The sequence below is a fragment of the Phyllostomus hastatus genome, unplaced genomic scaffold (genome assembly GCF_019186645.2).
Source record: "Phyllostomus hastatus isolate PE091 unplaced genomic scaffold, TTU_PhHast_1.1 phas_scaffold_755, whole genome shotgun sequence".
NCBI lineage: Eukaryota > Metazoa > Chordata > Mammalia > Chiroptera > Phyllostomidae > Phyllostomus > Phyllostomus hastatus.
This window is the reverse complement of record NW_025334039.1, coordinates 3,261,633-3,549,263: the sequence shown is the minus strand read 5'-3', so window position 1 is coordinate 3,549,263 and position 287,631 is coordinate 3,261,633. Positions and strand designations below refer to the sequence as shown.

The 287,631-nt window shown below is 47.3% G+C and overlaps 2 protein-coding genes across 3 annotated transcripts; both read left to right on the top strand.

The window, feature by feature from the left end:
- The first annotated feature begins 130 nt into the window (after nucleotides 1-130).
- Nucleotides 131-105,189, top strand: POLR3B (RNA polymerase III subunit B). The gene is made up of 28 exons (XM_045826370.1): nucleotides 131-408; nucleotides 4,204-4,236; nucleotides 7,137-7,193; nucleotides 7,277-7,341; nucleotides 10,577-10,652; nucleotides 13,157-13,257; nucleotides 13,974-14,065; nucleotides 15,251-15,368; nucleotides 18,269-18,377; nucleotides 28,466-28,588; nucleotides 33,875-33,994; nucleotides 38,939-39,073; nucleotides 47,753-47,914; nucleotides 50,672-50,872; nucleotides 52,766-52,928; nucleotides 54,174-54,327; nucleotides 56,403-56,477; nucleotides 57,059-57,157; nucleotides 61,570-61,697; nucleotides 70,009-70,218; nucleotides 72,648-72,806; nucleotides 74,456-74,573; nucleotides 76,538-76,680; nucleotides 90,976-91,079; nucleotides 91,697-91,863; nucleotides 96,148-96,261; nucleotides 99,089-99,262; nucleotides 104,443-105,189. The coding sequence occupies exons 1-28, from the start codon at nucleotides 337-339 to the stop codon at nucleotides 104,570-104,572; spliced, it is 3,402 nt and encodes a 1,133-aa protein (XP_045682326.1). The 5' UTR covers nucleotides 131-336; the 3' UTR covers nucleotides 104,573-105,189.
- A 35,603-nt stretch (nucleotides 105,190-140,792) lies between these two features.
- On the top strand, nucleotides 140,793-274,575 carry RFX4 (regulatory factor X4). 2 transcript variants are annotated; one of them, XM_045826555.1, is made up of 18 exons: nucleotides 140,793-140,988; nucleotides 165,016-165,102; nucleotides 179,915-179,975; nucleotides 190,300-190,423; nucleotides 208,911-208,972; nucleotides 213,025-213,238; nucleotides 214,272-214,349; nucleotides 217,986-218,149; nucleotides 228,975-229,075; nucleotides 231,092-231,150; nucleotides 234,598-234,742; nucleotides 241,269-241,363; nucleotides 241,797-241,914; nucleotides 249,780-249,899; nucleotides 250,218-250,376; nucleotides 262,096-262,258; nucleotides 263,969-264,107; nucleotides 273,066-274,575. In XM_045826555.1, exons 1-18 carry the CDS (start codon nucleotides 140,946-140,948, stop codon nucleotides 273,336-273,338), a joined length of 2,205 nt encoding a protein of 734 aa, XP_045682511.1. In that variant the 5' UTR covers nucleotides 140,793-140,945; the 3' UTR covers nucleotides 273,339-274,575. The 2 variants fall into 2 exon arrangements, with proteins under 2 accessions (XP_045682511.1, XP_045682509.1); XM_045826553.1 differs by having other exon boundaries at nucleotides 250,215-250,376.
- The last annotated feature ends 13,056 nt before the right edge of the window (nucleotides 274,576-287,631 follow it).

Genomic DNA, 287,631 nt, shown 5'->3' with positions numbered 1-287,631 from the left:
AGTTATTTTAAAAATTACAACCAATATGCTCTATTGGACTCAAATACCTGATAACTGGCAATGAACCTGTCGTCTGGGCTTTAGGATAACCGGGGCGAGACCTCCGAGCGACCCCAGGGGGCGCAGTTTCCCAGCTTCGCCTCCGCCACATCCGGGTTCCACCGCAGGTTCAGGCTGAGAGCAGGCGGAACCTTTCTGTCCCGCCTTCAATCATCCTGTGCGGCGGGGACCGTTTGGGCCACGCGCACCGCTCTCTACGGATGCTGCAGTTTGCTTGAGGTGGCGCACGCTGGTGTGTGGGATTTCTGTTTACTACTATCCTTCGTCGTGAGCAGCATGGACGTGCTCGCGGAGGAATTCGGGAACCTGACCCCAGAGCAGCTGGCTGCGCCGATCCCGACTGTAGAGGTGAAGGCCCGGCACACGGGGAACGGAAGGGGCTGGGACGCGTCCCCAGGAGGCGGTACCCTGAGAGCTCTAGGCGCGGAGCGGGGTGGGCCGAGGCTTCTGCGCATGCTCAGAACTTCGCTCCGGTTCCTACTCGCACGAGGATGGGGGCATCTTCTCCCGACCTAGCCTACGCGAGCGGGTGGGAGGCGGCTTCTCTGTCGGCCGCCGCGCGGGCGGAGCTTTCGGGTTGGACCCTTTCCAGCGTTCCTGAAGGCGGGCCAGATGGGTCCTCGCTCCCATCATTGCGGGACACATTCCATCTTCTTAGGCTTGTAGAGGACACCGAGGCCCAGGGTGCTTAGGCTCCCTTTAGTGAGGTTCCACAGCTGGCTGTGTCAGGATAGTAATCTTCCCTTTTAACCCGGAATTCAAGTTTGGACTGCCAGGAGTATTTGAAACCCCTGAAAATTTGCTCAGAATTTTCCCTAGGTGTTTCCTGCGAAGTAGCACCTTAGCTTGCACCAGATGATCAGAGAAATTAAGGGTAACTGCCCTACAGTGAGCAGCTGCCTGATGAAGTTCAGCTATTGACATAATTTTATTTTCTAGAAAGGCACGTGTTATTACTGTAACGTCTTTGGGCCTCCGATCCTTCATTGGTGTGGAATGGGGATCTGAGGAAATGAGGCTTGGAAAGACAGGGGAGCGATTTCAGGGGGAGAGAACCAGACGCTTTGAAACCCAGTAGTTTCTGAGTACCTAAAATACGTGCTGGAGTGAAGAAGCGAGGAGAGATGAAAGATGAAGGATAGGCACAGGTTCTGGTTCTGAAAGGTGTTGTTAGCCACCTGAGTGATCAATAAGATGCTATCGAAGGGTTTGAGCAAAGCAGTCTGATCAGTGAACTTTTGGGTCGTAGGGAATTCTTTAGAATCATTTGGAGGGTGAATGAGATCTATTTACTATTATCAGCCCATCCGATCCAGTGTGTGAGTGCCTGCGGTAAAGAACACTGCTAATCATTGTCAGGCAATACTGGATTTTAACTCCTGAAGAATTAATATTAAGAGCCAGCATTTACTGAGTACTTACGATGTCCCAGGCTCTGTGTAAACCTAACATGCGTTATGTCATTTAATTCTCTGAAATAAGTGCCATTTCCACTACATGTTGCCAATGGAGATTTCTGGGGCCCAGAGAGGTTAAGTAACTAACCCAGTGTCACAGGCTGGTGAGTGGCTGATCTGGAACTTGGAGTCTGGCAGTGGGACTTGAGAGTTTTCCTTCTGAACTGCTGACTGGACTGCTTCTCCAGAGAGCTGAAGGAATAAGCCTAAAGGATTGACATTTCTTGCTTGAATTTGCACAGCTGTGCAGGAACTAACACCACAATTCCAGTCTTCTGACTCAGGAATAACAGTTCTCCCTGGCCCTCTGCATCTAGTCCACTGTCCATCCCATTTTAAGGGTCCTGCATACTAAATGCGCTCCATTCTGAAACTTCATTCCGCTGTCCTCCAAGGCTGACCTGCTGTCATCTCGTACTTTCTGGGCACTGAACTTCTCTCACTCCAATCTGTCTGCCCTGTGGCGAGAGCCATCAGCTTAAACACACAAGTATGAACATACTGCCCTGTCGGTTAAATTTCTTCAATCTCTGCCCGTTGCTTTTATGGTAAAATCTAGTGTTTACTATGTTTATAAGGCCTTCCTCAGTCTGGCCACTGATGACTATTCCAGCGTCTCTCCCCCCACTGCTCTCCCTCACTGCCTGCCTCCCCTGAGGTATTTCTGCTCTTCTCATATAGTTCATTTTGATCTTTTCCTCATTCCTCTTTGTAGATTTATATACAATAAAATGTAGGAGTACCAAGACTTCCACTGCATTAGTTTTGACATTTATGTATTCCCAAATAATTACCACCCAATACAAGATCTAGAATGTTTCCATCACCCCAGAAAGTTCCTTTTTCAGTCTGTCTCTACCTCTTATCTTTTAATTCCCCTCCCTTCCTTTTTTTAAAGACTTCATTTTATTTAGAACTTTTTAGGTTCACAGTGAAATCGAGAGGAAAGTACAGAGATTTCTTAAATACCCTGTACCCCCACTTCCCTTTTTTCTCTTCTTTTTTTAATCCTCACCTGAGGATATGTTTATTGATTTTCAAAGGGGAGAGAGACATCGATTGGTTGCCTCCCATACATGCCCCAATTGGGGATTGAACCCACAACCTAGGTATGTGCCCTGCCTGGGAATTGAACCCGCAACCTTTTGGTGTACGGAACAATGCTTCAAGCAATTGAGTGACCCGGCCAGGGTACCTCCCATTTTTCTTGAAAAATGTTTTTCCTTTATCAGGATTGTCTGCCCGCTTCCGTGGCCTCCTTCCTTCTTCTCAGTGCCCTTTGCTAGATCTGCCTTTTGCTCCTCATCTCTAAATACTGGAATATTCTTGGTGTTCTTTGTGGAACCCTTCTCCGTTTGCATTCCTTAGGCAGTCTCATCCATGACATGACTGTAATTCCCATCCATTTGCCGACTTCTTCCTAACTTGTATCTCCAGGCCACTCTCTTCCCAGGTTCCAGACTCATCTTTGTTGTCTATTTGACACCTCCACCCGAATGTCTAGTGGATATCTCAAACGTAGCATGCCCCTAACCAAACTCCTGGTAACGCCATCACACTTTAAAGCAGCTGCTCTGACAGCGTCCCCGCCTCCTTATCTCCATATGTGGCCACTCTAAGGTATCAATCTTGACTCCTCTTTCTCTCAGAGTCTCTTTCTAATCTACTATAAAGTCCTGTTAGCTTGAACTTCACATTGTCTTCTAGCAAGCAATTTTGCACTACTTGTACTGTTTTCAGCCTGGAGTACTGCAGTAAACTCCTAAATGACCTCCCTGCTTCTAACCTTGACTATTCTCAACCCAGCAGTTCAGCCTATTATCTTAAGTGATCCAGTTAAAATGAGTCACAGGTTCATGTCACTCTTCTGTTCACAACCTTCCAGTGCTGCTCATGTCAGGGTGGAAGTCAAAGGTTTTACAGTTGCTGCAATGATGCTTAGGCCCTTATTCAGAAAGTATATCCTTTAGACTCAGTTCTGCCCATTTGTCAGATTTCCGTTAGCAGATTAGATGCCATCCATGAAGAGTCTTACTGTGGTAGGCTACTTTCAACCTCTGCAAAATATAAATAGGAAACCTAAGAAGACAAGAAGTGTGGCAGCTCTTTAATGTGGAAGGTGAACACTGTGGGCACCACCCTCCTGCCGCCCTGAGATGAACTCTGATCACACACTTGTTAACGGGAAATGGGAGAGAGGAAGAACTCGAGAGACCTGGCTTCCCCATCAGACTCTGAAACTCACTTTCCTTTCTCAAGCTGAAAATCCACTTACTCATGTAGTGTCATGAGGATAAAATAAAGTGCTTGGAATCTTGACTCATCCAGAAGAGATTAAATTATATTGTATTTGAGAAATCTGGTTCGTGTGTGTGTGTGTGTGTGTGTGTGTACATGTGAGTGTATTTGTATGCACATACGTGCATGCACACACCTGTGTGATTTCCATAAAAGTGTCACCATGTAAAAATTGTTCTTTTAGTTTTGATTTACTTTCTTTCACTCATTGTGATAAAGTGAGTCATTTTTGGCACTAAAATAACTTCTATAAATAACTTCTCATAAAATAACTTCTTATAAAATAAGTTATAAATAACTTAGTAAGTTATAAATAAATAAGCTAAAATAACTTCTTATAAAAATATTGTTGTTCTAGCACATATCCTAACACTGTTTTTATTCACAGGAAAAATGGAGGCTGCTTCCAGCATTTTTAAAGGTAATGAACATTTAGTAATAATTAGTTATTTTTCTGATAAAAGTCAAGAAATCAGCCTTCTTTTTTAGGTTACATTTTTATCACCAACATGTTTTGACTATGTGCAACTATGTACATTGCTAGGTTTGGGAAATACAGGGAATTACAAAGCAGTGAATCCCTGACTTTAAGGCACAAGATGCGGGAATGGTAATCTAATTTTGGAGATAGGAAATGGTATACGTGGTAGCACGGCAGATGAATGATACAAACCAAAGTGCTGCTGGCACAAGAGTGATGCCGCAGGTGGTCAGAGAGGGTCTCCCGAATAAGATGAGACATAAACTGCATCTTAAGAGGAAAGGATTTAACTCGGTTGGAAGGCAGGATGCAGAGAGTGTGGCTTTATAAAGGTGCCCGAGAGAAACCTTCACAGAGTCTGTAGGAAACAGCAGTCCGTCTCTTGTTGGAACAGATGAGTGCATGGTCAGAGGAACTGCTGGATATAGATCAGTAAAGGGCTTCAGTTCATTTTTAAAGAGCTTATGCTAAGCAGCAGGGCTTCCACAGTGAGACACTACTTGGCACCCACTCGGATACTGAAGAGAAAGATACTAAGTGTTGCTGTGGGTGTGGAGATTGGAACCCTCAGGCTCTGCTGGTGGGAATGTGAATTTTCCAGCCACTTTGGACGATAGCCTGGCAGTTACTCAAATGCTTAAACATAGGGTTACCATACGACCCAGCAATCCTACTTGTGGGTATTTATGCCAGAGAAGTGAAAACGTATATCCATGCAAAGAGTTGTGTGCAGGTGTTCACAGTGGCATTATTTATCACAGCCTCCAAGTGGAGATAACCTGAATGAGCGTCAACCGAGGGGTGGACAAATAGAGTGTGGCATAGTCATACAATGGAATATTAGTTGGCAATGAAAGTGAATCAAGTGCCGGTACACACTACAACATGGGTGAATTGTGAAAGCATTGTGTTAAGTGAAAGAATGGAGACTTGAAAAGTGAGGAGAGTTTTGTCTGACTTAGTTCTGTGTTATAGGCAGCGGGGAGAGTACTGGGAGACGACACTGGGGAAGCTGTCAGTGCTGCAGATCTCTGATCAGATTTGAAAGCCGTTTAAAAAATTCTGGCTGTTTTTCTAACAGCAAAGGGAAGCTGTTGAAGACTCTTTAAAGTAGAGGTGTGACCAGAATGGAATAAAGTAGTGTGAAGGTCAAGGAAAAAAATGTTTATTATAATTTTTAAAAAATGAACTATACATAAGCAGGAGAGAAGGGATGGTATTTATGATTCAGAAGCGAGGAGACAGTTGATGGCACCAAGGTCATTAATGCCACGTTAACGGAGGCCTAAGACAGTGGTTGGTTCAGTCGGTCAGTCTTTCGTTCATGCGTTTCAAGATGGAATTCCCCTTCACTCAGATCACCTTGAAGTGCGTTTGTCTAGGAACAAAAGTATAAAGATTTTAATGCACATCTGAGGGCTGCCCGTGCTGGTCAGTGTAGGCCCGCTGATCACGACTCAGAACGCTAGGCTGGGAAGACGGCAGTGAAGAGGGATGGATGTGAATCCCCGAGTGTGCTTAGTTTTGCACAAGCACCAAATGCGGTGCTCTTGACTTAATAGCGTTTTGTGTGTGTGTGTGTGTGTGTGTGTGTGAAGGTTAACATTACCTTTCGAGTGTGGGCCAGTAATGTGGCCTTCTTTCTTTAAGAGCAGTGGTGTGATAACCAGAGTGAGGGAGGCAGTAGCCCCCGGACACTGGCCAGGCTGTTGAGAATGTCAGTGAGTTCAGGGTGCCCATGTGAAGGGGCGGCACTGGCAAATCGGACCACGTTCAGGAGCAGGCCGGAGGCTGCTGGATGGTCCAGAAGGCACGCGTGTGAGAAATAGTTGAAAGGCCTGTTTAGTCCAAGTGGGACCGTGAAAGAGAGATGTGATAACTAAATGGGGTGTCCTAGAACAGGCCTTCTCCGGAAGAGGCTTAATCAGGTGCAAAGGTTGGAAACTTGAGAAGGGTGAACCTCAGATCATTTAAGCTTGGATTTTTTTCTGCAAAAGTCAGGACTGCTTCAAAATGTGGAACAGTTGGTGGTTTTGCACGCCAGTGAGATTCTTGAATAAGGAAGTGTAAGAAAAGTGCTGTGATTATCTATCTGTCAGGGAAGTTCGAGAAGTGTTGAACTAATTGTGTGTTTGAAGATGAATGTAAAGAAAGCACATACAGTCCTTTTAAATCTTAAGGTTTCGGATTGTCTGTGTTCATTACTGCGCTGTTTGCATGGCGGTACACAGCACTGTCTGTGTACAGTCGTTTGTGACTCCTGAGATGAAAGGTTGGTCACTGCCAGCTGGCGTCTGCTCGTGGGTTCCCGAGTTCCACCCCGCTTTCGATTTCCAATGCAAGTATTTTCTTCATGGAGACCCTTATTTTTTTCCCCCTCCTTCTTTTATAAAGTGACATGAAAGGCCAGTTTGGATATGTGTAAATCATAAAGTTGCCCAGGTAGAAGAAAGCCGAAAAAGTAAATGGCCATCGTTTGAGGGTTGAAGAAATGATGCTCAGTTGCTGTATTTTTTTGAAAATTCAAAGTGTGCAGAGATAATCCTACCTTATATATTAGCTTATGGAGAATCATCGGGTATATTCAAATATCCGTATCTTGCATTCCCAAAGTCAGGTTGCTTCTCAAGGAGGAGAATTTGAAAAAAAAAATGTTCTAGTAAGATGGAGAAGAAATGTAATGAAGACACATAAATATGAAGTTTTACTAAACACAATTCAGGATTCTTTTCTCACTTGGGTTTTGAGAAAAATTGGATGATCACCTATGAGTAGAATCCACTGTATAATTTGCTAGCCCACTTTTGTTGCTAATCTACTGTTTCCCCTTTTCCACGTAGGTTAAAGGCCTTGTGAAGCAACACATTGACTCATTCAACTACTTTATCAATGTAGAGGTAAGCGTCAGATCTTAGAGCTAGACATAGCCAAGAATTAATTGGGGGCTGAGTCTTTCCTAATGCTGCTCCTTCCCTCGTAGATCAAGAAGATCATGAAGGCCAATGAAAAGGTTACAAGTGATGCTGACCCCATGTGGTACTTAAAGTAAGGAATCAGCTCCTCTTAACTGCTCTTTTGATTATGTCTGACATTTTAAAAAGTGAATGTAGTTGTTGTCAAAATTCTTTTTAATCTAATAAGTTAACTATCAAGTGCTCAATTTTTAATTGGTAAACTAATGATAACACATAGCATTATGATTAAGAAGTTACTAGAAGTATTAGTTTAAAATTTTTTAAATAATTTTAGACTTAGAGAAAAATTACCAAAATAGCACAGTGTTCCTATTTTATCCTTCACCCAGCTTCTGCTAATACTAACACCTTACATTACCATAGCACAATCAACAAAACCTAGAAATTAGCATTGATATAATTCTATCAACAAATCCACAGATCTTATTTAAAGTTTTCCCACCAATGTCCTTTCCCTGGCCCAGGATTCAATTCAGGACCCCACAGTATGTTTAATTGCCTCATCTCCTCATTCTCCTGCAGTCTGTGACAGTTCCTTATGCTTTCTTGGTCTGTCATGGCCCTGACACTTCTCTGGTCAGTTGTTTTGTAGAAGATCCTTCCATTTGGGTTCGTATGATGTTTATTTGTGATTAGATTGGCTTATGCATTTTTGGCCAGAATACCATAGCAGTTGCATTCTGTTCCGTTCTTACTGCATCATTTCAGGGGACACAGACGTCACTGTGTTTTATTGCTGGTGATTTTAACTCTGTTCACTTGATTAAGGTGATGTCTCCTAGGTTTCTCCACTGTAAAGTTACTAGTTTTCCTTTTGTCATTAATAAGTGTCTTATTGGGAGATCTTTGGAGACTATTCATCATATCTTATCCACTAATTTTAGATACGTTGGTGGTTTTTACCTATAACAGTTAATATTACCTATAACAGTTATTATACTCTCATCGTTTCTCCTACAATAGTTCTGGAATTTACTGTAAGGAAGAGTACTTCCTTCTCATTCATTTATCTATAATTTTATTTATATCAATATGAACTAGAGTAAAATATCCATTTTACTCTATGGGTCATAATCCAGCACTATCATTATTTTATTTTTTTTTAAGATTTTATGTATTTATTTTTAGAGAGAGGAGGAGGGAGGGAGGAGAGGGAGAAAAACATCGATGTGCAAGAGAAACATTGATTGGCTGCCTCACATGCCCCAACCAGGGACCTGGCCCACAACCCAGGCAAGTGCCCAGAGTGGGAATCAGCCTGCACCTTTTGGTGTGCAGTACGAAGCCCAGCCCACTGAGCCACACCAGTCAGGGCAGTGCTGTTACTTCTTTATTGCTCGAATTGTCTCCGCTTTGGCCATGAGTCTTCAAGGAGTCTTCAAGTTGGCTTCTGTGTCCTTTCAACACGCCCCTATTAGTTTTTGAGTACCATGAGATGTGGTTCATCTGCCGTTTTCCCCGTCCCAGCCTAGAGTCAACCGTTTCTACAAGGAGCTCTGTTTCCTTTTACTGGAGAAGAGTATTTAGAAACCTAGATATGGATATTAAAGGCTCAGCCAGCAGAGCCAGGAAATATGTGTATGTATTTTACTGCGTACACACACACACACACACACACACACACACACACACCTGTGTTTCTGTCTCCCATCCATTTCTATGTATATTAGAAACCATGCATACTGGTAACCTCCAATTCCAATCCAGCTCTGTGAGGCACATTCTAACTTTCTTTCCTTTCGTATTTGTAACCTCTGTGCCTGACAGTGAGAAATCTGACTCTCATGTTTACACAGTATGTTTATTTATGTTTTCACTCCTGGAATATACATGAGATTGTTTCAGAATTGTTAAACATGCTTCTGTAAGAGTAAAATTGACTAATTAGATTACAGTATTTACATGCTGCTTTTTTTTCTTGTTATAGTGTCCAATCAAAATACTGTTTTCCAAAGTTATTTAGATTAGTTTTCTTCTCCACCTTTTCAGTGCAGTTATGTTACTCATTTGTAGTGCAGTAAGTTTTATATTCCATTTGAGTCAGCTCCCCTACCTGCCATCCTGGTTGATTTTAATTATGTATTTATTTTTAGAGTGTGCGAAACATTGTAATAGTTGTAAAAGTCAGGCCTTACAGAAAAAAGTATATTCAGGATACTGTCACTCCTCTCCTACTTCTTTCCATGCTGTTCCTGGGCATTTTCTGTAGGTAATGACTCGCATTAGTTTCTGCTTTCTTCTTCCTGTATTTCTTTTGCACAAATGAGGTCTTTCCAGAAAAAATCCAGGCATTGTCAATATAACAGGAGAGGTTTGCACAACAGCAATGTAACCTGGCAGCCAAGGAGAGCAGACTGGAATGCGCATGTGTGAACAATGACGACTTCACTGTACTAGTCAGTGGGGGTGGTAGACGCTGCTGAGTGAGCATGTGTACTGTGTGGCCATTGCATTCAAAATGACTGCATAAGTAGAGCAATGAATTTGTATCAAATTTTGCATTAGCTGGAACATTCCTCCACAGAAACTGATATTTGAAAGACTCAGAAGGCTTTCCAGGACCATGCAATGAGTGATTGGTAGCTTCATCACGACAATACGCCCACTCAGTTTTTGGGTGAAACATCAAATCATTCGGGTGACTCAGCCCCTTACAGCCCAGGTTTGGTGCTCTACAACTTCTGGCTTTTTCCCAAAACTAAAATCACCTTTGAAAGGGAGGAGATTTCAGACCGTCAGTGAGATTCAGGAAAATATGACAGGGCAGCTGATGGCGATTCCAACAAAGGACTTTGCAGAGTGTTTTGAGCAGTGGAAGAGACTCTGGGAGAACTGTGTGAGGTCCCAGGGTGCCTACTTTGAAGGGGACTGAAGCATCGTTGTCCTATATACAATGTTTCCTGCATCTTGCATCTTCAATAAATTTCTCTTTCGTGGTACATGGCTGGATACTTTCTGGACAGACCTTGTTTTTTCCTCTTACATGAATCATAATATACTATAGATACTCTTTTGCACTTTGCTTTTTTCATTAAATGTTTTTAGGGAGCTATGTTTCTAGTAGTTTTGTAAAGAGATTTACTCTATTCTTTAAAAAGATACTCTGATGGTATTTTCCCTCCTTTGTGAAGCTATAGGTACTATCACTTTAAGAATTTCTGCAATTATAATGTTTAATTTGTTTGTCATCCTCAGGAAGATAAGCATTTGTCAAAGCATAACCCTGTGTTTAGGAGGAAACTGTCTTGTTTGTTTATACGTTCTTTGGAGAAGTGTAATTGGTAACGGAACGATCTCCTTTTCAGATACCTCAATATTTACGTCGGGCTTCCTGACGTTGAAGAAAGCTTCAATGTGACTAGACCAGTGTCTCCTCATGAGGTGATTTTTAAACTCACTTTTTAATTTAATTGAGTTTGTTTGCTTTAACCCAAAGGGTCTGTGCCCTTAATTAAAAGATGATTTAAAAACAGGTAAAGAAACCTGTTACGAAACATAACCAAAATAAACAAACACTTGTATAATACTGTACTCTATTAGGAAACAATTCTGTACTAGTTTGTCATTTAATTTTATTAACTTGCTCTGTATATACCTGTGTCCTATTTATGTTGTTGCTGAGCCTTTTCGTGGTGTGTCCGCATCCCGTCGCCAGCCACTTGTGCCTGGCGTGGTGCCGTTTGTTGCAGAGGCTATTAGCGCATTTTCTGAGGGTCATCAGGCATTGCGTTAGGGAGAGGAGACTGAGGACTAGAAGCTCACGCTCTCGTGGGAGAGATGGATAAGAAGGAATTTCAGTACCAGAATTTGACAGAGGTGCCAGCAGAGGGTTATAGAACAGGCCTGTTGAGTGGCTTTTAACAGATACTAGACTTCTCTCCAAATTCTTTCACTTAAGTGTGCAGAATTGGGAATTGATTCAGTGAATAAAATGACTCGTAGGTTTGTCTGGTTTGTATTATTGTAGAGCTAAAATAGTGATTATGGAACATAACACAGGAATCTTTGATGAAACAACAGTTCAGGTGTTAGGTTGTATGGTGGTTGCCTAAGTAAGGTTAAACAGGAAGTATGAGCAAGTAGCCAGATAAATGGTGGTACTACATAATCACCAAGTATTGATCGAACGTTAATTTTGTGTCTCAACATTGAGAGACACAAAAGAAGTGAGACCCATATCCTTCCTCAAGGAGTCCATAGTCTTGTGGGGAGATTGACACAACCAAACACGTGACACGGGGACCCCAGGGGTGGCACACTTGGATGTCTGGAAGGATCGTGTAGGGAAGGTCAACATGTGAAGTTGTTCTGTGTAAGGAGCGGTGAGGACTGCGGGATACGTGTGCCCCCGTGTGGCCCTCCCCACTCCCTGTTCCCTTTTGCTAGGACTTCCCAAGGTTTTGGGAACTAGGCAGCCAATTAGCAGTTTGCAAGTCACCTAAACTACTTCACTGAGTTTGGAGAAACGAGAAGACAAAGTAGTTTGAAGTAGTTCAGGAAGGCTGACGCTACAATTGTCATTATAATTATTCTTTCTGATGTTGAAAAACATAGGTATTAGAGCAGTGGGGGGGTGTGCAAAGATTTACTGGACAGAGTTTGACTCGTGGAGAGATGGGGACAGTGGGAGAGCAGAGGGTAGGCCGTCAGGGGACCCACGGCAGGACTCCCAGGGTGCGGGTACCGCCGATCCCGCCAGCACAGCCTGCTGCCGTGATGAGAGAGACGGGGTGCACGGGCCCGGGAGGCACGTGGGGAGCCTGCAGAGGGGCCTGGAGTTTTACCCCGTCTGTCAAATTTCAGTTCCATTTGAAGGGATAAGTTTGTTAAAACCCACAAATGCTTGCCTACCGTGGACATTACGTTAGTCTTATTAATAAAAACGAGGTAATTGTATTGAGTTCTCTGAATCAGGCACCATTTTAAAATATGTATGTATACTCCTGGGAATTAAAATGATTCTTACTCCCATTTGCATAGGAGGAAACTGACATGAAGAAGGTTATGGGGAGCGTAAGCGGTAGAACCAGGGTAGAGCACAGGCAGTGGAGTCCGTGCTCTGCCCCACCACGCCACACCGCCTTCGGTCTGGCCCGAGGGAGGAGGCTCGATCTAATCAAACATGATATGAACAGTTTCTACCGGTCAGCTATAGGAACATCTAACATTCTTACATCTGTTTTAAAGGCTAAAAAAAAGTTTAATTATTTGGTTTAGTAGAAGTCAGAGAGGCGATTCAGCACCATGAATTGTAAGGTGGATGATCAGAGAAATTCGTTGTGGGGCTACAAGCCACCAGATGACCATCAATTTAATGGGGAAGTCACTGGATGAGGCTGACGAGGTTTCCTCCGTCCGGTCACGGCTCAGGCAAGGACTTTATTTTGCGAGCTACATCAAACTAAAGATTATCGGAGCAGTTGTAACCATCACTTGTTAAGGAATTTTGTGATGTGGTTTTGTTTATTTGGAGAATAAAAGGAAGTGTAGACGTATCATTTAAACTGCCTCGTTTGTGTGTGTGTGTCTGTGTGTGTGTGCTTTAACTGTCATTACACTGGTGAACTGTTTCGAATAGGCCAGCCACAGAGGTGTGGGAGCAGACTGATGACGGCATCAGATCAGCGAGAGGAGAACCAGCACCAGAATCTGTTCCGTGTCTGGGCTGGCAGGGGCGGGGGTGCTGCCGTGGGGCCTGGATCTGTAGCTGCCATCGATCCCCTGGAGGGGAAAGGAGGCTCGTGAGTCCCAGTGCCCTAAGGTTGCGTGCGGAACAGCTCAGTGTTCAAGGGCAGGCCCAAGTTCTGCTAAAGGAGGAGCTCTTTGGGGCTGTCAGGATCCTTTCCTTCCCTGAGAGGAGCAGTGACCATCTGAATCTATTTCAGTGCCGTCTGCGGGACATGACGTACTCTGCCCCCATCACGGTGGACATTGAATACACCCGAGGCAGCCAGAGGATCATCCGCAATGCTTTGCCCATTGGCAGGTGAGAGCTGATAATCGGTGTTAGAGCCGCACTACCTGCGTTTCAGCCCCGTGAGGTGGCCGTGAGCAACTGAAGTTCTCTTTGCCCCATTTCCTCATGGGGAGAATGTGGGAAGTGGCGCCTAGTTCATGGGCTGTTTTCTGGGTCCCATGTGTCAGTAGATACGAAGCACTTAGAAACTCTTGCAGTGCGGGCCTGTGAGTGGTGACTACCCTCTGACTCTACTCTTCCCTGACTTGCACATTGTCCCTCTCTTTTTCTTTTGGAAATACATTTTCAGTAATTTCTTCAGATCTCTTTCCCGTTCAGCAATTCTGTCCTCAGCAGTGTCGAATCTGTGATTTAGGCGGTTCATAGATATTTAAATTAATGCTTACATTTTTACATTTTTTCATTTCCAGAAATTTAGCTTAGTTCTCTCTCAAAACCACCTAGTTTCGACAGTCTGTTTCTCACACTTGGATTCACTGTGCTGTTTCTGCATACCTAATAAGAGTCGCTTCGTTTACCAGGAGTAAAGAGCTGCTGCCATTCCCGACTTTCACGAAAGCCTGTCTGCAAAGTTTTCTGTAACTGTCATTCCTCTTCCTTTTATAGTGTGTCGGAGAGGAGTGTAGACCTCTTAGAGATGAGCACAGTGCACAGTTCGCATTCTTTTTACCTTTGTGCCGGTGACGGTCTGTACGTGATGCTTCCTTTTGTTTTCTCTTAAACAGAATGCCCATAATGCTTCGTAGTTCAAACTGTGTTCTCACAGGGAAGACGCCAGCAGAATTTGCCAAACTGAATGAATGTCCTTTAGATCCAGGTATGTGTGACTCCTTGCATTAGCCCCCTGCCTTGTTTTTGTTTTTCTGGTGCTGTGTTCTTAGCATTTTTCCTTAAAACAATACCAGGCTTCCTGCTTTATAATGAACTTTGATAAAACTTTTTCATGAAACATCCAGAAATATGGTTCCATCTTTATTCTGTTAGTCCATATTTCTAAGAGATACACTGTTTCCTCTTCTATTTCAAGTTGTAAACTTTAATACCCCAAGTTCTGATTGATTGCTATGGTTTGTCAATCTTTTCTTTGTCTCTTTGCTCACTGGTAATGCTCTCTCGGTGTACTTAAAAATTCAAAACTAATCTCACAAAGTTACTTGTGTAGCTAGTCTGAAAATACTCGAACATCTCATTTCAGGCTTTTTTAAATGCAGTAACAGGGCAAAAAATAAGTCTCCTGTTTAAATTTTTTAAAATTACTTTTTTTTAATCTGTTTTTAGTCAGTTTATTTTAAAAGTTTGAAGCTTAGCACTTAACAGAAAGTTTCTTTTAATTCCTTTACTCACATTTCACATCGACTTAATTTATAGTTGCTTTAATCTACTTTCTTTGAAGTCGAGTTGATATAGAGTCCCAGAAGGTTTTGGAGGGAGGTTAACGAGGACGTGACTTTTAGACTACAACAAAATGATGCACAAGTCGAGTATGTTGCCCTGGTTTTACTTGCATTCCGGAGGTAAAATGAAGTCTCATTTTATCCCCTTCTGAATTTTGTGCAAAAATATATATGATAAATGTTTTGTGAGTTTTATTGAGTGTAGGATATCACAGAAACCTAGTCTGCCATTATCACTGATGTGTTACAAAACTTAGAGCAAATTTCAGTTTATATTAAAGATTATCAGTTATTTTTCTGCTTAAAAAATCTGAAGACTAATTTATTTAACACAATTATTTTCATTCACCTCTTACATGTGTCAGGTGCTGGGATACATAGGCTTCTAAGATACATTTCCTGTCAAGAAGTTTATTATCTTGTGCTTCTCTTGCATAAAATCGTGTGGCGACGCTACCATTAACTCATGAAACAGCATCAGTAGACCTCTTCGAATGAAGTGGGGGTCAGTGCTGTGAAGCAGCGGAAGAGCGATTCCCATCAGGAGGTGACTGAACCGCACTGTTTGAGGAATAGGGAGTGAAGCTCCTCTTGTTTCCTTTGGGCAGGTGGCTACTTCATTGTCAAAGGAGTGGAAAAAGTTATTCTCATCCAAGAGCAGCTGTCAAAGAACAGGATCATCGTGGAGGCCGACCGAAAAGGGGCGGTCGGTGCTTCAGTGACCAGGTATGGGAAGCAGAGGTGGCGTTCCTAAGAAATGTTGATAGTTCCATTAGTATCAGACGGCTGTCTTTTGATACGGAGGTACCCAGTTATTTTTCTCTGATAACAGCAGTGCAATATTTAAACTGTCTGTATTCAGTTTGTTGTGAAAGACTGTAAGCATAGAGTATTGATTGATCCCACTTCTGGGAATCTATCCAAAGAAACCTGAAACACCCATTCGAAAGAATATACGCACCCGGAGGTTCACAGCAGCATTATTTACAATGGCCAAGATTTGGAAATAGCCCAAGTGTTGATCAGTAGGCAAGTAGATAAAAAAACCTATGGTACATTTATGCAATGGAATGCTAGTCAGCTGTAAAAAAAAGAAGGACCTCTTACCTTTTGCAACAGCATGGATGGACCTGGAGACTATTATGCTAAGTGAAATAAGGCAGCTGGTGAAAGACAAATACCATATGATCTCACTTATATGTGGAATCTAATGAGCAAAATAAACTGAGGAACAAAACAGAAACAGAAGCATGGATACATGAGACAGCTGTCAGAGGGCAGGGGAGAGGGGAGCTTGAATGAAAGAAGGTGAAGGGGTTAACACAGAACATAGACGCACAACCCCTGGGCACAGACAACTGTGTGGGGATGGCCAGAGGGAAGCGGGCAAGGGTGGGGAGGCAGGGAGGCAAAGGTGGGGGAGATAGGGACATCTGTAATAGTGTCAACAATAAAAATAAAGTTAAAAAAAGTGGTCATTTAAAATTTTCTGTAATGAATGTGTGAGACATTGTTGGAAAGGCCACTAGTTATTTTAAGTTGAATTTTGTGTTAATTTATAGTATTAAAGAAACTTATAGAAAAGAAATACAAAAACACTTAAATTTTTCATGTTTCTTTTTAGTCTTTGACAATTTTACATGTGTATTCTGACTTATTACCGAATAAGTACATTTAGTGAATTATTTCATGGACTTACCATCATACTGTTTTTTGCAACAGCCACTTTCACAGCATACTCATTTTCCTGTAACAGCATCCCTTACGTTACTCTTCTAACTTCTTTTCTCTGGTTTATTACCATACGTAATTTGAAATTTGAAGATTAATGCATTTTGGGAAAAAAATTGTGACATAGTTAAGATGTCAGTATGTAACAGAATTTTTCTTCTAACAACCTGTGATGAACTGCATAACTCAAGAGTCTTCATTTTTCTTTCAGATAGAGAGGAAACTAACAATAAATAGCCATTTATTGAGTAGTTACTGGAATCCAGGCACTATACTAGGTGCTTTACATATATTTTTTGTCAGCTCAGTCCTCCAAGAGAAGTGGTATTATCTCTATTTTAGAGCTGAGTAGCGGGCCTCGAGAGCAGGGTCACATCAGTCATCAGAGGTGGCCAGCGTTTGTCCACAGGTCTAATCATTCGACAACCCAGGTCTTCCCACTACACGCAGTTTTCGAGACCATGGCAATCAGCGTTTGAATCCTCAAGGTTTTGGATGAGCAGTTACTTAGCTTCTCTAAGCCTTGGTTTCCTCACATGTGATTAGGAGGCGACACTTCAAAGTAAGTGTTACTATGTAGGAGAGTGGAGCTAGTATATGTAGATGGGTAACAGTATATACCAGGTCTGCCTGGAAAAAGTCCAGCCATTGTTACCATAAAGAGAACAGTTTGCGCTACATCTGTGAAACCCGGCAGCCACGAAGAGTGGACTGGAGTGTACGTGCATGAACAATGATGACTTCACTGTACTAGTCAGCGGGGGCAGTAGGTGTGCTGAATGAGGATGTATGTGTACTGTGTGGCCATCGCATTCAAAATGACTGAGTGAGTAGAGCAATGAATCTGCATCAAATTTTGCATCAAGCTTGAACATTCCTCCATGGAAACTATTTGGATGATTCAAAAGGCCATAGCTGTGGGCAACCGGTGACTGGCAGCTTCATCATGACAATGTGCCTGCTCATGCGTCATGTCTCATGCAGAGTTTTTTTGTGAAACATCAAATCACCCAGGTCCCTGTAACCCAGATTTGGTGCCCTGTGACTTCTGGCTTTTCCCAAAACTAAAATCACCTTTGAAAGGGAAGAGATTTCCGATCATCAATGAGATTCAAGAAAATACGACAGAGCATCTGATGGTGATTGGGAGAACTGTGTGAGGTTCCAAGGTGCCTACTTTGAAGGGGACTGAGGTGTCGTTGTCCTATATACAGTGTTTCTTGTAACTTGTATCTTCTTCAATAAATGTCTGTTTTTCATAGTACATGGCTGGATACCTTCTGGACAGACCTTATATGTAGCAAGTGATCAGTATGTGTTACTATTATCATTGAATAAAGCTTTGAAATATTTTTAAATCCACTAGGAACTTTAGTGTGGAACTTTAGTGTGGAACTTTAGTAGTAATCAATAGAAGGAGAAGCCTTAGTTTTTTCGTTGTTGTTGTTGGATTCACTGTATACCGAGACCGTAGGTATATTTTACTGGATTATTAGCATACCAGTTCATTTCTTCATAGTTCTGTCATTGTGGTACAGGCTCATTTTGGGGTTTTTTTCTTTGAATGTATACAATTGAGTATGAATATATGCCCCACACTGAATTCAAGCAGTTCAGGAGCAAAGTGAAGTAGGCCAAAAAGAATTGGTTCTTGTCCCTCATTCACACATAAAACTTCCACCGTAATCTCAAAGCCAAAGAAACATTTATAGTGTTTTAAAATGGAAGCGACAGGGACAGGAGAGGAGCTGTGCGTCTTTAAAAAGCACCTATTAGATAGGACCTTTCTGATCATTATTGATCATTTGAATCTTATTGATTGACAGACTTTACTATTGCATATGACTAGGTTGAAACTAAGTGGGGATGTTTAACCAACTTGTGTTTTCTTGTAGCTCTACCCATGAGAAGAAAAGCAGAACCAATATGGCTGTGAAACAAGGACGATTTTATTTAAGGCATAATACTTTATCAGAGGATATTCCCATTGTGATTATATTTAAGGTAAGGTTGCCGGTATCTACTGAAAATTATACAGAGTTTCTTAATTTTTAAATTTTTGATTTTTTTCAGTTACAGTTAACATTCAGTCTTCTGTTAACTTCAGCATCGTGGTTAGCATTTATATAACTCACAGAGGGGTCCCCTGATAAGACTAGCAGTACCCAGCTGACAGCACACCTGCTTATTATAGTATCACTGACCGCATTCCCCACGCTGTGCTTTATGTCCCCATGACTGTTTTGTAAACGTCAATTTGTACTTCTTAATCCTTCCACCTTCTTCACACAGCCCCTCAGCACCCTCCCATCTGGCAGCCGCCAGTCCGTTCTTTGTATCTAGGAGTCTGTTCTTGTTTTGTGTCTCTGGTTTACTTTCATATGTAATTAGAAATTTAGAGGGTAAGGAGATCTAAGAATAGAAAGATTTGTGGCATGGATAAGTTGTTAGTCTTGTAATATATTTTAAGTTGAAAGCTAATAAGAATAAGGTCCAGATATTTTTAAAAATAGGAACCAGTTTTTAATGGATATATTATTAAAAAAATCCAAAGGTACCCGAGGGTTTATAGTGATGAGTAAGCCCCCTGCCCATCTGTACCTGATCACATAGCTCTGCCCAAAGATAGCACACTAGTCTGTGCACGCGCAAGCACATGAGCATAGAGTACGTTTTTGTTGTTTTGTTTAGCAACATACATTGCGTATTGTTTTGCCCTTAGCATTTTTTTTGTAGCTTACATCTTGGAGGTGGTGTTACATTACTCCATACAGACCTGTATTCTTTCCAGCAAACTTCCTTTATGTAATCACTCCCTCATCAGTGGACATATCTCTCTCTCGCTATTGTGAAACTGCTGTAATATCATGTCACACACGGGCAAGGATATCTGTAGGCTGAATTTCTAGTAGTGGGATTTTCAATAGGGCAAAGAATGTGGACCAAGGTCATTGTTCTTTTTTATGGACTTCTGGATTCTGGTGAGTTTCTACATAAACATGACTCTTCACTCTACAACTGGTTTTTTTTTCAGCTTGTTTATGAATTACTGGCTTAGAATCCAAAAGACAGTCTTACAGAATTAATTTCTAAATGGTATCTTCTCATATAATTGTATAGAGGCTTATTTAATTTGTCCTGAGACTTAAATATTATGCAAATTCTATGAACAGTTAGAGTATGAGTCATTAAGCAAAACAAAAATAGTTGATCGTGTATCATAGAGTTGGTCCTCAGTATTCACAGATTCTATCTTTGCCAATTCTCCTAATTGCTAAAATTTATTTGTCACTGCAAATCAGTGTTTGGGGTGCTTTTACAATTCTTCATGGACGTGCACAGGCCCAGAGCTGGGAAAAATTTAAGTCACCAAGCAGGTACTTTCCCAGCTGAGGTCAAACAAGGCAACACTGCCTTCTCATTTCAGCTCTTATACTGTTAAAAACTGCCCCTTTGGCAGTCTATTCAGTGCCATGTTTTTTGCAGTTTTGTACCTTTTGTTGGTGGTTTTGCTCCTTAAAAGGACCCCCGAATATAGTGCTGAAGTGCTGTCTGGAGTTCCAAGGTGCAAGAAGGCTGTGGTGGGCCTTATGGAGGAGATATGTGTTGGATAAGCTCTGTTCAGGTGTGAGATACAGTGCTGTTGACTGTGACATCAGTGTAAATGAATCACATATATATTACATAAGGTATCTTTAAATACAAACACGTGTAAAACAGGGTTCTGTATTAATCAGTTGAAGAAAATGTAATCAGAGGCTCACAGAACCTTAGCAGTATTTCCCCTAGAAACAGTGCTTCAGTATTCATTAATTCAGTGTTTTGGGCAACTTTGTAGAAAACATCTACTGTGGATAACGATGATCAACTGTATATGGGTATTAAATGAATCTTGATAACTAGTCAATGGAGATAAAAAGCTCAGATTACCTGAGGAAATACTGAAGGGATACTGAGTACTTCAAATCATTTTAGAGGTTGATAATACTCATTTCTCATTATTTAGTTTCACTTCAGAGTTAGGTATTTCTGTTCAACAGTTGATAATGGTAGTGGAAATATTCTGTGGGTCGTGGTGAGAGAAAACAGAAAGAGATCCTCTGAGGTGGAGTTAACTAAGTTGGTTAAAAAGGGAAAACATTTGGCTGTGAACCTTGAGGAGTGAGAAAGGAGCTGAACTGCCCCATTGAAGCTGTAACCAGGTGGCAGAGCATAGGGGTCAGGGGGCAGATGGGTCTCCTCATGTAAGGGGGCCAGAGAGCTGTTGCTAGGAGTTGTCTGTGAAGGAGAGAGAGAGACAGTGAAAGAGACACAGAGAGAGAGGCAGAGAGAAACACAGATGTGAGAGAGAAACATGGACTGGCTACTCCCCATACCAGCCCCGACTGGGGATCGAACCTGCAATCCAGGTACGTGCCCTGACTGGGAATCAAACCTGCAACCCCTGGTGTACGCGACAACGCTCCAACCAACCAAGTCACCCAGTCGGGGTTATAGACATTTTTTATATGTAGTAGAGCTCAACATGCTTTACAGTTCTCTATCTTTTTTTTAAAAGATTTTATTTATTTGTTTTTAGAGAGAGGGGAAGGGAGGGAGAAAGAGGGAGAGAAACATCGGTGTGAGAAACATCTATCAGTTGCCTCTTGCACACAACCCAGGCATGCACCCCGGCCAGGAATCGAACTGGCAACCATTTGTTTTATGGGACAAAGCCCAGCCAACTGAGTCACACCAGCCAGGGTGTTTTTGAGTTCTGTAAATGAGATTGTACCATTATTTTGTTTTTAGGATGATGATGATGATGTATTATTATTATTATTATTATCAGGGGGCCAAGGAGAATTCATAAATATACCTTATTACCTTCCTTTGAATTTTATATATATTTTAAGCACAGAAGTAATTTTGGCCTTTTTTGTTGGGATCTCACAGTACCCAGTGCAGTGTCTTGTGTACATAATTGTGTTCAGTAAAGGAAATTTTATTTATATAAAATTACATTTCCAGCAGAGGGCAGTATGCTCCCATGTATGAAAGGAATTTTTTTAAAGTTTTTGATGCTTGAAAAGGTGCATAGGACTACCTTTCTTACACTAGAAATTATAAATTAATTATGATGCATGTAATGTATCACTCACATGGGAAACGCATCACTAGATGCATGACAATCAAAAAATCATTATTAACTAATTTTTTAGCTAGATGACAAACGCTTGATAAAATAGTCTCTCGTCAAGTTTATTTAATATGTATGCCATAAATGTATATATATATATAGCTGACTTAAATCCTTTTTTATCATGGGCTATTAATTATGTACATTTTTTATGAGATTTCTGACTTGTTCCTTTCTGATTATAAAATAGTTCTTGCATTGTAAAAATGTAGAAAGCTGCCAAAAAATATAACTTTATGTGTGGATATAGTTTTCCAACTTTTTTTCCTTTGCTTTTGTGGTATACACATCAATTTTACTTTCTTTACTTAACTGTGAATTGTAAATAGTTTCCCATGTCTGTAAATATGAGTGTACACATTAGCTTTAGTAGGTACTATGTAGAAATTGCACATGTGTGATGTATTTAACCAGTTTCCTGTGGCGGGACATTAGGTGTTATTTTTTTCCCAAGGTTTTCACTCTTATGCACGACCCTGGATAGCCTTACACATGCATGTCTGTGCATGTTGCTGATTATTTTGTGAGACTTAATTCCTAGGAGTGGAATTACATCCTTTACAATAATTTTGGTACATGCTGCCACGTTTTTCTCCTGAAATGTATCCAAGTCTACGTATAATGTGTATGATACATAGTGTATCATGAGTATATCAGAATTAAATATTTTTAAATTTCAGTTCAAACTTTTCAGTTTAAATATTCAGTTCAAATTTCTGCCAATTTTTTTTGGTTTCTTACTCTAGGGATATTTTAACAATCTGGTGGAAACACGTTTGATACTCACTATTCCGGGGGTGCCCACCCTGCGGCCCACGGGCCACATGTGGCTCGGGGTGGCCGTGAACGTGGCCCAACACAAGATTGTGAATGTACTTAAAAAATGACGAGTTTTTGTGTGTGTGTGTGATTACGTGTCACAATGTATTTACTGTGTGGCCCAATGCAGCTCTTCTTCCAGTGTGGCCCGGGACGCCAAAAGGTTGGACACCCCTGACCCATCTGGGAGGTGCACAGGGTACTGGATTGCTTAGGATCAGACAGATCTAGGTTGGATTCCAGCTTCTTAACTCGTAAGCTGTGTGACCTTGGGCAAGTGTCTTGACCTCTCTGAGTCTTGGATGATTCACCTCTCCAGTGAGAATTTCATCCGAGAGGACAGTGGTGAAGAGCAAATGAGATCATGTGGTGTTTGAAAACCAAGACTGCCTGGAAGGAGGACGCTCTTTCTCTGTCCTTAGTTTTCCTTGCACGTTTCATGTCGGAAGCCCAGAAAAATAAACTGGGATACCAGAAAAGTCAGATCATTTCTCTTCTTCTGTTGTGTGGCCTTAACAGAGACTTTGACAGTCATTAGGACTTGATGATTGTTGATTGTAACCGACAATTGGCTAAAAGCGACAGAAGCAGCAGGGTTCCCAGAGTCCATGCTGAGTCTGAATATGATGGACAAAGCTTTTAAGACCTAAATCAGCCTTATTTACGTACTTGAATCACTACAAAGGTTCTTCTGCCCATGAATCGTCCCCACTTCACATTTTGCATTCACACGTATTCAGCGGTTGTGCTATGATGGCATCTGCAGTCTGAAAGTTTTTGCAGAAAAGAGGATTGAGTTTCAGGGGGATGCTTGGCATTGTTTCCTGGAAGCCAACATACTGAAATTTTTGGTATTTAAAGAAAAAAAATTGCCCTGGCTGGGTACCTCAGTTGGTTAGAGCGTCTTCCCGGTAGTGCCAGGGGTATGGGTTCGATCCCCAGTCAGGGCACCTGCAAGAACCAACCAATGAACGCATAAATAAGTGGAACAGCAAATCGATCTCTCTCTCTCTCGCTCCTCCTCCTCCCTCTCTGAAATCAATAAGTAAATTTTTTAAAAAAGAAAAAATCACACAGTTAAAGAGGGTCATCACAGTTCTTTTATTATCTGCCAGGAGTGCTTTTGGTAATAATAAGTTGACTTCTGTCTACTTTAAAGAAAAATTAGAGATTTCTTAGTATTAGATACTTTAAGAAGTTATCCCCTTTCTTTCCTTGATATAATTCAACATATCACCATTATCCTGCATATCATTCTGTTCTGCTTGTTAGTATTTGTCCTTCTGTCCTTTAAAAGTCACACTTTTGGTCACACTCAGTGAACATCCAAGCAGAAGACCTCATGCCACTTTTCAAAGAACATGTCTCCTTATTTTCGTTCCTATTGCTGGTGGCCAGACTGGGTGAGCTTGTGCTGAAATGTATTTTCTCTGCTGTTTTTTCATAAGGTTATTATATAGCACTCACTTTTGATTTAAATTAGGCGAACTGATTTCAGATATCTAGAGTACAAAGAGCACTATGTAAAGCTAGTTTTCAGATGCCCAAATTATGTCTGTAGAGCAAGATGGTTGGGCATTTTGCTGTAGTTTCCTTAGCAATATGTCATTTATTTGTAGCTGTGACTTCTGAAGGCTAAATAGTCATAAAGTCAGTTTGGTCTTTGGAGCTGGAGCTCTTTGGATGATAACCTGGCTGAGTTATCACCCTGTATTTCAGGGTATTTGAGACTCGGGAAGAGTTTATTCCTTTTAGAGGAAAGCTTTGTCACTGATCATTTTTTCTACACATATGGTGTCATTTACCATGTGCTTGGCATGTCTTTGCTTCACAGCTTAGAAATATTTGGAAGGCCCAAGCAGTCTACTTAGATCCATATTAGGCCACTTGAGAATTCTATGCAATTATAAAATTATTCCTTAGATTTAGCATCAGGGCAACTTGAAGTGGCAATCCATATGTTAAGTGAGGATGGACTTTTATTACAACATTAATAAAGACCAAAATAGGCAATCAAGTATACATCTTTTTCACGTGGAGATTACTGAACTAAAAATTAATTATTAAAATAATCTAGGTAGCCGCTAGTTTAGATGTTTTAGGTATTAATGTGTCTCAAGAAAGGGGGCTGATCCAGAAAGCTACTGCCATTTTGGCTCCAGGATCCTGCTCCTGTCTCAGTGAGACCATCTCCTGCTGTATCCTTTTGCATGGTTCATGTGGTGTCTGTCCCCCACGGATCCCTTTTAGTGTCTGGGCTTTCCTCGGAGAAGTGCTGTGCATCAGTACAGAGTTTTACATCTAAAGATTTTAGAGAAAGGTGCTTAGATTCCACAGCAAATTAGTTGCCCTAGTACTCTTTCTCTTATATTTGGATTTCATGGAAACCCATGTAACATTATTTTGAGAGATTAACATGTAAAATGTAACTTATATTCTATTAAGGTTTTCACAGGGAGCCATTCCTCTCTGACATTCGTGACTGCACTTGCGAGCCGAGGAGAACGTGTAGGTGGTCCTACACGTACGCTATCCCCATCAGAGCCGATGCAGCTCAGCATGCGTGATCGAAGGATAAACTCGTTTTTTTATTGGTTTAAAAATTAAGATTGATAAATTTCGACATATATTTTATACCTATAAAACTTTCAAAAGGAGTGTCCTGTCTGTCAAAGGTAGCCCCCAGTGAATGGGTTATTTACTGGTGCAGCAAAATACATGTAAATCTGTAGGTTTTTGGGTCCATAAAACATCTTGAAAAATTAGCAAGACATTTATTGTGTAACTAAGCTTCCTACAAACCATCGTATTTTAGGAAGGAATTTGATGTGCACATTCCCATGAGACTCAAAAGTCAGGTAAACAGGTGGGAATAAAGACCTATTGGAAACAAATGCACACTGCCCACAGCAGTGAAAGCAGGAGTGTGACGAATAAGGAGAATTGAGAAGCAGGACGTAGGAGATGCAGGAGGGAACAAATAATAATACATTGTGAGTCTGAACTTGGATATAAGCTCCCCTGGTGCCCGGTTACTAACTCTCATCCTCACTTAGGAATGTTTACATTGTTGAGAACTTTCTTAGAAGCGCCCTCCAGTTTCTGGGTTGCCACCAGAATGCTTGATGTGCATTTTGCAAAATCACCTTGAATCTGACCAAGACACTAGGTCAAGGAATCTGAATTGCTATTTCTTATGGTTTACATTTATAAGAAAAATTTCCTTCACTGGCAAAGGATATCACTGATCAATATTATTAATGTCCAGAAGTATAAATGTTGATTTTCATCCTAGCCAAGAATATTAAGTAAAAACAAGGAAAGGAAAGTAAGACCAGGTTTTTGTTTAACGTTTGAACAAAGGCAATAGATTCCTGACACCGAACAACTCTGGGAGCAGCCACTCATAAGCACCTGTGGGCTAAGCGGGCACTTTTCAGAGACACAGGAAGGAAGAAGAAAATAACAAGGGGTTCTTTACCTTCAGTCTGGCTGGAGGTGGCAGTCCCACCCCAGTCCTGCACCTTATACTGAAAAGGACATGGAAGACTGCCTTCACTCGGACTCTGGAGGTATTAAAGGAAAGCCATTCTTTCTAGCACAGATGGGACTTTTTCTGTTTGAGTTTCAAAGTTTGAACTCCAGATAAAACTTTGAGAGTTGCATACTATTTGCCACACTATATTTTAAGTCTTTACTTGTTCTAATGTGCAAACAAAAAGAATGGAAGAAAAGGAACGGAGGAGGAAGACAGGGAGGCAGAGGGTTACTTACCAAATTTGGCCCTGAAGGACGCCCCTGGCATCTCCCCTTCAGCGCCGTGAAGCACCACGTGGTGTGGCTCCCCAGCGACAGCAGAGAGACGGCGTCTGCAGAACCTCCACTCTGCCCAGGTTGTAGCCCGGTGCGCCGACTCCTCGGGGGAGAGAGCCCCCAGGTGCTGCAGTGGCTCAGTCATCATATATACAACTTTTATCAAGAATTAGGCACTGACTAGATATATTTAAAAAAATATATAGTTTGAAAACCTGATCTGCTTTGAACAGAACTGGCATATCTTTATCATGCTGTTGATTTTTAAGTTAAGCTTCCTAGTGCGTAATGACTTTGCACTATGGAAAATAAAAATAAGTAAAAATTAGGACGGATCATTTTTAGGAGTGCTCTCCTTTAATCCATGAAAGGCTAAGTGTTTCACTGAACGTGTGTAATTTTTAAATAATGGAGTATATGTTCAGTGCCCAGTTAAATAAATGCATCATTTCAAAGTAGAGATAAAAATAGACAAAAATTAAGGCACAAAAAAGAGATTTGTAGCCTGAGACCTTCTTTATTTGTTCACGAAATAAAAATTTTGAACAAGTTATACACTTAAAAAATGTTTTTAAGTTTAAACAGTAGATTGAATCCCAGAACTTGGTCTCTCAGTGAATCTATGCTGTATAACAAATCAGAGCACTGTTTCTGCTGGTCAGGGATTTGGGAGTTGCTTGGCCAGGCAGTTCTAGCTCAGGGTCATTCATGAGTCAAGATGTCAGCCAAGGCCGCAGTCATCTGAAGGCTGAATTGGAGCTGGAGGGCCCCCTTCCATCATGGCCCACCCACATGGCAGCTGGCCTCACCATGAGTCTTCCCATAGACTGCTTGAGTGTCTTCAGGGCAGGGCTGCTGGCTTCCCCCAGAGGAGCACCGAGAAACAGGAAGCAGGGAGCTGCAGTGCCTTTATGGCCAGGGCTCCAAAGTCATACACTGTTGCTTACACGTTTTTTTTCTGTAGAGGTAAGCCTTTAAGGTTAGCGTACACTCAGGGGAAGGAAAATTAGTCCTTGCCTTTTGAAGGGGGTGTCAAAGAACTGGTGGACATTTTTTAAAGCACCACAGTTGGCCTGAAAGGGACACAGCATATATTTAGCTCCGTGTGAAAAAACCTTCAAAACTTTAAATAAGTCTACATCTGATCCTAAAGTATCCATGTCACATTTACAGAATACAACTAAAACTCAACCGTAGAATTTTGAGCTGGAAGAGACCTGGTTGTGTCCTCTTGTTACAGAAATGAGAAAACAGGTCACAGAGGTGACGTGACAGTAGTGGTTATTCGGGCTGTTGTTAGCACGAATAGCACGGGCTGTTGACAGCACGTTAGGACAGACACCTCGGAGAGGTGCCCTTTGCATCGTGTGCTCAGGGTGATGTTCTTGACGGTCTGTGCGATGGAACTCGGGATTGAACTTAACCTTTCCCTCTTGCGTGTGGACGGAGAGCTGAGAGCCAGAGCATCAAAGCCTAACGAGACGTTATCTCCAGTTCTGTTTTCTCTGCATAGGTAAAGTAAAAATTTTAATGCAAACATCACTTTCCCCTTAACTTCTAAGGAGCAGATGATTTCTCCGCCAAGAGAGGGTTAGTGCGATTTGCTCTGTTTCTTGCTGTGGCAGAATTCCAGGCCAATGTGTGAAGGAGTTAGCCTTCACACCATGTGGAATCTACAAAGACCTGCATTGCTGGCTGCCACCTTGAAACACTTAAGATAAGTGGGTTTCTTAAACCTGTTAAGTGTGTTCTTAGTCTTTAGAAGATCTCTTTTAAAACCTGCATAAAGCAGCGTGGTGTCTCTAGAAGAGAGGTGAAACATCCCTTAGGAAAAATTCTTTTAGCCTGAATGCAAGCAATTTGGCAATTTTCAGAAAAATCATTCTTTTGACAAAGCTGTTTATTTTCAGCACTGCACATTTTCCGATCTGCTCTTTGGCTGTCCCTGTGTGTGTGTTTCTCAGTGTGCCTTTGTATCCACTGTACCTCCCTGCTTCCTTTTTTCATGGTGAAACTCACAGGATATTTATAAATTTTAGAAGATAGTACACATGCCAAAAGTGCTTGAGAATGTTTGTTTTCCTCTTCCTAATCAGAATTTCTGTTTCAGGTTCTTCTGCAGCCTGGGCTATGGCTGCCAATGCCAGATGGCACCATTTCTGAGGAAAGAGCTAGCTTTTGCTTAGAAGTAATACCCACAAACAATGCCAAATTAGCATAAGCAAATGTCAGTGAGTTAACACAAAGCCAACACTCTCTCTCTCTTTTCTCTCCGTCCTAGGCCATGGGTGTTGAGAGTGACCAGGAAATCGTACAGATGATTGGGACGGAGGAGCACGTGATGGCTGCTTTTGGGCCCAGTTTGGAAGAGTGCCAGAAAGCTCAGATTTTCACACAGATGCAGGTGTGTCTTTTCATGTTGTCCTTTGCCATGAAAGGGAATCGGAGATTTAATGCTGCTCATTGATAAAGCATGGGGCGCAATGAATTTTGGGGATGTAGATTTGGGAGGGGTGTGGGGCAGATGGAAGAAGCGACAGAGAAGCTTCCGTGACTCATTTCGTAGGGACTGGAGGAAGGAGAGCGCCTAGACAAATCCTCCTCCTGCGGTGTCCAACTCGGAAGGGCGATGTGTGGCCAAGGGGCTTTCCTTCTGATTGGACAGGAAGTATTCTCTTTTTTCCATGTTCGTCTGAGCTATATATATTTTAAGCTACAGCAACTCTAGTGTAGAAGGCTTTATTTTTTGCATTTCTCTTTAATATACATTTTCACTCCCTACTTCTAGTTGCTTTTCACATCTAGTTGTATGTGATCCCCGTCCCCTTTTCCTGAATTCCTGGTGTTACCAGCAAGAGAGGCCCAGGATCGGAGACCCTTTACCAGTCCAGAGCCTTCACTGACCTGCTCAGGCACTCCTGGTTGGAACCTGGGGATTTTACACGAGGCACGAAGATGAAAACAGGGATGTGTATGAAAAGCAGCCATACTCAGGATTTTTAGCCCCCGTTTGTAAAGTGCTTTGCTAAGTGGAACTCAGTGATGACACTCCTGAGAGCCGTCCTGGGAAGGGGGATTCCTCCTGTCGAAGCACAGCGTGTTCATCCATCCCCATGGATGCCGTCTATTCTGTGGGTTACTTCCAACAAGGTATAAATTCCAGGCTGCTTCTCTCCTTGCCACCGAGGGTGCTCGTGGAGGTAGCATTTTCCCACTTCTGTCTGTTAGTGTGTGCTCTGTAAAAAATCACATCCACCTTGATATTTTCAAAGACTGAGTAAACATTTAGGAAGGTTATTGTCATGTGTAAGTGTACATAATCTAAAGCACAAATCAGGAGGGATTATTCTCATCACTGACTTTCTCTTTTTCTGCAGCTAATTAATAGTCCACTGTAGATATTCAATAGGCAGCATCAGGAAAAGTTGGTGGGATTTGAGAGATTCTAATTTTGGTCTTTATTGAATGTGAAATAATTTAGTGAGCATGAGCTTTGTCACAAACTGAAGTTGTATTGTCCAAGTGTTCCTAGAACATGAAGAGAAAAGTGTTAAGAAATACCCAGGAATTGGCTCCGTTTGAGGGATATACTCAGTTTGCCTTAATGATATCGCAGTGGATGCAGTGAGATCCATTATCCGTCTTATAACACACATCATCCTTGTTGGTCACGTGATTCTGCATCGTAAAGCAGTGGGCTGGAAAACCGTGCACTTACTTCTCTTCAGTAGGTGCTGACAGAAAGTTCTAGCTAATGAATCAGAGAGGTTCAGTGAGAAGGTAAGCGGAGCGCACAGCCACCAGGAAAGACAGACGTTCCTGGTGGAGGAGAGCAAGTACAGGTTTGCGGCAGCTGTGCTCTGTGCGCTGAGTTGAAGCGTAGATTAATTACTCGCTACTAATAAAAGGTGGCAGAGACACAAGTATCCAAAACAGTTAAGTTGAACATAAATTATGAGTTAGGACAATGTGAATATCTTACGTTATTCTGAATGAAAATGTAGTGAGAACACTTTATCTTGTATAATAGAATTTTTAACAATACGGAATTTTAGTGGACTGCTTGAAACCAGTGTTTTGTTTTTAAGGCTTCCCTTTTAGTCTCCTTTTGTTCCGCTCACAAAGCCTTTCTATGCTGTATTTGTAATGTACATTTTACACCATCCTCGCCATGGGATCTGGTGTATAGAGAAGAAATTATTCCTTTTTTGGGAGGGTAGGATGCAGTAGGGTGTCATCTTGGCCTATTTATGAACTGATTGGGCTCTTGTCCTCACACTATGAAACCCTGGCAACATTATTGGATATTCTAGCGAAAAAGTGACTTCCTGCTTACAGTAGAAGGAACACCAGGTGCCCCTGTGTTCTTTTGTTTCTTCCTCAAAGAAGTGAAGCATCTTTAGCTTTTCCCCCTAGGAACGGGAAGACCAGAATGTAATGAAGACAGCTCAGCTGAGGGGAAACCACACTGTCTGTCTATTCCTGGGCCCCACCGACTGTTGACCTGCTTTAATCAGTTACTGGACTTAGCGACTGCTTGCTGCCAGGTTATTGCAGCCGGCATTTTCTGGGTCTGTAGTGTGCCTTATGCTCCAGTGGCCTGCACAGGGGTGATCCTTGGTTTGATGTTCAGACACTGCACTTGCCATTAGGAATCAAAGAAAAAGATGACATAACATTTAATAGGAGAGACGTATACATAAATAGACAGTTAAAACGTAGCATTACCCAAATGCTAATGAAAGTTTTCAGTTTTTATACATAAGGAATTAAATGAGCAGAGAAAAAGGAGTGGAGTTAGGAAAGTCTTCAAAGAGGAAGGGATACCTCATCTAGGCTTTGAAACATGGAAAAGAAATTTCTCAGGCAGGTAATTGGGGACAGGACTTTTAGGATAAAGAATCAGGGATCCCAGCCCTTTCTTCCGATTTTCTGACTAACTGGAAGCCAGTTTAAAAAAAAAAAAGCATTCATTGTTGTTACGAAGTAGTAAGAACCACATGATCCTCTTCTTTAAAAACTTTCTATTAAAAAATTTTAACAATTCAAAGTATGCAGAACAGTATCATGAGCCCTCATGTACCCGTCGCCCAGCTTCAGCACTTACAGACACTTAGCCGTTCCTGTGTCCTCTAGCTCTTCACTTACACTCTTCACTCATTACTTGATTAGTTTTTACTATTTCCTTTTTTAAGGTAAAACTCATATATACCAAAATATACAAATCCTAGTCATATAATTTTTATAAGATATAAAATATTGTTGCCCTGGCTGGGGTGGCTCAGTGGACCGAGTGCCAGCCTGTGAACCCAAGGGTTGCCAATCGATTCCCAGTCAGGGCACATGCCCGGGTTGCAGGCCAGGTCCCCAGTAGGAGGCGCTCGAGAGGCAACCACACATTGAAGTTTCTCTCCCTCTCTTTCTTCGTCCTCTTTCCCCCCTCTAAAAATAAATAAGTAAAATATTTTTTTAAATGCTATATTAAAAAAATAAAAAATTGTTATTACCTCAGAAAGTTCTATCATGCCCCTTGCTAGTCATTTTATGCCTTCATCCTCTGATTTCTTCCTGCACTGTTTTGATTTTTTCACCATAAGTTAGTTTTGCCTGCTCTAGAACTTTATATATGTGGAATTATGCAATATACACTTTTTAAAAAGATTTTATCTATTTATTTCTAGAGAGGGAAGAGAGGGAGAAAGAGAGAGAGAGAGAGAGAAACATCAATGTGCAGTTGCTGGGGGCCGTGGCCTGCAACCCAGGCATGTGCCCTGACTGGGGATCGAACCTGCGGCACTTTGGTTCGCAGTCTGTGCTCAATCCACTGAGCTATGCCAGCTAGGACTGCAATATACATTTTTAGTGTCAAGCTCCTTTTGGTTGAGCACATTCTTTGAGATTCATCCAAGTTGTTCCTTTTCGTGTCCTTTATCCCTGTAGTTTGTTTCCTTGCATTGCCGAGTGGTGTTCCGTTGTGTGAACACACTGCAGTCTGTCTTTTCCTGTCGATGGACTTTAGGTTTGCTTCCCTCTTTGGCTATTATGAGTAACGCTGCTATAAATAAGCATTCCTGTACAAGTCTTTGCCTGGACGGGTCAGGATTTCTCTTAGATAAATACCTAGGAACAGAACTGCTGGATCAAAGGGGTTGTGTATAATAGAACTTTTATAAAATTGGAACAGCCGGATCTCTTTCCAAAGTGATTGTGCCATGTTGCAGTCCCACTGGCAGTGTGTGAGGGTTCTGACTGCCTCACACCTTCACCGACATTTAGCGGTGTCGGCGGTCTTCTTAATTTTAGGCATTTTCGTGGGTGTTCGGTGGTATCTCATTGTGGTTTGAATATGTATTTCCCAGATGACTAATGAGGTTGAACACTTTTTCAGTGTGCTTATTTGTTTCCCGTGTGAAGTGTCTGTCCAAATCTTTTGCTCCTTTTCCTTCCTGAGTTGTCCTTTTACTATTGAATTTGAGTCCTTTAAATACCCTGGGTATAAATCCCTCATCAGGTTTACGCGTTGCAAGTATTTCCTCCCAGTCAATTGCTTCCTTGTTCCTTATGTGTCTTTTGATGAGTAGTCTTTAATTTTGGCAAACTCTAATTATCAAGAGGTTTTTCTGTTTATTCGCTCATCTTTTATAGTTATTGATTTCTGTGTCCTGTTTAAAGAAATTGTTGCCTACTTTCAGGGCAAGAACATACTCAACTATGTTTCTTTTAGAAACTTTATACTTTTCTTTTATGTATTTAAGTTTAAAATTCATCTTAAACTAATGTTTCTATTTGCTGTGAGGTGTAGGGGTCAGGTTTTTTCACTTTGGGGTTTTTGGTTATTTTAGCACCATTTGTTGGAAAGACTTTCCCTTGCCATTGAATTGCTTTGTCACGTCTATCAAAAATGAACTGACCACAAAAGCCCGGGTTTGTTTCTGGACTTGTTCTTCTCTTTCAGGGATCTGTTGTCTGTCCGTACCCTAGCTAGCATCGCACTGTCTCTCACTGTTGCTTTGTAGTGAAATCAGGTAATGCAAAGCCTCCAGTTTTCCTTTTTCAGCACTGTTTCAGCTATTCCGGGTCTTCTGCATTTTCATGTAAATTCTGGAATCAATTCATTTTTTATTTTATAAAAGCCTGCCAGGAGTATAATTAGCAATTATGATGCATCTGTTGGTCATTTTGGAGAGAATTTTAACAGTAAACCATCTTAACACTATTAAATGTTCCAGTCAACGAAAATGGCATAGCCATCAATTTATTTTGGTTTTGTTTTTTTCTCAGCAGTGTTTTGGTTAGAGGTCTTACATGGTGTGATAACTTTTTGAGGTGGAAACACTGTCCAAAAATATTAACTGTAGGCTGTGGTTTTCTCTAGGTAGAAGATTTATGGCTATTATATATTTTTTTCACTTATCTGTATTTTTTAAATTTTCTGCAATGATTATATATCAACTTTATAGTAAGGAAACAAATGATAAAATAAAAAAGAACCAGTGTATTAGATAATGTATAATGCTGTTTTGTCGTTGATTTGTGACAAATGCCGACTTTTAACTCGCCCACTGCAGCTTTCTCTATAACCGGGGTCCCTGTCTGTTTTGCTTATACTGTTATGGATGGGTAGGTGCTTACTAAATTGTCTCCGGTGACATCATTAAACATTATTATACTACATTCTGTTTTTTTGTAGGCACTGAAATATATAGGGAACAAAGTGAGAAGGCAAAGGATGTGGGGAGGTGGACCAAAGAAAACCAAAATAGAAGAAGCAAGAGAGCTCCTGGCTTCTACCATCCTGACCCATGTGCCAGTGAGTACCTTCGCGACTGTGAATGATGACTGTGGGGCCTGTGCATGTCTGTTAAAAAACTTTTTGAGTGCCAGTTTATACTTAAAAGTCTAGTTCCTAAAGAAAAGAGAGACTCCTAAAGAGGACTAGATCACCGTACTGTCAATAATCTTCCATTGTCAACAGTTTATTTGTACTGGGAAAATGTTTGCTGTATTGGAACCACCATCATCATCATGATGTTTATTCTCTCCTGGTTCTTTTTTTAATGCATAGTTTTTTTTTAACCTGCATGTGTCTATTAATGCTGTACTACATTTCATGGTTTCAAAGTACAAAGATGGTATCTTAGATGTTTGGGTTTTTATTGAGGCATAATTGGCACAGAGCATTATATTAGTTCCAGGTATACAACATAATGATTTGATTTTTGTATATCTTGCAAAATGATAACCACAGTAAGTCTAGTTAACATCTGTCACCATATGTAGTTATAGATTTTTTTCTTTCGATGAGAACTTTCAAGATGTACTCTCTTAGCAACTTCTAAATATGTAGGACAGTATTATACACTATAGTTGCCATGCTGTGCATTATATCGTGTTGACCTCTTTATTTTATAACTGGAAGTTTCTACCTTTAGACCCCCTTGTCGTAGACGTTTTAAAATAACTTAAAACAAGTTTACAGTGGCTTGCCCATATAGGTATTCTTTATTGTGATAAAATATACATGTAACATAAAATTTACCATGTTAAGTTACAGTTCTGCGGCAATCTCATTGTCATGTTTCTACAATAGATGCTTTTCAGTATACTGGATGAGTTCATCTCCTAGACCTTGAACTGTGGAGTTCACATTGTCTAGTCTCAGTGGAGATGCTCAGGTTCAGGCCAGCTGGGTTGATTAGCCTTGTCACTCAGCTGGTTAATGGTCAGAAAGAGAACTGGAAGGTACCTTCTGACCCTCAAACTAGTGCTTAATATTTACTTTTTTTAAACATCATTAAACAGAGATTGGTCGTGTTGGCATGTCAGCAAGAGTGATCCTTCCCCCACTCTTTTTTTTTTAATCCTCTTCCAAGGATATGTTTATTGATTTTAGAGAGAGAGTAAGAGAGAGAGAGAGAAATTTTGATGTAAGAAAGAGACATCGATCAGTTGCCCCCTGTACACACCCCAACTGGGGATCGAACTGGCAACCTAGGTATGTGCCCTGACTGGGGATCGAACCAACAATCTTTTGGTGTGTGGGTCCAAGCTCCAAGCAACTTAGCCACTCGGCCAGGGCTTCTCCACTCTTATTTACTATGTTTGCTGTACTTTTTAAGGTATAGAATTATTTGTTAGACTGTCTTATTAACCAGGTAGTCTGGTTTATGATGAGCTACCATGTGTGCTCTTCATAAGTGATGTAATTCAAGGGTTGCAAGCTCTGCCTTCAGGGGCTGATTACAAATGATGGAAACTCGAGGGATCTGTGGGAATGGACAGGGACCACTGAAATGCATTCAGATCTCATCTTATTTATAACGCCTTGTTAGCCAGGTAATACAGGTCTCCGATTCTGCCCTTTGGCTGCCATTTATTTTTATGGGTCCTTGATCTAATTGAAATAATTAGAAGTCTTAATGTTAAGACTTTTTCTGACCTGAATTTTAAACTTGGGTGACTGGAAAAATGGTTTAAAACTTGAAATACCAGAAATGAGAAATGGAAACAACGAAGGCTTTGGGGCCGGAGATTCAAGGGTTCAAATCCTGGTTTCTTACTTCCAGGCTGATTTACTTTGGGCCAATCTTAACTTTTCTAAGCTTCAGTTTTCTCATCTGTACAATGAAACCAACACCACTTGCTCACATGGTTGCTGTGATGATGCAATGATGTGATATATGTAAACCATGGTTTCCTGGCCATAGACTTTCTATCAGGGGCCTCGTTTACCTGTGTGCAATAACTGAGGAGAACTATTGGTCAATTAAAGAGCCTTCGCTCGTAGAATGCTGGCTATCCTGGCATTTATTGATTTCAATTGATGAAGCTAAAAACATTGCTACTTTTATGTGACTACACTGGGCTTAAAGTTTTGTGATACATAGTTCATTGAGGTATAGTCAGAACAGATAAACCAGAAAAAGATCTTAATTTTCCAGAATGGTTTAGTACAGCAAGTACCTAAGAGTAACATTAGAGGTGATTATAGGTGACACAGGGATATCTTTGTTTGAATAATTCTGTCCTTATGAGAAGAAATGCAATTAGCACATCAAATTTATTTTTGTGGTATTTGGGATCTTATGGTATTATATGGGATGAAACATACTTAAAACTAAGTTTAAAAGTAGAATAAAAATATTAAATAAATAATTTATTAAGATATGACAGTCATCATGATGGTAGAGTGACTTAGATTGGTAAGCAGTGGTTTAAATGTTTCTAGACAGAGGGAGAAAGATGGGCAGGATACTTGGCATCTTCCAGCACTTGCACTTGAGGGGGGCCTGCAGGGGCCTTAGCTTGGAACCCTGACCTCTCAGTTCCCCAGAGGCATTGCTTCTTAAAGTACGTGTTTCAGACTCATAGTATCAGCATTACCTGGGAACTTGTCAGAAGCCCTTGAACCCCATCTCAGACCTGCTGAATCAGGTGCTCTGGGAACAGGGCCCAACAGTCTGTTCTAAGAAGCCCTCCAGTGAGTGGTCCTGATCCACGCCGAAGTGTGGAGACTGCTGCTCTGAGGGTTTCTGCAGGATGCCCGAGACCTCTCTGTCCTCCAGTGTAGCACCAAAAGGGCCCCACAGACTTCTGTTGACAACGGTGCCGTGTCAGGGCTCCAGGCTCATCTGGTGGGTCCTCTCTCTCCCCCTCCTAGGTAGTCTGCACAGTTCAGTGTCCCACAGAGGGGTATCTGAACTGTTATTAGCGCCCTGCCAACAAGTGATGTCAGCCGCTAGAGTAGAGGGTTTCTGTTCTCTCTGTCCGTAGGAAAAATGGGCTAAGTATTCACTAATTTTTTCAATTTAGACCTAGGGTTTACTTCTCAGCACGTAGTAGTTAAAAGAGGAGGGGAGTTGAGACGAGTTCTGGTTTAAGTGCTTTATAAAGTGCTGTGAGGCATCTGCCAGTATTTATGCAAAATGAAAATATGAAATGGACTTGTGAAGGGGAAGGGACTAGTCAGCCAAAGAACATGTGTGAATGACCCACGGGCATGGACAACAGCGTAGGGATGGACTGTGGGAGCAGGGATGGGGTGGGTGGAGGAAGGAATGGGGGAAATTGGGACAACTGTAATAAAATAACAATAACAAAATCTTAAAAATAAAAATAATTTTAAAAAGGAGAAATTTTAAAAAGTTGAAAATTTTGTTAAAGTTTGCTTCATTTTTTTCATTAATTAGAAAGGTAAATACAACTAAGATGAGTTACATTGTCAAATTAACTAGCCAGATTAATGTTAAAAAAAGTAAATTGGAGCTGAATGGAGGACCAAACACCTTCGTAGATATTGAGATTATAAGTTACTTATAGCTGCACAGACACTGGACTTTTCTGCTCAGTGTTGTGGTAATTGGTGTTATGATTGTAGGGTTTTTGTTTGTTTGAGGATGGACAACAGAGACTTTTTTTTTAAAGAACTAGATTTATTGCAGCCTTTCTTATTGATGTCATTGTTTCATGAGTATAAGAAGACAACCTAGCTTTTAGGGCTACTTTTCATTTTTAACCACATTCCAAAGTTAACACATTTCTTTTGAGATATTCCAAAGTTCTCTATAATTAGAAGAGTATAACTGACCTAGAGAAGAAATGAAACTTTCTTTGGAAGAGAATGAAGTTTTTGAGATATATACAGAATTTCTCACATCCTGTATTATTTAATGTAATTCCTTCATTAGCATCCACAAAATATATGAAGAGAACTGGTTGCTGATGTTCTTTTAAATCAAGATCCCCTGCATTAATCCATCATAGTGATAAACTCGATAGGCTCTCATTGAGATCTTACTCAAGAATTAAGGAAAGTAAAACAGAAATTTTATAATATGAATCTTCTGTAGAAAAGTGTATAAAATATTCCTTAGCATTGGCAAAAGATAAAGCCATACTGTCAGACCATGCTCATCATTTCAGATGTAGAAAAAGGATTTACCTGGTTTCCTGAGGTTTTTGTCTTCCCAGACAAAATTATGTAACCATTTCTAATTTAACTTAGATTGAGCCAGATTCATTCATATGGATTTGTACTAGAGAAGACTGACTAGAACATTTGCACTGGATTCACTCATCAATCTCAATAGATATTTGAGTGCCAGACAATGTTTGGTCCTATTGCTGTGATGTATTGTTGCATAACAAACATGTCCTACACTTGCTGGCTCAAGATAACTGATTGTTGCTCTCTCTCATGATTCTGTGGGGGTTTGACTGGGCTCAATAGTGGGGGAGGGGAGGTTTCTCATCCTGGGTCTCATAAAGTTGCAGACAGACAGCAGCTGAGTCCTTCGAAGGCTCCACCAGGCAGGACCTCTGCAGTACCTTCTCCACTCGTATCCCTGGCTCCTCAGTGCTTTTACAAGGACCCCTCCCTCCCCTGTGGAGTGCCCTGGACTTCTCACATGCTGCTTCAGGGCTCTGAGAGGGTGTGGAAACCGCTACTTCACAGGCCCACACGAAGGGGATGATGGAGTGGACCTCTTAGTGAAGGAGTGACATGAAACACGGAGAGGCCAGGAGTCGATGGTGGTCATCTGGGAAGGCAGGCCACCACACGTGCTGAGCACAGCACGAGAGGTCGTCATCTCAGCTCTCTGGAAGTTTGTAGACCAGCTGAATTTTCCCAAATAGCAGGAATCATAGTTTGTTATTTCCCAATTTAAATATTATAACATTGGTACTTCTCTTGAGGTCAGTTAAATTATAATATACATTGTCTCAAAAACTTTCTCTAATTTCTGAACTCCAGGTTAAAGAGTTCAATTTCCGAGCCAAGTGTATCTACACCGCAGTGATGGTGCGAAGAGTGATCCTGGCCCAGGGGGATAATAAAGTGGATGACAGAGACTATTACGGTAACAAGCGACTGGAGTTGGCAGGACAGGTAATGTAATTATTGATGTCAGAAATCTCATTTTCTTTAATAAAAACTAACTTGGTATTACTTTTAAATAGGAGGAAGAAATAGTTGAATGGAATATATGTTCATATATTTGAAGTATGAACATTTCACACACGACTTACTATCTCTCAAGAATTTCTTTAATTATGAAAACTCTATCTTAAGTCTTTAAATATGTTATTAGTATGTTATCTATATATTTTGTTAAGATGTTTGCCCTCATTCTGTGTAATGTTCTGTTTGGTCCGTGGCTGATGCTAGCAGGTGGGTTTTGGCCACATTCAGATTGACCACTGTTCAGGGGATTATGGGTATCCCCACCACCATGGATCCCAATTTTTACAGTTTCCAATTGGAAAAAATTGTGCAGTTAAATGAGTTCATTAAAAAAAATGTTGGTTGTTTAGAGGAATAAGGAACGGAGTCAGGAGAGGGTAGAGAAGGAACTCTCCTGTTGCTTAAAAGACTGAAATTAAAACAAGGGTTCCCATGTGCCGGAAAACATTGCTTTATGAACAGTGTAAAGACATAAAAGGCATTGTGTGGACTAAAATGTGTAAAAACAATAGCTGCTAATTTCCCACCCCCTGGGACGAGGGCGCATAGATGCGCTCCAGCTTTAGATAACAGAGCCGCATCCGCTGGCCACACTGTGGGTCCACAGAGCTTTCCCTCAATCTCACCGCCGCCTGAGGGCTGGCCGGCCGGCCGGCCGCCAGTAGAGGTGTGGGCAAAACCGACCCGTTTCAGGCTTAATCTCTTCACCTGCCTTTTCTTTTCTGGTAATGTGTTCATTATTTACTGAGTATTACTCTCTTCTTTGTCTGCAAATTTTTTGTTTCTAATGCAGCTCGCTTTGTACAGGCGAGATAGGGAAGGCACCAGAATCCGGCACCCTAGAAAGCCAGGGATTTCCACCCGGTGACAAAAGAATGCCGTCTTGACTTCAGAGATTGCCTAATCCCAGCTGTTCTGATAATGTAATTAAGGCTGCCTAATGTCTTTAATTTTGCAACCAGTTTGTGTGAAAAGGAGAATTTGGCACTCGGAAGGCTTAAACACTAAACAGCAATCTCAAGACGCCTAATTAGAATTCTCTGACATTAAGCTAATTGGTGAAACTGTATTTCAGCAGCTTAACTTCTTTATTAATTTTTTAGGATTTTCATTGAAAATCAATTGATGAGCTGTCAGCATTTTTTTCCTTAAATATAATGTGGTCTTTAGTGTTCCTGTCTTAAGCAGGCTGAAAGGCCTCGTACTTGCAATGAAAGGTATTGAATATTATCACCAACATTCCATCCCTTTTAATCATTTCACTCTTGACCTACATAATGTGGCTTATTGTGTGTGACTTGGCCTGGTAGTGTCTCCCTGCTCTGTGAACTGGAGAACATTTCTCTGAAAGTGAAAATTTAGGGGTGGGGAAGTTTATTAATGAGGCAGTGGCTCTGATGAGCTTGCTCGTACTTTTTACCTTTTTGGTACCAGGAGCATTTCTGTGTGTTTGAGTCTGGGGCTACAACCAATTCAGCTGGGGGCTAAAAAAAAATCCTTGTCATAATTTGAGACACAAAAGTCTAAGTGTAAGGGACTAATTAAACTGGAGCTGAGCTTTTTTGGTGTTAAGGGCATTTGCTTTTGTTCAGAATGCTTATTCAAGTTCCTTTTGCCAGTTTCCACAGGAAGTTGCTGAAATGGGCCTCTTCCTCCCTCTCACCCCTCTGCACCTGCTTCCATTCCCATAGTCTTTCTTCCCATGAGTGAAACTGCTGGGTCTGAGTGGAAGAAAGGATTAAGCTCTCAGAGGAGGAAGTTTTCTTTTTAGAACACTTCTGACATGGTAAATTCAAGTCCAGGATCCTGGGTTTCCTATCTGCAGAGTCGATTTTAGTAGAAAAGTGTAAGGCTGTGTCTAACTTCACTTAACAAGTGAAGTTAGAGGAAAAGCATAATATCACATTCCACTTAGGAAAATCTTTCTTCAGTACTAGCTAGAGGAGAAGACTCATTTACTTTGACTAGCTTCACTATGAGTTAAAAAGCTACCATAGGTAATAAACATTCAAGAACATAGTATGGAATTTAGAAAATCTTTAGCTTACAAGATTCCTCTGAATTTCAGAATTCCTCTTTTAAGTAAATAATTAGTGTGTATTTTCCTTTTTTACAGATATTAACATTCTTATTTATATTGTCTGGTGCCCATATACAAGAGTTTCTACAAATAGGATTGCCTAAATCTTTAATTTAACTGGAGAATGTCACACTAGTTTCCCAAGTCTTTGTTCGTTGCATTGTATGTGAGTTGCTGACGATCTTTATCCTGTGACTTAGAATCAGACGTTAAAATTTTTGTGTAGATTATCCAGTGGCTGTAAAGTGGCATCTCCTTTTGGTCTTAGTTTGCATTTTCTTTATTCCTAATGAGATTAAACCCCTTTTTCATATGCTTCTTGACCTCCTGTTTTTTCTTCTTTGAAGTACTGTTTGAGTTGTTTCATTTTCCTTATGGATTTCGAGTTTGTTTCTTTTTTTTCTGTATATTTCAGTTCCTAGTTTTTTTGGTCAGTTGTGTGTTGCTGATATCATCTCCCAGTTTGGATTCTTCTTCTTTAAATAAAAAACAAACTTGGTGACATCTTTTGATGTCTAGAAGTTTATCATTTTAATTGTGGTCACTTTTGTCAACCCTGTTTTTAGATACTGCTTTTTTTATATTTTAAACTTATGTCTTTGGTATTTGTTCTTTAGTCATCTGGACCATTGGAATCAAGAAAACCATCCAATTTCAGTTGTGTTTCAAATGAATAACAAGTCCCAGCACCATCTATTATATAGTTTTTCATTTCCTCAGTGATCTGAAGAGCCACCTCTCTGATACAACAAGTTTTAATATGTGTGTAGGTTAGTTTCTGGACTCTCTGTTGTACTGGTCAGTTTGTCTATGCATTCATCAGTCCATTCACCTTTTTTCAGGAGTATCTTATCTATTTTAGGGTCTTGGCTTTTCCATATAAAGTTTAGAATTAATTCTCATTAAAAATCTTTAAACATGTACAAAATTTCAAATATATACAAACATAGAAGTAGCTATTATAAAGTAATATTAGCCATGACTCGTGTGGCTCAGTGGGTTGGGTGTTGTCCCACAAAACGAAGGTTGCTGGTTCTATTCCAGGTCAGGGTACCAGCCTGGGTTCAAGCTCAGTTGGGGCGGGTGTGGGAGGCAACTGATAGGTGTTTCTCCCTCTTCATTGTTTCTCTCCCTCTCTTTCTCCCTCTCTTCCCCTCCCTCTAAAAATAAACGAACAAAATCTTTAGAAAGGTAAAATAATATTACATTTTAAAATTTAATAGTAAGTATTAAAAATAGAGTGAGATAATAAAATTCACCCCCAGATCCCCATCACGCAACTTCAGTTATCATCGTTGGAAGTTGGTCTTGTTTTACCTCCGCCCTCCTTGACTCTGTCCCGCTCCTCCCATTCCACAAATGGGGTTGTTTAAACAAAGCTGAGTCATCAAATCACTTCTTTTTTAAAAAAAATTCAATTATTTTGAAATTTTTTAAATTACAGTTTACATATTACTTTGTATTAGTTTCAGGTGTGCAGCTTAGTGGTTAGACAGTCATATGCTTTACACAGTGATCCCCAAGATATGTCTGGTACCCACCTGGCGCCACACATAGTTATAACCGTGTCATTGACTGTATTTCCTGTACTGTGCTTCACATCCCCATGACTGTTTTGTAACCACCAGTCTGTACCTCTCAGTCCCTTCACCTTTTTCACCAAGTCCTCCAACCCCTGCCCACCCCATCCACCATCAGTCTGTTCTCTGTATCTCCGAGTCTGTTTCTGCTTTGTTTCTGTTTTTGTTCGTTTATGTTGTTTTTTAGATTCCATACATAAGTGAAATCATGTGGTATTTGTCTTTCTCTGACTGACCTACTTCCCTTAGTACAATACCCTCTAGGTCCATCCATGCTGTTGCAAATGGTAAGACTTTGTTCTTTTTAATGGCTGAGTGGTATTCCATTGTATGTATGCACCACAGCTTTTTTACCCACTTGTCTCTTGGTGGGCACTTGGGTTCCTTCCATAGCTTGGCTGTTGGAAATAATACTGCAGTGAACATAGGGGTGAATATATTCTTTTGAATTAGTGTTTTGGGTTCTTTTGGACATATACCTAGCAGTGGAATTGCTGGGTCATAAGACAGGTTCATTTTTAATTTTTTGAGATACCTCCATACTGTTTTCTGCAGTGGCTGCACCAGTCTGCATCCCACCAACAGTGCATGAGGGTACCCTTTTCTCCATATTTTTGCCAACACTTGTTTGTCGATTTATTGATGACAGCCATTCTGACAGGTATGAGATGATATCTCATTGTGGCTTTAATTATATTTCTCTGATGATTAGTGACATTAAGCATCTTTTCATGAGTTTGTTGGCCATCCGTATGTCCTCTCTGGAGAAGGGTCATACAGGTCCTTCACCCATTTTTTAAGTTGGAGTGTTTGGCTTTTTGGTGTTGAGTTTTATAAGTTCTTTATAAATTTTAGGTATTAAACCCTTACTAGATGTATCATTGGTAAATATCTTCTTGCATTCAGTGGGTTGTGTTTTCATTTTGATGGTTTCTCTACTGTGCAAAAACTTTTTAGTTTGATGTAGTCCCATTTATTTATTTTTTGTTTTCCTTGCCTGAGGAAATATTTCAGAAAAAAACACTACTATAAGAAATGGCTGAGATTATTTTCATTCCCACCTGAGGACATGCCAACTGATTTTAGAGAGAGGAGAAGAGAGGGGGAGAGAGAGAGGGACAGATACATTGATGTGATAGAGAAAGATCGATTGGTTGCCTCTTGCACGCACCCTGACTGGGGACCAAATCCGCAACCCAGGCATGTGCCCTGACTGGGAATTGAACCTGTGATCTTTCAGTCTATGGGATGATGCTTCAACCAACTAAGCCACACCAGTCACGGCCGAAACATCTGAGATTTTACTTCCTACAGTATATTTTCTTCTAGGATTATTATGGTATGGAGCCTGACATTTAAGTCTTTAATCCATTTTGAGTTTATTCTTGTATATGGTGTAAGAAGATAGTGTAGTTTTATTTTTACTTTTTGCACATCTTCAATTTTCCCAACACCATTTATTGAATAGATTGTCTTTTCCCCATCCCATTGTATGTTCTTGCCTATTAATTAGCCATTACACGCATGGATTTATTTCTGGGCTCTATTCTGTTCCATTGGTCTGTATGTCTGTTTTTATGCCAGTACCGTGCTGTTTTGATTACCGTGGCTTTGTATAGTTTGATATTGAGTAGCATAATTTCCTCCAACTTAGTTCTTCAAGATCATTGTGGTATTCAGGGTCTTTTGTCATTCTGTGTAAATTTTTGCATTATTGATTCTAGTTCTGTGAAATATGACATTAGTATTTTTATAAGAATTGCATTGAGTCTATAGATTGCTTTGGGTAGTACAGATATTTTAACAATGTTGATTTTTCCTATTCATAAACATGGTATATGCTTCCATTTATTTGTATCTTCAATTTCTCTTTTCAGTGTCTTCCAGTTTTTCAAGTACAGGTCTTTTCCTGCCATAGTTAAATTTATTCCTAGGTGTTTTTTTTTGTATAATTCTAAATAAGATTGTTTTCTTAGTTTCCCTTTTTGGTAGTTTTTTATTGGTGTATAAAAATGCAGTGTATTTCTAGAGATTTATTTTGTATACTGCCACTTTATTGAATTTATTTATTAGTTCTAGTAGTTTTTTTGGTGGAATCTTTAGGTGTCAAATTATTTCAATATCTCAGATAGCAAATCACATCCTGTAAATACTTTTAAATGTATCTCTAAAAGATACAAATTTTAAGAATTATAAGACTGCTTTTAAAACTAAAATTTTTAAAGAATGATTGCTTAAATCATCAAGGGTCCATTATGTGTTTAAATTGCCCTGATTTCTTTATAAATATTCATGTTTTGCCCTGGCTGGCATGGCTCAGTTGGTTGGAGCGTTGTCCCATACACCAAAAGGTTTGATTCCCAATCAGGGCACATACCTAGGTTGTGGGTTCAGTCCCTGGTTGGGACTCAAATGGGAGGCAACCAATCAATGTTTCTCTCTTCCTTCCCCTCTCTCTCTAAAATAAGTAAATACATAAATAAATAAAGTTGTTTATTGTATGATTGTTCAAGGAGGATCCAAACATGTCTCTTATTTTGCGTTTGGTTGATATGTCTCTTGAATTCTTTTTGATCTGTGGGTTCTCCCTCTATGTGTGTTTGAAAAAAACTGGACCTTTTATCCTAAAGAATGTCCCATATTCTGTGTCCCCATGTGATGGTATCCCTGTGGTGTCATTTAACATACACTGGTATATTCCTAAATATTTATCTGTTCTCTAAATTTCTTATAGTTAAAGTCCGAGGCTAGATCCTATTCAAGGCCTTTTTTTTTTTTAAAGATTATGTTTGGTTATATCTACTTTATGTGCCACTGGCGTTGATCACTGGGTTTAGGCATTTGGTGCCCTGATTCATCCATTATAAAGTTCCCTGTCAGCCTTTCTCCTGACACTTTTATTTAGCTGCTGCTGCTTACTATTCCTTGGTTCATAGTTTAATTAGGACATGCAAAATAATGACAGTTTAATAGTTTCATTCTCTCCACATTTTTTAAGCCGGAATTTTTAAATACAAAATATTTTCATTAGCTTCTCTTTGGTTACTTTGAGACATAATTTATATGGAAAATGCAGGATGAATACATGCTAGATTTAAAAAAAAAAAACAAAAAACAGTTTGCAGAATATGGATTGAGCTCTGTAATTTCCTCCAGAGGTGGGTAGTGAAGGGTTTTCTTTTCTTCTTTCTATCATTATAAACTGAGAACCTTTAGCATTTTTATTTAAATTTTAGAGTTACTTCATTTTTTAAAAAAGCCTGCTAGTTTTTTTTTTCTTGAGAGCACATTTGAATTTGTAGATCAATATCTAAAAATACCCAGTCTTTTTATCCATGAATGTAGTGTATCTCTCCTATTGAGATTCTCTGTAATTTCTCTCACCAATGTTTTAAATAAAACTGGTTTTTGTATATTGGCCTGTATCTTGTGAGCTTGCTGAACTCACTTATTCTGCTAGGGTTGCTTTTTTTTTTTTTAAAGATTCTTTGGAATTTTCTATGTGGACAAACATGTTATTGGCAACTAATAAAACCTTTATTTCTTCATTCCAACATCCATATCTTGCATTTCTGTTGCATCCCCTGTTGCACTGATTGGTCGCCCCAATACAGTGTTGACCGGGAATAGGCATCCTCTCTTCTCCACCAATTTTATAAAGGAAAGCTTTCAGTTCTCTGCCCTTCCCAGTGGTGTCTGGGTCTCGCTTTGTATCAGTACAGGACCCTTGGCCTGAGCAGGTTTCCTGCCCTGCCCCTGGGACAGGTGGTTTTGACTTCTCCTCTTGCATCTGGCCGTGTGCCTTTTCCTGGAATCAGTGGCCAGAGGCGTGTGCTGGCCTTCCCCCAGCAGCAGACCACTGTTGCTTAGTACCAGGTGCATGGCTGATGGTGGGTGCGGGGAGGGGGCCTCTTCCACCCTCTTCCACCTCATACAGCTGTGCTTCCACCCCTCCTCCCTTAGTGCAGGAGGCTACCTTTGCCTGGGTCCGTCACCTGGAGGGTTACCTGGCCCTTCTCGGTGACTTAATGGTTTTGCTTTATGTGAGAGAAACTCCAGGGAAGTAGATTAGATTCTGTCACTTGTTCCAGCAAAGGGGTCTCTCTCAGGCCTTACTTCCTTTGTTTTATTCCAGTCTTCCATGAGCACTCGCTGAAAAGAACTTGTGAGTGTGGGTCCCCTCGAGTCTGGGGCTCTGAAGTGTTCTAAGCTTTCATGGTAGGCCACATTTGGCATTCAGGAAGTCCTTAAAATGTTAGTTGATTTCTTTTTTTGTGGCAGACATCTGCTCTGTCCTGTGTCCCCTCTGTCCTTGGAGAGGCGTGTGCCCTTCGGTCGTTCAGTTCACCTGGCTGTTGCAACCCTACTTCTCTGTCAGGGAAGTTTATGATCTTGCAGTTGATTCATCTTTTTTAAAATTGTGAGAGTGGGACAGATGTTGCTGTGGCTTTCTGCAGTGGAACTGAGACGTCTTAAGATCGCTACTTGCTTTCCAAAGCCTAGCCTTCCACCTCCACTACTCACTTATTTCATGAAATCATTGATTAATCCTGTTTCCAAATAACCTTAGAGTAGGGGCTTAAACACTTTGACTTTTTTTCTAGCATAGACTGAACTATCTTGTTTTACGTTGTATTTTGGTCTCTACAGCATTTACATCATTCCCTGCTTATTCAGGCTTGTAGAGCCCACCCAGGCACCGGTCTGAGAACTGGTGTGGGTCTGTGGTTCGGTTTTCACCGCCCTGGAGAGTAAAGAGGGAGGGTGGGTCATCAAACAAAGAAGAGCACCTATTCACCAACTTGAATTTTAAAATATATTTTTTCAGTTTTAAGCTGTTTGTTCATTTTATTTTTTAACAAAGTTTAATAAAAACCTAAAATGTATTAAATAAGCTAGTCATACATTTTGAAAGTTTACCATACACCTTTTTTCTTTCTTTAGCTTTTATCTCTTCTTTTTGAAGATTTGTTCAAAAAATTTAATTCTGAAATGAAGAAGATCGCAGACCAGGTGATTCCGAAGCAGAGAGCCGCCCAGTTCGACGTCGTCAAGCACATGCGTCAGGACCAGATCACCAACGGCATGGTGAACGCCATTTCTACCGTGAGTCCTCGGCCTTTCGTTTAGGCGCTGTGACCCAGGATCCGTAAATCTGTTCAGTGGAGTGGAAGTTGAAAGTACTGTAAGAATCTGGGTGAAATGCGTGTGCGTGTGCGTGTGCGTGTGTGTCTCCACGGATGCTCACAAATCAGACATTCGCTACTTTGAAAGAAGTCTACAGTTTAAATGGTATCAGTGCAAATTTTGTTGCCATATGACTTTACTGCCAAATTATAGTTCCTGCTATACAAGGCAATGAGAAAATAGATATACTCTTACATAAAGGAAAAATCTTTTAGTTTCACCATTAATAGCCATTGTTTTCATGGATGTCTGTCTGTATTTTTTCCTGTAATAAAATGGACATAGTACACATAGGTTTATTAATGACAACTTGTGTCTGTAACAGGACAAAATGCTTCATTTTATTGTAGGTTTCTATTCCTTAAAGGGCTGTCAGCTCTTCCCCACACGGAGATAAATTCGGGGTTTTGCAGCTGCTGTGTATTCAGGGCCCTGACTGTTCATAAAGGGTTATCAGATAGGTTCTTGCTCCTTTTCTTAAAGTGTAACCACTATAGGTCTATCTGATAAAGTTGGGTTTACGTTTTGTGTGCCAGACATAAAATTAGTTTTATGGATGGGACTTTTGCCTCAACAAAAGAAGAGTATATTGTTACACGTTGGCTCCCTTAATGAAGGAGTCAGTGGCAGACTTGCTGCAGTTCCCGGCCTCAGAAGTTGGCAGGGTCTGTGAGCGGCCCCTGCCGTGGCTGTTAAGGCCAACCCTGCGGAGGTCCAGGCCTCCGTGCTTACGTAGGCACGCGGAACTCCCGTGGCCCCAGTTTTCCTGACTTTAGATCCCTGGGTGTTTGAAGAGAAGCCTCCAGAGACCTCTTGAACATGCTTCTGTGAGGATTACTTTTTCTTGCTTTCAGACTCGTGATTTTCAGCTCGTAATAGCTGTTTTGAGTAGTTCTTTGCCCCTAAGTGATACCGCTTTACCTTCCAGAGAAAACTGCTATTTAGAAAAGTCACTAGTGGCCTTGTCACGGGTGTACTTCAGCCTGCAGGCAACCCGACAAAGGTCAGCTTCTCCAATTCTGTGTTACCATTAGTAGAATATTTCCAACAGATAAATCTTCTCAGAGGAGCAGTTTCAGCCCCTGTCTGTCCCCTGCTCTCCCTTTTGTAGCACCCCCGCGGAACACAAGGGCAGCTTCTCTGGCTGGGCATCTTGGCTGTACTCCCCACCTCCTTCTCGCTTGCCAGCAGCTGCCGCCTCGTTTTAGTCCAGTGCAGAATATTTATTTACCTCACTCTTACTCTCTGGGCATAAATCAGTTTACAAGGCTCATTCTCATTCAAAGCATAAAAGGAGTTAATGGCAAAAGCAGTAAAGAAGTTAACTTGTAGGATAAATGTGTTTGCTGTATTTCTTTGCTTTGTAATAGAGTTTCTTAGAATTTAGCTGTCTTCCATGTTATCAAAAACTCAAGTTTCCTGATAGAACTTTCACTGTAATAACGATTGAACTTTAATTTGTGAGGGAGCCCCTCACAGTCACATATTTTAATTCAAACAGACCACCTTATCTGCCTCTAAGTCCCTAGCAATTTTTCTACTAGGAGAATTTTTAATGCGGGATCCATGAGCCCTGCCCTGAAATTGAATGAAAAAATGTTGTGTTCATGACTGATGTGTATTTTTTTTTCACGAGAACAGTCATAGCTTTTATCAAATTCTCAAAAGAAAACTGCAGAACCACTGTGTGGCAAGGTGCAATTTTTTTTTTTTTTTTACTTTTGAATCAGAAAGATGATTGAATTTTTTTATTTTCTACTTTGCTTTTCTCTGCGTAGTATTTTCTACCATTAAGTTATGTTATCATAAATTTAAAATTTAACAGTTCCTAACCTTTTTCAATCATTCTTGAGAATATTTAAATATGTCCAATTAATACAACTACAAAATAATGTATAGGGGTGGGCAAAAGTAGGTTTATGGTCATTCACATGGAACCTAATACAATAATTAATAAATAATAATACAAGAACAAACTTTCATGTACTCACAACTGTGAACCTACTTTTGTTCACCCTTGTATTTGATGTATTTAATACATAGAAGATAAAGTATTTTAATGTTCAAGGTATATTTCATATGGGTCTATTTTAAGATTGACATGATAGCCACAAAGGATGCATAACCTTTTTAATATGAATATACATTCAGTTTTTAGCTCTAATTAAGAAGCCTACAGTTTATTCATTATTCTTGATAACTGCTATTAGAGTTATTTTTGGGTTGCTGTATTTTCCTCTACTTAAGACTAATTTTTGGAAGACATTCAAATAATGGCACACTCCACCATGAGATGATCTCTGAGCTTTACACTAGTTTTACCTTAAATGTGTGTAGAAATCGCTACTCTTCTCTTAGCCAGCTTATTGCTTCCAGTGGAAATCTCTAGCTGAACTGGCTTGTTTGGGATATGATTAGTTCTTCAGAAAAGAACTACTTTAAGAGCATCCTGAGATGATTCATAGACATAGGTAATATTCATTAAATTCCTAAAAAAAAACAACCAGCAATGACCTGGCTAGATTTTAATTTTAATTGTGACATTTTGATTGCTGAATACATCATGGCTCTAATTTCATAAACATGTAATCCCTATGATGATCTTCTCAGGGTAACTGCGAAGTATCAGGCAATGTACGCAAGATCAAAGGTAGCCTGCCTTTCCTCTCTCTGCAGGGAAATTGGTCTCTAAAGAGATTTAAAATGGACCGTCAAGGTGTGACTCAAGTACTGTCTCGCTTGTCGTATATATCTGCACTGGGTATGATGACAAGAATCTCTTCCCAGTTTGAAAAAACAAGAAAAGTGAGTGGTCCTCGATCCCTCCAGCCTTCTCAGTGGGGAATGCTCTGTCCTTCCGACACTCCTGAAGGAGAGGTAAGGTACTTGAGTGTCTATGCTCTGTCAGAGTTAATACCTGTTGGTGGTGTTCTGCTTCTGCCCCCATTCTTCCAGGCCATATAATTTGGGGGGGAATCAGCCACTTATGTGGTCAAGAAATATTAATGCAGCATGTCAAGGTGACATCAGTATCATTCCAGGATCAGCACCTATAGAAACATTTGATTTAGTATCTCCCTAAATGGAAGTCTGGTCCAAATTTTCTGCCTTGTTTAGTTAACCCAGGAATCCAGCCATGCAATGGAGAGGAGACAGAATGTAAAGGAATACTGGGAACCCATTACCTTTGTTTACGAGAAGCTCTTGTTAAGCTTCCCCTTATTTTTTTTGAGATGTCCTTAGGGGATGTCCCAGTTGCATTTGTAGCCAAGTAGGAGCACACAGCCCAACACCTAGCATGGATTCCGACTCAGTTTTGTAGGATACTCGGGCACTTACCTAAACACTAAACCAAGGGGTTTAAATATGTTTGTTTCCATGCATCCCCTACCTCCCGTATCATGGCCATTTCTCCTTCACGCTAACCACTGTTGGTTTCACTTGAGTGTAGTCGTTCTAAATTGTAAACTTCAGGAGGGAGGGTCCTTGTTGGCCTCACCATTGTATCCCAAGCTCCTAGCACAGAGCCTTGCTCAGAGTAAAGGCTGCATAAAGATATGGTGAATGAATAAATAAGTTAATTATGACAAATAAAAGACGTAAGTTTCAAAGTGTAGGAATTTCTTATGACTTGGGAGAGGTGAAAAATAGAAGTTCATGCAGGGTTATGATTTTTTAGAAAGTACCATTCTCCTAATTTATCTTAAACCATATGGAATTATATGGTTTTTCACACTAAAATTATGCAGCTTGTTAAATTTGCATAACTTAAACATCTTGAGCTTTGAAACACTAAATTTCCCAAAGATTGCTTCAGCTGTCCCCGATAATGTAACTATTTTGTGCATCACTGCAGCAGGTGGCTTTTCGGAATTGAAAATTTAATCTTTACATGTCACACATCTCGTCTTTTTTCTATTTACTATATTATATACTTATTTATATTTCAGTTTGGGGTTTTTTTTGGGTTGTATAGGAGTTTAAAATTGTTATATTTTCTTTTCATTTTGAAATAATTTTAGACATGTAAAATAGTTACAAAAATTGGACAAGGAATTTCCATAACCCTTCACCCTAACCATCTCCAAGTGTGAACATCTTAGCCATAGCATGGTTCTCAACCTCGTGAAACTCCGACTGGTAACCACTGTGCACTATATACCGCCTTCACACGTTGCCATCAGTTGTCCCACTCATGTCTTTTTTTGATGGAAGATTACCATTGCTTTCAGTTGGAAGGTCTCCTTAGTCTGTTCATCTGGAGCAGTTCTTCGGTCTTTCTTTGCCTTTTTATGACCAAGAAGCTTTATAGAATAGTGGCCAGTTATTTTGTGGACTCTCATTTTAGGCCAGAAGTTTTATGTTTTATGTGTCCACATTTATCAGTGCTTTCCTTTACTGCTTGTATACAATGTCATCTTAATGACTAGGCTGTTCTGTTGTCTGGGAGTAACAATTTATACAATCATTTTCTTTTGGGGGCCAGCATTTGTGACGCTATCATTATTTGCCATTTCAAATAGTGCTGTGCTAAGCATTTCTGTGACTAAATCTACATTTATATCGTTGCTTGTTAACTTAGGACAATTTTCTGTGGGTTAAAGGGTATGTATATTTTTAAGGCTTTTGTATGAATTGCTAACCTGTCCCTTGCAAGGTTACATTGCTTTACATTGCCATCAGCAAAAAGTGTTGAACTATTTTTAGATGCGAAATGTACTTCGTATTACTAGTGTTCATTCTTAGAAATGACTGTCTTTTGTGTTTTAGGCATGTGGTTTGGTTAAAAACTTGGCCCTTATGACTCACATCACGACTGACATGGAAGATGGACCCATTGTGAAATTAGCCAGTAACCTGGGAGTAGAAGATGTGAATTTATTATGTGGAGAAGAGCTCTCTTACCCAAATGTGTTTCTTGTCTTCCTCAATGGTGAGCATACTGTGGAGCCATGTTGATCCTAAACAGTCTGTGGGGGAGGAGGAGAGTCCATTATCATCCATGTGTTTGAAACACAAATATACTTTAATCCTGAGCCCGGGTCGACCTTAACTTAAAGGTAGAAAAATAGTAACAGAAACAGTTATGCCATCGGCTCTGGGCCATGCAGGTCCTGCAAGGATACAGCTCTCAGAACCAAAGGCTAACATTGCAGAGGCTGGCTGCTGCCTGTCCTTTTGCAGCTGCCAGCACATGCACAGTGGAATAGGCCTCGACATGGTGTCTGTAAGTTCAAGTTCAATATGTGAGACATTCTACAAAAATGTGCAGATCAACCCTGACAGTGGGTTGAGTTATATTCAGTCACTTGATAATTGACTGTCAACAGCCTGTGGCAAGAGAGTCCTTTCCCTACCTCGCATGCTCTAGTTGCTTCTTTCACCTGCCGCTTCCCACCCCCTTCAGGGCATTCCAAAGGCTCATCAGTAAGTGTGCCGTGTTCTGTTTACTTGAGATTCGGTGCTCCAGGTGCCTGCCCTCTCACCCTTGTGTTCCATGTGCTCTTGGTGACCAATTAGTCTCACACTCCTCTCCTTCTTCCCGCTCTGCCAGGCATTAGTCTTTCCCCTCACTGTGCGAGGCGTGGGCCAGTGGGGAGGAGAATGGGGCTGTGGACTGCCTGCCTCATTCAGTGTATTCCAGGGGCCGACGCTGAGGGGGCCCGTGCCCTTCACTTGCAGCCGGTACCTGTCTGAGTCCTCAGGCTAACCCTGGGAGGCGAAGTCTACTTTCCTTATTTCACAGATGATGATCGCAATAAGCTATTTAATAACAGCAGTTATTAGGTGCTAGGCAGAGTTCTAAGTGCTTTACAGAAGATCAACTCATTTAACCTTCACATTGGCCCTTTGGAAATGATAGAGCCAGTGTTCAAACCCAGGGGGTCCGGACCCCAAGTCTGTGCCCCCGGTATGGTGCTGACAGGTGAGGAAAATGAAGCTGACTTTTCCAGGGCTGCTCTTCCACCGTCTGGTAGGGCTGGCCCAGACCCAGCCCCTCGCACTGCCCTGAACTTCCACTGCGCGGCTTCCCCACGGCCTCGTCGATGGGCCGGGGGCGGTACCAGTGTTTTCAAATGGCTGCTCAGCGCTGCTTATCCTTTTCATTGAGTGTGTAATTTAGGTCCTGTAGGATTTATTTTTTATTTCTGTCTTAAATAATCTTCCTGCTGCTTAGGTAACATCCTGGGTGTCATTCGAGACCATAAGAAACTAGTGAATACGTTCCGACTGATGCGAAGAGCAGGGTACATCAATGAGTTTGTTTCCATCTCCACAAATCTCACAGACCGTTGTGTCTACATTTCCTCTGATGGAGGAAGGTTGTGCAGGTATGAGTTGCTAAAAAGAGTCATTAAGAATCTCTTTATGTTCATTTCTGAAAGAAAGACTTTATTTTTGAATCCGCTTTAACCTCTTTCATTGTTAAGATAAATTTCATTCAGTTAGCAAACACCTCATGAATATGCATTCTGGGTGCTGGGCATTCAAAGATTAATGAGAGTCTCTGCCCTCAGAGAGCTCAGTCTGCTGGCAAATGCAGAATTAATACTAATAACAACCAGCTGTGTTAGCAGTCAGTGATAGCCATTATTTATTATTTTAATAGATATATTACATGTAAGGCTTTAACTACATTTAGCCCTTTATGGTTCAACTATTATTTTCATTTAACAAACGAGGAACTAGGGTTTTATGAAACTAAGTAACTTACCCAAAGCTAGCTACCAATGGAGTCTGCTTTTTACTCAGAAGTCCTTAGAGTTTGTTTGACTCCAACAATTAGGATTTTATCCACTACTTTCTGTTGCTGTGAACTGAGTTTTGAAGGGTGGGTAAGATTATAGTACTGGGACGAAGGAGGGAAGGAGAAAGGCTGAGAAATGGCAAGAATAAAAAATATGGATGTGGTAAGTGCCTTGTGGGGTGCCTGGCACACATCAGATACTTGTGGCTAGCCTGGTCCGTTTATGGGTGGGAAAAACAATGATGTTTTCTAGGTTACTCTCTTTTAGGATTTTTCTCTTTCCTTACATGTAATATAATATAGCATAGCCTAAAAAGAAAACTAGTTCTTATTTACTTATTTAGAGGAAGGGGGAGAGAGAGAAACTTCTACTCGTTATTCCACCTACCCATGCATTCATTGGTTAATTGCTGTATGTGCCCCGATCGGGGGATTGAACCCTCAACCTTGGTGCATGACAGTCCTCCAACCAACTGACCTATGCGGGCAGGGCAAAACTGGTTGGGTTTTTTTTTTTTTTTTTGGTTGGTTGTTTGTTTTTTAAAAGAAATAACTTTATAATGGCATATCACAAATCTGGCAGGAAGAATTAGAATTTACTGAGTAAAAGTGAAAAGTAACTGAGGTGGCCTAATGTGGTCCCTTTCTCTCCTATTCCTGCTTCTGTCCTCACTTCTGAGTCCCTTAACCTGAACTCAGCTGCAGCCCTTGAAGGTGATTTCCATGAAAAGTTCACCCAGTTCATTTTTCAGCAACTTGTAATTGCACAGCTACTCTTAACTCTTTAAAAGCACTCATTAGTCTTCAGAGAGTCATTTGGGTTTTCGGGTAAGGTGCATCAAGTGTCTGGTGGTCACTTGCTCCTCTGTAAGAGCTGCTTAGGCAAATAGCAACAGCCCTTGACATTTCGGTGCCACATGCCATCCTTTGTGTCCGAGTTTCCTCGTGGTGGCGAAGCCCTCAGAGGCAAATCAGCACTGACAGTTACAGATTAATCTACCGGAACATGGAGACCAAAAGCTCTCCCATCTTACACCCTCTTCATTGCTAAAAATCGTGAAGTAATTCTCTGCAAGCTTACTGCCACTCTCTTTGTGGTCTTGTGTAGCTTTTGGTAGCCTGCCCTATAGCCCAGTGACACCCTAAATCAAACCACTCTGAACCATTGACATTCATCAGCCCCTCACTAGAAAACGCCATTGTAACCCTCAGTACAGTTCTTCTCTGCCTGCTGACTTCATGGGTGGTAGGTCATGTGTTTGCAGTGTGAAATAGGAGATGCTTTTAGTATGATGCATTTACGTAGTTTTAAGATGTGGCACTAAAGGTTTCATTTTCTTTTAGACTTCATTGAGTATCATTTTTTGAGTTATGTTTTCACTGAGAACCAAATGTTTCCTGAGCTACATGGGGGAGTACTGGCTGTGTATACATGTGCACACAAACGGACACAGGCGGATGCGTGCATCCATGCATTCGCGTGTGAGAGGGAGAAAGCAGGCCTCTGCACACTCACGTGTAAGAATTACCTGGCGGCCTCAAGCAATCCAGAAATAAACTTGTTCGTATTTACAGGTCTCCTTATTTCCCTATAGTAAACTTTTTTTTCTGACTTAACTTTTCTGTTGAACTACTATAAATTTATTTTTCCCATTCCAGACCCTACATAATTGTTAAGAAACAAAAGCCTGCAGTCACAAATAAGCATATGGAAGAGCTGGCTCAAGGGTACAGGTAAGTGGCCAAAGACAAAACTTCTCTGTCTCCTTAGTCCTCACCTATGTAATGTACTCAGCGGTAGTATCGTTTTAGCTGAGCTTTTAAGAATGCTATATTTTCACTTACAGTCTTTGATCCCTATCCACTAAATATATTAGCCTGTTAAAAAACCTATTTTTGTCTTGGAATTTGCTTGGATGCTGTAAAGTATTTATCAACTTAGATCATGAGGATTATAGATTCTTGGTATAAATTAGTGGACTATGAAGTGTTTGCAGTGAAAGAAGGACTTTCATCAATATGTTGATTTAGATACTGTGGGTCTCTCATCTTACGGAATTCCTGAAGTCGTAAAACACATTTTTAGAAGTGGAGACCAGATTGACAAGAATCACAGATGTTTTACGGTTATTTCAGTGCTTTGTGATCGTCGTGTGACCCGAGAATGGCGCGTTTCAAGTATCCCGGTGCGCTGGTGCTCTCTGGGAGAGAGGGGTGTTTGGCCCTGAAGGAAAGCCAATGTCTTCCATTATTGCGTATAAAATATTGCAATAAAATGCTTTTCAGTAATGTATGTTTCACCAATATTTTCCCAGGAATTTTGAAGATTTCTTACATGAGAGCCTGGTTGAATATCTAGATGTGAATGAAGAAAATGACTGTAACGTGGCACTCTACGAGCACACAATTAATAAGTAAGTAGGATCCACAACGACCGTAATGAAAACCTATTCTGCTTATAGAAACTGCCTTTTCTTTTCATTTTTAATTTTTCTTTTTTTTAAGTAACTTTTTTTTAGATTTTATTTATTTATTTTTAGAGAGGGAAGAGAGGGAGAAAGAGAGAGAGAGAGAAACATCAATGTGTGGTTGCTGGGGGCTGTGGCCTGCAACCCCAGGCATGTGCCCTGACTGGGAATCGAACCTGCGATGCTTTGGTTTGCAGCCCGCGCTCAATCCACTGAGCTACGCCAGCCAGGGCCATTTTCAATTTTTCTGTTGTGTGCTCTCTTAGTACTTACTGTTACAAGTATACTATTTTATATAAGCTATACCTATTACTTATCCCAATGTAAGACTACCACAAAACCGCTAGTAAGTCCTATTTAGACTTCATTTTCTTTCCTATTCATTTTACACTTAGCGTTCATTTTTTGAAAGGAATTGCAGCTCTGATATTTTGACATTTAATTGCTGCCAAAATTGAATTAATAAATTAGGATATGTAAAAGATGTATTTATATCTTTTTTATATCTTTTTATACCTAAAAAGAGAATTTTATCAGTGGACATACCTACATAGTATGTGGTAAAAATACCTCTAAACTTATGGCAATATAAACAACACAAAATAGTGGTATGTTTACAGTATTTCTTCTAGAACAGTGATATTTTTAGAAGCATTAAAAGACATATATAAAAGTTCCTGTCTGATGCGTGTTACTGATACACAGTTTACCTGGAATTGGAATTTGTGCAGTTATATTGTTAAATAGACAGTTTAATACTACCAGCTGATAAACATTTGTCTCCAACAAGAATGTACTTCTGCCCTGGCTGGTGTGGCTCAGCAGACTGAGTGCCGCCTATGAGCCGAAATGTCACCACTTCGATTCCCAGTCAGAGCACGTGCCTGGGTTGTGGGCCAGGTCCCCAGTTGGGGGCGTGTGAGAGGCAGCCCCTTAATATATCTCTTACACATTGATGTTTCTCTCCCTCTCCTTCTCCCTCCCTTCCCCTCTCTCTAAAAGTAACTAAATAAAATCTTTACAAAAAAGTACTTTTTTATTTCCTGTTCCCAAATGAAATATACTACTTTATTTTTGTCTTATTATAAGCTAGTAAATAATGCTTTCAGTCAGAAATTTTAATTCTTTAAAGATATGAATCTCTTGCCCTGGCTGGCGTAGCTCAGTGGATTGAGCACGGGCTGTGAACCAAAGTGTCGCAGGTTCGATTCCCAGTCAGGGCACATGCCTGGGTTGCAGGCCATGACCCCCAGCAACCGCACATTGATGTTTCTCTCTCTTTCTTACTCCCTCCCCTCTCTAAAAAATAAAATAAAATAAAATCTTAAAAAAAAGATATGAATCTCTCAAAATACTATTTTTATACCCCTGATTTCAAGATTGAGGATAAGGGAGAACTATTATATAGTAACCCTGTAAACAGCAATTCTATCTGTCTTGTTACTCAAGCCAGAAACCTCCGTTTCAGCCTTGACTCCTCCCTTCCACTATACCATGGCTGTCAAACTCATTTTCACTGGGGCCACACCAGCCTCGCAGCTGCCTTTAAAGGACTAAATGTAATTTTAGGATTGTATAAATGTAACTGGTCCTTAACAGTTAAGCGAGAGCTTGGCACTGCCGCTGGGTAGAAACAAGGTGGAGGGCTGGATAAAATAAGGTGGATTCAACCTGCAGGCCTGTGTTTGCCACCTGTGCTCTATACCCACATATGCCCTTAACATATTACTGGACCTTTGATCTGTGTATACCTGAGGTCTTTTTACCACCTTTACAGGTCACCCTAGTCCACGCCACTGCCATTGCTTGCAAAAGGCTTGTGACTATTTTTGTACTTGTCCTCATATGGTCTATCTTAATAGACTAGAATGGTCACTTGTCTTCTCAACCCCCCCAGTTGCTTTCCATCTCCTTTATAAATCCTTACAGAGGCCTTCAAGTTCTTACACCATCTGCCCACGTTGCTTCATACCTACAACCCCTGCCTCCTTTCCCTCTTTGTTTTAACCCTGGCCTTTTCAAACACCCGAGGCATGCTTCTGCCTCGGCACCTTGGCCCTGGCTGTTCGCTCTGCCTGGAACGCTGCCTCACATACCTGCGTGCTCACGCCTTCACCTCCTCCAGGTCTTTGCTCAGGTGTCACCTGCGCGTTGAGACTTCCTGACCACCCTGTTTAAAATAGGAATTCCTCCTCTGACCACTCCTCTTCACTGCTTTATTTTTCTAGTGCTTATTGCCTTATGATCACAGCTGTAAAGTAGGTATTTTATTACTTATTTATGTGTATTATCTGCCTTCCTACACTAGAAGCTTCATGAAGGCAGGGGTTTTTCTCTATTTTATTCACTGCCATAAATGACTGTAACAATCAAGTGTCAGTATCACCAAATCACCCCATGCTATCCCATACTTTCGATTCATTTTATTTTAAAAAACAGAAAAGTTTCTAAATATTATTTGATTCATATATATGACATTTTTAAAAATATGGCTATAGATATAAATCTGTTACCTTAATTGCTTTTTATTGTGTTGTCTGACTACACGTAAGTAATTTATTTAACTTGTCCCCCCTTGGGGAAGATTCCGGTTGTTTCCAATTTTCCTGTTACTACAAACCGCAGGTCGCTTAAGCTTAATTTGAGCGCAGTTTAAGGCTGTTGTTGACATTTGATAGGAAGTGTCCTACTTCCTGTTCAGGATAGAAACTTAGGTTATAATTTTGAGTAATTGTGTTCCTTTCTGTTTTGTAAAGTCAGAATCTAGAGTGTTTGGACTTTGAATAATATATGATCTTATATAAGTTGTCATGAAAAAGGAAGAAACTTCAATGTTTACCTTCTTCATTTTCAGCTTCCAGCTTACCCCAACCTTTATATACGAAAAAATAGTTTTTATTTACATGGGGAATGTCAAATGGCCACTATTTAAACAAAGCATTACATTTAAAACAAATTCTTTTATTCTGGGCTATCCTGGATGTGATATCTGTTACTTTAAGCAAAGACCTAAAAGTAATTTGCTATCTTTCTCATTAAAATATCTGGGTTGCTTTATCATTTGCCAAAACTGAGTTTTCTGCAAAAATATATTATGAAAGTAACAAAGATTCTGACACTTAGTAGGTAAAGTCTTACTTGGTGTTCAGTATCTATAGCCGAGCTGTCCAATAAAAATATAATGCAAGCCGTGTACACAAATTTAAATTTTCTAGCAGCCACATTTAAAAAGTAAAAAGAAACAGATGAAATTAATTTTAATAATTTTATTTAACCCAATACATCTAAAACATTGTATCAGCATCAATATGAAAATATTGAGATATTTTACATTTTCTTCTAAGTCTTCAAAACCTGGTGTGCAATTATAGCACCTCTCAATTTGGATGCTGAATTTTATTGGAAATACTTGATCTGATTTCATAACACAGTTGAAAAAGTTGACTCACAAATGTAAAGTGTTACAAACATAACTAAAAGGTTTAAAATGAATGAGCCAAGTTATTTAAATTTAAATTTGAGCTTTAAAATATAAGGTAGTTAAAATTAAGTAGAACATAAAAATGCAGGTCTTCAGTTTTACTAGCCTTACTTTTCAGGTGCTTGCTAGCTGCACTGAGCTAGGGTCACGGCGCTGGTCCCCGCGGCACTGCGGGTGACTGTTCTAAAAGCAGACGCAGTCCCCTCTGAAGGGGGGACACCACTTCCTCATTAATCTAAGTCGGAAAAGTGAAGAAAAGCAAGTTACTGATCCATGTGGATGTTTTCAATCTGCATTTCTATATGCTCAGTTAACCATTTCTTTGTGTTATTGTCATTGGTAGTTAATATATAATAATACTTTATTTTTTATATAGACAGTCCATACAGTTTCTCTTCCCTGTATTTCTACAAATAGTAGAAGTTTGTCATTAAAAAATAACTTACGTTTTATTAGATTTTATTTATCAATTTTACTAGCATCAAATTTTGTTATTGATGTTTTGTTATATAAATTTGTTACATGTATTATATATATTTATAGAAACTTCAGTAAATTTTATTACCGTATTTTTCGCACTATAAGATGCACCTTTCCCCCGCAAATTTGGGAGGAATAATGGTTGTTAATGTTGCTGTTGAGTTCTGTTTACATTTACATTGGTGAACTATTATTTATGTTATTAAATATCTTACCACATTTTTTACTTCAAAATTTTTTTTCCTATTTTCCTCCTCTAAAATCTAGGTGCCTCTTATGGTCGAAAAATATGGTATCTAGGTCCCATGGGGACTTAGTACTATTTTTGTACCCTTTAAGAGATAATTTATTTTAGTGCTTGGTGCCTAAGACGTCTGACTCTTAATTAACTTGCCAGAGACACCACCCACTTGGAAATTGAGCCCTTCACTCTTCTCGGGGTCTGTGCCGGCCTGATCCCCTACCCTCATCATAACCAGTCCCCACGGAACACGTACCAGTGCGCCATGGGAAAACAGGCCATGGGTAAGATTTCCTTCTCGGATCTGGTTCTAAATACTTGGACAAAAGACGTGTCTTCCTTCCTGCTGCACTAGCATTGGGCGTTAGTGACACCTGAGGCAGCCCTGTGGCATTCTGCAGTACTTGCAGCTGCCCCTGTCATGCCTAAAGCTTAAACCAAAATGGAGAAAACCTCTCTGAACTTGCTCCCTCGACCAAACAGAGGGACATGAAATCAATGTCACAGAATTATGAAGGCGTAAGTATGAAAATTGCTGTAAAATGTAAGTTGTTAACCCAGAGAGATGAAATAACGAGCAGAAAAACTCAAGGTTGAGGGAGGAGAGGAAAAGGAAATAGAAATAAAGATGCCTAGTATGTATTAGAACAGGGGTGTCAAACTCATTTTCACCGGGGACCACATCAGCCTCGTGGTTGCCTTCCAAGGGCCGAGTGTAATGTTAGGACTGAGTAAATGTAACTCCTCCTTAACTAGGGGCAAGGAGCGGTAGTGCTGCTGGGCAGAAACAAGAAGGAGGGCCAGATTCGGCCCACGGACCTTGTGTTGGCCACCTGTGTCTTAGCGAGCACTTGGTAATTGTCTGGGTGACAGTCATTGGACCCATTATATCCTTGCAACTAACTGTTCCTGTAGCTTCTGAAAGGTCCAATTCCTGTCACCCCGTTTCTGGATTCATTTTCCTATTTTGCTTCCTTTTTATCCACTCATCTATTGCTTTATGTATTATACCCCACGTGTGACATTTACTGAGCACCATCTCCAGATCAGACACTGGGGCTGGAACCTGAAAATGCAGAGATGAGGACAGAGCCCTGCCCTCGAGGAGCTCACAGTCTGGTGGGAGAGACCAGCAGACACAGTGGTAATTCACTATAGTGTGATGGACGGAGAGCCAGTCTCGGGGAGTGAGAGCAGAAAGATCACTGAAGGCTGGAGAGTAGGTTATTTCTGAAGAAGAGAATCAGACTAAATCTTGAAAGACACTAGCGTTTTTTCACAGGTGTGGAAATCACGGGAAAGCCTTACACGGGAAAGCCCCGATACTTGGGTGTGGCTGTTCAGTAGGGAAGTGCCAGAGAGGGGCGCGTGTGTGAATGAGTTGGCGTTTCCTCTCGAAGTTGATTCAGAGAGAACACCAAGCAAAACGGTTCTGCTTATAAACTTCTTTTGTAATGTTTTTTTAAATAATTTAAATCCTAATAAGTATAATAAGTTTTATTTTTATATATGTCTATCACATCAATATGACTTATCTCTGATTTAAAGTATGATACCAGGAACTTTGTAAACAAACAAACAAACAAAAAAAACTGTTAAAACGTTTTTACACTGACTTTGGGTAACAAGCAGAATGAATGCAGCTAGCTCTCAGTTACCAAGAATCAGCTGCAGTGGACTGTAACTAGATGATTAAGGAATTCTGTTTCTCGTTATGGATAAAGAGTCTATATGCTTCTCAAGTTTTTATATTGCCCTTTCCTTGGTCATGAAGAAATAAGAAGCATGTTGTCCTGCTACCCTTTACCTGAATGATGTAATGCCTGGACAGTTCGGAATAATTCCCAGTGGGAAAATCTAAACAGCGGCTCATCAATTTAGCCTTTCCCATTCATCCTCAGCTGCAGTAGGGGCTGATTTCCCGCTTGTGCTTCTGACTTGCTAACAAGTTGAAATATACAGTACTGAACCCTGTGTGTCATGAAAGGGCTATCACTTCTATTGGGTTTACCAAACCATTTTGTTTCATGATGTGAATCCCGGCTGAAACAATACACCTTTTGTGTAGAACCTTCAGCAGAATTAACGGAAGACTAATCACTTCATCGCCAATGCCGCTCTTTAGTGTGTTTGTTTGAAGATTGAAATAGAAAGGGCTTTATCTGTCTCCAGAAAATGATAGTGGATCACTTTCTTTTTTTTTTTAAATAAGAGACCTGAAGGAAAGAAATATTTTTATTTTTGTTACTCCTCTCCCTACCTACCCTCCCCCGCCAAAGCCTTTATTTTGTGGCCCCGAGTATCTGAAGCGTTCGGTTAGTTACCACACACAGTTAAGCAGGATCAGTGTGTACAGAAAGCCAATTCAGTGTCTGTAGAGTTCTTTTGTAGTTTTCTGTGTGAAGGTTTTTTTCCTCGTTTTGTTTTGAGTGTCATTTGCAATTCATTGTCTGTGTTTTCTGAGGTTGGTGTATTCAGCTGCTCTGACCCTGGGTCCTGCACATTTAGCTCCTTGGATACAATCCTCTGACGTTACTGCTGACGCTGGGAAGACAAAAGCCGCTGAATATCTTAAGTAATAAAAAAAAGCCTTTGTTACTGTTTGTTATTATAAAACACCTGACTGGAAAGAAAAGCAGAGAGATAAAAGTACATTTAAAGTTGGCACATGACATGGCCACATTTCTCTCTGGACACTGAAATAGCTGCAGGAGTCTCGAACAAGGTCTGCATGAAAAATCACAAAAGGGAAAGGCCGACAGAGGGGGAAAACCCATAGCAGAGACCCAGGTCTGCAACGCAGACCTCGCACTTTGAGTTGGACTTCTCTCAGTCGTGTTAGTCGAGTACAGTCTTAACAGCCGACCACTCGAGTCGCACTGTCCCATTTTAAATGCGCCCTGAAGACCACGTGCTGTTCATCCACCAGTCCTTGTGGAAGGTGGACAGTAGCCCAGAGTTCATTTTAGCCAGCATGGAAAATTTGCTGTCTGCCTTTCAGTACAAACTTCTCCCACCCAGCAGAGGAAAGAAGTAAGTGGAAGTCCTTTTCTGTCACTGCAAAGGAGACCCAGCCTAGCGCAAACCAGAGACTGGCATACTTACCTTACACACTAGAGAGAGCGGACTCGAGTCTGGCACAAAACACCAGCAGAGGGTGTTGCTTAAATCTAAGGCTCTTTGAGGTATTAATAAAGTTCAAGTTTCCACACGGCATCTTACTACGCTCTTGAGCAACACCTCCCTTCCATGCATACAGTGTTTGTTGTGACGGGGTTCAGAGCAAGAGTCAGGGAGACGTGTGTGGAAGTGGCGAGGTTCCCAGGTCTTTCGGTGCCACAAGTAAAGGCTGCGTGTCGCAGCTGCATTGTACATACTCTCCCCGGCACCAGGCGCCAAGTTCCCGTGAGTCACGCCTTGATATCTGCCCGTTTTATGAGTTGGCAACCCTGTAGTGGGACGATTTCTCCTGTTTAAGACAATCTTTCCGCCATCATCAGCTCTGTTAATAAATATGCATCACATACCTCCCCTAGTCTTGGCTGCTTCTCCCCAGTTCTTCCCCTGCAACTCCAAATTGCTGGGACTTTTTTTTTTTTTTTAACTCAGGAGCTAATGCAGCTTCTGTTTTTGTTTTTGTTTTCAATAGATTCCATTCCTAAGCAGATAGTTTCCTCTTTTGTATCTCCCACTTAAGAAAGAGTAGGATGGGATGTACTAGAGATATTAAAAACATGATGTATACAAAGATCCTCGTAACATTTCATTTTATTCTACATCTCCTCCCCCACTTTCTGTGTGAATTTTTATTTTAAAGAATTCTTTATCTATTTAAGGGTACAAAATGAAAAGATGTTGTGGTCAAATGGTCCCTGGCAATTCTGCTGTTGGTTCAAAAAAAATTAAAATCATTGTTAACTATTTTAGGTGTAAGCTGATATTTCTTGTGACTAGCATGTTAATAGTAAGTGCTCTGGAGGTTAAATTAGAGCTCAGTACGTGGGTTAGAGTTGCAGGTGGAGTGGGCGGTATTGCAGGGTGCTGGCATGTATGTTTTATCACTGCTAGCATTGTTCACTCATGGTGAGTGTTGCCACTTGCTGAAAACACAAATGATTTACGTGCATTTCTTTTTTCATTCATAATAACACTGCAGTTATATTGTTATTTCAGGTATATATTGTCAGATATCATGCATAGTTCTTTTGTTTCTGGCAAGGGAACTCAATCCCAGCTTGGTTGAGTAACTTATAAAAAAGGTTATGTCTTCTATGCAATTCCATCTATAAAACTTCTAAAATTCTTCTCAACGGAAATGAACTTCGGATCATGATCCAGGTGCCTTTCCTGTTAGACTGTAGATTATAAACTCCTTGAGGACAGGGGTTATGTCTGTGTTGTCTGTCACTCTATCCCTTGTGTCTAGCACAGTGCCAGCCTAAGCAGAGTGTAGTCAGTACTTAATAAATGTTTCCACAATGAGTGAATGAATCTTTGAGCACATTAAAATTGTTAAGAAATCAGGTGCAGATATTTTAAAAGAATCTTTGAAACAAAAAACTAAGTGGGAAGGCTTATACAAACTGATTTTAAGACTTACCTGAAGCTGCCCTGGCTGGTGTGGGTCAGTGGACTACGCACCGGACTGGGAAGCAGAGGGTCGCTGGTTCAATTCCCAGTCTAGGGCGCAATGCCTGGGTTGCGGGCCAGGTTCCCTGGTGTGGGGAGTGCAAGAGGCAACCACACACTGGTGTTTCTGTCCCTCTCTTTCTCCCTCCCTTCCCCTCTGTCTAAAAATAAATAAATAAAATCTTAAAAACAAAGACTTACCGAGGCCACAGTAATGAAGGCAGTGTGAGATTGAAAGAAGGGTAGACTTACGGGTAATGGAACAGAATCAAGAATCAGAAATAGACCCACACATTTATGGGCAGTTGTTTTTCAGTGAATGTTTCAGGGCAATTCAGGGGAAAGGAAAATATTTTCAACAAAATAAAATGTGTCTATGTATATCTATAATAGGAAAAAATGGACATCTTCTCTTACCTCATACTGTACAAAAAAATTAACACAAAATGAATCATAGCCCTAAATGTAAGAGCTAAAACCATAAAACTCATGGAAGGAAATGGGCAAAAATCTTCATGACCTTGAAGAACCTAAGATTTGTTAGATAGAGTACAAAACTACAACCTATAAAAATGAAAAAGTAAATAATTAGACTTTCTCAAAATTAAACTTTTGCTCTTTGAAAGAAAGATACTTAACAATGTGAAATTGTTACAGAATAACCTAGGGGCTATAAAGTATAGGAAGTGGAGTAAGCAAAGAACTTACACACATGACCCATGGACATAAACAGTGGTTAAAATTGGGACAACTGAAATAGTATAGTTAATAAAATATAATTTTTAAAAAGGCAGAAAAAGAATTATGAAAGAGACCTTAATTCACATAATGGGAGCAAGTCTTTGCAATGTATCTATTTCATAAAGGATTTGTATCTAGTATATAGAAAGAACTCTTTTTTTAAGATTTTATTTATTTATTTTTTAGAGAGGGAAGGGAGGGAGAAAGAGAGAGAGAGAAACATCAATGTGCGGTTGCTGGGGGTCATGGCTTGCAACCCAGACATGTACCCTGATTGGGAATTAAACCTGTGACACTTTGGTTTGCAGCCCGTGCTCAATCCACTGAGCTACGCCAGCCAGGAGAACTCTTTACTAATGAGACAAATGAATGGAAAGGTGGGAAGAACAAAAACGAAATACTTCACAAAAAATAAGAATGATAAATAGCTCATAAAAATATATTCACTATTGTTAGCCATCAGGTAAATGTAATCTAACACTGAGATACCACTACACACTCAATAGAATGACTGGAGTGAAAAGGACTCGCGTCCCGTGTTGGTTAGGATGGGGAGCAGCCAGAATGCTCGTACGCTGCTGGTGAGAATGCAGAATCCTGCAATCAATTTGGAAAATTCCAGAGCAGTTCCTTCACGTTATCCCTACCGTTGTGGAACCACGCAGAGGTTCCACGCGTGTGCATTGACTAAGAGAAAGGAGCACACCAAGTTGTGTGCACGAGCGTTCAGAGCAGCTTTGTGCCCGGTGGCCCAGAAGTGGAAGCACCCCAAAGCCCTCATAGGTGAGCATACGTGTACAATGGAGTACTCAGGCCTCCGCAGTAAAAAGGATGAGCTGTGATAGACACAACCACATGGGTGTGTCTCAGAATCATTGTGCTAAGTGAAAGAAGCAGCAGGAGAATATATATACTGCCTCTTTCCATTTTATAAAATTCTAGAAAATGCAGCCGAATCTATAGTGATAAAAAAGTAGATCAGTGGTTGTCTGGGGCCAGGGACGGAGGCAGGGCTCTTTCGGGTGGGTTGGAAGTGTTCTAGATCTTGATTATAGTGGTGGTTGCACAGACGTGTGTATCAGAACTTCAAATGGATGAAGTTTATTGTATGCAATAATATTGATTAAATAAAGAGAAACTGGGCAAAGGGGGCCCTGGCTGGCGTAGCTCAGTGGATTGAGTGCGGACTGGGAACCAAAGTGTCCCAGGTTCAATTCCCAGGCAGGGTACGTGCCTGGGTTGCAGGCTATAACCCCCAGCAACCACACATTGATGTTTCTCTCTCTCTCTGTCTATCTCCCTCCCTTACCCTCTAAAAATAAAACAAATAAAATCTAAAAAAAAAAAAAAAAAGAAAAGAAACTGGGCAAAGGAAGACAGAAAAATAGTTAAATGCATAAAGCTTTATTTTTTTCAGTATATGCATTTTCTAAGCTATATGAGTTCTTACTAACTTTTTTCATCCCACCGTAATATAAACTTCCTCACTATTTTAACCTACGTTTAAATACTTTTCCGTGCCAACTTGTAACTTTGTAAGAAAGTATAATCAAGAATATACGACTTTGCAAAAAAAATTATGCCCTGGTAGTAAGAAATTGAAATCATTGGTGACTGTATTTAGGGCAAAATGGGGCTGTAAAAGGAGAATTCAGCTTATAGATATTCTCATTGTTAGTTATTATATTCACACAATGCCCTGTTTAAGGAAGCTGAAAATACTAATAGAAGCAATCTAATTTGAACATGTGCTTCACCCAGACTAGTCTAACAATTTAATTTCTGTGTGACGTTTTCTCAAAAAAGCTTGTTTTGGGCAAAAGAGCTAGTCAGTTGATCATAATTTTTATAATAATTATGGGGTATGGTGGCGTTTTGAAGTTTTACAATATAGAAGTTCATAGTTCATAAATCATGTTTTCACCTACACACCATTGCCAGTGCTGCTAAAAAAAGTTGTACATGTGTATTCCTTCAAGTCCTTTTCAAAGTCTTTAAAGAAAAATTTCTGATGAGATCACAAGCACCAAACATTTGCTAAACCGTTTTGTTGTTGATCCATTCAGTGGTCAGTTGTAATGCCCGAGAATTACGCTCTGGGCCTCGTAGCGCAGTTTACAGCAGGAGCCGGTCCCTTTCCCCACTGTCTGGAGGTGCGGCCGTGTACGCTCCCCTGCTGCACGGTCATGCTCGTCTCGGGCTTCAGAGGAGAGTTCGGCAGCCTGGTGGGCAGTGCCTGAACCCTGCCTCAAGCTGGGGAAAGCATGCAATTGGAGCCAAGTCTCAACGTAAATTTCAAATGATTTCATGTAAAGGACAAACTTATTACCAGTGAACTTGACCACAACCCAAGCAGCTGTGATTTTATTTCTGAAACAGTAAGTGATCTGTTACCAGGTATCCTGTCCAGTTTATTAGTTCCTGTCTGTGAACCCTAATGAACTCCTGTAGGGAAAAGGGGGTGAGGGGAGGGGAGGTGGGTAACATTCTGATTTCATTTCTAGTCGACAGTAAAACTCGTCCAAGGTCCAGTCAGGTGGAAAGGCTGATCGCTAAGGAGGGAAGAGCCCATCTTTGACTGGACAGGGCTGGATTCCTTAGGGGACAGGCATGGTCCTTTTCGTCTCCACTGTTGGGCACAGCATAGGTGTTTATGAACTGCTTAATAAATGAGTAGTTAAGCAAATGAAGAAATCTGTTCTCTGCTTTCAGTTTCCTCTTTATTCTTTTTCTCCAGCTTTCTTGTCCATTTAGAACTTTTGTAATTGTTGATTTCTTTTCATGAACTATATCTGTTTGCCCCACTGTATAAACTCCTTGCCTGTCAGCTCTGGGTGTTGCTCTGGTTACCTTCCCCCAGCGACTGGACATGCCCTGGAATATAGTAGAACCAAATACAGAATTGTTGACTTTGAAATTAACCAATGGAAACTAAAAATTCCTCAAATGAGATTAATTGTATAAATCCAAAAGGTTGAAATTATTTAGATTGGTATATCTTGAGTGTGGTTTTTCTTCTTTGTGGAATTTTTAATACTATTGAGAAAAATTATTTTTAAAATAAGTTGTTAGCTACTGTGAGGGTATTGCTTTTGAAATGTTTGACTGGAATATTTTCTTCATTTCAATTAGTGAAATTAATGTGTTTATCACGGTAATCATTGCTATTTAATTATTGGACATAATAGAGCATCACATTTGGTTTCTTTCCCAATGTCAATGAAGGTACCATTGGATACAACCAGCGGAACAGAATTGATACTCTCATGTATCTGCTAGCGTACCCACAAAAACCTATGGTCAAAACAAAGACCATCGAGTTGATAGAATTTGAGAAACTGCCGGCTGGACAGAATGCGACAGTGGCTGTGATGAGTTACAGTGGCTATGATATTGAAGACGCCCTTGTTTTAAACAAGGCCTCATTGGACAGAGGTGAGTGAATTTGGAAAGCTCTAACACCAAAAGTGTGCTTGGTACAGGGTTAGATGTGGGGATGGTCAATGTAGAAATTACTTGGTGTCAAAGTGCTAATGTCAGTTTCAAGTGATTAGTATTGTATAATGTACAACCAGGAGCCAGTTATGTTGCGGTGTTGACTTTTTAAAAAATGATATTATATAGAAGTAATTTGTTAAGTGTATTAATAAACAGGCTTTTTGTTGTTGTTGTTATTTTACCTTTTTGGCAAATTGAGACAATTCCTCAATGGAAAACATGCAAGAATTGTTTGGTTTTCCAGCAGGAATTATAATAAATGAAATACGGTTTCAACAATAAGCCCATTTGGTAGGGTAGTAACAATATTTGTATGTAAAAGGCTATTTTATTTATCGTATACCTCAATCCCATAATATTAGACCTTTATGTTAGCAAAATGATAAAAGTTTAAAAATGCATATGCATCAACCGTGCCTTATAGCTGTTACATTTTTCTTTCTCGGTTTCTCGATCGTTCGCTTTTGCAGGTCCCCACATTATGGTGTGTTAGCTGCCACCTGAAGTCTGACTTCTCCCTTCACCATCTCTGTTTCTCTTTTTCCTCCCGGGCACCCCCGCTCTGCCTTCCCTCACTCTTCGTAGTTGCTAGGCAGCCGTAGTGGTACTCCTAGACATGTGTCTTTGGCATGAATGTTGGCCGCACTTAATTTATGCCTCTTTTTTTCCTCCGAATGACAACAGCCATGCTTTAAAACTGGATGTTTTCCTTTCTGATTAACTGGTAACGTTTATGTGCAAATCTGAAGACTTTGTGATATCTGTCAGAAACTTTTCAACACAGTTTAATGACCTGAGTTTCCTGTTCACTAGCTGTTAAGCTACCACCTGTAAATACAATGTCCATTTACCCTTGGAAGAAAACACTTCTTGATTTCATGCAGTTCAGATTCACACTGCACTCCAGCATTTTGCAGTGAATGGCCACTGTATGAAATTTGAAGATCATATAACGTTTCTGAAGCAGCTGGCTCTTGCAGCCGAGTTTATTATGGCCATACACAATTTACTGGGAGCCGTAATGACTAAGACCTTTTTTGAAGACACACAAATGTCTTCATCTGTCATCCACTCGTAGAAATGTGTGTTCTTTTATTGAACAGTCACCTTCGTATTTAAAAAAATTACCTAGGAGCACTGAAATTTTATTTAGAAATCCCCTTTCCCCTGATGGGTTTTCTAAATTCATATTCTTAGGTTTCTTGAAAGTGCTCTGCTTTTGCTGAAGAATTATACATGAAGCATTTTACAGCCATGCACTTATTTCATCATTAATAGCCAGAATTTGATCTTGCAACATTTTCCTACTTAAGTGAACTCTTGACATGGCTTAGTATATCCTGGGGAGATAGAGAGAGAATCAAGTTTAAAATAGCTGCTTGGGGGAAAAAAACAATGAATTCAATAAAAATTAAAAAAAGAAAAGAAAAGAAAAACCCCTTGGCCAAACTGGAGAAGATAAAAGAATGCAGCCACAGGGTCTTGGGAAATGCTATTTAGTGTTGAAAGAATGACAGCTCTTTGGGGGAACTTGGTAGCTGATGAACCTTTTTGTGGGAGTCAGTGGTTGAGTTTTTTGCTTCATCTAAAGGTGTTCTGTTCCTTTTGCTCATTTTTATTAATGTGTAGGTTGTTAGTTAATCTCAGGCCTTTTCCCTCATCCACGAGGTAAATGTGATCTAAAAAGATAATCAAAGTAAACTGATCTTCAGAACAGAGATGAACTATTTTTGTCATTAAAATCATTTGATTGTTTCTTTTCATTTTCTCTGCTCCTTGGAAAAAAATTAATTTATTTGTTTACTTCTTTGGGACTTCTTCTGATTGCTCTTATCAGAAAAAGGAAAACTTTCCAGAGAAGGTTAGCAAAAGTTGTGCAACAGAATGACATGTAGGAGGAATCCTGGCTGATCGGTGGAGTTGGTCTGCCTTGACTTTGCCGCCAACTTCCTGGGAGACCTTGACCGTTTAATTTCTTTGGCACCAGCGCCAGTAAGACAGCAGGGTTATGCCAAGTGGTCCCTAATGCCCATTCCGTTTTTCACATCCTGGGGCTCTGTGCTCCAAGAGAACCACAGCGACACTTAGGTTTCTCTCACCTTCCTGCAACATGATAGCGTATGTATAGTCCGTGCTGGAAATGGTGGTAGAGACTCCAGTGTTTACATGGATAATAATAGGTAAGGGGAGAAGTCCTGATTCGTGGATTGTTCATTGGTGTGGCCCATCCCAGACTATCCAAATGTAGATTGTTGTGGGGGGAGAATGGAAATGGAATGAGGGGGGTTGTTGAATAACACGAACCTGTGTTTTCTCATAGTTTTGTATTTCTGGTGGTTCTGATACCCATTTTGGTTTTGCTGTAGGTTTTGGGCGTTGCCTTGTATATAAAAATGCTAAATGCACATTGAAACGGTACACTAATCAGACCTTTGATAAAGTGATGGGGCCGATGTTGGACGCTGCCACGAGGAAGCCCATCTGGCGACACGAAATTTTAGATGCGGATGGCATTTGTTCTCCAGGTAAAAGTCTTTAAAATATTTAATGTGTGCCTTTTAACATTATGAAGGTTGTTCAAATAATATATCCAAATACTTGATAAATGGGATAGAAAAAATAACAACCTGTAAACCCACTGTCCTAACTTAGCCAGTATGGTCATTGTTTGGCGAATTTCATTCTAGTCTTGTTATGCATATGATTTTACTTAGCAATAATCTGTTTCAGTTTTCCTTTCCTAGTTATAGTTTTGAATCATAGAAAATCCACTTTAAGGAAATAGGTAAAATAAGAAGGTCACGTTCCAGCACCTACACTGGTATTCCATCATTTGCACACTTCGCTCACACACTGGCTTTGGAATCGATCTAATGCCCCTAAGAAGTGTGACTCCATCGTAATTACAAGCGCATAGTGAATGGTGTCGGTGCAACCCACAGCCCCTGCCCTCATGAGCATCACGGCTAGCGTGGGACACGCATGGAGCAGAGGAGCACACACAAACCTGTCGAATTACAACCAGGTCAAGGAATCGTGTAAGGAGCTAGGCAGCCACTCTAGAGCAAGAGCGTTTACCCTCGTCAAGATCGGGGCAGCTGTCCCGTGAAGTGAGCTGGAATGCGAAGGATGAGTGGAGTCGACCAGGGACAAGCGGGGAGGAGTGTGTTCTAAGCAGTGGGAAGGGCTTGTGCAGGTGTCCTGCAGTGTGACAGTTAAAGGGTCTGAGAGAAGGCCAGTGTGGCTACAAAGAACAGAGTGTTGGGGAGCATGGTGGACATGAGTCTAGAGAGAGAGAAATGGGGGGCAGGCAGGGGGTTGTAGCCATGTTAGTATTTTCATGATGATCCTAAAAGCAATGATAGGAACAGTGCTGCCGTTTGAAGTGATCATTCTGACTGCCACAGAGAGAGCAGTAGCGGGGGAGCCAAAAAGGGGGGGGGGGGCCGACTGAGAGCACTCGAGGCAGACCAGGCGCCGAGAGCTGGGGTGAGGTGAAGAGAAGGACTGGGTGGGGGAGACTCGTAGCTGGAAATCAGCATGACCTTGTCTCAGTGGTGCCTGGGTGGTGAGTCCTGCCTCCGCTGTGGTGCCCTGAGCCGCACGGTGCGTGGCTGCCCCTCCTGGCCGCCTCCGTGTCTTGGAGGTTTTCTCTCACTCTTCACCCAGACCGTGTTTCTGGGAAGTGAGTGCTGTGACAGCTCTGTAGTCGTCGGTCTTTGAGCTTCCCCGGAAAAGGTGCCAAGCAAAGGTGAGGGCAGCAGGAAAATCAAAGAAGTCTTTCTATCTCTTTTGCCCAGCGTGGCAGTGACTTATCATTTACTGGTTGAAATAACTATTAATAAAAGTAAATGGTCCAAATGTGCTCTAACGCCCTAAGCAATATATAAAATTGCTGCCTACTGACATGACATTTCTCCTGTTAACGTGGTCCCCTGAATCAGTTTCTTAGTTTTAGGCACACGGCAGTCTGAGTCTGTAATGTTCTTCATCTGGGCCCGCAGAGCTACAAACGAGCCCTCCTACACTCTAGTTCCCACTATATGGACTCATTCCCCCCCCGCCCCCAAATGCCTAGACTTCGTAGACTGTCTAATCGCTTGGTTTTCACCACAGCAACCTTTGCGTATCGCACGGATGATAACAGTTTGTCTAACCCTTCTTACTTTCTTAGGTGAGAAGGTAGAAAACAAGCAAGTGCTTGTGAATAAGTCCATGCCCACAGTGACTCAGATTCCTCTGGAAGGAAGCAACGTGCCTCAGCAACCGCAGTACAAAGATGTGCCCATCACGTATGTACTGGGTGCGCCCTGGCCGGTGTGGTTCCTTTGGTTGGAGTTTCGTCTCGTAAACCGAAAGGCCTCGGGTTCGATTCCCAGTCAGAGCACATGCCTAGGTTGCCAGTTTGGTCCCCAGTCAGGGCGTGTATGGGAGACAACACTGATCACACCGATGTTCCTCTCCCTTTCTGTCCCTCCCTTCCCCTCTCTAAATCAATAAGCATGTCCTCAGGTGAGGATAAAAAAAATACATAGGAAGAGTCACTTACTCTCAGTGCTCCAGTCACCCTCCTTTTGCTGGTGACTTCCAGACAGCCATCTGCGTGGTTTCAGCTCATAGTTGAACAGTGTTACAGGTGTCCCAAATCCAGAACAAAATCCTCCTCCTCCCTACCCCAAACAGGCTCCTTCTGGGTCCCTTTCTTGGTGAGGGGCACCATCATCCCGCCAGTCACCTGCAACACAAACCTGACTTTTTTCCCTCACCTGCCACACAAAGCCAAAGCCTGTAGGTTCAACCGGATCTGTAGGTTCTGTCTCCTTAGCTGTCCCCTTGTCTTCTCAATGACAGCACTTGCTGTCTGAGTTCTGGCCCTCCTCTCCTGCCGGACTCTTAGTTCTCCCTTGGTGCACCTCTGCCTCCGGTTCTGCACCTCCCCACGTGTCTTACACACTCTCCGTGGTGCTGCCAGCGAGGTTTTTCTCTGACGTGCTCCTCTGGTCATGTGACTCTCTTGGGTAAATAGAATAAAACTTGAGTAGATTGAGCGAAACTCTCAGTGACAGTGTTGCCTGCTGAATAAAGGCCAAACAGAATAATACATAACAAGTCCTGGCCGGGTGGGTCAGTTGGTTGGAGCATTGTCCTATACACCAGAAGGTTGCAGGTTTGATTCCTGGTCAGGGCACATATAAGAACCAACCAATGAATGCGTTGACAAGTGGAACAACACATTGATGTTCTCTCTCTCTCTCCACCCCTCCACACTCACACACACGCCTCTCCCTCTCCCTCCTCCTCACTCTGTCCTTCCTGCCATCACTTTTTCTCTAAAATCAATAAACATATCTTTGGGTGAGGATTAAAAACAATAATAATAATTACAAGACTATCCATGATTCTTGGCATACCTCCATAGCCCTTTGCACACTCGGCCCCGTGTTTCTAGCAAATCGTCTCTTACTCTCCAAACCGTAATCATACCATCCTCCTTCAGGCCTTCAGCACGGGCTCCGCCTGCTCCCTCTGCCCGGATGCCCCTCCGCCGGTGAGGCCTCAGCCCCTGGGCCACCGCTCTTGGAGCAGTCCTTGGCAGCCTGCCCTCCCCACCCCGCTGTCGTCCCCATCCGCTGCCAGTGTTCACTGCAGTCCCTCTTGGGTCCTTCCTGGTCTCTGCAGCGCTGTCTTCACTGCCCTTCCCTCGTCACTCTGTTTATTGCGTTGTGAGTCCCTCTGGGCAGGAGCCGTGTCTACTCAATCTTTGTGTGCCCAGGGCCTACGAAGATCCGACATCGAGTGGACTCTGATTAATGTTTGTTGTATGAAAAACAGGTAGAAGAGGCCAAGTGTGTGAAAAAATTCATAATGGGAAAATTCAGTCAATAAAAGGGGCTAAGAACTCGGAGTTAAGTCTGACAGGCGTCATCACAAATCCCATGCGAAGGTCCACTTCCCATGTCCCGGGCAAGTTCCCAGCCTCTCTGAGCACCAGTTTTCCTTGTTTACAGTAAGGGAGTGACAGCACGTGAACACTATGTGTGGTGAAGGTTAAATGTTAGCCGTTTTAAACTAGGACTAGAAAGGGGAAATTGTAAAGTTTGAATTTAATGTTGAAAGTGAAAGTCATTTTTCAGAGCCCAAAATGGGAATGCCAAACTATTCCGCGGCAGATCTTAAATAAAACGTGGCCTGGAGGTGATAGGTTCACAAACGGCAGTCTGAAAACCCTGCTTTGTTGATTTTCTCTTCACACTAGCTACAAAGGGGCAACAGACTCCTACATTGAAAAAGTGATGATATCTTCAAATGCTGAGGATGCTTTTCTGATCAAAATGCTGCTGAGACAGACAAGGCGTCCAGAGATTGGAGACAAATTCAGCAGTCGTCACGGGCAAAAAGGTAAATTGTTTCACTTCTCCACCCGGCTATAAAACTGAATATCCTAAAATAATTAATTAACCACAGAGGTAAGAGATGTTTTATACCTTTCCTCTATTAAAAATTTAGTATGTTTGAAAAGTTATTTACCAAAATTATTCTTGTTTTACTTCTCAGATTAACCTGTTTATATTTTTAAAACATTTAAAAATATACTATAGAATTGCTTCTCTATGCTATTCATTTCCTTCTGCAACTGCTTGGACCAGAATTCTAACTACAAATACATTCTAGGTGATGTAGCTACTGAAGTACAGCTGGCTGTTTAAAACACTAAGAGTAATACCTATTTTTTGTGAAAGGCACATACTTAAACGACTCCGTGTTCTGTTGGGTCGCAGCGTCAGCGGATGCCGGCCCTAGAAGGTGCCTGGGCGTTGCGTGCCCCTTTGTGAGACAGGCAGGGAAGCGCAGGCCCTGCGTGGTGAGTGGGCAGTCACGGCCCAGCTAGGGGGCTGCCGAGCTGGTGCGAGAGCCCAGCCTCCCGACTCCAGTGCCGCGCTCCGTCCGCTGCACGCACTCCCTCTCCTAGATGGGGCTGTCATCCCCTTGTGGTTTGGTTTGGTTTTTCATCTTCAAAAACCAGAGCACTGTGTCTCTGTCGATTAACTCATTATCAGTAAGTTCTCTTTTAGTCAATGTAGATCTATATTGTTTAAGAGTGGGAAAGTTTGTCCTGGGGTTTGAATCCTGGCTCTGTCTGCTACTTGCCAGTTTTAGGAACAACAGCGGTAGCTAGCGCAGAAGTTAGCTAGCACTCACTGTGTGCCTGGCGGTGTCTCAGCACTCAGTACTAACCCATTTGCTTCCCACACGGTCCTGGGAGGTAGGACTGTTATCACCTGCAGTTTACAGATGAGGAAACAGGCACAGAGAGGTTAGAAGCTGGCCCAAGGTCCCCAGTTCAGTAGCAGAACTAGTTTTTGAACCCTGGCAGCCCTGCTAAACTGTGTGCCCTTTAACTCACTGCTGTCTGTCTGTTCCGCGAGGAGCGTTGTGCCTGGCACATACCGATTAAGTGCAAAGAAAGGACAGCAATGATCGTGAATGTTGGGGGTTAGGTTCATTCCACTCTGCAACCGTGAATCTCACCTTTGCTTATAAATTGTGAGAGTGGTATCTGCTTTGTAATTGATTGGTTAGAAGATAACTGCACATTGTGGTCTTGCTGATTTTAACTACTTGTTTGCCAAGCAAGTGTATCCAGTATTACAACTGTTGGGACCAATCAATCCAGCCTTAGTTGTCAGTCCATCGAAGTTTTTCAGGCTAAGAGACTATTTCATCAAAAGCATTTTTAGTTCAGTTGACAGATGCAGGATTATTATACCCTGTCAGTGTTTTATAAGAATCTGTTCTATGTGTAAGTGTGAATTTAACATCTCTGCTTTACACAGTTTTTTAAGATGCTAACTCTGAATACCTTTTGAGTTTTTGTAAACATATCTTGAGATTCTAGTGCTTTCTGCTGCTTACCAGTGACAATGAAATTCTCTACCTTGAAACTGTTTCTGTTTCTCTCTTGGTCGTGAGCGTTTCCGAGATGCACTCCTGAGTCATTCTGGGGTGACCGTAACCTTGTTGACAGCCTCTGTTTTACTCGACCTGTTACCTTCTTACAGAATGCCGGCCCTGGGAGCTTTCCAAAGTGTGTGCCATAACAGAATGTCTCTATTCCGAATCAGTGTACACACTTTGCATATCCCAAATCCTTGTGCTCTATTCCATCAGAGTATTGTGCAAAGACTTGAGGGCTGGCGTACACTGCGGTGACCATCCACTGTGTTCTCACTCCACGAAACTTTCCGAAGTCCAGGACTGTGTCGTCATATTCTCGGGAAGTCTGAAGGGCCCTCTCTCGCAGCAGACTGGTGATAGGTGGTTGATGGTTGAATGTGTGAATGCACTGAAGGGAGGGGATGGGAGAGCACAGATTCCCTGCTCTTGCCGGGTTGGTCTTACACAGGTTTTGGTGTATTGCATGTGAGTGCGTGTCTGTATAGTACAGACAAAGCACTGCTTTTGGAAGTGAGAAGCACACTTGATCAGTAATTTCCTGTGAATACAGACGTCTAGGTAAAATGTCAGTCTTTGCACTATTGCATTTCTCAGCCTGTTAATGCGATAAGGATGATGTTCATTGATGGGAGTGGTTTCTAACTCACAATGACCTGAAACCGCAGCAGCGTTTAGAGAAGGTCTGTCTACCCACTCGTACCGCTCAGTACGGAACCGAAAGGAGTCCCCGTGGGTTTAGGTGACCTTTCCTCTGCAGTGAGGAGTTTGTCTTGCTAGTTTTCCTTTTCCAGATGGCTTTTAATCCAAGGGTAAAACCTTCTGATTAGCCTAGATCCCCCTGGTATTTCCTTCTTTTACAGCTTTATCAGATTTATGAAAAAGATCGAGCAAAAAAAACAACAAAAAAAAATAGATAGTGTAAGCTTTTAACAGAGTGATGGGAGGAATGACATAGAACCCATAACTGAACATAATTTTTATTTCCTTTAAGTATAATTTTTATTAAATAATAAATGCACATGATTTAAAAAGGTCAAATAGTACAGAAAAGGGGGAGGTTGTACTGAAATACATCAGTCTCTGCTTTTCTTCCAATTTTGCTTCCCAGAAGCAATTTTTCTTCATTTTTATCTTCATATCTCAGTGATATTCTTAAATAACTATATACTCGCTTATCTATTTTAGATATTGATTTCCTGATACATGCTAGGTAGCAGGACCTAGCACTTACACCACTCTTCCCTACTCTCCACCTCCAGTGCAGATTCATTAAGATTTTGGATTACTTAATTATTTAGATTCCATTATTGTTACTATATAAATATTATTCACTTCCAAACCAAACAGTTCTTGAGTGTTGTTCCTCTGTTATATAACTTTATTCTTTTTGAAGTTAATAATCTCATATTTTTACTTGCTTAATTTTTCTTATTCATATTACCATTCCTCAATACCATCAACAGCCCCTCCACAGTTGTCTACGTGATCAGTAGACTGTTGGACCACTTTTCCCCCAGAAGGTTTCCCTTATGGCACCCCCACTCTTCCTGCCCCAGACTGTGGCGGTGGTTCTCTGAGCCCTGGCTTCCCACGTGTTAAGAACTGGTAACAGATAAGCTGAGACGCAGATGCCCGCAGCCCTCAGGAGTGCTGTGCGGAGCCTGGGGCAGTCGAGGCCATGAGCAGCCTCGCATTGTCTGCCCTGGAAGCGTTTTCAAAAACAATCATAAAGCTCCCTATTAATTCGTTAGGGCTGCTATTATAAAATACCACAGACTGGGTAGTTTAAACAACAGAAATTTATAGTCTCGCAATTTGGAGACTGGACGTCCAAGATCAAGGTGTTGGGAGGTTTCAGTTTCTCTTGAGGCCTCTCTCCTTGGCTTGCAGATGGCAGCTTCCTCCCTGTGTCCTGGAACGGTCTTTCCTCTGCGCGGGAGTGCATCCCGGTACGTCTCCCTCTCCTCTCTCGGAAGGACGACAGTCACATTGGATCAGGGCCCACTCGATGGCTTCTTCGACCTGATTTACCTCTTTAACGTCCCCGTCTCTAAACACAGCCCCATGTTGAGGTGTCTGGGGCCAAGGCTTCGACACAGGAATGTGGGAGGGGGCGGGCACAGAAGAGCGAAGCAACGGGACTTGCTGACTGGCAGGAGTAAAGTGAGGAAAAGGGCCACAAGGACTGTGGTTTTAAGCTTAGTGAATGAGGGCACCGATCACAAAGCGACTTTGTGTCTCGTGTGCCAGCTGCTGTTCGAGGCGCTGGAGTACAGTGGTGAATGAGACTGACAGGGTCCCTGCCCTCCGGGAGCTCACGTTCTCTTGGGGAGGGAAGCAGAAAGGAAGTAAAGAAAAACAGCAGCACGACAGTTTAAGACGGCGATAAGGGCTGGGTACGGAGGGCGGTGTGCAAGAGTGGCTGGCGTGGGGTGGGAGGGCGTGCTTTAGAGGGACATGCAGGAGTGGCCTCCTGGAGAAAGTGCCGTTGGAGCTGAGACCTAGAGGGCGAGAAGCAGCCATCCAAGCAAAAACTTGAGAGGAGTAAGTTCCAGTCCGTGAGGCGTGAATGAGCTCGGTGTATTCAAGAGCAGAAAAAAGGCCAGTCTGGTCAGGCCTGTGCCTGAGGAGGAGCGTGGTGTGAGGTGCGTGGAGAGAAGGCGGACAGGGCCCATCCTGCAGGTCCTTGTGCCCAAAGGAGGAGAGTTTGGGTTTCATTCCGAATGTGATGGGAACCAGCAGGGCTTTTGGACGGTGAGTGTAAGCAAGGGGGAGATGAGATCTAAGTTGCTCTTTTTAGTGATCCCCCTGGGTTCCGTATGGGGAGCAGATTGGAGGGGCGACCAAGGAGGGAAGCAGGGAGACTGTTGCCAGGGTTCAGGCGAGAGACAGTAGTGGCTTGAGCTGGGTGGTAGCAGTGGGAAATCGGACAGGAGTGATGGATGCTGGATATGGTCCGGAGTTAAAGCCAGCAGGACTTGCCAATAGCGGAGATGTGGGAGGAAAAGACAGGAGCTGCAGATGAGGTTTGTGGCCTGATCAGCTGGTGACGCCATTGACCCAGGCGGGGAGGACTGGGGACGGAATCCTTTTTTTGGCGTTGGGCAGGGGTTGAGAGTTTGGGCCTCAGGTCAGAGATGCCCATGAGACTCGAAGTGAAGGTGTCGAGTAGGCACTTGGATAGAGTCTGGAGCTTCAAGGAGAGGTTAGGGCTGGAGATAGAATTTGGGAGCCATCTGCATGTAAATTTATAGTATTTTTGCCTGTTGTGTATTGTTAATTGACAAGCATTCTCATCTATATTCCATCCTTCAACCTGTTAGTTGGTATTGTTGTTCCTACTATGTAGACCCAGGAAATTTTAGCTCAAAGAGGTGGCTACCACAGCCAGTGCGGTGGGGTCAGGACTCCAGTTCGGGTGTTTGGTTCTCAGTGCATTGCCTGTTCTGCTACATTTGGATCAGATGGCTTTCTCTCCTGATACCCCATTACCACTCTGTGCCCTGGATTGCCGTTTTCCCTGAGATTTCCCTCAGATAAGAGATAGCCTTTTCCTGAGACTGACCTAATACTAATATTTCTTAATTTCTCTTTTCTGTTTCCTCCTTAAGATGGTCATCTTCTTAAAATTCCCATTCTTCCCCAGATAAGCAACTTTATCCAGCGCTAACTTCAGTAGCGCTTCTCAGCCACCGATCCAGAGTGAATACTCTTTCCCACACACCTTGTGGCAGAAATGCCTGCCGAACTCCCGTATAAATACACATTCTCCCCTCAGAGAGCTGGGTTTCTGGGGACCTCTTCCCTTCTGAACTCCACTCACTGTGAAACACTGTTCCCACTCCCTTTAATTCTCTGGTCAGGTTTTAGTAGTCTTTGTTAAAATTCAAAATCTGTTAAGAGTGTGAGCAGGTATGAAGGAAAGTACATGTTCGAGCCCGCAGGTCCGACCGGTCTCCTGGTTCAGCGGGCCAGCTGTGCGGGGGGGGACCAGAAGGGGAGCAGGGGCAGCGAGCCGCAGTCACGTGCGGGGGGCCCAGCGGGCAGCGTCTCTAAGGAGCCACGCAGCAGCCCCGCCCTTCGTGTGGGGGCAGAGAGGGACTGCATCAGATGTAAAGCTGCATGTTGGCAAGTAAGATGTGAATGAAATGGAGAAGGTAGCCTGCAACATCATGTGTGCTATTTGTGGTTGTCATGAAGTGAGCTGATAAAATTTCACGGTGTTGGGAGTTTTCAGGGTGTACGTGCCACACCGTGATCCTGCAGCGATTTGTTTCTGGTTGGGCCTAGGTCCATGCCAGGGTAAGACCAACAGTTAGTTAGTCGGCCTTAGTTTTCACCCTTGACATGGAGAGTTGTTTGGAAATACTACTTTTACTTTTAACACCACCTGCAAGCTGACACATGTGACAAGTGTGAAGTTTATTTTGATTTAGTTTATCTGTGTGTCCACCTCTTTTTTCCCTCCAGTTAGAGCATTAAATCTATTACTCTTGGTGTTTGGAAAGCAATGTGGCCCTGCAGATTGCCTGACTTTTTGTCTTTTATTAAAAGTTGACTTTGACAGAGCTGTTGTTAGAGACTATTTCTGCGCACATATAGTGTGCAGATTGAATTTCTGCACAGAATGCCTCTTTAAAATATCCTCTCCGGCAATCAGAGGAGACGTGACAACTTCGTTTCACGGAACTTGAGTGTCTATCCTGCTCAAGCTTGAACACTTCAAAGGCGTTAGGATAATTAGTAGCTAAATGCAATATATGTGAAGGGGGAACTAAACAGCAGTGGTTCATGTGTTATCAAAGAGCTCAGGAAGATTGAAGAGGACCGCATGAGTGGGTGAACTGGAGCAGGCGACTCAGCACTAAGTGGCTGGGGATCAGTATCAGCGCTGTGTGGTGAGAAAACATTGGATGTAAGTGATCAGAGAAGTCCCGCTGAAGGAGTGAAAGGGTTCGCTCAGGAGCTGGTAACAATGCAATAGACCCGATAAGCAGCGTTGCCTTCCATGACCCCGGGAGGGGAGGATGGGAGAGATGGCCAACCAGAGAGCCACGTGTGCAGGAAAGAGAAAGTACTTTTTCAAGACAGTGTCCCAGTTCCCATGAAGATGACTCCGGCTTGAGAAGCAGTCAGGACCCACTCACAGCACACTTCTTAGGTAAGGGAATTACAGTGCGGTCTTCTAGTGAGAGATCCAAAGTTTAATAAAGTGCAGTCCTCCTTTGGGTCTTTGTGAAGACCTATCATGTACCGCATCAGCAAGTGCACAGTGGGTCAGCTCCCCCCAGAAGGGCCTTTGATCAAGAATCTTTAGAACAGTTTATTCTTTAGTAGACTACAAAGTGCAGGGAAAGGTGAGATGATTTAATAATAACCTTCTGTGCACCACGGTTGTGAATTTGTGTGTTTATAACGGGAGGGAATTGTTTTAGTTTTGTTTCAACTTCAGTTGGAGGTAAATGTTAAAACCCTGGAGTCTTAATCTCCTTTCCAAGTGTCCTAGACTTCTGGTGCTGTAGAGGGAGGCCACGCCCACTGCGCTGGACGCACAGTGATGCTCTGCAGAGGGAAAGGGAGTAGAACATGGGTCTGGAATGTTCCTCGTGTTTCTTCTTTATATTCTTTCCTGGTCATTTTATACAAAGAGTTAAAGATAGGAAGAGACATCCATATGTAATGCGGATTGGAGTGGTGTTTAGAACTAGACTGTTTATTAAAATCAAAATAACATGTTAGCCTCTTGAACTTTGGTATAATAAGTTCTATGTGAAGGTAACTCATCAAAAGCAGACATCTCTATCTTGAGCCTTGCTTTTTCTGATGCTTAGAAGGGGTAAGCAGATTTCCTGCTCTTTTTTCCTTTTAATTCTTTAACAAAAATTATCTGTCAGTTTTATTTCATTGCTCAGGCGAACCAGATTATTATAGATATTTTCCTCTTCCTTTTGCTGCCATTCACAGTGAGGGAGGAAGCCGTGGACTCCTTTGATGTGGAGGGGTGGGGGGAGTAATATATCACTTCCCTGAAAGAACATTTCTCAGTCTCTCATGTGAAAAAGGATTAGCACCTCAACAGAGGTCCTGTAGATCACAGAACTGGGCGACAATACCAAACAGTATTCCTAAGGAGAGGAAGAACTGCATGTCAGCACGAGTGTCCTGGCAAACAGAAGCTTCTTAATAACTGCAAATCTGAGATAATAGCATACACTCCTTGGTATCTATCTCCCCCTAAATCCTCAGGTAGCTCATTCAAATAAGGTCCACTTTTGTTTTAAAATAGAGGTGTATAGTCTTATCAAAATGCAGGTTTTTCATGGAATGGTTCAGTGTACCTTTGGTTCATAAGGGTTTTTTTTACAGATAAAACTGTTTGGAAGATTCATCTTGGACCCTCTCTTGTTCAACAAAACTTCCATTATAAGATCACTTGCTTCCACTTTGCATTTAGCAAGTTATTCAACAACCTGCTGAATTTATTTATTAAGATTTTGATTGTGTATCAGAAGAAACGAAAACCTACCCTGACTTTCCAACACATTAGGGAATCTTTATACAATAGGTCTGGAGAGGCTTAGGAGGTGGGAAAATGTTAATTCGCGTGTGGCAGAAAGCTGAGAGGAAAGTGTATTTGTTAAACAAGGTTTGGGTAAAAACTTTGGTTTTTCCAGACCTTCCTTTATATCTTTTTTTCTAGATTATGTTTTCTAAAACCGAGAGAATGAAAAGAATCTGATTTAAAGTAATAATAGTAACACCTTGTACTTATGTAGCACTTGAGACCCTCCACAATCCTCTCCGCCTGACGGAAGCTTTAGAGTGGAGATGTCTTTGGTTCTCTCCTTCGCTTGATCCTGCGTGAATGAAAGAGTCTAAGGGTGGGGGGGCCAGTGGAGCTAACAGTGTGAGCCCCAAGATAAGGGGTGTGATGCCAGACGACCCGGCAGAGTTCGGGTCCAAAAAGAAATTCTGGCAGCTGTTAATTTAATGTCAGAAATCAGGATTATTTTGTCTACATAGACACCTTTATTGTAAGGAGATTTCATTTAATTTTCTATTTTAAGAACAAATTTTGGACTTCGGTAGCTAGCCAGTAACCCTCTGACCTTTCAGTAAATATCCACTAAAGCTTTGAAATTAGAGTGTTTAGTGTTTTATGGCCCAGAATAAAAATCCCCAATCCTGTTTCCAAATAGTGTAGCCTCAACACATTTTATTAAGCTCTTGACACATTCAACCATGTGTATTTTGTAAAGTTCCTATGGTTATTGTTTTACAATAGCTGCTTCCAGGAGCATTGTAAGGGTTTCAATTAATCAGCCCTTTGTGTGCTTCAGACTATGCAAATTTATCACATCAGACCATTCAGCTGCTCATGGGAAAGCCATGTAAAAACTATATTGTCTTCCAGCGCCTCCTCTCATTTAGAGTGATGTTTTAATAAGAAAGCTAATCAAGTTTTCTTATGCATTATTTATCTGTTAACATGTAAGGAAGAGCCAAATTAAAATTATGTCAACTGGGATATGGCAAGTGCTGTGATAGATCTGGAAGTGATTCAACCACAGAACAAAGCTAATATGATTCAACAGTTTCTGTGTCCTCCCCTCCCCCTTGGGATTATTTAAGGTGCTGGGGAGAAAATAAAAGAAGGTTAATTCAATCACTGGAAAGGGAGAAGAGAAGAAAGGGAGTAACCACCTGTGTTAGCTTTCACATTTTGATTTAGAGATTTGCATTTCTGAATGTGTAAAGGCTTATGGAGGTGAGTTTATTCAGAGCAAAAACATTTCTTGCTTAATACGAACAAACTTGAAAGCGTTCCTGCTGCTCCTCTGGCCCCGTTTACCACCGCATTCATCAGCGGTGAACTGCTCCACACTGGAGGTCCGTGGCCCGTGTCCTGCGAAGTTCTCGAGTTTGCAGGAGCCACTGTCCTGACCGTGTGAAATCGTCCGCACGGCCCAGCCAGAGTGAGCGGCTTTTCAGCCCCTTCAGCCGCAGTCGGTGCGACTGCACTTGCTTCTCCCATTCACTACGTTGGTCTCCTTTGCTTTGCTAGTTTGCTTCCCGCTGAGAATAATCAGGTTTCTCATGTAATAATAATTCCTTGGATTTAGATACTGCCTTCCTCTAAGGACCTTAAAATACCTCTCAGACATTAGTACCTCTCATCTGTCCTTTTGACACAACTGACTCCTGAAATAGGTGCTGATTGTTCCCATTACAAAGACCGAACAAGTAAGGCTCCTCGGAGAGTGGCGCTTCCCCCCAGGAAACACCATGTCGCTCGAACAAGCCCAGAGTCAAATTAAGGTCACTTGATGCCTTGATCTCGGGCCTATATAGATCTGAGAGTCTGTGAGGTGATGTCCTTTACAGATGCCAGTCCCCTGACCACACACACACACACACACACACACACACACACACATACACGTTTATGAACCTCATGAAGACCAGGCCTTGCAGAGTGATCACTCCTTCACTGAACATCAGCTCTCTTCTGGCACTGGGACCATGGCGAGAAATCACAGCATCGTTTCACCCTTCATTTCATGCAGCGTGTTAAACCGTGCAGAATAAATAGCCTTGTCTCATAGGTAGCTGCAGAAAGTAGAGCATTAGACTGCAGCAAGCTGAATTGTGTGTTTTCATTTTCAATATTCAGTCCGATTAATTTGTGTAGGACTCCTCTCAAGAGGAGCTGTATCCCTGAGCCTCTTCCTATGTCCCCGCCTCCAGCACAGCGCTTGTCCCCCAGCGTGTGCTTGGTAATTGAGGGAAGTGAGTCTCTCTCTCTTCCCTCACTCAGAAGAGGAAGAGGAAGAATACATACCAACCTCAGAGTGGTACATTTAGTCCCAAAGTGGTTATCCATGGAAGGTAGACTTGCTAAAGAAAAAGCTTAAGTTAAGAAGTGAAACAGAATGTGATATTGAAGCGAGACCTGGCTGTCAACACAGCAGAAAACCGTTTGCTGGTCAGTTCCTGACGCACTGACAACACATCACAACAACAGCTCTTGTATCAGAAACGTCGTTATGGTTGTCGTCTGCACTTGCCACCTGCTTTCCTGTCTTGATAAGGTATCAGAATGCTTTAGATTTTTCTTGCCTTTTTTCATTACTTTCTTACCTTCTTTTTTTTTCTATTCAAATTGAGATAGGACCATTATACTAAAACAACCTGAAAAAAAAACCCCAAAATTACTTTTGAACAAGTCAGTTGCTGTTTATAAATAGAAATGGTTTCTAAGAATGATTCATCAGATTATGGATTTTTGCTGGGTCTACCTCTTCTTAAGACGAGTTATATGTTGTTCTGCTGGGCCGTGGGAATAGAAATAATGCACTGGGGCAGGCCCTCTGGTGTCCGGAGCACTGAGGTGTGGCGACAGTGGGTCGGTCCCTAGACTTGCCTTCCCTGAGTGGCCTGGTGGGCAGACTGTGGTTTCCTTAGATTCCCTGAATTCTCACCTTCACCACGTGAAATTTAGATGGTGATAGAATAATATTTTCTTTTGACTGCGTATCCGTAGAACCTTTATGCTCTTTTTACGTCCCAGTTTTTCCGTAGTATCTATTTGCATTCGTTAAAAGTTCTGTAGTGCGATCCATGGGCTACTTCCCAGTGGCCCCTCTACGTGCATTAGCGTGTCTGGGCCTGAGAACCGGGTGTGTTTGCATGTCGCTGCCAGGAGGCTGTGCTGTCCACAGTGGGGTTGGGACAGCAGCGTGAGGGAGCCAGGGGATGAAGTTTTATTTTAAAATCTGAAATGCTGTGTAAGCATTTAAGGTACGAATCAGTGATTGTTCCACAACAGCTTCCATTCGATATGGTTTATTTGTAGTCCATCCTCTTTTCAAGGATCCAGGGAGTGTTTTAACACACTGAAGCATACTGCATATCATTTACATTTTTAAACCAGCATTACAGAAAAGTGACTATAACTTTCAAGAGTTCTAAATATAGAAAGAGATTTTATGCTCTGTCCTTGGAGAAAACAAATGACAATTTTCCACTTGAAAATAAGAAAAGAAAGCTTCCTGCTTTGATTAAGGAATTGAATAATTCTAAATCAGAGAAATACCGTTTAAAAAAGAAAGTCTGGTTCTAAGATTGAGAATTCTCTTCTCCCCCTAATGAATTCGGTAAAATGCAAACTTTTAAAAATCATCTGTCTAATTTGAGATTCGAGATCATCAAATTCTGTCTAAATATTTTGTTTTAACTTCTAAGCTCATTATGGTTTCTTTGTGTTAACTTGTATTAAAATCTGTCAGCTATGACTAGTCTCATAAGCACAGTCAGCGGACCAGAATAAGTTAATTATTTACTTGTGTCACTAGTGCTCTTCATCTAATGAAATGCACAGCTGTGTTAGATCTGCAGTTGGATGTGTAGCTCCCATTGTTCTGCAAGTCAGCAGAGGGTAGAAGCCGCAATGATGGAGAGCCCTCAGTTCTTTCTGCTGTTCTGGCTTTCTGTGTCGATTTCATGGATCTTTTATCATTCACTTTCACACAAAACAAACAACACAGGGCTGTCTGCTATGGGAACCATCTTGGCATATAAAAGGGTTTTCAGAGCCTAAAGTAATTTTAAGTTAGCTAAGATTTAATTTTTGGCGTACAGGTGCCCTTGATTCAGATGTGGCCAAAGCAGTTCCTATACTGGAATGAAAAATCTGAAAGTTACTTAAGTATTTTTAAGTGCAACGTCAAAAAAGGACTAATAAGAAAATAGCGTCCCAAAAAGGAAGCTCTATGCTCTAAATATTAATCAGATTTCAAGCAGAGTTATTAGAGATTCAGATTTCAAGGGAAGGGGCACTGCTTTCATTTTAATAACAAAATGAAGTTACCTTTGCTGGAATTAATCTGTTGGCTAAAATTGAAAATGCAAAATGCAAATCTCCTTCCCTTCCTCCAGTGCAAGTATGCCAGGCTTCCTTCCTGGGTTTTGGTGCCTCCCGCCCCTTGCTGCCACCTTCTCTTGTCAGAGGGCGAGCAAGCAGCTTCCTCCTGAGCCGCCCCAGGCATCCCCCGTGAACTGCTGCTGAAGGGAGGCTGAAGATTCTCTGGCTGTGCTTGTAAGGGACATAGCTGTACCCTCCCTCTCCTCACTCCCCAAAATGACACCTCAGCCAAGCATATCCTGGACCGGCCTCTTAGGAATTGCTGTTTGTAACGTTTTGTTCACTGCCAAGCAATGTTGGTGGTGGTGCACCTTGATTTACAATTTCATCTCTTTCAGAGATTTCCCGGGAGTCCTAGTGTTTTGTCAGGTTAATTTCAATGTGGACAAGATGGACTTTGGGAGGGAAGACAGAAGGGTCGCACACTCTGCTTGATTTAAATTCTAACACATTGTGGCTGAATTTGAAATAAGGCGAACTGAATGTTTCTGTTCTTCATGTAGGAAAGCGTACTTTCTTTATAATAAACAATGCAATGCAGTTTCAACCAAAAAGCCAGTTAAAATACCCACATATGCGAGAATTTAACTCCACAAACCTAATTACCATATTATTGCCAGCCACTAAAAGTCAAAATATTAATAACCGGTGTTGGATAGGCACATGGTATACTTTTACTTTAGACTTGAGCTCTTGATGATTATAACACATCCCCAAAATTTCACTTGAAAATAGTGTAATTCTGTAGAAATCAAGCTGAGCAATGCAAAGTTTCTTTGAGAGCAATTCCTTTTCAGTAGCTGCAGATAGTTAATAATTTATATGCAAGGGAAAAGGAGTTTTATCTCACTAGCATAAAGCCTTTTTTTTGGTCCAGTGCCATTCATTGTATACTAATTTTCCAATTCTGAATTATATAGGTTGTGGTTAACAATCTAAATTATACCCCTATTCCTCCTACCATGGACAGGAAATAAGAGGAGTTACCAAGTATTTAAGCAACAAAATTCCCTCCAAGTTAGTAATAAAGGTCAGTTAATTTAAGAGACTATTTAGTGTCCACAGAGTTGGTAGGCTTTTGTTCTGTTGTGTTTTTATTCTTAGAACACATTTCTAATTTTAGTCTTTTCTTCCAAGAATAATTTGGTATTTAATTTTATTATTCAACTTTACAACTTTGAGCAAAGATCACTTTCCTCACGTGTTATAAGTTATGTGAATGAAAATTCCTTAGGGCATGTTAGACTCAGCCAGGGAAGCCCTGGCAAGAATCGGCCAACCAGCCCGCTCTCTGCAGCTAATAGGTACGCCCATTAGCTCACCAGCCACACACGAGAACGTCTTGTCACAGGTTTAGAAAGCACAGCTGAACACACCCCTCACTCATTCCGTTCTGTGCCTGGTGGTCGGAGAGCCTGGAGCCCCGTGGTTGGGCCCAGTGTGCAGCAGGTCATGGACAAGCCAACGAGGAGTGAAATTGCTCGTGGAGTGTCGGGGGCATTGACGAGCCAGGGCCCAGTGAAGCCACTGCTGTCCCATCTCGGTGGCACGAGAGGCCGGGCAAGCAGCCCGAAAGCACCACCATGTGTCGTACCAGCAGGCCAGTCCACGGGCTGCCATGCCTTTCTGCAAGGACAGCCATTTTTGAACTATCTAGCAGGATTGTTGGAAATTGCTTCTGTTACTCTTGACAGAGACCATGGGGAAGGTTTGAGAGCAGTAGAAATGGAGATAGTGGCAGGGAGATCCCAGTTAAGTACCGTATTCTTCCTTTCTGCCAATTTGCTTGACAGGGTGTACCATCTCTCCCCCAGGTGTCTGCGGTTTGATCGTCCCTCAGGAAGACATGCCGTTTTGTGATTCTGGCATCTGTCCGGACATCATCATGAACCCGCACGGCTTCCCATCACGAATGACGGTCAGTGCGATTTTCAGAGGCCCTTCTTTGGAGGAAGAAAGCTGGCAGTTGGTTGGCAGTTAGTGGAGGTGCTGGGACCCTGAAACTGATTTTTAGGAAGGGCCCCTTGGCCCCCAGCCAGATAAGTAGGCTCTGAGCCCCTGACCATGGGGGACTGCTGTCCTGTGCGGAGAGCACGTGGAGCTCGGGTGCCCCGCCTTCGAGAGCAGTTCTCTGAGCATCACCCTTACCCTCAGCAAAGAACCGCCTGTGCCAAGCCCAGTGTGTCTCCCTTTCCGTGGTGGTGGTTTTATAATCCTGGCTCCGCCACCTACTGGCTGTATGACTGGGGAAGTTGCTTAACCTCCATGTACTTGGGTTCCCTCCTGTGTAAAGTCGAGTAATAGTGCCTGTCCTGCAGCAGTTCTTGGAGGCACAGACTTAGATCACGCCTATGAAGTTTTTCCAACAGTCGGTCACACAGTAAGAGAGCAACAAATATTTACTGTCGTTAATTGATCCCTCTTATTAATAGTAGTAGTCTCATAATTCTTTGGGGAAATAGTCCATATCTAAGTAAACAAACGGGATTTCTATGCCACAGGAAGGTACTCACTTACGTTGCTCACATCCCACAGGTGGGAAAGTTAATCGAGCTGCTGGCCGGCAAGGCAGGCGTGTTGGACGGCAGATTCCACTACGGCACCGCTTTCGGAGGCAGTAAAGTGAAGGATGTGTGTGAAGACCTCGTTCGCCACGGTTACAACTACTTGGGGAAAGACTATGTGACGTCTGGCATCACAGGGTAAGTAAGTGTGTGTTCAGATGTTTTAAAGTAAAGGTAGGAATTTATTAGGATAAGAGGTAGGGGCCCTTAAGATATTCAGCTTTACTCCTTTAAGAAATCTGATATAAGAACATCCAGATATATGATGGAGGTGTTAGCTAATGCTGTGGTGGTCATCGTTTTGCAATATATAAATGTATCAAATCAACATGTTGTACCCCTTAAACTTGCATAATGTCATGTTGTCAATCACTGAGCTGGCCACAAAGTCTGTTTAGTTTTTTTCCGTAAAATAAAAGACACATTTTTATTTTCACCAATAACTTTACTAATTTGGATATTTTGAGTATGTCGGTTATCTCCCACTTTCTAGTGGGTAGAAGCCAGGGGTGCTGCTAAACATCTTCCAATGCAGCAGACAGCCCCACAGCAAAGAGTTATTTGGCCAAAATGTCAGTAGTACCAAGAAACTTTGCAAACCACTGACATGTTTGATCAGTCACAGCACCTTTTCCATTCACAGCACAAATCTTTTCTTTTGCATCTCAGTTGTGTTTTCACCTTTCTTGAAATAATAAAGCATAATATGCCAAAAGTGTTGCATATTTTCTTCCATATTAAATGGTTATGCAAAAATTCATCAATGTTGATAAGTTTTTTTTTAAGGCACACTGATATGACAGCTATCACAATCCAATCTAACAAAATTGTTTCAAATGAAGTTAAAGACAACTAAGCACTACTAGAGCCATTGCATGGAAAAAACTAAATGAATTTTTTGGCTAACCCAATATAACTCAATAAAACAGGGAGGAGAAGAAAAGAAAGTCCAAATACAGGAAACTGATAAATTAAGAACTACTGTTTTACTAGTGGGGTTATTTAAAAATTAGAAAATATTTAATTTATCAAAATAAGATTTCTGCACAACTTTTAAGGAACAAATTACTTTTATATAATGCAAAATTCCTTAATTGTTGAACTTGCAGTGCATTAATATGATGAATATCAGGTAATCAGTGCTGTCAGAAGGTCTGAGGCCTACGGTTTGCACACTCACTAACTAAAAATGATTAAATACTGAACATGAGCGAGGTACTAAGTTTGCAACAGTGAACAAAATGGACGTGGTCCCTGACCTATGGAGCTCACTGTTGAGATGTGTTGCTAGACGTTAAAAAGTAACAGATAACCTTTAACTTCTCAGCAGGGCCCACCCCTGACTACTTAATTTAACACTACAATCCAGTATTGCCCATTTCCGGCTTTCTTCTTCTCTGTAACATTCATCGTTATCAAACACACTGTGTGATAATACTATATAACATTATCACCTGTCTCCCCAAGTGGAATGTAGCCCCCATGAGAGCAGGGCTCGTCTGTTTTTACTGTTTTGTTCAGCGTCTAGCTCGGAGCCTGATGGGGTAGGCACTCCATAAATGTTTGCTGAATAAAGGAATGACAACAAGCAATGCAAGTACAAATAGCTCTCACCAGAATGAAGACGAAGGGTAGGTTAGAGGACCCCGGTGAGGAGGTAGATATTTCAGCAGAGATGTGAGCGATGAGAAGAATAGAGCATTTGAAGAGTGTTCCACGCAGAGGAAAAGCGTATTAACACCTTACAAGGGACAGAGCTTGGTAAGTCCCGGCTCCTGGAAGAGGCCAGGCTGGCTGCAGTGCAGTGAGGAGGCAGTGGTGCAGCCTGAGGTGAGGGTGGGGAGGGGACAGCAGGCCACACAGGCGGAGCGCCAGGCCTTCCTTTTAACCTGTTACCGTGAAGGGCAAGGTTTGGGAACTCAACCTGCACGTGACTTTAAAGGATCGAGTTAGTCGTTGGAATTAAGACACACTTACGTATGTTTATGCCAGGTAAACCCGTGGGACAGAGTGTTTGTTCCGTTCCTCTGTGGCTTTAAACCCGAAACTCACCAGTGAGCCCAGTGCGGGAGCCCTGGGAGGACACACAGCGTGACTCCGGCGCTGCACACACACTCCCCGGGCTAACTGAGACGGCCACAGTCTGTTTCTGCTAAAACTACCGAGTGCTTCTAAAATGGTTTATCCAGACTACGATAAAGAGATTTATTTAGGTGCTTCATACTTGAGATGTTATAGAAAATCACATTACAGGGAAAGAATAATGGTTCATTTCAAAAGTGATTCAAATAGCTAAAGTCCATTTCAAAAAAACGCAGTTGTCATTGCTAAACTGATCATCTTAGTCTTTGCTTCTCATCCAGCAGTAATGCAGAAGCTGACCAGAAAGCAAGCAAATCCAACGACCCAAGTTGGTGGACCTCCCGAACCCGAACATAATTTCACTGAACGGTTTGAATGGATTATGCCCTGCTTGCCATAGGCAGCTGTGGGCTGCGTCCGTCTATATCCCAGTCCGCTGCTGCCCCAGCCCCGGCTCTCGTTCCCTTCCCGTCCATCTCAGAGCCCACAAAGGGCTGGCAGACATACTCACCCCCCAGATTTCATCCTCCCTCACACTCGAGCATAGCCGGCAGGGAAAATTGCATGTGGCTTTATTCATTTGATGATGGAACGGTGACAGAGTTCCACAAGTTCAACCATGAGCGACCAGACTGTGGAGCAATAGAATCATTCAGTATTAGAGCTAGAAAGAAACTCGGTCCAACCACCTTGTTGTACAACTTAGAAAACTGAGAGGAAGAGGTCTCGTAATTACTGTATGACACACTGAGACAAGATTAGGGTCTCCTGACACCCTGTTTGTCGTGCCTGCCACTCCGCTCTGGGTCTTCCAAGAATCTGGTCGTGCTTAAGCCAGCAGAATGGCTTGAGAGCTGCAAAAGCCTTTGCTAGTGACGCTGAAAGTATTGTGAGGTATGTAGCGAGCATGCAGGGACAAAAGCCCTTATGTGCCTCTCTGCCGTGTCTTTTGCTTCATCTGCTCTTTCTGCTCTTACATCACTCTGTGGCCCACATTTCCTTGGCTCAAGAACGGCTAGCATGGCAGGAGAGCCCTGGGTTCGAATCCTCCTGCATCACTCATTGGCTCTTATTTAACCTCATGGACCCTCTGTGTCGATTTCTTCACCTTAAAAATAGGAATGACAATACCTCCCTCCCTGGATGGCAGCATGGATTAAATGGCACATGGTAGATACTTTATGTCTTGGCAGAAAGGAAGTTCTGGGGCAGTAAAAAAATTGTGAAGTCTTCAGTCCCCTGGCTACCCTTGCTCCAGACTTAAGAAAAGAGTTCTCTTCTGGCAAAGCAGTTACATATTCACTCCTTTTGAACTCTCACCACAGTATGTCTAAAGACTCATCGAGTGGGCTGTGACAGACGTTTGCTGAGCATCAGTTACCTGCCAGGCGGGGCTGTTTGTGCCGGAGCCACAGGGACAGGGGAGGCAGAGCGCTTGTCTTGCTGAGTCTACTTCTTGTGGGGAAGACAGACAATAGTCAGAGAAACAATAAATAGGTACCATGACACCAGCGGGTGGTAAGTGTTTCGAAGAAAATAAAACCAGTGTAGGAGTTGAGACAGGGCGTGGGTACAGCCATGCTGGAGTAGGAGGAGGGCTCCTTTAGCTAGGCGATCGGGAAAGTCTCTCTGAGGCAGTGAAGTGTTTGAGCTGAGTGACCACCTGCCGGGAGAATGATTTAGGCAGAGGAAACAGTACACGCAAAGGCCCTGTGGCAGGCACTCTTGCTACGTTTGAGGAGCAGTGAAGAGGCCCGTGTTACTGGAGCAGAATGAGCCATGGACAAAGGGAATAGTAAATGAGTCGGATATGGGTAGGAACCAGATTACAGTGGACCTTATGGCTGTATAAAGAATTGGGGGCGATATAGACTCTGAGTGTAATGGGAAACCACTGGGAGTTTAGAGCAAAAGAAGGACCTGCTGTGATGCCGACGGTGGAGGAAACCACTGTGGCTCGTTATGCGAAGGACAGATTGCTGAGCGCGGAGAGCGGAGCAGGGAGAGCAGCTAGAAGCCGGTCTGCAGCTGCCCAGGCAGGACGGGTGCTGGCCTGACTGGAGCGGGCGACCGAGGGGGCACCACCCCCACACACTGTGTTACCGGCTGTTTGAGTTTTCACTTCTTAATTAAATAGTGTCTCTCTTAATGTATCCACGGCACTTTTATGTTTTCAAATCTAGCCTCTTCGTTTACCGCAGACTGAAAATCATTCTCTGACTCGATCGTAAACCCCTTCACAGGCAAATAAGGGCCTGCCAGTGCCAAGACCCGGGACAGGCTGTTTCCCATGAGCCCAAACTTCGCTTCTCAATCCCAAACTCTGACCTTGTCTTTCAGCGAGCCCTTGGAAGCCTACATCTATTTTGGCCCCGTGTACTACCAGAAGCTGAAGCACATGGTGCTGGATAAGATGCACGCCCGGGCCCGGGGGCCACGGGCCGTCCTCACCAGGTGAGAGGAGAGCACATGCAGGCGGAGGGTGCGGGCGTCACGCCTCCCTCGGGTCTCCCGGGACAGCAGTGAGCAGACTCAGCACAGTTTCCGTCTCCCTGGGTGGCACCCTTCGGGGTATTAGGCGTCAACAAAAATTACATATGTCTGATGAGCATGAAAACATGGCACCCAACTAAAAATCACTTCATAGGCGCAAGAGCAAACCCTCCGTAAGTCTTGATAGTAGCCTTCTCCTCACTAATCATTTACTGTTTTCCAGTTTGCTCATGTGGTCCCGTTCAAACAGGTTCTTTGTAAGAGTGTAGATCCCCTGACGCACACGCATGCCAGTGCGCCCGCGCTCTCCCACACGTACACAGAGGACATGGGCACACATGATCTGGTAGCCTGAGCTCCGGGGTCCGCGTGTGCCCCTTCACCAGCGTATTCCCCTTCACGGGGCATCCCAAGCCCAGTGTCCGTGTGTTGATGAATGGGTATAATTGTTGGGAAAGAGAGTGTAGTACGGTTTACGTGTCCTTAATACTACATTTTTCAGGTGCAGAAGCATAGCGTAAGGCGGTAGTTCTCAACCAGGGGCGATTTTGCCTTGTCTGAAAACATTTTGGGGTGCTCGACAATGTCGACAATGTCTGAAAACATTTTGGGGTGTCACAGTCGGGGGCTGGGGGAGCAACTGGCATCCAGTGGGTGAGGCCAGGAATGCTGCTGAGCATCTTGCAGTGCACAGGACAGCCTCTGCCCCAGAGAATTAGCCAGCTCAGGGCAGGCTGACTGCCCCGGGTGAGGAGCCCCGGGAGGGGAGGAACGCAGGCCCCGGACTCAGAGTGCCATAGATGTGAGCTCAGCTCCACCGTGCAGCACCGCCGAGAGCCTCAGACAGGTCACTACGGCTCTCGGCTTCGGTTTTCCTCACACGTGAGGTTGAGGTAGAGACAATAATGCCCACTACACAGCGTGCTGGTGAACGTCCGATGTTTGAATACATACTGTATGCGGCACTGATCCATGGAGATGCTCAGTAATATCCAATCCCCTTCCCATGTTCACAGAGCACTGCTTAGATGTTGCAGTGCAGTGGAGGGAGCAGAGGATGAAGGAGCTGGTATTTGGATGCTTGTTTTTTCAAACCAGGGGAGAGGCGTGGATGACTTCACTCCCTGACCGTGTAAAACTGAGCAAATGCACATACCTGCTGGATTGATGGGCATGTGTGTGCTCAAGGTACGGAAGAGGGAAGAGAAGCTGAGATTCTCAAGGCAGCCATGGCTTTAACACTAAGACTGTATTTGAGTTACAAGCATTTTTCCCCGAATACTGTCCCCTCCAAAGCTTCCATTTCAGTTACAACATCCAAAAACTATTTCAGAGCAATATAAATGTCAAAGCAGTTATTTCCTATTTTTTGCTTTGCTGTAGTAAAAAAAAATGTTACTTTAGTATTACGTTTGTGTATTCCATGTGAAGACGGCCTGGAGTGCATTTGTCTGTAGTCAGTTACCTTGGTTAAAATCCAGGTTTTGAGTGCTGCCCTTGTGTGACCTGGCCACCTTCACCCGTCCGGCGCCCACAGGCGGAGGCGTCCTTCCCCTGCCCCGGGAGGCTCTGCTCGCAGATAAAAGCGCATGCGTGTCGTGCTCGGTTATGAAGTTCCCACTGCATCGTGTTCACTGAGAGCTACTTACAAGTTTCTCCTGCGTAGATTTTCTGTTGACAAATAATGTGCAACTTAAATCAATTTTCCTTTGTAACTATCAACAACAAGACTTAAAATTTCGGCATGGCTGGCAGTCATGTGTTTATGTTCTTAACTCTCTGGGAAACTGGCAGCGATAACCACCAAGATTAAAAGACGCTATGGAATAAAGCAAACAAGAGCCTTATGGACCACCCCACCCCCCCTCCCTCTGGACCGCCCCCAAGGAGCATCACCCCAGCATGAGCCAGCCGGGGTGTGTGCGTGTGTGCGTCTCATAGTTCGTGTCATCAGTATCTAGGCGGGGTTGCCTATGTTGCCGCAAAATCCCCTCGTTTTGCCTGCATCCTTGATACTGGATTCTTAACTTGTTAAAGTATCCTCAAGCCCTGCAGATGCGTAAGTCCCAGGGAGTTCACTCAGGGGGCCCATAGCTTCCCAGTTCAGTGCTCCCCCTAAGGAGGAGCGGAACATGTTCATACATGAAGGGCCTGTTCAGGAAGGACCTGAGTGGGACACACAGCGGGGCTGTGAGACAGGGAGGTGAGTCTCTGGGAAACCTCCCATCTGGCTCCAGGTGATTCCTGATCTATTCCAAATTTATAGAAACCCATTTGCTTCTTTCCGTGTTTAATTTATGTAACAGTAAAGCTCCTCCCTGCAGGCCTGGGAATAACTGGAGGACTTGGATTTCTTCCACGGCCTGTTCTGCTCAGTTTTTCTGCTTGTAAATAACAGAGAACTGAGACATCTCTGAACGTATTCCAAGGACACCTTTCCCTGGTAATAGTGATAGTGATGCTGATAGTACTGCTAGCACTGGTATTTTGCATGCTATGTATTAATTTATTTTATCATTATTGATGTCATTTAAGTAATTGTTATTTTCATTTAATAATAAAAATAGCAGTCAGTTCTGGGGCTACATCTCTTCTCATTTACGGCTCCTTCAGGTAGTTAGCCTCGTGTACACTGTGCAAACGAGACTGAGCAGCATGCTCAAGGTCACTGCCTGATAAGCGATGTGAACCCAGGTGAGGCCTGCTCCAAAGCTTTGTGCCCTCAGCCGGAATGCGATGCTTCCCCTTTGTGTAATGGAATAACACTTCTGTCTCACTTGTTTCAAAGGCAACCCACTGAAGGTCGATCTCGTGATGGTGGTTTGCGCCTTGGAGAAATGGAACGCGACTGTTTAATTGGTTATGGAGCCAGTATGCTTTTACTAGAGCGACTAATGATTTCAAGTGATGCCTTTGAGGTTGATGTCTGTGGGCAGTGTGGACTTCTGGGGTATTCCGGCTGGTAAGTGGATACCATATGTCTTTCATACCGCACCTCTTGCCCCTTAAATCACAGCTCGAGAATTGACCCTGATCACACCCACATATTCTCCAGCCTCCCCCGTCCCTGCATTCCTAGAATGGGGGGTTCTGTATGCACATGTTTACTTTGTCTACCTAATGTCCTGCTCTTTACACTGCTAGCATTTAAACTTCCAAGGAGTAAGGGTTTTGTCCTCTTTTTAATATCATGTTGAGTACCTTTTATAACATTGTTTACTTATAACAGTCCTAGCAGAGCCATTGTTAGGTGTTATAATTATAAAATGTTATAAATAGAAACATTTTAAAGAAGATTGTGTTGAATACCCTAATTTAACCTCAGACCTAAAGAACCAGGTATGTCGCCCCAGATTTTATAGTAAATTGGTGACAGAGCCGAGACCAGAACCTGGTCTTCAAATGCCTTGTGTGCACCCCGTCTGCACGGCAGGCCGCTTTCCACTCGGACGGTGAACCCCACAGTGGCAGAGACCATGTCTGCCTCAGTCTTTCCCTCACAGACACTGAGTGACAGTCCACCAGGGGCCAGACTCAGCCCCAGACCACAGCGGCGAATAAGACAGATGAATGGCTGCCCACTGGGTGCTTGTCCTCCAGTTCATTCTAAATATGACTCTGTCTTGTCAACCCCTGCTTCTCCAGCCTGGGACCTGGAAGATGCATAGTGGAAAATAATTGCTAAATGGTACTAACCCTGCGTCTAGAGGGTTGCCAGTAGGTAAACTATGTAATTCATAGTTTATCATTTCTGTGTAGAGTTCAGTACACAAAGTCCAGCTTAGATAGTGACGCGGCGTATTTTTTGTTCTTGTTTGTGTAGTCAGAGCACCTTCTCTTCCTTGCAGTGGTTCCGCTGTCCAACTAACTACTGCTCTGCTTAGCACTGGTCATGATCCAGAGCCCTGAAACAGCCCTGTAGACAGGAGGGCCTGTAGTTCCCCAGGCTCTGCTCACTTTCCTAGCAGAGACCAGGTCTACCAGGGTCTGAAGCAGGCACTGCAAGGATGGGAAACAGCTTCAACTTCCTCATCACCCCTCGCTTTCCTTCCCAAAGCCCCTTTCCCTGGGGCGGGGCAGTCCCCAGAAGGAGAGAGTTAGGCCTAGATGAGCACTCGTTACTGGAGCTTGAGGGTTAGTTACATGGGCTGTCTTTTCCTCATGAGTCCCCCGCTCAAAGCCCCCTTACAGAGAAAACCCCAACTTTTTGCCATCTTAGCTGCCACTTACTTGGTTGAATGAAGCAAATTAAGAGTCAGCACCAGAAGCCTTCTTAGAACACAGTGTATAGGACTTGCTAGTTAAATGTCAAAATCTCTTAGCCAGAATCAATTATTTGATCATTTTGACGTAGAAGGGTTGGTGAGACCTGTGTGTGAGGAAATCATCTCATCTTAAAAACTAACACAAGAGGTGGCCGTTTGCCTTTCATGAGATTGCAGAGATGGGGTAACCTTAAACTTGGCTCTTTCTCATGTCAATGACATGGAGGGGGTGCTGTTTCAATTCTGAAATGCACATTGAGTTTGCTTTTTATTGTCCTGTATAACAACAACAAAAAAAGTATATAATAGGAAGATGCCTGGAACTTAATTCCACTATGCTGAAATCTTCAAATTTGGTACAAATTTAGTGCAGAAGAGTCATTTTATTACCAATAGGGATCATGAAACTTTAAAAAAGAATTTCTCTTTCTTCATTCTCCTAAAGGGGATGGGGATGGGGAGCAGGGGGAGAGAGGAAAAGAGAAGGGAGGGAGAGAGAGAAGGAGGGAGGAAGGCTAAGAGGAAAAATTTTTTAAAGGAAAAAAGAGGGAGCAAAAGAGAAAGAAGGGAAGAGACAAGGCAGGAAGGAGAGAAAAGGAAAGGAGGGAGGGAGGGATGCAGGGAAAGAGACAAAAAGAAGGAAAGAGGGAGAGAAGAAAGAAAAGGAAGGAGGGAAAGAAGAAAATGAAAAGGAAAGAAAGGTAGTGAGGAGAGGAAGGAAAGAAAGAGAGAAAAAGAAAACAAATAGGGAGGGAAAGAGGTAAAACAAAGAAAGGAAAAGGAAAGGAAGGAAGAAGGGAGGGAGGGAAAGACAAAACAGAGGGAAAGAAAGAAAAGAAAGGGAGGGAGGAGAAGAAAAGGAAAAGAGATGGGAAGGAAGGAGGGAGGGAAGGAAAGAAGGAAATGGAAGAAAGAAAGGAGGAAAGAGAGAAAGAAACGAAAGGTCATATCTACTCATGCACTTTGAAAGCCTCCCCCCCACCGTCCTGCCGAATCCTCAGGGAAGCTGAGGTGAGCAGTAACTAATGCCTCCATCATTCTGTCGAAGTCCTATCTTCTTTCCTCCTCCATTTCTATCTCATTTAGAGATCATCTCATGGCAGTGCCTGATTTGGAAGCTCATGTGTTCAATGTGCATTGTATTTGAAATCCTTTGAAAGGGGGCTAAATCAGGTTACACGGTTTAAGGGTCTTTACTGTAATTAAACAGACCTGGATGTACCGTGTGTCTGATTCTGAATGGCCTGTTTCTACCCTTGTTGCCAACAGGAAAAAATCCTCATCCAGGCTGGAAGTCTGGCAGCCTCCTTGCGCTGCTGTCAGGCAGGGGAGCGTAATGATGCTGTCACTACCCAGTTACCTGAGGTGTGCGCTGGGCTGTGTGGGAGGGAGCGCCGCGTTTGTCCGAGGAAGCGCTCTGTAATGAACAGCACAATGGAGGCTGAGTAATTAGAGCCGTTCAGAACCTTGAAACTGGCCTTCCGTCATTGATTTGCACATTAGCAAGGCATTGCTATGGGGATGTTTACAGCGAGACTGTTCCACAGAAGGCTCGGAGGGCCTAAGTCACAAAAGAGAGGTCCAGAAGGAAAACTGCGGTGAAAAGAAAGCCCCGTTAGGATAATTAGCTCATAGAGGACATTTTACTGGACAGTCATTCCTCACGTGAAGCCACAGCCTCCTTCCCTGGCTGGCTTTGCCCTGAAAAATCAGTTTATTTGATTGTTGTTTGGGTCAAGTTTTTTCTTTAGAAAGTATTCAGGTACAGGGGAAGGATAATTTATATGTTTTTTATTTGTGTGTGTGTGTGTGTGCATTGGAACAATTTAAACATGCCAGAAATATTTCATAAGAGAGAAGATTAGTGGGCTTCCTGAAACATCACGAATCAGCACACGGAAGTCTTAAACAGGTTAGCATGGATCGAATTCACAGGGTAATGACAGGAGAATCAGCAAGAAGTTGCTCTAGTTAAATCCATTTCTCCAATTGAATTAAGGCATGAACATGATTCCTGAATAAATTAGATCAACCCAGGCACATGCGGAACAGTTTTTAAACTGCCATGCATTAAAGAGATCCTTAGGTAATCCTCTAGGAAAAAGTCGTGCGCCGTGTCTCTGTTCTGACTGTGGCGAGTCGAATCCTCCAGTCGAATCCTCCGCGGTGTCTGCCCAGCCGCCTACAGTCCCTGGGAGGGACCCAGGCCCGCACCCACGCGGGCTCCTCCTCTGGAAGTGCAGGTCTGTGGAGTCGCAGCCACCTGCACTTTCTCAGCCGTGGTGATTCTGTTTTCTGAAACGATCAAAGCCGTATTTTGCTGATTACAAAAATGATCCCTGCTCTTTGTAGAATATTCAAAGTTATGAAAAATAGTCACATTAATTCCCACCACCCAGAGATGAAAGATGTTAATTTTTTTGCCACTTTGGGAGATATCTGTGTTTGCCCGTAGTTCTGTACTGGTTTTTTTTAGATCATGAATTCTTTCGAGATTCTGCTAGTAGCAGGAGAATACAAACAGGTACCAAACAAATCCTGTTACGTGTGATTTGGGGGGCTTCGTGCACTTACTGGAACCCATCTGAGAACCCACTTTGGGACCATGCTGTCTAGCAAACCGCTCTTCTCACCTCACGGTGGGTGCTGGGCACCTTCACAGCACAGTAAGCACGGGCCTGCACCACTGCATTCCGCGGCGGCACGGTGTCCTCTGCGTGAATGTCCTGCTGCCAGAGAAGTCCCCTGCTGTGTGCTGTTAGAGACAGTGTGATCGTGAGCGTTCTTGTGCGCATATCTTTGCCACTTCTGTGGTTACTTAAATAGTATGTGTGTTTGTATTTTTTGCACATACTGCCTTACTGCCACCCACAATAGCCTTTCTCGTTCGCTGAGGAATCCTCCGCCAGGACCTGGTTAGCGCTGGGTCTTCTCAGCCTTGGTTGCCATTCCTCCTGCACTCGTTTCCTCTTCTGCTCCCCGGGGGACCTGGTTTTCTGCCAGTGAAGTCTCAGGACTCGGACTGGGCACCAGTTGTCCCAGGCGCCCCAGACCTTTGAGGTGAAAGGGGAGGCCCTGTTTGGGTCTGGAACCTGACGGAATAGAATAGTTAGTTGGCTTTCTTCCTTGGGGCCCTTCTTTGGTTGTAGCTGTTCGGTGAGACCGAGAGTCAGTTCACTGGCTCTCCTGAAGGGAGAGAGAAGAAGACCCTGGCTGGGAGAGCAGGCACGCTGGGTAGGGACACGGGCGGTCGTGCGGGTTCAGGGGGAACATGCGCACGCACACAGGGCCTGCACGCTGTGAGTAAGGCAGCTCCGATGCTAATAGAGCCAACTTTGAAGGGCTCTGGAAAAATACGTAACGTTTGATTGGACACCACCTTTCTGTATGTAAGTCTCATCTTTCCCAGAAATCCAAGGGTGAACGTTGAGCCTCTTGCCTAGAATAGCGCAGTGTATGTAGTAGATGCTTATCACTGCATGGAGACTCAGTCTGTTTAAAATCCTTCCCGCAATTGAAAGCCTAAATCTGAGGAGCTTTCGGATGGCTCAGATTTCCCGGGCTGATTCAAAACAAGTATGTGGGCAGGTGTTTTGCATTTCAAGGAGAAACATCGAGCTGTGTAGTGCTAACTAATTAAAAGTACATGTTTTTAAAACGGGAGGAGTGATCACTTGTTTTGGTTTTTTGCTTCTTTTCACTGTGTGGACACGTAAGTGCATGTTGGGTAATGTGGCTGAACCCCAAGAAACAGAAAACCAGCTTGGTGGAATGCTGATAGAATCTGTTTGGGAGAGTCCTCCCTTCTGGAGTGCAGGCATTTATTTGTTTGTTTCTGAGTCGCTGTCCCTCTAACACATGCTGACTTGGGTTCCAGGTGCCACTACTGCAAGTCGTCTTGTCACGTGTCTTCCCTCCGCATTCCGTATGCCTGCAAGCTGCTCTTCCAGGAGCTGCAGTCTATGAACATTATCCCCAGGTTAAAGCTGTCCAAATACAATGAGTGAGGAAGGATGCGACCGTGATTATTTAAAGAGAACAATCCATATGTCCAACGCAGCGCAACTTAGAAGGGATTGAGAACCACTTCTGCTCCTGTGAACAATTGCTTTGAACGGTCTCTTGGAAGAAAACAAAAAGTGACGGAGAGGCTCTTTAGACACTAGATGACTGAGTGACCAGCCTTGGCCCGTGAGCCTGGGGCCGTGGAAGAGACGCCCGCAACGTGGGTTCCGATGCAGCTCCTCGTCCACGTACTGAGTTTGAACCACACGTGGCCGTGACCTAAAATGTCCTGGTATCTTGAAATTTACTCGTTAGAAAAACCTTCCTCCTTGAAAAGCATGTTTGGGGTTTAATAAAACTCAGGATTTTTATGAAACCTGACGGATAGGAAGAATCTGTTTGAACCAGTGGGCTCGGCCTTTGTGGGTGAGGGGGCTGGTCTGAGCAGTGAGGAGCGGAAGCCCCATGGGACCCCGAGGGCGTGGCGGGTGAGGTGGGGGCTCTCTTACCCGCTACTGTGAGGTGCTGAGTGCCCTTCCTCCCGAACTCTGCCTTTTTACACCCAAACCTTACAGTTGAAGCTCGATGACATATAATAAACGTATTTCTACCACCTTCAGAAAGTTTGCCAGTGATGTCACTTTGCCTTATGGACTTAATTGCTACTATTTTGAATCTCCATGTCGTACCACGTACAATAATCCTTGTTGAATATATGAAAACAATTCCATGAACGCTTTGTAATTTTTCTCTTCCTTCCATTTCTGCCAGGATGTTAGCTTTCCATTTTCGTTTTAATCTGACAGCCTTCTTGACCCATTTCTAACTTGTTCTTAATTGCTCTGCCCTGAAGGCAGATAAACATTTGTGTTAAGAATTATGTATAAAATAAGTCAGAAAAGCTTTGAGTAACAGTCTGATACTGCGTTCCCAGCACGTCACAATGAACAGGTTTCACAGGATAGTAACAGGTTTTCATGTACCGACAAGAATCAAGTTCCAGTGTCCGAGGAGGCTGAGAAAATGGGTGCAGCCAAGTTGAGCATACCGGACTTTTCTACACCTTTACCAAGCCCCGTACTCCGCGAGTCTCCGAAAGAGGGGTGTTCCAACACACTGGTCGTTGCCCCGAGAACAAACCTGTGACCACTTGGTTTTCTTCACAGTGAAAAGCTCCCGCACAGGCGTGAGCGCCCTGGAGGCTCCCCGTGAGTACAGAGTGAAGGGGACACTGTGGGTAGGCAGGCCCTCCTCAGCCACCGCCGCTGCCGCCTGTCTCCAGCCCCTTCCAGCACTTGAGAGGTGTGGCGGAGAGGGGTTTGAGTGCCCAGATCTTTGGCTACGCCCAGGGTTCTCTCCCTCTGTGTCACTTTGTAGTTCTCAAAACTGAGGGTGCCTAAAGATTACTGTACTGGATTGAGTGTGCAAAACACGTTCTGTACTGTGTGGGCCATTTAAGGAGTTTTTGAGGGTAACTGGGGCTGTTTCCTGTCGTGTGACGATTCTACTTACCAGCTTCATCAAAGGTGGAGTCGCCCTGTGATGTTGGCACTCCATTTCACCCAACACCCAGGTCAGTTTGAGAAGAGCTGCCGGTGTGCTGGGTACGTGAGGACTGCGTCACTGGCCACTCGGGGCCTGCCACGGCGAGGCCCTGTACCAGGGACACAAAGACAGCAGGACTTGGCCTGTGCCCGAAGGATCTCAGGACCCAGCAGAGGGGGCCCGGACATCAGCTGGTCCTGCACAGAAGAGCACCGGGAGTCAGCGCCAAGGGTTAACCTTGGCCGTGCTGTGGGAGCTCCCAGGGCAGGGTGCCTCACCGCTCTGGAGATTCGGAAACAATTCTTCACGAGCATGATCATTCCCTTTGTATAGCTGACGAAACTGAGGCACCGAGTAGCTGATGCCCCCAGCACCACACCGTTCATGGAAACGGCCGTGCCACTAAAACGGGGGTGGGGTGGGCCTGGAGGCCGGGCTTTGTGCCTCGGCTTTGCTTGAGCTTCATCTGTGGTTCTGTTGTTCAGTTACCAGATGTGACATTTTTTAAAAATCTATTTTAGCAAGAGGATATGGAGGGGTGGGAGAGACATCAATTTATTAATTGTTTGATTCTTCATGTATGTTCCCTGACTGGGGATTGAACCCACAACCTTCATAGCAGGGTGACAATCCAACTTACTGAATGACCTGGCCAGGGCTCAGGTGTAACCATTTTTTAAATTCAATTACCACTCATTGGTTGTATTTCTTAAACACCTGTTTTCAAAAACCATTCCAGGCAGTTCTGATAATTTTAGAGTCACCTAGCCAGCTTTCTAGGAAATTCTCAGTTCTCAAAGATAGCAAAGGTTGAAGAGAGTGTTGGTTCCCAATGGAGACGTCCTTAGAGGAAAACATTGTGTCGGGTCACTATTTCAAAAACTAGCAGGTACTGCATTTGAATAGCATTTGATTCAGGAATGCCCTAATAAAAAGAAGCCAGAATTGGTAAGGTAGTCCTGCCATACTTTTATTTTTTAAGTTATTTGTAAATTCCTCGTTTTAAGAACCACCAACTAGATTTTCATTTTTAGTAGCGGTGGGGCACACTTCTACCGACCACCCCGGCAGGGCTTTCTCCCCGCCGGCCTTTGCCGGGTTCGCAGTGGCACAGGGATGAGAGGCTGCGAAGCCTCGAGAGGCCAGGCCCTGACCTGAGCTTCGGCAGAGTCAGCAGAGTCAGAGAGCCAGCCGAGGAGGCCGACCAGTGGGCGCCGGGTGGCCGGGACGCCAGGACCAGAGAGGCCACGACCCCAGACAGAAAGCAGGCGCGCTGCGGTGCGCCCAGCTGCACCACGTTCCCCTTCCTCTGGTCCACTCTGGCTGTCACCACAGAAGTCCTCAGCCCGGGTGGCTTCAGTGACAGACATTTATTTTCTCTTAGTTCTGGATTCTTGAAGTTCAAGCTCAGGGTGCTGACAGGTCTGGTTTCTGGGGAGGACTGTCCCCTCCCGGCTGCAGACAGCCACCTTCTCACCGCGTCCTCGTGTGGCCTCTCCCCCGTCTGTGCTGGGGAGAGAGAGGGTGAGCTCTGGTGTCTCTCCCTAAAAGAACACCAGTTCGGTCAGGTTAGGGCCTCGTGACCTCACTTGACACCAGTTATCTCCTTAAAGGCCGTATCCCCAAATAGGAACACATGGGGAGTGGCGGCTTCAGCATAGGAATTTTGGAGGGACACAACTCGGTTCATAATAACCCTCAAGTCACGTAACAGCACAGGCCGAGCTGCTACCTGCATCTGTTAAAGCTGAGCCCGCCCAGCGGCTCCATTCCTACGTGTATGTGTGCTGAGCAGACGTGTGTTTGTATGTGTTATCGGTGAGCACGTACAGAATTGTTTCTTGTGGCGTTATCTGTAATAGCCCCAACGTATAAACAACTCCTGCATACTGACAGTAGATGAATGCACAACGTTCACACAGTGGAGTACTATACAGTAATGAGAAAACTGCTGCCTCCAGTGATACAGATAATCTCACCACTATAAGGTTGGGTTGGAAAGAGTTAGACAAGAGAATGCATGCTGTATTAGTCCCACTCAAGCTCAAAGACAGGCGTGATCTAAGACGTTATGATCGTAGTTCCCTGTGCAGAGTGGGTGGCTAACGAGCGTGCGGTGCAGGAAGGGGCTTCTCAGGTGCAGCTGACTGTTTTCTGACCCGAGACCTAAGCGCTAGTTACATGGTGTGTTTATTTAATGAAAATTCATCGAGTTGTGTACACTCAGGATTTTTCACTTCTCTGAGTATATGTTATACTTTACTAAGTTTTTTAAAAAAGAACACAGGTTCTAAATTGAATAGCTTTGTCACCTCAAACATAACATACTGTCTTTGTTCTCTTAGTTTTCCCATCCTCAAAATGAGAGTTATAATAGCCCCGACACCTAGAGCTATTTGAGATTGAACGAGACGACAGACACCTGAAGGACCCAGCGCGGGGCCTGGTGCACGGCAGGTGCTCACAAATGTTTGCTCGTGTTCTCCCTGGGAGTAGCACACTCCTTCCTGGTCGTGTCCCGAACAGCTTCAGCGGGAAAGGGTTAGGAAAGGCCATCTGAGTTTCCTTTGCAGGAGGGAGTTTGGGAACCAGGACCACGTGCAGAAAGTGTGGGGTTTTGCAGAAGTTACCCGTGCAAGCCGCCCTGGTTTATAGGGACGGGAGGAAGGACGGCGGCGGGGTTTGGGAACGCACTTCCGCGGAACATCCATTTACCCCCGACATCAAAGTGAGGCCTGTTGTCGGCACGGGGGTCCCAGAATAGTTTCGTGAAGCCCACAGAACCACTTCTCAAAACATTTCCATGTGGTGAGAATCAAGTGAAGGAGTCTTTTTTTTTTTTTTTTTTTAAGAAAAAGAAAAGGCCTTGATTGGCTGCTGCGTAATGGGATAGTTTTCAGCTGCTTCAGAGCATTTGGGGCCAACACCTCTATTTGCCGTAATGAGTCACATGAGAACGAGCCATTAGGGCTGGTGGCTGAGCCCGTCCACTCCTGGGCCGGCTGAGTAATAGGGGAGCCAGTTTCTGGGAGACCTGCAAATAATTCCTCTGCGAAACGGACGGTCAGAAAAGTGCCTGTAAAAGTAGCACCTCTTTAGCATCCATATTTACTCCATATGTGTCTTGAAAATAGTTTATGTCATTTGCTGACCAAAAGCTGGATTTTTACTGCATCAGCCTCCCAGGGCCAAGGCCGAGAGGAGTCACCATCAGGCTTCAAAGTGGCGCTGTCAGGCGGGATGAGGAAACGAGCGGGCAGTCCGGAGGTGCACACTGTTGGTGACCGGAGCCCGGCCGCCTGCCGGGGGTTTCAGACACAGGCACCTGGGGCAGTGATGAGATTTGCTTCAGCAAATCACATGTATCGTGGCCAGAATACCACAGCAGGAGATTTCAGGACAGCCTGACACTCACATTTTTGCTCAGAAGTCTGAAATCCCAGACCGTGGTCAAAGGAGGTGAACTATTTTTCAAGTCCAGGGGATAGCCCTCGTTCCATGCACAATAAACTTTAAGTCTGGTTAACTCCCAATCATCCACGTTAATGGAGGCAGAGTGGTGTGAATAAATTAAAACAGATGGTGCATCCCAAACCTTTTGTATTGGACGCCGGGGTGGAGTGTACATTCACATTTTTACTGTCATTTGAATGGCGGGTTGGTGAATTTGCTCTACTTGAAGCAGAGGCTCCTTTGAACACTGCATTTGAAGAAATGGAATCGTAATACCCTTACAGTTAAGTAATGATGACAGATCTTTGCAGGGGTGGGTAGGGTAGCCTGACAACTGGATGCTTCTGGGCAGGTGGCTCTCAAAGTGTGGTCCTGGACCAGTGGCATCAGTATCACCAGGGAGCTTGTTAAAAATTTGGGTGGAACCCAGCAGTCTGTTTGAGCAAGCCTTCCAGGTGGTTCTAATGCAACCTCAAAGTTGAGATCCACTGTTTCAGCTACCTGAAGAACTCTGGGGCCAACTCTCCCATAGATCCAGCGTTTAGATTTTTAAGGGTGCCACAGGACCAATCCCTTGGGAACTAGCTCCTCGCTTTTCTGTCTTTCTTGCTGGCATGACTTCCCCTTAAGCAACAGGTTGGATTGGGTTGTTCCTCCCCCTGAGGTTCTGCACCCCTTTCCCAGCCTCCCCGCAACCCCTTCCCTGCCGGCAGAGAGCTAGAGCAAAGGAGGTGGGCATCAAAGGCCAGATTTGTACAGGAACCAAGAATGTCTTCAGACACTGCCAAATGGACCCTGCAGGGCAAAATTGCCCCCAGCTGAGAACCACTGAATTAGTGCGTGTGAGAAGCAGTTTCACATACAAATGAGAACAATTTCAGATTACAGTTATACGGATCTGTGCTCAGTAGACTGACAGCCAGTGTGCCTCTGGGCAACCTAGTGGTGATCCAGACGGACTGAGCATGATCGGTACTCCATTGCACCAGCAAGTGTGAACGTGAACCACCGAGCCCTGGTTTTCTCCTCGGTGCACAAGCTGTAAACGGCATCAGATAGAACTGATGTCCATCACGTTGGTCCTTCGGTTTAATAAGTTCCGTTCCTGTGGTAAACGTGCTTTTATATATCTGGCAGTAATACTACAGACATCCAAAAGTAAGGTCAGTTGCAATCTCCATTTTTATTTATTCATGTTCACCCACAGCCTGACTTGTTTTAGCTCCAGCCAATTTTTGTTTTTTTGTCAAAAACACATACTGAGCCTTCGTCATTTACGCAGTAACATCTCTTAGCCATGCGTCTGCCTGCCTGCCTCCCGGCAGGGGCTGCTCAGCTCCCAGCCTGCCCCGGTGCAAACACTCTGCCTCCTCTCTGAGCAGCCCCATGCAAGTGAGTGCAGCCATGTGTCCCAGGGAGAGGCGCCTCCCAGCAGGCTCCTGTGCTGCCTGCACTTGTAGGTGACAGCGATGGGGTCGGGCTGCAGAGCAGAAGTAGCGGCTGTCTTTCTGAGTGACTGGGAAATTTCCTTCCTCCTTACTCTGGGTCTTGCATGTCCCTAGTAGGTCTACAATCTGTCGGGACCTGAAATATTTCAACCCTGGTGCAGAAAGTAAAACAGGAGGCTGTTAGCAATTCATTCCCTGCTCTGCCAGCAGGGAGAGTTATTCTAATGACCTTACTCATTGTCAGATGTAGCAAAAATCTAGGTGTAAATATTTGTAGAGATTGAGGCAGGCACAGTTCTGATAGCACAGATGTTGTAAGGATCTCTTAAATAAAGTCGGGGATGCAAATGCACATACATGTGCTTCCATTCTGTGTCTGTATCCCCTTGGCAGCCCCCTAATCAATCATAGCAGCCTCACCTGCCAAACCCGAGTTTGTCCCTTGAACACCAAGCCCAGACGCCATACCCCATTGTGGAGGGGCAGGAGCGAGCTCCGGTGGTGAGTAAGGACCCTGCAGTTGGACCGCCTGCCCCCAAACCCTAGCTCCACCCCCAACTAGCTTTGTGATCTTGGGCAAATTATTTTGCCTCAGTCTCCTCGTCTGTAAAAGTGAGGTAATAGCAGTACCTACTCATAGGGCTTGTTGAATCAATTCACGTGACCCACATAAGTGCTCAATAACTATCAGCTATCGTGATTAATTGGAGGTGGCTTCCACATGGGATCTATTTGCCATCCCTGTATAATAGCAGTTCTTTTCTTTCTTAATTAAGTCCGTTTCACCTGTGTGGCTTGTCCCCTGTGTGGGGTGGCCTGTTGTACGCATAAAGCTAGGGTTTGATCCTTGTTGGGAGTGGAAAGTTTAAATGTGCACCTCACCTTTATTCAAACACTCCTGAATGCATGCCTTTGGTTACAGTGGAGACTGGGTCAGCGGGTGTGGTTGGCTGAAAGTGAAGCCATTTCCACTCTGAGAAAATAAACAGCTTCAAGTATGCACCTAATAGTGGGTTAGGAGTGCAGTCTTCATGTGGGAAAGAAATTCAAGACATGCATGTGGCATTACGGGCCTTCCCATCTAGAAACCCCACTCCGTCGAGTTACCAGATTTTACAGATATTTATATTCAGCTGCGTGCACTGAACTCAGCATTAATGTCCCCCGCATAAGAATCTTGATGACCTGCATAAGAAAGAATTTGTGTATGAAGGAATCCTTGGCTTGTGTGCAAAGGAAAAAGTCTCCCCTGGAAAAATACAGGCCTTACACATTTAGCAGACCCTCGTGTCCGCAGAAACAGTCACTGGCAATTAGGCAACTGCCGAGAGATCAGAGGCAGGAGCCCGCACATGAAACGGAGGCGGCACATGAAGATCACCGCCTTCTATCTCTGAGTTATGGGCGGCCGAGGCTGCCTCCCCCTGGGCCCAATCTGCTCTGAGCTTTTCCTGCTGTGGACAGAGGCCCCCCGGGACTTTTATGCACCCCAGTTTTCATGCAGCTTACTGATCCCTTTTTCACATGAATGAAAAACGCCTTTGATTTCGAATTCTCACGTCTGTTTTGTGTAACACTTAACTGATGTGCCAGAATCATTCTGTACCTTAAAGGGGGTCAGTCTCACGCTGGGCTATTAAAGTCAGCCCTCATGTGAAGAGTCGCTCTGCTCACTTACAGGATAACTGCCCTGACTTTCCTAATGATGCTCATCTCATTAAACCTGGATTAGGGAAAAGAGGGGCAAGCAGAGCCACTGTTGGAACCCAGCCAGAACCTATTGATGAGTCGGTCCAGCCACACGAGAGCCTTCAGAGAAGTATTATCTGCTGATCAGCGGGGCTGGATAGAGCCCCCTGAGCCTTCCGGCCCTGCCCTTCTCTGGGAAGCCTGCTTCAGAGCATGAACTCCAATTAGAATCCTGATAGAGACCTTGAACCAGTGGGTCCACTTCATTTGATCCCATGACAGAATGGGCTGTTTTATTACCTGTGAAAGTCTCCGTCCCTGGAGAGGTCCAATCCCTGAATCTGTTCACCCAATGCCGTTTCTTCCAGGTGGGAGGCGTTCTGCTAAGTCCTGGGGGTGCGGTCATGACTTGGATGCTCAGAATTGGGAGAGAAGGCAGAGGAGCTGCAATGCAGGGATGAGGGAGGCTGCCGTTCACACGTGCGTGTAGCTCTGACAAATTCAATACATGCTCAGCATCGGAAAAGAGAAGGAAGGGTAGAATTTAAACAAGGCAGACAACTGCTTTCACCTCCCCATTGTCAAGTCTACATTAAGTGAAATGTAGTCTGCTGTCTCCTCGTGCTTCTCCCAGTCTGAGAGTCTCTGCTCCGGTCTGAGTCTCCAAGAGCTAAAAAGATTGTGGGTGGCCTTAGATTTTTTTGTGCATTACAGACCCTACATTTAAGACACCGTCCCATTGGGTGCTCAACCAAAGACATAGCCAACTGTCCGAATGCTTAGTGGTTTAAATCATCTTCATGGGTAATCTCGGCGTTTGGAGGTCTTACCTTGAAGTGCTGACTGTAGAGCTAATGCCCCAGTGAGACAAGGCTCCCCTGTCATACAGCAGAAGGGGAAGCCAGCGTGTGACGCCGTGCAGCAGGACCTCCTGAGCGTCAGGCCAGCTTTCCCAGACTAGGCTGCTGCCAAAGCAGACTTTTGAACAACGACTGGATGTTAACCGATGCAAGGACAGTCTGGGGTGACGCTGGAGGAGAGGAAGAGGCGGGGGAGGAGGACAGTGAGGACAACAGGTGGAGAAAGTAAGGAAGCGGAATTGACAGGCCTTTGGAGGAAGTGAGAGAAAGGAATCAAGGAGGAGCCTCAAGGTAGTAACTTGGACATTCAAGTAGGTAGCAAACCACCAAGATAAGGAGCAACTGGCAGAAAGCCGGTGTTGGCGGTGGAGGTGGTGGGGAGGGTGGCATGTTACCTTTAGAGTGCACTGAGTTGGGTGCCTAGGGGACACCTGGGTCAGCAGCCCATTGGGAGATGAAAGGCAGGGGCAGCCAGCACAGATTGGCCTGGGAACGTGTGTGACCTCCTCCCCAGTGAGGTGCACTGAGGACAGAGGGCCAAGAGGGAACTCAAAAGACACCAACACGTAGGCCAGGAAGGAGCCACAGAAGAACGCCAGGAACCATCAGTGCCCAGCAAACCTGGGGGGGGGGAGGGTCAAGAGGCAGATGCTGCGGAGAAGACCTGAGAGATGAGGTCTGAAAGGCATCCAATGGGAGCAGATTCAAGGGCGTGGAGAGAGGGGCTTCTGGGAGCCCCAGGGATGGAGGGTGAGTAGAGGTGGCTGTTTAATAGGGTGCCAGAGAGCTCCTGGTCTCCCCGCTATGCGGTGGTTCACAGGGACAAGCAAGCGAGGGAACACCACTGGCCTCCATAGCCTCCGGCGTGGTCCCACCCTCCCCTCCGGTTCTCTCCCCCATCCGTCTGCCTGAAGTCCCCCAGCATTAGATTCCCTGCAGACAGGCCTGCTGGGAGGACACATTAACTAACGAGCTCCTGATTAGGGTCATGACTGAGATGAGCTGGCCTGTGTCCTCAGGCCCCTACGGATCGGTTGGAAGGGTTAAGGGCAGCACGAGGGGCAAAGGGAGCAGACTCAGCGAGGGGTCTCCTTGATTCTTTTCCTTTAATTGTCCAGTTTTCAAAATAATGATTTGGTTCCCTAGCAGGTCCTCTGCTGAGGACCAGTGAGCTTTTATGGGGCATCATCACGAACTCGTGGATTCGATGTATTTCATGTGTCCCGATCCGTTGCAGTTTTCAGCATTCTGGTGCTCAAACTGCCCCATCGCTGGCCAGGGGAGGCTATGCAAATTTGCCCCTGAGTCCTTTTGACACACGCCCAGGCGCCCTTGACACTCCCTTGCTTTCAGGTGTGCCTCGATGTCCCCGTCTCCTGTCGTACGTGTGCCGTCCCAGGCCTGGACTCACCCATCCCTCCCAGGACGCCGGTGTCCTGTCTGTGGGAAATAGTCCAAGACCACAGTCCAGGGAATGGGAATTCCTGGGAATGCTCATTACTACTGAGTGCTCAGTCGTTTCTAGGCCTTTCTGATAATTAAAGCGAAGATAGAAGATGGAAGGGACAAAATAAGGAAAAGAGGGAGGGAGTAAAGGTAAGGAAGAGAGGAGAGAAAGAAGGAAGGGAGGAAGGAAAGAAAGAAGGAATCAACCACAAGTCCTTACTAACACTTCCCATTCCAACTGCAATCCAGGGCTACAAGGCTTTCTTCATTGCATCAATCTTAGATCCGTGTTCACACCAAAATTCGCAGTTCGGAGTTCTCAACAACACCGGTGTGCTCACCGCCCCAAAATATAAGCTCAGCAGCTTCAGAACAGCCCTGCCGACATCACCACCGACAACCCGGGTACCGAGGAAAGTTTAGTGGCTTTAGGGCTCTTTCGGTTTATTGAGTGTATCCCACTGGAGGTAGACGGTCGAGTTCCTGGTGGTACAGCGGTTTAGAATCGTCCTCTGAGATGTCCGATTTTCCACCCAGTGTCGTGCCCGTGAGAGCCCCCGCAGCAGGGAGGGGGTGCGTAGAGCTCTCCGTCAGTGGGACCAGGTAGGACAGACAGACAGACGGCTTCGGAAGCTGCCCCGCATCACTCAGCACCCCCGGTGCTGCTTCCCCTCCAGCCCGATGCTTTGGCAACACAGCCAAGTGCGCGTCAGCTTTGTGGGGGCGTCTCCATGACGGCACCACTCCGGCGTCTGGTTTCACCCCTCAGTTTAAGACTACACATGTGTACTACACGTACATTTTATAAATAATAAAACAATATTTTAAATTACTTCCACTTGTTTAAATCTCTGAAAGGACTGACACTTGCCCTTTTTCATCCCGCATGTACGTGCACACGGCCTGATGATGAACTACCGGAGACCCCTAGGTGAGGGTTCCCATCAGTCTTTTCTCAGTCATTCGTTTTTACTCAATCAGAAATGTCTAACAGGGATTCGGTGGTTCTAACAGACAGCTGTGGGTGTTCACTGTGGGAAGTGTTTCCGTTGCTCCTTCACTCCTCCTCGTACTTAGCAGCTTCCAATAACGGTTTCTTTCTCGTGGTTCTGAGGGTTGAGATGCTGCGCAGGGCTTGGGCAGTGGGCAGGGAAGCGTCGGCAGGGGAGCCTCAGCTGGCTGCTTGCAGCCTGGAGCTGGGCCAGCTGGGCTGGGCTGGGCTGGGCTGGGCTGGGCTGGGCTGGAAGGCCTCCCTCCCTCTGGCGCCTCAGCTGGAGTGTCTGGAAAGACTGATGGCCTCGCTCACTCCCTCTTCCTGTGGCTCCCCAGCAGGGGTCCAGATGCTTTACAAAGGCTGCTTGGCTAGGAGGGTGAGTTTCAAAAGGACCAGCCCAAGCCGCTCCCTCATTAAGGACAACCTTATTACCACTTGTTGATGTCCCATTGGTCAAAATGAGTCACAGAGCCAGTCCAGAGTCAGAGTGGGAGGGGACCACACAGGTGTGTGGACACCAGGGGCCACGACTGGGAGCCACCAACGTCACAGCACGGTCTGCGCGGGAGACTTTCTCTTCCAGCTGAGCCTCCCTTCAGCTCTGTGTCAGAGCCTGAGTTTACAGCTGGAGGAGTGACTGTTTCGATCTGGGAAGCAGTGTCACTGCACCCCTGGATGCAGCGTTGGAATTTCACCCTGGAAAATACTCTCTCCCCCCCTGCAGCATTTGGGTGTAGCTTTTTAAAGCCTTGACACCTGCCCTGATGAGCAACAGTCACGGAGTCCTGACCCCGGGGGTGACAGGCTCTGGCCGCACAGAATGCCTGTCATTTCACCGAGTTGCTTCCCTTGAGCAAGGCCATTGCAATGGACCATTGAAACGGTCCTGAGTGGAGCCATCAGCATCAGGAAAAATGTTTTTATCTCACCCCTCATTTGAAAGGAAATCCTAATAGTTACCTCAGGGCAAGGACATACGATCAGGAATGGTAGTCAGGGGTCTTTACCTTCATCTGTCTTTAACTGTTTTTTTTTTTTATAATCCAAGTATTCTCATATACTATTTGTATAACTAAAAAAATAGAAGAGGCTGCGTACACGAGCCCTTCCCCGCCCCCCCGCCCCCCAGCCAGCCAGCGTGCTCCACTGCAGGAAAGCCCGGACTCGGCGTGCTCACACTCCGGTGGGTGTCTGGGATTGGCCCGTAGTGCCCACGTCACCATTTCCTCCAACGCCGAGTCCAGGTCCGAGGCTGATCATCGCCACTGGCTGTTCTCTCTGTGTGTTGGTCTTTAGGGGATACTCCTTGGTAGAGGATATTTTTCTTGCCTTGTGGTGATTGCTGGTCCCAGCACACCCTGTCCCGTCCATGCATCTCAAACAAGAACTAACTGTTAATCGTGTGGGAAGAAATCTTCTCTCCTGCATCAGGGTTTTCACTAATAAAGAAACCCAATTTCCATGTGCAGTACACGTTGTGCTTCATGTGTGTGCTGCAACATGCTGTGGGCAGAACTACTGTCTGCATGTCACCGGCTTTGTCCGCCTGAGCACGGGCAGACCTGCGAGCGCATCCCCCAGAGCGATGGCTGGTCGGTGCTGCGCACCATTGACACCATGCACCAGCCAGCGGTCACTGGAAAGAGGAGAGCTGCCGCATGCTCACTGCACTCTTTTATAGAGCACCATCTTAATGGTGCATGCGGGTGGTTTTCAAAGCTTTTAACCAGGTGGTGTGACTCATGGACTGAGGGCTGCTGAGGGGGAATGAGCACTGAAGTCTTAGGAGGCAGAAGTTGGAGAGCCAGCCCTGCCACTTGTTAGCTACGTTCATGGGCCAGCAGGTAGGTGACCGGGGCAGCCAGTCCTAGGGTCACATTTCTGAGAACTTCCTGCAGCGAAGGATTGGGGCGAGGGTCCTTGGAACAGCTTGTGCTAGTAGTGGGCACTGAGGCTGCGTCCCAACGTTCACAAACTTCTCAAAGGCATTTGCAACCATCAAACCTTCAAATGATCGATGTAAAGAAAGCGTGGCCCCTATAATCTTTGCGACCTGGCTGCCACGTGGAGAGGTCCTGAGAGAGCAGATGCCAGAGCTTATGATTTTGGGTGTAAGCAAGTTAAATTGGGGTGTTTTTGGTTCAAAAAGGCTGGGAACTATGGCCTTTTTGGCGAAGGGCCCCAAGTCTGGGAACCATAGAGTGGCCCCGGCTCCTGAGTCAAGGAGCCAGGCCCTCTACATGGGGCATGCTGGGATGAAACCAGTTCCGTGGGCATCAGACATCGTCTGCCTCTAGCCTGCAGAGGGAAGGCGGTCGAAGAAGCCAGAAGCAGAGGACTTCTTTGGAGAGAGACGTTGAGTCTCCATGGCATTTCCCCTCCCCCTCCTCTGTAAAGGGTAACGGGGCCAGGGGACTCTTCTGCCCTCTCAGCCCAGAGGAGAAGGACTTCCAGGGGAGGGCTGGGTTGTGGTGTGCACCCTCCCCTGGGGTGTACACTGCCTGCTTCTTACTGTGTCTTCACATGGCGGGAGGCGGTGAGAGAGGGAGCTCTTTGGGCTCCCTTTCATGATGGCACTAATCCCACTCACGCAGGCTCCACCCTCGTGACCCAGGCATCCCCCCAAAGACTGCACCTCCTAATATTTCCTCACGGGGTGTTAGAGTTTCAACATATCATTTCGGGGGACACAAACATCCAGTCTGTAACTGGAGAGCGAACTGCCCCCCTGAAGTCTGGAGAGACGGGCAAGCCCAGAGACGCATCTGAGATCTCATCTGCGGAAGCTGCTGGAAACATGAACTAACAGAAAAAATTTTTTTTAAGATTTTATTTATTTATTTTCAGAGAGGGAAGGGAGGGAGAAAGAGAGAGAGAGAGAAACATCATTGTGCAGTTGCTGGGGGTCATGGCCTGCCACCCAGGTATGTGCCCTGACTGGGAATCGAACCTGCGACACTTTGGTTCACAGCCCGCGCTTCATCCACTGAGCTACGCCAGCCAGGGCTTAACAGAAAATTTTCAGTGGTGATATTGAAGAATTTCTGGAGGGTGAGCATGAACTAGCCTGAGAGTGAGAAACTTCTGGAGCCTTCCATTTTAGGGGGGTCTTCAAACTTTTACTTCTAATAACCCCATCAGGTCATCAAGGTAAAGGTGCCAGGAAAATTCCCTCGCGGCTCTGGCAGGGGCTGGAGAAAAGTGATTGTTGTTGAATGCACCCAGAATGTTCTCCGTAACAGAGACCTATTACCAGGGGGAAAAGATTATACTAGAGCTTCACCCACCCCTCTTTATTTCACTCGGATCTTCTGCCTCACTTAGAAAGGGAAATCTGTGCCAACAGAGAATCACTCACGAAGGTCACAAGTCACTAGAACCTGAGATTTAACCATAAGGGTATAGAGCACTCTCCCTCCCCACCTTCCCACTGCGCCGGCGGGCGCCAGCGGGCTCCGGCACAGTAACGGTGGAGGGGAGCTGGAAACGCTGCAAGACACAGACTTGCATCTCCCAGACGAGGGGTCCTCAGGGAAACCCAAGTCGAGAGAGCAGACACAACGAGAGCACCGGAGGAGTTTCAGTGCCCGGACCCCTACAGCAACGGCACACATTGAACCCACTGCAGCTGCTAGCCCAATTTATAACACAGTCCTCACACCAAACGTGCAGTTCCTCTTACTCAATGCAACACGTCTGGCATTCGACAGAAAGTTACGAGGCACGCCAAAGGCAAGGAAGGAAAAAGCACACAGTCTGAAGAGATCAAGCATCAGGACCAGATTCAGACATGGCACAGAAGTGGCAATTATCAGGGACTTTAAAATAACTGATGTGTATGGTTATAGCTCTAGTGGGAAAAGTGACAACATGCAAGAAGAAATGAAAAATGTAAGGAGATGGGAATTCTAAGACCCAAGAGGAAATGCTGGAGATAAACACCCTGACATAAGTGAAGAGTGGACTTCGATGGGTTCACCAAAGGCTGAGGGAAGAATCAGTGAGCTCGAGGACAGGTCATTGGAAACAGCAAAGACGGAGCAAATAAATGAAAATCAGAACAGGACATGCAAGAACTGCGGAATGATCTCACAATTTCACAATATATAGCATACGTGTAGTTGGAATATTGGAAGGAGAAGAAATAGAGAGCAGAGCAAAAGAAATACCTGAAGTAGTCATGGCCGAGAACGTCCCAAAATTAGTGACAGACGTGAAACCACAGACCCAGGGAACCTGGAAAATATCGAGCAGAATAAATATCAAAAATCTGCACCTAGGCATATCATACTCAGATTGCAGAAACCTGCAGACAGAGAGGATCTTGAAAGAACCCAGAGTGGGGAAATATCTTACATATAGAGGGTAAGCATTACACTGGACTTCTTATCAGAAAACAAGCAAGAAAGACAAAAGTAGCATGAAATATTTGAGATATTGAAAGAAAAAAAAGCCGCTAGCCTAGAATTCTACATCCAGCAAAATGACCTTTAATTAGTGACGAAGAAATAAAGACTTTCTCAGACAAATAAAAACTAAGGGAATTTATCGCTGGCAGATCTTTCCTACATGAACAGTTAAAAGATTTTCTTCAGCAGAAGGAAATGATATAGGACAAAAACTTCCATTTACGTAAAGAAATGAAGAACATTAGAAAGGAATACATGAAGGTAAAATAAATCTTTTCTTTCCTGAATTGATCTAAAAAACTGTTTAAAGTAATAAGCGATGTACTGTGTGAGTGCAACATGAAAAATTGACATCGGTGCCAGCAGTGCCCTAAGATGACAGCAAGAGGGACTGGGTGCAGTGTCAGAGTGGGTCGGTGTGCGCACGGAGCGGGGGCGGGGGGCGTTCGAAGGAGGAATTGGGTTAGTTAAAAGTGCACTTTGGATACCCTAAAGCAACCAGTAGAAGTCCTCCTATAATGCTGTCCTAAAAGAGAAGATGCAATGGACCCACACAGAAGGCTCCACTAAAACCAGAGAGGGCAGGAGGTGGGACAGAGAAACAGAGGGCGGGGCAAGGGATGGGGCGCCCGCGCAGACGCGGGCGATGCTACCAACCGCACCAGCAGCTGGTTTCAACGCGCGTTGTTTAAATAGATGAGTTAAAAGACAGGCTGTCAGAGCAATGCCAGCAGAACTAAAGACCGTGATACAATTAGCTGAAGTTACACGTGCAGTTTAACCGGAAGTCGGTGACGAACGGAAGAACCGACGGGAGGGGAGCGGAGGGGGACGCGCACGCCTGTGGTCCTTGTCCACAGCCAAAGTCAGTGATTGCTGCTTGAAGGGAAAGAGGATTCATCAGATAAACTACTAAAATAACTTTTAAAACGTTAAACCACTGAAGTGAAACAAACGAAAAACCTTTCAGATTATCAGGAAATCCATGCACAGGATGAAATACAGAAAATACAAGTCACATCACAAAGACATTTTTCAAGAACTAAGGACAGACTGTAGCATAAAACACTGTTAACAAGCACCAAATGGATTTGTTGCTAGTTTATAATCAGGGGCAGACTGCACAGTGAAGACCTTCTATTTATACTTGTTTACACACCAATACAGTACCATCCAAATTCAGAAAGCAGAAACGTGAGGAAATAAGAGGTAGACATAGAAGTGGGAGGCTTGTCCTGGCTGGTGAGCACAGGCTGCGAACCAAAGTGTCACAGGTTCGATTCCCAGTCAGGGCACATGCCTGGGTTGCAGGCCACACCCCCCAGCAACTGCATATTGATGTTTCTCTCTCTCTTTCTCCCTCTCTTCCCTATCTAAGAAATAAATAAATAAAATCTTTTTAAAAATGTATCATTCTTTACAAAATAAAAGAAGTGGGAGGCTTTATCTCTCTCACCCTATTACAGAGTTCACGAAATAACAAATAAGCTGAGAGAAGATCTACATAAAATATTAAGACAAATTTAATGCATTGAACTCCACACAACCGAAGCAGTCAATATCTTCTCGAGAAACATACAACATGTAAGTTCTCCAGTCACACTGCAACAGAAATCAATGACAACACTTGAAAACAAAGAAAAACTGTAACTCAGATCAAAGAGGAACTCAAACAAAAGTTATAGAGTATTTTTAAAGTAATAATTTTAAATTCAAACTTACGAGATATGACTAAAATGATATATAGAGAAAAATTCATAATCACATATTCATAAGTAAAAAAAGAAAATAAATCCTCTAACTCAAGAAATTAGAAAATGAGCAAGAGAATAAACATCAGGGGAGCAGAAGGAAAAAGTAACATAAAAATAGTATTTAATGTATTAGAAAATAAAAATGATGTAACTAATAAGTAAAGGGGTTATTTAGAATAAAAACAAGAATATAATCAAGAAGAAAAGGAGAGAGCATGAAAAACACAAAATAATAAAGAAGAATGATGAAAATGACCCCAGACTAAAATTATATGTCAAAGTTTTAGAGATTTAGTCTTCCACCCCTACCCCCACCCCCAAAAAAATCCCACATGGTTTTCTAGGGAGGATTGAACCAGAATTTTAAGGGACTCTGGAAAATAAAAGACTGTAGTTCTGTAAGTTCACGCATTGAGGTATCCCCATTTTCCCAAACATATAACAATCATGGACAAAATACACAAACAGATCATTAAACCAGCATAGCCACGCTCATAAACAAACATCTCCACGCACTAGGCAGCAGGACACGAAGTGAGAAACTTGGCTACAGAAGCCGGCGAGCTGAGTGTGGACCCTGCCACAGCAACACGGCAGCTGGGAGTTGATGTTTTGCTGGGTTAACTGGGTCTAAACGCATTCATACACAGCCAGGGTCGTCCCAAGAAACCAGAGGCTGCTTGGTCTGTGAAGGGAGGCTGAAAAATCATGCTGAGGTCCTAGGGAGGCAAAGAACACAGCACCGTTTATGACCAGGAATTAAATCAAGCTGTCCACTGACAGCTTGGCAGCGTAGTTGCCATTGCTTCCATATCACCATGGGGCAGGAGCCCTACGTTGCCAAATAAGACCTGGGTCAGGACCGGGAGAACTGGGTGAGACCACTAAGATGGCTGGTAGGAGATGGAGGATGGGAACAGCGAGGGTGATGACAAAATAGACATTTTCCAACGTACAAAGGCTAAGAGTTTATTGCCCATTAAATGTGTTCTTCAGCGAGAAGAAAGGAGGGAAGCTGTGGGACTCAAGACACAATGGTGAACACAAATTAATAAATGTGTGGGTAAATTTAATTAACTGTAGACTATGCAAACCATTAACTTTTTGTGTATAGAACGGTGAAATAAATTATAGGAATCAATATTAGGTAGGGTTTATGTTCAATGGGCAATTAAAGCATGTTAAGGTTCTTGTTTTATTTGTGACTTCAGGCTTTTTGTAGGAAGAGTAATTAAGTGTATATGCTAAAACTTCAAGGGCAACCATTAGAAGAGCAGAAATACAGTCAGCCCAGAGGGAGGTGAATGAATGTAGGAAGCCTTGTCAATTCAGTAGGAAGCAGGAGAGAAAATAAAGCAGAAAAAAATATGGTAAATGAAATCCAAACATAAATGTTAAAAATACCTTTAAACGTGACAGTTATCACAATAAATGTAATTAGGTTGTATTAATTTTCTAGAGTTGCAACAACAAATTGCCATAAACTTGGTAGCTTAAAACAACTAACAGTGTATTCTCTCAGTGTCCTGGAGGCCAGAAGTCCAAAGTCAAGGTGTCAGCAGAGCCGTGCTCCCTCTGAAGGGTCTCGAGGAGAGTCCTCCTTGCATCCTCCAGCTTCTGGTGGCTTCAGGCATTCCTCTGACCGGCGGCCACACTCCTCCAATACCTTCCTCCTTCCCGTGGCCTTCTCCTCTTCGTGTCTCTCCTCGGTCGGTGTGTCTCTGATAAGGACACTTGTTACTAGGTTTAGGGCCCCTCTGGACAATTCAAGGTGATCTCATCTCGGATCCTTTACACCTGCAATGACCTTTTGTCTAAATGGGGTCACAGTCACAGGCTCTGAGGGTCAGGAAGTGCACATGTCTTTTTCAGAGTCACCGTTTAACCTGCTGCACAGGTTAACTTACCCTTGTAAAAAAAAAAAAGAGAGAAAGAGAAGCTATCAGTTGGATTTTAAAGTCCAACTATATGCCAACTATGAATGATATATCTAAAGGTTAAGTCACATATAATGATTAAGAATCAAAGAAAAAATATATATACCAAGGAAATGCTAATCAAAAAAGCTGATGTAGTATTAAGGCAGACAGCTTATAACTTCCATTTTCACTTTATTTTCAATGTCTTTTAATGAACAGCTCTTAATTTTATAGAGGCTCATCTATCAGTATTTTCTTTCACAGTTAACAACTTTTGTATCTTGTTTAAAATATCATTATGTACACATTAAAGTAATATTCACTTATTTTCTATCAAAACTTAAGTTTTGCTTTTGACATGTAAGTTTGGGATTCATCTAAGTTAATTATTTGTAGGGTGTGAGGTAGGGATCAAGTACATTTTTTTCAACACGAACAACAATTTTTTTAAGGTCCACTTACGGAATAGTACCCCTCTTCATCACTCAGCTGTCATGATGGATAAGTAAGTCCGTTTCTGGGACCTCCAGTCTATGTTTAAACTGTTGATCTGGGCCCTGTCCAGTGTTATCTTGATGACTACAGCTTCCTTATGAGTCCCAACAGCTGGTAGGACAGGTCTCTCCTTTTTTTTCTCTAGAAGGTACTGACTTCTCTATCAGGCAAGAGACTAAATACAGATCTAAGAAATCTATTCCATTCACAAATAGGAAGATAATACATAGAGATGCCAGTTTTCTATAGATCCAGTGAAATTCCAGTCGCAGTTATGTCAAGACATCCATGAAACTCAACAAGCTTATTTTAAAACACATGTTTTCTTTGATCAAGCAGTTTTATTTCTGGTAATTTAACCTACATATACTTTCATGTGTAGGCGAAATGAATAGACAAAAAAAATTCACTGTAGCATTGTTTGTACTAGAAAGAAACGATTATAGAAACAATCTAACAACATATATGGAACTGATTAAATTGCAGAACATCCATATGAAGAAATACTATTTAAAAAACTTTAAAGACCAGCTCCATATATATAAAATATATCTCATGAGCTCCAACATACATTAAGTGACAAAGGAGCAGAAGCATGATTTAAATAGACATTTAAATGATTAATTTTAATTATCGTTAGCCTCACTAAAATGTATTAAACATTTGCCATGACACAGACGGTTGGTTCTCTGTCTGTGAAGGGCTGGGCTGAGATGGCATTGCCCTGACGAAGTGGTAAGAGGCGGCGTCAGCGGCCAGCTGCCCGCCGTCAGAGAGAAGGGCAGGGCAGGGCAGGGGCGGCGCACTCACCCACACACTCAACCTGGAGAGCGCAGCCCTGGGTTCAGGTGGAGAGCAGGCGAGCGGGGAGGCGCCTTCTAAACAGCATGGGCATGCCTACTCACCGGCCCACGCAGTGAGCACGTGATCGCGGGACAAAGACCCGTAAGGGACATCAGCATTGACGTAGTCATTAGAAGACACTGAGCAAGTGTCCCCAAGGAGAAAAGAACAGGGTATGAGGAAGGTCGACGGCAAGAGAAATAATTTATTGGGAGCCTTTTGGTGGCAGATAGCAGAGACCACACTCACACGGCCTTAAGCAAAAAGGTGAACGTGTTGGCTTTCGTATCAGAAAAGTTCGAGAGAAGACTGAAGCTCGGGCATGGTTGGGTCCACTCCAAAGGTATCCTTTGGATTCCGTGCCTTCATTTCTTGACTGCTTCTGCCCGTGCAGGGGCCAGGCTGGCAGGCTGGCCTCTTCGGTGGCCGCCACAGATCCAGCGTTTCACCCTCGCGGTTTAAGCTCTCCTTTGCAAGAATTCTAGCAAAAGCCCAGGCTACGTGTGGGCCACACGCCCACCCCCTGGAATGGGAATGGGGTCAATTCCGTGGAGTCCAACCACACAGACTGAAGGGGATGGTATCAAAGGAAAACGGTGCTGTTTTTAATAGACTGCGGATGACTGCATAGATGCTGAACAGGCAAAACCTACAGATGTCTACAATTGGGGCTTTAACTTAGTTGTAAAAGACCCAGGAATGGCTATTTTTGGAATGTGGAATTCAAGATGAGGATTTAGAAAACTCTACCAAGGATGAAGAAATGTTCTGCATGAAGGTTCTTGAAGTTCGCGGAGCCCCGCTGCCTTTCATGGCTTCTACCCTCACGTGACAGCGGCGGAGGGCGCCCTGAGCCGGCGGACCGCGGCGGCGGCGGCGGAGGAGGAGGCGCGGTAGTGTTGGGGTTTGTTCTGGCTCCACCTCGCGTCTATCAGCGTCTTCTTCTGTTAAGCTCCCAGCACTCAGCGTAGTGCTGGGTCTGTGGTGGGGAACAGAGAAGGATCTGACAACCGTGGACAAACCGATGAATGAAATACAATGTCTAAGAGTATCCTGTGTCATCAGATCTGCTAAACTGTACTCTTGCAATGAGCTGTTTCGTCTCCCCACTCCCCTTGCCATTCTTTCTTCCTGGGCTCCCTGCTTCTCCGCCCCTTGATTCTGCGTCCTGGTTCCTAATAACCACTTCAGGTCATTCGTGTTTTGATGACCTTCAACTCTGCGCTCGAGGTTCCCCACTCTTCCGTAGAGATTGGACCCTCCGTTTTTTAGCCAGGTACATGGATGTTCAGTTTTAAAACTTTATTTCCCAGTCTCCCTTGTAGCTGTCATCTGACTTACTTTCGGATAACAGGAAGTACACAGAGGTACCCTATGCCAACCTCCTGGAAATTTCTGTGCTTGCTAGCCCCCAAAGATGGCCCCCAACAATTCCTCCCGTCGATATGCGTGCCACTCTTCACATCAAGAGTTGGAGCAAGTCCACCTGCCACTCCCCCCACCTGTCCCCCAATCCCCACCTCACCCCGTCCTGGGCCGGCCCTGTGACTGCTTTTGACCAATAGAATGCAGTAGGAGGGACATCCAGGGACTTCCACACTCTGGCCGTGAGAGGACTGGAGCATTTTTTTCCCTTCCTCTTGGGACACTCGTGCTTGGAATGGGCCTTTTTGAACACAGCTTCCACACGACGAGGGAGGCCAGGCAGCTGCGAGGAGAAATCCTCATGAAGGAGAACCGAAGCTCCAGGCGGTGACCCCAGCGGAGCTCCTTGCTCGCAGCCAGTGCCGGTCTGCCAGCCACGTGGTCGGGGGCGTTCTGGGCCTGTCGGCTCTCCCAGGGTGCTGCCCAGCACCGTGTGAAGCAGGCTGTGCAGTCTACTGGTGGGTTCATGACATATGATGCATTACTGGTGTCATGTCACTAAGTTTTAGGGTGGTTTACTATGCTGCAGTGGAAAAATGAAAACACTCTTTGCCTCTTCCCCACGCCCCCTTCTCCTTCCTGTTGGCTGATATATATATGTGATAAATACATCTGAAGCAACATCTTGGACTCCTGGGTAATCTGAGGAATATATGTCACACAAGACAAAATAACCTGAAGTATCTTTACATAAAAGAGATAAAACTCTGTCTCAAATAAGCCACTGTTATTTGGGGTCTCTTCTTACTCAAGGGAACCTAATTCTAAGTTGACCGACTTGCTCTCCTACACATGTCCTCAGTTTCTTCAGTTTGCTTGTTCTTTTTATTTTTAAGTTCATTTTTGTTTTACCGAAGAAACATGTATATGCAGTTTTAAAATCCAGACAATTTGGGGGTTTCTGTTTTTCAACAAGATGAAGGATCCACTTGGCCTCGCCGGTCCCTTCTTCATAGATGCCCCAGAAACCGGAAGGAAGTTGTGTGAAACTGGCACAGACTCGTAAAAACTCGCCGGCATGACAGGAGGTGTTGCGGTCCTGGCGTGCGGGAGTTGGTGGCAGCCCAGAGCCAAACGTGGCTGAGCCCCTTGGATGCAGACAGGGGTGACTGAGTTGCAGAGACTTTGAGACATTCCTTTTGCTCGTCGACACTGCCCTGGATGGACCTTGTCCATCCCAATGCCACAGTGAAGCCGAAGAAACAGCAGCCGGCCCTGCGCTGTCAGGACTGCCCAGGCGGCATCAGAGTGGGCGCGCTGGCCACACACGCCAGGTGGTCGAGAACTGGTTCACAACAGGTGTAAGCCCCCCAAGCAGCCCTCTGCATTCCTCCCTTGCCTCATCCTGCTCTGTGGTGACTCCTGCTTCCCAGGCAACTCTGGAGAGAGAGCAGGCCCAGTTTGGGCGTCCACACTGCAGCCCCCTGGGATGTGTTCTCCCTGCAGCCCCCGTGCCAAACTCACCAGGAAAGACAGAGGTGAGGGCTTATGCTTCGGCCTTTCTCATCAGACGGGCATCTGGGACTTCTAGCATAGGTGGTCTCGATCTTGGCCCTGTAGACCCTATTAACAGGTAAATTATTGTTGTGAGATACTGTCCTGTACTTTATAAGGTTTTTAGGAGCATCTCTGGCCTCTACCTTCTAGACATCAGTAGCAATACTTGACTACTGTTACCCTATACCTCACACCCACCACCACCCAGATTGTGGCAACCCACAATGTCTCCAGAACTTTCTAAATGTCTCTTGTTGGGGCAAAATCATCCCCGGTTGAGAACAACTGCTCCTGAAGAGGAGGTAGAGGGCCCCTGCCCTGTAACGCGATAGCCTTGAATGTGAACTCATTGGTAAAAATAGTCAGATTTGCTGGGGGGGGTGGCCACTTAGTACAAGAGAAAAACAACAAATGAAAAATCTGAGCCCTGGCTCGCGTAGCTCAGTGGATTGAGCTCAGGCTGCGAACCAAAGCATCGCAGGTTCGATTCCCAGTCAGGACACCTGCCTGGGTTGCAGGCCATGACCCCCAGCTACCGCACATTGATGTTTCTCTCTCTCTCTCTATCTTCCTCCCTTACCTCTCTAAAAATAAATAAATAAAATTGTAAAAAAAAAAGAAAAATCTGAACTAGATGAAGCAAATTTAGCAGGCCAAACAAACAAGAGAGACAAATAAGTATATTGAAGAGATGAGAAAGGGTACACCAAAGGCATACAGGAGCCCTAAGAGGAATTTCTGAGTATGAAAAAATTTAAATCAAACAACTTAATAGACTGACTATCGAGTAGTAGATTGAATAGCAGAATAAATATAGAATAAATCAAAGAAGTGGAAGATGAATTCCAGAAAGCACTAGGATAGGTTATATAGTTGAAATATATATATATAAAAAAAAGGTTGACATGGAAAATTGAAGTAGAAAAACTAAAAAAAAAGAAACACTAAAATTCAAATAATATAAGTCACAGAAGAAGAAAAATATCGGGGATGGAATGTTTAAAGAAATAACAGCAGAGGATTTCTCAGATTAGAGAGTCTTAAAACCTCCAAGTATAAATGTTACTACTTAGAGAAATACAACAGATGAAGAAAAATATACCGTAGACAATTTCTGTATCATTTAACTGCATCAAAGAGAATAGTAGAAACACTTCTAGACACAAAGCAAATTGCCTTAAAAGGAGCAAGAATCGGACCCTCATCCTATTTCTCAGCAGCAACGTCTGCAAGGAGAACACAGAGCAATATTCTCAGCATAAATATTGAAGTAAAAGAACTTGGAACCTGAAACTCCAAATCCAGCTAAACTGTCGTTTCAACGTGATGTCAAAAGAATGTTTATGGTACCAAGTCCCTCCTTGAAAACATCTGCAGAAGAAGTGCTCCAGCAAGAAGGAGAAGACAGCGGGGGGGGGGGGGGGGGTGGTGGTCGGAGAAGGAAGGGCAATAAATGGCTTGGTTCATTTCACTGCCATCAAACTCAGCAACCACAACAACAAAATAAAGTAACAAAACTTGACATGCATGGCAATCAGTAACTAACATTGACCCGATAGATTGAATTTTTTTGCTTAAAATTGTATATTAAATTTTATTTTTATGGTGGTTGCTCATAACTTACTAACAGGCCAATTTGGCTTAACTTTACCCTTTAGTAGCAAGTAGGAAGGAAGAATGAACAAAAGCATGATGAATAAAACACATGACATGAAGGCAAATGTGCTTTTTTAAAGAATTTAAGTATAAAGGTAGTTATAATTAATAAAAATAAATTAAACTCAGTATAAAACTATAAGGACTCAGAGAAGGTTGATGTGCAGTTTTATCCACAGGAGAAACACTAAAGCCAAAGAATACAAAAAGAAAGGTGAATAGCACAGGGAGGAAGAGAAAATAAACCAGAGAAATAAGAATTTTCTTAAATGTAGTGATTTTATTATCAAAACATATGTCAAAGAAGGCTGCCATATATTTGTAAAATGTATTTCAATAGATACCATGATCATATACAAACATTCACCGTTGAAAGGAATAACTAAGCCAGCAAATGTGATTGGTAGCATGAGATACACAGGTGTAAGCATTCGTCATACTTATGGAACAGTAAACTTAAGATCCCTGCATTGTCCTGCATGTAAATTATTCCTTATCTCCATTCAGGTTCTCCAAGAAGCAGAAGGCAAAACCACGTTAGTCACACAAGAAATTTAGTGGGGAGAAACACCCATAAGAGAAGAGTAAAGGGAACAGAACAGGAAACGATGGTGAGAATCTGCACCGCAGTGCGCGTCTGAGACCTGAGACAGGGGAGGGAGGCAGAGTGGGCAGGGACACTCAGATGGAGTTCAGCCCGGCTCTAAGGAAAATGTAGGCTGGGCGCAGAGGGGTAGGCAAGCCAGGTCCATGTCCTGCGAGAACAAACCCGCCCCAGCGCTCCTGCTGTGCCCAGTTTCTGAGGCGTGGCCCCAGCAAGCAGGAGGGCCCAAGCAGGTTCGGCCAGAGTGGGTTTGGACTGGCAGCAGCAAGGAAGGTCAGTCCGCCCCTCCCTGCAGCAGGTCCCCCGGAAGGAGAGCTGAGCGACGCATCTCCCAGATCACCACGTGCCTAAATAAAGTTGCGAGAATAGATCATCCAATAGACCAGCAATAACCACATGTAAAACAGAACAAACAAGATGTCATGCACAACAGCAACCCGATCACAGAGTTTCCTGGAGCATGGAACTCAAACCAAGGCAAAGACGTCTTCCAAGAAACTCAACTAAATGGCACCCAATTTTTTTTAAGTGCATGGAGAGGTTATACTATGTTCATATATGGAATGACTAACATGTAAGCATGCTGTTACAACTCGAAACAATTTTACCTTTAATTCAAGTCTAGTTAAAACTCGTCAAGGATTTTAAATAACTCTGAAAAATTTATTTTAAAATTTGTATGAGAAATTATGTCTTTGGGTAGCTCAATTTGAAAAAGAAAAGAGAGATCTTGCCTATTAGACCTAAGGAAATGTTACAAAGCCAATGTGGTAAAAATGGACAGGCACCAGTTCAAGAACAGCTACACAGATGAAATAAAAAGACTAGAAAGCACCTATACGGGAAACTAGAATATGGTTGTGGTGGGACCATAGCCTGGTGAGCAAAGTACAGGTTATTTAACAGAGCTTTGTGATGGATGAATTGCACCCATCCCCCAATTCATGTGCTGCAGTTCCAATCCCCAAGGTGAGTGTATGTGGAGATAGGGCCATTAAGGAGGTAACTAAGGTTAAGTAAGTCACAAGTGTAGGGCCCTAATCCAAGAGGATTGGCAGACTTATAAGAAGACGAAGAGGGAAAGATCTCTCTGTCTCTCTGTGCACACACACCAAGGAGAGTCACGTGAGGACACAGAAGGTGGCCTTCTGCAAGTCAGAAAGACAGCCCTCCCAAGAAGTTCTAGGGACCAGAACCTTGATCTTGGACTCCCAGCCTCCAGCACTGTGAGCAAATAGAACTCTGCTATTTAAACCAGCCAGTCTATGCTATTTTGTTTTGGTGGGGAAAAAATGGTTAGCTATATTGAAAAAGGATTAGTATGCAAAGATGAACTATAGATGAAGGATTAATGTCTGCTTGGACTGATAAAAAGATTTAGCTAATGAAAGAAAACCAAAAACTTTATTTGTAATCTTGGAAAAAGGAAAAATTCTTTAAGACACTCACAGCACAAACCATGGAGTGGAAAACCACTGGAACTGAGCCCCCATCGCTCTTGGCAAATTCTGTTTATTGGAAGTGAACGCATAGGTCCCGCTTCTGCTCCAGGAGGGAGACTCACACGGGAGTGTATGAACATCCGAGGCAGGGGTCCTGGGGGCCACTTTAAAGGCTGCTCAACACAGGGTAGAAATAAGCAATTTACAAAGGACAAAATGCAAAAATCAAATAAACACAAGAAAGGGTGCTGAACGTCACTAATACAAATTAAAACAGCAATTATTCATCATGTTTACTCCCCATTTAGCTACAAAATGTTTTAAAGTAATAACATTTAGTGCATGCAAGGGCAGGCAGAAACTGGCACTTTAATATAGCGATGGTGGAAGTGTGACCCGTTAAACTTTTTGGTAAAGCAATCCATCAAGGTCATTAAGAAATTAAAAGCATTGATACTTAAGAACATGTGTACAAGAATGGTTTATTGTAACATTATCAGTGGTGGCAACAAAATAGAAACGAACAAACAAAAACCCTGGAAATGACCCGAATGACCTTCAAGAAGGGAAGCACTGGAGAATTTGTGATGCAACCAAACTATGATTTATTCTTACTTAATTATTCAGCTGTTTGTGTTTGAGCATAGAGAAAATTGTTGAATCACATACACCGAACTATGAATATGTGTTATCACAGTAAGATTATAGGGTGGAAATGAAATGACTAACTTTTAATATATCCTTATGTACTTTAAGGTTTAATAGCAAACATGGTATTTGTTATTTAACAAAGGTAAAATTTTTTAAGATAAAAATTTTCTTACCCTGACTGGTGTGGCTCAGTGGATTGAGCGCCAGCCTGCAAACCAAAGGGTCGCAGGTTCGATTCCCAGTCAGGGCACATGCCTGGGTTGCAGGCCAGGTCCCCAGTAGGGGGCGCATGAGAAGCAACCACACATTGATGTTTCCCTCCCTGTCTTTTTCCTTCCCTTCCACTCTCTCTAAAAATAAAAATAATAAATAAAATAAAATCTTAAACTAAAAAAAAAAACTTTAAAAAATGGCCCTGACTGGTGTAGCTCAGTGGATTGAGTGCGGGCTGTGAACCAAAGGGTTACCAATTCAATTCCCAGCCAGGGCACATGCCTGGGTTGTGGGCCTGGGGGCCAGGTGAGAGGCAACCACACATTGATGTTTCTCTCCCTCTCTTTCTCCCTCCCCCTCTCTCCAAAATAAATTAAAAAAAAAAACTTAAAAAAAAACTTTAAAAAATGATAAAAATTTTCTTGACTAAGTCCCACCATTTAACACTTTCAGATCAAACGAAATCATATTGGAATCCCTCTCAGAATTGCAGAAAGTGTACACATTATTTCCCCCCGTCAGTTATGCATTTTAAAAGCAGACATTCATTCACTCCATGTGCGATTCCCGAGCGTGACCTGCCTACCATCTGCAACAGCACTGGCAAGTGAGAGTGAAGCATTTCACTCCAGTAAGTCATTTCCTCTCATGAATAAGAAGAGAGAGAGATTTTTGCTGGGGATGGATCTCCTTTGCAGCCGTCAGACCAAACCTAAGAACTAAGTTTGGAGATCACATCATAAAAGATGTGCAGAGCTCAAAGTTTCGTGCCGTCCTCGGTCAGTATTATGTGTCACACGTGATCCGTCGATGGGAATCCGACAGGCGAGCGGTGGAGGCCATGGGCCCTGACGAGGCAAGGGCCTGCAGCGACGGGGTTGGCCGACAAACTGTGTGTTTTCTTGGTTGAGCACAAGGGCCCTTCCCACCACGCGGCATGAAGTTTTGCAAGGCCGGTCCTCTACTACACTGTGTGGCAGACACTCCTGGAAGAATTTCGGTGCATCTGAGCCTGCCATGGCCTTTAATTGTCCTTTGCTGTCACTGGTTCAGGAACGGCCAGGTAAATCAATCATCCAACAGGACAGGAGGAAAATTCTTCCAAGAGGCTTTTGAGAAAGTTGTCCTACTCTTAAGAAAGGACAGGGGGAGAAACATAGTCTCTTTTCTCCGTCCAGGCTTTGAGAAATCGGTGAAGGAGGCTATGGCGCCTCAGCAACCACAGCCACCTTGTGATCATAAAGAATGAATAATGTGTGGTTATGTCCTCATAACAGAGGACGAGGGCAAGCAGAAAGCAGGAAATAAGTGTGGACGGAACCTGGAGCCTGGGAACATCCCTAACGCACTGATCTTAGCAACCCAGAGGGATACAACATCGATCCCAGCGTGACACGACAGAGAGCACATGAGCCCACCTCTGTGCCCTTCTTGCCCAACGCTGGAATCTGAATCTCTCTCCAACTAACTTCCGTCAGACCCAACTAACTAAATCTTTAGCCTCAACTAACAATTCACAGGAACCCTGGGGGAGAGGGGAGCGCCCTAAATGGCACAGCAGGGGTGCCGTTAGCGCATTGCCGACTGTTGGCCACACAGCAGGCAGACAACCTGGTTTTGTCAACAAATACATGGGCGGGAATAACATAAGGAGGGAAGGTCTCCAGATTCAAAGAGACTTAAGAGACACAGCAACCAAATCCATTGTGTGGGTCTGGTTAGGATCTCTAAACCCTCTTTTAAAGAATTATAAAAAAATAGGCAAATCTGAACAGTAAATTTAATTTTTTTTAATGGATGGACTTTTAGGGAGAGAGAGGAAGGAAGAGAGAGTGAGAAACATTGACTTGTTCCACTTACTGATATTTTCGTTGGTTCATTCCTGTGTGTACCTTGACCAGGGATTGAACCTGCAACCTTGGCGTATCACAACAATGCTCTAACCAGTTGAGCTACATGGCCAGGGCTGAAGAGCAAATTTTTGATGGTTGTCAAATATTTTAGGTGTGATGATGGTAATATGATTGTGATTTTTTTTAAAAAAATCTTTTAGAGATACACAGTCAGAGAGTTCATGGATGAAAGTACATGATGCCTGGAGTTTGCATTGAAGTGGACCTATAAAAGGTCAGGGGTCATGGGTAACAGGGTGGAATTGTAGATGGAGCAGCATAGGCCACGTGTCGATAGTAACTGGAGCTACTTTATGGTCACGTGGCAGTGCGTTGCTCTATTCCCTCTGCTTTGACATTTCTTTGAAATGTTTTTAATAAACCTTTCTTCAAAGTACGTACTCCTGGGCCCACTGCAGACCTCCCGAGTCAGGGTTCCGGCGGACAGAACTCAGCAGCGTGTCCTGCCGACGAGCTCTCCTCTGCGGCTGGCTCTGCCGCACTCTGACACTTAGGAAACAGTGCAGCGTTCTCTGAGTTAGGGAGTGAGAAACCAGGCTGCTATCCTGTCCAGATCTCTGCCCGTATCTTTTTGCATTCTTCTGAGTACCAATGGCAGTTGTGAGCAGAAATCAGCAAGAGCCCTCAGGTGTCTCCAGCGGGATCCGGGGTCGGGGGGTGGGGGGAGGAGGGGGGCGGGGTCACCCCTCCCATCGCAGCGCGTCCCTTGTAGAACACTGACCGACCCAGCTGTCCGTACTTCTTCTCGACTCCCCTGCACCGAACCAGGACATCTTAGGGCAAACACAGTCTCGCGGGACTATTTATCCCCGCACCTCACGGAGGTCTGTGAGGTGCCCAGGCAATGTTTGTTGAAGTAATTACTTAACTAATTAGCGAATGAATCATTAACACACAGAAGGTTGGGGCTTCTCTCTACTATAATGTAAGGCCTATGAAGGCGGGAATATTGTTTATCGTTTGTTTCTTTGTTTATTGCTGGCCGTCGGAAGAGAAGGTAAACTCCCAAGAGGGGGAGGGGAGGGGAGGAAGCTGGTCTCTCCTGTTCCCCCCCAAACCTCTGCCTAGAGCAGAGCCTGGTGCACGACCGACCGGATGCTCACCTATCAGCAGGGAGGAAGGAGGGGAGGGAGGACTTACTCAGCAGAAGCTTCTCTGCTGAAGGAGATCGAGGCTTAGAGCCACACATAGTGCAGGTCTAAAATAGTGCACGTGTTTTTGGAGATTCAAAAAATATTTTCCATTACAGTTGACACACAGTATTACATTAGCTTTCAGCGTACAAGGTAGTGATCAGTCACATAACTTCCGAAGCGGTCACCCCAGTGAGTCTAGTGCCCACCTGTCCCCACACAACATTGTTCAGTGTGTTCCCTCTGCTGTACTTTACATCCGTGTGACTGCTCCAGAGACTTTCCTGCAGATGCACCAGGTGTCTACACCGCATGACGTGGTTGTTCTGGAGATTTTTGAAGAGTAGATACTGGCCTTTCAATTTCATTTTTAGAGTCTGTTGAACAGGGCCGTATCTGATTTTTACTTAGAACAACTAAGAACCTTTCAGTACTGTGCAAGGTGGAAAGCTCACGGCCAGTGACTTCACTGCACAAGGAAATCCATCATCCTGTGGGACTCGTGGGGCTGTGTCACCTGCTGCTGGTCGGGCCAGTGAACGGGGCCGTTCATAGTGGTCACTAAATGCTGTCCAGTGACAGCAGTGAGCAGGAAGGATGAGGTACCAGCCCTCCTGATGCTCGCATTCTGGAGAGGGACAAAATAAACAAGAAAACAAGCAAGTTTAGATGGTGATAGTGTCCGTAGAGGAAGAGAGCATCAGACAAGTAAATGATTCCAGTAACCTGGGTGTTGGGCATGCCGGGCACTGTGGAGAGTGCAGCAGTGGAGGCAGTGCACGCCGGGTGGTCTCGGTGAACTGAGAGGGGTCCATCCCGCACCTGCCCCTCCGTGCTGCTCATCCTCCCACTCCAAGGCCTGCAGCAGCCACCCACCGGGCGTGCATAAGCACAGCTGCCCCCACCCCACACTTTTGTGGGGCTGTGCCTGTTGTCACTGCTGGGCTACCGGGAAGTGTTATGAGCACTTCAAGTCACCTCTCCCTGGCTGCCAAATCTTCCCTCCTCCTGCCACCCCCACTCCCCAGTCGGCTGATTGATCTCTGGGAATGGTATCAATAGCTAGGTCAGAAACCTCAACATCACCCCTCCTTGCCCCTCACTGGCTACATCCAGTCAGCACCAAGGCTGGGGGACGTGGCCCCCACAGTTTATCTGACACCCCCACTGCCATGTCTGTGTTTCAGACCATCCATGTGTCTCTTACTGCCCCCCAGGCCCCCGCAACATGACTTTCATCTTTGGTGACCAACCCCCATCCTGAGATTGCACTGTAACCACATTGGCACCTCCAAAACACCAATCTAGTCCGATATGCTCCACCCCTGCCCCAAGATAAATTTCTCAGCACGGCCCTCCTGATGGGATCCCTGCCTGCCTCCCAAAGGGATCGCCCATCACTTCCCCGCACCTTCCACCTGCAGCTGCTGCCCCCAGCTCCAGCATCCAGACGCACCGCCCGCCCTCTCCCCTTTGCCCTGGCCTCTGTCTGCCACACCCTCCAGCCCTTGCCTGGCTTAGTCATCACTTCCTTGAGCAGCATCTCCCCCCCCCCACCCCCAGTTTCCCACAAGACCCACAGTTTCCCCACCACAGGCCTGTGCTACATTTGTTTTAGACGTGGAGCTTCTGGGGGATAAGAACTGGATGGTTCGCTATTTTGTCCGAGGGCAAGATCCACCCCGAACCCCAGGTGCCGTCCTCCCTAAAAGTGGGTCCGACAATAATAGCTGTACAACCGACGTGTTGTTCGGACTGATGACACAACACGTGGCACTGCCCACCCCAGTGGGCGCCCAGGTCGTCCATGCACAGAGAGAGGGTGGACTGTAGCTGTTACTGTTGTGAAGTTAGCGTGAACTGGAAACAAACATGGTACTGAAGTTCAAAATACACGTAAAAAATGCACAGTCATAGTGTACACAGTCGATGAGTTTTCACAACTGGACACTCCCTTGTCACCAGTCCCTCGATCTGGCACCAATTTAAAGTCCAAACGTGACCTTCGCAGAGAGGTCCTCCCCCCTTGTCCCACCGCCTGCGTGAGGCTCATCACCTGTATGATCCAATGATGCACTTGATAAGTTATCTGTCTCCCTTCGCTCCAATGTAAGCTCCAGGGAGACAGAAGTTTTTTGTTTTGTTTTTCATTTTTGTTTTAGTCTCTTCTGTGCACCACTGTATCCCCAGCTCCTAGAATAGCGCTGGGCACATAGTAGGTGTGCAAGATAAATTTGCTAAGGAATGAATGAATGAGTGCTCATTTTTCACTTCTTGATGCCCCCAGGTGCTGCGGCACAGCGGCGGCTAGAACCGGTGCCCTCCCAGATCAGAGGGCGCAGGGCGGGACCGGCTGCGCCCAGACGAGCCTCGTCCCGAGTGTGCAGGGCACGCGCCCCGCCCTGCGCGGCCCCCTTTCTCCCCATTCCTCTCCCTGGACAGTGCCGGGACCCCTCAAAGACTCTTCCCGGGACAAACGCCCTCAGGGTGGTGGCAGCTCTCAAGGCGGAGGACCCGTCCCCAGCTGCCACCGGAATGCACCGGGTGAAGCCCCGGCTTCTCTGCCACCCCCGGACCGGCCCCTGCGGCCGGCGCAGGAGGCTTTTCATTCGCCCAGCTTCGCGGAAAGAGAAATCGAGGCTGCGAGCAGGAGACTCGGCCGCTCACATCTTCTGGCTCCAAACTTTGCGGTCCGTGCCGGCAGGCGCGGCACCGACACCGGCGCCTTCGGTTGCCTGAGGTCTCCGTGGACCCCTCCTCTTCACCAGCCGCCGCAGCCAGACCACAAGGAGCCTGGCCCTGCAGAACCAAACGGGGAAGAGCCAGGCAGCGGCCGAAGCCAGGGGAGACCCTCGCACGCGCGCGCGGCCAGGCGCAGACACGCGGAGGAGGCGACGCTAGCGGGACGCGGGGGTGGGAAGCCGCCGGCGGCGCGGGGAGGTGCCGCGAGGGGTGGACGGTGGAGAGAGGCGCACGCGGAGGAACCGCACACGCTCGGCTCCTCGGACATCCACCGCCTGCTGGATCTCCCCCCGGACTTTGCGAAGGGGCCTCTTTGCCAAATCTGCCATTTTGCAGACGAGGAAGCTGGGGCCCGGGGAAGTGCGGAATCTGGCTGGATCCGAACCCAGCGCCCCGAAACCCGCCCTGGCCGGGGCTCTGTCCAGCCCGCTGGCCCCGGCGCCGCCTCCCTCCCTCCCGCGCCGCGACCTGGCCCGGCACGTGCTGGCCCCCGGCCACAGCCCCCGCCCCGCACCCCGCACACACGCACGCTGTCCCTCCGGGCCCCGGTCGGGACGGCGACGGGGCTTCGCCAGCGGCCGCAGGAGGCCGCCCCCCCGCTCGAGGTCCGGGTTAGAGACCCCCCTGGCCCGGCGGTAGGGACCCGCCGCCCGCCCCGCCCCGCCCCTTCCGCGCCGGCGCTGCCTCTGTCCATGGTCGGGCACCGGGTAATCCGCCTTTCTCTTCCGCCGCCGGGCCCCATTCATATTCTAATCACAGCGCGGCCGGCCCGCGAGCGGCCGCTTTCTGGGGGCCCGCGGAGGCGCTGCCTGCCCCCCGCCCCGCTTCCACTTCCAGCCCCCGGGCCTCGCCCCCTCTTTTCTGCACTGTAGACTCGGCCGAGGAGGGGGTCCCTGGGAAAAGCGCGTCCCCGCTTGGACGCCGGGGCTTCCCACAAACTTCTCGGTGGCGGGTGGGGGGAGGAGGGCGGGAAGCGGGAGGGAGGGAGGGAGAGAGGGAGGGAGGGACTGAGACACAGACGGACTGACAGACAGAGTTACGGGAAGAGGCGGGGAGGAGGGGTGTCGGAGTGACCCAGGGGACAGAGACAGAGAGGGCCGGAGTCCCAGGGGGAGACAAAGAGGCGCGGGGGCAGGGGCTGGACAGGAAGGCAGGCTGATCCGGAGCGGGAGAGGGGCGCAGGGGGCGGGAGGGGGACGGAGGGGAGAAGACAGACCTGGAGGAAGGCAGAGAAAGTTCTGGAGGAGACGGGTCGGCCCCTCACACCCTCCCTGCCAGGCGGCCTTCTCCTAGCCCAGGTTGGGCGGTGGGGTCTCAGGGCTGCCGTTCCCCTTCCTCTGCACCCCCTCAGCTGGCTCTACTCCACGCGTGTCCGCGGATCCGCGTGGAATGGTTCAAGTCATACCTTCTCCTGCATTCCCAGGGCCCCCATTTGAATCCAGCTCCGGACCAAACTGGGCGGGGGGCGCACAGGAGGAGAGGGAAGGGAGTGGGGCCCACTCGTGGCCGCACAGACGACTCCCCAGGCTCCCGGAGTCCCCTGCCGCCACCCCCACCTCGTGCCTGAGCCTCGCCCGGCCCGGGGAGGGGAGGGCCCGGAGGGGAGGGGAGGGGAGAGGGGCCACATCTAAGCCAATTTTGATTCCGCCCGTAATGAGCGCCGGGCGCAGGCTGCAGAAGGCCTCTGGAACTTTAAATAAGAAAAACGTTGCTAATGCTATAATAGAAGGGGGAAGTCGGAGGGCTGGGATTGCGTCGCTCCGAGCCCCCCTTCTCGGAGGCGGCTTTTCTTATTCAAAACAGGCCCACAATGGGCTTCACAGTGCGCCTCGCCACGGCCCCATCTGACGAGCGGCCATTCATCAGGCCGGCTGGCCTATCAATGACATTGCTCCCATCGGGGCTCCTATAAAATGATGCTTTTTCCCATGAAACATCCGCAAACATTTTGACGGGTTTGGCTTTGCCCGGCTGGATTACTGAGTGTCCCCTCGCCTGCTCGCCTGCTCGCTCGCTCTCTCCCCCTTCGCCCAGCTCTTTCGCCTCTCTCTCTCTCTCTCTCTTTTTCTTTCTTTCTCTTTCTTTCTTTCCCTTTCCTCCTGTATCCTCTGCCCTTGCACTCTTCTGCGTCTCTCGTTCCCTGTCCCTTCCTCCTCACTCCCTTCCTCCCTGGGCGGCTCTAGCACAGGGGATCCCCAAACATCAGGACTTTTGGGGGGCGCCTGTGCTGTCCATGGGAAGAGCATGCATTGTGGGTTACTGGAGGAACCCGACATGGATTCCACAGGTTAGTCCTACTGGCGGAGGTTGGAGGGGGGCGGGGGGCACTGGGAGGGAGGGAAAGGGGAGAGGGGGAACTTCGGAAAGAGTTGCAAAAAGTTGAGAAAGGTCAACTTGACAGTGAAGCCCCAGGGAAGAATGGAAGGTGTGCACAAGTTTTCGGCCCCGAGTGATGTGCAGTGTGTGCAAGTGGATGCGTAGAAGTGTGTGCAAATGTGTGTGTGTGTGTGTGTGTGTGTGTGTGCACGCGCGCGCGCTGAGGCGCGCGCTTTCGCTGGTCCTGGACAGAAAGTTACGTAAAGATTCGCTGGCTCGCGGCGAGCTCGAGGTGCCACTTGCAGAAACTTTGCGAGCCGACCGCCCCTGTTGGGCGTGCGGTTCCTCCCCCAGGTGGGGGCCCCTGTAGCGCGGTGCGCTCTGGGGCTGGCGGCAAGGGCCGGGAAGCGGAGCGGAACGCCCAGAGGCGGAGTAGGGCTACGACTTCGCGTCGCGCCTGGGTGGTGGGGACGGAGGCTCAGGCTGGTGTAGACCTGCTGCTGGAGGGAGTGGCGATGGCGAACCCGGTGGTCCTGGGGAATCCGTGCCGGGTCGGGAGGTGGGAGACCCAGGCTGTCCGAGGCCGGGTGTAGCCTCCCTGCGGGGAGGGGCACCCAACCACGGGCTCCGCTCCCCGGTTGTGACTCTGCTGGAGGGAGGGCAGGACACAGCGTAGCCAGCGAGGCCTGGCGACAGGGTCTGCAAATTGCTCGGCACTTTGGCAGCTGTTGGCTGTGGGCAGTTAGTTTTGGGGTCGCCGCGATCTGTAAAAACTGAGGAAGGAAGCCAAGGAATCTCTTAACAACGAAAAAGGCCGGCGCCTCCGTTCTTTCTCCAGTAGCGCCGTCGCCACTTCCCATTTCTAGCACCTTTGAAGAGCCGCCAAACTTCTAGATCGGAGTTATGCTCCCCACGTCCCTTCCAGGTGGAAGAAGTTTACCTCCTTCTCCAGCCGCGTTCTCCCAAGCAGTCTGCTCTTAGTAGGGCTCCGCAGCAGCCTCCCGGTTTCTTGAGGAGACGCGGTTGGGGATCGGGCAGAAACAGGGCGGTGAGCGCAGCAGCCCGGGCCGAGGTAGTAGCTTTAACACCGGGCTTGCTTGGAGAAGGCGCGGAGCAACAAGTGTCTTTCAGCCTCTGCTACCCCCTCACACACGCGCGACCCTTTCCTGAGCGGACACCGACACCGCGCGGATGTTTCCCCACCTCCACCCCAGAGCAGCTGGGAATAGATGCGGGGAGGTGGCGTGGGGCACCCGGGCATCAACCCAGGCAGCTTCCCGGTGGTCCCTGCAGACAGATTTCCAGCCCCCCCCACCCCACCCCCAGGCTTCTGCCTACGCCCCCGGCGCCCGGGAAATCACCCCCTTTGGCCAGGGGCATCTTCAGTTTTCCCCGGTAGGTGTCTGTCGCTGATCCCAACAGCGAAGTTCCCCTTCCACTGCGCTCCGCCAAGTGTGTGCGGGCCCCGAGGGACTGGGGACCGGCTGAGCTTCGCAGTCCGCCTTACTATAGACGTCTCCTTCGCGCGCGGGCTCGGGTACCGGGTGGGCCCTCCTAGGGTGCTCACAGTGGAAGGTAAAGAAGGCACCCAGAGCGGGGAAAGAGCCCCTCCCTGCACTTTTTCATGCCAAGTGCTTTCTGCACTGCGCACCGCCTGAGCACCCCAACTTTAGAGGCGAAGATCCTTGAACAAAATTAAACCCAAGACTGCATTGTTTGCGGCCAAGTATTTGCAAGGGGCCCACACAGGGACCTGGGGTCTCCCCGCACTGCACACTGACCCCAGCCCACCTGGGGACTTAGGTGCCCCTTCCACCCGACTGGAGCGTTTCCGTGCGTTCTCGGGGCTGCAGAGACGCTCTGATTCGTCTTCCACGCAGCTGAGGGTCCTGAGGGCACCGGGTCACTGCGACTTCAACTGCAAACACCCCAAACAGGGAAACGGAAACCTTATCTCCTACCACTCCCCTCTCTCTTTCACACAAGTGAAACATCTAGATAGCCACCCCGAACCTCAAAACCAAAAGTTTTAGTGAACGGTAACGTGAAGAAATGACACGAGGCGCGCCAGGAGACAATTCCCCTCGGGCTCCGAACCCGACGACCAGGGAAGTGCGGCCGGGCGCGGCCAGGTCCGCCAGCCTCCCTCACCTCCCTTCCAGCGAACTTAATCCAATTAGCTTTCCTGGTGAGTTTCCCTTGTTATGTAAAGGTCCTTACTCCCCACGGCTGGCCGAGGCTGGCCCTCCCTGGAGCAGGTCGATCGCGCGCGACCGGAACCACGAATATCATTAGCATTTCATTCCGAGAGGGCTCGAACAACCGTTTCGCAGCAAGTGCTGGGGCGAAGTCGGGAGCGTCCAGGATCAGAGAGGCCGGCGAGCCGGGCCTCTCCGTCCCTTACTCTTAAAAGGAAAATCCCCGCAAAGTGCCCCGGGCTAGGGAGAACGGCGTTGCAGAGGCCGGGCTCCAGCGGTCTGTCTGCCTTGGGGCCACTTCAGCGTGACCTGAGGAAACGCGCCCCTTTGTTCTGCGTCCCGAGCCGGTAATATATTCCTCGAGTTTTCCCAAAATACTCAACAAGTGTGGGGCTAAGACAATGGCCCCGTCGGGGGAGGCCCGGGAGCCGGCGCGCGCCTTGGGCCTTCAGCTCGCTGGCCCCAGAGTGCGACAAAGCAGAGCCCCTCTCCCCGGAGGCTGGCCGCGGGGCCGAGCCCGGGCAGGCGGCGCGGGCTGCAGGCGCGTGCGTGGGCCGTCAAAGCGCCGCCGGCCCGTTAGCCGTTTGCACCTAGGGCGGACGCACGTTTCCCCGGCCCGCGCCGCGCAAAAGCGAGGACGCAGTCCCGCGTGGCTCACCCCACTCACGCGGGCCGTCCGCGGTGCCTACGTGTTTCTGACCTGTGGGTCCAATCCGGGCTGCCCTGCCCAAGCGAGCGTTGCTCAGTTACTGAAGGTACCAGAAAATTCGAGAACGAAGGGGGAAAAGTAGGCAGAATTTTAAGCCACGCAGAACTTGTGCGCATTGGGCCGAGGCCAGGTCGGGTCGCCTACGCAGGAGAAGAGTCGTTTTCTCCTTAAACGGGATGGCGCGTTAGAGAGGGGCCCTGCTGAGCCTGAGCTGGAATCTCCTGCCTCTACCCGCTTTCTGGTCCCAGCTCTGGAACCCAGAGCCCGGGCGGCTGGGGTACCACTGGGGCCGGATTGGAGCCCCCGGGGCCGCCGCGGCGGGAAGGCACGCGGGTTCACAGGTGCCGGCTCAGCACCAGGCCCGACCTGGCTCCGCGGGCCCCGAAGTGAGGACGTCCATTCGGAGGCCTGGGAGCAAGGCCCACCGGGCAGTGAGAGCCCGGTGGGAACCGAGCCCGGGCCTCCTCCACTCTCTCCCAGTCTCGGCCTCGGGCAAGGAGCCCTCTTCCCCGTCCCGGGGACCAGGCCTGCATTCTCAGGGATCCATAGGCCGGGGTCTGAGCTTTGCTCCCGCGCGCAGTTTAGACTCTCTCCCCCCACGTGTGTGCAGGTGGCCAGCGAGGGGGAAATGCGCGCCCCCACCCCCGCCGCCAGCCAAGTGCCGGCGTCTGGCTGTAGGGTCTCAAGTGAGAGTCGCTTGGTCCCGCGGTCCCCAGGCCCCGTGGCTCCGGCCTTCGCCAGCGCTGACACAGCACGCAGGCTGGGCCGGGGAGCCTTGCACCCGAGTCCGCGCGGCTGCTCTTTCCCACCGGGTCTGCGGGACCCGGGGACCCGGAAAAGTTTGCAGGAGCTGCCCAGCGGCTAGTCCCTGGGATTTCCGTAGCCGCGTCCGTCCCCTCCCCAGTGCGTCGCCATGGAGACCGTTGGAAGTTGGTGGCGGAAAACAGACCCGGCGCAAAGCAAAATATTATGAGTGCAGTTGGGGTGACTTCAGGGGGGGGCGGGGGACCCGAGGGCATGAGCGGGAGCCAGAGGCGGACAACAAAGGGCCGAGTGCGAGGAGGAGAGAGGAGTTTGCAGGGGCAGCCCCGCGGCCCTGTGGGAGCCGGGCCGTCCAGCTTCCCCGAGGCGCCGAGGTCTCTCATGTCCTGCAGACACACACCTTTCCTCAACCCCAGGCGCGCCCGCCCTTCCACCCCTTTTCTCTGGGTTCTCTCTCTCCCAGCCTCCCTCCTCCTGTCCACTTTAGGCCCGCTGGGCAGCGCGCCCGCCTCTTCCCACGAAACTCGGGCTCCCCAACGTGAAAGGGTCTGGCTTTTCTTCCCCACCACCCGTGGATCACTCAGCATAAGTTTCTCTCCCCGCTGGTCCAACGGGATCTGAAAGCGCGAGGAGATACGATGAGGCAGGAACCTCTCGGAGGGGCTGGTGGACAGGGGAGCCTGCCTGTCTGACTTTTTTGTCGCCTCTGTACAGCGGGGGAAACGGAGTTATAATTCCGACCCAGCCACTGGTAATGTTCCTTCAGGCAAATCTAGCCTTTCCAAGATTGATTTTCCGTGTGAAGTTCCTGTAAAATGAAGGGAGAGACAGCGCAGAGTCTGGGATTCTCTGACAAGTTAAACATCGCTCTTTACTGTCTATGCATGTGTGAGTTGGTCACCGCTGTCCGAATTGTGGGCCTCTGCACAACTAGCGAACCGCTCCCCAAACTAATGACAAGCTAAACTCTTTTAAAAAGCCATTTAGGTCCCTTATGATATTAAGAATCAAGAACTTTTGATAGCCGTTTCAAGAGGCCTATGATTTTTCCTTTCTCAAGGACACCTGAGGAACATCCCTTAAGTCTTTGGCCAACTCCTTGCATCCCAAAGGGAGTTAGTTACTAGAAGACACTAGGTTTTATGGGGCTGTTTCCGGCGTTGATCTAGGGAACACAGACATGCCGGTGGATGGCGAAGCCAGCGTCACAGACATGCACACGTGTGGGAGAGGAGTAAACCCTGGCCAAGGTGGTGAACTGTTGCCATCGAAGGAAAACCACACTCTAGTCCCCCTTGCTCAAGCTTTTGGAAAGAGGTGAGGCTGTTGTCACCCGCAGCCGCCCTTCCTGGCGATCATTTGAGCAGATGACCTCCTTCTCCCTCTGGCTGCGAATGAATGAACGGATTGACTGTAGTGATGCGGACTGCCGTGGTCTGTCTGGACTTCGACGGCTCGGTTACCTAAGTCCCTGTGTGTCCCCTGGCACAGGCGTAGTAGTTTCACGGTCACACATCCTCACAAGTGCTCCGAGAGAGGCCTTATCGTGACCTCATCGAGCACAGGTTTCTCTCCCGTTTCCGACACTGTGAGATGGTGCTTCCGAGCCAGGGCCTGTTTTAGTTTGCCGTGGTGTCCTCGAGGGTCAGAGGGCTGAGAAGGAATGAAATGGTGGCATCGCAAAGTTGGGATACCAGGTGGCAGGTCTCTGCTGGCACAGAGCCCGGACAGCCTGTCCCTCGTGTTCTACAGGTCCCAGGGGACACTCTTCCTCCATCCCTGCAGGGCCCCGAGGCTCTGTGGGATGGAAGACGTGGGGTGGGAGAAGTCTCTGATGTTGCTCTTACTCCTTTCACTCTGCGTCCTATGTCTCTGCAATTTTATTAAGGTTTAGGGGACCAAGAATAAACCCAAAGACAGATTATTTGGAAATCCCAAGTAGAAGTTTAAAAAAAGCATTTGGGTGAATTAATCAGAGGTTTGGGTGAATTCACTCAGTCTTACTGAGCACCTGTTAGGTGGCAGACCCAGGGGATGAACAAGGCCACGGTTCCTGCTGGCAGGGACTTTAGAATGTGGACACATCGAGAGTGATGAGCACATCAAAGGACATAAAAATAGTCCTCTCGGAGCCTGGGAGAAAGGGCGCTGTCTCTGTGGCGTGCCCACCACGTCACAGCCCCGGAATGCGCAGTTTTCTACACATTGGCCGTGTGAGCCTTACCATAGCTCTGCATCGTCCCTTTCTAGAGGGCAAGGGGGACTGGGCCTTTCCTGGGGTCGTAACTTGTACGTGGCAGAGCTAGACTGGAGACCAGACTGGGGAAGCCCATTCCCTTGTCCCACCCAGCCCACCTCATCTGGCCGCTGCTGGGGTGCCAGCGGGCGGGGCTGGGGCCTGGCTCTGACCTTGAGGTGGCTTTAGATCCCACTTGGTGAGAAGAGGAATGAGTGGATGAGTGTGGAGAATCACAGAATGCTGCCGTCTTTGGGCTCCAGAGAAAACAACTTCAGGGGAATCATGCAATTCTTCATTTGAAGAGGATTTTAAATGATGGCAGTAAATGGGCGGCACTGCGTCAGAGCGGTCAAGTACAGAGCCTGGACAAATTTTAGCTTCATTGATTGATTGATTCATTCATTCATTCAAGGAAACTGTGTCTTTTAAAAAATTTTTTTGAAGATTTTACTTATTTATTTTTAGACAGAGGGGAAGAGAGAGAAAGAGAGGGAGGGAAACATTGAATGTGTGGTTGTCTCCCATGCATCCCCCACTGGGGATCTGGCCCTTAACGCAGGCATGTGCCCTGAGTGGGAATTGAACCAGCGACCCTCTGGTTCACAGGCCGGTGCACAATCCACTGAGCCACACCAGCCAGGGTGCAAACTGTGTCTTCTATGTGCCCAGCACTCTCTCTGGTGCTGGGCTTAACAAAAATGCCGTCTCTTTTCCTCCAGAGTATACATTCTAGATAGACAAACAAGAAAACCTGAAAAATGGTAATTGCAGTGGGCGATGAGCACATGCAGAAAATAACCACTATCTGGAGTAACAAAGATAGAGCACGGTAGAGGGGGCGTTGCTGCCTTTCACGGGGTGCTTTTCTCTGCCACATGAAGCGGTGTGCCTTTGCTCCGGAAGCTTAATAGTTGCTGAGCCTCAATTTTCTTATGAAACCGATTTAACCATCTAATAGGGCTGCTGAGCATGAAATGTGAAAGTGGTAATAGATAACATACTCATATATCTGTATTCCATACTTACTATATGTGTTCAGTTTGCTAATAAGCAGTTTGATATATTGAATAAGTGCATTATTTAGGCAATGATCACTTCAACCCTCTGCAGGAGGAACTGTTACCATTCACGGTTTAAATAGGCTGAAGACAGAGGGGAGAGCTATCGGGTGTTCAGCGACTCACGGCCTCCAGCAGTGGGGCCGGTAAGCACATGCCTTGCTTGCGTGGGAAGCAAGATCAGTCTTAACGCCTCATTTTCCCGAGGCAGAATGCAAGCAATAAATCTAGCTTTTCTTTGTGTTTTTCAAGTTAATGTCTATTAAATGCCTTTCGTGTATGAGGCATGTCCTCAGTGCTTTAAATGCATTATTACTTATATTTTAAAATATATGGTATGGGTACTATTATTATTGACTCCATGTCATGCAGTGGGAAACTGAGGAAGATAAAGGTGAGGTCCCCGAAGGGGGTCAGTGGCCTAAGGTATTGTGATCAGTACTCTTAGTCACAAGGCTGCATGCTGCTCTCCTCTTTTCTGTTTTGGTAAGGGAGAAGCTGGTGGAGGGAATGGCCATGAAAACATATAGCATTTTAGCAGAAGCAAAGGACTTGCTATTTTCTCCTGATATGAAAGTGTTAAGATAGTCCTTTAAAACTGTAGAGGCAATTTTAAGTTATTGTTGGCAGAGATAGGGACTTAAAGTATTCTCATCTTTACTACACATGTAAAGTATGCTGCAGTCTTTGGATGGGTGGAGAGGCGGTGCTGATGCGGAAAGGCACCCGCGGCAGCCGCAGAACAGATGGGAGGGGCCCCTTGGGAGCGAGCAATCTCAGTTCCAGGCCAGAACACAGCCCAGGGTTGCAGAGCCTAGGATTCTAGCACCAGGAAGGTAGATCCCCATTATCTCTGGCTGTAAAAACCAGCAGGGGTTAGGGTGGTGGAAGAAACTGCCAGATTTTCACCATTTAAAGGGCCAGCATGACCTTACAACTTAGGCAAATCCACCCACTCCAGGATTCATCACCAGGGCAGCAGCTGGAAGGGCACCGGTCACACACGGGAAGGAGGTGAAACTGGATGACTGATGGGCAGATCACCAGAAGTCAGAAGGCCGCATTGTCCCCTCTTGGAGCCCTCCCCACAGAGCCACAAAGTGGTGAAGTGGGTCATCCTGCCCTGGTAATTACCTGTGGTTCCGTCCCACACAATTTACAGGTGCCTTTTCTGCAATAGGCTACACTACTAAGATGGGGAGTCAAAGCATCTCTACCTAATACACAGAAACAAACACAGGGAGGCTGCTAAATTGAGGAGAAAAAGAAAAACAGCCTAAATGAAAGAACAGAACAAAACACCAGAGAAAGAACTAACTCATGAGAAGACAGCCAACCTATCAAATACAGAGTTCAAAATACTGGTTTTCAGGATGCTCAGAGAACTTCTTGAGAACAGCAATACATACATACATACATAAATACATAAGTAAATGAAGGTGAAATAAAGAATAATCCACAGGAAACTAACAGAGAAGGAAATCAAGCCATCGATTTGGAGCATAAGGATGAGATAAACATTCAACCAGAGCAAAAAGAAGAAACAAGAATTCAAAAAATATGAGGGCAGGCTTAGGAACCTCTGGGACATCTCCAAATGTGCCCACATCTGAATCATAGGGATGCCAGAAGGAGAAGAGGAAGAGCAAGATATTAAAAACTTATTTGAAAAAAATAATGATGGAAAACTTCCCTAATCTGGTGAAGGAAATACACATACAAATCTAGGAAACACAGAGAGTCCCAGACAAGTTGGACCAAAAAGGAGCACACCAAGATACATCGTAAGTAAAATGCCAAAGGTTAAAGATAGAGAATCTTAAAAGCAGCAAAAGAAAAGGAAAGACTTACCTACAAAGGAGTTCCCCTAAAACTATCAGCTGATTCCTCAAAAGATACTTTGCAGGCTAGAAAGAACTGGCAAGAAGTGTTCAAAGTGATGAAAAACAAGGACCTACAACCTACATGACTCTATCCAACAAAGCTGTCATTTAGAATGGAAGGGCAGATTAAGTGCTTCCCAGACAAGGTAAAGCCAAAGGAGTTCATCACTACCAAGCCATTATTACATGAAATGTTAAAGGGACTTATTTAAGCAAAAGAAGAAGATCGAAACCATGAACATTAAAAAAAGGCAACAAATCATAACTATCAACAACTGAATCTAAAAATAAAACCTAAGCCAACGAGCAGAACAGGAACAGAATCATAGATCTGGAGATCATTTGGAGGGTTATCAGCTGGGAAAAGAAAGGGGTAGAATGGGGAAAAGGTGCAGGGATTAAGAAGCATAATTGGTAGGAACAAAATAGACAGGGGGGAGTTAAGAATAGTAGAGGTGATGGAGAAGCCAGAGATCTTATATGTATGACCCATGGACGTGGACTAAGGGGGGGATTGCTGGGGGGAGGAGGGTACCAGGCAGAGGGGGGAAGGTGGGAAACGTTGGGAAAACTGTAATAGCATAATCAATAAAATGTACTTTAAAAAAGGCCCAACTCAGTCACTTTGTAGCTGTATGACCCAGGGCAAATGACCTAACTTCTCTAAGCCTCCGTTTCCTTCTTCGTGAGAATATCTACTGCTTACTTTCTTAGGTTGGTTTAGAGATTATAAGGGGATTATATTAAATTAAGCCTGGTTCCTAGTAATTGCTCAGTGAACGCCAGTTTTTATCATTGCTACTAATAATAACCTGGTGTTTCTATGCCCAACCTTCGGTGTCTAGTTGGGAAAAGGGGATAAAAATTCTGAAAAAAAAAATCAGACTATTTCCACACATCTAGATGTTTTCTGTACTATGTAGATATAGCCCCAGTTCTAATTTCGAGAGAAACCATTCTTTTCTGAAGGGGTTAGACTGAGGGGTTAATTCCTTTTCTCCACCTTTCCCATGCGGAAGGCATGTGATGTGCCCCTGTTTGCCGTGATTTCGTCCCTGTGTTCTCCGACCTGTTAAAGGAAGGGGAAAACGTGTCTTTGTGGAGGCAGCGCCCATTGGCTGGAGTTTGCATCCTGGGAGAGAGTTCCACAGACCGCTCAGAGGGGACAGATGTTGCACACCTCTGCTGGGGGCCCCTCCGCCACTCCTGAGGCCCTTTCTGTTCTGGAATGTGACGACCCTCACTCTCACCCCCCACCCCCCACCCCAGTACTTGCAAGCATCACCGTGTTAAAGACTGAACCATTTTACACTTGATTTTCGGGAAGTGGAAAGCTCAGTTTCACACAAACCATTCTCTGAAGCTCCTTCTAGCAGGATGCAGAGAAAGTGTTTAGTTCTTTTGTATTTTCTTGCACGTGTTTTAATATAAGGAGAGAGTGTCCATTTGTTCTGTTTCTGTCTTTCTAATTAGATTTTTAGCTACATGTGGTTTTTGAGTTTTTGAAATGTTAACAACTTCCTTTGAGAGAGAGAGAGAGATCATAAAAAGCAGAAAAGAATGAAATCCACTCGTTATGTGTTCCATTCAATCTGGCCCGCATTTAGGCAGCTAGGGCTGGGTTGACCTGTGCCAGTAGATTATGTGGTTTCCGTGTGTCAGATCTGATGCACGGAGCAAAATTGCTTTAAAATATGTATATAGTTTCTATTTTTGTGGTTGGTTCATCTTCAATAAAGCTTAAAAGCATCATCTGCCTATGAGCCATCAATAACTGTTAGTTGACAGGTGAACTTGGACATGCTGTGTTTATATTGTTGTGGTGGTTTTGTTTGAGTTTAAAGGGATAATAAAGCCTTTGAGAAGGTTGCAACCCAGCGAAGCACTGTGTCCTGGGTGTTTTCTGGCTGCCCAACTGTGCTAAAGGTCAGCATTATTTAGATGCAACCTGAGTGGGATTGCTGAATCTAGAGGATTTTTATTTCATCAGAACGGAGCATTGGCGCTTCATGAGCGTTGACCCCGTGAACCCAACACGTCGGAGAGGAAGCGCTGTCAGTCAGAGCAAAGATGGCTCTAGAGCGAGATTTTGAACTGGCATCTGAATAATCTAGAGAGTGATTAGCAATTAGCTACTTACACCTCCAGCATCTCATTTTTGAGGCACAAATGCATTGCATGAAGACAATTACGTCAGTGTGTTCGTTTTGACTCTTGTGAGTGCCACGAAATCCTTGGCAAGCTAATAGTAGACCTTTGACAAAGGAAGTATTTCTTTGAAGGTTGCAATTCCAGAATTTGTAATTTTTAAAAATGAGCATGAGTGATTTGTTTGGGTTCCACATCATCTTTTTCTGAATGATGACTCTAACTGTGGATGTTCAAACCTGTAACGTATTTATAATTCGTGTACCAATTCTAAATCTTCATGAGTGGGTCAAGTTCCTATTGAAATCACCAGGATTTTATAAAGTTTCCGAATCAGGACCATGACACAAACGCAAACATCTTTCCAATGGAACTGAGTGATTACTTTCCACATTTGTCGTGTTTTCGCTGTGGCCTTCTGCGGCTGGTACTACGCCGTGAGTGGTGGCGGCAGAAGTGGGGGGACTAGGGCGCCTCTCTGAGTCCTTCACTGCATCAAAAGGAAAACCAACCCACCTCGTATCTTCCTTATATGACTACTAAACAGGGTGAAATTTCTGCTTCTAGGAGTTTTATTTACTTGATGACTCCTTTTCAAAAGCAAAGCAGTTTCTCCATGGAGCATTATCTGACATCGCAGAAAATGAGTAACATCTCCGAGAAGGCCTGGGGGCTGACGAGGAAGAAGGTGTGCGGGGGAGGGGGGCGCCCCAGGGCCTCGGACACGACGTCACAACTTTCAAGCGCTGGACAGATTCCTAAAGCGCTACTGCGCCGTCGTTGTGCGAAGGCCTTGGGTCTGAATGAACTTTTATTTTTCAATTCAGTGGGCAGAGGTTGTGAGCTTGCTGTGGTTGGGTAGGGGACCTTTTCAGAAATGCCAGACTTTTAGAAAAAAACAAAACAAAACAAAACACAGCTTTCCCTCTCGTCAAGGCTCCGTTTTCAAGTTTGAAAACTTTGCTGTGATTAGAAGAGTGGATTGTTTCTCTTCTTCTTTGGGGTTTCCTCTGTGTGCGCAGGTCACAGGACGCTCTCTGTCTCCCTCCAGGCGGGCTCACAGGGCGTGGCTGAGGGCGCCTGGGGAGCAAATAGCTGCCCCCCACCCCGGGGCCTGGGCCCCGCACACACCCGGCAGGCGTGGGGCCCGCGCACAGGCTGGGTGAGCCCAGGCGCAGCCCGGAAAGCGTGAAGGGCAGAGAGACCCAGAGGGAGCCAAGAAATGTGGAAGGTGGAACCTACGAAAAGGCTTTCCTGTGGATCCTGGGTTTGGGTCAAAGTTTTTCTTGGTATTGACAGATATTTTTAAAAAGAAAAAGAAATGAAAATACCAATACTGTATGAGTGTAGATAGTTCCCATTTAGTTTAATGTCTAAATTACAGTTGACATTCAGTATTGTTTCATATTAGTCTCAGGCGTACAACACGGTGTTCAGACACCCCTGTACTTCACACAGCCATCCATCCCCCCAATATTTCCAGTCCCCACGGGGCTCCGCACGCGCTTATTACCACGTCATTGACTGTATTCCCTAGGCTGTACTTCACATCCCTGTGACTCTTCTGTGACCGCCAATCTGTACTTCCTAATCCCTTTACATTTTTCACCCAGTTTCCCAACCCCCCTCCATCTGACAGTCATCAGTCTGTTGTTCTATAAATAGATCGTTTTTGAGAAGGGAGGAAGGAAGAGACCCAGGGAGGATGGGACAGAAGGAGAAAGCATTGAAATCATTTTGATAATTGATGGCAGGCTGACTTAATGAGTTATTGTCAAAAGTATTACTTTTTAAAAAATTAAAGTGACTCCCTTTTCAAAATGGGGTAGTGCAATAATGAACTGTATCATTTGCAGGCCCTGTGCTAAATGTTAATGCATGTGTTACCTCATTTCATCTCATGCTGAACCTGTGGCACTATTGTCCCCATTTCACAGATGAGGAAACTGAGATTCAGAAAGCCCAGTGAACATGTCCAGGCCAAATGGCTGGTGTGACATCAGGATTTGAACACAGACTGCTCTGGTTTTGAAGCAGGGCTGCCTCCTGGCCTCCTAAAACTTGGATCTAGAAGGAGGACCTTGTAGCTTCCCTCCTCTACCGATAAAGTAGTTCAGGAGGTCAAGTCATCCCTGATGCCGGTGGGGGACAGCAGCTCACCCTGCTGATTTTTGAGACATGCTGTCATGGCTCTCAGTGGGGGTCAGCTGCCACGGGTGGTCCGGTGTGACTTCAGCAGCAGGCTGCTGACCGAGGACGCCCACGGGCACTCCATCCTGCTCGGGCACCTTCATGCCATGTGTGGCTTTCCTCTCCAATCAGCCTCAGAGCTTCTGAGTTCAGCCTGACACCACCGCTGGGTGGTCCTCCCCTGCCCGCCAGTTACTGCGGCAAATTTGACATCTTCTGCATATCATCAAGGGCTTCATACCTATTTGCTTACAGACATGATTCTCCCTATAATAAGTTCAATGTGAAAACCTTGGTGTTAAAGTAGCAGCATCTTCCACTTGCCCAACACATTAGTTTGCAATCACTGATTCGGTCATGAATGGCAGGGAGTCTGCCATCAGTGACAGGATCACTAACAGCATTGACTTTGCCAAGGGCTGGACGGACGGACTTAGCAAGTCCGATAACCTCTCTGAGCCTAAGCTGGTTTGTCAGTAAAGTGGGACCATGCACGGTGCCTGCCTTACAGGGTATTCTGAGGATGAAATGAAGCAATTCACGTAAAGCGGTCAGCACGGGGCCTTGGCGTGTTGTCAATGCTCAACAAACAGAAGGTGCTGTGAGTGCCGCTAGCTTCTCCTCATTTTCCCCCGTAGCGTCCAGGTCTCACCTTCTCCCCGTCACCCCACAGGGACCACACAGAAGAAAGAAATAAAATTTATACAATACCTTTGCTGCACTCAATCTTTTTAAAATTTTATTTTTAATTACAGTACCGCATAGGGGATATCACCAATAATATTGTGCCCAGTCTTTCTAATACTCGACCTGGTAAATGGATCATTCCCACTTGATACTTAGTGACAATGCCGTTCAGAGGGATCGAGTCACATGCATTGTTTTGTATAGTGAGGGAGCGTCTGAACTGAGGTGTGTTCTGGCACCAGGGCTGGTGGTGCTTTCTTTCGCCCAGGCCTTGCCCACACCGGCTGGAAACATGTAGTGGGAGGGCAGGGCTGGTGCTTTTCTCTCTGCACAGAGCTCTGACTGTCCCCACGCTGCCTCCCGGTGCCCTCAGGCATGTGGATCTAAGGGGCGCACCCTGTCCACCCGCATTTTACAGGGTGGCTTGGCCCGTCTCCCTTTGTTTCTCTGCATTTCCACCCGTGCCTTTATTACCTGAGCACAGTGCAGAGCATCCACCAGAGCGGCTTGCACAAGTCAGTGCTCCGTTAGTGTGGACTGGACAGCCATCGCTCCCTCCTTCCCACCGTGCAGCATGCTGGCTGGAGCTCGGCTTGCTTCTGAGGAAGCCCGGCCCGAGATTCCACGCAAACAAGTGCTTCCTAATTAACTGCAGGTGAACTGACACTCTTTTGAGACTCTGCTAAGTGCCAGGCACCATGCTGGTGCTTCATTCATTCCTTCCTGTCCCTCCCTTTTCTCCATCCTTTCCTCCTCTCCTCATTGGCCTGCTCTGCTGGGTCCAGCCCCACCCACGTGCAGGGGATAGTGGGTGAACAGAGTACGCTCAGCTCTCAAGGAGCTTATGTTATTTCTCCTAATCCTCACAATACCCCGTGATGTAGATTTTTTTTAATACCATATAGGAAGGAAATTTAGGCCCATGAGCTTGAGTAATTTTGTCGAGGGGCACAGAGCAGACTTTGCCACTTGTAAGGAGAGGACTAGAACTCGTTTCCTCCTGGCTTCCAAGACCACGTTCTTCTCACAACACCAAGAGATCCAAGAATCACATGGAAAGAGCAAGAACAGAGAAGGGACTAAAGTGGGATGCTTTGGCAGTGGGCGTGATATGACGATTATAATAGCCAGGAATTATAGTGCTTATCATGTAAGCAATCCCTGTGCCTTATTCACTTAATTCTCATACAAACTCCATGAGGAGCTGCATTCCTGCCCCCATTTTTCAGACGACAAAAACTGAGGCTCATGGAGGTTGAGTCCCTTGCCCAAGGTCATACAGTAAGAAAGTCAGACTTGAACCTGCCCGTTGAACCCCCAAGTCCATGTTCTTGACTGCTGCACTGTCATTAGAACAAAGTACCTCTGTCATGAACAGGCACCTGGGAATCATAGTAGTTGCGTGTGTCTAGACCTTGCTCTGTGCCTGGTGCTGTGCTAAGTGCTTCTCATGCATTTGTTCTCGGAAACCTCACGCCACTGAGATGAGGCAGGCAGGTTATTATTATCCATGTTTTACACGAGGGGACCCTGAGGTTTTGGGTGCAGAGGCTTTGCCTAAAGTCATTCAACTAGTAAGTACTGAGGCTAGACTTCAGGCCATTGCCGTGTAGCTCGTTACCAGACCCTCGTGCTTCTTTCGCTGCTGCTACATTTTCTCAGGAAGGGATTCAAGAGAGAGACAAGACAGTATGAACCAAGTTGTCCATTAAACATTATTAAGAGATAGGAGCATTAGCTCAGTGGATCACTGTGGCATCTATTAAACAAGGATGAATATGAAGACTAGCAACAGGAAAAATATGCAGGGTAGAATGTTAGGAGGAAAAGGAATAGAAATTGCATGTTCCCTGGGGTTACAGTTCACATATGTGCACAAGTAGCTCACATGTTAGAAGGGTAGGCTTGTGGGTGAATATGTTTTTCTTTTTAACATTTTAAAATATCATTTCTATAATAGATTAACATAGGAAAAAAATAGGAGGCTATTTGGGTGATTTATCTCAAAAGTTCTGGCTAGTTTGAAGTCTGTTTGGGGGAGAGGTAGAAAAAAACAACACAGGGAAGAAAGGATGTCAAGAACTGCATAATCTCAGGTGCCGTGCACAGTGGGAGGCTGGCTCCAGCAACCTTTTCCAGGTCTTTATGTGTTTCAACAATATTGTAATTATAGAGAAACAAAGTCCACTGGCATTAGGAAGTAGTGGGTATGTTCTCCCCAAAAGTCAGGGGAAATGAAATTCTTACATCCTGGTTTTGCAATTATGTGCATTAGCCTGGTGCTCGCAGGGACATTTTCAGAGCAGGGATCCGCTTGTGCATAGAACTTATCTTCGACAGGAGATGGCACCGAACACCTTAGCATTAATTTCCTCTAGTCTGCAGGGACTGTTTCTGAGCTCACGATCTGTGAGCTCGAGGCATCGGTGCACCCTCGGGGTTCCCTCACTAACTCTTGCGTGTTGCAAATAATGATGCCTTAAGTAATCTCTTTGCCCACTTTAGAGTTTTTATATACTGAGTTTCCTAAAGTAAGAAAGGGCAGTAACATTACTGAGCACCTATTGTGTGTCTGGTGTTATGATAGACGTGGCTTAGTACTCACAGTGAGACTTGAAGGCGTATATGATTATGGGTATATGCACGGTTAGGTTAGAGTCAGATTGAAATCCTGTCTCAGCTGCTTACCGCTGTGTGATCTCAGCCACGTCATTGCTGTGAGGATGCTGTTGAAGATGGTGGTGCTTGCATTGGGGGACCGCATTCTGGGGGATGGCATCAGTGTCACCTCGGATCCACCTGCATCATGCTGTGATGGAGACTCCAGTGGATGAGGAAGAGACATGGGGACACTGGTTACATGGACTGGCTGCAAGAGTGAATATAGTACACAGTTAATCAGAAAGAGAAGAGTCCTCATCTTCTCTCACATTGTCGGTTCTAGATCAAGCCTCTAAGACTTAATTAGGCTCTTGCAGTGGCCTCCTGTCGAGTGGGACCATCAGATCCTGGGTTTGCCTGGGACAGTCCTGGTTTACACATGTGATCCTGGCAAAATTGGTAATAATGGCAATTTCCAATCTCAGAAGGGTCCAGGTTTGGATGGTAAGTGACATGGTCTCCTGCTTCCCTTTCTCTTCCCGCTGAGGTGGTGTTCAGGGAGCCAAACTCGGGTGCTTAGGCCATACTCTAGTCACAGCCTTTCAGAGGTTCCCAACCCCCTACAGAATACACTCCAGACTTGCTCACTGAGCCCAGGCCTTGGGTGCATGCCCACCCCATGGCGTCTTGCAGAGTGCTCATCGGACAGGAAAGTCTCCGTGAACACGGCAGGATGACTGCCTGAAGGAGTGTGCGCATTCCCACGCGGATGCTTGTCAGTTTCCGGATCACCTCGTCCTTCTGCCCGCTTCAGGGCCTTTGCACACGCCGGTCCTTCCGCCAGGAGCACTCCTCCCTCCCTCTTTACTCGGGGTGGTAATACAGCGCCTTTTGGTTCGTCACCTGGCACTGTAACGCTACTCCCTCTGAGAAGCTTCCCTGACTCTCCCACATGAGGTCAGGCCTCCCTTCTCTTCTCTCCCGTGGCTCTCTTGCTAATTACCCCTCGCTGTGTGCAATTATTTAATAGCAGACGCCTGCACTCACGTCTAGCCTTCCACGAAGACACAACCTGCCCATCTTGTTCACTGCCGCATCCCTACTGTGTGTGTTGTTAGCCCAGTGCCTGGCACGTGGTGCTCCATGAACAGGTGATGAGCAGATAGTGGGGTGAATGAATGAAAATCCCCTAGGGGGCTACCCTTCCTGAGCCAGGGGGGTTGTCACCCATTTAAAGCTCTTCAGTAGCTTCTTAGGACACTCGGAATAAATGCAAAGTTCTTACAAAGCCCCTGCAGACTTTGGGCGCTTCCTAACTTCCTGGCCTCGTTTCCTCCTGCTCTCCCCTCCTCCCTGCCCCGCTGCCGCCCTGGCCCCTGGTTCTTCCTCCCCACACTCCCGGCCCACCGCCACCTCAGGCCTTTGTGCTTGCCCTGACATCATGTCCCTGTCACTTAATACACCGTCCCGTTCTCTGTCCATCCCATGCAGTGGCTTCATTTTCTTCATAACAATGGTTGCGCTCTGAAATCATCTTGCTTATTTGTTTTCATCCGCCTCTACCGCAGAATATAAGCTTGCTGGGAGCAGGGGCCTTGCCTGCTGTGTCCACCGTTAGATCCTCAGAGCCTGGCAAACGGTTGGAGCTTAGGCACTCAATCCGCATTTGGTGGGCGAGGGACGGAGTAAAGGCAGGGACAAGGTGGGGCTGCCTCTGGGAGGCAGGGTGGTGGGGGCCCTCCTAGAACCCAGAGGCCCCTGGGGCAGGGCCTGGGGTGTCGCCATGGCAACCCACTGACCTGAGTTCTCCCCCTGTGAGGCCATAGCTGCCCACCTCCTCAGCCCAGACTTCCCACCTGGTCCTGTGTGCCCTGTGTGGGGAGGGGGAAAAGGGGCTGGGGGAGAATGATCAAGAGGAAAGTCGCCCCTGGCGTGGGGGAAGACGGCAGCAGGCCACGCCGCGGTGGCTTCACTGGTAATGACCAGGGCTGGGTTGGGAGGGGGGTGGGGGAGGGGAGACTGGGAGGGCTCTGGCACCCCCCAGAGGGACCTGGGGCCTGGTCCTCCCTCAGTGGCTGTGAGCTCCGCACACCAGCTCGTCTTTGTAGCATTTCTCAAGCTGTGAATTCCTAAAATAGGCCGCATCCCAGTGCCCTGAAAGACTATTGATAGAACGAGTATGAATAATGCCTTCTATTAAAACCCGGGACACCAAGTCAGGCGGCGTTTCCTTCAGGTGTTGCGTAAGTCAAGAACTCCCTGTTCTCATCTTGTTCCTCAGAGACAAAGCTAGTCGGCTACTCCCTCCCCCACGGCTTAAAAATCAGCAAAAATCACGGCTGGCTCCCAGCCGCCTGCAGGCTCTTGGCCTGGTGGGCAAGGCCTCTGTAGCCGGCTCCCGACTGTCCCACCTTTCCCCCAGTGAACTCTTCACCTTTCCCAGAACCCACTCTGAGCCCCTGTCCGTGCCAGCGGCCCCCTTGTCCACAATGCCCTCCTTCCCTCCTTGGTCTGCACTGGCTGAAATGCCACCGTGGTGTGAAGCAGCCAGGCCAAGCTGGAGCCCCCTGCTGGCCCCTCCCTCTCAGTGCCCCCACGCACCTTGTGACAACAGCAAAAGCGCCCCTGGTTCCCTGCTGGCTGCCCAAGCAGTGCGCTGGGTGAGCAGGAGCGCGAACCAGCGCTGGCTGGAGGCAGAGAGGCCTGACCCGGCCGGCTGGCCAGCCGGCGACCAGCTCACCCGGGGACTTCCCTTCTCTTCCCGGAGTCTGTTTCCTCCTCACCGACCCAATCTGTTCTAGGCTCTGGTGCTGGGAGGAGGAGAGGGGAGGCTCTGAAACAGGGTGGCTGGTGCTGGGAGGAGGCCCAGCCCGGGCTCAGCATCGCCCTGGCCGTCTGCCCCTGTCTCTCAGCTGTGAGCCCCGGTGGACAGACCGCGCTCTCCTCAGCTTCCCACGGCCCACGGTGCCAAGCCTGCTGGGTGTCTCGCCTGTATCATTTCAGTTCATCTTTGGAGAACCCAGGAGGAGGGGCCTTAGGAAGGTTCAAGAACCATCCCAATGCTACACAGCTAGTAAGGGACAGGCTGGGATTTGAAATTCAAATGGTTTAACTCCAAAGCCCACATTCTCCCCGACCTGCCTCTGTCTCCTTTTTCGTCTGTACGGTCCCCACCTCGGTCACTCCATCAGCCACGGCGCCTTCTTGCTGTTCCTTAAGCCGCCACGCTCGAGCCCTCCTCGGGGCCTCCGTGGTCCCCACTCTCAGAAGCCATCCTGGGGGCGGATCCTCCTGTCCATCATTCTCTGTCTCTTCCCCATCCTTTCCTTTGTCACACTGTCACCCCAGTTCTGTGCCTGTCACCGTTCCCAGTTCTTGGGGAGCTAAGCAGGGCCAGCCATGGGGAACAAGGCAGGGAAAAACCCCAACAGGGTCTTCACTCTCATGAGCTTGGGGAGTGGCATCGGCCTCACTTTCTAGAAGGCAGAACCCCCCTTATGTATGTCTGTATCCCCGGTAGCTTCTCTCTACTGCTGCTTGTTGTATCCAGAAGGCACAAAATAAATGTTAAGTTGTGCTTGCTTTATTTAGGAAATTGCCTTTGATGTCTTGTACTTTTTCATGCCTATGTGGGAAAAAAAAAAAAAGGAAATGATTAGGAAGTCCTGTAGCTAAGAGTTCGTATCTGTCTGTGCTGTGCATTCTTTGATGTCCCGTGCATCAGCGACGTAACATTTTTTGAGGCCAGACTAAATGAAAAACTATATCAGGCACTAGTGAAGAACAGTCCAAAGAAATAGAATAAAATGGACTCCATTCTAAAGATGTCTCAGTTCTAAACTGAAGAGCCTGCTACGTATAGCAAAGGCTGGCAAAGAAACACGCAAGCAAATTCTAGCAGAAGTTGTAACACGTAAGAGGTTCAGCCAATGTTCTGGTGCGAGGCAGACTGTGATCAATGTGGTCACACTGGCACCGTGTTCTGGGGACTGTGTGGGACCTGGGAGGAGAGGTGAGTTTGCACCGGGAGAGAGCACTGTGGCTATGACTCAGGTTAGAGTGCTGGTCCTGTCTCTTACTGGCTGGGCGACTCTGGGTGAGTCCCCTGATCTTTCCGAGCCTTAGTTTTCTCGTCTTGGAAATATCCGTGTTAGTAGGGTGGCCTGTCACAGGGTTCTATGGGCATTAAGTATGATGGTGATGTCATGCATTTGGCTAACACTTGGCCTATAGGGGCTCCATAAATGGTGGCCTTTATTATTAAATCATATCAACACAAATAAATAAAACAGATGAACGCCATGCACCATTAAACGCTCAATATAAATGTCATTCTGGTTGAGTAATTCTTGATCTTGGCAAGACCAAAATCCCTTGTTAATAGTTTCCAAGTATCTAAAGTTTACTTCTGGTGACGCCAGTCGGGGCCTTCCAGTCGTGCAGACAACCTGGCTCAGGGGACACGAGTTCCAGACGGCCCCTTCTCCAGGGAAGATGACAGAGGTCACAGAGCACCTGTGGATCCGAGGCCTGTGGCCCGTTGGGATATCTCAAAGCGTGGCAGCCACGTGCTCTGGAATGCAGGGCCTTTGAACGCTCCGAGAACTCCCGGTCTCCAGAACAACCGAAGTCACGGCTCTGCCATTCTGGGCACTGCCCGGCCACCGTCCGAGCCATCTCGGAGTCCGTCCTGGTGCTGCGTGTTCCAATGGATACTGATTAGCTAGGAGACGTCCAGATGCACGTGAATTGGATGGCAAAGAAGTGGGGACCATTTCTTCCATGAAAGAGCTGAAATGGGTCTGGGTACTGTGACCAGAGAAATGGAGACGTGATGGCCACCTTCCCCTAGCTTCCGTGTGCAAGGGAGACCAGACTTACTGTGCGCCACTCTCGGGAGCAGAGCTGTGGAGCAGAGCGCCGACAGGCATGGGTCACAGGGTCAGAGGGCCTGAGTGGGTTCCATGGGAAGGGGAAAGGGCTCCTTGGTGAGATTTCTCTTTTGTTTTTTTTTTTTAACTGCACTTCCAACCCTCCTTCCCTTTGTGTAACCTTGCCTCCCTCGGTCTAGTGTTGGGGCTGAGTGGTATGGAGGAGGGGAAAGTCCTTACTGGACTTGAACTCTTGTGGGCAGGTCTTGCCATCTCTTGGCCCCCTGGTGTTCAGTGTGCCCTCCTCTCCAGAGGGCTGCCAGGTTGCTCTCTGGAGAGTGCCCCAGCAATCCCTGGGGCATCTCACCTGCAAGAGTAGGCCCTTTTAACAGCTCCAATTTTAGCAGGCCTACTCCTGGCACAGGCAAGTGGGTAGGAGTGAGAGGGAGATTCTCCTTGTTCCCTGTTTCTGCTGAAGGGGGTGGGGGTGGTGAGTGTGTGATGATGTCTGCCACCCCCCCCCCCCCCCCCCCCCCCGCCACACACACATGAGAGTAAGTAGGTGTGAATACCTAACTTGCGAGACCAGGCACTGGCCCAGAACTATAGGAATCGCTTTTGGTGGGGTGGCCTGCTGGAGGGAGGAGAAGCTGTGCATTTCGATAGAGGCCGTCCAGACTCAGCCGTGGCTGCTGCCAGGGGACGTGGGCCAGGACTGAAGGGATCCAAAAATCTAAGGGAGCCACTGCAGAGAGTCCTGGAGAGAATTCGGAGGTTTATACTCAGGTGCCTTGTTCGGTGCGGCCTGGTGACGGGCGCCCACCTCGGGCCCTCACAGTTCTGACGATGAGAGGAGCCTTCGGTTGCCAGCCTGTGCGTTTGCCATCTGGAAGGCGCAGTGCTCTAATATTTTTACTCTCTCTGCTGCTGACTGCTTCCTCAGAAATACCAGATTTCCATATCCTCTTTCTTAACAAGCTGGCTCCCGTCCCTCCCCGGGGATACACCCCTCCTTATTTACAGTTTTGGAAGCAGCTTTTAAAAGAGCAGTTCGTTGGAACATGAGGTGGAAAACAAACACCCAACATTTCTCCCTGCTGTTTGAGTTTGCTTCCCTGCCCCCCCACCCCACCCCCGCCCCCACAGGCTGCTTCTCACAGTGTGTTAGGAAGGTGTTAACTAATGCTCTTTTTCTGGGCTCTTTGAATTACGAGGAGTCACGTTATGTATTCTCTCTAAGCTTCGGTTGCTTTCTAGGAAAAATGGAGGTGAAAATCTTCCCTTTGGGAGCTGTCAGAACTCCATGAGGTAGCGTACCCAAAGGGCCCGGCATGTTTAAATGGGTGTCCGATAAATGCTCATTCCCCTGCGGCCCGGACGGCGACAGGAGCCTGCAGCACTCGGATGCACATGGCCACAGCTCTAGTCAGCTCTGCCGTCTGCCCGCCTGAAAACCACCACCGTTCTACAAAATTGCACCGTAAAAATCACAGTTTACTGGGGAAAATAAGCCAGGGGCACGGGACTCAAAAACTTTGTCTGTGACACACTAACGCAACACCTAATAAAAATGATAGCACAGTTCGCACATGTTAAATGGCGAAGAGACCTGAGTTTGCTTTGGAAGCAGACGTCGGAAGGGCTGCACCTTGGATTGTGGTGAAGCGGTGGAACTTGGGTCCGTTATCTGGGGAGGTGTGGCTCGTAACACACACTGGAAAAGTGGCTGGTAGGTGCCTGCAGTGCGAGCGTGTGAATTTTGCATATTCCTGCCGGGCTCAGCTACGTGCGGTTTTCTGCATTCACCTCCTCTGACAGAGGAAATCAAGCGTAAACAGACACATAGTTTGCTTCATGCTCAAATCATTCCCTAACATACCACTTGCACTGGAACCCACTCATTGTCAAAACAAGTGCTACAGCAGAACTGGCTGCGCTTCACCGATGTACTTAGTTCAGGTAGAAGGAATGACTGTCTAGTGGATGGCCTAGAAGATGGGTAGCATTGTGCTACATTAGAGGAAGTGCATCTGTAGCCTTTGGACTGGATTTTAAAAACCATAGTCTTCTGGATTTTGAAAGTACTGCCTAGCTGTCAGGGAGCTCTCGACATCTCCCTCCTGCAGTGGCATTTGGCCTGTGCTTGGAAGAGCCCTTCAGGGGTCACTGGGCAAAGGGACGTGAGCTGCAAAGTTCCCTGCCCACCTCCCCTTCCGCCAGAGGCCACAGGGTTTTTTCCCCCTCCCTTTCTGTTTTTGTTCAGAGGGAGGGTCCCGCTGCTAAGTTACAAGTCTGCAAACCACCACCAGCGATCCAGTTGGCCCTATTTTGTTTTACAAACTACTTCCCAAGAAGGTATCTTCTTTTCAAAAAAAGGTAGACCTCAGTGGGCACTGCTGGGCAATGAATACTCCAAAACGAGTGGAAGTTGACTAAGAACTGCTCGAGTGGGGCTTCAAATTGCCGTTTTGCCTCCGAACTACTTGGCAAATGGTGCACATAGAGCCTCTTGTAATGCCCGGCTCCAGGGGAGGCCGTTCTCAGATGGAAACCGATGGGTGTTTAGCAAATCCAACGCACTTACGGTGTTCCTGTCGCTTCACGAACACCAGTGGTGCTTCTGCAACTGTGTGATTTTCTTTCTCTTTGCAGAGAGCTGGATCGAAAGATGTCTCAACGAAAGCGAAAACAAACGTTATTCCAGCCACACATCTCTGGGGAATGTTTCTAATGATGAAAGTAAGTGCTCGAAACTCGGTTTTGCAGGTCGTCCTAGACACCGGCCAGCATCCTGCCTCGAGGACTAGCGCTCCTGTGGTGCTAGGCCGCAGCGAGTCCCCGCCCTCCGCCCACCCCCCAAGACTCTGGAGGCATTCCCTCGCCCAGGCCCTGCCTCTAACGTTCTGAAGAGGGGGTGCCGCTCCGGCAGGACGTGCAAACTAAGGCCACTGCCCAAACCTGCCGTGTACCCACCCATTCCTATCGCCTGAGACCCCACAGGCCCCATTCCCAGGATGCCCCGGTTGGGCAAACGTGGCCCCTGAGGGGGAAAGGCCCTTCTCTGTGTCGCTGTAGGTGTGGGTTGTAAGTAGTATGTCGTGGGACTGTTGTTTTACAGTCGCAAAGATCCTCGCTATTGGCTCCTGGGCCAGAGAATTGGAGTCAATGGAGGGGTGTGAATAGCCGTGCCTACACCTCCTCCCAGGTTATGTCAGACGGGGGCTTCTGGGTGCCTCATGTGAAGAGCGAAGACTACCTGGGCTTTGTGTTGGCCCCTTAAGAACTCTGAGAGGGGGACAGCTCCTAAATGTCATTTCCAGCAGAGACAGAAGTCCTTCTCCCTTGCCTGGCCAAGTGCATCCCCTTAGTTCCAGTTCCTCAAAACGTGGGCCAGTGACACCCAGTCCATTATCCCCGAGGGTGTCTGCGGGGCACCCTTCCACCCTCCCTTCCGCCATTGTCCTCTTGTTGCTGTTTTGCTTTGTTTTTGTTTTTTTTTTAATACCTGAAATTTCCTGCCTATATTCTCCTCTAAGACTTTAATGCTGTCACGACTTATATTTAAATCTTTTTAAAATTTTATTTTAATTATTGTTCAAGTACAATTTTCTATCTTTTACTCCCATCCCAGCCCACCCACCCAGCCGTCCCCAATGTTTTATAAAATTGAGATAAATTGAGCGTAAAGTACCTAAAATTTGCATGAATAGTTCAATGAGCATCTTTTTTTCTTCAATATTTTGTATCCTTCTGGGCAACCACCACCCAGAAAAGAGGCAGAATGTTTCCAGCACTCCCAGAGGCTCCTGCATGTCTCGTCCTTGTCGATAGCTACTGTCCTGACTGTTATCACTGGAGTTTGATGTTGCCTGTTTTTTTTAAAGATTTATTTTTATTTATTTTTAGAGAGGGAAGGGAGGAAGAAAGAGAGAGACAGAAACATGAATGTGCGGTTGCTGGGGGCCGTGGCCTGCAACCCAGGCATGTACCCTGACTGGGAATCGAACCTGTGATACTTTGGTTCGCAGCCCACGCTCAATCCACTGAGCTACGGCAGCCAGGGCTGATGTTGCCTGTTTTTGAAACATCATACAAATGGATTCAAAGACCCTGTATTCTTTTGTGTGTGGCTTTTGTCACTCAGTAGAATGTCTGTGATACTCACTCATGCTGCTGAATGTAGTTCTTTCTTTTTCCAGTGCCGTACAGGGTTTCACTGTATGCATGGACTGCAGTGCACATACCCACTGAAATCTGATGGATATATGAATCGTTCCAAGTTTTTGACAACTTCTTCAGCATCTCTGAATATTCTTCTTTTTACATTTTATTTTACTGTGCTCAAATACATATAACACAAAAGTTACTGTTTTGCCCACTCGAAGTGCACGGTTCGGTGGCTGCCAGCACATTCACCTCGAGCAGCCGTCACCCGGTCTACACACAGAACCTTGTTTGTCTTTCCATTGGAGACTCTGTGCCCCGGTCAGGCAGTGCCTGCCCACGCCCTACCCTCCCCGCCCCGGGCAACACCCTTCTGTTTTCTGCCTCTGTGGATCTGACTACTTTAAGCACCTCATAAACGTGGGTTCACACAGGATTTGTCCTGTGTGAAAGGCTTATTTTACCTAACACAATGTCTTTGAGGTTCATCCATGTCGTAGCATGGGTCAGAATTTCCTTCCTTTCCAGGAATGGCTGACTTTTCATCGTCCATACGCACCGCACGTTGTTTAGCCATCCGTCCACTGATAGGCATCTGGGATGCTTCCGCTGCTGGCTATTGTGAAAATCTCTTCTGTGAACATGGGTGTACAAATATCTGTCCAGGTTCCCACTTTGATGATTTTGAGTACACAGCCAGGAGTGGAATCACTAGACCACATGGAATTCTGTGTTTAGTATTTTAGGAACTGTTGTTTTTCATAGCAGCTGTGCCATTTTATGTTCCCACAGGCAACACACAAGAATTCCAGTTTCTCCGCATCCTTGCCAATACTTACTATTTATTTAAATCGCCATCTTAATGAGTATAAAGTGGCGTTTCATGGTTTTGGTTTGCGTTTCCCCGATGATTAGTGATGTTGAGCATCCTTCCATGTGCCTACGGGTCATCTGTAGATCTTCTAAAATGTCTATTCGAGTCTTTTGCCCACTTTTTTAGCCCAGTTGTTTATTTTTTTGTCATTGAATTGTAGGAGTTCTTTGTATATTCTACATATTAACCCCTTATCAGATAGATGATTTTTAGATATTTTCTTCCATTCCATGGATTGCCTCTTACCTGTTATTGCGTCTTTGAAGCACAGACATTTTTAGTTTTGATCTAGTCCAGTTTATACTTCTTTTGTTGCCTGGGCTTTTGATGCCATACCCAAGAAATCATTGCTAACTCCAGTATCGTGAAACTTTTCATTTGTTTTCTTCCAAGAGTTTCATAGCTCCATACCTTATGTTCAAGTCTTTATTTTGAGTTAATTTCTGTATATGGTGTAAGGTAAGGGTCCAAATTCATTCTTTTGCACGTGGATATCCGTTTTTCCGACACCATCTGTTGAAAAGACTGTCCTTTCCCAGATGAATGAACTTGACACCCTTGTCAAAAATTATGTAACCATTTATGCAAGGGGTTATTTCTGGGCGCTCCACTCTAGTCTTTTGGTCTATGTATCTGCCTTTATGCCTGTAACATACTATTTTGATTACTGTAGCTTTGTATTTACTTTTGAAATCAGGAAATGTGAGACCTCCAATATTGTTATTCTTTTTCAAGATTGTTTTGGCTATTCAGGATCTCTTGAGATTCCATATGAATTTTAGAGTGAATTTTTCTATTTCTACAAAAAACGTTATTGAGATTTTGATAGGGGTTGCATTGAATCTGTAGATCACTTTGTGTAGTACTGACTTAAAAATATTAAGTTTCCAATTCATGGATATAGGATATCTTTGCATTTATTAGTATCTTCTTTAAGACAGTAATAAAAACTATAAAATGTTGTTTTATAGTTTTTAGTGTACAAACCTTTTAAAAATTTTATTATTTTTTAATCCTCACCTGAAGACATGTTTATTGATTTTAGAGAGAGGAGAAGAGAGAGAGGGAGAGAAACATTGATGTGAGAAACATCAAACAGTTGCCTCTCATATACACCTTGACCAGGGATGCCAAGGCATGTAACCTAGGCATGTGCCCTGTCCAGGAATCGAACCTGCGACTTCTTAGTGTACTCGGTGATGCTCCAGCCAGCTGAGCCACACTGGCTATGGCTGGGCTATACAAGTCTTTTGCTTTCTTGGTTAAAATTATTCCTAAGTATTGTATTCTTTTGATGCTATAGTAAAAGGAATAGTTTTTTTTTAATTTTTAAAAACCTTTATTTACTTATTTTTAGAAAGAGGAGAAGGGAGAGAGAAAGAGAGGGAGAGAAACATCAAAGTGTGGTCGCCCACTGGGGACATGGCCTACAACCCAGGCATGTGCCCTGACTGGGAATTGAACCGGCGACCCTTTGGTTTGCAGGATGGTGCTCAGTACACTGACCCACACCAGTCACGGGAAAAGAATAGTTTTCTTAATTTCCTTTTTAAATTCTTGATTGTCAGTGTAGAGAAATGCAGCTGGTTTTCGTGAGTTGATTTGTATGCTGCAACTTTGTTGAATTTGACCATTAGATTTGATGGGGGTTTTGCATGTGTATGCGGGACCTTCTCGTCTGACGGGGCTGCCCAGGCCTCGGGGAACCGTGTTGACCAGAAGTGCTAAAAGTGAGCATCCTCATCGTGTTCCTGACCTTAGAGGAAGTGCCTTCAGTCTTTCATCATCGGGTGTTGAAGTAGTTTCCTTCTTTCCCCATTTTGTTGAGTGTTTTTATCGTGAAAGAGTTTTGTCAAATCTTTCTCTGCATCCATTGAGAAGATCATGTGGATATTCTGTTAATATGGTTTATTACACTGAGTGGTTGTTGTGTGTTGAACTAGCCTTTCATTCAGGGAATAAAAAAAATCCCACCTTGTCATGGTGTGTAATCCTTTTAACACACTGTAGAATTTTGTTTGCTGGCATTTCATTGAGAATCTTTGCATCAATATTCATAAGGGATATCGCTCTGTAGTATTCTTTTGTGTGGCGTCTTTGTCTGGCCTTGGTGTCGGGGTAGTGCTGGCCTCACAGAGTGAGTTTGGAAGAGTTCCCTCCTCTTCCATTTTTTGGGAGAGTTTGAGAAGAATTGGTGCTCTGAACATTCTTGTGGATATCCTCTTTTGTGAACTCCCTGTTCAGGTCTCTTTCCTGTCAGTTTCTTTAAATGTTTATTTGTTTATTAAGTTTACTGAGGTGACTTGGTTAATAACATTATATAGGTTTCAGTGTACAACTTTACGATACATCATTTGTATATTGCATTGTGTGTTCACCACCCAAAGTCTAAGTCCTCCTCCATTTTTATTGATATTTTTTAAGATTTTATTTATTTATTTTTAGAGAGGGAAGGGAGGGAGAAAGAGAGAGAGAAACATCAATGTGTGGTTTCTGGGGGTCATGGCCTGCAACCCAGGCATGTACCCTGACTGGGAATCGAACCTGCGACACTTGGGTTGGCAGCTCGTGCTCAATCCACTGAGCTACGCCAGCCAGGCATCTTCCTCCATTTTTAAAAATTGTGCTGTTTGTCTTTTCCTTAATGATCTGTAAGAGTTTTTTTTTTATATTCTGAATAGGAGATATTATCAGATAAAAGTGTGGCCGACATCTTTTTTCAGTCTATGGTCTGCCTTTTCAATTTCTTAGGGGTATCTTCATATGAGTACAAATTCTTAATTCTAGTAAGTCAAACTTATCAATGATTTTCTTTTCGAGTTAGTGCTTTTTGTGTCCTATTGAGAAATCTTTACCTCCCTCTAGGTCACAAAGATACTGTTCATGTCATTGTCCAAACATTTTATTATTTTACCTTTTGCTCTTGCACCAGCAGTCCATCTGGGCTTTTTGTACATGGTGTGAAGGAGGAGTCATTGGTCGTTCTTTTTATTTTTTATTTTTTGACTAATAGAGCACCTTTTGTTGAAAATAACTCCATTACCCACTGACCATAAATCAGAGGCTATGCGTGTGAACCTGTGGGTCGCTGCTCTCGAGGAATTTTCGGTCTAGAGGGAAGTCAAGGTCCACACTTGAGTATCAACAATCCGAGGCCACGTGCAATCAACCCCATGTGAAGGATGGAAGGTGTCCTGCCGCACCACACCCACGTGCCCCGGGCTCCAGCGCACCCTCGCTGGGTGCTTGTTAGACACACAGGCTCTGCGGCCCGCCCCAGACCCACTGAAACACGCTCTGGTTCTCAACAAGACCCCCGGGTGATTGGAACGCATGCTGCAGTTCCGGAGAGGTCACAGGGTTGGACAGTGACTGGAGAAGGCGTCTCGAAGGAGGTGGCACTTGCCCTGGGCCCAAAGGATGTGGTTCCCATCAGCGGGGATGATAAAGGGCTGGGAGGCAGAAAGCCACCGGGCAGGTTTTGGGCTTGGAGCGTTTTCCAGATGGGCCTGAGCGGAGAGGTTTGAAGAATCATGGGAAACAGGGCCAGGAAGGGAAGTTTGGGCCGTATTGTTGAGGGACTTCAAAGGCAAACAGGGGGTTTGGAACTGGGTAGCTAAGGTGCCACTGAAGGAGCTGGGTAGAGGGGTGACTAATCTGAGCGGCATTTCCAGAAGGTTACTGTGGAGATTAGAGCCAGGTGGACACTTCGGGGGCCTCCAGCTAGTCTGGGTGACGTGAGGGGGCTGCAGTCCCAGGCCGTCTTAGTGGGATGGAGACACTTGGAGAGACTGGGGTGACAGGATGGGGCCCAAGAGCAGGAGCCCAGCGGGATTCCTTGGGACTCCCGTTGCCCTCCTTGGGAGATAACACAGGTTAAATGTGACCCAGATGTGCCCAAGTCCTCCAGCGTTCAGGTCACTGTTTCCTTAATGGATACATCAAATTCTGTATTTAATTCTGTATCCTAGGTGGGCACCCAGGTCTTCCCTTTATCTCTAAGACTTATCAGATTCTCTGGGTGGGGGGGGGGGTAGTGGATATGTGGGAGGGGAGTCGGCTTCCCCTGAGACGGCCCATACTGTGTCCTGTTCTCTCTGCTCTTTGACGCTTCATAACAACTGCCATTGTCCTCCTGTCCTGCCTGTCTCGTTCGGAACGGAGCCCCTTCCTTTGCCCTCCCCAGCCCTTCACCAGCTCGTCATGGCTGTTACTGGCTGGTGGTGACGGGAGGCACTTGTCGCACAGGGAAGGGGAAAGCTGGAATTCAGTGGCATGATAGCATAAAGCTGGGGTCACAGTGGGTCACCACTTAATGTGACTCATCATTATCGTGGTAAAATCACACTGCATTTCAGGGCTATGTATGCGAATATTCACTCCCTTCAGCTCACTCAGCACGTCGGTTTATTATCCAGCTTGGGCGTAACTTCCTAACAAGGGGTCGCAGAGAAGAGGAAATGTAGTTCAACTGTTCCAGGTTCCCATCGCCCTGTGGACAACCCCCCCATCCCAGCCCAACGGCAGAAAGGTGTGCGAGGGCGCCTAGAGCAAGGACAAGGACTGAGAATGGGAAGTCCAAGGGCAGTCCCACAGAGGACCGGCGAGGGTGGATTGCTGCAGTGGGGCGCACGCCGCCGCAGTTCTAGTCCCGCCTGGGAACTGAGGCGAAGGACTGCCGGCTGGCGGAGGAGGCCCAGAGCTTAGTTATGATTTAAGACCCCGCCCAGACCCCGACCCTTCCTCAGCCAGCACAGCTGCCCCGTCTGTCCCCGCAAGTGTCCGCCTGTCCCCTCCTCCCCTCTGTGCTGGGCGCACTCGGGCAGGACCCTCTGCACCCCGCTCGGTCCCTCCACGGGCCGCAGCTCCCCCAGGGGGAGGAGCGTGTCTGGCTGACGGTGTCTCACCTGCGCTTAATGTGGCAGGGCCTGGCACACAGTAGGTGCTCAGGAAGTGTTTGTTAAGTAAATGGGTATTAGGAAGGCACAACACCCTCAGGCCCTGCCAGGTTGTGAGGATTTGTAATTCGCTTTTGGTTTTTGGCATTTGAATGTCCTTCCTTCAGACGTTTCCACTCCAATGGGGTCTCTTAATTGGTTTGAATTTAGAGTATTTTTTCAAATATCTTATTGTTGTTCAATTATATAGAGTATTTTTGAGTAGATGATACATTTATATGATTTAGAAATCAAAATGCTTTCTTGAGGGATCTTGGTCCCACCGCTGTCTTCCCACCTCAGCTCCCTGGTGGTGAGAGCACTTTTATGCGTGTACTGTGGATGTTTCCAGTATTCCCAGTGTTTATTCTCCTGGCATGTTACTTCTTCATGCGAATAAAAATTCAAATGTATGTTTCTTTTCTCACACACACAAAACCAGCCCCCTACATGCATTGTCACTTTCTCTTTTCTCTTCACAACAAACCCCGGGACGCTCCACGTCCCTGAGAACATGGCACGCGTCCTCTTTCTCTGCTTGTCTTTGATACCCACCCCCCACCCCGCCGTGTAGTCTTCCCTTGCGAGCGCGGAGTGCAATTCCGTTAACCAGGTGGACGCGGGGCTGTCCCCAAACCTCCGCTGTCACCGAGGAGCTGCAAGGGACGGACGGGCAGCCCTGCGTGTGGGCGCTTCCCCTGTGTCCCGAGCGGGGGGCGGGCGGGGGGGGACTGTAGAGGGTGGGGCTGCCGGATACAGGGCGTGCGGGGTCGCCGTAGATTCTGCCGAAGGACCCTCCGTAGGCGCGGCGGGCGTCACTTCGCTCTCCCCCATTCCGGTAAGGCAGGAGGCACCCCCCCCAACACACACACACACAACTTCACAGCAGAGCCGTGTGGGCGTGCTTTGGGTTTTTGCCAACCTGATAAGTGAGCAACGGTATTTTCATGCAATTCCCATTCCCGCTGATCGAGAGCAATCACTTTTCCCCATTTCAGAAACCCTTGTATTTTTTTTTCCCATCAACTGAGTGTCAGGAGTTTTGCCTATTTTTTTTTTCCTTCTCGGTTCTGGGTCTTCTCTTGGTTTTCTGTGGGGTGGAGATAAGACTCTCGTCTGTGCTACGATGGTAGTTTTCCCGAGCAGGTCACGATCTTTGTACTTACGGAGTGACCCACCCCCGCCAAAACACAACCCATGGAGAAGCCTTGGGTTTTTTTGTGCAGTCAGGTTTATCAGCGTTTTCTTTCATGGCTTTGGATTTTGTGCTCAAGTGCGGAAAGCCCTTTCCTACTGCAAGGCTGTGAAAGAACTCGCCCAGCGGCGGGGGAAGGAGGCAGGTGTGCGGCCCCCGGGGCAGTGCTGCCAGCGTCGGGGTTTTGTCTGGGACGGAGCCCCGTTCCCACGGGGAGAAGGGTTTGCTGCCAAAGGCCCGCGCCCAGGCACCCCGATCCTTAGCTGGCGCCCTTCGCAGGGGCCGGGGAGGACGGAGATAAGCGGAAATGAAATGTTTGGCAGCCCCGTGTTCACAGCAGGTGAGGTCTGTCCAGGTGCAGCCTGGTTAGTATAATGGAGGGAAATAGAATTAAAACTTTGACATGAAATTCGAGACTTGCATAAACTTGAACCTTTTTTGGGATTTGAAAAGAAGTAATTAATTTAGAAACGTTCTCCCCCCCCCCCCCAAATTAAACTCTGCCGCACTGGTTCCAAGCAGGAAACAGCCTAGAATGGGTTTCCAAATATGGTGAATTCAGTCCGCATCGAGGCAGAAAAGAAACGACTAGGCAGGTAATGTGTCCCCTAAAATCTTCAGTCCGGGACTGCAGGTTTGAAGAGAGAGTGAGGCTTGTAAATGTTCGGGTTCGGGGAGGTTTGGGTGTTGGCTAGCCTGGGTCCCTCTCCTGATCCGTCACTGTGTGACCTCAGGCAGCTCGCTTCCCTTGCCTGACCCTCAGTGTCCCCTGTGTAAAAGGGGACGATACTAGGTATTAGGGCCCCTTGGTTAAGCATTGCCAGTAGGTCAAGCACCGTGTTTGATGTTTCATGTTTTATGCATTCACTCACTCGCTGTCTCGGGCAGCTGTGAAAATTAAATGCAGTAACGTGAGAGTTTGGCACCTGACAAGCCCTCAGTAAATGGACCCGGGAGTATTGTTATTTCCTGTGCTTACTGAGATCAGATGGGGGGGGGCAGTGCTCAGCATTGAACTGTGGTATTATCTCAGCCATTCACTCATTTCACGAATACTTTGTGAGCCCCCACTACGTGTGGGTCCCGGAGACACAATGGTGAACACCGTCCGTGCCCTGCAGAGTTTACAGACAGGCAAGATGTGGTCAGTGAGCGGCAGTCACACTGTGCAACAAGGAGCTGGTTAGGGACCAGCCAGGGTGCTGTGGGAGCACGGGGAGGGACGCAGCGCCCTGTCCCCGAGACGGGGCTTGCCGGGAGCAGCCTGTGTGGGCCGGGCATCCAGGTGCGCTGTCTCCCAGGGGAGTGACAGCTATTCTAGTTTCAGGGAACGAGAATAGCATGTACCTCGTGCCAGGAGGGGTTCTGTCAATCCTCACAGTATGTGCTTGGTACCGTTATTTGGTCTGCAGCTATGGAAACTGAGGCACCAAAAGGTGATTCAAGGGCACACAGTCGGCAAGTGGCGGAGCCAGGTCTGGAGTCTGGAAATTGGGCCCCAGAGTTTATACTGGGAGATGGATCCACAGAGGGAGCGGAGCGGAGTTGCCCATCCCTGGCAACTGGGAGGTCTTCCCTGGGGTGTGTTAGGGACTGCACCTGCACAGCAGGAGCAGGACAGAGCGGCAAGGAGGAGACCAGGCCCCAGGCAGCGTCTGGGGGGGAGGGCTTCAGGCAGGCGGCCGCTCGAGGGCTTTGGTCGGACGAGCTGTGCGGGCGTGGAGGGTGGACGGTCCCGTGTGTGCCGTCAATGGCTCCAGGAGTCCGGCCGGACATTCTGCCTTAGGGACGAATGTTGTTTGGCTTGAGGCATTTCTGCCTGTTACAGTGGAGGGGCGCTTGGCAGGACCGGTCCCTTAAGTTTCCATCCACTGTGGCTATTTCCGTCTGCTTCAAAGGTCTTCTTCCCCTGTCCTCGCTGCCCAGACGGCTCCTGCCCCTCACTCAGACCCCAGGGCTGGGCTCACTTTCCATGTTCGGTGCTGCCGCAGCACCCTGGACCTGCCCTTCGCAGCTCTAGCGCAGAACTCACATTTTATTTGCTGATGATTTGAGCTCGAGACCACGTCTGGTTTTTCCTCACCCTTTAGCCCCTGGCGTAGGGCTAGAATGTGTCAGACACTCAATAAATACTTGATTCCTGAGTGAATGCGTCACCAGCACTTCAGGTGAAACGGGATGGAGAGCCATCAGATGGGAGGGCCAGGCCTGGGTGTGACACCCCCCCCCCCCTCCGTTCACCCTGTTTCGGCGAAAGAGGCTGGGCGCTCAGACGCTGGGCGTGAAGTCAGCTGCCGTCCAGAAAGGGGCCTGCAGAGGGCGAAGGCACCTGTTCGGTGCTGAGCTGAGGTCCATGTTGGCACGGGAGTCGACCTGTTCTTGTCTAAATACTGTCGTTAGTCGCCGCCACCTGCTGAGCACCCAGGGAGGTCCAGTCTCCACCCACTGGCTGCACGGCCTCATGCAAGTAGGAGACCTGCCGCAGCTCGGTTTCCTTACTCGTCAAATGGGCATGTAAATTGTCTTCCGAGCACTACCAGGAGGAAGAGTGGAAAGTGGTGCCCAGTGCCTGGCTTGAGTATTTGGCCAATAAGTGCTATTATTATTGTTCTAGTATTCTTTAAAAATGAATCTGGTCTTTAGCATATATTATGATACTTCATCTTCAGACCACCCTCATGACATAAGTTGTGATTCACTTAGATGAGGTAGCTCAGCTTGGATGAGTCAAGCCGCCACACAGAGTTAGGGGCGAAGCTGGGGTTCAAACCCAGGTCCGCCTGCCCTCAGAGCCAGGTCACTTTCCCATCCTCTGGTGTCAGAAACGGCTCGTAACGGAGTTCTGTCGGGAGAGAAATCCGACACAGCAGAGACAGGCGTCAACTGCGCCGAAGACACTGGGATGGGATCCCAGGACGAGAACTGTTGCCGGCTTCAGCCGAGTGGAGCCCCGCAGCCGGGGATTCTGAGCTCTTAGTCTCCGCCCAGTTCATCCCACCTCATCTCCCTGCCCCTTCAGAGGGAGGCATTGCTGTTACCCTCGGTCTGGGGACAAGGAGCTGTCTTGGGGCTTACATGGGATCCCTGGGTTGTCAAACAGCCCCTCTCTGTCCAGCTCCCTTGCTCGGCTCACCACACCCGACAAGGACTTGGGTGACAGCCACCTCACGCCTGGGAATGTGGCACGGTCTTCCCCATCCCCATGTCCTTGTCTGTCTCTTGCCTTCTCTACCCTGACTTGGTCTCACTTCCCTTGCCATCTGATGCCCATCTCTGGCCTGCTTAGCTACCTGCCCCTTCTTCCAGGAAGCTTTCCCTCCCAGGCCTGGCTTTTTCATGCAGCTTCCCTTCCCCTTCCTCCCCCACTTCCTCCCCTACCTCTCCTGCCTCCCTCCCTCCCTTCCTCCCTTCCTCCCTCCCTCCCTCCTTTCCTCCCTCCCTTTCTTCCTTTGCCTACCTGTATCTCAGTGTTTATCTCTTCTGATTGAACTTGGCCTCTCTCTGCACTGTTGGTCTTTCCCTTTCCCCAACCAGACTCAAGGACAAGAGTTTCATTTCTTTATCCCCAGTGTCCAGCTGGCACAAATTAGGTATTCAATGAATATTTGTTGAATTCATATCCGTACAATAGCCCTATAAAATGACCATTTTATAAGGGAAGAGAAATGAAGCCAAGAGCTGGGTGGTTTGCCCAGTCATGGCCAAGTGTTTGAGTTGATTCTAGAATATGGATCTTTGAAATCTAGTCCAGGTTGGCTGAAATACCGAAATTTAAAGAAGGAGGAGGTAAAAAACCCAGCCCGTTCTTGGGGGAACAGAAATGTTAATCACGTTCCAGCATAAGTTAGGCAGAGGTATATTTAGGTTGTTTATATGCTTCTTCTTGTTTTACTATTTACACATCAGCATTGGGAGTTATCGTTATTTAAAATTTGTGTTATTTTCATAGATGTAAAGTTGGGCCTTATCATTTTCTTTTTATTTCTTTGTGAACAGCAGAGACTGGGCATTGTTCTTTGTGTCTATTTATCTGCATTCTCGTGAGATTCATGTGTTCATGCTCCTTAGTGTACTGTTTAAGGATTGTCGAAGCCATTTGTGGAATACAGACTTAACTATTTAAGTGCCGGTTGGAAGGAATTGGGAAGGAGGGATAGCAAAGGTGACTAAGGTACCATCCCTGCCTTAAGTAGGAGCTTATTAAATAGGACACTCAAGTCAGTGAGATGAATATGTACAAAAATAATGATCTAGGTGGCAACACTGTTCAACTGAGAAACAAGTAACGTGTTGTAGAAGAACAGAGTTAGGATCAGCAATTCCTGACTTGGACCGTATCAGGGAAGGCTTCAGAGAGGTGGTGTCATTTACTCTAAGCTGGAAAGGATGAGGAACATTTAGAAGGAACTCCAGGTTGACAAAGCAGCGCGAACAGGTATTGAGCCCATGCAGTGTGGGATATTTTGTCTCTGAGAACATTGAGTGTGTTTGCATCAGTTAGGATGGTTTTGGTAGCAGGGAAGAGAATGCCTAATAACAAGTTTTATTAACTAAGAAAAATGTCTCAGCTCGCAAAGCCACGAGGCAGTTGTTTTTAGGGTTGGTTAATCAGAGGCACAACAAGGCATTAAGGACCCACAGTATTTTCCTCTTTTCCTTTCAGCCTTGACTTTGTCCTCAGGTGGCTCTTTTCCCAGGTGAAAGTTCACTGCCTCACTCCAGTTATTGCATTCAAAGGCAGGCCAGGGCCAGAATCCATCCCTCCATTCCTTCCTTCCTTCCTTCCTCCCTCCCTCCCTTCCTTCTTCTCTCCCTTCCTTCCTTCCTTCCTTCCTGAAACAACAAACATTTGTATTTTCAACTTTGGAGCAAAATTTGGCCCCTCTTCCATTTCATTAGGAAAAATATTTTTCCCAGAAGCCCCCAGGGAGCTTCTCCTTAAGTCTGATAGGCCGACACTGTGTCACATGCCCCACATAATCCATCACTGGCTAAATGACATAAAATTACCACGATAGATTCAATCACTATTCACCGCTCTAGGATTTGCGAGGGGATCACCTGCACTGAACACATGGTCCCCTCTAACCCGGGGCTTTGTTAATGTGGAGGAAGGTCAGTACGTACAGTGGTTGGCTAAGCAATAGCAGTATCTGCCACAGTGTTCAAGGACAGACATTTTAACCTGAGTTATAATAACATTGACACATTTTCATCAAGAAAATATTTTCTGAACTCAACCTTATTAAGCTAATTTAGTTTTTAAATTTTTGATAGTTTATTTCATTTTTACTTACATTTTTGTTTTTACTTAATTACTGTCATGAGTACAGATTATTTTCCATATAACTTTTACACCAGAGATTTATTTCATTGCCCATTCTCCACGTTCTTATTGAATTTTGTTGATTATATTTGTAGGTTTGGACATTGTTCATTTTCTTTTGAAACTGTTATGTGTATCCGTCTTCTTGCATCAAATTTTGTGGATTAAGAACTTTTATTTTATATTATTTCCATGAAAATCTTCATTAGGAATTGGATGAGACCATATGTATTTCTTAGTTGATCCATGATAACATTATGGACAATTCTTAGGGAAACAAAGATTGATCTGTTGTTCAGACTGCTGGGTGGCAGAGGTCAGCAAATCAGCCCCCACAGGTCAAATCTGGCCTGATGACAGGGATTGTGAACTTTGAAACCCACTTAAAAAATGTTACCCGCTTCCCCCAAATAGTTACATTCTTCTCATCAATAGACCTGTATTACAAAAAAAGTGTACTCCACTGCTCTTCTTTGGAATTTTGTCAGTAAAAGTTCTCGTGGAATTTATTTTCTCTCATTATATAAATATTGCATAATATTCTTGATTTTTGCCTCTTGGACTCAAAACCCTCAAACATTTACTATCTGGCCCTTTCCAGAAAAAGTGCGATGACCCCTGTTCTATTGTTTTGCTGACCGGATTCTTCTGGACACTCCCACTCTCCCCACCTTTCCCTAGCTTTCTGTTCCCACAGAGTTACAGGGGGAAATGCCGAGCGAGGTCAGGATGTTCGTAGGGTCAAACTGTTGAGCCCAACGCCCAGCTCCAGCTGGGAGAGGGACGAGTCGGATGAGTGTGGTCCTTCACTCACTCAGTGATGACCAGAGAGAGCTCTTCAAACTGGACCATGTTGTGTCAAATAAAAATACAAGTTGGTCTAAGGGTTTTCTGTACAAATCAGTTTCCCTCTTTTTTTCTTATTAAAGGATAAGTAGTCTAAAATGTTGGGAAAGCCAACAAGCATCGACATTTGAGGGAAACAGTGTTTTGAGAGCTGAAAGGCCGTTGATGTCTCCCTACTGAAGTGAGCTCCTTTTTCTCTCCCTCAACAGATGAGGAAAAAGAAAACAACCGAGCCTCCAAGCCCCACTCCACTCCCGCCACTCTGCAATGGTAAGTGCCAGCGGCAGCAAGTCCTCTCTGGACGGGAGGTGCGCACCACTGTCTTTCTGCCGGGAGGGCAGCGCGTGGCTCCTTCGACGTTGTCACGATAACTTGGTATTCAGTAGCCCACCTGCAGTCAATTTAATTTGCAGGTGTGTGTACAATACTCAACCTGGAGCTAGCCTGGAGATTAGAATTTTCATACTTATTCTATTTGGGGGGTAGATTTTTTTTCCCCGTCATCAAAATGCTGGCAAGGCCCAGATTCCACATGGATGCTATTTTAACTGGTTTTAAGGGGATCCGTCACTTCAGTTAATAACATTGTGGCAGACTATGGAAACGGGGGTCTCTTCAGCCCCATCAGTGAACCCCCATGAAGGAATAATGACTTGCAACTACACCGAAGTTATTTTAACATTAATAAGGATTATCTACTAGAGTGGCTTTCTCTTTAATATTTGGAATCCCTGGATTCACTATAACATGTCATGACGTTGTTTAAGTGGCCACACTTGTGTTTGACGTTTGCAGGTAAATTCTCCTCTAAGAGCCTTACTTAGAAATCGTGTTGCTGTGCATGCCAGAGCTGCCTGTGCGTGGGATTCACCCCTCGGAGGATCTTGTCAATCAAGGGCTACTGTTCCCTCGAGCAGTGCAACCCAGCAGACCTGAAGGGATTGACAGACGAAGGGGAGGGCAAAGAGAAAGCATTGGCGGATTGGCGGTGGGGGGGGCGGTGGCGGGGGGAGGACCTGAATCTGTTTTGCGCCAGTCTCCATGCTAGGGGCGATGTGCTCACAAGTCTGGGAAGCTGGTGTTGCTAGGCCCATTTCGCAGATGAAGGAAACAAAACTCAGGCAGTTGAGTCATTCGCCCGAAGGGACACACAGCTGTGACATGGCAGAGGCAGGAACCTGGCTGGGTCTCTTGAACTGCGAAGGAAGGATGGAGAAGAGAACAGGTCTGCATGGAAAGCAGATGGGCTTTCCTGAGCAAGTCCTATTAGAGTCTCTGGTCGGATCCAGCCACAGGTGGGAGGGAAACAGCATTCAGGACCGTAACTCAATCTTCTCCAACCAGAGTCCCAGCCGTTGACTTGTTTGGCCGCCAGGTTAGCCGAGGCTGTTTTCGAGAGCTCTGCTTCCAGCCTTCTGGCTGGCTTGCCCCGATCTGTCCCCATATTCTTCCTCTCATTGCATCTGCTGTTTTTTTCTTTTATTTAAATTTTCACTCTGCTTCCCTGATCAAATCTCCCCTGCACCGTTCCCCTAAATTGTGGCTGCACAAATTCCAACGATGCCAGGACACCAAATGAGACATCAACGGGTAAGGGACTGAGAGTGAGAGTTTCTAGGAATCAATAGATACTCTTGTTCTAATACCTGGAACGTGGTATACATTTTATTTTATTTTATGTTATTTTATTTTATTTATTATTTTTTTAAAATCCTCACCTAAGGCTGTGTTTATTGATTTGAGAGATGGAGGGAGACAGAAAGAGAGGGAAAGAAACATCAATCAGTTGCCTTCCATACCTGCCCCAACCAGGGACCAAACCCATAACCTTTTGATGTATGGGATGACTCTCTAATCAAATGAGCCACCCAGCCAGGGCCACATGGTAGAATAAAAGATTTGAAAGGGACTATAAGAAAATCACCTTGTCCGTGTTTGTTTTCCTGCAATTCTCTGACATCTGCCTGGGAATGGTGAGGCTGGAGACAGCGCAGTCTCCTAAAGCCAGACGGCCAGGAATTAACTCCCAGCTCTGCTGCTCTCCAGCTGTGCAACCTTGGACGAGTTCCTTAACCTCTCTGTGCCTCAGTCTACTCCCTGTGAAATGGGGGCAGCATAGGGTGGTCACAAAGAGGAAGTGGGTCATACAATAAAGGGCTTGAACTTGAACAGTGCGTGGTGCCATGACGGGTGCCCGGTACATCTCCACCGCCCTCACTGGTCGCCCAGCACACTGCCTCCTGCCGAGTCCCACAAGGACGCCCCGGGCCGGGCTTCTCTCCTGCCCGACTGTGGGCAGTCGGCGCTCTTCCTGCTGGACGTAATTCTACACGAACCATCTGTTTTCTAAGTAAAGGGACCCATAGATCGTTCCAGAAGAAGTTGCATCCTCCAATTCACAAAGTTAGGCACTGGATTTTTTTTTAATAATATATTGGTTTTCAAGGGCAAATCAGGCTTGAAAAATATATAAATTTTAGTTTTATTTTCATCCAAAGGCATCCAGTTGTTCAGACATCAAATTGTCCTTTAATTCCTTTTGTATTATATTTTTATGATAGAATTTCAGTCATTGACTAGTTCAGGAAATGTTTACTGAGCACCTACTATCTCACTAGGCCTGGTCTAGGCCCTGGGAAGGCAGTGGGGGATGAGATGGACCAAGAATAGAGGCTGATGAGGCCTCAGCGATCCCACGGGGAGCTCTGAAGCTGGGATGGCCCTTCATAGACGGCTGCCTGGAGGCCATGGATCCAGTTCTTTGTTCCCCCACCTGGCCCGTCACTGGATGTAGGCTGTCCCCTGGGCAGTTCCCTTCATGTTCCACTGAGGACAGCTCCCCAGGGAGGGGACTCAGCCTCAGGAGCCACCCTCCCAGCAGTGGGGAAGGACAGCCCAGCCCTGAAGGGTAACCTGGGCACACAGCCCAGCACCTGCCTCTCTCCAGGTCTGGAGCAGGAGGAGCTTGGTCAGGGAACGAGACAAGGGCGCCTGTGCGGCTGGAGCCCCGTGGGCAAGGGGGAGAGTGGTACAGAGCAGGTGGGAGAGGGAGGCGGGGGCGAGGGTCTACTTAAAACTGGGCTGCAGGACACGTGGCTGCCCATATAAAGTTCCACACGAGTAAATATTTTTAGGATATAATTTTAGTGTAAGACCTGTCTCAGAAGGAACTGGACGCACCTTCCATGTTAAAAGGAAATGTGGCCTCATTGGTCCTATGTCTCTTTTTCGCTCTGGTTGCCAGGAAGCTGAGCACTAAATCTGATGCTTGTGTATTTTCTCTCTCTCTTTCCTTTGTCTCCTTTTCTTCTTCTTTTTTAAAAAATGTAGCTTTTTATAAAAAGACGAGATGCAAATATATTGAATCAAGACATATTTTTATTTTATTTTACTTACACGGGCAATACATTTCCTTATTTAAAAACAAAAACATTACAGGTAAGGCTAAATTCTTCATGTAATTCCTTGCTTCCTTTTCCAGAGCAAGCCAGTTACCAGTGAGAAGTACATATATGTGTGTGTGTACATACGTGTGTGTACATACATGGGTATGCGTGCTGTCCTTTGCCCATGCATTTACACGCATATGTACTGATCAAAGCTTCTGAACTGTGATTTTTTAATTTACTATTTTCTCCTTTTTAAAAAGAATTCAGACAGACAGCAGTGAAAATGTTATACAGCACGGCACACTATTGATCCACGCCTTGCCTTCCTCCTCAGTAGAAAGCTGTGGAGCTATACCCACATCAGCCCACAAGGAACAACCTCACTGTGACCCCTGACTGCCCAGTCATCCCCATAAGGCAGCAGCGCAATTGATGTCACCATTTACGTCTTGATGGACATTTAGGTTGGGTCCAAATCTCATCTTTGCCATTACAGACAGGGCCCCAAAGAATATCTTCATCTGTCCCCCTTGCACGCCTGCTGAAGTATTTCTCCTGTACACAGAAAACGGTCATGGGATTGCGCGCTTGCCTTCTCCAATGACCTTACCATTTTACGCCTTCACCTGCAGTAAAAAAACAAAGTGCTTTCCATAAACACAGGGACCTGGCTCCACAGCATGGCCTCTCATCCTGGGAGTCATGTGCGTCCCCTCTCTCTAGTGGCCGTGTGCACCTGGCAGATGTTGAGGAAAAGGACATTGGCTTGGCCACCAAGCTCGCTGCCACCTGCCCGACAGTGCTGAGCCCCCCGGGACGTCGGGCTTGTTTTTGGAATTGGGTCAGGAGCTCTCCACCTCATCCTCGCCCTGAGCCTCTTCCCATCTCCCCAGAGACCATCCCCGTCCTAAGAACACACGATACGGCAGCCACGCAGCCTAAAATAATCGAGGCCACGTCCTCTGGAGGCAGCTCCCAGCAGAAAACAGGCAAATGCTGTCAAATGCCTTCTGCCAAACGCTTTCCGGCACCCTCGGTCACGAGGGTTAGTAAAGCCCAACCCGCTGGGGATGGCGAGCTCTGCTGGAGTGCTGGCCGCACAAAACCCTCTATTCACGCAGAGGAGTTGGAATGGAAAGCAGCCTGTCCCGCCACCCTGGCCTCCTTGCTGCCAGCACACGTCCCCTCCCCTGTCTGGGAGACACTCCCAGCTCCTTGCGACCCTCAGGGTGCACCCATTTCCCCTTCAGCAGTCTGCAGAGGAAGTCAGGCCCATCCCCAAAGGAGGAGGGCAGAAGATCAGGTTGTCGCTTTGTGGGGGGTGGGGGTGGCGCATTTCCCTTTCTTTTGAAAAAAAAATAAGGAGGCCTTGGGTGGTTGATGGGCTTTCAATATTTCAAATTAATATGAAACAACATAAATATTTAAAATGCTCTTGGGGGCCAGAGGGAGAGGACCGGACTTGGTACCGTTCCAAAGAAGTTACGTCGAGCTTTTTGACCAGGCCGTGGGTCCTAGGCCAGGCAGACCCCCTGGGTATGGTGGACGCTTGATGTTTCAGGTCAACATCATTTACTTCCATAATGTGAGCTCCAGGAAGGGAGGCTGGACATTCTAGCTCTGAGAGCAGCCAGGGGCACTAGATAATGCCATGTATGACTGTGTCCTGTTAGAAGCCACAGGCACAGAAAGGATAATTCAGCAGGACAACCCGACAGGTGTAAATGTCCCAGAAAATGAGAGGCTGTGTTGTGGGGCTAGATTCCTAGTTTTTAAAAAGTGGATTTTGTGCTGTAGTTAAGATATAAAATTTTGAAGCGATTTCAGTGGGTGATTTTGCAGCCCCATTAACAGTTTAGTACGTGCATCCAGTAATTCCACTTCTTCATCCTGACGCGGAGAACCCCCACAGGCGTGCAAGGGGTGCAGGGGAAGGTGTCCTCGGCGGGCCCGTTTGTAACGTGCAGACGGGGAATGGATGGGGCGGGACGGCGGAGGTGGATGGTTTATGCTAGTGGATGGTGTCTCTGACCATCTCAGTCATGAGTTATGACATTCTGCAAAGTTGTTTTTTTGAATCCTGTTGTCTTCTCTTTTGGTAAAATGAAGAAAAAGTGCTCTGTTTCAGAAGTGTGTGCGAGGGCTCAGGAAGTGGAGACTTTGGACGGAGAGTCCACGCGTACACGTGGGAAAACCTGGCCTGGAGGTGAGAGCGGCCGGACAGCGGTGCCAGGTGTTCTCTGCTCCGCGTGGTAAAGCGCTAACGCAACGCTTCCCCCGCGTGCCCTGTGGCGCTGGGCACCTGACACCTCCCGAGGAGGCCTTTTACAGATGCCCACCGCAGATAATGACTCGCGCTGGCTGGTGGACCGAGTTCATTATCTCCGTAATAGGAGAGGCTCCATTCAGACGTGACCAAGTCGTTGAATAGAAGATCAGAACATGGAAGAAGCGGGGAATTTTTTGTGTGATCATTAAAGACTCCCAGCTCTGATGCACTATTGTTCACCACGTCAGACTAATGATGTCCTCTAAAAGTGCGGAGGAGAAGGGGGAAATTTCCTCAGATCTGAAGACACATAATTAACTGCCCTTCTCTCTCGGCCTTGCCGTGGTTGGGGAAGCGGACATTCCAGGGAGCGGCGTGGGCGCCCGCACAGACCCTCCGGGCTGGGCGAGGCGGTTTGGGGACAGATGTCACGGCGCTATTCCTGACGGTGGAAACTAATCAGACGTCAAGGTTGCCCTTAATGACAATGGCGTCTGTTCCTTCACAGAGCTTATTAAAATGCTTCATAGTCATAAGCCACCTAGATACCTTGAGGCGAGGGAGCTCTGGTGAGAGGAATGAAACACGGGTGCAAATGTAGTTCTTCAGGAGGCCCTGGCCGTGGGCAGGTAGCTGCTTAATCAGCTCAGCCTGTGTGATCGGTGCCTTACCCCCACCCGACTCAACCGTTTGTTGCTGCGAGGGGTTCATTTAACGAGATGTATTTTAATCTCAGTCTTGTATTTTATCCCCGAGCTCTTGGCCAGATTTCATGAGCAAGCAAAGCCACAAGAACAACAAACAGAAACGGAGAGCAGGGGGCTTAAGTAAGGGAACTAATGAGCGGGAGGACCCAGGAGTTTACATGGAAGTCCGCGCCCTTTAACACCACGTTTGGAAGCATTGTTTCCCCCCAAACTCACCGCTCCTGCATGTTTTAATCTTGGGGAGTGAAGCCCCATCTGTCCATTCAGCCCAGTTAGGAACCTGAGAGCAGGCCCTGGTTGCTCCTACCCCCCCTCTCACGTCTGACAGCAGGAGCCCACACCCCAACGTTCTCTCGGCCCCGGGGCCATTCCTTCAATTCGCGCTCCACCACTTCTTGTCTGGACTGTTGTGGTAGCTTCTAATTGTTCTCAGTTGTTCGTTCGTTCATTCATTCATTCATTCTCACATTCAACCTATACTAGTTAGTCACCCACTGTGTGCCAGCCCTACTATTCACCTTGTCAGCCCACCACAGACACGCCAGGGGGACCTTTCCACAAAGTAAATGTGGTCATGCTACTCCCGGGTTTCAGAAAAGCTTAACTGCCCCCTACCATTTTCAAGGCTCACGCACCTTTCATAACATGAATTCTGAACTGTTTGAAATGCATGTTAGTTGCATGTGTCTGTGGATTTTTCTGGCCAAAGTGGATTTTCAGAAGTCGTTAGCAAAAATAAGCAAACAGGGGATACTTTCCCCGTCTCCACAGCTTGTCACGCACGAATCTCCTGCCGTCCAAATTGTTCATGTGCACGCCCTAACCTGGGAAATGTCCCACGGTAGCCTGAGGAGTTGAAGGCAAAGGTTTTCAAAGACAGTGGTTCGTGGAACTGGCAATTGTCTAAGGTGAAATGTATGAAATGATTTTTTTGGATGGTTTTATACCCAAGCCATTGCTGGTATAGAGAACATATTCAGCTTTAAATTAATGTTAGTGTTGTTAATTGATGACATTATTATTATTCCTGCAGCATCCCAGACACACTCCGGTCTCCCTGCCTTTGAGTCTTTGTTTTTTTAATTCTCCGAGTATCCCTTCATTGCCTTCTGACAAATAACACTTTCATAGCGACTCTTATGCCAGGCCATATTCTTGCGTGGGCATCTAAAGATTCTCCCCACCCCTCCCCCGTGGTTCTCTCCTTTTAGATTCCTGCTTACAAGCCCCTTTCTCTACTCTGACCAGTGTCTCCATCACCCAAATCACGTGCCGTGTTTGTCTCTCATCCTCGCTGGTTCTCTTACCTAGGATCCTCCTCCTGGGTCTTGGAGAAGACCACAGTGGTCTAGAGTGAAGTACCCTCTCCCATTTACTAGCCAGCTGCATGATCCTGGGCAAAGGGGTTCCATTCTTGGAGCCTCAGGCTCCTCATCTAACACATGGGTATAACACCTACCTCACAGGGTTGTTGCCAGGATCAAATGAGATCACGGATACCCAGAGCCTTGTACCTAGTCAGAGCTCAGCAGAGGCTGCTATTGTTGCAAAGTTGCAATCTCAGCTCCTCCATGAAACCATCATCATCTGCTGTCACCTAACATTAATCTGTTTTCCCATCTTCCACTGCACCTATGGTCAGCAGTCTGCAATACTTGAATATTCTTAGTTCTGTGCATTCCACCCCCCGCCCCCAGTTAAACTGCAAAGTGGACTAGGGCATAGATCGGGTCTCCTGTCAACACAAGAGCCAACAGAAGCCAGACGAGGAACAGAAACTCGACTGGGTGTAAGAAAACTCAGGAGGAGTGAGGACTCCAGCCAGTTTGAGGGCACACGTAACTCTGGCCAATTGTTGTCATGCGGGAATACGGGCCCGGTGTTGCCAGATCTCAGCCTTTTCAAAAGAAGCCAGAACTCCAGATTCTAAAGGGAAACGTCCTGAATTTTAAAAGTTGGGTCAACACTGTTCAGGCAAACAAAGCATGCCTGTGAGACCCCAGTTTGCGAAAGCTGCATTATTCAGATGGCTCCTACGAGTTTGTTGCGTACGCTTGTTGTTTAGACCTCTGAACTGCCTCTCACAGACAAACAATACTGGGAATGGCACTGAGACGTCCAGGCTGAGCTGGAGAGGGCTGACTCCCATTCAGGCCCGGCCTGAAGTTAGGGCAGTCCCGAGGAACCTAACCTGTCCGAGAAACCCTTTTCCCACAAGAAACACAATTCGAGGTCCGAGTTATGATGCTGGGGACATGTATACTAGGACGTAAGTCCTGTCCTGAGAGGTCAGGACAGGGCCTTTGTTTTATTCAGTGCCCTCTGCCACGTTTGGAAGGCTGCCTGGCATTCAGTAAATGTGTGTTAAACTGAAGATGACCTGTGTCTTTATCCATCTGTCCACCGTCAGTCTGTTCTCCGTATGCAAATAAGGACCATGTTGCTCACCCTGGGATCCCTGGCACCTGAGTGATAAGAGATCAAGAGGTAGTTGTTGAATGACTGTATGACCGAAACAGTCTATTCATCAGACACTTACTGAGCATCTGCTGTGTGCCAAGGGATATGTTGGACTTCGAGGACACAGAAGTGACTCAGACTCAAGGAACTGGGTTGCCCAGAAAGGGTTGCATAAAGCATTTCCTGAAACACTTTGAAAAACTGTCAGGAGTTACTTCACGCTCCCCTTCCCAGAAAAGGAGCCGGGGTGGGTGGGATGACCCGGGACCAGTAGCACTGCTTTGTCTATCGGAGCATCCTGAGGCTGCGTCCACCCCCGGTGTCCGACTGTGAAAGACTGAACTGATTTTCTTTCCACCGAGTGTCAGAGGAGCCAAATGAGTGCTGCCTGTTCCAGCCGGCACCTTGGGAGGCCGAGACCTCATTCCACTCCAGCCACGACGGCTCTGGGCCACGTCTCTGGCAAGGGCCCTGGGAGCACGTTGGAAGCCACTTGAGGACAGTTATTGCACTGCTTTAGAATCGTGCCTTATTTCTGACCCCTTCCCCCAACGTGTTTGGGTAAAAAAGGGTTATTCCAGTCAGTTTATCCCTCAAACTTGATTCCAAGTGACTTTGAGTTGTTTCCCAGGATGCAGTTCATGATCCAAGGGGAGCTACTTTCTGCCGGCGCGTTTATTGGGCAGCGTGTGCCCAGGTTCTGAAGGGCGCGGCCCTCGAAGAAGCCCCAGGTTGCCACCGGCCTTGGCAGCTCCACTGGAGGGAGCGTTTAACCTTCCAGCGTGCCCACAGCGAAGGAGGCAGGGTTCTTGTTGACGACAACATTCTGGTGTTCAGGTTAAAGAGGAAAAACAATGTAGTTTGTTTTCTATGTTCCCAATGTCCAGCACATGTCCTGGACCTGTAGGTGCCCACAGGTGTTTTATGAAGAGAGGAATGGATGGTGATGAGGTCCAGCATCTACTACGTACTCACCAGGGGCCAGACACCAGGCTGGCCCCTGTCACACGTCACATCCAATCGTGATGACAACCCTATGAAGTAGTTATAATCGTCACCCCCAAAAGGAAACTGAGGCCTGAGGTTGAGTGACTGGCCCAAGGTCAGCACGCTGGCCAGTGCCATGGCTGGGATTTGACCCAAGTTGAAAGTCCCTACCTTCAACCTCTGACCTACACTCATTAAGAAGGCCTAGAACCATATAATCCTAGTGCAGCCAAGAAGGCGATTAAAGAAACCAAGAGGTTCAGCTCCCGGCTGTGGGTAGAAAACCTCCCTTCAGTCAGCGGGTTAGTGACTGTCCAGCCTGTCCCAGGGCACATGCTTTCCCAGGCTGTCCCCACCCACTGCTGCTGTTAGCCAAAAAGCCCTCTGTGATTGTAACTCCTGTTAGAAACAGCAACACCGTGAGTGTGTGGTTCGAAGCTCGGTTGAGGCACCTGCAAGACCTTCTACCATTTTTTGGAGTTTTGGGGAACCCAATCCACCGAGAATGTAGTCAAGACCAATGAGAGTGCCGAGGAGAAGGACTGGGAATTTGGGCTGGAAAAGGGACCCACAGTCACTGCCACGGGCACCAGGAGTCTGATCCCGCTCACCTGCTAACTCCGTCCTGAGCTCTGGCAGGTTGCTTTGTCCTCCTGGGCCTTGGGTCCTCATCTGTAGGAAGAGTTATTTCTGAGGTCATCCCAAGCTCTGGAGGACTAGAAAGATCGTAACTGTCTGGCTGGGGATTTATTTGCTCACTGGGCGTCCATGTGTTTCCCCAGGCTGGAGGAGAACTACGAGATCGCGGAGGGGGTCTGCATTCCCCGCAGCGCCCTCTACATGCACTACCTGGACTTCTGCGAGAAGAACGACACCCAGCCAGTCAACGCTGCCAGCTTTGGGAAGGTGAGTCCCGCCTCCCCCGGCGTGCTCCTTTTCTTCCGTCCTTTTAAGTAATTTATGCACACTCCTTAATCGTGCTGGCTGGTTCTTTCTGAGTGACCGCACTCCGCTGCAAATAGTTTAAGCACTGGTTAACAAAGGGATACCAAGCCAAATACCAGAGCAAAATAATACCCAAGTATTAAAGACGTCAAACAATTCAGACAGGTTATAAAGGGAAAAGTGAATTTCCTCGGTACTCCATTTGCAGAAAGTAACTTTTTCCCTCTGTGGGGCAAATATTAAACCCACGAGGGTGTTCTGGGTGTCAGCGGATGAGCCTGGGGCAGGCGGACCGCTTGCCTTTGTACAGGGCAGGCCTCGGCGACACTGGCAAATGGCCTCGTATCATCGGCCTGGCTGCCCGGGAGCGGTCCCCTGGGAGTGGTGGTGTTTGTCGTGTGGCTGCAGGCCTGGCTGTTCTCTGTCCGTCTTACGATGAAGTTCTAGTCCACACTCAGGGCTGCGTCTATGGAAAATCGTTATCTCTGATCGTTCACACTTACCAGGCCAAGGAAAGCTACTGGGGCACCCTAAGGCTGATTGTTTGTTTGCAGGACAGATAAAAATTTAGATTTTTACACTTGCAAAATACCCAATTTAACCTGAGTCAGTACATCCAAATTCTTTCTCCTCTTGTTAGCTTCTTTTCTCCGTGTCTGATTCTGAGTGCCTCTGGCAGCAAACAACAGGCAGGCTTCCTCCTTTCCTCACCGGTTCTCTGCACGCAGGCATAGCCAGGCTTGGAAAGACAGGAGGAGGTGGGCGTATAAGTTTCGGGGGTTCCCTTTGCAGATCCCCAACAGGTGCATGGTCAGCAGGAACGAAAAAAGCGTGGCGTCGGACCTGACCCAACCTCCCTGGCGAGTGAGTCCAGAGCTGAGTGGCTGAGAACTGGCTCCGCTCGATTGATGGGAAGGAGCTCTGGACACTTAGGGAGGGGGAAGCGTTTTGGGGACACACTCATGCTATTTCCCCACATCGAAGAGAATGTTTTAGAAAGTTAGGGGAGAAACGTTTGCTCTTGCGTTCATTCGTTTCTCCAGTCCATCCGTGTGAGCCGAGATGGGCTGGCTGCGTGGTGGTTAGGCAGAGAGACCCCGCACTGGACCCGCGTGGGCCCTGACGTGGGGGGGGCTCACAGGCCAGGGACAGAGGCCGCAGGCCCCTCAGCAGGTGAGAGCAGGTGAAGCACACCGGGAACATGTGTGACCCTGGAGCTTTGCCACGTGTCTGTGGTCCTGAGACATCCATTTGCATCTACACGCTCCCTGGCAGCGACCACAGTGGGAAGTCCAGAGGAGGCCTCGTAGATGGAGGGACAGGTCCGGTGAACCGAAAGCCCAAGGATCTTAACTCCCCTGGACTTGCCATTGATCTTCTCTGGGCCTCAGCCCTCTGCGCTCCGACGTGGGGATCAACCCCTGCCTTCTTGGGGGTGCGGGGGGAGCAGACTCGGCTGAGAGGGTGTCAGCGGATGATGCGAGGCACCATCCGCTCAGCCATCGAGTGGCTCAGATGTTCGGGGACACCCACCATGCGCCACCACCGCGGCTGTCGCTGTACCTTCTCCATGGGGCGTTTGTGCGCAGATACAAATGCCCGTTTGTTAGCTTTGATTCTGGGGGGAAGGAAAGAAAACTCGCCATTTCCGGCAACTCCAAGTCGCTGGTGTGAGGACCTTCTGTTCCTTTTTTCTTGAATACTTCTGTAACGCTGTCGTCAGCTGAGGGTTTCTTTTGACCCTGTGATCTAGGTAAAATCGATTTAACTCGCCCCTCCTCCCTGAACCCTGGGTCCATTCCTAATCTAAGTCTGCAGCCTGCCAGCAAGACTTCAGCAACCCCCAGAGGACCTGCATGCAGCTCAACGGTCTGGGACTCTTCCTTCTGTACTTGCCACCTCTCTCTGCTCCTGCGCTGTTCCGTGTGGTGGCCACTGGCCACATGTGGTTGGGAACTTCAGTGAAATCACGTTCTTCAGTCACACTAGCCACGTTTCAAATGCTCAGCGGCCACATGTCACTGGGGGTGCAGATAGAAGTTTCCATCATCACAGAAAGGGCTGTTAGACAGCCCCGTTCTGAACTGTCGTGAGCCAGGGGTGCAATACAGGGGCTTCTTTGCTTTGCACAAAACAGCCCTGGTGATCCCAGTGGACTGATGGTGGTGGGAGGGGGTTACATCCCACACCGTCCTATGGGACAGACACCACCTCCAGCTGCCGTGCCACCCCCCACGGCAGTGGCGGCTCACCGGTCCTGCACCTGCCAGCTCCCCGCTAGTCCCAGCCCTTCTGCCCTGCTGGCTGCTAGCTCCTCCTCTGCCGGCTTCCTCTGCTTCCCTCTCCCCACCCTCCCGTCCTCCTTGGGACAGCCTCCACCAAGTTTCCCCGTTCCCTGGTCCTTGGTTTCTGCTGACAGCTCTGCCCACAGGTCTCGTTTACCCCAAAGAGCTATTTAAAATATTTTCCCAGCCATGACCAGTGTGTCTCAGTGGGCTGGGCATCATCCTGCAAAGCAAAAGGTTGCCAGTTTGATTCCCGGTCAGGGCACACGCCTGGGTTGCAGGTTCGGTCCTCAGTCAGGGAGTATACGAGAGGCAACTGGTCAATGTTTCTGTCTTACATCGATGTTTCTCTTCCTCTATTTCTCCCTCCCTTCCCACCTCTCTTTAAAAAATATATACATATTTTTCCAAATACTGTTTTTTCCTTAAGTGCAGTACCAGCTGCTTCCAAAATAGTAATTAAAATAAGTATCCAAACCTCCCAATACACACCTGTCTTATCTTCAGTTCAGAAGCAAGGCAATGCTCTAACGGTATCAAAAGCACAAATGCAGAAGCTCTGCGGCTGCCTCGCCGTGGATTTCACATGCCCGGGGAGCGGGAGCTGCCCTCGTGGGTGGAGGACGCAGGGGCCCGTGGAGGGCGGGCTGCACGTTGAGCTCGCTGCCTGGAAACCCCAGACCGCTGCCCTTCCTGAGGGCCCCCGGCACGCCGCCGCTGCCGTCTCCCTGAGACCTTGGGCTGTGATTGTCGACAGTCTTCCCTTGCACTGCTTCCTCCGAACTTGTGATTTACCTACCGACTTTTAACTCAGAGCAGGCGAGGGTCAATGTTTCCAATTAGGTTGGGGGTGGTTTCTCCACCCAGCTTGCAGGTGGGCTGAGGCCAGACAGACATCAGTGTTGAAGCTCCCCCGCCACCTCCACTTGCCTCCCATGTCCCCTGGCTGGGGTAGTGTCCTTGACAAAGTGGCAGCAATCGCTTTGCCGCAAGTAAGATCTGAAACAGAGATCCTCTTTCCGACGCTGTGGCCGAGCTCCACAAGCGCTGGCTTCCAGGAACAGCGTGTTATTGACTTCAGGTCCCGGAACTCATGTAGGATGCACAGAGGATGCCGAGGCTTCTCGCTGAACTGGCCTTTGCCTGCTCTTACCGTGGGCGAGGGTCACGAAAGGTCACCCAACTTGAGTCACTGAACTTTCCTGAGCTCTCACATCCTTATCTTTAGTCCGGAATAATCTCCCACCAAATCACTCTAGGGATAAAATGGGACGGAGCTCACGAGAGCACTTCTGCAAACCGTGAGGAGCTCTCCCCTCGGAAGAAAGCACCACCACCTAAAATCGGCCCCCGTCCCTCCTGGCTCCTCTGTTTCCGCACCACGCTTTGCTTCTCTTTGTAGCCCTGACCACTGCCTGCAGCACCACACATCGATGGTGTCACTGATATATAGTACACATAGTTTTCGATTATGTCATTAAATATTACTGTGTATTGCATAGCTGTATATTATCTAATATACTGTATGTAATTGTGCATGTTATAATTGTATAAACCGTCATATATGTGACTGATAGATATTCCCTATTACATGTATGTCCGTTGCTGTGTGTTGTCTGCCTCCTTCTCCACAATGGGAGCTGCGCGAGGACTCTGTTTGTCCATGTAAATGCCGGGCACCCAGGACAGTGCCTGGTGTTCCGTGGAGCCCCAGTGTTTGCTAGAGGTTGAGGGACTTTTGTGAGTAGTATTTGCCAGGGGCCATGCGAATCACGTGACATTTGTGAATTTGTGCCTGGTGCGGTAACTCCATGAAATGGGCATTGTCCCCGTTTTCCGTGACCTCGTTCCTGAGTGGGGGGGTGGACTTGTTAATGTGCCGATGGAACTGGCTGTATCTTGACTTCCTTTGAACAACCACCTTGGAAGTCCTCTGTCTAGCCCTGCTGATAACATCACAGGGAAATCCCGAAGCATCTGGCTGTGCTCAGCCGTCCCGCCGGCCTTGCTTAGGTCACTAAAACTTGGCTATGGAAAAAGCCCAGTTTGGTCCAAGTGAAAACTCCCATCTCACGTGGAAGGCGGGGCCTCCGCTGCCCAGTGGCTCGGCATTCGCTCTGTGAACGGGTGATGCTGGCTCTTTCTCTCTCCTCTTCGGGTGCCTCCCGGGCAGGGGAAGAGGGTGCTTGGAGGGAAGACCAGCTGGTGCTCTTGGAGAATTCCTCCCAGAAACCAGCGCCCTCTGCCACGATCATCACCCCTATGCTGGGGGAAGGGGTCCAGTTGGGGGGCTTGGGGGAGCCCCTGTGGATCTCTGTCCCACTGGCTGAAGGGACGTGGTCTCCCGCCAGCCTCCAACCCCCCACCCGCCCACAGCTGCTCTTGCTGCTGCACGGAGGACTCGCCGGCGGCTCTGTTCTCGTGCTGCCTGATTTTGACCAGCTCACCGCACACCCAGGGCTCCACCCTGACTCTTAGGGATGCCCGGAGGAGCCCCCGCACGTGTAACTGGGGTAGGAACAGGCTGAGCTCGGTGGCGTACACACGGAAAATGGCTTTGCTGTGTTCTAGTGACTCCTTCAACCGTGCGGTGCCCAAACCCCCTTCTCGGACCCCTGATGGTTTCACGGCAGGTTCAATAGCTTCTTGGTGATCAGCCATAAGAACAAGCCTCTTTTCAATAATTTAGACTCTCTTTTAGACATTAAAAGTCCAGTCCCGCGCTCCCACAGCCTTGCACCCCCAACCCCCAGCTCAGTCCAACCTCGAGTGGCCTGGGGACCTGCCGTGGGGGAAGGGCGTGTGTGGTTTGACCTCCAGCTCTCCCCTGACCCTTCCCGCCTGCTGCTGGTGCCTCCAGGCTTGTCAGGTGGAGAAAAAATATTTCCAAAATGATAACCCTAATTCTCCCCCAAAAGCAGTAACATTAAATTTTCAAGAACAACAGAACCGTAAAATGGAAACACCCCAAGGTAATGTGGATCACAATTGACCTACATGTATGACATCACGCTCAGCCAAATTGCCCACGCTCATCATAGGTGATTTTCTTAAAAAGACGGTAGAAGCATCTTGCTACATCTAATTATGAATGTAGCACTTCCAGATTTCTCACACAATTAATAAAAACAGCAACCACGTACCTGGGGCTTTCTGCACACCTGGCACTGTTCCAAGCACTTTACATGTATCAGTGTCATCTAATCCTTGAAACGACAGCTCTGGGAGGGGCAAACTGTTATTATCCCCATTTGTAGATGGGTAAACTGAGTCCCAAGCAAATTAGGTAATGTGCCCAAGGTCACACAGCCCGTGAGCAATGAGTTCAGGATGTGAACCCGGGAAGCCTGGCTCCAGAGTCCGAGCACTTAACACCTCCTTTACGCAGAGCAGGTTATTTTGGGGGGACAGTGGGGGTGTGGAGGCAGTTTTGTGTACAGAGTTTTGCTTCCCCTTTGGTGTAGTCATTAGCAGTCCACACTGGCAGCCTAGATGATGGAATTTGGGAGACGTCTCTGCCTCTCTCTTTCTCAAGGGTCACGGGTGCTGGTGGTCGCTGTTGAGAAATGGCCCCTCAGGGCTCCCCGCTGGGTGTGCCAGGCACTCACAGCCCCTGCCAGTATTTTCCCTGCTGCTTCCTCCCTCAGCATGGGGCTCCACCCGTTTGTTCGATACTCACCGGTCTCGCTCTGCCTCGGGCCCTGTGCTAGGTGATGGGTGCGGAGGGCGGAGACAGCTTCCTTGAGGGGACGAGCTGCAGAGGGGACATCCGCACTTGAGAATCCTCAAAGCAAGATGGCAAATGTGCCTCTTGAGCTGTGAAACCCAGGGTTGGAGGGACGCGGAGGAGGAAGCTTCGGGCTCTTTTGGGGTGGGGGTTGAGGGCAGCGGGGTCAACGCCGGTCCTGAAAAGCCCCCAGGGGCCCAGCATTGTGGGAGAGGTCCCAACCCGCAGCCTTACGAGACCCACGGAGTCTGAAGTGGGTGTTTTCATTCCACCAGTTACTTCTTTCTCCCATTCCCTCTGGCCTTTGGGAAACTCGGAAGCAAAGATTCTACCTGCACACGGATGGGGCATCGTGTGCTTAGCGACAAGCTAAATCCTCTCAGAAAGAAAAACGGGGCCTCTGATTTCTGAGCAGAGAGAACATCTCTAACCTACAAAGGGCTTGCTTTCCCCGCATTCATAACAGGCGGGCCAGCAGCCGTCTAAAGACCAACGAGTGTCTTCGGCAAACCTCTGTTGAAGGCCCACCATGTGCTGTAGGCCAGGGGCTTCCAATACTGCCAAGTTTGGGGCCTTGAACTTGAGGATCTATTGGTCTCTTTCCCTCTCTGAATCTCAGTCCCTCCACCTATCCAAGGGGAAACTTAGTCTACAAACACGTGAAGACATTTACATCAGCGGGAAATACTTCTCAACTGAAAACTGTAATGACAGTCATGCCGGCGCGGTGCCAGACTAGGCCGAGCCCCCCCACCACACCCCACAGACACACACGTTATCTTGGTTACCCTCGCACAGCCCTGTGAACCAGACGCCGTTTTCATTCCCGTTTAAGGAAGGCGTGGCTAACTCCAGGGCCGCTGGAGCCCGCTCTGTGGAGTGAGTGCCGGGTGGAAATCGGACGGTGTATACAGTTTGGACCTGGGCTGGGGTGGCGGGTAAAAGACACCCCTCCCTACCCCCACACAGTGGCTTACACGCACTTTTGGTTTTTCTCTTTCATACATACAACAAGTCTCGAGGAAGGAAACCCGACGTTGGTATGACATCACTATGAGGGCACCAGGGACCTGGGCCCTTCTCTCTGCTGCCATCCCTCGCAGATGGCTTCCAACTTCTAGGTCACCTCGTGGTCCACACGGGCTGCCGGACAGCGAAGGCTATATCCCAGGCAAGGGGCAGGAAGGCGGGTGGGATAAGGAGAGAAAGGCGTGGACTCCGGGCCGGTCAGCCCTCTTCGGGAGCTTTCGCAGGGCCCTGCCCCGAGACTTCCCGATGCAGTCCCTGGCTGTCAGGGCGGCAGGAAAACGGAGCCAGTTGACTCCGGGAGTGAAAAGCCAGAGGTTCGTCAGAAAGGGAAGGAGGAAGGCAGCCAGCGCTTTGGTCCACCCGAGGGCACTTGAGGCATCCCTGTATTCTGTTTAATTAGCATGTAATACTGTATTGATTTGATAGATCAATGATTTGACGTAATGATTTGATATATGTATATATTGAGGAATGATCATCACAAAGTTATCATCCATCACCGCACATATTTACAATTTTCTTCTCTTCTTTCAATGAGAACTTTTAAGATCTACTCTCTTAGCAGCCTTCAACTATAACGACACGGTGTTGTTGACTACAGTCTGCGTGCTGTGTACGTCATGTTTCCAGGGCTCATTCATCTTCCAGCCGGAAGTCTGCGCCTTCGGCCTCTCTTCCCCCGGGTCGAGCCCCCGTGTCCTCTTACGGGCTGCACCTCGGAAACGGGACCCGGGATCCCGAGAGAGGGCAGGGCGTAGCCTCAGTGAGGAGCCCGTGGAAAGTAACATGGGAGGTCGCAGTGTGGCCACCAGGACTCTATGAGGGCACCGTGACTTACGGCCAGCAGTGTGCAGAACTCGTCAGGGAGAGGCACGTTCACGGAGAAGCACTCGATGGCTAATGACAGCGTGTAATTTCAATTTGTGGAGAGTATTTTGCTTTGCAAATACACCTCCCCCGAAGGCTTGCCGATGCCCCAAATTCCTCCGTTCCTTTAAAAAGTCTGTGAAAGTGCAACTAGAACAGGACAGGATACCTCATTCACACTCTCAGTTACTGTCACCTCAGTATAAATAAGCTTACTCCGTCAAGGGGACTTAGAGATCTGTTGGTGGAACCCCGTCATCTTCCAGATGTGGGAATTTTCAGTGGGATTGAGTAGAATTTTCAGTGGGATTGAGGGCCATTCACTCAGTGGCGGGGCCAGATTGGAAGGTTCAGGAAGAGCACTGGACCCCATCTGCGGGGCAGGGACACCAGTGAGAGGTGGGAAGACCAGAGCGAAGGGTGTTCTTGTGTGACGTGAATTGACTTGCATTCTGCTTTTTTCCCACGAGGATTTGCGATCATTGGCAGTTTGGGCTGTGGGTGGGTCTCCCTTGAATATTTGGCTCCTTCTTCCCTGCCCGCTATGTTTGAGCAATGAAAACAAAACAAAACACAAAAAACAATACCAATTCTGACATGGGGACCTGTGCCTCCTGTAGCCACATGTACCCAGAATGGAAATGAGGCTAAAGATTCCTCTCATTTTACATGACTGCCCTTTCCCTCAAGAGCCCTTATAATCCGCCCGCCCCCCACACCTCCCTCCCAGACTGGAGTCACGTGCACCCCCATGGAAGGCGACGGCAGAAGGTAACGGTGCTCTGAAGCATCCTTAAGCTCCTTCAGGGATGGTCCTTTTCCAGTGTTCGAGGAAAAAATAAGTATATGGAATATACTTGCAACATTCCTGCATGTGTTATCCTTAACCTTCCATATCAGTGTGCAGTGTCCGCCTCGGAATGGCTGGTTTCGCACAGGAGCCCAGAGCTTGTTATTTCAGGGGTCTTTAGTGGCGTGCGTTTGCACAAACTCTGAAATCAAACTCTTTGGGTTTGAATCCCCCGCCCACTGCTTACCAGCTCTGTGAGGGCGGGCGGTTTCTTAACGGCTCTGGGCCTCCGTTTCCCCATTTGTAAAGTGGGGAGATGCTAGCAGCCCCCTGGAGCACTGTGGAGGCAATGACGGGTAAAGGGGCCTCCTGGGCGCAGCGCCTGGTAAATGCAAACCCGCGGCGCACGTGGGCTCTGAGGACGACTCAGTTTACCGCGGCAGCGTTTCGGGGCTTTTATACTGGATGTTCTTCGTGTATCGTCACTGACACATCAGCGCTCAACTCTTCTAAGAGCTGCTCTTCGTTCCGAATGATCGTGAGAACAACTGTTCTAAAAGTGTCCCACATCGCACACACGCTGCCATCGCCGCCTTCACCCTCTCCCATCACCGTCTTCAGAAGTATTCCGTTTTTGACTTAACCTGTGTCTTACGTAACTCACCTCATTCCAGCTAAAGCAGTGAGTGATGGCTGGCTTTTGTCGGATTCACACGCGCGACTGTCATCCAGTCAGCACGGGGACAAATCCTGGACCTTTGGACTCTTTGGAATTGTCAGCCATGGCACCCTTCAAGGGACAACAGGCTAAGCATTACCTTCCTGACCCAAGGGGTTTCCACGGTATCCTGCCTTAATCCGTATGCTCGGTTTGAAATTCCATTCCTGTCTTAATGCAGTGGAGAGGAATTGCTGAAAATTTTGCAAATTCCTTTGGGAGAATTTCCTACAGCATTTTATCCTGTGGACCACCAGTGCCTGGCACCAAGTAGGTACTACCACCGCCCAAAAATTATCAAATGGATAGAGTTACATGACCATAGTAAGATTATTTTGGCAACTGTCCATTTCAAGATGGTGGCACTGAGGCAGGGTGTTTTAAACATCCTAATTCATGCCACCAGGCTTCACTATTTCATCTTCTCCAGAAAAGGGGCTAGAGCTGCTGTCAACAAAGAAAGAGAGGGTCCCACTTTGAGACTTAAGAGTCGTGATCATTGGAATCCCTTTAATGAACCCTTTTCTGTAATCATTTCTGTCTCTTGTTGAGGAAATTGTGCTTTTTAAGAGAAGGCACAAGACTTCTGCAATGCACTGTTGTAAATCAGGAACACGTCATTGGATGAATTTCTGATTTCTCGCTATTTGAAAAGCCCGTTCTTCTTTTCCCACACCCAAATGACCTCTGACACAAGACCCGCAGCTCTTGTGTTTGCACTGTTTTAAGCGTCGTTGATGGTGCCCACCCACAGGAGTTTGTCTCCTCCAAAGCATGGGAGGATCTGCACTTACCCCCCTCCTTCGGAACCTCTTCTGGATCCGTTCTTGTTGGTGGCAAACCTTTGCCTGCAGGGGGTGGGTTGAGTTTGGGAAGCCATCAAAAGCCTTTTTGCAGAGCCGTTCTGATGACCAAGTGTAGAGGTCAAGCTGGATCAAGATCCTACAGTTCGGGGTCAAAACCAAATGACGTCTGTCTGCAGAGACCGCGTGGCTCTGCAGCGCCTTCTGAGGCGACACCTAGAGAGGACGTCCACGGTGTCACGCCCCGTTAGTGGACACCTCGCTGGCTCCCGTGGTGTCAGCCACCGTGAAGAACAGGAGAGGAAGAGGCCCAAGATTCCTGCTTCTCCCCCGGCCGGAGTCTGTGAATCTGAGCAGCCCTGCCAATCGCGGTGGATCCCAGCCTCTCGTCTGTGCTGCCGGGATCATCTCGCTCTCTCACAGCGTCGTTTGCGGCATAAAATCTCACCACCGCGTGTGAAACACCCGGGGAGTGCGTGGCACCCAGTGGTGCTCAGCGGGCGTCGGCTCCTCTCCTCACTCTTCCCTGTTCTTCTCTTAAAGGAGGGCGTATGCCATTTCAGGCATGTTCACCTAAAAAAACGCATACTTTTTAAAACCGAACCCACAAAATCATGTGCGGGAAAGCCCGCGTGCTGCGTTTCCTTCGACCCAGAGCAGTGCGTTGCACAGGGAGAAGAATGGGCTGGGGAGATGAATAACGCGCCCCTCCCCATAAAAGCTGCGGAGAGAGTAGTTCTCCCGGGACCCCCTACTTCCCACCCCCAGCCCCGAGGAGCCCCCCCCCCCCGGCCCCCGCCCTGTCTGCCAGGCTGAAAGAGAGAAGGGTGGGATTCCTGAGTAATTAAAGGGACTTGGGGAGGCTGGATGTGGCGGAATGTTAGATCACTAGCTAGAACAGCATGTGGTGTTCTTTAGGCAGGCTTCATTGAACCCGCACAAAAAAAGAAAGAGGGGCTGCCTGCCGTCTGCTCATTTATCAAACAGCGAAGCTCAACTCTCACAGCTCCACAAAAGTGTTGGACTGTTTGCCGAGTCCCGCTCCAGAAATTAAAAGCTGAGCAGCTTTAGCGGGGCTGAACCGACCCTGCATTTTGAGACTCAAACTAAATGGTGCTGGGCTTTCAGATTCCTGGACCAGTTGATTATTTGGTGAAAGGAGAGGAGAATAATTTGTAATTTGCAGCCCGTAAGAAACAGTTAAAAAGCAAAAAGAAAAAAAGAAAAAAAAAAAAAGCAAACCCCCTTCCCACAGGGTTTTGTTGAGGCTGGAAGGGGGAGGCCGGCCTGCACCAGCCTTTCTTTGCTCGGAGTGGGAAAAGTCTTGACCTCCATTTGGGCAGAAAGTGATGTGGTTCAGCGGCGCCTGCACCCATCCCCCACCCCAACCCTTCACCAAATTCCTTTCCTCTGAGTTCTTTCCTGTGAAATCACCTTTCTCTTTTTTGCCAGGAGGAGGGGAGGATTTGGCTATCCAATATGTTCAGATCAAAAGTATTTTTTTACCAACAGAACCGAATATTCTCACCACACACATATATTGCTTGGGAGGCCATAATATATGGCGAAAGCCTGAACACTGGTGTGAATGAAGATCCTCTGAAAATCCATCAAAGGACCGAAGCATAGAGTGCCGTCCGTCAGTGGTCAGTGAAAAGGACGGGCTAGAAAAGGATGAGGACCAGCGGACGAATAATAAGGGAGAGGTGTTTGGCTTTGGACCCCTTGCTCCGGCCCCTCCCTGGCAGCTGGTCATCCCCCTCCTACCCCCCCCCGCCCCGCCCCTCCCATGCATCAACAAGCCAGTGAAATCCCAGTTGGGGTGGAACTTCCTCCCTCCTCCCTCCTCCTACTTCTGGCTAGTAAAGCCCAGGAGACAAGCTGGGGGTCCACGCCCTAATTCCCTCGACCCTGCTACAAGCCTGTAAGCTGAGCAAGTGTTTAGAAACCTGATGTTCAAATAGAAGAAAGAAAACAAGTTCTTTTGGGGTGGGGAGGACTTGTCAACTTAGCACACTCTAAAAAGCAATGATACCCTTCTACCCTTCATGGAAAGCAATTTGACAGTATGTTTAGGAGCCTTGAAATCTTTCTCCCCTTTCATCAGGCAGCTCCACGCTCGAGAAACTATTATGAGGGGGGAAAGACAAACCCAATCAAAACATCAGCAATAAAAGTAAAAATCACTATGCAAATGGCATTGCGGAGAGCATTATTTACATTAGCACAACATTGGAAACCCTTTCAATGGCCAACCAAAGAGGAACGTTCATTTATGCTGTCTGTCCTTTACTGAATCAATGAATTAATGGACGGAGCCACGGTATCTCCGGCCTGGACTGCCGCAGTGGCACCTGACTGGTCTCCCTGCTTCCACCCTTGCCCCCTACAGTCTCCTCCCCACGCAGCAGCCAGAGCGGTCCTTTGAAAGGTAAGTCAGACCTTGTTCCCCACCCCTCTGCTCAAAGCCCTCTAAAAAAGCAGGAGAGCTTGCGGAGGCCCACCCCGCCCCGGGCCCTCGTGAGCCATGCTCGTCCCCTCTCCCAGCCTCTTGACCTCATCTTCCGTCTCGAGCACTTGCTCTGCTCCAGCCACGTCAGGTTCCTTGCTCTTCCTGCAGCACGTGCAACAAGCTCCCCGCCGCCCCCGCCCCCCGCCCCCAGGGCCTTCGCATGAGCTGTCTCCTCTGCCTACAGTTTCCCTCCCCCAGATATCCGCAGGTGTGTCCCCTCCCTTCCTTCAGGTTGCCACTCAAAGGCCACGTTTGGTCACCGAGTCCTTGTCACCCTAAGTAAAATAGCACCCCCACCTCCACATTCCCTGTTCCCCTCACCCTGCTTCGCTGGTCCCTCTCAGTGGCACTTGCCTGATGGAAGACATGTTGACTTTTTTATGTGTTTGTTTGGTCTTCTCCCACTAGAATGGGAACTTCCTCCACAAAGGCTGCGTCTGTCCTGCTCAGTGTTCCATCCCGCAGTGCCTGGCGCAGTGTCGGGCCTGTGGAGCAAACAGCTCGATAAATGCCTGCTGTTGAGCGAAGCCAGGCTGTGCCCCAGGAGGCATCCTATGTGGTCATGGGGGCCGCAGCTTCTCAGACGGGGGAGGAGCAGTAGCAAACGAGGCTGAAATCCAGTTCGTGTGAGTCTCGAAGGCCCTGGGCAAGGACTCTGTAGAGCTGAGTAGACTATCGATTAGGTGTGAGGGCGGTAGGGGCCACACACCCATGGTCACTGAAACCATACAGGTGGCCCAGGAGGAAGGACATAAAGGACAAGCTAAGATTTGAAGGATGAGTAGACATTATGCAGACAAAGGGCATGGAGAGAAGGTTCCAGAAAATGAGAACAGCCTATGGGAAAGGCCAGGGGAAGAGAGAACACGGTGTGGTCATAAACCTGCAAGAAGTCCCATGTGGCCGGAACGGGGCGATAGGGAGAGGATGAGGCGGCGAAGCGAGCTGGGATGAAGACAGGACTCGTCCAGCAGAAGCTGGGGGGTGTGGGCTTTGTCAGAGGCCTCACAGAGACAAGATCGTGCTGGGGCACGACTGGACACAGAGGTGATAAGGAGACCGCTGCAGCCACCCAGGCCCGAGAGCATGGCGCCAGGACTGGCAGAGACGGGCAAGTGTGGGCAGAATCAGGATTCCTCCCACCTAGGGGAAGGATGGAACTTGGTCATGGATGGCAAGTAGCAGATGCCGCCGTGGTGTGGAGAAGGAAGAGCTCTTACCCGGTCAGAGATCGGGAGGGCTCTTCGAGGAGGAGTGGAGCCCGCTGGGCAGGAGGGTGGGAGGGCGCACCGGGTGGGGGGGGGTGGGGGCAGTTGCCTGTGGGAGGCGGAGAGAGTGGCGGGTAGAAGAAGGTGCAGAGGTGTGGAGCCCAGAAGCCGGGAACCATTCAGAGAATCGATGGGCACTGAGTAGTCTGATCCGAAGGGAGCCCGGGGCTCCCGAGAGGACATTTTTAGAGAGAAGGCGGGAGCCGGGAGCGGAGCTGCACGGTGGTACCTGGGCACGCTGCCGAGTCAGCCGGCCGTGGAGAGCAGTCGGGGCTCTGAGCAGACAGACGGGCGATGATCTGGGCGATTCCCTCGGGGACCTCCGCTGTCCAGACAGATGACTTTTCTTCGCACTTTTATTAAGCGGAGAAGCGTTTACTTGTCCTATTCCCACTTTGTTGGATGCGGGTAGATTTCATCTAAGGGGAAACGGCAGGCTGCCTGCTGACATCACAGCCCTCTGAGCTGCGCCCCTCTTCCCCTCGCAGGTCTGGGGACAGAGCTCTCAGACCCTGTTCACAGCAGAGGCCACCAGCACATTTCCTCCGAGAGGGTAAAAGTCGGGGAATCGAACAGAAATCTCCCCTGGACAGTAGATGGAAACAAGATGTTATTTCACTCCTCACATACACCTAACATGTATAAATGCAAGACTATAAGATAAAAGAAATAAAGGTTGCCGTTAAAAGAAGGAATGAGGGGCTCTGGGGCACTTGCATTCATCCAGAGGCAGTAATATTGTGGTAGCCGGACCAGGTACTTCCAATCCGACGTCTGCATCTTGTGAGCTGTGTGACAACGTGCGGGTTACTTAGCCTCTCTGAACCTCAGTTGACTGTGCAGAGGGAATGAATGGCAGTGGGACCTGGCTTGTTGTGATGGTTACCTGAGATAATACCTGTCAAGTCACTGGCAAAGAGCCTGAGTCAGGACTTGACCCCAAAGCCCGTGTCCTTAACCACTGTGTATACTGCGGCCTCCCAGCTGGCTGGGAAGGCAGAGGCGTGCTTCTAAGGCTTCATGGAAGGGCCCCAGGGGGGAGTGGGAGGGGCTGAGCAGAAGAGAGGAGTTCCTCAGGGGTGAGCGGGGCACAGCGTGGGCCTGGCATTCCAGGCAGAGGGAAGAGTGTGGCTTGGAGCTCAGGGAGTGGGTACGGGGTGGGGTGGGTGGCTGGGTGGGAGGCTGGGGAATCAGGCTGGGGCCGGTCACCCAGGGCCTCGTGGACCAGCCCAGGGGGCTGGACTTTTATCCGCTGTAGGTGGCGGGAAGGCACCACGGTTTTCAACAGGAAATGATCTGACTGCTGGTGGGGCAGCACAACGGAAGGCAGGGCACCCCACTAGGAGGACACGTCTGTGGTCCAGGCGAGAGGTCCTGGGTGGGGGGCAGCGGCGCGGGAGAGGAAGAGTCTGGGCTCCGCAGACGGCCTGGGCGGAGCCAACAGGGCACCGGCAGCGGGAGGGGATGCTGGTGGCAAAGGCGGTAAAGCTGCGTGTGCTCATGCACACAGCATTCAGAAGGAGCCAGTGAAACCCATCAGCTGTGGAGGGATCAGAGTTCAGCTGATCAGTGAATCCACAGACCCCGTTCTGGGACTTGGGAACTCGTCAAGATCGTAAAGAGTTACAAACTCACAGGTTGTGCATTTTCTAGCCTCATAGTGGTGGAGCGATCAGCTCCAGAAGCCTGTCCTCAGTCCCAGGGGCGCTGGGTACATCTCAAGACCAGAGTCTGTGGCCCCTGGTCCCTGAGCCGAGGGCTGGGTGCTGCCATTTGCTTTGTGGCTGTTAGGTGGGACACTCTTCTGATAAACACTTGGAAAAGTTTCAGAGCTTTGCCCATTCTCACCAGTGAAGTAATACTAACACTTAGCAACCCCACCCAAAGTGCCACTTTAAAAAACTATGTCGTTTGCAGGGTATAGGGAATGATTTTTTTAAAGGAAAAAGACAATCACTTTCACTAACTTTATAGTATAATCATAATCACTAACATTATGGTGTATTTTTGGTGCTTCTTTCAAAATTAGCTTGAATGTCTTTTGTCAACTAGGCATATTCCTAGTAAGAAAGTCCTTTCTACTTGCAAAAAAAGTTGATTTCTTTTTTCTTTCTTTTAAAGTTGATTTCTTATACAAATGTCATGCAAAACCCTTTTTGTTCTACCTAACAAACATCCATTTTTATTTTTCCATACTCCCTTTCCATTCCTATATTAGTCCAAACATTAGTTATAACCACAGCATAAGTATAGCTTGAGTTCTGCTATTTCGTTTTAACATTGTCGTCAGCATTTTCTGTGTTGTGACGTAGCTTTTGTTACCATCATTTCTAATGCCCGTGCGATATTTTATTGAGCATATAGCTAATCATTTATTTAGCCAGTTACCTATCACTGGAGGTTTAATTTGTTTCTAATCTTTCATTCTCATTAATGGTCCTGCACACAGCTTTTTCTTATTTCAGATTATTTTCTTGGAATCAATAGATCAAGAAGTATGGATATTTTTATTGTAAAAATGCTTTGGGGAGGGGCCGCACACACAAACAAGGTTATCAGCCAGATACGAGCAGTGCAGTCCCACCGTGCTCTCGACAGCGCGCGACGTGTCCATTTGTAAACTGTCGGCTCACACAGAGCATTCAGTGTGGCACCTTATTGTCGTGCCCATGTGCACGGGAGAAGTTTCCCAGACAGAAACATAGGAAAATCTCTGCTTTTCCTCAGCAACTGGCATGCATTTATCTCACAGATACAGGGACGCTTGTAGCTTTTTGGTATTATCACTTTTGCTCGGGTAGGTAGGAAAATCAGAACCCAAATCCTAACCCACTCTTTAAAAACCAGCGAGAAGATTCCCGTGGCCCCGTATTTCTCCTTCCCCTATTTACCCTCCATCTCTGTGGCACATCTGTGTTGGTGCCTCAGTGTACCTCTGTGAGCAGCTGCTGCAAATCTCGGCTCCGAAACCAGCCCCGAGGTGGAAGTCTGGCCGGCACACGTGGCCAGAGGTTAGAATTAGTGGCCCAAGGTGGCGTGGCCACCAGACCCTGGCGTGGTCTCAGACGGCACCAGGGGACGGAGTGCTGCAGGGCCCTGTCACCGACCCTGGGTCTGGCCCGTTCCTGGCATTGTCCTCGGGTCACAACTGTTTGGGAGGGGCGGGATGTAAAGTGAGAAGCCCACGCCCGTAGTTTACGGGACTTAGGGGTAAAGGAAGCAGGGATACGCTGCCTACAAGAGTGACGCTGTTAAGGAATTCAGAGAACCTTCGCGTCGTGTCCTTCACTGTCGCACTGCGGGATAACATTTTAGAAACCTGTTTTACCTTCAGAAGTGCTGTCTGCTGTCATCTGATGAGATTCTCTCACCGTTCTTGGGAGGAATGCAGATTTTTTTCACCCACGATTGAGGCCTTACTAAATGCCAGGCACTGTTGCAAATTACTTATCCTTACTTTTTTTAGATTTTCACAAAAAATGATCTAAGGTAGGGGTTATTGTTACTCCCATTTTACAAGTGAGGAAACTGAGTCATCTGAATGTTAAACAGCTTGCCCAAGAGGGGTCCTGCTAACAACAGGCCAAGCTTGGATCTGATCCCTGCGTGCGGCCCAGCTCCGGAGCCTTTGCGCCCAACCTGCGCCGCCCCGCCTCCCCGCGGACACCAGCGCTGAAAACGCCAAGGACCAGGCCCCTGGCCTGTGTTTTCCCCTTGGCAGACGGCCCCTCCTCCCAGGTTTCTGGCGGGTCTGTGTGGTTGTCCTAGGCAACAGCAGTTACCTTCCTCCACTCTGCAAAAGAGGAAAGCATCCTCTCCAGGGCTGGGGTTGGGGGTCATCCTTTCATTCGGCAAATAAGGACTGAGCTCTTCACTTCTGCCAGGACCCTGCTCTCATGGAGCTTCCAGTCTAGTGGGGGTGGGAAGGTGACAAAAATGAGCACTCGGAGGGTAAGTGAACAGGCTCTCTTCAGAGAGTTCTAAGCGGGAAGAGGACCTTAAAACAGGGCCTGTGATGGCGAGGGGCAGTGCACTGGCTGGGCAGCGGGACCTCAGCCAGGGGCCCACATGTGTTGTAAGAGAAGGAGCCCGGCTCTAAGGTTAAGGGTCAGGTGAGCTTGCAATGCAGGCAGGGGGACCGGCTGTGCAAAGGCCCTGAGTGGGGAGCACGCCCAGCTGTGTTTCAGGGACAGGGAAAAAGGGCAGTGTGGCTGGGCCCCAGCCAGGAAGGGTGAGAAGGGGAGGAGCTGGGGGCCAGGACTGAGCGGGGATCAGGTTCGGAGGCTGGGGTGGGTTTGAGTTCCAGGTGTGATGGACGCCACTGAAGGGCTTTAATCAGGGAAGTAATGTGTTCTGGGTCCCCCCCTCCTCCAGATTGCTGTTTGTGAGACTCGGCCGCTGTGCTCCCGCCCTTCCCGCTGGGTAACTGACTCTTGTGTTGACTTGCAGATCATAAGGCAGCAGTTTCCTCAGTTAACCACCAGAAGACTCGGGACCCGAGGACAGTCCAAGTAAGCACCGAAGCCCTTCGCCCCGCACGGGCCCTGGCCCCAGGCCTGGCTTCCTGAGCTCTGTCCGCAGGCCTGGATGGAAGCCCGCGTCTGGCCAGAGCACAGAGGAGCTTCAGACAGCCCGGCCCCCTCTCCCAGGACCCCTGAGAGGTGCTGCCCGGGGCCAGCTGGCCCAGATGCTTGAAGGAGCCTGACTTTTAGCTGCCCTGCCTCTAGGCGTTTTTGTAAAATCGTCCTGAGCATTATTTAAAGGAGCACCTTGTAGCTTCTCGGATTGTTGTTTCCCTGAGTGAACTCTCCGCGCTCCCAGTACCCAGCCAGCCAGCGAGCAGCCTGTCCTAAGAACCCCCGAGAGGGTGGCGGGGCGGGAAGGTCCAGAGCTCACCGTTTACCATTCCTCAGCTCTGCCAACCAGCCTCACCCGTCCTGTGTGTCCGATACACGGGGCCAGGTGCCGGGAACACAGGACCAGACAAGCCACTGCCCTCATGGAGAGTATGTTCTGGTGGGGGAGACGGGCAGAAAAAGCTGTCCGGTTGTGGCAGAGAGGGCTGGCACGGAGAATAACAGAAGGGGGGTGGGTCCAGACAGGCTTTCAGGGGGGTGGGGGAGGCGACCTGAGGAGTGAGGAGGCAACCTGAGGAGTGAGGGGGGCATATGGACGCCTGCCAGCCAGGTGTGAGCCAGTGGGAAGGGACACTGCCTCCACTGCTTAGACGCCACCCAAGTCTGCGCTCACAAGACCTGCCTCAGAGGCTGTTCAGAAACTGTTGGACTTCACTAGGTGGTCCGTGAGGAAGGTGTCTGGTGGCCACGTGAGTTTGGTAGGCACAGAGTTTCACACAGATTCCTCGAGGCAGGACCTGTCCGGACCTTTGTCGTGCCGGTGCACGAGGCGACTCCACCAGAGGGTGCCTCGTGTGCGACTTTCTAGACACGGTGCCCTGTTAAGTAGCAGAGCAGCACACGCTCACTGGTGGACTACTGAAACTTGAGAAAAACCACCACCACGTGGAGTTGTAAGACTTGTGACCCAGGAAGGGCAAGGGCGAGTCAAAAGCAGCATGTCCAGTGCTAGTGCTGTCCTCTCACTGCCCCCACACTTGCCATTCCTGGGTCATCCCCACCCCCACCCCCCACCCCCCACCCAGCGGGGCTTAACTTTGGAGCCAAGTTAAAGGAAGTGGGTGATCAAACTGGGAAAGACCTTCTTCAGTCAAGTTCTAAAGATACCAAGAGTAATTTATCTGTGGGGCCCAAAGCTCTGGGGCGCGATTAAAGATTTGTGCAGAAAATTTTTTTTAGCCAGGGACCTTTTGGATTCCATTTCTCATAAACTTCCAAGGTGGCTACTCTGAAGAACAAATCTTGTTTGCAACGAGAAATTGCAGGATTGTTTTAAAATGAGGTCTGAGGCTCGGTAAGAGCATCGAGTACAAGAACCAGATTCTTCCTTCCTTGCTTGCACAGCGGTTGGTGCCTAAGGGGCAGCTGGCAGCGCTGGTGGAACAGATAGACGAGTGGATGGGTGGAAGAATGCCGAAAGCATGGAAATGAATCCTTCTTCCCCTGCTTGTGGTCTATGGAGAGTCACACTGGGGCCCCTTTTTAAGAGTAGAAATAGGAAAGATAGAGCGGAAAGGTTTCCCATCTACATAAGCTTGGAGAGAGCTGCTCTGTCTACACAGGAGAGCCTGGGGGTGTTTGTTTGTCTTGCACCTCGAGGTTGGCAAATCGGAGAATGTTTCTTAAAAAAAATCCATGCCATCCATTTCATTGTTTTTTTCTCCATGAGGATCCGCCAAGGTTGATCACCTTCAGCCATTGGAAAGGTAATAAGGAGCCCTAGCCCCCAACCTGCCTCTCAGCCTTAGAGTGAAAAAAAAAAAAACAAAAAGCAAATTTACCTGGACAAGCTAGATGGGGATGGGGGTGGGGGTGCGGGAGGCCAGTGTGCTGGCCTGCCCTCCAAAGCTGAAACAGAGACATTAAGAAGTGATCAGAGCAATAGCTTCCTGCACTGGAGGATTTTAGCCACACACGCCCTGAAAATTCCAGAAATGGTCTGATCAGAGTTGTTATTGCTGTCTCGGTCTTAAGAAAGGATGAAGGGGAACTTTGTCAAAGGTAAGGAAGCTTGTCATAACGGCCTTCCCACCTCCAGGGCGCTCGGAACCCGGCCCCTCCCCCACCCAGCCCCGGCTTTGGCTTTGGGTCGGAAAGGCAGTTATGACAGTTGGGAAGTAGAAGGCGAGGAGGACAGATCGTTCTCCCCACGGAGAGAACTTTCTGAGAACCACACCGACCTAAAATGAACTGGGAAGCCTTGGGAGCGCCCGGGTACTTCGTCCCAGGAGGCGTCCAGATAGAGGCGAGATGCCCACTAAGCAGAAATATCTCAGAATGGTATGGGGGGGACCGCGGGGGCGGGAAAAAGGGAAGGTTTTGTGTGCTTGTCCCTCCCCTCCCTGTGAAGGCTGTCTCCTAACTCAAAGTGCTTTCTCGTTGGTATCGTGTTGTGGCCATCACCTGCCATACTTCTACGAGCAGGAAAGAACAGTTCACTATGTTGCCATGTTTCTGGAAGCGAGGTCCAGAAGCTGTTAATTATAGTTTCTTAATGAATTATATGGGTACTGCTGTGTGACTGTAAAAATCCCTTCTAGACCTACAAAATCAGACTCTTTGGGGATGGGACCCAGGAGTCTGTATTTCAATATGTTCTGTAGGTGATTCGTACTATTAATATAGTTTGAGAATCACCGGCTTAGTGGTCAAGAGCACTTTAGAGGTTCAAATCCTGCCGCTACCACTAACTCACTGGGTGATCTTGGGTGTGTTATTTAAGTTCTCTGGGCCTTAGTTCCCTAGTCTGTAAAACGGGGATGATCATTAGTTACAGCCTCACGGGGTTTGGGGAGACGAAATAATGTGTGTTAAGTACTTAGCGCCTTGTGAGCCGCTGCGGTGGGCATCCCGTTGACAATAGCAGATAAGGACAGTCCCTGTGGTGACTGGGGACCACAGAGCTGGGACTGTGATGCAGGTGCTTAACCCAGCGGGCCAGTCGGCCTCAAGCGGATGTGCATCAGAATTCCCTGAGGTGGCTGTCTCAATACTGATTCCTGGGCCCCAGTCCCACGTTTTGAGTCAGCCAGTCTGGAGAGGGGGGCTAGGAATCTGTATTTCTTTATGCTCCATGAATGGCTCTGACAAACATCAAAGCTTACGATGCCGCCCTGCAGGGGTATTAGCGCAGCCGAGCAGCTTTGTAGTGGAACAGCCCCGTGTGTTCCAGAGCCTGTTCTTCCCTGAAAGAGCCGTATAAGCTTGCACGTGTTAAGCGCTCTTGCCTCCATTTTCTCATCTGAAAAAAAGACTGTAACGATCCCCATCTCATAGTATTATTTTACAAATTAACGCCCGTACAGCAAGCATGTTGCCAAGTGCTTAGCACAGAGCGAGTGCCCAATAGGTTGCAGCTAACGTCTAAAATCCAAGCAAAATGCTGCCTCCGTCCACGAGTCTCCATTGAAAACGCCGCTATCAGTGAGGCCCCTCCGAGTCAGTAAAACGTTCTGGTCTTTGATTTACACTCAGTGTCAGCAGAAACCCTGCATTTGTCTTTTTAAAGGCACAGTTCCTTAAGTCCATCGTTTACTGTTCGCTGGTGGTTTGCAGTCATAGACAACACCCTTCTTCTCGGGTCCTCAGGGAGGGGAAACTCCACCGCGGTCTCCCTGGGGCCACGCTAGGCTAGATACAAGAGGCTAAGTACAAATGGAAAATTTTCCATCCCCTTTTCTGCTTTGCAAAGTATTTGACTTCGTATTTTCTGTAGGAGGCAGTTTCGGTTATTTTTACCCGCGTGATTGATGGCTGGCAACATGGCACGTAGGCTCAGTTCCAGATCTCAGAGCCGCCAGGTCTCACAGGAGAGTCAGCTCCTCCAGCCCCTGGAGGAAGGGCCCCGTCACCCTTGGCCTTGGGCGCGCCCCGCTCAGGACACCCCTCCTGGTAACCGTGCACGTGGCTTTCTCTCGGGGGCCCAGGTACCACTACTACGGCATCGCAGTGAAGGAGAGCTCCCAGTACTATGACGTGATGTATTCCAAGAAAGGAGCCGCCTGGGTGAGCGAGACGGGCAAGAAAGAAGTGAGCAAACAGACGGTGGCCTATTCCCCCCGGTCCAAGCTGGGAACGCTGCTGCCCGAGTTTCCGAATGTCAAAGACCTAAACCTGCCGGCCAGTCTGCCTGAGGAGAAGGTGACCACCTCTGAAGGGTCCCGGGGGGTGGGTGGGGGGTCTCTCTTTGTTACACAGCACATACACACACACACACACTTTAATTGCAAAATGGTGAGTTAAAAACTATAAAGCTAGCGATCTGAATCAAGTGTGGACTTGAGTTAATAACAATGCATCAGCCCATTAGTTATGACAAATGTACCATATTCATATAAGATGGTAACAGTAGAGGTAACCGGGCGTGGGGTGTATGGGAAGTCCCTGCAGTATCTTCAAAACTTGACTGCAAATCTTAATATGATTCTAAAATAGAAAGTTTGTCTAACCCACCTACCTACCTGCCCACCCACCAACCTACCTACCCGTCTGTGAGGCTGCACTGTGTCAGTCCACAGAGGAGGGACGCCTCTCCTCTAGACTGGGTGTTTAAAGGATAAAGTTTATTTTCCTATGTGCCGCAGAGGATATGGTGAGTCAAGTTTTGTAGACAAAAGAGATTTTGTAGGTATAGTGCGTTATACCATAACTTCAAAATTCTTGAGGAAAGTCTTTTGCCAGGCAGATTCCAGAGGATTTCCAGCGTCCTCTCTGTGATTTTGGCAAAAGCACCTCTCCTTATTAACACACACTAGGTTTTAACTTTTCAACATGTCAGCTGTTGAATTAACTTTTAATTCAACAGGCCCTACGAAACAGTGCTGCGTGCCAGGCACCGTGCTAAATGCTGGGTAATAAGCCCTTTTATTTTCCTAGAGCCCGCAGGGCCAGGGGGTGGAGAATGGGGACTGAGAGAGAAACCCCTGTTTTCTGTACCAAGGGCGAATGCGCCGACAGAGAACCCCTCTCGGGTGCTGTGTGAGCCCGGAGGAGGGAGCTGAGGGTCGGCGAGCGTCCCTGATGGGAACGGCTCTCACCGGGGTCAGGGGGACGAGCAGGGGCGAGGCCGACTCAGGCCCCTCATCAGGGAACAAATGACTTGAAAATTGAAGCTCTAAGGGCGGTGGTAACCTGCGTTAATGCATACCTTTATTGTTGACCTCCCTTCCGACAGGTTTCTACCTTTATTATGATGTACCGCACACACTGTCAGAGAATACTGGACACTGTAATAAGAGCCAACTTTGATGAGGTAGGTCAACAAGTGCTGAGCTGTGAACACTGTTAAAATATTGTAATGAAACTAGCTCCTATTTCACGAGCTCCTGCTAGGTGCCGGGGCCCCCGGAAGCCCCTGGTGCACATTAGTAGCCCCCTCGCCCCTCACACTGATCCTAGGAACCAGGCGCCGTTCTGTCCCCGCTTTAGAGATCTGTGGGAATCACAGTTGGCACAGCCTTCTCCCTGGTCTAACCAGCGAGCTGCGTCCTGCCTGGTGGGCCTTTGAGGGAGACGGTTTTGTCAGAGTATCGTTGCAGTCAGGATTACAGATGCAGAAAAACTAAAGGAAAGCCTTCCTGTATTTTGGGTTCAATGTCTCCCGAGGCTCACCTGCGGCCGGTGCCTCTGGAGCTGCTCACCCTCCCGCCTCCGGGTCTGGTCCGCATGTCCGTCAAATCCTGCCAGTAGGGGACCGCAATGGGTAATCCAGGAAACTTTACTTTAAATAATCACTTTCAATCATTTGCCCCTGATTATTTCACCGTGTCTGCTTGCAAAGGGTCAGAACTCCTTCCTTATGCCTGGTAAGAAGTTTCCACTTGGTCGAGGCCCGTGCGATGCCAGGCCTTCTATGTAAGGTACCTGACCTCACCCTGGTGATAGGGAGGCACGTTGTCTCCATTGTGTAAATCTGGCAACCCTCCTGCACTTAGTCCTGACCTCCAGATGCAGCTGACGCGTAAGTCAACGCGGGCAAACCGGAGCATGGATTTTCTGCCCCAGATCTGTGTTCCGAGTCTCAGTTCACCACCGCAACCCACCCCACCGCTCAGGCCACACACGGCGATGCTTCTCCCTCCCTCCCGCTGCGTGTCCAGGCTGTCAGGAGGTCCTGGCGCCTCTGCCTGCAGATAGAAACCTGTCCGTTTCACACCTAACTTTGTCTAAGTATCAGCTCTTACGCTTTGCTCTGTCCTCCCTCTTTTCTCTCTCTTCTCACTCCGAGGAGCCGGCACCTTTGCACACTGAGTGGCCCCGAATGCAGAGTGGGAAGGTGGTCAACACTGGGTGGAACCGCTACCCCCATTCCTGCCTCCACCACCCGAAGGCGGCCCCAGAGCTGAGCGCTGCTGTTGGGGCTCCCGGCACCTCGTGAGCAGATGCCTGGGAGAGACTGAGTTTCCACAGATTTGTTTTAACGCACACAGCCACTGATCTTTTCCAGAATTTCTGCTAGAAATTGACTGCTCATCTGAAAAAGAGTAGGGCTGTGTGCGAGGAGAGCTTAGAATGGCAAATGAATTCAGAATCCGCCAGCTCTTAGGAATCTACTGGGCAGAGCTCCCTCCTCGGAGTTGGAAGGACAGGCGGGGGGGCCCAGGACCCAGCAGGAGGCCAGCACCCAGGGACGGGCTGGGGTGAGGGGACAGCAGAGGGCTCTCTGGAGGGCAAGCGCCTTGTCCGGGAGATGTGGCTGTCTCCAGGCCCAGCCAGACCAACCCTCAGCCACCAGGCGTCCCAATGACAGGTGGGCAGAGCCGCAGTTAGGATTCTGGCTGGGAGACATTCAGAACTTAGGCAAGGGTGTGCCACGTGCTCGGACAGTGCACTGACTCCTTGGGCCTAGCAGGGCTAGTGCCTCCTCGATGTAATAATAATAATAATAATAATGATGATGATGATAATAAATAGCTAACCTTCATTAAGCATCTACTATGTACCAAGCACTACAATAAATACTTTTAAGGAGTCTTTACCAAAGCCTATGCACTAAATCCTACTTTTATTCCCATTTTACACGTAAGGAACTCTGGAAGGCAATCTTTACTCATCTGGGTTGTTTTTGTTTTCATTTTCAATCTGGATGAAAAGTTTGCAGTGTCTCCATGGTCATGGAACGAGTAGAACGGTGACCGGAGTTCCACAGTTTACAAACCTGACTTCACTCACCACCCTGACCATGTTTTCGGCAATTACTGTTTTCCCTCTAGCAAGTCAGGGGACACCTTCTCTTCCCATTCCTCGCCCCCCACCCCACCCCAAGCGTCCCATCCAGTGCCGACCCTGGGAAGCCCAGGCAGGCCACAGAAGTCGGAGAGGTCTGTCCCCGAGGCTGAGGTCAGGTTGCCAGGCTGGGGTAGGGTAGCCTGGTGAGGGGAAAGCGAGACCCTACAGCTCAGCGGGGCCTGAAGGGACACAGCAGGCCACCAGGGCAGGGGCCGAAAGCTGGAAAGCGGGCAGCAGTTCAAGGAAGGACATGGGTCTCGGGAGGCGGGGGGAAGCCCAGTTACCTCGTGAAGAACAAACCAGCCCCGGTGGCGAGACAGGCAGACACGAGCCGTCTGTCATCCGTCCCCCGACCTGCTCTCTGGCTTTGGACAGATCGGTTTATGTCCCCGCAAAATGGGAGTGACGGTTCTCAGCGGCAGTCCTACTGTGAGTGTGAAGTGGGAGAACCTGTGCACAGTACCTGGCAGGTAGTAGGCATTCCGTGAATAAAGCTGATGCCAATAAGAGCATCACCTCCAGGGTTCTGGGCCAGGTACTAAATTGCCTCCTGAACTGGGTCAGGATTGCTGTGGGGAGCCAGGCGTGGGGATAATGCAGTAGGTGGGGAGAGTGCCTGTTTGCGGAGGAGGGGAGAGCACCTAGCCCAGAAACCAAGTTGAGCCCATGAGATCGCAAAAACTCAGCTGTCCCCTAACTTCAAGATGAGCTACTCCTTGGTGCTGGCTGCAGTCTAGATACTTTAAAATGTTATGACATATACAAGTTCATTACCTTCTACCACGTCCCTTCACTTCCCTGATCTGGAACCACCCCCGTCCCCCCTCCTCTGCTCTTTCCCTGACCTCCAGCTCACACACTAAAAGACACAGGTGTTGGGGGTCATGGGGGGGGCGGTTCCCTGCTTTGGACATCCGCTCTGCCATCTGTTCATCAACAGTTTGGCTTGGGTCCCTGCTGTCATCATATTAATAACACCTTCACATTGTCCGAGCGCCTGCTGCATTTCTGCTCCCCGCCAGGGGTTGGGATGGGGCGGCCGCAGCTCACTGCCCAGATATCGCCATCCAGCATCCCAGCATGGTGCCAGCCGGCCAGGGCTCTCTGGGGAAACGGAGGGATTTGGATGGAAAGAGGCCCTCGTACTTTCTCCAGTGTTTGGCACCCAGGTTTGCATCTGGAGATTTTTGCTGGTGGTACTGCTCTCTTCCCTCGCAGACGCATTCCCCTTCACAGCAGCTCTCACACTGTTCCCTCCTTTCTGGAACTCCCAGGGGCCCCTGGGGCACCTATGGGCCCAAACAATAGTAAATTCCAGTCATCTGAGCTTTAAAAAAAAACAATATCCCGCCTTCCCTGCCTGAAACTCTCCCCAGACCACGGTAAGCATGCAGGTGCTGATGGGTTCATGTGCTCACCTCCTCCCGGGGCGGACCCGAACCCGGGCTGCCAGGCCACACGCGTGGGCAGCGGCAAGACTTGGGACAGGAGGACCCTCCCGGGGCCTCCTGAGCCACACCAGGCTGGGGTGGCCCCGGCCGCTACTGGGGAAGTGGATGACTCCAGCGTTGCAGGCTGGGTGGGCCCTGGGAGGGTCCTCAGGCTCTGCCGAGGGGGCGCTGTGTGACCTCATGGTTCTTCTCTCTGCGGGTCTGTGCAGGTTCAAAGTTTCCTTCTGCACTTTTGGCAAGGAATGCCGCCCCACATGCTGCCCGTGCTGGGCTCCTCCACGGTGGTGAACATCGTCGGCGTGTGCGACTCCATCCTCTACAAAGCTATCTCGGGAGTGCTGATGCCCACCGTGCTGCAGGCGTTGCCCGACAGGTGGGTGCGCCCTTCTCGTCTCCCCTCGGGGCCGGTCCCCGGTATTTACCGTGACTCTGAACTCGCACTGTCTGGCGGTCTCCCTTACAGGGACCGTTGACATTCAACTTTTAAGAGTGAAGTGTTTAAAAAAGTGGTTCGAGACTCAAAAGGTATAACATGGCACACCGTGACAATTTCCCCTCACCATTTTTCTTCAGCCCCTCGGGTTCCCTCCCCAGAGTGTCAGATGCAGTGGTTTTCTCTCAGGTCCGTCCACACCAGCCGTGCACTGTGTGTGTGTAACCAGTGCATACATGGAACACATTGTTTTTCTCACTGAAATGGTGTGACCCCAAGTGTACTCTTCTGTACCTCGCTCAGAAAATAAAATCTTGGAGATGAGCCCTGGCTGGCATAGCTCAGTGGATTGAGTGCAGGCTGCAAACCGAAGTGTCACAGGTTCAATTCCCAGTCAGGGTACATGCCTGGGTTGCAGGCCATAGCCCCCAGCAACCACACATTGATGTTTCTCTCTGTCTCTCTGTCTCTCTCTCTCTCTCTCTCCTTCCCTTCTCTCTCTAAAAATAAATAAATAAAATCTTAAAAAAATATCTTGGAGATGAAGTTGGACATGCCCGTGCAGAGCACTCTCCCCTGTGCTCCATGCCGCCCTGTGCCCTGGGGGGTGGGCCACCTGGAGCCCCTCACAGGACTCCCTTTCTCCAGGCTGCTATCTGGGACCAGCCCATGGGGGGTGGGGGGTCGGGGACCGTGGGTGGTCAGAAGGGAGGTCAGAGAGAGGGAAGAGAGTGAAGTCAGGAGATATGGACCCACTGCCTCTCTTTCTGTGAGGCCACCTCGGGCTGGCTGTGTCCCCCCACCCCACCCCACCCCACCCCCGGGGCTCTGCTGCCTTCCGGGTCATCCTTTGGGCGTGGAGGTGGGTCAGAGCCCGCTAACCCCAGGTGGAAGCAGTCTCCCGTATGGGGTCCTCTTCGCCTGTCTTGTCCCTTGTAGATAAACTCCTGTTTCGAGAGGCATTGGTTTACTCTCAGGACTCTTGCAGACAGCACTGCGTATCGGTCTGTAAGGACCTCTGTTTTGTGCTTCATGCCTGCACTCGGTGCCACTCACTGCCTTGAGTTTCTCGGTCGATTGATGTTTCTGGTCTTGTCCCGCCACAAACAGCGCTGCGCCAAGTGGTGTTCCAAGTCCGTTCTCCACGCCGGGGGGGGTGCATCTGTTTCCTAGGACTGCAGTAGCAAAGCGCCACAACTGGGTGGCTTAAAATAACAGAAAGCTATTCCCTCGCAGGTCTGCAGGCCAGGAGCCCGAAGGTCGGGTGTGGGCAGGGCTGGCTCCTTCTGGGGACTCTGAGGGAGGGCCCGTTCCATGCCTCTGCCCGCTTCCAGTGGTGGCTGCCAGTCCTGGGAGTGCCTGGGCTGGCAGACGCCTCCCTCCAGGGCCTGCCTCCGCCTTCACATCGACTCCCGCCCTGGGTGGCCCGCTGTCTCCTATAAGGACCCTTATCATCGGAGTTAAGGCCCACCCATCTCAATGAGATCCTCGATTTAATTACTTCTACAAAGGCCCTTTTTCCAAAAAGTCACCTTCACAGGTCTGGGTGGACACACGAGTATATTTTTGGGACATGGAGTGTATGTGCAGGGTATGTTCCTATAGGGCTCAATTCCTGGTGCAAAGGGCATGTGACTTCAACGTATCTCAGTAAACTTTAATTTGTGCCTGTCTTCTGAGGAGTGGAGCTGAACATATCTTCATATCTTCAAGAGTGATTTCTGTTTCTCACCCATGAATTCTCTGTTCTCATCCTGTGTCTATTTTTCCATTTGATAGTTGATGTTTTTCTCATTGACTTTTAGGAGCTCTTTCTTTATTAGGGATATCAACCATTTACCTAGAGTAGGAGTTGCAAATATATTTTAGGTTTTGTCTCTGCTATACAGAAAGGATATTTGTGTAGTTGAATTTGTCAGCCCTTGTTTTTATGGCTTCTGGATTGTGTATTGTAGTTGGACAGGGCTCCCCTCTCTGGTTAGAAGGTAACTTCTCTGAGGTTCATCATCCCATTTCACTTCATGGTTTAATTTTGCACTTTTGGATTTTGGGTCAGTTTGGAATCCAACCTGGTGTAAGATGTAAAGTGTGGCTTTGTTCCCACGCCGCGCACCAGCAGCTGTCCTGTTGTCTCAACTCCAGATTCGAATTAGTCCGTCCTTTTTTCACAGGTCTGGGGTGGCTCCTCTTTGTAGAGTGCATTTTATATGTGTTTGGGGCTATTTCTAGACCTCCTATTCTATACCAATATCAATACATTTCTATATAATTTATGTTCCAGTGTCACTGTCTTTTAAGTTTTGTACTTTTAAACATATTTTAATATTTGATAGGACAAACTTTTAGAATTTTCCTTAAAAATGTTCCTGTTATTGGCAGTTGTTTTTCCATATGAAATACATTGGCATCAGTTTGTCTATTTAAATACACACGTGACATAGATACACATATATGTAGCTTTATTGGGGTTACGTTACATTGATAGAACAATTGGGAGAATTGTATCTTTATTACAATATATTAAGAATTCCCAACAAAGAACACAGTTTGCCTTGCTGTTGGTTCTGAGCTTCAATTTTGTGGCCTTCAAGAGTGCTGTAAGTTTTTAAAATAGAAATCTTAGACATTTTTAAAGTTAAATTTCCTCTTAGATATTTATTTCTTTTTTTAAGTATATTCTTTTTTTAAGATTTTATTTATTTATTTTTAAAGAGGGAAGAGAGGGAGAAAGAGAGAGAGAAACATCAATGTGCGGTTGTTGGGGGCTGTGGCCTGCAACCCAGGCATGTCCCCTGACTGGGAGTCGAACCTGCGATGCTTTGGTTCACAGCCTGAGCTCAATCCACTGAGCTACGCCAGCCAGGGCAGATATTTATTTCTTGTTGTTATTATAAATGCAGTCTTTTCCTTTATAGCTCTTGGCTGATGGTTGTTTATATATATGAAAGCTTTTGATACTTGTATATTATCTTTTGACCTCACGATGTTAAAATTAATTCTTATTGTTGTACTCCTTTCTTGAGGTTCTCTTAATTTTTTCTGGTTTATAACTATATATTATCCAAAATATAGATAATTCTACCTTCATCTTTCTAGTTTTTATACCTCCTGTTCATTTTGCTTGTATAATTACATTGGCATATACCTCAAGAACATGGTAAAGCTCTTGACTTTAATGAGAGTACATCTAGTGTTTTTTCTGCCTGAAACATGAGGCTGGCTTTGGGTTAAGACTGAAATATTTAATCATGGTAAGGAATGTCTGCCTTTTCTTTATTCATGAAACATTTTATGAAGAATGGTTGTCGAACATTATCCAACACGATGCTTGCTGTTCACCGTCTGTGGAAATGATCAGATGGTCCATCTCCTGACGTGAATCGTTCTCGCGTCCCCACAGTGCAGTCAGTCCTCTGGCTCACAGTACATTGCTTTCTGTAATGTGTTGCAGGACGTTATGTGCTGATGTTTTACGTAGGTTTTCAGCATTAAAAGTCGTCAGTGAGACTGGTCTGCAATATTCTTTTTGTGTTTGATCTTTGTCCGTTGTTGGTATCATTGTTTTTTGGGTTTTTGTTTTGCTTGGTTTGGTTTTGGTTTGGGTTGGTTTGGGTTGGGTTTTCTCGCTTCATAAAAGGAACGTGAAAGCTTCCTGCCCTTTCCCCCCAGGGTCTGAAGCAGTTTAAATGGCACTGAAAGCATTTGCTCTTGCAGATTCCGTAGAATTAATTCGCCTTTGAAGGCATCTGGGCCTTGTGTTTTGTGGGGATAAACCTTCAAAAATGTTCTCCTTGTTTTCCTGTAGTAATTGGTCAGTTTAGATTTTCTGTCTTCTCTGAGGTTAAGTTTGGGTGAAGTAATTTGCCTAGAAAATGATCCATTTCTTCCAGATCTTTAAATGTAATTCGCTTAGTGTTGAGCAAAGTGGGTTTGTACACTCACTGGATTTCTGCTGTGTCTGTGATTACTCCTGCTTTACTGCATTTTAGTGTGTGTAGCCGTGTTTTCTGCCATTTCTTTGTAGTTAAGTTACCTAACTATTCTTTCAAGGAAAAAACCGTCGGGATATACTTACCGATGCTATTATTTTTCCTAATATATCAATAATTGATCTTACTTTACTAATTCATTCCTTTTCCTTTCTGAAGTTTACTCTTACTCATTTACTCCGTAAATACTTACTGAGCGCTTCCTCTCGGCCTGTCCCAGTTCTAGGAGTTTGAATCACATCAGTCAGTCACACACTCCCCCGAAATTAACCAAAAAATAGATGCCTGCTTTATTTACATGCTTTACCCTCGTTTAATGGCATCAGCATTTCTCAGCTTTTTCTTTGAGCACTCTTTTAGCTGTATCCCACAGATTTTGATATGTAATATTTTAATAATTGTTATGTTCTAAATATTTTGCAACTTTGGTTTGGAGTTCCTCTCTGTTCTAAGATTTGAGAAAAAAAACACAAAACCACTTTAAAATCTTCAATCGTTGGGAGCTAGTGTCTTCTGGTTATGTTATTTTATCTTTTATTGCTTTGTGATTAGAGACTGCTTCTGAACTATTCTTTTGAGACTTGACTTAGGTTTGCTTTGTTGTCTGACACATGGTCATTTTTCTTACACTTGAAAAGAAGCAGCACTCTCGGTCTTCCGGGCACAGGCTCTGACATACTGTGTGTGTCTGGACCAACTTTGTGGTTATTTAGTTCGGAGACATCTTCTCACTTAGAAGTCGAATAAAAGTGGTGAGAGTGGGCACTCTTGTCTTCTTTCTGATCTTAGAGGAAACGCTTTCAGCTGCTCCCCATGGAGCCCGATGTTAAAGCCGTGGGTTTGTCATAAACGACCTTTGTTATGTTGTGGTGTGCTCCCTCTCTACCCACTTTGCTGAGAGTTTTGTGTGTGTGTGTGTGTGTTTTAAATCATAAATGGATGTTGAATTCTGTTGAATGTTTCTTCTCCATTTATTGAAAGGACCGTGGGATTTTTATCCGTTGTTTTGCTGATGCCCCTAACTCACTGATTGAGTTATGGGCATCGAACCCCATTGTCCTTGCATCCCTGGAGTGGATCTCACTTGATCGTGGTGTAGGATTCTCTAATGTGCTGTTGGACTCGGCGGGCACATGTTTTGTTGAGAATATTTGCATCATGTTCATCAGGAATAGTGGCCCCTAGTTTTCCTTCTCAGTAGTGTCTTTGTCTGGTTTACCTATCAGACTAATGTTGGCCTTGTAGAATGAGTTTGGAAACATTCCTTCACTTTCAATTTTTGGCAATGACTAGAGAATAGGTATTGATTCTTCTTTAAATGTTTCCTGTGAAGCTGTCTGTTCCTGGGCTTTTGTTTGCTGGCAGTTTTTGTGATTGCTGATTCAATGTTGTTACTAGTTCTGTTAAAGTTTTCTTCTTGATTCAGTCTTAGAAGATTATAGTTCTAGGAATTTGTCCATTTCTACTAGGTTGTCCAATTGTTGGTGTACAATTGTTTGTAATATTCTATAACGCTTCCTTGTATTTCCATGGTGTCAGTTATAACTTCTTTTTCATTTCTGATTTCATTGATTTGAGTCCTCCCTTCTTTTTTTCTTGTTGAATTCAGCTAAAGGTTTATACATTTTATCTTTTCAAAGAGCCAGCTCTTAGTTTCCTTGTAGTTTTAGTCTTTGTTTATGTCTACTCTGATCTTTACTATTGCCTTCTACTAACTGTGGGCTTTGTTTGTTCTCCTTTTTTTAGTTCCTTTAGGCATAATCATAGTTATTTTAAATTCCCTCTTTGATAGTTTGGTTCAGTTGATTACTTTATCTCTTGAGAGTGGGTTCTTTTTCTTCATGTTTTGTGTGTCTTACAATTTTGTGTTGATAGCCAAACAGGATATGGAACAGTGCAAACTGAGGTAAATATTGTAGTGTTAATGCCTGGAAATGAGCATGCCTTTTCTTCTCCTAGGCTGTCAATGGCAGAAATTGAGTCAGATTATTCAAGAGTTCATTGGGTTTGGGGCTTGCTGTTGCTATGGTTACCATCAGTGTACCAGCAAATTCGAATTCTTTGGGGGTACCTTGAGTTTAGGTTGGCAATTTGTTTATTGAGGGGTTTTCTCAATGTTCCTGCCACATCCTCAGCATTGGGTCTCCCCTGTGGACCTCTGCGGCACTGGTCAGCCTGTTTGGGGATGGGGTGAGAGAGGGCGGGTTTGCTGTTATCCTGACTCGGTCTCAGGTAAGCCCCGTGGTTTTTGGCAATCAGAGCTGGGCATTTTCAGTGACCATGCCCCACCCCAGAGATGAATCTCTTTAACAGTCTGAGCCCAGGATGGTGTCTACCAAGGTCAGAAAGCTTTTTTGTTTTACCCTCCCCCACCTGCTGTGAGTTTCTCCCTGTGTGCCCAGGCCACCAGCATTTTCTGCCCTTCTTCCTCCAGCCCCTTGTGGCCTCTGTGCCTTAAGGAAGAGGTGTCCCGGGCGGGCCTCATGCTTTTTCCGCAGCAGCAGCTGCGCCCCTCCTCCAGGCATACACCTCAGAGATGGGCTTTCTCCGCTCCCCCGTCCTGCCCCCAGTCTTCCTCGAGAGCGTCTGGCCAGGTCCGTGGAGATCTGGTGAGCAGACGCAAACTTCCTTTGCATCTGTGGCTCCCAGAGTTCCAGACGCTCTCATGCTATCTCACACTTGGCCTTGAGCAACTGGAGCCGAGTGTTTTTCACTGGGCGCGGGACGTCCTGCTGTCCTCCCTCCAGCAGGCACAGCCAAGCCAGTTCCTGGGTCCCCTCTTTGTGAAGGTGCCTGTCTTTCCACAGACTCCAGGCAGGCAGTGTGACCTCAGCTCTCTGATGGGTGAACAGAGAGTCATGACTTTCAAGGTCATCTGGCTTTTTCTTTTTACGGTGGGAGTGATGCTCTTTACCATTTTCCACATCCTTGGTGGAACAGAGGCATACCAAAATAGGCTGGTGAAGGTCCGATTTTAGGGTTATGCTTCTCTGCATGTTTCAGGTGTTCTACACTGAATTGTTTTTATAACTTGGAATTAAGAGGCAGGAGAAGGGCAGACGCTGGAGCCACAAACGTGGGCACCGTCTGCACACAAGGGAGGAGAAGGTGTTTCAGGGCAGGAGTGCAGGGCGGCCTGGGGAGTGCCAGCCTGGGGAGGGAGGCGGGGCGGGGAGACAAGGGTAAGTCAGCAAGGAAGAGTCGGGCCGCAGGGTGTACACTGTGGGAGGAGAGGATGTCGGGAAGCGGGGTGCTGCTGCTGCAGGCAGGTGGGGGGGCTAGGCAGCACCTCAGACCAGGTGATCAGGGAGGCCAGCTCCTTCCACACCCAAGCAGAGCAGCTGAACATTTAGATTTCTCCTGAAAGTCCGGCAGTCCCATGTCTGGGTCCTAAAACAGAATCCTTTCCAGGCTGAATCCCTCCTTACTTTCCTTCAGCTTTAATAAAGTCGAACAGTTGCACCGAGCAAAAGGCCCCATCAGCGATCCTGCTGCTTACTTCCTGCTCCCGGACAGAAAGCCAGCTCCCCCATTCCAGCCGTGAGTGATCCTCCTGAATACGTGTCAGGGATGGAGAACGGCAAGCCCACCGTCCCGGACGGTCCAGCAGCCATAGGAGGGGCACTCCAAACTCTCCTCCAAATTCTGACCTTCCCGTTGAGAGCAGCTAAATGTTCTGAAGATATTGTCTCAGAGTTGGATCCAATGTGCTACTGTTACCTCTTTTGCTTTATTAGATGTGCAGTACTTTGGGTTCCCTCAGCATTCAGCATTTATTCAACACCTTCTGTGTATCCAACACTCTGCTAGGCACAGGGGCTGCCTGAGCCCTTTTCTTTCAGGAGGACACACTTGGCGTCATTCTTTCCTCATCCACGCACATCCGCGCACCGGGGCCGGAGGAAATCCTGGTGGCCCTGCCTGCAGAATGTTTTAATCTGACCGCGTTGCATTGTTTCCACTATGAACACCTTCATCCGGGCCCTTCTCTTGCCTGGACTAATGCAGTAACTTCTGAGTAGATCTCCCTGTTCTATCCTCGCCCTCCTGCAGTTGATTTTCATCACAGACACCGAAGTCGTCTTTCAAAACCACCGGGCAGGATCCAGAGTGTTGCGATAGTGGGGGGAGCTGAGAGAGTGGGGAGACTGGCCATTTCCAATGCTGTAGTCAGCACTGCCCTGGCCTGTGGGTTGGGTATTGTCCCGCAGAGCCGACAGGTCGCCAGTTCGATTTCCGGCCAGACGTGTGCCTGGGTTGCAGGTTCGGGCCTTGGTCTGGGTGCGTCGGAGAGGCAACCGATAGATGTTTCTCTCTCACATCAGTGTTGCTCTCCCTCTCTTTTTTCCTCCACTACCCTCTCTCTAAAAATAAGTAGAATCTCTAAAAGGAAAAATACTGTAGTTGACACTGGGACGGCCCTATGAAGTTGGGACGGAAGGCAGCCAGGTGCTGTCTGGGCCAGCAGCTTTCCTGGCAGCAGCGGCAGCAAGTGCACAGGGCCTGGAAAAACGGACAGGGGTTGGTGTCCGTGGGGACGGAGTGAGCCGGTGAAGGTGGGGATGGGGGTAAGGGTAGGGGTTGGGTGGAGCTGGAATCAGAGATAAAGGGGGACATTTGGGAAGGGTTTTGTGGGGGGGACGTATCTGAGCTCTGTCCACCTTGGGGCATTCATTCATTCGTTTCACTTAACGAACATTTTTCACATGCCTGCTAGGTGTCCGGCCCTATGCTAGGTGCCAAGGACACAGTGGCGCATGCAGCCTAGTGGGAAAGATGGACACGGATCAGCTAATCACACCAGTTAGCGTATAATTACCAACCATCACAACCACAGGGCCCTTCCACGGGAATCTCTGGGGGCTCTGACTTCGTGCCGGGGGCTTCAGAGAAGGTTTTCCTGTGGAAATAGCATCTGGTCTGAGATCAGAGGGGTGAGGAGGGGCCGAGAGCGAAAAAGGGCTGGGGCGCTCTCGGATGAAAGGTTGCCAGGGGCACAGGCCCGGAGGTCGCACAGACCTGGGCGGAGGCTGCTGGGGCGGAAATGTGGGCGACGGGTGGAAACACACAGTGGGGCTGCAGTGTGAGCTTTGGGGGTCATGGTGAGGATGTTGGTTTTTATGGTAAAATAATGAGAAGACACTGAGGAGTTTTAGCCAGAAGTGAAATGGATCAGAAGTGCAAGTGTTTTGGAAAAATCCATCATGGACAATGGGGAAGATGGGGTGGAGGTGAGGAGGTGAGCTGGGCAGGGGAGACTCCGGGGAAGCTGTGGCGGTGGCCCAGGTGAAGGACGGGGACAGCGTGAAGCGGGAGGCAAGAGAGAAGCGGATGTGGCTGGGCGGGCACTGAAGACGAAACCTGTCACACCTGTAATGATAGGAAGGCCGACTGTGTGAGTCGCCAACCAGTGGCCCTGCAAGAGAGACAACCAGATATTGTAAGCTTCGCAATGCAATGAGATGGGCAGCCACCTATGAAAAAATGAAACCGTGGCTGAGTTTAACCAAGTCTTAGGCCTAAGAGGAAGCACATAGGCTAGATGAACAGGTTAAATGCACCGCGAGGAAGACTTCAGTATGTGGGACATTCCAGGGAACGAATCACACAGGGGTGCCAATAAACCAGTGGTGTGAAATAGATTCTTAAAGAGACCTAAGAAATAGAAGAAGGCAATATTATGTGTGTTATACAATGAGTAGAGCTCGTTTGGATCCTGGTACTCACAAATGGAAAGATTCCTGGAAGGCAGGAGAGGATGGGGTGGGGGTTGGTCCTTGATTCTATGGAGAAATAGGTGATGCCACCTGCTAGTGCAGAGGGGGGAGTCGGAGGGAGTGGGAGGGGTGCATTGGAGGTGTGAGAGTCTTGGGAGAAGGTTGGAATTTGGTGTAGAAAGGGAAGGAAGGAGTGAGCAGAGAAACATGCTAGGGTTGCCCCGTGGGGTGGAGGCCGGTGATCACGGTGCCACGGGAGAGTCGGTGGGAGCCGGAGACAGGGCGGCGTAGGCGGGGCCGGGGAAAGGCAAGGAGGGTGTTGGCTGTTGTGTGGGGAGAGGAACTAAGGAGAGGCTCCATGGAGGACACTGGGCCTCGGGCTGTGAGCAGGTGGTTTTGCGGGTGGGACCCTGAAAACGGTGCTCAGTGTCTTCTCCACCCCAAGTTTCCATCTTGTGTTGTCACCTACTGTCCCCCAGCCGACCTTTCACCCCTTTAGCCCCCTCCTACCTCCCGCTCCAACACCGTCCTTGACTTTCCAGATCTGATAGGATTTCAGGGTCCGTGTCAGGGTTGTTTGCAAGTTTACAAAGAGGCTGTTGCTTCCCAGTCCCGGCCAGGCCGCAAGCAGTTGGGTGAGCCTGGGCGCAGGCTGGGGGTCAGGCCTGTGGTGTGCTGTCGGAGATCCTGTCCGGCTGGGGGCTGGGCCAGACAGGACTGGGCGGTGTGAGGAGGCGAGGCCAATGGCACGTCGTCGGCGCTCTCACAGGAGGCTCTTCAGAAAACACGGACGACGGTGTTTGGTGGGCGGGAAGAGATCCGGATGCCGCCAAGTCTTGCAGTGGGCTTCTGCCACACCACGCCTGCCAGGCCGCCCTGTCCACCGGCACTGGCACCTGAGCACACTCTGCCCACGCGCTTCTCAGACCCACCAGCTCTCTGCGGGCCTGGGCTGCCAGCCTTGTCTCTGAAGTCGCTGCTGTTGGTTGCAGCCTAGCGGAAGGCCCGGGCAACACAGGAGGCGCTTAGCCACTTACCACGTGCCCCTTCTCTTCCTAGCTTAACTCAGGTGATCCGCAAGTTCGCCAAGCAGCTGGACGAGTGGCTCAAAGTGGCTCTCCACGACCTCCCAGAAAATCTGCGGAACATCAAGTTTGAACGTAAGTACTGAGTTTGGGGACGGAGCGGAGGCGGGAGAGGGTGGGAAACATTTTCTTGCCAAACCTCCTACATAGGTTGTTAATAAAATACTATTTAATAATAGCTTCCACTTCCTGTTTGTTACTATGAAGCACCAAGTAGTATTCTGAGCACGATCGTGAACTTATTTAATCTTTACAAAACATCCATTCCGGTGGCACACCTGCTTTTACAGGAAAAGGAACAAGCTCGGGGAGTAAGGAGCAGAGGCAGGATTGCCCCCCGGGTCTGTCTGTTTTTGCTCCAGTTTCTGCTCATCGCCTCCGCACTCCTTGTTCAGTCCTCCTGCCACCTCTGCGGTGCAGGAAGCAGGGTTCCTAGTCCCCGGGTGGGGCCTCGGGAGGCAGAGCAACTTCCCCAGAGCCACTCAGCCCCCGGCTAGGGGCCCGGGGTGCACCTCCAGTCTGCCTGACCCCGCCGACCCTGGGCTTTCCCCTGAGCCCCCGCCCACCAACTGGTGGTAGCAGGAGGCAGAAAACAGCTTCAGGGGTTCACATATTTCATCCCCTGCCTAATGAGAAAGCCAAATTAGTATTTCTCGCAAGGGGATTGGGACCACGAATCTTTCCTCTGCCGAGCGTCACCGCTCATTCCGCAGCAGCGCTGGTGCGGCCGGGGGACACGGGTCCTGTTCCCCTGCCTCCGTGCAGCTGTGCTTGTGGCAGAGGCACATGCTCTTCGAAGATGAAATGATTTTACGCAAACCACACAGTTTGAAGAGATATGTTCCTTGAAGCCCCGTTTGAATACAGCTTGCCGTTCCGCCTGAAGCCGGTGCCCCCCGGAAAAGTGAAGGGGATCAAATTACCCTCTCCCCGGGGCCGAGGGGGCCCTTTCAGCTGCTGCGCGGCCGCCCGCGGTGCCCGTCACCTGTGGAGAAAGCCCGCTTTATTTCACGGCTCTCGGGCCTTTTCTTTTCGCCGGCGCTAAATTCCACATCACAAAGTTAAAGGAAAAGTAATTAAGGAGGAGGATTAACGATTGATCGGCCTGGAAAATTAGAAGTTCATCTGTCCCTTCCCCACCCCCGCCCGCCCCACTCCTCTGCCCCACGCCCTGCTTTTCAAACCCAGCCGGCCCAGGGCGCCAGTGACAATGCTCCTGGGGACGTTTCTGATTGCTTCGTGACCGGTTCGGAGATTAATGAGAGGAATGCCCGCGCCCGTGTTCATCCTGCGGACAAAACAAACCTGGCGAGGGCTGGCAGTGAGGAGCTCTCCCGGACCTTCTGCCCGTGGGTGCCTGGAGACACCCACTCTTCCCGGGCAGCCCCGGGGTGCACCTCAGAAAGGGGCAAGGGGTGAAAACACACACCGCTCCAGAGGGCTCTGTTGCAGTGATGACTGTGGGCAGGCACGTGGCCCGTCTGCCTCAAAACCCGCAGGAGCGAGATGGCCTGACTGCGGGTCATCTGCCTGCGGCGTCAGTGTAGGAGACAGAGCCACCAGAACGGGCCAATGGGTCATGAGATTCATTTCCGAAAACTGGCAGGTGATGACTGCAAAGCCACGTTCAAGGTGCAGCCCAGGGCTCTGTCCTGGGAGCAGCCCCTAGCAGCACCCTCCACCCCCGCACTCAATCTGCTTTCCTGTTGGACAGACTACCTTTCAAAGGGCCTTCTTCAAAGCCTCCACTTGATTCCTGCAATTATTTATGGGGAGAAGTGATTGAGCTTGCAATTAGCTAAATGAAAGACAAGTAAATAATTGCATTTACTCACGGTTGATTGATGCCGCCGTTTCTCACACCTGCTCATGTGACTTTGAAATGTGTGCCCCACATACCGCGATTTTAGGAAATAGTTGGGGGGGGGGGGTGGGAACAAAGAATGGAGAGCTGGCGGGTTGTGCCGGCGGGCACCGGAGTGCGGTCGGACGAGGAGACAGATTCAGGTCAGGAAGGAGTCTGCGCCGGCAAATCCAAAGCAGGACCGTGATGCCTGCAAATATTTCAAACAAACTCTTTTCTCCTTCCAGTGTCAAGAAGGTTTTCCCAAATTCTGAGACGGCAAACGTCACTAAATCACCTTTGCCAGGTACGTGTCCTCTGTGTGTGTGTGTGTGTCCTGTGTGTGTGTCCTGAGTACTGCTGAGATGTGACAAATGAGGGCAGATTCCCGAACCAGCTCCCCGTGGGGCACCGGGTGTGGTGGGGTAACAGTACCCTCCGAGGGTTCTCTTTCGCTTCCACAGAGAAGGAACCAAGACGTTAGCCAATCACCAGTTTCCACGGGCATACAGAACACTTGCAGATGCTGGGTGCCTCTTACGCTGTTCTAGGTTCTCAAGTCTGTGTTTTCCTCACATAACCTGGGGTTTCTTGGCCACTGTTGACATTTTGTGCTGGGCGTTTCTTGGTTGTGAGGAGTCATTCTGTGCTTTGTAGGTGTTTCGTAGCACCCCAGGCTTCTGCCCAGAAGATGCCAGGAGTGCCGCCCACCCCGAATACCACCTGGATCAGGGCAGCCGGGAATGTCTCCCGGCGTGGCCGGGCGCAGGGTGCCCCTCCGTGAGCCGCTGGGATCGGCGATTCAAACGGGTGGAGGGGATGGGTGGTCGGTTGTTTCGTGTTGCCCAGAAGAGCTGAAAGCCACAAAGCATGTTAAATATTTAGCCAATTTTAGTTCTTCTTCTAGGTTTCTGTTCCTTTTAGCACAAAAGGAACACATGCTTACCATTTGAAAAGTTCAAAAATAACAAAAGTGTGAATCAGTAAAAAGTGGAGGATTCTACTGTAACCCCGGACTTACAGCTTGGTGGCCTGAAGCCTTGTGCTTCCACTGACTTTCCACACCTTCGGGAAGCGACCCCGAGTCTGCCCGTTGCCATTCATTACACCACCAGTGATCTAAGGGAGAGGGGGCAGCCTGGTGGTTGCAGGTCAAATCTGGCCCTCAGATGTGCGAGGTTTTGTTTGATTTGCTCGTGTTCAAATTGTTTCCCTTTACTTAGTCACTAACCATTGAAACGTGTAGATGACAGCCGAACACCTAGATTTTCTGTTAAAAAACAAAAACTGCTGAAGAGCTGGCAACCCCAGAGCTGCTGCTTCCCTGGGGCAGTGATCAGCTGGACCGGCTGAGCTCCTCTCCAGGGGGCACCGTCCTCCTCTCCCCCACCTCACTCAGGCGTGTCCCCTGCCCGCCTGCTCTCAGGGTTTGCGGTGTTTGCGTTTGCAGCCTCTCCCTTACAGTCCCGGTTGTGGGCTGGTGCCAGCTATTGAAGGTCAAGGTGGGAGGGAGGGGTTTCCAGTTAGAGTGGCCTGAGGCAGGCTCCAGGCCAGGAACCAGAAACTCTGCCACTGGCTCGAAAGCACAGCGAGTGCTCTGGGGACCAGAGGGAAACCCTTCCACGTTCCTGCAGGCAGGTGGAGAGCCCACACTGGGGCATTGCTGGGGACGTGGCGCAGCCTGCCGGATGAGTGTCGGCCAATGAAAGAAGCCCTGCCGTGTTTCCGAGGCTGCGTGCCTGGGGTCACGTCAGGGAACGGGCGTGGTTTTGGTGTGTACCTCGGGGCCCAGGAAGTTTAGGAAAGCCTCTGACTCTTGAAGGAGCAGGGAGGTGAAAGCACCCACACTCATGCCCGTGTGTGGACATACACGCGGTTCCTCTCCATGCTCCACGCAGACAGTGTGTAATTCAGTCAGCAAGTGCTGCCTGTCCGTTCCATGGACAGCTGTCAGACGCATTCCTGGAGCAGCCAGGGGGCTGGGGTTAGCGCTAAGGACGTCTCACGGTACGTCTTAGCATGCCAGCGAGCTTTCCTAAACACACACGAGGCAGGTCAGACTGGCCAGCACACAGCCAAAAACTCCCCCCAAACACTTAAACCCAAGCGCTAAATATCCAGGCCCTTTTGGATGCACTGAGCAAGCAACTTGGCATTCGCCTCTCAGCCGTTCCTCCCACAGAATCTTTTGAGCGCCTTCTGTGTGCTGGACACTGTGTGTGCTTAGTGGTGTTTGCCCTCGGCAGAAAAAAACGAAGTAAATAAAAAATCATTGAACGTGGTTAGGTGTTGGGAAGGCAGCACGAGGCAGGGAGAGAACAACGGGGCCTGGAGGCCCCAGTGGGACCCAGCGACGGGGAGGCCTCTCAGTGGGAGCGACGCTGAAGCTGGAGCACAAGTGAAGGGAGGGTGGCTGGGCCAGGCCAGGAGAGACCAGCGTTCCAGCCACAGGAACGCCCTGTGCAAAGGCCCTGCGGTGCGCTGTGCTCACCGCAAAGAGACGCCCTGAATGGCGGTGGCCTCTTTCATTGAGCTCTCTAAACGTAATCGTAAGACATCCTCAGCAGCGTCCCTCTGTAAGAGGCAGGTCACCTCCCATGTCCATCTCACAGGTGAGGAAACGGAGGTTACTCCGCTTGCCTGACCCTGGCTACTTGGCTGGTCAGCAGCAAGGCCAGGACTCGAGCTGGGTCTATTGGAACCCAGGATCCCAGCCCTTACACTTGTTTTCATTATCATTCGGCTGACCCAGTTCATGTGGCCTAGGCCTCTGGGACTTCAGCTAGAGGGCCCTGTGTTCAGACACCCTGGGTGAGAGAGGCATCATCAGTGTTGACCTTGTCCTGGAAGCTGGCAGGCAGTGGGAGACATACCGTGTCCCTATGTATTTGAAATCTTCTTTTTTCCCATTCCATTAAAGACTTCTTTGAAAATGGGCAAGTGAAGGAAATGGTTCTGGAAATATTTTTCTTTGCTTTTATCAATATTTTCCCAAGTTGGTGGTTCCAAGTATTGTTGTCCCAAGTGTTGTTTCCACTGGCAAGTGTAAGTCCTACACTGAGGGTTTGCTGAGGCAGCTGCAGTGCGGACACATGCGCACACGCACGCCGATGAACTACCGAGTCTCGGGTGGAGTTCCTCTTTCACTCCATCTCAGTTACATGGATAGTTGTTTTTGTCATTACAGCCACATGGGAAAAAAAGGCAGGAACAGAAAGGCAGACTGCAAACTGCTTCAGGATGCGTTTACGTGTGAAAATGCACAGTGTAAAATCCCCGGGGTTCAGACTATCACAGGCCCAGGGGCAGCAGGACTGACTGCCTCTCAGTCTGGGAGTGACGCTTCTCCAGCGCTGGAAGATGGAGGGGCTACTCAGCACAAGCTCCGTCCCACAGGCTCACCTCAGAAAGTGGACGGCCCTCCGGGCCTCATCCCATTCTCCACGGGATTGAGACCAAAGGGGCCGGGACCAGCAAGGGTCGGGCCCTTGGGGTCATGGGTATTTTGTTTGTTTGTTTGTTTTTGCAGAGAAGGGGAGGCGGGTGTGAGAGAGCCACAAGAGAAAACAGTGTACGGATCTTCTGAGTTATGGACTTACCTGCTTATTTCCTACAATTGAGTTTGCCTGAACGTCAGAGTAGTTTGCGAACTACCGTTGGCAGATCCTGTTAAAAAGGCTTAAGGGACAGGAAGCGAGGGGGCTTGTTCACCTAACAAGCCGTGAGCTAATGCGTTGCCTGGGTTGGGTTCCAGGCGTCGCGGACGGTGATCCACAGCGCGGACATCACGTTCCAGATGCTGGAGGACTGGAGGAACGTGGACCTCAACAGCATCACCAAGCAAACCCTGTACACCATGGAGGACTCGCGCGAGGAGCACCGGAAACTCATCATCCAGTGTAAGCTGTGCCACCGGGGCTGTGTCGTTTGGATTTTTTTTTTTAAAGAAAGAAAGAGAAAGTATCTTGGGAGATATTTGTGGCATCCCACTGTCCTTCCCCATACGACTCCCCCCGCACCGCCCCGACGTGTACTTCGTGTTAAATGGGTCAGCCCAGAGGGAGCGCTCATTGATTTAAGAGGACCTGTGTCCACATTGCTGGGGAAGGTGGGTGTGGGAGCACCGGGCAGTCTGCATCATCATCAGGCAGCGAGCCTCACACAGCACCCTTGGTGCCAGGCATAGTTCCGTGGGCGGCAGAGAAAATGAGAACAGAGCTTGTGGCCTCTCGGGGCATGTCAGCCTCGGCTCAGCTGGACGGGCTGCCTGCTTTTCAGTGAGGGTCAGTGCGTCGGCCCCCCTACTGGCAGGTGGACCCTCCTGGTCACCTGCAATGTTGGAGAAGGGGATGGGTAGTGATTTACGTCTGCGAACATGTGTTCATGTGCCCGTGGACAGAGACAGCAAGAACACTGCTCCCAGTATCCTGATGTGGCAGCAGAGGACAGGCAAGGGCCGGAGCACACCACTGTTGCTAGTGCATCCCTTGGTCACAGCCTGCTGCTCCGGGCACCCTGTGGCCTGGGGACCCCGGGTCAGGGTCCTCGTCACCTCCTTACTTTGCACGGCCTGCCTTTCTCCTGCCTCTGGGGAAAGGGGGGCACAAGGGTGTCCACACTCCTCCCAGCACCTCTCTCAGAGGTTGGTGCTGAGAAGGGGGTTGGGGGGAGATAGCAGCTGCTACACCCTCACCTTCTAAACGGGGTGAGCCCCAGATCCTAATGGCAGGAAGTTATGGACTGGCTGCACCCCGGAGAAGAGGGGCCTGTTCTACCAAGAGCCCGAGGCCCCTCATTTCCAGTATACGGCTGCGACACTGATGCCGAGGAGGCTGTCTGCATTAGTCTGTCTGAGCAGGTGGTGTTCACAAGCAAACAAGGTCCCCCGACTGTTCCCGTTAGAGACCCTTCCCCCATTTTGAGCGCTCTCCAAAAGCAGATGGAACAGGCAAAACTGTGTGCCCTATGGACCCTCCCTGGGGCTTCCCCCCTCGTCAGCCCCAGAGCCCCTCTCAGGCCCTCCTTCCCTGCTCTGTGCAGTCCCAGCCTGCTGTCCAGTCAGGACTGTCGGGGGTGAAATGACCAGCTATAGACTGCCCGCCCTCCGCCAGGCCCTGTGTCAGACCCACTGTGTGCACGCTCTCGGTCTCCACATTGGCCCCACGAGGGGGATTCTCCCATCGCCCCGCCTTGCAGGTGTGAGAACCCAGCCTCAGGGAGCTGGTGGCCGTTAACCCAGGAGGCAGAGCTGGACCTTGGACCCCAGCCTAGTCCCAGCTTTCCCACCAGGCACTAGTGCTGTCACGGCATCTCCCCGAGTTCTTCCCGTCACGCTTCCTCTCTGCTTTCCCCTGCTCCCTGCTGGGGGGCCAATGGCAGTCATGGCTGCGAGCACCCCAACTACCCAGGCTGCGTCTCTGATGGCCGTGTGCCTGGGACCTCAGCCTGGGCCACACGGGGGGGAGGTGCCAGGAATGTCCGTGCGAGACCAGACAGATCTGTGGGAGCCGAGAACACCCCACCTCCTAGTCCTGCTAAACATGCCGAGCTCTCTTCTCCCCTCAACACCTTGTGTGGGAAGGGAACTCAGACCCAGACTCCTAGGGGAAAAGCACAATCGCCATCGCTTACTCTAGGGACCAGCCGGGCCGAGCCTCTGCTGCTACAGTCGCCCCCAGAAGCTGTGGCCGCCTCTCCACTAAAGAGCCTTGCGGGCTTGCTCCTCCAGCTCTCTCAGGCCTGAGGCGTAATGGTGCCCATGAAGGGCGTGGCTGTGTTCTTCTTCTAGAGGACAGGAGTGATGCAGTTCAGTTCAGCCCAGCTGGTGCTTGCTGAGTGCCCGTCCCGGGTTAGGCACTGTGGTAGATGCTGGGCAAGGAGCAGTGAATAAGATGGACACTGCCCTTCCCGTAGCGGGAGCTGGGCTAATGGAGAATTAGAAGTTGCACAAGCAATTACAAGTGTGTCCCGTCTTACCGAAGAGGACACAGAAGAGGATGCAGTTCCAGGAAGAGGGGGCTGCGGGAAGGGCACCGGGTCTGAAGGCAGATGGCCTGGCACTGGGGTGTCATCCCTGCCCCTCCCGGCAGCTGGGGGATGGTCCCTGAACACAGGGAGCCGGACCAAAGGTCAGTTTGAGCAGGCTCAGGTGCAGCTGTGTGGTGCACTCTCCTTTCCTTACAACCAGGTGACACACCTGCGGGTTCCTGCCTTAGGGGGTCACCATGACACCCGGGATGTGGGTCCTGCCTGGGAACGCTCTGCTTACCTTCAGCTGAAGAGTGCACGCTGGGACTTGAGCAAGGAGTGGGAAGGAGTGAGTGGTACCATGGTGAGAGCGTGGGGCTGGGCTCCAAACCCTGCCTCCTGTGCACCGTGACTCGGCCTCCAGATCCGTGGAAGGGGGGCGATGCAGAGGGCTGGAACGGGACCCTGTGCACCCCTGCCTGTCACACAGTGTAGCGCTAGGACACGAGGTGGCTGGAAGGCATGCACTGGAGTCCGGCCGTGTTTTAAACTTGCCTCCACCATTCCACCAGCTCTGAACCTCTGGAAAGTTACTTGTTTCACAGTGCCTCAGTTTCCTCATTTGTAAAATAGGGGGTGGGTACTAAGAGTGCCTACCTCCTCGGGTGGCTCATCCACTTACTCAGCGAACACTGGAACACAAAAAGGGCACCTGGGAAACTCCTGCGTACCACGCAGTTCCAGACTCTGGTCTCATGACATGCACGTTCCTGGGATCGGCAAAGGTTAAGTGAGTGTGTCCACGTAACACTTTTAGAAGAATGCCTGGCACGTGGCAAGCACCAAGTAATTGCTTTGCCACCACCATCATCATTGCTGATTGAAGAAGCACTGTCGCTCAGATACACAGTGTTACAAGGAGTAAAAGAACAACCAACCAATGAGAAACAGTGTTACAAAGAGTGAAAGAACAACCAACCAATGAGAAACTCAGAGACCTGGGTTCCAGTCCCTCCCTGCTGCATCACTGACGCACCCTCTGATTTTGAGTGGGTCATTCCATCTCGTTAGGACCTAGCTTCCTCATCTATAAAACAAGGCAGATCAAGTAAATGGACTTTTACTTTTTAATATATTTTATTGATAATGATATTAAAGTTGTCCCAATTTTTCCCTCTTTGCCCCTCTCCACCTGGTACCCCCATTCCTCCAGCAATCCCCCCACTTAGTTCATGCCTGTAAGTCATGCGTATAAGTTCTTTGGCTTCTCCATGTCCTATACTGTTCTTAACATCCCCCTGGCTATTCTGTACCTACCAGTTTGTGCTCCTTAATCCCTGCACCTTTTCCCCATTTTCCCCCTTCCCCCTCCAAGCTGATAACCCTCCAAATGATTTCCATATCGATGATTCTGTTCCTGTTCTGCTTGTTTGCTCGGTTTGTTTTTTAGATTCTATTCTTAATAGTTGTGAATTTATTGTCATTTTAATGTTCATAGTTTTGAGCATCTTCTTTTTCTTAAATGAGTTCCTTTAACATTTCATATAATAGTAGCTTGGTGATGATGAACTCCTTTAACTTGATCTTATCTGGAAAGCACTTTATCTGTCCTTCCATTCTAAATGAAAGCTTTGCTGGATAGAGCAATCTTGGATGTAGGTCCTTGCTTTTCATCACTTTGAATACTTCTTGCCGGTCCCTTATTGCCTGCAAAGTTTCTTCTGAGAAATCAGCTGACAGTTTCATGGGAACTCCTTTGTAGGTAATACTCTCTACTTTTCTCTTGCTGTTTTTAAGATTATCTCTTTATCTTTAACCTTTGGCATATTATGATGTGTCTTGGTGTGTTCCTCTTTGGGTCCATCTTGTTTGGGACTCTCTGTGCTTCCTGGACTTGTATGTCTGTTTCCTTCACCAAATTAGGGAAGTTTCCATTATTTTTTCAAATAAGTTTCAATTTCTTGCTCTTTCTCTTCTTTTTCTGGCACCCCTATGATTCAAATATGTTACATTTGAAGATGTCCCAGAGATTCCTTAGCCTATCTTCTTCTCTTTTTTTGGAGGAGGGGATTGTTTTTTGTTCTTGCTGTTCTGATTGAGTGATTTTTTCTGCCTTATGTTCCAAATCATTGATTTGATTCTTGGCTTCATCTGCTCCACTGTTGGTTCCCTGTACATTTCTCTTTATTTCACTTAGTGTAACCTTCATTTCTGCCTGGGTCTTTTTCATGATGTTAAAGTACCCCATGAGTTCCTGTAGCATCCTAGTAGCCAGTGTTTTGAATCCTGCATCTGATAGATTGCTTATCTCCATTTTGTGTCGTTCTTTTTCTGGAATTTCATTCTGTTCTTTCATTTGGGCCATATTTCTTTGTCTCCTCATTTTGGCAGCTTCCCTGTGTTTGTTTCTGCTTTGACTCCCTGTCTTAGTAGTGTGGCCTATTGTAAACAAGCACCCTGGTAAGTTGGATGGGGCGGAGCCTTAGGTAATCGCCAGGGCGAGGCAACCTGTGTCACAGCTCTGTGGCTCTGTGTGGGGGAAGGCTCAGAGAGGGGACGATGCAGCTGCCTGGCCTCTGGAGTTCTGTCCAGGAGGAGGCTGTCTCCTGGCACTCACCCTGATGCCAGACTCTTCACTTTCTCCCCGTGTGCCACTGGTGCCCTTCCTGCTTTGCCCTGGTGCTGAAGCCCAGAGGGAGGGAGTCTGCATAAGTTCTAAGTCCACTGTGGGCTCTTTAAGAGGAGACTCCTGAGAACCCCCCAGTTTCTTCTGCTGCCCCATCCCCCACTAGCTTTTACAGCCAGAATTATGGGGACTTATCTTCCTGGTGCTGGAACCCTGGGCTGAGTGGTCAGATGCGGGACTGGGATCCCTCGCTCCTGAGGTGTATCCCCCCTGATTTCTACCTACCACACGTGGGTGTGGGGCTGCCTGTTCCACGTCTCCACACCTCTCCACGTGTCTCTGCGTCTCCACTCCCCTACACGTTTGGAAGAATGTGGCTTTTTTAATTCCATAGTTGTCGGACTCCCATACTGCTCAGTTTTCTGATGAGTCTAGGTGATATTTTGTCGTCTAATTGTGTTTTTGCTGTGGTGGTGTGAGGAGGCAAGCCATGTTTACCTACACCTCCATCTTGGCCAGAAGCCCCTAAATGGACTTTGAAAGCTGCTTCTTATTCTACAGTGTTAGGACCTTCCGGTGGTCTTGGAAGCTGACCTCCTGTACCAGCTGTGAACTAAGTAAAACAGGGCAACTGGGCCGTTCCGGTGAAATAGGACAATAATAAAATTGCTCAGACAAATGAAAACTATAGGCATGTGTGGGTCTTGAATTGTGGTTTGATTTATTGAGCTCCACATACAAACACACACACACACACGCACACAAATGCATTGAAAAGAGATGTTTCAAATTGGAGACCACCACAGAGAAGTGTCTATTTTCCAAAGCGCTCCACTGATTGCAAAGCACTTCCTGGCTCAGTTATTTGACTCGCAGCTGGAGACAGGTTGTACAGTGGGACAATTACCCGCCTTTTACTCATGCCGAAACTGAGGGCACAGTGATTACTTCCTTCATTCCACAGATATTTATTAAGCATCTACTACTTAAGTAGTAATTAGTGCTACTTAAGCTGAGCACTGAGAAGCTGGTCGGGTTACTGCCCAGCATAGCTGTGGTTTAGAAATACCGTATTTTGCTGTGTACAATGCGCACTTTGTTGCCCAAGTGTTTGAGGGAAAACTAAGGATGCACATTATACATGGGTACTATGGTTACATCCGATGGGTATAACAATCCTGTGGATGATGCGCACAAAAACCGTGAGTGCGCATTATATATGGCAAGATATGCTGTTTGAATGATCGGACGTGCCCTCCCAGGGGGCCGACAGCAAGGGAGCCACAGGGAGCCGGTCCGCTCACACGAGCCAGCGCGCCCTGGGGAGCAGCGGCGTCACGGCTGCGAAGGACAGCGGACGGAGAGCAGGCGGGACACACGCCCACACATGCCCACACACGCACGCTCCGGCTGTAGCACCGTAGGATGAGCAGCGCGATGAAGGCAGAATACAGGAAATAAAGTGCTATGGACGTGTGCAGGGGAGTGATTGGCCCTGCTGGCAGGGGCCGTGGAGAGGGTCGAAAGGGTCTCACAGAAGGGTCATTTCGCCTGGGCCATTAAGAACCCAGCAGTCCGAGCAGAGGGCAGTGCCTGCGAAAGCAGGACTTGGGGGTATGACAAGGAGCGAGGGGTGGCCAGGGTTGAAGGCGTTCACAGGCAAGGAGGGTGAGCCCGGACAGGTAAGTTGGGGCATGTTGCCTAAAGCCTCGAATGCCCTGCTGAGGCTTTGGAGTTTTCGTTTATTCAGTTTTGCGCCTCTGTTTCTTTGAGAAGGTGCGTCTCTGTTTGCACACAGTGCGGTGATGGTGGGGCTCTCCTTTGTTTGGCAGTGTATCAGGAGTTTGACCACCTGCTGGAGGAGCAGTCTCCCATCGAGTCCTACATCGAGTGGCTGGACACCATGGTGGACCGCTGCGTTGTGAAGGTTGGTGAGCAGGAGGGGGGAGGGGCAGCCCTGGGGAGCGCAGCCCGTCCCTCACCTTCGTGGCACCTGGGCAGTGCAGGGCCCCACAGTGCACCACCTGAATGTTCCTCAGCAGCCACGGTGCCCCAGGGTTGTGAGGCGGGGCCGGGACCCCTCAGGAGGGGCCGGGGGCCTCCTGTAGGAGGCCACACTCTGAGTCTTCCTCCCCTGATTCAGCCCGGTCAGCATCTCTGGTATCTGTTATGTACGTTGGGCCTTGACAAAAGATTTCATTTTCTAAAGTGTATTTTCTCACTGATACAAAGAAAGCTGAAAACCATTGCTCCAGACTTGGAACTTGGAGACCTTCCATAAGCCTTCCTGTGAATTTCCAAAGACAGCAATAAATGAAAGCGCCAGTCCACCCCTGTTAAAGGCATTCACTTTCTTGTAGGTGGCTGCCAAGAGACAAGGGTCCCTGAGGAAAGTGGCCCAGCAGTTCCTCTTGATGTGGTCCTGTTTCGGCACCAGGGTGATCCGGGACATGACCTTGCACAGTGCCCCCAGCTTCGGTAAGGCCACCCCAGCCCTCCCCGCGTCCCCACACTTCTTTCCTCCGGGCTCTGTGCATCGAGGTCACCTCTCGGAGTCAGCCGCAGCCTTTCTTACTGTCTCTGCGGCCACAGGGACATTACCCTGACATGTATCTGTTCTGGGGGGACACCGTATTCTTAGACCTTTTAGGGAGAGAGAGGACGCTGTGAAGTGTTCCAGGTGACGTGTACAAGCCTGGAAAGGAGAAGCCCGCACACAGGCAGTGTTTGAGCTTAGGGAGCAATGAGGGGCAGGGGCTGTGCTCCCCTCCTGCCGGATGTGCCCAGAGATCGCTGCCTCCACAGGACTGTCTTGCAGGACCCCACAGTCCGCTCTGCCTCTGATGGCACCCGATGAAGCCCCGAGTTCGAACATTTGCAAAATGCCTGGTGGACACTCCAGCAATGCATAGGCTGTCTAGAGTTTTCCTTACAAACGTGCCCCCGTCTGGTCCCAGGAAGAGGACTTCCCATTCAATTTCCTCTTGTTTTACTGACCCCTCGGGCTTTCCTCACCCCCAGGAGACATCTCTACCCCAGGTCCTCAGCTGCTGTTCTCCAGTGTACGGGACTTGAAGTCTGCCCCAGGGGTGTTTGTGCCGGTCTCTGCGGGCGGGAACCTACTCCCCGACTCGGGGTGACTGCCGTGCCACCTTGTGGGACACAGTGTTCTGTTTCTTCTTGGAAAGAATGGAGGATGCATTGAGTCCCGGTCATCATTCGCAAAGTGAGGGGGGACTTGAAGGCATCATCAGACATGGGAAACCTCAAACTACTTGGCCCTCAGTTTTGCAGACATTTCAGCAAAGGGCTGTTGGTAAATTTTCTGGGTAATTGCTTCAGCTCTCTATTTTACTTTGCAAGTAGAGATGTGGTTTCGCTTCTCATTATCTCCAATTAAGCCAATCAGCTCTGGGGTTTGCTCGGGGTTTAATTTGACACTTTTCCATCGAGCTTTGTATGGTCTAGTCACCGTTTTCCAGTTGTGCTATACAACCCAGTGAATATGGGGTGAAACAAAGAAGGCGCTATTTCTTCTAAACAGCTCCGTCCGTGAAAGACTGTGTTTACCCAATTGCGGCCGCGTTTTGTGGTGGATTTCTTTCATCTCAGCGTCGGGAAGGTCCCCGAACCTGCCCGCACTGTGGCCGCGGGCGCTTTGGGCTGCGGGTGGAAATGCCCTGCTGACTGCTACGTGGCCAGTGCCACCAGGCGCAGCACTCTGATGACTTCCAGTTCAACGCAGTTAGTGTTAGCACATGTTGCCTCTGGCTCTGGGAAAATCATTGGTGCAGAGCTGCTTTCAGTTAAGCGGGTGGTTGAAAAATATTTGAGATTTTTTTCATTGTTTCAGAATCAGAGAATCAACAATATCGCACACGGATACACATCCACGGAGCGAACCTCTTTTTCTTGCATTGCCTTTTATTTTAATCAACTTGCTGATTCTTAAGCTGACTATGTATGTTATCAAGTACCCTTCTTTCAACAGGGAGAGAGTAATTCACTACAGTGTTCTTTGAAATTCATGTGTTTTTACTAAGTTAACAGGCAATCTGATAAAGGCAGTTTGGACAGTAAAACAATTAGGGTTTTATGAATGGGCTGCATTTATTACTAAGAAATATTGCTCCTTAAAATGTGCTTCTTTCTTTCTGAGCCGCACACAGTTTTGGGATATACTGGAAACTCAGGCAAATGGCAAAAATGGTTGCAGACCTTTTAGAAAAGGAGAGAAAGAAACAGCAACCCAATATCTCTTTTGCAGTATTTTTTGACCCCAAACGGGTTGAAATATCTGCTTCCAAGTCCGTTTTGCAAACTATCTGAAATGCTCCCACTCATCCGACTCATTGTGGAGGTCTGCAGCTTGGGGTGACAGGCAAGTTGAAAGAATTTGCGGCAGACAAAAGCCCCGCTCCCCCTTTCTGCCTGTATATGTCAAAGACACAGTTGGTGGTTGTGTTTGGGTCATGTGTTCCCTGTATAAAAACAGCTAATTAGGAAAAAGAGCCTTCTGTTCCCTGGCCCCTCCCCCAGCCGCCAGGGCCAGCTCCGAGCATCTTATCGCTCCCCCATGACCCGGGCGCCGTGCGTGCGTGGCGCAGGGGCCGTGTGCTGGCGCACCAGGCTGACCATCACAGTGTTCGTGCGGGACACGACGGTGGGCCCGTGGGGGCTCCGTCACTTCTCCCCAGAACAGCCTCTTCCAGAGGCAGTTGGCCCCTTTCTTCTCCTTAATTCCCTTCCACTCTTTCCTCCCCGGTTCCTTTGCACCGCAAGAGCCCATGCCGTGAGCTAAAGCAGCTAGACTCTCTCTCTTTGCTGCAAACGGCAGTTTCTAGCAAAATTAGTCAGCAGAGGTCGGCTAGAAGGCAGTGAGCTTTCAGTCCTAGTAGGCTGAGGAAATTATAGAATTTTTATTTAAAAAAAAAAAGACAACATATTGTCAGTCGCCTGCTCTGATTTCAGCTCTTAGGCCCCTGGACGCCCAGTCAGCGCAGGTGCCTCTGCCGTCTCGCTCTGGGGCTTCGCCTGTTGCCCCTGGTTTCTCGGGAGCAGCTGGAAGGCAGCAAGGGTTCCCAGAGCTACTTCGGCACGAAACAGTTTGAAAGCAGTCCTGGGTCTGAGGGCCGAGGGAGCAGGATCGCACATCATTCCCCAGGTTTCCACATTTTTACACACTTGTTTTCGGGTCTAGCAGTGAAGTTCACTCATTCGGCTGGAGGGCCACATAACATTGGTGTGGTTCTGTCTGGGAGTGGCTGCCAGACCCAGTGGCCGCGACAGCCTTCCAGACCGCTTCTCTGGGCTCGGAGGGCCGGCCTGGCTCTCTTACCCAGGACCTGCTACGTGGCAGGGGCCTGGTGTCAGAAGTGTTGCTCACGGCCCCCCACCGAGCACCCGGAAGCCGAAACTGCTCTCCCTCTTTGCAGGAGAGGGGGCATGGGCCCAGAGAGGGGAGGGGTTTGCCCGTGGACTTCTCTCAGCCACACTGCCGCCGTCTCTCCTTTCTCCAGTGAAGCACTACTAACGGAAACAAAGTAACATCCACGGAGAGCCTAGCACACCTGACACGTGATATTAGGCGCTCTGATTTAATTCTCACAAACACTGTTGAGGTCCCCTACTCCTGCCCTCCATGTGACAGAACATGATGCACAAACAGGACAGTGGCACTCAATACGACACAGGTGTAGAAAGCATGTACTACCAGTTCACTCTCACGTGAACTCTGCAAGGTAGACAGGCAGTAACAGGGACCTTTCAACGGGGAGGGAAAGAGAGCTCAGAGAATGTTCTTGCCCCAGATTAACAGGGCAAGTGGTAGGGCTCTGCTTCACAATTCAATCTGCCCGACCACGAGACCTGTCCTTTTCCAGTGGCCACAGTTCAGACACATACCCTGGGCCCAGGTGCATGGACAAAAAGGCTGCACAGATTCATTTGGCCCTCAGTGATGGTTTTAAAAAATCCATATCGATGGATTTTGTTTAAAAAAAAATTAAAGCTATGAGAAAAAGGAACAGTAATTAGACTATCGTGAGTCACAAGTGGTACCAGGAGACAATGGCATGCTATCTTTTAAGTGTTGAGAACAAAGAACTGTCAACCATTATTCAAGAGTGAGGGCAAAGTGGAGACATATTCAGAGATCCACAAAGATAAGGGACTCTGCACCCATAGAACTCCACCTAAAAAAAGAAAAAGCACTAAAGAATTCATGTCAGCTAGAGGGACAGGAAAGCCACAGCGAGGGTCTGGAGTATAAGAAGCAACCATGTTCTAGTTCATTTTGCTGTGTAACAAATTACTCCAAAGCTTAGTTGCTTAAAACAATCATTTTCTTACTGGGCTTATGGGTTCTGGGGGTCAGGAATCTGGACAGAGCACAGCAGGGATGCTTTCCCTGCTCTGCGATGTCTGGGGCCTTGGGTGGGGAGTCTCAGAAGCTGGTAGTGAGTCCACAGCTGGAGGCATCTTCACCCGCGTGTCTGGTGCCTGCGCTGGGACGATGTGACGTCCGGGGCTGCAGAACAAGGTGCCCTCGGGTGACCCTTGCATGCGGCTTAGTTTCCTCACAGCCTGGTGGCTTTCGAACCGCTAAACAATGCAGCGGGTGAGCTCAGGGCCCCACGGTGAGCATTCCAAGCCGCCAGGGAGCCGCACTGCCTTTTATGACCCAACCTTAGAAGTTACGCAGGGCCGCTTCCTCCACGCTGTTGGTCAGAACAGTCACGAGCCTGCTGTGACGGAAGGGGGTATGTAGCCCCAGTCTCCCCCTGGGTGGAATGTCAGAGCATTTGAGGCCCCCATTTTAAGGTGCGAGAAATTCTTAAATTTGTCAACAAATTCAATGAACTATTGATTCTAATTTGAAAACTAATTTCATGTGTTTACAAAGGGTCAACCCAAACTCTAGGAAACAATACCACATGGGTGGTGGGAGGAGAATCTTCAAGGAGTAGTTAGGGAATGCTTAGGTCCTGGAATACTAAATAAAGCCAGGCGGTGAGTACACTGGTGTTCATTTTTTAATTCCCTATACCTTTCTATATGTTTGAAATTTTTCACAAGAAAAAAAAGAAAAGCTTTGAAACTATAACATGCAATTAATTATGTTAACAACATAATGTAACACATAACAACAACAGCAAAACAAATCGCTTTTTGTCTCTGTCCTAATACTTTTTTTCATAACAGGCTCTGATGCTCACTAGCTCTGTGACTTTAGGCAAGTTATTTAAACCCTCCGAGCCTTCGCTTCCCCATGTATCAGTTGAAGATAATAATATCTTCTTCATGGTGCTGGAAAATTAAAAGAGCATAGCACAGCGCATGGGCTCAGTGGTCAGTGCTTGCCCATGTGATCCAGTCATCTAACAAATATTCACGGAGCCTCTACCATATGCCTGGCACTCTCCTAGACACTGGGTATAGGGAAATGGGGGAAAAAACAGATAAAAATCCCTGCATCCATGGAGCGTACAGTCTAGTGGAGGAAGGCACTAGATAACAATGAGGAGTTGAATATACAGTACAACAAATGGTGATAAGTGGTAAGGAGAGAAATAAGGCAGGGGCGTTCGCTATAATCACCTTTCTCCCATTGGACTCTGTCTTGGATGTTTTTCTCTTCCTCTCCCGGGTCCACTCTTTCCCCACCCCGGCCCAGGTCCTGCTGCCCCTACCCTCCCTCCTCGCCAGTCCTTCTGTGTCTCCTTGTCACTTTCCCCTTCCCTGTTTGCACTGCCCCCGTGGTCAGGACACTCCGGCACTGATCTGTTTGTTGCCCAGTAATCTTAATGATTGATTTCTGCTCACTAAGGACACTGTAGCTTTTGTGGAGTCAGGGGCTGCGAAGCTTTCTGTGTCCTTTCTGCTCAGAGCGCTTAGCACCAGAGAAGGCAGGAAGCAGCAGCTCTACAGATTTGTTTGAGAGACGACTGAAAGTCTTCAGACCCACAGGGTAACCCATCAGGGCCGTTATGGAAGAGAGCTTGGAGCCCCAGGTCAGCACCATCTCTAGCCCAGCTCTGATCTCTTGCAGCGTGGCCCTGGGCATTCTTCTATTTACCAGGTCTTCAAAACAGGAGGGTTGTAGAGACGATGCCTAAGGTGCCTGTTTGTGTTAAAGCCAGTCTAAACCCGTTGTTTTTATCGTCTAGCTTCCATTTCTCCATTCTAATTCATTGTTTCCTAGTATGTTTCTCTCCGTGCTTGTTGACGCAGAGCAACATCTCAGCAAATATCTCTTCATTTTGAAGATAGTTTCCTTTGAAGGATTCGAATGCTATCTTTTGACTTCTTTGACTATAAACAAAAGAGTTACAGGATCTTAGAACATTAGAAGCACAAGAGACCTTAGAGATAAGAAACAATAGTTACCATTTAGTAAGCACCTCGTGTGTACTCTTCCTCACTGTGGTATTTCTGTAACATAGATTTTACTACCTCCCTTTTAGAGGGCCAAGGTGCAGAATAACTGAGGAGCAATTACAGAATTAGACAGTCATGGGTTCAAGTCCCGTCCTGCCACGTGATAACTGTGCAACATTGGACAATCACATTGCCGTTTTAACACTGTAGGCTTCAATTTCCTCCTCTGCAAAAGGAGAGTGTCACTCGTCTCATACAATTGTGCTGAGGATTAATGGCAACAGCAAATCTACGGTTGTTAAACATAGTGCCTGCCACAGAGCAAGGCCTCAATAAACAGCTTAATTTGTCCTTAACATTTACAAAGAGTAACTCATCTAAGGTCCCAGTGACTAAGTGGCAGAGCTGGATCTCAACCTGGGCGGTTTGACCCAGCACCCATGCAATTACCCATAATGCTGTACGTCGTCAGTGATTCAAAAGTCCCATTTTGGGGAAGTGGATGGAAAGTTTAGTTTTGGAGACAGCGTCTCACGGTGACTCAGCAAAACCTGAACCTCGCTAAATTCCAAGTGGGTTTGAAAAACAGACACAGCCCCCCAGGGGGTGGAGGAAGAATGTGCAGAAGGTACAGGATGGGGGCCTTTGGCCTGGAGCCCTGTGGGCACAGGATGGGAGGTGTGACCGGCTCTGGAGAGAGCAGGGAAAGGTATAGATGCACACGGCCTGCTGCTGGGCATCCAGGGGCCTCAGAGGGAAGCCAAAGGCTTTCCTCCGTAGCTTTCCTGGGCCACAATAATCAATCTATCTGAGAAGAAGGGGGTGGGGTGGGGGATGTACATAAGTGACTGAGCACCTATCATACGTGGGCCACTCCATGGCCCAGTGGAGCATGACATGGAAGAAAAGATGGTTTGGGAATAATATATTATTTATGAATTGTGTCATCTTGCACAAGCACTTGACTTGCAAAATAGGCATAAAAAACAACTCCCCTGCAGGGTGGTTGCAGAGATCACATCAGAGAATACACAGCTTTGAGCACAGGGACCGGCACTGGAAAACCTTCTAAAATTATTGTTCACATCCCTTTGAATGAAAGAGCTTACTGTAAGTTGAAAATGGAGAGAACCACTTGAAAATACCAAAATACATTTCAATGTAATACTTCTTCTGAGAACCATGTGCTAAATGAAGGTCTTAGAAACATTTAAGGAAATAATTCGGCATTGTAAACTTAAAATTTCAGTTCTCTTCCTAGAATTAGGTAATTGGCAGATACCGATGAACTAGAAGGCGATGTTCCTGCCACGGACTCCCTTCAAGTCCAGTCCGGGAATTAAGGTGGTGTGCTGGTGGAAGAAGTAAGACTGAGCAAGCCCTGGCTGGTGTGGCTCAGTGGGTTGTGCACCATCCTGCAAACTGAAAGATTAGCGGTTCAATTCCCACTCAGGGCACATGCGTGGGTTGTGGGCCGAGTCCCCAATTGGGGGTGTGCAAGCAGCAGTGGATCCGATGTTTCTCTCGCGCATCAATGTTTCTCTCTCTCCCTTTCTCCCTCCCTTCCCCTCTCTCTAAAAATAAATAAAATCTTAAAAAAAAAATAAGACTGAACGAGGCGCTCAGATGACGATGAGGCCAGTGCATATGGGGGAGCTCAGAGGCACTGGGACAGCTGGCTCCACAGGTGCCATCTCTGATGGTGTCACATTAACAGACTGAGCGAGGGAAAGGCTCCATTACCACAAAATGTGAGTGACCCTTACCTACGCTAAGCGCTCGATTAGGCTGCGGATACGCACAGGAGAGCAGCCTGTCCCCCTGCGGAGAGCCTCGCTGATGAGCGGGGCGTGCGTGTCCTGAACAGAGCACGACGACACGGTGTAACCCGTGCTGTGGACCGGGAGGAGGGGCGTGCGGGAGCTGGCAGGACTCACCCTTGCGTCTGGATCTCCTCTTGCCAGGGTCGTTTCACCTGATTCACTTGATGTTTGACGACTACGTGCTCTACCTGCTGGAATCCCTGCACTGCCAGGAGCGGGCCAACGAGCTCATGCGAGCCATGAAGGGCGAAGGGAGCACTGGTAAGCCGGCGGGGCCCTCCTGGGCCCTTGGGTCTGTATCCCCACTCCCGCGCTCCCCACCTCTGTCTGCAGCTCTGTGTCCTGAAGGAGGTCCTTACGGTGGTCCGGCCAAGTGGTGTGACACCTTTCCTCCTTTAGAATATGATGTCCTTTTCTTTAGAGTGGGTGTGTGGCAAGTGGGAATTGCCTCGTGGGAAACCCACGAAGGGCTTTACGTGACACAGACTAGAAAGTGTATTTCCTTTTTCAAAGCCCCTTAAGGACAACTCGCCCTGACCTTGGCCCCTGAGAACCTGCCCTTTTCTCTGCCTGTAGCAGAAGTCCGAGAAGAGATCATCTTGACGGACGCCGCCCCGCCAACTCCGTCACCGGTGCCGTCCTTTTCTCCGGCGAAGTCGGCCACGTCCGTGGAAGTGCCACACCCCCCCTCCCCCGTCAGCAACCCGTCCCCCGAGTACACCGGCCTCAGCACCACAGGTAACGGGGGGCCCTCATGGCTTCGCTTCGAGTGGGGAGTCGGTGTCTAAAGCAAGAGCTTTCTGGGAAAAGGTTCTCCCCTCCAGCCCCCCCGACCCCCGTTAAGGCCAAAGCCTGAGTATTTTCCTGGATTTGTAGATGACTTGGCAGTTGCTCATTTGTTTGTTGGTACATGTTCTTTATGCTTCTGCTTTCAACTTGGCAGATGAAGTACATGATAAAATCTCCATCCCCTCCCCAAACCTAAGCCATTAACATGATTAAAATGACACAAAACGTGAATTCACACATAGCCATTCTGGGAAACAAGAAAGCGAGCTCTTTGTGAACCACAGACCGAGGGGCGTCTCGGAAAGCGGGGTGGGCAGCAAGCCACCCACACGGCGGCACGACAGCCATCGTGAGACGGGGAATGACGAGGTGCGGCCAGATGCTGCACCGCCCTGAGGAGGCGGGGCTTCTTCCTGGTCAGCGGTGTCACGAGAGGCCTCACTGAGGAGGAGGAGGATTTGAGCTGGAACTTGACTTTGACGAGGGGGTAGCAGAAGGGCCTTGTGGGCAGAGGACAGGGTGAGCCCACACGAGGATGGGGACGTGTAGGGCCATTTCGGAGACCGGTGAGCTTTGGCTGAAATGTCACAGGCCCGTGAGAGAGTCGTACGGGTTGGAAGGGTTAAATTCCTTGTCCTGGGCACATAAATAAATTCCTTTGCTCAATTCAACAAATGTCCTTGCTCACAAGACTTGTGGAAACGATACATTGAACATGAAGTGTTCAGTGAGCGCAGCTAATATGCAGTAATAAAGTGTGTGTGTGTGTGTGTGTGTGTGTGTGTGTGTACCTCCAGATTAGCTCACATGCTTGCAGTCAGATGAGGCAGGAAAGGCCGAAGTGCCTTGTTGCTGATGGTGTGCAGCCGGGCAGCAGGGGCTGCGGAGATTAAGTTCTCCAGAACGCGGGCTGCCCCTGGGGCTGCCGCAGGAGCCTAGAGGGAGAAGCCGTTTCCTTCCCGCCTGGACGCTGGCAGGCAGGAGAGAAGCCTTTGGGGCAGAGTCACTGACAGCCGTAGAAAACATGAAGGACTCAGCAAACGGGGGAGGGTGGGTACACAGCAGCAAAGGCAGAGGCCGCCTTCTGCCCGATGGGCCCTGGACGGCGGCGGGGCGGGTGAACAGGCCAGTCTTTGTGGAGTGGAGGGCTTAGTATGACTGTGATAATTAATTCATCATCTTTCCATCCCAACCTGCTTTACTATTGCCCCAGTTACCCAAGCACCAAATCTAGGAATCAGCTCAAATGTTCCCTCGCTCTCCACTCCTGTATTAGGATTGGCTAAGCTACTGTAACAAACAGACCCAAATGTGGGAGGAGTTAACACAGTAGAAATCTATCTCATGCTTGCAAATGGTGCTGGCAGGGTGTCCGGGTCAGAGAGGGGGCTCTCTGTAGTGCAGCCATTTGGAGGCACACGCTCCTTCAGTAGTAGGCTCCCCCATCCCCCGGGGCAGTGGTTCTCAAAGTGTGGTCCACGGGCCAGCAATCTCAGCATCTCCTGAGACCTTGTTAGAAATGCTCATTGACAGGTCCCACTGCAGGCCCACTGCGTCAGGAACTCTAGGGTGGGGCCCACGATTTGCCGAGCAAGCCCCCACACCTCCACACCTGGAGGCTTGTGAGGCAAGCCTTTTCTGCTTTGTGATGCCCCCCCCCTTTTGAAGACCTCTGCCTCGGGGCTTAGTCAAGCCCTGGCCTGAAGGTGGCACTTGTCACTTCTACTTATATTGCATGGCCCAGGGCTTGGTCACAAAGCCTCAAGTGACTGCAAAGACAGTCTGGGCTAGCATGTCCCCAAGTAGGGAAGGGGGAGCAGTGTATTGGGAGGAGACAGCTGGCATTCCCCACCCTGCCTCCCGAGCCCAGTTGTTCCGGTGCCGATCTGGACTGACCCGCTCCTTCCCACCCAACTACGGTCATCTAGTTCAGGCCGGCCCCGTCTCTCACGGACATCTCCAGTGACTCTCAGCCTGGTTACTGCACTGCCCGCCGGGCTTGTTTTCCTGAAGCGTATGCCTCCTCCAAGTGCTGGGGCACAGAGTTCACTGCCGCACACTGAAGCCTAAAGCACTTCCCCCCAGCACTTCTCACAGCTCCGCCTCCAGCACTGTCCTTCCGTTCGGAGAAAACCCTACTCGTCTTCTGTGACTTTGGTTTCCCTCACCCTCCAGGTTCGAATCTCCCTCCAGACCCTCAGAGCACAGGCTCAGTTATATCCTCATTCTGCTTACAACAGAACTGTTTTCAGAATAGACTGGGAACCCAATTATATTTGTTGAAGACCAAATAAACAGAGTGAGACCGCCCTATTTAGGATGCTGTCTGTTACCCATTCATTCATTCACACATCTATCCACTTATGCAGTAAGTGTTCCTCTAGCGGCTTCTGTGTGCTAAACAGTTCCGATAGCTGGTGATGCGAACAAGAGACTCATGGTCGCTGCCCCCTGGGAGCTGGTGGAGTTGACAATTTGGAGGTTAGGGCTCTGACGAGTTCCAGGATAATGTGATGAGTGCCAGGTTGGGAGAAGGGTCAGGGTGTGTTTGGAGAGTCTGGGAAGGCTGAGCAGTGAGAGGCGTTCCAGGCAGAGGAAGTGATGTGTGAGGAGGCCTGGAGGCAAGAGAGAGCATGCCGCTTTCAGGGAAGTTGACGTGGGTATTCCAGCAGCCTTTTGATGAATTCCTCCCCTCAAGTTTCCTCTCTGTCCAGAGCCGGAGCAGCTCAGAGAGGACAGGAGCAGATGCGAGGGGCCTGTGAGGTGGCTGCCTCCTCTGTGCTCTGCCAGAGGCAGAAACTTGCCAACAAGCCCAGTGGCGCTTTGTCAGGAGCTGCTAAGGAAGGAGCCGGGATTCTTCAAGAATGTTGAAAAGTAGGGTTTGTCAGTAACTGGCATTGGCTTGAGCTTTGACTTCACTTTGGGTGCACAGCCAGAGAGAGTTCTCCTTGTCTGTGGAAGTTTGGATTTGGACATCACCAAATGTTCTTTACATAGACGCCCCTGAAATCATGTTTTGTTTTCTACTTTGAAGAGAAAGAACACGAGCCCTGGGCCCCCCTCCGCCTCTCCCCCCCACCACCCCCCGTCGTAAGTTTCTCTCTATAGCAGGTCATTGTAGCTCCTGCTTTCCTATTTGGAGGACTCGGGAGGAGGATGAGGAATTAATTATAAAGAACAACGTTGTTCACTGAAAATAAGAAAGGGAAAAAAGGCTGAAGCACTGTTCATAGCTCTTCAGCAGCTCGGGGGGTCTCCCAAGACTAGAATAGCAGGGCAGCCCTCCCGAGTCTCTGGCCTCGCTCAGGAAGGCGCGAGGGCAGTGAGAACAGCGAGGAGGAGCCGTGGGCCTGAACCCACCCCGCCTCGCATCCCGCCCCCGCACACGCAGGATGGTCAGCGCCAATATCCTCACTAGTGAGGTAAACAGGGAAATGATGCAAGTGAAACAGTTCTGCATTATGAAGCAGAAACAATTTGAATGGAACCTTTCTGGCCCTGTAGCAACACAACAAACAAAGAGGCTCTAAGGAAACAAGGGGACGGGAGGAGTGAGAGGGAGAGGCTTCCAGGATCCCTTCGTGATTCCCAGCCAGCCAGTGAGTTGTCCTGGCCTTCCTCGCAGCGGGGGCCCCGAGGCACGGCAGGTGTGACCGGCAAAGCCACAGAAACATCATAAACGTGTGCAGAGCTTTCTGGGCAGCGTGTTCAAGAGTCATAAAAGTAGCTTCTTAGAAATACAAATGTGAACCAGGTTCTTCTCAGAGGACCGCAACCTTTGAAGATTTTGGCGCATTCCAGCTTTGTTCTCAGATATCTCCAGGGGGCATTAAAAATGTCATCCTGCGTGAAATTATGTATAATATTTTTGTCAAGTACGCTTTTGAAATACTCCATTGCTAAATTGGACCGGATCTTGGCATGTACTGCGGGTCATGTTCTTGGAGGAAACATAAATATAATTTCCTAACAACATGTATGGTTTTATAGATATTACCTTATAAAGCACAAATTATGAATTTATGATATACACCTAAATAGTAGGAAATCTATTATGGTAGGCTTCTCAAATTGGGGGATTTTTGTAATTTTTCATGAGCCAATGTTGTAAATTGGAAGGCAATTGTAAATCTTATAAAATGCATTTACCATGTTTCTTTTTTAGAAAGGTTAACTCGGCATATGGTTTTCATGCCCAGTTAACTTTTATTTCCATCTTAAAATTATTGCTTGTTTATATACCATTACTTTCCAAAAAGGATCTGAAGTGGTTAACAAAAAATGAAGCAAAACCATTTTTTTAAAAGGGACCCAAACCAGGAAGCGAGACACAAAGAAGTGGGTAGAATAAAGCAATAAAGCTCTTGGCTAAAACAGTTTATTAACACCTTACATGAAACTGTATGTGAGTCGATCATTTTGTCGGGTCTCTAGCACACTCGGAGTGGCATTGCTCCGATGACGTGCATGTCACCAGCTCAGGGAGAGGCGACACCAAGCAGTGTCTCATCTTGATGGACACTTCCATTTCCAGCTGTGAGAAAGGGAACCGTAGTGTGTCTGCTTGGTGAGCACGAGGAGAACATTAACTCATTGCACAGAACCCTGGGGCATCCGTTTGACACAAGGACTAGGGAATACAGAGCAGCAGAGATGAGGAGTGATGACTTACCTAGACTACATCTAGGTCTATGTCCACACCTATACACAGGATTTCTAAATGTGCCTTCTTACGACTGTACTTAGTCGTTGTTTTTAAAAAGGGAAAATAATAAAAGTGAAAGGAAAGGAATAGCAGGCGCCCAAAGCTGAACCTGACACATGGCCGATTTTGACTGCGCACGTTCAAGTCTATGGCAATGCCGTGCTCAGAGAACGGTTCAAGTGTTCTGTCTCAACAGGTTTCCACAGATGGCTAGCTGTCATTCCCATATATACATTTTTCTGAAATCCTCACCTAAGGACATGCTTTTATTGACTTTAAAGAGGAGGAAGAGAAACAGAGAAAGGGAGAGGAGAGGAGAGGAGAGGAGAGGGAAACATCATTCGGTCGTTTCCCATCATGTGCCCCAACCGGGCTCCAACCAGCAACCTAGGTATGTGCACTGGCCAGGAATCGAACCTGCAACCTTTCTTTGGTATATGGGATTATGCTCCAACTAACCGAGCCACCCGGCCAGGGCTCCCATATATCCATTTTTTCCCCTCCTAACTTCCTGGGCTTGCCACCTCCCTCACAGCCCAGCAAAGTTCAGCAACCTTAACTTTCTTTAAGGAAAGCTGGCTCTCTTCCTCCTCGGGAGCATGGCAGGTGGTGCCAAACTGACCTGCCCACTTAACATGACACTGGGCTGCGATTCTTTCATGTCATTTAAGGCAAAATGTTAAGCTCCCACTCTGTCCGGGTCAGGCCACCACAAGGCTCCAAGACGTTGTTTATAATGTCATTTTAAGTATTCCCTCCTTTAACAATGACAATAAAAGTTAACTATTAAGCTCGTGTTTTCACCCTCCCACCATGGGTTCCCTGCAGCACAAAACCAGCAAATCAAATCATTGAGATGCTAGGATGCCTAAAGAAATAAAAGCAAATTCCTCATAAACGGCCCTAACTATAGAACATCTGGCCTGCCCAGCTGCGTTTTCTCTGCATCAGTTGGGGATGTAACAAAGGTAACTGGCCCCTCGTCTTCCCCAGTAACAAAAGCTCAGTTATTCTGAGAGCGGCTAAACCAATTGAGGTATGGCAGACACTGTGGGCCGGCCTGTGAGCCTGTGATGACTCATCACAGAACTTCTGAGTCCTCGTGGCCAGCGAACTCCTCCTCCTCATCCCTGCTGCTTCCTTTTCTGTAAAGGGATGAAATTGGGAAATGTAAGCTGTGGTTGAAAACAGATGGTTAATTTGCTCTTGACTTCACACTGTCAAGGTCTTGGCATGGTGTCGGAAACCTCTGGATGTGCTCATTCATTCATTCATTCATTCATTCCGTGTATTCCATGTCTAATTGGTGGTCCCAGGGGTACAGAAGTGAGAAAAACAGGCATAGTTGCTGCTCTCGTGCTACTTACATTCTAGTGGGGAAGAGGATCACTACCAAGGGAAACCACCAGGTAAATACACAATTGCACGTGGTCATAATGAAAACAACAATATGCTAGGAAAGGGCATGACATGGGGCCCCACCTGAGATGGGGTCAGAGAAGGCCTCTGTGAGGCAGCGGCGGCACGGGTCTGAGACCCGCAGCCTCACAGGGAGTGCGGCACGTGCAGGCGGCGGAAGGAGAAGGATGCGCTGGGCGGCGGGGAACAGCGTGTGCGCAGGCATGAGCCCGCAAGGAGCCTGGCAGCGTGCGGACTGACTGTTACCTGCAAATAAGGGAGGCGGGGCTGGGCCCTGAATCAACGTCTCTCTCTGGGAACTGACTGCTTTGCTGCCCCTGGTCAGTTTTGTCGATTAGATTTTGGCCGTGGAACTATTGGTAACGTTGAACAGATGAGTTTTTTAGCTTCGGCAGGTGTTCTCCTTAAGCACAACTGCCCTGAGGATAGATGATAGGCAATGGGACTTACTGATAGATGTCTCAGTCCTGAAAATTACATGAAATGTTTGTTTAGTATCAGAGACAGTCAAGCAGCACAAAGAGCACTTCCTGGGATGGTGAAAACTATTTGTCTGAGCGTCTGAAACAGTAGACACTAACCACACACGTGGCTAGTGAGCACTTGAAATGTGGCTAGTACAACTAAAAAAGAAAAAAGAAAAAAGAAACAAAACCCTGAATTGTCAATTGCACTTCATTTTAAACTGAAATACCCACCTATGGCTAGCGGCTCCTGTTCTAGGGCAGAGCAGCTCTACACCCTGGACATAAAACTTAAAGGAGTTTATTTCTCGGGAAAGTACTAACAACGGGCTTAGGTTAGCTCCGAACCTGAGCAACAGCTGGATGGCCCATAGAATCCTAGTGAGGAAAAAGGTCAAACAGTTTCGTCCGAGATCTGAAGGAAGGGCACAGCCAGGGAGCTGGCAAGTAGTTTAAACTTTCACACGTATGCACCAGTCTCACACCTTCTGATTTTTAATGGCCCTCAACATGCAGGCTGCGTGACAGGAGGCAGAGGGCCACGGATGGAGCCTTGCTGCTCCAAGTGTCCGCCACCGACCGACAGCATCGCCATCATTCAGATGCAGACTCACTAGCTGGACTCCCAACCCACTGAGTCAGAATCTGCATTTTAACAAGAACTCCAGTGACTCAAATGCACATTCAACTGTGAGAAGCAGTTGCTGTGGAAAGGCTTTGGAGCCGGGCAGGTCTGGGTTCAAATCCCAACTCTACCACTTACCTGAGTGAGTCTTGGGCCTCAATTTTCTCACCTAAAAAAGAGGGTAATACTGCTTACTTCGAAAGGTTATTGTGAAGATTCAGTGAGTCATTGTATAAAAAGATACTAGCATGAGGTCTGGTTTATGTTGGACGATCGATCAATCATTTATTTAACAAGTCATTACTGACTGCCTAGTATAATCCAAGCACCTTTCCCGTCTTATGTTTAAAACCCTTTCCCAGAAAACAAACAAACAAACAAACAACAACAACAACAAAAGCCCTTGGGAAAAAGGGGAAAAGAATGTTTTACTGGGGATGGAAAGGAAAGAAACAAGAAAAGGTTCCTCTCTAGCAGTTTCAACACTGTACCACGAACAACTCTCCTTTACAGGGTGCCCAGACCCCCTAGGGTCCTTACTGGGTTCGCAAAGATCGGGGCGCCTAGCACAGTCCTCAGGCGTGCCACTAGGGGGTAGAAGAATGGGGAGGGGAGAATAAGAGAAAGTCAGGGAATTAGACAAATAGGAAAAGTCCGTTATGGTTTTACCAACAAACAAAAAGCAATTGGAGCTGTCTCAAAAAATTAAGGACAAACTGTTAACTGCCCAGATTTTCTTTCACTCGTTTCCTTAAAAAAGCAGCAGCAGCAGCAGTTCTCACTGGAGGTCCCACTGGTTGGAAAGGGAAGGCGAGGGGTGTTCTCTCCCGCTGCCCCGCCACCCCTGCGGAAAGGGTTTCTCACCCAAGCCAGTAGGTGTTAATCTGCTTAAGCCTGCCTGAGTGCGTCTGTGAGGTTGCTGGCACACGGCCATTTAGGGGTTTTGTTTCTCAGACCACAGGAGCCCATTTTTCCAGGAGTTCCACTGGCTTTTTGTTTGATAACGTCTGTTTCTAGCAGCATTCGCTCCTTCAACAACAAATTCAATGGGACAGAAATTTACTGAACACCTACTATTTGCCAGCCCCCTCTGTTGGGGATACAGGGATGAATAAGGAGCTCACGCAAAAGTAACTTCTGCATCCTCTCGGGTGATGGCGGTTATTACTGCATTGTCCTGCCGCTTGGAGTGGGAGGGGGGGCGTACGGGACAGAGAAAATCCTTGGCTTCCTTAGCGGCCCCCTTTCAGTCCCCACTGACCTCCCTGTGCTCTCCTGAGGTTCCAGGGGCTTCGAGGGTTAATTGCTTGCTGGCCGTGACTGGTTCATTGTTCTTCCCACCCCCTTCCAGTTTTGCTTAATATAGTTTAATGTTTTTCTCTTCACAGAGGCAAGATCCCTTCATTGTAGAAAAATACAGATAAGCAAAAAAGAAGGAAAAGTTTTTTGTTTTTTTAAAGATTTTATTTATTTATTTTTAGAGAGGGAAGGGAAGGAGAAAGAGAGAGAGAGAGAGAAACATCAATGTGCGGTTGCTGGGGGCCATGGCCTGCAACCCAGGCATGTGCCCTGACTGGGAATTGAACCTGCGACAGTTTGGTTCGCAGCCCACGCTCAATCCACTGAGCTACGCCAGCCGGGGTCAGAAGGAAAAGTTTTAAACCATCCTCCGTTCTACCACCTAGAGACAACCGGGTTTAATAAAAAGGCTAGTTTCAAAATTATAACAGTAACTTCACATGCAGCTCAAAATACAGAGGAGGGCCATCACATAAAATCCAGTCACCTGGGACATGATCCTTGGGGAGGGGGGTTTCCTTCCAGTCTTCTTGCAGTTGTTACAGATAATGCCAGGGGCGGGGGGGGGGGAGCATGGGGTAAATGTGCAAACTAGGAAGGGGGCCATTTAGCCATGCTGGTGGGTAAGCAGCAGTCACTTTACAGAAAAACCTGTGTAGAACTTTGTTGTCGGTAGCTAGATTACCATTGCTACTCAAATATTTCGTCCTTGGTGACAGAATCTGACTCAAGAAACTTGTCTTTCTTCCTTGGAATCTGAAAGGGGAAATCTAGAAGTTTCTACTTTAAGCGGGTATGATAGAAGAACGCCCAAATTCATGATGAAGAGTGCTTGAGTATCATTGAAAGCTATATATCTCTTTGATATATGTTATCTCAGTGAATTCTCACACTAGTCCTTCAAGGTAGATATTATTGTCCCTGTTTCAGAGATGAGGAGACAAAGGCTCATAAAGCTTAAGTGGCTTGCCCGGGGATCCTACCTGCACTCCACAGCAGCACTAGGACCCAGAGTGAGGAGACGTTATGGTAGAGTGTAAGTGGGGACAGTGTGGGGGACCAGGGTTCAGAGCCCCACTGGGCCACCCCCTCACTCTGGGACCTTGGGCAAGTTGTTTGACACGCTGTGTTTCCCCGGACTGGATTTTCCTGTGACACCAGTAGCCCAGAGTTAGTGGCAGTGTTGACATAGTGACAGTCTTAAGGACCAGACGTGGAGCCCATGGTCAGGGTGGTGTCAAGGACCCTGTCAAACAGTTCAAGGCTGCCCCTTTACGAGAGCATCTGAAGGAAATTCCTGTTTGTTCTGAATGCCAAGGGCAGCAGGCTCCCGGGCGATTTGTCTCCTATCTCATGGCCCCTAACTGGTCAGGCTTCCCTTTCAGCGCTGGCTCCTGGAAAACTCTGAGCCACGTACAAGGCTTGCCTGGAAAGAATTTATACCTTTAGAGTATGGACCTTCCTCGAATTCCTGCTTGCATGTTTTGCTCCAGTTTTGTTTTCATTTCTTCTCCCACTGCCCGGGGATGGCATTCCCATCAGGAGTGTCTGTCGTGCACTCGGCGCAGCGCCTGGTCCGTATGAGATGCTCAGTCTGTGGCGTCTCCTTTCATGCTCTGCGACTGCATTTGTGTCAGTTCACAAAAAAAGGCATTCAAACAGATTCTCCAATCTGTACAAGGGTTCAATAGGAAGTTCTCTTCAGAATAAACGCATGTATTTAAGTAGGATGCTACCTCCACAATGCTGCATTGGTATTCCTTGCTGGGTCTCTGTCACGGAGCCGGCACGGGGCCGACCCACCGGCTGCCCCCTCCTCCCGCTCTGGGCCAACACAGCTGCTCGCCTGTGCTGTGTGCAAGTGTCTGGGATGGAATGGACTGGATTTTAAAAATGAAAACCTTTTCTTTATCTTTCCAGAGGAATTTTAAGATAGAAATGATCTGCTGCAGAATATACAGGGTTGGAGAACCTAGTTTTCTCTTCTTAAAACAGGCCTCCCTTAACCAATTCTTTAAGTTTTCATTTGCCTACAAGGGGGCAGTTGAGTCCTTATTCCCTCTACTTTCTAAAATAGGTTTGATTATTTCCACTATGTCAACATTCTAGAATTTATCAGAAATTAAGTTAATGAGTTTATTGTCAAGTTATTATGAGTTTATTAAACAACATAAGCTTATTTATTATTATTAGTGATTTCTTAAATTGCCATTTTTCATTCTAACCATCTCATAAAATTCTTAAGCATCTTGAGTGCTTTTGATTTTGTCAATTTCTTTTCTCAGTCCCAGCACCTTCAAGGCTTCCAATTAAAAAGTAAATTAGTGGCATTAATAATATGTATGGAATAGGTCACGGTTAAGGCCACTGTCTTATAATCTTCAAAAAGACCTGGACAAGCAGTGCCCAATAATCTACTTATGTTTGCTTAAGGCAATTTGTTGGATCCTTAACACCTATTGAGTGTGAAGTTATTTTTCTAGGCTTGTCTGGGCTACATTGCCCAAGCTTTCTTTCCTTCTCAGTGCTCCCCTCCCCTCCCCTCCCCTCCCTTTCCCTTCCCATTCCATTCCATTCCATTTCTTCCTTTTAACAACTTTATTGAAAGTCTTTTGGCCTCCAGGCTCTGTGCTAAACACTGGGGGCAAAATAGACAAGATCCAATGTTGGGCAACATAGACAATGCCCCTGCCCCCATGGAGTTCGCAGTCCATCGGGGGTGGGGGTAGGCATTAATCAAATCACATTCATTAACTGATTAAGATGACAAACTGTGGTAGGCACCATCAATTGTGATTAGGATGACAACTGTGGTAGGCAGTGTGGGATTGGACCCCATCTGGGGTTAGGAGATAGCTTTTCTAAATTGACGTATGAAGAATGCATGGGTACCAAGGGGAATGCGAGGGTTCCGGGCCGCAGAAACAACGTGTGCAAAGGCCCTGTGGTGCTGGGAATCGTGGTACTTTGGAAAGATAGATACTATGGCTGAATGTAGAGGATGCTTCTGGTGAGGTCAGCAGGGCCAGAGGCCCATGCTTTGTAAAGACTTTGGCTTTCAGCTTAAAAGCAATGGGAGCCACTGAAATGTTTAAGGAAGAGCTGGAGGCACGAGAGCTGTACTAGGGACTGACGCATCTTGATTTTTCTCTGTAGGAGCGATGCAGTCATACACGTGGTCTCTAACGTACACAGTGACTACGGCGGCGGGGTCCCCAGCTGAAAACTCCCAACAGCTCCCCTGTATGAGGAGCACCCATGTGCCTTCTTCCTCGGTCACACACAGGATACCAGTTTATCCTCACAGAGAGGAGCATGGGTAGGTGACTTGCTTTTCAACATGATTTTAAAGAGCAGAGCTTAGTTGGTGGTTGTTTTCTCAAAGGACAGGGGGAGGAGTGCCAGCATCCGTTGAGTTCTCGCAGTGTGCGCAGCGCCACACTGGGTGGGATTGTCTTGCACAGCTCCTGCTACGGCTGGGCGAGGCGGGTGTCAGCGACCCCACTTTATAGGTGAGGAGACTGAGAGACATGGTTGATGGAGCTCAGCTCCTCTAAGTCCCGCAGCTGGTAAACGTGGGGTCCAGACTGAGCATCCGCCTGCCTCCAAAGCCTGTGTTTTTCCCTCTTCACTCCTCTAAAGTCTCCGCTGAAAACATCCATTCAGCTTTTCCCCTCGGTGGCTCCTATGCACTTGGTAGCTGTATACAGCTTCGCGGTAGGTCCCAGTCTTTTACGGCTGCTTAGAGGAAGGCTTCCCCACTTGAGAGCTGGAGGACCCTGGAGGGCGTTCATTTTGAATGGGGGTCAGGGAATCCCTGTGGGTTCCAATGGTGCTTTGGACCCTGAATAAATAAATCCTTCATTTTGCCTACATTATACAGTGATGTTGCCGCGATGAGTGAACTACACATCACTTAAAAGTGTTACCTGAATCACAGTAGCTTTTTGCCAGTATGCATTGTCTTTATCGAAAGATACAGATCTTACGATGTCTAATGTGCAGTAACTTTGAAAACGCTTATGATGTTAAAAAGGGCCCTTCATCTCAAGAAGCTGAGACTCTGCTGTGTGGGTGCAGTGAGCCTCACAAGCCAGGTCCCCACACACCAGCCCCGGGGCACCTGGGAGGAGCAGCTGAAGGAAGAGGAGCTCTTAGGTCCCTTCCTTATGGCGGCCCTGAGGGTGGGCGCAGGCCTGAGTTATCTCCACTGGTCCAGGTACCTCAGCAGTGCACCCATTATTTTTGCAGGGGGCTCTTAGAGTATTTCCCCACACATTTAGAATAGACGTTGAAAATCATTTCAGAGCGCTTTTCGATTCTGCAGGAATGGCAGAATAAACACCCATGTGGTCATATGCCAGCATCTTTGCTGTAAAGTTGAGAACAGCGACGAGCAGACCCCGTGTGTCCACAGGACTTCCTTTTGCATAGCGTGTCTTCACCCACGTGACCCTCCGAATAAGCACGTGCAGCACGTTTACAGGTGGCAGAAACGAGCAGCCCGAGGCCCCAGGGCGGGGAAAAGGGGTGGAGCCAGGCTCGGAGGCGGAGGTGGGCTCGCTGACACCTGGTTGACCCGAGCCGTGGCATCTTCTCCGAGGAGAAGGCACCGCACCCTTCCCCATCGTGGGGAAGCCGAGGCCTGAACAAGACAAAACCATAGATCTCAAAGTAACTTGTTTGTTTTCCTATTTGACTTCAGGCGATAATATTGACCTTTTAACACAACAGGAGTAGAGGCTTCCATCACTAATTGTGTTCAGCTCAGAGCTGGCTTTTGTCCCCTGAGCGCTGGCTGGGCGGTAAGGGAGATGCACCGAGGGGAGGGGAAAGTCAGCCTGGGAGTTCACACTTACCATAGCAAAGCCCCGGAGTGGAGATGGTAAGACTCAGGGGGAAAAAGGGGAAAAAATAACAGGAGAAAAAAAGGACACAAAGCAAACGAGGTTGATTTTTTTAAAGATGTCAAACTGATTTGTTCTCCCTGCTATTACTCATAATATTCAATGCGCTTAACGTGTTTCAGCTACACGGGAAGCTATAACTATGGGAGCTATGGCAACCAGCATCCTCCGCCAATGCAGAGCCAGTACCCGGCCCTTCCTCATGAGGCAGCGCTCTCTGGGCCGCTCCACTATGCCCCGTACCACAGGAGCTCTGCACAGGTGAGTTGATGGACCTGCTTGCTTGCCCAGGCCAGGTCTAGTCGATGCAACACAGTTACTAAGCACCTTCTGTATACTGTACATGCAGCCTGTGTGTCACCAAGGAGAGGATGGTCTTCTCCCCATTGTCACTTTGGTGCTTCAGTGGCTGCCCGCAATGGGTGTCAACCACATCCATGCTCCACTTCCACGCACATGGGTGCGAAGCAGTTGTCTGCAGATCTGCCCTCTCTTTGACCTCTCTGATCCCAGGATCCAATTGGCCGTGACATCTGTTGCCCTTTTTCAGGCAGCCCCCAGCAGACTGGGCCTTCGGTCCCCTTTCCCATCACTAGTCTCGTGTTTGCGGACCCTCCCCGAGTCCTGCCAGGACTGTCGTCTCGGCATCATTCCACATGGCATCTCCGTCTCCCATGTGTGTCCTTCTCAGTCCAGCCCACACACCCACTTTTACCAGAAGAGTCCTCCTGAAGTGGACCTTTCATCGTCCTCAGGCCACGCATGTCCTTGGGCCTCTCACTGTCTAACGAACCGCACCGATCCTCTGTGGCCTGGGTGAATGGAAACGGTGGTCGCACCTGTGATACCAGTGTTGGACACTCGAGTTGTCTTAGACACTGTGCTGTGCATTGGCCCCAGGCACAGCTGGTCACAATTCCATTCAATTCTGCATCTGCAGTGTCTCTGCAACCCTACTGTCCTTGCCTCAGCTCAGGTCATCATCTAACCTAGATGACGGCGGAAGCCTTCCCACGGGTCTGCATATCGCTAAACTTGTCTCACTTCTGTTCTCTCCCCTACACTGCAGCTAAAGGACGCTTGCTTTGGGGGAAAACCCAGCTGGTCATAATACTCTTTTTTGCATGTCGTCATTTTCAGAGTCGAGTTCAATTTCTTAGTGTGTCTCTCTAGACTCATTATCATCTGGCCTCTGCCTGCCTTTCTGGCCTATACATGACAGCCTCCCCCCATCCCCGAATCTTTGCTTCAGCTACACCAACCCACGTGCAGTCCGCCAGGTCTTCGCCGACATAGACGGTTTCCTCTGGCTTGGATTCTCTCTCCCAGCCCCTTCTGCTTGCGGTTCAGGACAAGCATCTCATGGTCTTTGTGGCGCTTCCTGACCCTGCCTCCTTCCTTCATCCAGGACTTTGTGAGGCTCCACTCCTCTGTCCTCGCACAGCACCCTGGGCTTTCCTCCACTGGTAACACTTCTCACACTGTTACCATCGCTGACTTTCCTGACTCCCACGGGAGACCCCAGAGCTCCTTGAAGGCAAAGTTAAGTCTAGCGCCCCCAGCTCATAGGACAAGAACACCAGAAAGAACAGTGTGTCGTGTGCTGAGTACTTTACGCCTCATCATGGCAACCCTTGCAGAAAAGAAAGAGTCACTTGCCCAAGGATTTGAACCCAGACAGTGGGTGACTAGCTGCCCAAGCTTTTAAGCACCGCCCTCTGTTGCCCCTCGTATATGGGCATTGTCGGAGCATTTATGGAGCAGATGAGCAAACAGGAGGTGGGGTCAGCATGAACAACAGTGTGGTGCGCCAAGGACGCCCACCTGGTTCTGCAGGCGTGGGAGCGGCGGGGGGTTTGTGAGCCTGGGAGTGGCAAGATGAGAGCTACGCTTAAGAAAGAGAGCCCTGGCAGCACCGGAAGCATGAACCAGAAAGGGCGCTGGTAGAGGCAGGACGTGAGCTAGGGCCGAGGCCGCGATTACATCAGCTGTCAGCACACAGACTGGCCTCGGAGGGAGGGCACCGAGGAGAATGTATCCACGATACTCGGCACTTGGGGCAAACAGGGCTCTGTTTTGATTTCCATCTGCAGTACCGGGGGGAGCCCTAGTATAATCCCCAGACAAGCCAAGAAGTTAATTCCACTAAATCACCCCCTGGGGCATTCATTATAGATCTCCAACTGCGTCACACAGAGATGCCACCTCCTTAGATACTGCTTCTCTCGGGAGAAGGGTCTGTGCTCCTCTCTGTGATCCGCCAAGTGACTTAGAGCTGTTGCTGCTGCTGTGGACTCGGTCACCCTTAACACAGCATCGACAGCTCATTCATTCACTCATTCACTCATTCATTCATTCACTCCTCAAACCACTGTCAGGTGCCTGCTGTGTAGCAGCCACTGCTGTAGCCTCTGAGAATACAGTGGAGAATGAGACAGCAACGTGCCTGCTGTGGGGGAGCTGACGCTCCAATGGGAGACACGAGACTGAACAGCAGTGGGGAGATGAAGCTAACACTCCAAGCCCCAGCACCCGACATTATCTGCCCCCTTCCTTCACTCCCTCGTAACCTCCTCATGAAATTTCTGCAGCTGGTTATCTGGGGGTAATATTTTTAAAGCCATTGCTGTATAACAAAATCCTGGGTCTCCCAAAGGCCACGTGGTCCCCGGTGATCTGCAGCATCTGCTCTAGAAACCACCGGAGTCCGCTATTGGAACGCCCCCATTTGAGAGTGGGCTTAATAGACAGAAGGGCCGAGAACCAAATGAAAGCCCAGGGAGGAGCCCTTTGAACCCAGACGATGTCTTCTTGTGAGGTGACAGGTCCGTGGCTGGTCTCTTCCCCACCGTGCCCTGTGGCCCTCGGACAAAGGCTCGGACAACCTCTGACCCCACCACACACACACACTCACACTCACACTCTGTACTCCGCAGTCTCCATTTAGAAAGCGGGGTGGGGAGAAGTTAATTTTATCACATCTCTACCAGGTTGATGAGTGAGGTCAGTGCTTCTGGAGAAGGCACTGTTTAAGACACAGAATCTTCTGTTTCTCATTAACATTTATGCATCAAGCACCATTTTAGGCACTTGCAAGTACGCTTAGTTCTCAGAGCAAGGCATTTTCCTCTAGTTTTTCAAGCTGGGGAAAAGGCCTCAGAAGGTAACCAGCCCCCGGGTCATGCATCCAGTAAGTGGCAAGCAGCCCCAAGTGCAAGTGCTCCTGCTCTCCGCCCCAAGCCCCTGAACACTGCACCGGTGTGTGTTTTGGAAGGTGGGAGGGAAATTCAAGCGGTTACTGCAGCTATTCTCAGTAAGTTTCAAGTTTCCGGAGAGAAGACTCACACAGCCAGGATGACCTTCCTTCTTTCCTCTCCTGGTGCTCTGGCTTAAGGTTGAGCATCTAGGGGAAAATCCAGGGCAGGGGTAATTAGTTTTAGCTTTCCAGAGCAGAGGGCAAACTGTTCCAGTCCTGAGTACTGCCTATCATGCTTCATTTTATCGGATTCACTGGTACAGCAGTCCGAGTTGAAGAAAAATTGCAGTTGTGGAATATGGCTAGAAATGCCATTGGTCATCAGCTCAAACTAACTTGTTGGCTTGGCCAAAAAGTTCGTATGGTTTTTTTTCCGTAAAATAAAAGACACATGTTTCATTTGCACCAATAACTTTATTGATTTGGATGTTTTGAGTGTGTCGGCTACGTTCCACTATTGGCTTCTGTGGGTAGCGGCCAGGGGTGCTGCTGAACATCTTCCAATGCATAAGGCAGCCCCGCAGCAAAGAGTTATTTGGCCAAAATGTCAATAGTGCCAAGAAACTTCACAAACCACCTTTGACACGTTTGATCAGTCACAGCACCTTCTCCATATGCTGCCCAAGTCTTTTTTTGTGTTTCAGTCGCATTTTTACCTTTCTTGAAATAATAAAGCATCATACACTGAAAATGTTGCCTATTCCATCTTGACTATTAAAATGCAAAGATTCACCAATTTTGATGTTTTCTTTTAATGCACACTGATATGACAGTTGTCACAATACAATCTAACAAAATTGTTTCAAATAAAGTTAAAGACAACTAAGCACTACTAGAGCCACTGTACAGAAAAAAACATAATGGATTTTTTGGCCAACCCAATACATACCCACCAGGTTTGCCTTACAGGACTGATACAACACACCTGTGAGGTGCAATCATGGTATGCATCCCAGCCCTTCCACAGTCAGAGTAATCGGTAGTCATTTGTTTTCCGAGATAGAGTATATGTGTGCCTTTGCTTATACTGCTGATTGGCACAACACGTCCTTTCTTTCTGGGTAATACGAAGGTAAACCTCCAGCCCTACTTGAATTCTTATAATTTCTGAATGAGCAAGTCCAGGTGAATGAGGCTTCACAGTGTACGGTTTACATTATTTCAGACAAACACGCTTGTTGCAATGCTGCTGCCCCTGGTCACATCAGAGCAAGTGAACAAGGGATCTTGTCAGCTGCACCTTCCCAGGTTCCCCTTCTCGTGCCTGACCCCAAAGAGAAAACAAACCAGACCCAGTACACAGCTACCAAATAGTTCTCCGAGCCTCATTCAACATGTGTTCGTGGAACGTGCACCCTTTCCGCAGCCATGAGTGTAAGCTGGGAATGTAAACTTGAGCTCAAAAGCCATTTGATCAACCCGAAGCCATGAGACTGGAAGTACACATAGAGGGGACTGGGGTGCTGTTCTTCATTTCTCCTCCGGATGGCCAAGGCCCCGCCTTGCCCACCCGCCAGTCACTCAGCTCCCACAGAACCTCTGTCTCAACCCAGATCGGCTCAGGGCCAGTGGGTCCGCCGCTGTCTCCGAGTTTGCTTAGGGGGCTCTGCTCTGGGATTGCATCCTGAGCCGAAGAGAAGAGAAACCGGTTAGCCCTAGTGGTGCAGGATCTCCGATGCCGGAGCCAGGCATCGTGGGTTCAAATCACTGCTCTGCCTCTGATTAGTGCAGTGCTGCAATGCCCTCGTGTGAAAACTGGGGATCGTTATGGGACCTGTTTCACAGGGGTGTTGTGAGGTGTGAGTTCACAGAGGTTAGAACAGGGGCCTGGTTCGTGGTGAGCACTATTTGTGTGTATTATTGTTTTCCTTTGTAACAACACAGTTTTATTTTGTGGAATTATGAATTAATATCTGCCTCCCAAACCATACCAACTCTGTGAGGGCAGGGGCCAGGCCAGGTCCTTTTATTCTGACCATTATATTCCCCAGACCCCAGCACGACCTTGCCCCTTAGTGGGTACTCAGTATATACCTGTCAATGCAATGAATGAATGAAATGAGTGGATGCTCTGGCACTTCTGTCATTCTTACTCTGGCACTAAGTTGCCATGTGACCTCCGGCAGGTCATTTCCCCTCTCGTGACCTCAATTCCCTCGTCTAAAAATGAGGGCAGGTAGGACCAGATGGTCAGTCACGCAGGCTCTCCCTTCATTAATGGACCACGGTGTTACAATTCGAGGAAGACGATTCATCATAGCTAACATGATCCGAAAACTCACTTCATGGGTGTTCTAAGTGTTTCACACGTAGGCCCCCCGTTACTCCTGACCCTCAAAGCTCCAAGGTTCGGTGGGGGGAGCCGCACCCTCCTCCAGCAGGGCTCAGAGGAAGCCTGTGGGGGGGGGGCGGCGGGGGGCCCTCAGGCAGAGCCTCAGTGCGGTGAGAGCCGCCTTTCATAGGAAAACAGTTTGTGCTCCGGACTAGGCCACCTTTCACCCCTTGCTGAAGCAGCAGCCCAGTTGGTAAGGGTCAGGGATAAAGGGCTCATTCTTCCCTCTCCAAGTGCAGGAAAGTCAGCCCTTGGTGTGGGGAGTCGTTGCTTAAAATAGAATGGCCTCACATGGTTGCGGGGAGGCCCAGAGTCCGTCACAGCTGGGACGGACCTCGGCCTCAGCCCTGGGCCCGAGCCTTCGACAACTTATGTACACACGCGCGTGCACGCACACACGCGTGGCCGCAACCACACCTCCCTCACCTCTCTCACGGGGTAGGACCTGGTTGGTGACTCGGCTCCCTTTCAACACTAATAGCAATAGCGTGCGATCTGACCCAGAAAATAGGAACTTCCTGTTATGGGCCCTCAACAAAAAGCGCCTTTATTCGGGGCAGAGCTCCGGGGACCCCAAGGTTTGTGCCCGGCGGGCCGAAGGATCCCGCGTGAAACCGGATGTGAAGTGTGAAAGGTGAGGCGGGCGCCACGGGCCGGCCCGGCTGCTGCCCGCGGGCTGAACAGAAGCTCCATTGGAGGCGAGGCAGCGGGCCCTCCAGCCTGTCCTCTCTCAATGGTCTCTTCACCGCGGGGAAAACGAGTCCCTGACTCATTTGCAATTAGCTGACCTAACGGGACAGAATTTTCCGTGCCGGCTTCTGTGCTAACAGAATTGTATTGTCACATTAGAGATATTTTGAGCCAGTCTCATTTCCAGGCAATTACTCTTTTGAGTCTGTGACACAACCCCTGGGCACAGCTGCGTCCAGGGTCCTCGTTTAGGCACAAAAGCCATACTCTCTTGGGCTCTGAGGGTGGGAGCTTCCAACTCGGGACAGTGACGTTTTACCTACACCAGCCAAGCCAGGGAGGGCTGACGGAAGCAGCAAGTTGGGGCCTGGTCAGAATTGCAAGGACCCCGTGGCCCTGGGCGGGTGGCTCAGCTGGGTGGAGTGTCGTTCCCTATGCCAAAAGTTTGAGGGTTCGATTCCCAGTCAGGCCATGTACCCAGGTTGCGGTCGATGCTCAGTCAGGGCGTGTGCAGGAGGCAGCTGATGGATCCCTCTCTTTCTCTCTCTCTCAAAAAGAAAATAAGAATGATGAACCATGTCCTTAGGTGAGGATTAAAAATAAAAAGGCCTGTGGTGGTAGGGGAGGAGGGAGCTGAAGGGAAAGGTGACGGAGAGGCTCCCTCTCCCATGCGACCCAGAGGCGGGCCAGGCAGACTGCAGTGGGGAAACGCGCCGTGCCAGGCCTGGGTTTCCACGCCAGCTCTGCCACCAGCTTGCAGTGTGACTTTGGGAATATGGTGGCGAACATGAGAATGCCCCACCAGGAGCTTACGAAAGAGACGGTTTCCAAGAAGAAGGGTAGCATTCTGACCGGAGCAGCCGAGGGTGGAGCATGGAGCTTCTTGAGACAGGATGTCCAGGAACGTCCACCTGAGGAGGTGGCATTTGAGCTAAGATCTGAAGAGTGATAAACAGGCCAGCCTGCACGGGGCCTGGGGGTGGTGGGTAGGGTGGTAAAGCAGTATCCAGGGTGGAGGAAATGATAGGACAGAATTCCCCGAGATGGAACCAGCTTGGCATGCCGCCGGGCCAGAGAGGGCGCTGGGGAGAGCACCTCGAGGCGAGGTGACGTGCGTCCAGGGGGCTTACTTGAGAGAGAATATCAAGAGGCGAAAGCAACTCTTTGAGAAAATTAAAAGACTGTTTTGTAATATTCCTCCACATCAGGTGTTTACTACCTGGGACCTTGCTTTCTTGAGCAGGGCCCAGTCTCACCGTGGCCCTTCTGGGACGCAGAGAGGGTCCCAGGCTGGCTAGCACTGCACAGCTCAGGCCCGAGTCCAACGTGGCTGCCACACCGACAGCGTCCTGTGGCTTCGCCCAGCGGGTACCTGGGTGTGCTTAGTGTTTCTGATCTGACTGGGGATTATGAAAGCCTTGGTGTGCTGTCAGTAGTCACCCTGGCAACAGCCCTTGGTGCCTTCTCCTGTAAGTTCCCAGACACCACCTACACCCTCCTCCCTCTTTCCTACCTATTCTTTGACTGCAAAGTGGCTGCACTTTGCTACGCAGGGCACGCTGTCCTCGGTAGGACAGGCTCTCTCTACTAGAAGCTGCATCGGTCCTTCCCGACCCGTGAATCGCTGGTGTTCTTCCCATGGATCGGGTCGAACAGCCTCTCCCCCCGCTTCCCTCGGGCTCCCACTCAAAAGAGGCAGAACCGTTTCCTTTGGCTCCCTCGACTGCGAGCAGCAGCCATTGTTGTCATAACCTCTTCTCCGGCTGTCTGGGCTTCAGCCTGTCTGTCTCCCTCACAGGAGGCAGCCTCCCACCTAATCCCTCGGGACTCCACTCTCCAACTGTCAGGGAAGACAGATGGGGAGCAGAAGAATTCACGCATTCACACACACTCTCTCTCCCCTACCCGTGGTCCTCGCCATCCTTGGTGCCTGGCTCCTGTCCTTGGTGGGGTGGCCCTTAGCACAGCAAGGAAATCTTTGTGTGTGGACTGGCCAGCAAGCCGGGAGCCTCCCAGCTCCTCCCCTGTCTCCCCTCTAATTGTACTGAAGGTCTTATTTGCATAGCTGTCTTGGGAACTGAAAAAAAAATGCAAAGAAGCAGGCCTTCACAGGCACTTTTCTTATCTCTAATTCTTTCTAGAACTTCTTCCCCTCTTGGAGCTAGCAACACCTGCTTCCCTGACCTGCACAAAAGCCCACATCCCCTCCCCTCTCAGTGGGCTTATCTTGACTCCTTCCACATCCACACGCCCCAAGCCCAGTAATTTGCCATTTCCTGCTTAAATATCTTCCAGGACTCCCGTGAATATGAACCAAAATGATAGATGTTCTTCAAATGACAGAATAACCTTTTGAAGCTGTTCACTTGCTTCTTCTTCAAAAGCCTGCGTTTAGGCTGCAGTTCGCAATTGAATTCCACTGTAAATGCTATTTTTAATGATATCATTGTGTTTTAATTGGCAGTACTGTTCTCTTGGGTTGATGGAGTAGGACCTATCACATCACCATAACTAACGAGAAAACAACCATCCATCCATACCTACCTGGCATGTCCTCGTGTTCTCACTCTCTCGCTCTCTCCCAGTCTCTCTCTCATGCGCACACTCTCTCCTGTGGCACTCCTGGATGCCCAGAAGAGCCATTCCTCCTTTGGGGTTTGACTTCCCAGGACATTCTGGATTAAGGCACAGAGTCCGTGTTACCGGCTGAGTGCACACCAGCCCGACTCTGGCTCAGAAGCCCTTGCTTGGCGTTTCCCCTGCTGGATATTCCGTAGACCAGGTTCAGCCTCTCAGAAGTTCACTGACTTCCCTCCCATCGAGTTTCACTAATAGCCTCTTAAGAATTGCAACTTGAGACAAACCGTGAACGTGACTGATATTGCGTATGTGTAACTTCAAGCTAATTCTAACTTTGTGGAATTTCTTTCCCCTCAACAAGTACCCTTTTAATAGCCCCACTTCCCGGATGGAACCCTGTTTGATGAGCAGTACTCCCAGGCTGCATCCTACCCCCGTCACCCCCCGATGGCCAGAGGTGCCCACGGCCAACACGTGCTACACAAGCCCGTCCGTGCACTCCACGAGGTATGGAAACTCTAGTGACATGTACACACCCCTGACCACGCGCAGGAATTCCGAGTATGAGCACATGCAACACTTTCCCGGCTTTGCGTACATCAACGGAGAGGCTTCCACAGGATGGGCTAAGTGACTGCTCTCATAGGAATCCGTATTTAATATTAATAAGTATTAATAATAATAATAAACCCATCTCCCCTCGAAGATCTTATCTCTATACATTGTAACGTGTGAACCATTCCTAGGCGTCCATTTTCCTCGCGAACAAGAGGCTGGGATTCAGTGTGGCATGAACAAACTTTAGTTCAGAAACAGGACTCACTCGGCGTCAGTGAGATGGGGGTCCCGCAGCCAAGCCAGACTTGACTTCCTACAGAGCACTATCCTGGGCAGGCCAGTCCGTGCCTTTTCCCTTTGTTCCATGACCACTTGCTTTGTGTTGGCGACCACTCCCTGTAAGTTACTTATTTTCCTGTTGACAAAAGCTCTTTAGTCTTTAAGGATGGATACTGGAGACAGAATCTGGTTTGTGTTCTTGGACGGGCACATAATTGACCAAGAGCATGCACCTTGCATCTGTCACCTTCCTGTACAACGAACAGCCCTCAGCTGTGTTCTGCACGCCCCCTCTTCCTGGTGGCACTTCGCGGGGCACCAGGGCTGAATGGAGGTGTCTGGAAACGCGAGATTCCCTGTTACGCTCCTGTCCGTCGCAGTGCCTAACCCGTTTTGGAATGTAAGCACTGTCTGGAGGGAAAGAAGAGGCCTGTTCTGTATGCCTTAAGTTGGTTGAAGTTTGTAGGGGACCAGCTCTTCTACACACAAGTATTTGTCCTAAGTTTGCACAATGGCTAGTGTCAGCAGAAGGCAGGGGAGGGGTTCTTTACCGTTCTGTGAGAATGTAGACATACAGCGTTGAGTGCCACACTCTGCTGTGTTAACGTTGTGAAACTGGATGGACCAAGCTTCAAAGTGTGAAAACGACTTTCACAGTTCCTTCATAAGACTATAATAATTTCCGACACTTTGATAGAAAAAAAATATTTCAAAGCTGTGCCTTTGAGCCTATACTATACTGTGTATGTGTGGAAATAAAAATGTATTGTACTTTTGGAAAATTTTTTCTTAGGCATTTTTCTGTCAGATTTGTAGCAATTTGTGAGGTTTGTTAGAGCTTAACATAGGTTTTCTTTCTGTATTATAAAAAGCACCAAGCAATTATGGTGGACCTATTACCCTATGGGTAAGAAATAAATAGAAATATGACATCGGATGTTTTAGCAATTGTTCTGTAAATAAAATCTTTGATCACACCCACTCAGTGTGATAATCATGTCTACGGCTAAAATGGAAATAGTTTTATCTGTACAGTTGTGCAAGATATGAATGGTTTCACACTCAAATAAAAAGTATTGAAATGACCAGCTTCTTCATTTTGCGTCTGACGTGACCTCTGTCTGTGTGGGTAATACAGACACCACTCCGGATGCTTAGGGTGTAAGCAGGTGAAACAGAACTAAGTGGTGCTGTATGGTGGTGCTTTATCCAGGTCAGCACCATCTTGTCATGAAACCAGCAGCAGGATTCGGACAGGCCCCACGTGCCGTCCTCGGCAGCAGGTCAGCACCTGCAGCCTGGCTGAGGGCTGCAGGGGAGACCAGCTCTGCACACGAGGACTGAAGTTTGCACGACGACTGACGCCAGCGAAGGGCAGGGCCCTTTCAGCTCTCGAAGGGAATGTTGCTCTTCGACGCCAGCGTCATTAAGGGGTCCCCCGGTCCTCGGTTCAATATGCTTTAATGATCACTGCGTGTAAAGACATTTCAAGTGCAGCGCTTTAAATGCTAATAAACTTCTGGGACAGCACAAGTAACAGTGCTGAATACTTAATAAGCATCAACGAATTCTTCTCCAGCACTGCATTTTGATTCAAGGGCTGAGGACTGAGGGTATAAAGGCAGCATGTTTCAATGTTTTGCCCAAACTTTAAGAGTTTGGGAGCTATGAGAGAGAGTCAGAGCCAAAGAGTTCCAGAAATGGCAGTAGTGATATGTTAACTAAAAGGCACGAGAATTTGACAACTCAATTTGCTGCATTTTGAAAGATTTATTTTTAAAACCAAGCTCTTACTTGCTGTTACATAACATACTTACACCTGAAAGTGGTTTTAAGATGAAAATGATATATTTTACATAGCATCCCCTTAAAAATTGAGCTACACTGATCTGCCAAAAGAAAGTGGGTGCTGGGTTTCACACTCTGAAGGTAAATTATTTGGTCTTTTGGCCATGATCCACGAGTTGGCTTTCTACGAGGAAAGGACGGGAGAGTGAAATTTCAGATTCGGTCACTGCACAGAGCAGACCCGAGGACAAGCAGGCGTCTCGTGCTGCAGCAGTCCAAAGCTAGCGCTCCAGAAATGAAGGGGTGGAGTGAGTTTGACTTTTGCCTTACTAATCACAAAAAAATAAAGCCATTGCCAAATTCCCTAGTCAGGTAGCAGCAGTACATAATAACACCCATATACAAGTAACAGCCAAAAGCTCACTGAAGGCACAGATCTTTATGCAAAAACAGTCCCAATCAACAAGGGCCTGAATCCCAGAGTCTGAAGTGCTCACTCCAAGAACTTGGCAGGGGAGACGACGTGTGCCCCCTCCTCCCACCCGGCCAAGAGCTGGGAGCCTCCGGGCACTCTCTCCAGAGCACAAGGGACCCATGTCTTGGGAGGTGAGTGTACTGCCGATGCTCCCAAACGTTCTCCACCTTCAACTTCAGAGCCGAGAAGGATCTGATTAGGAAAAGACAACAGCTGCTGGGAGCTCCCTGCCTCAGACGCACCTTCTCTCCCTCTCCGATGGCTCCTACCCCGTCACCAGAATGGGAACGGGCAAGGTTGGCAGCTGGGAGTGGGGCCAGTCACTTGTCAGAGGAAGAACAGAAAAGTCTTGGCAATAAAGGGACACTTCCCTCTTTAGGACTCTTTCTGAAAAGGACTCTGCCAGCTTGAAGCTGGCTGGAGTCATGAACAGCAGCCAGGATGGCTCACCCACGTTGCAGGCCTGTGGCGTCCTAGGCATCCAGCCTGCTGTGTCCTTTGTCAGGCCTCTAGGATACCCCAGGTCTGAAAAGAAAGGGAATCTGCGGCCCCTCTGAGACAGCAACCCAGTCACAGGCCAATCAAAACAGTGCCATTGGGTATGCCCAACCTAAATGGGGAGAGGGGCTCAAATCGTGGAAAGAGAACTGAAAGGAAGCCTTGGCTTCACCACCACGTGACCTTGGGAGGGTCACCTCCCCTGCTCTGGACCTCAAGCAGGCATGTTATATGACTATGACATCCCAATTATAGTTGGTGTGCTGATGGCCCTGGGCCGGCAGATCCGGGTGAGGAGGGTGGATGGCTTAAGGAAAACAAAGGACGGACTGGCAGCTGGGCAGTGATTCAGGAAGACAGCCACAAGAGGGAAGGCGACGGCTCCACCAGCTGGCGCCCCAAACAGCCTGAGGTTCGTGCCCATGAGCTCGGCCCATATACCCGCACCACCATCACCGAGCAACATTCCGCCCACTTCCTCGTGCCCAGCCCCACCCACTCCCACACAGATCTGGGTAGTAGTCTTCTGATATTTTCCCCGTCTTTCCAGATTTGTCCCTAGTATTTGCTTTAAAGTAATGTTAATCAAAATGTCTCATGTGAACCTGGAGGAGAGCAAAAACAGGCTATTTGCCCCAGCTTCTTGCATTTCTTAAAGGAAGGATAGCAACATTTTTTTTTAACCCTGGAAGGGGATAGTAAAAATACTCCCGTTATTGCAGGGGAAAGGGTGTGGGGCTGGGTTACTGTAGGTTTCCTGAGGCATAGCGTTCAGACTTACTCAAGAACCTAAAGAATGCAAATCATTACTGGAAGCTTAAGAGAAAAAGAAAAGGATAGATGTACTGCCTTTAACACATGGTAGAATCGAGGTTCATTCCTAGTTCCGCCAGAGATGTTTTAGAAGGGGCACTCCTGCTCCAGGGAGGATTGGACTTCAGTGGTTGGTTCTCAGCCCTGGCTGCCTGTCAGCATTACGTTACCCACTTTTTGAACTACTGATGCATACGGTCCCACCCCCAGTAAATAACTGACCTGGAATAGGACCCAGGGCATCAGATTGGTTAAGCTCCCCAGGTGATTCTAATACGCAGCCAAAACTGAGAAACACGAACCCTTGCACCTTGAAGTAGTACTAAGATCCAGAGATGGCTATTCCCTGCCCTTGCACTTCAGGGTTTGTTTTTTTTTTTTTTTTTACTTTTTTAAATTTTATTTTAATCATTGTTCAAGTTCAGGGTTTTTTTTTTAACAGGGTTCCAGTCTGTCCAGAGTGGAGAAGAGTGGCAATCCCCAATAACCTACACCAGTGATTTGCAACTGGTGCGCCACAGGAGTTTTTAAAACACGCAACACCTGACTACCCAGGGGCACTGACCCCTTTTCCCTTAGATTGTCAAAAACAAAACAAAACAACCCCAGCCAACACAACAGCCACCGGTGTGAATGAATCATAATTATACCTATTTTTGTCAGCGCAACAGAAAATATATTTTTCTGACGTTCCGTAGAATTTTAGTAATTGATCCATGTGCCCCATGAGATGAAAACGGCTGCAGATCGCTGACCTGCGCTGCTGACAGTGTCCCTGCAGCCGACGACCTCTCCCTGCCGGCACGGTGTTGCCGGCCTTTCAGGCCAGCCCACCTCCCTGCCACTGTCTAACCTGGCCCTTCTCTCCTTCAGTGCCTTGGAAGTCTCCCAAACTAAGCCAGCTTGGACACAGCCCTTGTGGTTTCCTCTTCTTCGGAGGAGGTCAGAACCTTTTGTGCTTCGTCAGCCTCCTCCCTGAAGCTCTCTCCCCGTTCCTCTGCCTGCACCTCAATCCCCCCCCCCACCACCTTCTCACCCCCATATTTTGCTGCTGCTGGTGTAGGTGGGACGGAAGACGTGGGCCCCAAGAGTTGAGAAAAGAGCTGTTGCTAGGAAAGGGGTGTGGGTGAAGAGAGGGGGTGGTGGGAGAAGTAGGGCTCCCCGGTTTGATTCCTCCCTTTGTCATCAGAAATGCCTCAGGAGCTAAAACCAGTTGTTTAAGAACTATTATGAAAACCCATGAGGTCCGACCGGGGCAGCAGGGGCGAGAGAAGCAGCTCAGAGACAGCTGCAGTGCTAATATTCGGTATTTATATTAGTCCCCTGACAGCCGGGAAAGAGTGAATTCCCAGGGAACTGCCAAGCTGTGCCCCCGCCAGGAATGGCATCCAGGACCTCCTGGCTCGTGCTACACCTTTCAAGGAGGATAAACTGCAAACATGTCTTCCCAAGAACTGGAGTGCAGCCAAAGCCGAGAATCTTTAAATGGGGAGAACCAGACACACTTCCCCCTCCTCACTCTCGGCGACGTCGGTGTGGCACCTTTCTGAACCAGATCTGCCTGAGGCCGCAGAGGCTCCACTTCTCGGGGTCAGCTATGCACCCGCACATCAGAGACATCGTCTCCACTTCTCCCAACCTCCTGGCGCCCCCCCCCCGCCCCCCCACCCCGGGAGTGGTATCATCGTTTCCGCTTACAGGTGCAGGAATGCAGGCTCGGAGCAGTTTAGTGCTTTGCCCAGAGGCACACGGGAAGTGGGAGGAGAGCTGGGGCCTGAGGAAAAGCTTCACTGCTCCAGAGTCGGTGTCCTTCGTGCGACAGCACGCTGCCTCCTTCCTATGTTTGCTTCCACCCACCCCGCCCCCGTTCCTCTCTCCTAATCGGCTTGGCAGTTTTTAAATCAATCTTGACCATGGTCGTAAGGACCTACTGGGGCTGAAGAATTTCCCAAGTTCTGGGAAATTCCGATGTAGCGAATGAAGACTGTTCCCAAGCTGGGCACCAGGCCGTCCCCCCACGCGCGAGGTGGCGCGCCGCTCGCTGTAAGCTAACAGCAGACTAGCTCTCCCTCTATCATTCCCCAGGGTACCTACAAACCATTATCGAGGATCAAGATTTGGTCATTCCGTAGAGAAACAGGAACAAAAGAAAATCAATAATAATGGGGAAAAAAACCAAAACAGGCCACAGGAGGATTTTTATTACCAGGTCGATAAAAAGCTCTGCAGGGGAGGTGCAATGAGCCAAGTATTCACTAGAATGAAGTCATTTGAGGGGGGTGGGTGCGGGGTACTGGCTACCTCTTGCTGTTCAGGTCACTACCCTTTGACAGCGGTGGCCTCTGACCTCAACAGGCCTACAATTCTGTTTCGACTGACCCTGAAACCCATGAAATTCAGATGTAGGCACTGCCCAAAAGTTGAGATAAAGCTGACTAATATGGGAAAAGCTCCCGGTATGTGCCCCCAGCTGAAAGGGGCTGGCAGTTCTTTGGCCGTAGATGCAATTCATTCTGTCTTCCTCCTTTCAGGGAAAAGCTAATCCTTCACAGGCAACTCAAGGGGAAGACTAAAATGTGTTGATGATGAATGGCAATAATCCTTTGTCTACTGCCACCTCCTTCTAGGGTTGAGCCTTAAGAGTTTAATCAAATGCTGGTAAGTAAATTAATGCTTTACTGCATAAGGAGTTAAGAAGCGGTGGGAAGAAGGGGTATGAGGATATCTTTCCTCTTACATGTGCATCTCAAAAGTTTAATTGCAAAGACTGATTGGTGTGTGTGTGTTGTTTTAGACTCCTTATTTACACACACACACACACACACACACACACACACACACACAGCAGTCGCTATACCCAAAGTGTCTTATGTCAAAGCATGGCAATGTTAAAGACATTAACTCCATGTTTAAAGACCAAAGCAGTGGGTTGGAGTTACTCTTCTGTTAAAAACACCACCACCAACAACAAAACATATATTTGTACAGCAATAGGAATAACATGACCTTTATCCCCAAATCGCCACATCACTGCGAGGGAGGCTGCATGTTTCATTCCAGTCCAGCTAACACGAGCGGCCACTCCGTGCCCAGGTCTGCTGCGCCGGCCACTTTGACAGCCATCTCTTTTACCCCTTACAGCACCCTGCGAAATAGGTATTATGCTCATTACAGTTGGAAAAAATCAATGCTTAAAGAAGGCAAGTGACTTATCCCTGAATTCCCAGAGACAGAGTTAAAATTTAAACTAGCATCTTTCGGCTTTCAAGTATTCCTGTTTAGATTAAAAAAAAAAAAAGGTTGCCAGAAGGGTTTTAAGGAATTTGACAAATGATCGGCTTCTGAGTGAAACGCACACAGCGAGTCACGACTGAAACCCAGGTTTTCCGATTCCAGGCCAGCTTCTTTCGCCACATTACAGCATTGCCACCCAAAGTGCCCGGTTTTCCCAAGAGGTGTGTGGACGGGATTCCAAGCCAGTGAGATGCAAATAGGTCTGACCCACATTCCAGCTCTTGGATAAATAAAAATTCCTAAAGGGCAGAGCCCATTTCATGTGCTCCGTTTGAGAATTCCACTGCGGATGGCCAATCGGTATCGAACACCTACAGGCACATTTGCCAAGGACTAACAGCATGAGCTCAATTTTGGCAATTGCAACCCTGGAACTATTACTGAGGAACCTCATAAAGGTGCCAAAAGGCCAGATCAAGTAGTTATAAATTTTTAAGGTTAAAAACTCTGAAGTGATTTAATCTGATCTTAATTTTATGAGATACTGAGAAATTAAAATAGTGTGCACAAGGGTCTGACACCCTCCGGCAACAGACCCTCCCCTCCTGTCTGCCGGCTCTATTTATGTCACACGGCACTACGTCGTATGGCATTGTGAGATAGCGTTTTCAGGAACATTACATGTTGAAGCTGGACTGGTTGGTCGTAGAATCATCGCTGATTATGAAATGTCAGATTCTTCTCTTTATCCCACTGACCAATTGACCTCTTAAGAAATCTCCATTGCGGGCTTTCAAGTTCAACCAAGTTGGTTATCATTTCTCAATAAGTGTCCTGTTAATTTTGACCTCCTGAATTTTTCCCATGGCATTTCCCCCTACCTGCTAAGCCCTCTAAATTCTCTCTACTACTCTCTCTTTACAGTTCACCTTCTCCAGAAAGACTTGTCTGTTTACTCTTTTTTCTTCCTTTAAGGTTTTGTTTTTAGAGAGAGGAGAAGGGAGGAAGAAAAGGGGGAGAGAAACATAGATCAGTTGCCTCTCGCACACCCCCAACTGGGAACCTGGCTTGCAACCCGGGGCATGTGCCCTGACCGGGAATTGAAACCATGGCCTTTCGTTTTCGGGATGATGCCCAACCCACTGAGCTGCACTGGTCTGGGCTGATTACTCTTTTTCCCAACAATGTTTATCTCGTTTTGATTTGCATAATACTTAGGTTCAGTTTGCTTCTTCCCATCAGTAGAAAAGATTTGCCTGGATGTTTCCTATATCCCCAAAGGACAGGATCAGTTGTTTCTACTTGTTTTTTAATTCTGTGCTCCAATGATCAGCACATACAGGCTGGGGCAGAAGTAGATTTCTACTTGTTTGCATGGAAAACAATTACAGTTAATACATTATAACACAAGAATAAACTCTGTGTTTTCTGTACTCACAGCTGTAAACCAACTTTTGCCCACCCTGTATTTATTAAGGGATCAAGCCACAGTTATTAACTTTGTTATAAAAAGGAGACTTCATTCTTGGTAGAAAATGAAATTAAAATAAATTACATCTTGCTGGGTCATTCTCATTTCTCAAAGCCTAATGAGTCACATACCCTTGACTTTGGTAGTCTATCAAAATACTAGTTCAGTAATTGATACTCCATCAGAATGTTAGTCCACTGGTTCTGAACCCTGGCTGCTCACTCAGATCAACTGAGAAGCTTTAAAACTACCAATACTCAGGCCTTACCACAGACCAGCTGAATCAGAACCTTTGCAGGTATGCCCAAGAAATAATTTTCACATTGCAGACTGATATTTAATTTACACATATTGATTTGTACAATCTCACTCTTAATTGATTTTTCTAAAGAATGAGAATGTTCAATCAAATACGGTTTTGTTGTTCTTCGAATCACAAAATTTTAGAGCTGAGAGAGAACTGAAATCTCTGACTTAATTCCTTTATTTTATAGTGGAGGACACCATGGTTTAAAAAAGACTGAGAGAGAGTAGTCCCACAGAGTGGCATGGTGGTTGTTGAGTGACAGATCATATCTTGAATTAGTGGAATTCCCTGAATTCCAATTCTGGAGCTGTAGAGACTGTACTAGTTTTTAAATTTCTCCTTTCTTCTATAAAAAAGGTATAAAAATTATTGCACTTTTATTGATTTGAGGGAGAAAGAGAGAAACATTGATGTGAGAAGGAAACACCAGACAGTTGCTTACCGTATGCACCCAATGGGATCGAACCCACAACCTAGGTGTGCGCCCTGATTGAGGATGGGACCTGCAACGTTTTTGGTGCACAGGATGATGCTCCAACTGAGCCACTAGGCCAGTGGAAGACTTGGATTTTAAAAGCTGTTGGCACCAGGTACTCCTTAAAGACCTTCAACTTGGCACATTCCAACTAACACATTGTCATCGCAGAGGCAATGCCACAGCAGGATATATCAAAGTCCAAAATAAATGACTAGTATCTATTTGGAGGTTCTTTTCATTGGCCCTGACCTATAACTCCATAACATTTTATACTATCAGAACCCAGAGCACTTCTAGCCCTTAACTATACCACTTATTAGCCAACTTATTATGAACAAGCTAATCAACACCCTGGACTTCCCTTTTCTCTATTAAAAAAAAAAAGATAGTGCCTGTCCTTTTGACCTTGCACTTTTTCAACTATTATAAGGATTAAGTCAGATGATCTATGTGGAGATATTTTGAGATCAGTATAACACTATCGATATATATATATATATATGTATGGAATTATTATATTACTATCTTTCAGAACAATGACTTGTAACTAAGTATTTGTTGCTTTGATTACCGGGTCTCTGAATCCTAGTTCCCTAGTACCGTGCCACCCAAGAATCATCAAGAACTGGAGTTAGTGCTGGACTAGGGGCTCCAGTCACAAAAGCAGCACATAACTAAATCTTCAGGGAGGTAAAGTGACGTAGTGACCCAGGCCTCAGCTAGTGTAGGCTCTAGTCCCAGAGTCTGCTTTTAACTATTGACTTTGGACAAGTCACTTAATTTTTCTGGGACCAGAGTCTCTTCAGTGGTCAAAGGATGACTTGAATTAGAGTCAAAGCTCCTTTTGATTTATAAAATCAGAATATTAGCGCTTAATTAAAATTACTAAAGTGCAATTTCCCAAGCCGTTAATTCATGTGGTTTCTTATTTTTTTAATCTCTTTTTAGAAGTACAGGGTTGGAGCCTAAAAACATAAGCCCATTTCTGTTAAATAGACATTTCAAACACATGTGTAAAGACTCTCTTTGAAAGAAACAGCTCTACTCAGATACTTTATGCTTGTTAGTATCCTGTCCAGGAGCCCTTGCTCCAAAAATAAATATATGGTCACCCAAAAAGCACAAAATACAGTATTGGACACAGTAGGCACCCAAATACTGTTATGTTACAGCTCTCAGTGGAGTCTCAGTTTGTGTTACTTAACCCATCTGAGCCTGCTTTCTCACCTACATATGGAAACAGTATCTTCCTCAAAGATCCAGAGATAGTCCATATTAAAATGTGTTGTAAGCTGTTTAAAACAATTGCAAAATGTTACTATTACCTAAGGAATGTAGCTTACTATACATACCATGATCTTTCTAAAAAGTGCCTTTTCAAGAGATAGATTAAAATCTTTCTGACATAGTTCATTATGGACACAGCACCTACCCCAATGCCTGGCTCAACAAATACGCTCAATAAACGTTTGCTGCATGAAAAATACAATCCACAGAAAGGTCTAAAGCTCCATGGGCTCTGATCCCATATTTGGTTTTACCTCTAAATTCCCAAAGCCTAGCACAATATCTGACACATAGAAGAAACTCAATAATTATCAGATGAATAAATGTTTGTTCCTCTTCGGCACAGCTCAAGAGGTAGAGGTGGGCAGGGGAGGTATGAAAGATGACTTCTGGTAAAGGTTGCTTGGAATGGCAAAGTGGAAATTACTTGGAAAACTCCCCCACACCCTAACAAATAGCCTGGGAGAGTAAAAAGAACACAGACTCTGAGTTTAAAGTCAGTTTTCACATTCTGCAATCTTGGTAAATTCATCTATTAGCCTCTCTGAGACTCAGTTTCCTCATCTTAAAATGAGAATAGCGCCTCCCTCATAGGGTTCCGCACTAGAATTCAGGCTCTCTCAGGGCAGGGACCTTTTTTTGGGCTCACTGTCTCGACGCCATACAGTACTGGATCGAATGGAATGGTGCCTGGCACAGTATAAGTAATCGAGCATTTGCTGACTAAATGTGTGAGAAATTGATTGATGCAATACAGCTAAGGTAACAGAGTGCCTGCATGTGGTAAACACTTAGCAAGTGTGAGCCTCTATCAACAGCACCATCACCATCATCACTACTACTACCAGTACATCGGCATCGTTATGTTACTGGTGGTTGTAGAGCAGCCACCTTTGGGGAAAGACCCAGAGTCAAATCTTAGATGCTCCATTCACTGGCTATGTGACTTAGAACGAACTGCTTAACCTATTCAGGTTCCTTTGGTTCCACAAAAATCTCAGTGTTGTGAGAGTGAGAGGCTCTCTGGAACCCACCTAACACTGGGTCTGGAGCTCAGCTGGCACCCGATACATGACAGCCATTAAGGCAAACAAATTGCCAGCTTCCAGTCAAGATGGTGGGGTAGGTAAATGTGGTACTTGCATCTGCCCACAACATCAAAATTACAACTAACCTACAGAGCCACCATCATTCAGCACTGCCTGAAATCTAGCTGAATGGAAGTCCAACTAAGAATACATAGAAATAGGAGGCCCACTGAGACTGGTAGGATGGGTGGAGACACAGGACAGACAGGTCACAAGCCCACATGTGGCAGATAAAAATCGGGAGGGACATCTTGGCTGTGGAGGACTCCCCTGAGGAGCAAGGGGGTCCCAGCCCCACACCAGTCCAGGAAGAGAAGTCACCATAACTTGTGGCTATAAAAACCAGCAGGGATTGTGGTTGAGTGAGACAAAGGGCTTCTGAAGTCCCAGGCATTCCTCTTAAAAGGCCCATGCAGGGACTTGCTCAGACTCACTCCCTCGGAGCTCCAAGGCTGGGGCAGCAGCTCCAAGGGCACCAGGGATGCATGAGAAGGAATTAAATTGTCTGGCATTAGGGCAGGGGCTGGAGGGGCGGCTTTTTCCCAGAGAGAAGTGCTGGCGAAGGCTGTTGCTCCTTTGCTGAGCCCTTTCTCCACAGAGCCATTCCGGTGGGCACCATATCATCTGTCTGGCTCACACCGTTCATCCCTCCCTGATGATTCCCTGAGACGCTGCTCCACCCAAATCTTGGTCCCCCCCAACCTGTTTCCTCTGACTTTCCAAAAAATCTCTCAAGAAACCAGCATCTGGCCTCAGCGTGCCCCATACCCCTTGCTAAGTGGCCCCAGGCCTGGCACTAGTGGCAGCCATCCTTGGTTCACAGCTTGGCCTCTCCTGGGCACCTCCAAGCCCAGTACAAGTAGCAGTCATCTGCAGATTGCTTTGTAGCTTATGCCAGATAGCCCCCGACAGAACGCAGGCAGTGGATGACCTTGGCATGTACCCCCCAGGAGGTCCCAGAGTCATCGCGCCTTGCAGACAGCTTCAGACCACATGGAAGTGCCACCCAACCACCCCCATAAGCAACACACTCAAGGGGTGAACTCAGCAGGCACCAGAGCCCTGCTGAACTAAGTCCTGTTGGGTGGGGTGGTTGCAGCCAGTCCCTGAAGCTGATCAGCCGGGGGTAAATCCCTTCCATTGACGCGCCAACAGCAATCAAGGCTCAACTACAACAGGAGGGCGTAGGCAGTTGATACAGGGAAAGTGTAGGTGGGGGAGAGGGCACACCTGGAGTGTCCAGCTTAGATGAACAGGAGGCTGTGCCACGGGATCCTACAGGACACCTACTACATTAGGCCACTCTACCAAGCCAAGGTGACCTAGTAGCTTATCTAACATATAGAAACAGACACAGGGAGGCTGCCAAAGTGAGGGGACACACATGTCCCAAATAAAAGAATGGAACTTCTGAAAAAGAACTAAACAAAATGGAAACAAGCGATGCGCTAGATGCAAAGTTCAAAACACTGGTAATAAGGATGCTCAGTGAACTTACTGAGACTTTCAGCAGCATGAAAAGGGACCTGGGAACCATGAAAAAGAGCCAGTCAGAAATGAAGGCTACACTAACTGAAGTGAAGAATAATTAATTTACAGGGAATCATTTACAGTAAAGTTGATGAAGCCGAGAATCAAGTCAGTGATTTGGAATATAAGGAAGCAAAAAACACCCAATCCGAACAGCAAAAAGGAAAAAGAATTTTTTAAAAATGAGGATAGTGTAAGGAGCCTTTGAGACAACTTCAAGTGTACCAACATTGGCATCGTGGGGGTGCCAGAAGGAGAAGAGAGAGCAAGAAATCAAAAACCTATTTTTAAAAAAATGACGGAAAACTTCCCTAAACTGATAAAGGAGAGAGATATATAAGTCCAGGAAATGCAGAGTCCCAAACACAATGAGACCAAAAAGGCCAACACCAAGACACATCATCATTAAAACATAAGGGATTAAAGACAATAAAAATCTTAAAAGCAGCAAGAGAAAAGCAGTTACCTACAAGGGAGCCCCCATTTGGACTGTCAGCTGACTTCTCACTAGAAACATTTCAGGCCAGATGGTTTGGCTAGAAATAGTCCAAGTGATGAAAAGCAGGGACCTACAACCTAGACCACTCTACCCAGCAAAGCTATTGTTCAGAATCAAAGAGCAGATAAAGAGCTTCCCAGAGGAGGAAATGCTAAAGGAGCTCACCACCACCAAACCACTATTACACGAAATGCTAAAAGATGTTCTTTAAGAATTAGAAAAAAAGATGAAAAAGATGACCAATACGATGATAATAAATACATACTTATCAAGGATTGAATCTAAAAAAAACACAAAGGAAATGAACAAGCAGAACAGACACAGACTCATACAGAGAATGTTTTGACAGTTGACAGGTGGGAGGGGGTGTTGGGAGGGATGGATAAAAAGGGCGACGCGATTAAAAGTACAAATTGACAGTAACAGAACAGTCACAGGGATCTACAGGACAGCACAGGGAATGTAGTCAATAGTATTCTAATAACTACGTATGGTGTCAGATAGGTACGCGATATGTCAGGATGATAATTACCTAGAGAGTTCTAAGTCTAATCTCTGGCCCGTAGAACTGAAACTAATATTGCATTGCACGTCAATTTTCATTGAAAAGTAAAAATGATTT

What these genes read in the sequence shown, in the direction of transcription:
- POLR3B (XM_045826370.1), top strand. Translation starts at nt 337, where the DNA reads ATGGACGTGCTCGCGGAGGAATTCGGGAACCTGACCCCAGAGCAGCTG. An exon ending in CCATCCTGACCCATGTGCCA is followed by an intron (nt 33,995 to 38,938) that starts GTGAGTACCTTC and finishes TCTGAACTCCAG; the next exon opens with GTTAAAGAGTTCAATTTCCG. An exon ending in GTGACGTCTGGCATCACAGG is followed by an intron (nt 91,864 to 96,147) that starts GTAAGTAAGTGT and finishes CTTGTCTTTCAG; the next exon opens with CGAGCCCTTGGAAGCCTACA.
- RFX4 (XM_045826553.1), top strand. Translation starts at nt 140,946, where the DNA reads ATGCATTGTGGGTTACTGGAGGAACCCGACATGGATTCCACAG. An exon ending in ACCCGACATGGATTCCACAG is followed by an intron (nt 140,989 to 165,015) that starts GTTAGTCCTACT and finishes TTCTCTTTGCAG; the next exon opens with AGAGCTGGATCGAAAGATGT. An exon ending in GCGGAACATCAAGTTTGAAC is followed by an intron (nt 229,076 to 231,091) that starts GTAAGTACTGAG and finishes TTCTCCTTCCAG; the next exon opens with TGTCAAGAAGGTTTTCCCAA.